The sequence below is a fragment of the Coregonus clupeaformis genome, unplaced genomic scaffold (genome assembly GCF_020615455.1).
Source record: "Coregonus clupeaformis isolate EN_2021a unplaced genomic scaffold, ASM2061545v1 scaf0318, whole genome shotgun sequence".
In the NCBI taxonomy this organism is placed as follows: Eukaryota; Metazoa; Chordata; class Actinopteri; order Salmoniformes; family Salmonidae; genus Coregonus; species Coregonus clupeaformis.
The window spans coordinates 1,086-289,443 of NW_025533773.1; the positions used below are offsets into that span (position 1 = coordinate 1,086).

At 43.0% G+C, this 288,358-nt stretch overlaps 4 protein-coding genes across 13 annotated transcripts; 2 read left to right on the forward strand and 2 right to left on the reverse strand.

Annotated features, from left to right (window-relative positions):
• Positions 1-12,717: 12,717 nt before the first annotated feature.
• Positions 12,718-98,421, forward strand: LOC121558360 (zinc finger protein 236-like). The gene is given in 33 exon segments (XM_041871755.2): positions 12,718-12,863; positions 18,503-18,636; positions 21,247-21,411; positions 21,778-21,956; positions 22,197-22,327; positions 26,660-26,832; positions 33,973-34,095; positions 34,502-34,675; positions 37,474-37,651; positions 38,012-38,284; positions 44,611-44,775; positions 44,778-44,813; positions 44,895-45,027; positions 49,351-49,611; positions 49,912-50,168; positions 58,248-58,349; positions 59,763-59,905; positions 60,795-60,904; positions 64,315-64,466; positions 64,770-64,946; positions 66,952-67,240; positions 71,533-71,636; positions 75,166-75,573; positions 79,643-79,788; positions 80,019-80,253; positions 82,345-82,548; positions 84,258-84,413; positions 85,238-85,404; positions 85,825-85,953; positions 86,686-86,880; positions 89,637-89,766; positions 91,197-91,370; positions 96,052-98,421. Coding segments are annotated over 33 exon segments (5,598 nt in total). The 5' UTR covers positions 12,718-12,811; the 3' UTR covers positions 96,195-98,421.
• Positions 98,422-100,613: 2,192 nt separating this feature from the next.
• Positions 100,614-118,458, reverse strand: LOC121558363 (myelin basic protein-like). 9 transcript variants are annotated; one of them, XM_041871765.2, is made up of 7 exons: positions 118,245-118,458; positions 105,843-105,938; positions 105,245-105,271; positions 104,905-104,934; positions 103,609-103,683; positions 103,395-103,413; positions 100,614-100,683 (listed from the first exon to the last, which is right to left on the reverse strand). In XM_041871765.2, exons 1-6 carry the CDS (start codon positions 118,356-118,358, stop codon positions 103,411-103,413), a joined length of 345 nt encoding a protein of 114 aa, XP_041727699.1. In that variant the 5' UTR covers positions 118,359-118,458; the 3' UTR covers positions 100,614-100,683; positions 103,395-103,410. The 9 variants fall into 9 exon arrangements, with proteins under 9 accessions (XP_041727699.1, XP_041727697.1, XP_041727701.1 ...); XM_041871763.2 differs by having other exon boundaries at positions 103,609-103,692; XM_041871767.2 differs by lacking the exon at positions 104,905-104,934 and having other exon boundaries at positions 103,609-103,680.
• A 12-nt stretch (positions 118,459-118,470) lies between these two features.
• Positions 118,471-169,502, reverse strand: LOC121558362 (myelin basic protein). 2 transcript variants are annotated; one of them, XM_041871757.2, is made up of 4 exons: positions 169,154-169,502; positions 153,758-153,816; positions 140,695-140,788; positions 118,471-118,769 (listed from the first exon to the last, which is right to left on the reverse strand). In XM_041871757.2, the coding sequence occupies exons 2-4, from the start codon at positions 153,800-153,802 to the stop codon at positions 118,471-118,473; spliced, it is 438 nt and encodes a 145-aa protein (XP_041727691.1). In that variant the 5' UTR covers positions 153,803-153,816; positions 169,154-169,502. The 2 variants fall into 2 exon arrangements, with proteins under 2 accessions (XP_041727691.1, XP_041727692.1); XM_041871758.2 differs by lacking the exon at positions 169,154-169,502 and adding an exon at positions 167,428-167,445.
• Positions 169,503-187,089: 17,587 nt separating this feature from the next.
• Positions 187,090-195,941, forward strand: LOC121558361 (galanin receptor type 1). The gene is made up of 3 exons (XM_041871756.1): positions 187,090-188,110; positions 188,341-188,406; positions 193,519-195,941. Exons 1-3 carry the CDS (start codon positions 187,376-187,378, stop codon positions 193,834-193,836), a joined length of 1,119 nt encoding a protein of 372 aa, XP_041727690.1. The 5' UTR covers positions 187,090-187,375; the 3' UTR covers positions 193,837-195,941.
• Positions 195,942-288,358: the final 92,417 nt, after the last annotated feature.

Below are 288,358 nucleotides of genomic sequence, written 5' to 3' on the forward strand. Positions count from 1 at the left end.
GGGTCGTGGCTGGGTCTTCCAGCATGACAACGACCCGAAACACACAGCCAGGGCAACTAAGGAGTGGCTCCGTAAGAAGCATCTCAAGGTCCAGGAGTGGCCTAGCCAGTCTCCAGACCTGAACCCAATAGAAAATCTTTGGAGGGAGCTGAAAGTCCGTATTGCCCAGCAACAGCCCCGGAACCTGAAGGATCTGGAGAAGGTCTGTATGGAGGAGTGGGCCAAAATCCCTGCTGCAGTGTGTGCAAACCTAGTCAAGACCTACAGGAAACGTATGATCTCTGTAATTGCAAACAAAGGTTTCTGTACCAAATATTAAGTTATGCTTTTCTGATGTATCAAATACTTATGTCAGGCAATAAAATGCAAATTAATTACTTAAAAATCATACAATGTGATTTTCTGGATTTTGACGCATGTCAAAAATGTTATAAATTGATTTGCATTTTAATGAGGGAAATAAGTATTTGACCCCTCTGCAAAACATGACTTAGTACTTGGTGCAAAACCCTTTTTGGCAATCACAGGGGTCAGACGTTTCTTGTGGTTGGCGACCAGGTTTGCACACATCTCAGGAAGGATTTTGTCCCACTCCTCTTTGCAGATCTTCTCCAAGTCATTAAGGTTTTGAGGCTGACGTTTGGCAACTCGAACCTTCAGCTCCCTCCACAGATTTTCTATGGGATTAAGGTCTGGAGACTGGCTAGGCCACTCCAGGACCTTAATGTGCTTCTTCTTGAGCCACTCCTTTGTTGCCTTGGCCATGGGTTTTGGGTCATTGTCATGCTGGAATACCCATCCACGACCCATTTTCAATGCCCTGGTTGAGGGAAGGAGGTTCTCACCCAAGATTTGACGGTACATGGCCCCGTCCATCGTTCCTTTGATGCGGTGAAGTTGTCCTGTCCCCTTAGCAGAAAAACACCCCCAAAGCATAATGTTTCCACCTCCATGTTTGATGGTGGGGATGGTGTTCTTGGGGTCATAGGCAGCATTCCTCCTCCTCCAAACACGGCGAGTTGAGTTGATGCCAAAGAGCTCCATTTTGGTCTCATCTGACCACAACACTTTCACCCAGTTCTCCTCTGAATCATTCAGATGTTCATTGGCAAACTTCAGATGGGCATGTATATGTGCTTTCTTGAGCAGGGGACCTTCGGGCGCTGAGGATTTCAGTCCTTCAAGGCGTAGTGTGTTACGAATTGTTTTCTTGGTGACTATGGTCCCAGCTGCCTTGAGATCATTGACAAGATCCTCCCGTGTAGTTCTGGGCTCATTCCTCACCGTTCTCATGATCATTGCAACTCCACGAGGTAAAATCTTGCATGGAGCCGCAGGCCAAGGGAGATTGACAGTTATTTTGTGTTTCTTCCATTTGCGAATAATCGCACCAACTGTTGTCACCTTCTCACCAAGCTGCTTGGCGATGGTCTTGTAGCCCATTCCAGCCTTGTGTAGGTCTACAATCTTGTCCCTGACATCCTTGGAGAGCTCTTTGGTCTTGGCCATGGTGGAGACTTTGGAATCTGATTGATTGATTGCTTCTGTGGACAGGTGTATTTTATACAGGTATCAAGCTTAGATTAGGAGCACTCCCTTTAAGAGTGTGCTCCTAATCTCATCTCGTTACCTGTATAAAAGACACCTGGGAGCCAGAAATCTTTCTGATTGAGAGGGGGTCAAATACTTATTTCCCTAATTAAAATGCAAATCAATTTATAACATTTTTGACATGCGTTTTTCTGGATTTTTTTGTTGTTATTCTGTCTCTCACTGTTCAAATAAACCTACCATTAAAATTATAGACTGATCATTTCTTTGTCATTGGGCAAACGTACAAAATCAGTAGGGGATCAAATACTTTTTTCCCTCACTGTATATATATATATATATATATATATATATTTGTCCTACGAAGAGGATGGGTTAATAAAAAATAACAATAATAAAAATAAAAAGACAATGGCTGAATGTCCCAGCCAGAGCCGGACTTGAACCCGATCGAACATCTCTGGAGAGACCTGGAATAGCTGTGCTGCGACGCTCCCCATCCAACCTGACAGAGCTTGAGAGGATATGCAGAGAAGAATGGGAGAAACTCCACAAATACAGGTGTGCCAAGCTTTTAGCGCCATACCCAAGACTCGAGGCTGTAATCGCTGCCAAAGGTGCTTCAACAAAGTACTGCATAAAGGGTCTGAATAATTATGTAAATGTGATATTTCCGTTTTTATTTTTACTAAATTTGCAAACATTTCTTTGTCATTATGGGGTATTGTGTGTAGATTATTGGTACATTTTTGGGGGAAGCCTGGCTTCCCTTGGCATCCATGAGTACATGGCACTGAGCCTAAATATAGACAATCCAAACTCCAATACATCACACACCACAAGCACACGTCCAGTCCAGACAGGACAATGAAGAGTGTTAGCTCTCTATTTTCAAGTCTGCTTAATGTCTAGAGTGCCAGGCACTCAGTATCATTGGTCAGTGTAAGTGGAGAAACTTGTTAGTGGGAAGGCTTTGGATTGGGGCAGGGATGAGGTTCTCACAACGTTCTCATCACATTCCCACAGAGTTTTTGCAGTGTCCCTCAGTGTGCCCCTCTCTAACAGAGAGGTGGGCTTTACAATCACCCTGCCATTGCCAATCTTCATGATTGATCACTCCCTTCTTCACTGTGGAGAGAGAGAAACAGACTGCTGGATAAGAAAGGAGAGAAAAACAAGAGCGTGGAGGATCCCTCAAGGTCAGTGTGATGTCCAGGCTTTTGTTTTCACCACTCAGATCAGTGGTCCAGGCGAACCACGAGGGGGACAGGCAGAATACACTCTTAGAAACAAAGTGCTATCTAGAACCTAAAAGAGTTATTCGGCTGTCCCCATAGGACAACCCCTTTGAAGAACCCTTTCTGGTTCCAGGTAGAACCATTTTGGATTCCATGAAGAACCCTTTCTACAGAGTGGCAGGAACAGATGTTCTAACACAATGAACATGGATCTCGGAGTCAAAAGTGTGTCTTCCTCTAACCAGAAATCAACTGGGAGCCACACCACATTCCAATGACTATTCATAACAGAGATGTAAATTACATGTAAACACATTAAACCAAGTTATGTAGGGAGTTACATTCATGTTCACATTTATAAATGTGGTTACATTTACAATGTAAGAGAATTGCGATGCAAACCCACAGCATCATATTATCAACAAGCACTCATAGGCTATGGCATACGGGCAGAGTTTTCTTTTCACTCTCTCCCCTTGCTTCCCCCTCTCCTTTGTGTTCATTTGGCTATGAGGCTCCTCTCTCTCTCTCCACCAGCTCGGTTATAATGGGCTGGATTCCACAGACAGAGCCATTATGTTTGTCACACTGAATCACACAAACATAAATTCTCTCAACTTCCTGTCATTGTCAGTGTCTGAAAGCTTCGTTATTAATACCCGTCACGGGTCATTCACTGCCAAGGACAAACATTTAACATTCAGGTGACTCTCCCTGTGAGCAGGAGTGACTAAGCAGAGGATTGTAATTGGCTTTTTCTCAATTAGATTTGCTCACCTCCTATGTCATCTCCTTCCTCTCTGGCCTCCTTTTGAAAAAGGTCAAATGTAATTGGGGAGAGGCGGCAAGGAGTGGACAAACATGTGCTTGTATGAAATGAGACTCTCATCCAATCGTGCTTTATCAGGCAAATTAAGTGTACAGGATGGAATCCCAATGTAAATGTATAAAGTGATGAAAACAAATGTAGCTAGTTGTTAAGACATTTTATAGATAAAGGATAAGTAACATATCGTTTTTAAATGTTTTCCTCTTTTCAGAAAACAATAACTGATTCAAATGGGGTGTGGCAGATTTCAAAACTATTCCGCAAGGACTTAGGTAGGACGTTCCGTGATTCATCCAATGGCATTGAGGAGTATACCACCTAAGTCACCGGCTTCATCAATAAGTGTATCGCCGACGTCATCCCCACAGTGAGCGTACGTACATATCCCAACCAGAAGCCATGGATTACAGGCAACATCCACACCGAGCTAAAGGCTAGAGCTTCCGCTTTCAAGGAGCGGGACACTAATCTGGACGTTATAAGAAATCCTGCTATGCCCTCAGACGAACCATCAAACAGGCAAAGCATCAATACAGGACTAAGATTGAATCCTACTACCCCGGCTCTGATGCTTGTCGCATGTGGCAGAGCTTGCAAACTATTACAGACTACAAAGGGAAACCCAGCTACGAGCTTGCCAGTGACGCAAGCCTACCAGACTAACTAAATGCCTTTTATGCTCGCTTCGAGGCAAGCAACACTGAAGGATGCATGAGAGCACCAGCTGTTCCAGACGACTGTGTGATCACGCTTTCTGTAGCCGATGTGAGTAAGACCAGTAAACAGGTCAACATTCACAAGGCCGCAGGGTTACCAGGGCGTGTACTCAGAACATGCACGGACCAACTGGCAAGTGTCTTCACTGACATTTTCAACCTCTCCCTGACCAAGTCTGTAATACTCCCATAGTCCCTGTGCCCAAGAATGAGAAGGTAACCTGCCTAAATGACTACCACCCCGTAGCACTCACATCGGTAGCCATGAAGTGCTTTGAAAGGCTGGTCATGGCTCACATCAACACAATCATCCCGAAAACCCTAGACACACTCCAATTCACATACCGCCCCAACAGATCCACAGATGACGCAATCTCAATCGCATGCCACACTGCCCTTTCCCACCTGGACAAAAGGAACACCTATGTGAAAATGCTGTTCATTGACTACAGCTTAGAGTTCAACACCATAGTGCCCACAAAACTCATCACTAAGCTAAGGACCCTGGGACTAAACACCTCCCTCTGCAATTGGATCCTTGACTTCCTGACGGGCTGCCCCCTGGTGGTAAGGGTAGGCAACAACACATCTGCCACGCTGATCCTCAACACCGGGGCCCCTCAGTGGTGCGTTCTTAGTTCCCTCCTGTACTCCCTGTTCACCCACTGCGTGGCCAAGCACAACTCCAACACCATCATTACGTTTGCTGACGACACAACAGTAGTAGGCCTGATCACCAACAACCCCCTCAGGAGACTGAAAAGATTTGGCATGGGTCCCCAGATCCTGAAATAGTTATACAGCTGCACCATCGAGAGCATCCTGACCGGTTGCATCACCACCTGGTATAGCAACTGCTCAGCATCCAACCGTAAGGCGCTACAGAGGCTAGTGCGTATGGCCCAATACATCACAGGGGCCAAGCTTCCTGCCATCCAGGACCTATATGCTAGGCGGTGTCAGAGGAAGGCACAAAATATCGTCAAAGATTCCAGTCACCCAAGTCACCCAAGTCATAGACTGTTCTCTCTGCTACTCACTGTTTATTATCTATGCATAGTCATTTTACCCCTACCTACATGTACAAATTACCTCGACTAACCTGTCTACCCGCACATTGACTCGGTACCGGTACCCCCTGTATATAGCCTCGTTATTGTTATGTAATCTTATTGTGTTACTTTTTATTTGATTTTTTACTTTAGTTTATTTAGCAAATCTTTTCTTAACTCTATTTCTTGAACTGCATTGTTGGTTTAGGGCTTGTAAGTAAGTATTTCACGGTATGGTCTACTCCTGTTGTATTCGGCGCATGTGACAAATAACATTTGATTTGATTTGATATACTTGTCCTTCCTCGCCAAAAGGAGGCTATCGAGGAGGTGAGGACCAACAACTCATTGCAAGATTCAGGAAGTTGAGATTGCCTCTCTATGCAGAGGAACTGATCTCAATTGAACATATCTTATTTTAGCAGCAATGGCAGCCTGTTGACAGTTTGCAGATTATCGCTTCCGTAGCAACTATGGCAAAAATTCACAACTCGTTGCTGTCCTCTACTGGTCGATTTATTTACCTTTTTCACACAACAAAACAAACCCAAGATATTGTCTGTGTGTGTGTGTGGGGGTTTATGCATTGTGGAGTGCATACATAAGTGTGTGCACCAGAAGTGCTTAGTTCCTGTCCAGTGATGGATATAGAGGAACTGTGTGACCTCAGGGTGAGGGAAAGGGAAAGGGTCTCATCAAAACAAAGGGTATTTTTAGTGCTCCAGTTCAAGCACAGCATGAAACACAGAGAGAGAGAGTAATGACTCACAGTGAATTGTACCCCTACTGAAAAGTTTAATTAAATAAAAAGTCACATTATATTTTCAGAAATGTAGGGTGGTAAATTCAAAATACATTGAAATATATTTGCAATATGTTCATGAAATACTGTATATATATATTTTTAAATTAAATATACACTACTGTTCAAAAGTTTGGGGTCACTTAGAAATGTCCTTGTTTTTTTTTATCCATTAAAATAACATCAAATTGATCAGAAATACAGTGTAGACATTGTTAATGTTGTAAATGGCTATTGTAGCTGGAAGCGGCTGATTTTTAATGGAATATCTACATAGGCGTACAGAGGCCCATTATCAGCAACCATCAGTCCTGTGTTCCATTGGCACGTTGTGTTTGCTAATCCAAGTTTATCATTTTAAAAGGCTAATTGATCATTTGCAATTATGTTAGCACAGTTGAAAACTGTTGTGCTGATTAAAGAAGCAATAAAACGGGCCTTCTTGAGACTAATTGAGTATCTGGAGCATCAGCAATTGTGGGTTCGATTACAGGCTCAAATTGTCCAGAAACAAAACACTTTCTTCTGAAACTCGTCAGTCTATTCTTGTTCTGAGAAATGAAGGCTATTCCATGCGAGAAATTGCCAAGAAACAGAATATCTCGTACAACGCTGTGTACTACTCCCTTCACGGAACAGCGCAAACTTGCTCTAACCAGAATAGAAAGAGGAGTGGGAGGCCCCGGTGCACAACTGAGCAAGAGGACAAATACATTAGAGTGTCTAGTTTGAGAAACAGGCGCCTCACAGGTCCTCAACTAGCAGCTTAATTAAATAGTACCCGCAAAACACCAGTCTCAACGTCAACAGTGAAGAGGCGACTCCAGGATGCTGACCTTCTAGGCAGAGTTGCAAAGAAAAAGCCATATCTTAGACTGGCCAATAAAAATAAAAGATTAAGATGGGCAGTCTGAGATATGGCTTTTTCTTTGCAACTTTACATAAGTATTCAGACGCTTTACTCAGTACTTTGTTGAAGCCCCTTACAGCCTCAAGTCTTCTTGGGTATGACACTGCAAGCTTGGCACACTTGCATTTGGGGAGTTTCTCCCATTCTTCTCTGCAGATCCTCTCAAGCTCTCTCAGATTGGATGGGGAGTGTCGCTGCACAGCTATTTTCAGGTCTCTCCAGAGCTGTTCGATCGGGTTCAAGTCGGGGCTCTGGATGGGCCACTAAAGGACATTCAGAGACTTGTCCCAAAGCCACTCCTGCGTTGTCTTGGCTGTGTGCTTAGGGTCGTTGTCCTGTTGGAAGGTGAACCTTCGCCCCAGTCTGAAGTCCTGAGCGCTCTGGAGCAGGTTTTCATCAAGGATCTCTATGTACTTTGCTCCGTTCATCTTTCCCTCGATCCTGGCTAGTCTGCCAGTCCCTGGTGCTGAAAAACATCCCCACAGCATGATGCTGCCATCACCATGCTTCACCGGAGGAATGGTGCCAGGTTTCCTCCAGGCTTGACGCTTGGCATTCAGGCCAAAGAGTTCAATCTTGGTTTCATCAGAACAGAGAATCTTGTTTCTCATGGTCTGAGAGTCCTTTAGGTGCCTTTTGACAAACTCCAATCGGGCTGTCATGTGCCTTTTACTGAGGAGTGGCTTCCATCTGGCCACTCTACCATAAAGGCCTGATTGGGGGAGTGCTGCAGAGATGGTTGTCCTTCTGGAAGGTTCTCCCATCTCCACAGAGGGACTCTGGAGCTCTGTCAGAGTGACCATCGGCTTCTTGGTCACCTCCCTGACCAAGGCCCTTCTCCCCCAATTGCTCAGTTTGGCCGGGTGGCCAGCTCTAGGAAAAGTCTTGGTGGTTCCAAACTTCTTCCATTTAAGAATGATGGAGGCCACTGTGTTCTTGGGGACCTTCAATGCTGCAGAAATGTTTTGATACCCTTCCCCAGATCTGTGCCTCGACACAATCCTGTCTCGGAGATCTACAGACAATTCCTTCGACCTCCTGGCTTGGTTTTTGCTCTGACATGCAACTGTGGGACCTTATATAGACAGGTGTGTGTCTTTCCAAATCATGTCCAATCAATTGAATGTACCACAGGTGGACTCCAATCAAGTTGTAGAAACATCTCAAGGATGATCAATGGAAACAGGATGCACCTAAGCTCAATTTCGTGTCTCATAGCAAAGGGTCTGAATACTTCTATAAATAAGGTATTTCTGTTTTTTATTTTTAATACATTTGCAAAAATGTCTAAAAACCTGTTTTCGATTTGTGATTATGGGGTATTGTCTGTAGATTCATGAGGGGGAAAAACGATTTAATCCATTTTAGAATAAGGCTGTAACGTAACTAAATGTGGAAAAAGGGAAAGGGTCTGAATACTTTCCGAATGCACTGTATGTAAAATCTAATTTCATGGTATCCCAATTTTTTAATATTTCTGTTCCCAATAAATTAGAGCTCCTGGTTGTAGATGTGTCCATACACCAGAATACACATGTATTTGTTGCTGGGCTTTACTGCCCCCCTGCTGCAATGGCGGATGCTATCTGACTCAATCGATCTCAAAACCTACATGACTAAATGTGAAAAACCCTGTTAACTCTTCATTGATTGATTTCATTCTTACTAATAACCCCCATAAATATTTGTCTAGTGGAGTATTTGCATATGATCTCAGTGATCATTGTCCCATAGTATGTATTAGAGATACGAAACAGAAAAATACTCATCTTTGTTTAATTAAGAAGAGACATTTTAAAACGTTTTCTGCTCAATGGTTTTTACATGACATGTTCTACTCTGATTAAGCCACCGTCTCCTGTATTCCTGACCCTGAGTTGACTCTAGAAAATGTATCCTCCATATTTATTTCTCTGCCAGATAAACACGCCCCATTTAAACAATTCAGAGTCAAAGAGAATTATCTGAGCTCATTCAGAGGAGGCATGGGCCAAAGCAAACAACACTGACTCTGTAGTGGACTGGCAATACTTCAGACAATTGAGAAACAGATGTACTATCTTGATTAAGAAAGCTAAATCAAGCTACTTTTTAATCTCTGACTCTGCTAGTAATCCTTCAAAATTTTGAAAAACTGTAAACGCACCAAAGCGTACAGATTCCTATTTTTCCCTGCCTAAGCAAGTTCTGTCTGACTCTGACATCATAACTGAGAAGAATGGGATAAGTGATGCTTTTAATCATCATTTCATCTCAACAGGCTTTTTATTTGAGATAAAATGTGGTTTAATTGACCCTGGTCAGTCAATCGACTGCTCTTCCCTCTGCTATTCTCTAGCTGACTCTACGGTTAACCCATCAACTTGTAGTGAATCTTTGTTTTCATTTCAACAATTTACTATCTGTGATGTGCTATATGCCTTGCTTAAGATTGATGTAAAAACAAATCCACTGGAGCTGATATGCTTGATCCATTTTTGATGCAGCTCTTTGCCTCCCCGATTGCTGAATCATTAACACATATTTTCAATCTGACGATTATGTCTGGTACTATCCTCAAGGTTTGGAAGGCGGCCCATGTACTCCCCCTTCACAAAGGTGGTGACCCTTGTGACCTAAATAATTATCGGCCTATTTCCAAACTTTCTTGCCTAGCTAAAATATTAGAATCCTTGATTCTCAGCTAAGATCTTTCTTATTTTTGAAATGTATTCTAAATGTACATCAGTCGGGTTTTAGACCAGGTCATAGCACTATCTCTGCTGCATCCCTAGTTATAAATGATGTGGTTAACTGGCAACATTGTGCTGCCCTCTTCACTGACCTGTCAAAGGCGTTTGATACTGTTGATCACTCACTGCTCATTCAGAGGCTTTCCTCAATTGTTCTAGACTAGGCTGCATGTAACTGGTTTAAAAATTATTTGACAGACAGAACTCAATGTATAGCTACTGATGGTATTAAATCAGGTTTCCTGGATATTACGAAAGGTGTCCCTCAGGGGTTGATTCTGGGTCCTGTACTTTTTACAGTTTACATTAACAGTATCGACTTGTCTGTAAAAAAAAATGTAACGGTGATACTGTTGTGTATGCTATTGCCCCCACAGTTGACCAGGCTCTATCTGAACTACAGTCTGCCGTCATTGTATTACAGTAAAACATTATTGACCTGAAATTAGTACAGAGTGCAGGTAAAACTAAGTATATGTTGTTCTCTAGTGTGCATAAAAATAAGTCTGATGACTTAGGCATATGTACTTTGGATGGTGTCCATATTGATTCTGTCTATGATTACAAATATCTGGGCATCTGGATAGATGAAAAGCTGTCTTTTAAAAAGCATATTGATGAGTTAGTTAAGAAGCTGAGAATAAAAATGGGCTTTTTCTATAGAAATAGGTCCTGCCTCTCGCTAAATAGTAGAAAGCAGATTATTCAGTCGATGTTCCTATCGGTCCTAGACTATGGCGACATCATCTATATGAACACAGCTGCCACTTCATTAAAGCCGTTAGATGCAGTTTATCTTAGCACACTGCGCTTTGTTACGGGCAACAATTTTAGTACTCATCACTGTATTCTCTACCAGAGAGTTGGTTACCACACCCGGTCTCAGGGATGGCTAATTCAGGAAATGATTTTGGTCTCTACTGAGTTAGGAAAATCTGCTTTTAGTTTTCTTGCACCTTATTTGTGGAACAATCTTCAAAATGTTCTTAAATTTGAGGACCTTATTACTGATGAATGTGTTTGTTTTTTATGACCATGTTTTTCTTTCTGCTTGCATTTTGTATTTATATTTTGATGTGTATATTTTCTGTAATTTATGTGATTCAGGGCTCATCTGTAAAAGAGACCTTGGTCTCAGTATGACTCCCTGATAAAATGAAGTATTTTTTTTCCTCAGACATAAATAAACAATTCCAGGTTCAAGTCAAAGACCTAGCTTTCTGGAGGGGATGGGGGACACATTTAGCATTTACATTTAGTCTACGCTCTTATCCAGAGCGATTTACAGGAGCAATTAGGGTTAAGTGCCTTGCTCAAGGGCACATCGACATATTTTTCACCTAGTCGGCATGGGGATTCAAACAGCGACCTTTCAGTTACTGGCCCAACACGCTTAACCTCTAGGCTACCTGCCGCCCCACTACTACACTATTTAAAATATTGCTTTCTTGCTATATGGATGAATATAGCCATAGCAAAACAGTGCAAAACGTCTGTCAGCTCAAGATTAAACTACCCTTTCTCCTGGAATAGAAATCTCCATGTGGAGTATTCATTCCAGCATCACACGCTGGTCCTACCATGGGGATGATGGGAGGTGGTGGATTTATGATGCCTGTTGAAGGGATCCCCTCCCTCTTCGCAGGGGACGCTGGCTGCTGGGAGGATCCCCTCCCTCTGCGCAGTGATACTGCCAGTTAGGAGGATCCCCTCCCTCTTCGCAGGGTTGATGCATGTTGGGAGGATCCCCTTCTGCTGCACAGTGATGCTGTTTGTATGGAGGATCCCCTCCCTCGGCACAGGAATACTGGCTGCTGGGAGGATCCTCTCCCTCTGAACAGGGACAATGCCTGTTGGAAGAGTCCCCTCCTTAACAGGGACTATGCACAGTGATGCTTGTTGCCTGCCTCCCTCTGTGCAGTGATGCTGTCAGTTGGGATGATCTCCTCCCTCTGTGCAGTGACGATGCTGGCTGCTGGAAGGATCCCTTCCCTCTGAACAGGGACGATGCCTGTTGGGCGGATCCCCTCCCTCTTCCCAGGGACGGTGGCTGTTGGGAGGATCCCCACCGTCTGTGTAGTGATGCTGCCTGCTGGGATGATTTCCTCCCTCTGTGCAGTGATAGTGACTTGCCATACATATTTTAGAGTAGACTTATGAGACCTATGCCAGGGTAAGACAAATAGTTTATGTGCAGGACCATATGTTTATCTGAGACATGCTTGATAAAGGGAATCTGTCACTCTGTTATCAAAGCAGATCAAATGTATAGCCTTATATACATGAAAGGTCACAATCATATTTGGTCAATCTTTGCATCACAAGTTAGGGTATAGTCAGTGATGCATATCAGTGTTTATATACAGTATATGCAGTGAACAGGGTTTAGGGAGACCTTATAAAAGTGAGAGGATTAAGCCTATAGGCTATGTATTTTATTTCTAAAGCTCATCACATTCCACATAAAATTGAATTTAGATTACATGTACTGCATCATGGAAACTATGTAGCCCACAATCCTATGAGGATAATATGTCTAATGCCACAAACATGGCACAGGAACAGCTAGGCCTACACCACATTAGCCTATAGGAGGATAATACATCTTAATAAATGTATTAATGCTTCAATGTTGCTTTCCCCCCCATCTTATAGTAGCCTATCCTTACTTTATAAAAGGCCTAATTATATTCTGTCATTGGACATGAAAAAAAAAAAACGAGTCAAATATACTTTATTCCCTATTATTATTAAGAATTTGATGACACTCCTGCTCCTCCTTGAGACAATGCACATACATATACGCTAGATGTCTCCCTCCTCCATGCATCGGAGCCTCACAACAAGTAGCCTAGCTAGACGTGCACTACAACGGCACTGAAGAGTTCATGGGTTCGCTGATTTCTCTGTGCTCGTCGTGAGGCAGTCGCCATTTTGAAACCCAAATCGTTCACAGTACACCCGCTCTGAAACCTGGAACTATGCCGCGGGGCCGGCCTCGCAAACTGAGGGATAAAACCAACGACGGAACAGGTAATCAGTTCCAAAATGTCACGAATAAAAAAGGCAGCGACCATGCTGTTTACACAAGTACGTAATGAATGGACAAGCTGCTGCGTAGCTGAGATAAACTCACTTGAATATAGTGTATATAGTCCCCGGATATAGTATTGCGGGTGTCCATTGCTTTGTGCTGTAAAGTAGTGATTGAGGCGGAATGATATTAATAACATTTCGGTGGCTCTACTTATCCAGATTCAGTCTAATTTACACTTCGGGGAGGCAATAGCTCCCGCAGAGTCCTGTCAAATATAGAGAATTTGGCTAGGTAACGTTAGTTATATGTGGTTTTCTGACTCGTGTGTTAGCATGTTGGTGCTAGGCAGTTGGCTAACAGTCTTTGTTTTTATTTGCGTGTGCGAGAAGACGGCTAGCTAGATGTCAGCTAGCTGGCTAGCCAAACCATCAAGAAAGTGGAGTGTTTCGCCATCCAGTCTCGGTTCGCTGCAGCTCGATAGCCACATTAGCGAGTTATAACTGCTACTGTTAACTAGCTAACTGTAGTTAACTAACAACTTTAACTAGTTAGCATCCAACTCAAGTCAAGTGATCAGAAGAGAATGGGTTTTCTGCATGTGGCTAAGTTAAAGTTGGTTGCCATCCTATAGCTAACGCGCCGTTGCCAGCTAGAAGATACAGCTGAGCTAGCAAGCTAACAGCACAGATAAACAATGCACTCCAGCTGCAAGTTGGCTTGGCTAGGTGTAAAATAAATATATTGTAGGTCAATTGGTAGCTAGCTAGTATCGTAAGAGTCGTAACTTTAGTTAGACAATAGCTAGCTATAGTATCAGCTTATTTTTGGCATGTTTAGTTATGTGACATGACAGTTTACTAACTCGTTCAAGGACAAGGTAACTAGCTAGCGTACAGTATGTTCAACCAGCTAGGCCATCGGGTGTGTAGTCATTGCTCCTAGAAAAATAGCGTTTATATTTGTCAGATTCAGGTAGGTCCACCCCTATTTGCTGAACCGGTCCAATAGAAACGCTAGTTTTCGAACGCTTTGCAACTGTTTGGAGTAACGATTACACCCCAGGAATATTCAGTGGGTTTGTTCAGTGCAGTGGTCACAACCTTTTCTGAGTCAAAATGCATGGCGAGATCTACCGCTCAGATTTGTTTTGAACATTACTTTAAAAAAGTAAGCCTATGCAACATTAACCTATTACAAACAGTACTGTAACAATGAGGTTTGTGCACTAGCCTATAGGCCCAATACATTATCACTGCATTGCTTGAATTGCCCTGCCAAATGCATTGTTGTTCGGACCATTAAAAAAAATATTTATTTAAAATTTTGAGGTAAGCAATAGGATCACACCGGTAATAGTTAGTTGTATTATTTGTGAGGCAAAGCTGAGGGAGCATACATTTAAATAATTAGCTTTTTATTTTACTGGGCTGATGGTGCCTGCATCTGATGGTCAGTCTCAGCGGAGAGCGAGGGCAGAAGACTGAGGGTCCGCCTCTCAATGTTCCTCCACTCTCCCTTTCCTCCTCTAGACACTGACCAAAAAGGGACACAGTCTTCCAGTAGATGGCAAAACTCCACACCGTGTTATTTCTGCTTCATGAACAAATTCATGTTACTCCTATGAACCGAGAAAGTGAAATATTCATCAATATAAAAACAATTTAAAGACCCAGGCCGCTAACAACAACGCAAGCGTATCCTACTCATTCATTACAACTTAGTGCTGGTTGTAGCGTGAGTGGAAGTAGGAAGAAACCACATTTTATGGCTTATAAAAGTGTTGATTAAAAACTCACTCATAAAAACATCAGCTCTTTGCTGTATTTGTTGACAGTCTCCCTCTAGTCATGGCTTTGAAAGTTTTGAAATCTCACAATATTGACTTTTCTGTAGCTTACGCCTGCTATGTTACTGCCGACACAGTAATCAGAGGCATCCGATTGGTCAGCGTTAGGCTTATAGTGCACTTGATTTTCTCTCCGGGCATGCCAGGAAGACAGAGTTCGTACCTTCAAACATGAAATGGTTCAAAATCAGAACACTTCGCCTACCTGATGCGCAGTGCAGCTGAATCGGGCCTAGAATCGGATACAAATAAATATTTGGGAAACCCTGCATTAAGCAATATCAACCCAGGGAAGATGCAATCATGACAAAAATATGGGGCATTAACCAGGTTTTCCATCCAACCGTTTCATGCGGATGAATGACTTGATGCATAAAAAAGTCAGGACAGGCCTTACGGCAACAGCAAATTTGTTGGTAAAACTTCCCAATGTCGACATGACATAAAATACGCTAGACAAGGTGGGATTATTTTTTTGTCTGTAGATTATGCGACAGTTGCGGTGGAAACCCTTTTATGCGCAAATATTGATAGAAAAACCATCACGTCACAGTAAACTTGAAGTCGAGTGATGATGTTGTAGCCTACTACCATATGACCCACCCATATGACCATTACGCACAACACGCGCGGTGGCCGTATATTTACTATACAAAAGTATGTGGACACCCCTTCAAATTATTGGATTCGGCTATTTCAGCCACACCCATTGCTGACAGGTGTATAATATCAAGCACACAGCCATGCAATCTCCATAGACAAATAGCTCAGTGACTTTCAACGTGGCACCGTCATATGATGCCACCTTTCCAACAAGTCAGTGTGTACAATTTCTGCCCTGCTAGAGCTGCCCCAATCAACTGTAAGGGCTGTTATTGTGAAGTGGAAACATCTAGGAGCAACAACGGCTCGGGCCGTGAAGTGGTAGGCCACACAAGCTCACAGAACGGGACCGCCAAGTGCTGGAGAGCGTTTAAAAATCGTCTGTCCTCGGTTGCAACACTCACTACCAAGGTCCAAACTGCCTCTGGAAGCAACGTCAGCACAACAACTATTAGTCGGGAGCTTCATGAACTGGGTTTCCATGGCCGAGCAGCTGCACGCAAGCCTAAGATCACTAATATGCAATGCCAAACATTAGCTGGAGTGGTGTAAAGCCCGCCGCCATTGGACTCTGGAGCAGTGGAAACGGGTTCTCTGGAGTGATGAATCACGTTTCACTATCTGGTAGTCCAACAGACAAATCTGGGTTTGGCAGATGCCAGCAGAACGCTACCTGCCCCAATGCATAGTGCCAACTGCAAAGTTTGGTGGAGGAAGAATAATGGTCTGGGGCTGTTTTTCATGGTTCGGGCTAGGCCCCTTAGTTCCAATGAAGGGAAATGGAAATCTTAACGCTACAGCATGCAATGACATTCTAGACGATTCTGTGCTTCCAACTTTGTGGCAACAGTTTGGGAAGGTCCTTTCCTGTTTCAGCATGACAATGCCCCGTGCACAAAGCGAGGTCCATACAGAAATGGTTTGTCGAGATCGGTGTGGAAGAACTTGACTGGCCTGCACAGAGCCCTGACCTCAACCCCATCGAACACCTTTGGGATGAATTGGAACACCGACTGCGAGCCAGGCCTAATCGCCCAACATCAGTGCCCGACCTCACTAATGCTTTTGTGGCTGAATGGAAGCAAGTCCCCACAGCAATGTTCCAACATTTAGTGGAAAGCCTTCCCATAAGAGTGGAGGCTGTTATAGCAGGAAAGGGGGGGACCAACTCCATATTAATGCTCATGATTTTGGAATGAGATTTTTGATGAGTAGGTGTCCACATACTTTTGGCCATGTAGTGAATAATTACAGAAACCTATTTCAAAAACAATATATATACCTCTAATTTTATATCAATGAGCTGGGCACATATGGTAGTTACAGAAAATATATATGACTATACATATATACAAAATTACAAAGTGGAGTGCAATTATGAGTGTAACAGTTGTCATAAAAAGTAGGCCCAATCAAGAAAGAACTCCTAGCCCCCCTGATATTCAAATTCCGCCCCTGACATTTCATGTGGCCCCTGTTGTTCACTAATTTCATAGACTTAAAGAAAAAATATTTTTGAGCATTGTGCATACTATTGAAACTCAACTCCCTAGCCCGTGCCCTTGGCCCTAATCCTTCAATGTTTTCATCTGTAATGTCAGCCTGACCGGGTCAGGTGTATAAATATGGTGGTAGCATCCCCACTGACCTGCTTAGGCTACCTATCCAGACCCTTCAGATTTGCAAACATTGAACGGTTAGGCTGGTACCAAGGGGAGGGGTTGGTTGTGATTTGGGACAGGCTTGAATCAGTTACCCCATGTAGGCCTACCCATTACCTGATTTGGATACCAGATAAAGGCTAGTATAATAGGCCAAAACATTGGTTAATGCTCTGTGACTGTGTCTTAACCCTTTTTTTAGTTTAAGTATGAAAATTACAATAAATCAAATCAAATCAAATTGTATTGGTCACATGCGCCGAATACAACAGGTGCAGACATTACAGTGAAATGCTTACTTACAGCCCTTAACCAACAGTGCATTTATTTTAAACAAAAAAAGTAAAAATAAAACAACAACAAAAAAAGTGTTGAGAAAAAAAGAGCAGAAGTAAAATAAAGTGACAGTAGGGAGGCTATATATACAGGGGGGTACCGTTGCAGAGTCAATGTTCGGGGGCACCGGCCAGTCGAGGCAGTTGAGGTAACATGCACATGCGGGTAGAGTTAAAGTGACTATGCATAAATACTTAACAGAGTAGCAGCAGCGTAAAAAGGATGGGGTGGGGGGGCAGTGCAAATAGTCAGGGTAGCCATGATTAGCTGTTCAGGAGTCTTATGGCTTGGGGGTAGAAGCTGTTGAGAAGTCTTTTGGACCTAGACTTGGCACTCCGGTACCGCTTGCCGTGCGGTAGCAGAGAGAACAGTCTATGACTAGGGTGGCTGGAGTCTTTGACAATTTTGAGGGCCTTCCTCTGACACCGCCTGGTATAGAGGTCCTGGATGGCAGGAAGCTTTGCCCCAGTGATGTACTGGGCCGTACGCACTACCTCTGTAGTGCCTTGCGGTCGGAGGCCAAGCAGTTGCCATACCAGGCGGTGATGCAACCAGTCAGGATGCTCTCGATGGTGCAGCTGTATAATTTTTTGAGGATCTGAGGACCCATGCCAAATCTTTTTAGTCTCCTGAGGGGGAATAGGCTTTGTCGTGCCCTCTTCACGACTGTCTTGGTGTGTTTGGACCATGATAGTTCGTTGGTGATGTGGACACCAAGGAACTTGAAGCTCTCAACCTGTTCCACTACAGCCCCGTCGATGAGAATGGGGGCGTGCTCAGTCCTCTTTTTTTTCCTGTAGTCCACAATCATCTCCTTTGTCTTGGGAGATGATTGTGATTTATTAGGCTATTACATTGCTTGGCTGTTTGTTATTTGGATGACTTTAGTTCTAAATATCTCCTTTCCACACACCAATCAGACTGAAAAATACATACAGGTGTTCAAAAACTGCCCCCCTCTGGGCCTCCCATTGCCGTACTCGGCAGCACCACCTTGTAAAAGAAATCCTGGGGAGAACCCTGCAAACCTAACACTAAACCTAATATTTCACTGTCTTGAATCTGCTGGGAAATAGGCTGGTGGACCAAAACATTAGGCAAATTGCAGGCTCTGTTTAAGTAGCCTAATTATGAACACCATGGTAATATGAGTGTCTTCGTCTCCCTCCCTCTCTCTTTCTGTCATCAGAGGGTATATCTGGGGCCAAGCAGGACTACAGCCATGGGGATTCCAAGGACAACAAGTGCACTGTCTGCTCCCAGAGCTTCACTACTGAGAGCCAACTACAGAGGCACCAGCGTGACCATGAGGCCAACGACAAGGCAAGCAAAGGGCCAGACGAGGCCGTTTGACACAACATAGGCTGCACAGACCTAGCCTGGGTGCCAGTCTGTTTCTGCTCTTGCCAACTCCTTATGGAATTGTCATGCCAATGTTTAGCTTGACAATGACAATGGAGTAGGCAAAAGCACATACATATCTGGGACCAGGCTAGTACAGACCTACCTTAATGATCTCATTTGATATGGATGGAACTGTACTTCATTCACATGATTGATTTTGTATATGTTTGAATGGTGTGCTGGATGTGAAAACATTAGATACAGTGGGGGAAAAAAAGTATTTAGTCAGCCACCAATTGTGCAGGTTGTCCCACTTAAAAAGATGAGAGGCCTGTAATTTTCATCATAGGTACACGTCAACTATGACAGACAAAATGAGAAAAAAAAATCCAGAAAATCACATTGTAGGATTTTTAATGAATTTATTTGCAAATTATGGTGGAAAATAAGTATTTGGTCAATAACAAAAGTTTCTCAATACTTTGTTATATACCCTTTGTTGGCAATGACACAGGTCAAACGTTTCCTGTAAGTCTTCACAAGGTTTTCACACACTGTTGCTGGTATTTTGGCCCATTCCACCATGCAGATCTCCTCTAGAGCAGTGATGTTTTGGGGCTGTCGCTGGGCAACACGGACTTTCAACTCCCTCCAAAGATTTTCTATGGGGTTGAGATCTGGAGACTGGCTAGGCCACTCCAGGACCTTGAAATGCTTCTTACGAAGCCACTCCTTCGTTGCCCGGGCGGTGTGTTTGGGATCATTGTCATTCTGAAAGACACAGCCACGTTTCATCTTCAATGCCCTTGCTGATAGAAGGAGGTTTTCACTCAAAATCTCATGATACATGGCCCCATTCATTCTTTCCTTTACACGGATCAGTCGTCCTGGTCCCTTTGCAGAAAAACAGCACCAAAGCATGATGTTTCCACCCCCATGCTTCACAGTAGGTATGGTGTTCTTTGGATGCAACTCAGCATTCTTTGTCCTCCAAACACGACGAGTTGAGTTTTTACCAAAAAGTTATATTTTGGTTTCATCTGACCATATGACATTCTCCCAATCCTCTTCTGGATCATCCAAATGCACTCTAGCAAACTTCAGACGGGCCTGGACATGTACTGGCTTAAGCAGGGGGACACGTCTGGCACTGCAGGATTTGAGTCCCTGGCGGCGTAGTGTGTTACTGATGGTAGGCTTTGTTACTTTGGTCCCAGCTCTCTGCAGGTCATTCACTAGGTCCCCCCGTGTGGTTCTGGGATTTTTGCTCACCGTTCTTGTGATAATTTTGACCCCACGGGGTGAGATCTTGCGTGGAGCCCCAGATCGTGGGAGATTATCAGTGGTCTTGTATGTCTTCCATTTCCTAATAATTGCTCCCACAGTTGATTTCTTCAAACCAAGCTGCTTACCTATTGCAGATTCAGTCTTCCCAGCCTGGTGCAGGTCTACAATTTTGTTTCTGGTGTCCTTTGACAGCTCTTTGGTCTTGGCCATAGTGGAGTTTGGAGTGTGACTGTTTGAGGTTGTGGACAGGTGTCTTTTATACTGATAACAAGTTCAAACAGGTGCCATTAATACAGGTAACGAGTGGAGGACAGAGGAGCCTCTTAAAGAAGAAGTTACAGGTCTGTGAGAGACAGAAATCTTGCTTGTTTGTAGGTGACCAAATACTTATTTTCCACCATAATTTGCAAATTAATTCATAAAAAATCCTACAATGTGATTTTCTGGATTTTTTTCTTTTAAATTTGCCTGTCATAGTTGATGTGTACCTATGGTGAAAATTACAGGCCTCTCTCATCTTTTTAAGTGGGAGAACTTGCACAATTGGTGGCTGACTAAATACTTTCCCCCCCCACACGTTACATCCATTGTTGATTTAAGGTGATGAACCCAAAAAAGTACCCGCACATAGGACTAGTCCTCCATGTGAAATTGTACTGTTGTTTCTGCCTGACACACAGATGAGTTGTCCTCAGATGGCAGTTGTAGCTTGTCCACAGAGATACAGTATGAGGGGATTTATTATTCAGCTGTCAGAGTGGGAGAGCCTCTCTTGCAGGCCAGTGAGCAAACAGTTAGACAGACAGAGGGAACATCCTCTTAAGACAAATAGCCCAGTGTATGAGGGAGATGTAGTGCCACCAGAGAGCAAATGCAACTGACTAAGAGTTATTGAATAACTAAATATATTAGAAATATACCCAGGAAATAAGACCTTCAGCCAAGCAAACCAACTGGCATTTGCCTGAAAATTATAACAGGAGAGAAAATGGACTGGCCGGACTATTTGTTATTGTAGGACTCATTTACTCACTCATGCACATCTTTTTAAAACGTTTAAGTCATTTAGCAGACAGTCCTATCAAGAGCGACTTAAAGGTCAATTAGGATTAAGTGCCTTGCAAGGGCACATCGGCAGATTTTCACCAAGTCGGCTCGGTGATTCGAACCAGTGACCTTTCGGTTACTGGCCCAACGCTCTTAACCGCTAGGCTACCTGCAGGCCACACAGTCACTCACTTGCGTACACTCACTCACTACCTCAGTCATTAACTGTCTTTTCTCTCGGTATCTCCCTTCCAGCCTCACCGGTGCGATCAGTGTTCCCAGACGTTTAACGTGGAGTTCAACCTCACGCTCCACAAGTCCACACACGCCACCTCGGATCCCACCTGCCCAGTGTGCCACAAGAAGTTCTCCCGCGTGGCCAGTCTCAAGTCCCATATCATGCTGCATGAGAAGGAGGAGGTCAGTCAATCAGTGATATAATTTAAAAAATGCGATTGTCTTGAATCTGCTGGGAAATATGGTTTATCGAAGGTAAAAATGTAATGTTTAGCTGGTGGAGTAGCCTACTACTTTTAATTATCTTATTAATTCAATTAATCAATAAATATCTGTGGACTTTTTCACATCAGATCACAACCATCCTCATAATATAATGATAATACATATCATTTATATAGGTGACTGCTTTCTAAACCGCAAAGACGCTCGTATGATCGACTCATGCATGTCTTCTGAATCGTGGTCCTTCTCCATCCTCCTCCTCTCGTCTGTGACCTCATCTTCTCGTTTCTTTCTCCGCCTCTGTTCTTTCCCTCTCTCCTCTAGAATCTGATCTGTACAGAGTGTGGCGACGAGTTCATTCTCCACAGCCAGCTCGTGCTGCATCTGGAGGAGCACCGCAAAGAGCTGTCTGGGGCCAAGGTGTACCCCTGCAAGACCTGCAGCAAGGAGTTCAAGATGGCGGGCCAGCTCAAGGAGCACACCAAGACCCACATCAAGATGAGGTTAGAGAGCGAGGAGACAGTAGCACAGAGGGTCTCGCGTTGATTGTTACTGTTGTCCAAAGTGCTTGTTTAGCAACACATTACTAAGTGTATTAAGTGCACTTATCTCCCTGTGTCTTTATGTTTCCTATTTTTCATTTGGAGGACCAGCAGTTAAATTGTGTTTCAAAAGAACAACCTGACCAAAGACTGTTTCCACATTGGGTTGATTTCTGTTTCGCTGCACTTTCTTTCCGTCAGGCCACTCAGCTCGAATTCCAGAAACTACAAGAAGAATATCGATCGCAGTGGATTCACCAACAGCTGTCAGCACTGTGGCAAGACGTTTAAAAAGCCCAGCCAGCTCGTTCGACACACACGAATACACACAGGTAAGCAAAAGACAGCTGGGTCATGTTAATTACGGCACGCATCAGAAAACATTTAAAAACATTTAGCAAATTAAAATGAGTCCCTCCCTGCTTCAGTTTGTTTTCTTCAGTTTCAAGCCTAATGAACATGACCGAGGCTTGTTCTGCTTCATACAAGACTCGGATTTGGAGTTGTTGATTTTGAGAGGGCATTAAATGGAGAGCATGAGATGAAATAATGGCCTCTTGAGCCCTAGAGGCCCAGTAGGTGTGCTGTATCACTGTTGGACACCAGGGGTCTCCACCTATTAAGGTGCCACCAAGCTCCTGTGGCCACATTTGCTCTGAGATATATAATAAGGCAATACAGTTGTCCCGTAAATGTTTCTACATTTTCCCCTTGTAAAATGTGTTGAAATAGATATGGCATATATCCTTTAAAATATTCCCCCAAAACATCCACCAAAATATAATAGTCATACGCTACATGCACAGGGGCATTGTCATGCTGAAACAGGAAAGGGCCTTCCCCAAACTGTTGCCACAAAGTTGGAAGTACAGAATCGTTTAGAATGTCATTGTATGCTGTAGCGTTGAGATTTCCCTTCACTGGAACTAAGGGGCCTAGCCTGAACCATGAAAAACAGCCCCAGACCATTATTCCTCCTCCACCAAACTTTACAGTTGGTACTATGCATTGGGGCAGGTAGCGTTCTCCTGGCATCCACCAAACCCAGATTTGTCAGTCGGATTGCCAGATGGTGAAACGTGATTCATCACTCCAGAGCACGCGTTTCCTCTGCTCCAGAGTCCAATGGCGGCGAGCTTTACACCACTCTAGCCGACGCTTGGCAATGCGCATGGTGATCTTAGGATTGTGTGCGGCTGCCATGGAAACCCAGTTCATGAAGCTCCCGACGAACAGTTCTTGTGCTGACGTTGCTTCCAGAGGCAGTTTGGAACTCGGTAGTGAGTGTTGCAACCGAGGACAGACGATTTTTACACGCTACGCGCTTCAGCACTTGGCGGTCCAGTTCCGTGCGCTTGTGTGGCCTACCACTTCGCGGCTGAGCCGTTGTTGCTCCTAGACGTTTCCACTTCACAATAACAGCACTTACAGTTGACCAGGGCAGCTCTAGCAGGGCAGAAATTGTACACACTGACTTGTTGGAAAGATGGCATCCTATGACGGTGCCACGTTGAAAGTCACTGAGCTCTTCAGTAAGACCTTTCTGATACAAATGTTTGTCTATGGAGATTGCATGGCTGTGTGCTCGATTTTATACACCTGTCAGCAACGGGTGTGGCTGAAATAGCCAAATCCACTAATTTGAAGGGGTGTCCACATACCTTTGTATATATACAGTAGTGTAGCTCACCAGTGATGTGGGGAGTGACCCTGTTTAAACCCACAGCGTCATACACAGCTACTGACAGCTGTGTTTACACACACACACACACACAAACTTAACATTTTCAAAAGTTGCCCTCCCTCGCCAATATACCTACTGATTTCCTTTCGGACATATCAAGGCCGTCATTGTAAAGTAGGCATCATTGTAAATAATAATTTGTTCTTAACTGACTTGCCTAGTTAAATAAAGGTTAAATAAAATAAAATATCACCTGAGATAAGTGCACATTAAGTGCAGACTCCCAGCCCAGACTCCTCTCAGAGTTCATTCAGAGCTTCAGCTATCCTTCCTCAAAGAGCCCCTCTGTGCCACCTCATCTTAATGTTAATTTGTGGGCTGGCTGGATGGATGACTAATGCTGTGCTGGAGATGGTTGGTCTGTGCTCTGAATCTCAAACAGCCATTAAGGGGATGTGCTGAAGGGGAGCTGTGGGGCTTCAAGCTCAGCCTGGAGGCTCCAGTCAGCTAACTGAAACTGAAGCCGGTATCCTTAGCTAAGTATCCACCTCTGCCCTCATTGTCTAAAGTAAGGCAGGTTAGTCCTTGTGGGCTTCTCAGCTTAGCTAAACTCAGATCTCCCTGAGCAGTCAGGCTTCAAGACGGGTTACTCAACCGAGACTGCTCTTCTCTGTGTCACGGAGGCGCTTCACATTGCCAAAGCTGACTCTCTCTCTGTTCTCATCCTCCTAGGTCTATCCGCTGCCTTCGACATGTGAACCATCAGATCCTCCTCTCCAATCTCTCAGGGCTGGGCATCTCAGGCTCTACACACTCTTGGATTGCATCCTACCTGGCAGGCAGCTCCTGCCAGGTGACGTGGAGAGTATCCGTGTCTGCACCACGTACTCTCACTACTGGTGTCCCCCAGGGCTCGGTTCTAGGCCCTCTCCTCTTCTCTCTATACACCAAGTCACTCAGCTCCGTCATATTCTCACATGGTCTCTCCTATCATTGCTATGCGGATGACGCTCAACTACTTTTCTCCTTCCCCACTTCTGACACCCAGGTGGCGACACGCATCTCTGCGTGCCTGGCAGATATCTCAACTTGAATGTCAGCCCACCACTTCAAGCTCAATTTAGACAAGACGGAACTGCTCTTCACACAGGAAGCGGCGCAGGTCCTAATCCAGGCACTTGTCCTCTCCCGTCTGGACTATTGCAACTCGCTATTGGCTGGGCTCCCCGCTTGTGCCATCAAACCCCTGCAACTGATCCAGAATGCTACAGCCCGCCTGGTTTTCAACCTTCTCAAGTTCTCTCATGTCACCCCACTCCTCTGCACACTCCGCTGGCTTCCAGTCGAAGCTTGCATCCACTACAAGACCATGGTGCTTACGTACGGAACAGCAAGAGGAACTGCCCCTCACTACCTTCAGGCTCTGCTCAAACCCTACAGCTCAACCCGAGCACTCTGTTCTTCCACCTCAGGTCTCTTGGCCCTCCCACACCTACGGGAGGGCAGCTCTTCTCTGTCCTGGCACCCCAATGGTGGAACCAGCTTCCCCCTGAAGCTAGGACAGCAGAGTCCCTGCCCATCTTCTGAAAACATCTGAAACCCTACCTCTTCAAACAGTATCTTGAAATGATCCTCCTCCTCACCTTTTTTAAATAACCAGCACTTGATCCCCCCCCTTCTAGCTCTACTGATAGTTACGTTATTGAGGAAAAATGTACTTTCTATGCCTGTGGTATGTGGTTGTCCCACCTAGCTATCTTAAGATGAATGCACTAAATGTAAATCGCTCTGCATAAGAGTGTCTGCTAAAGGACCAACATGTAAACAGTGGCTTTCCTGCGGGGTATAGACCCCTTTCTGTGTTTGTAAACATTGCTGCATGAGGGCGATGCGCGCAAGTTGGTGGCAGAACAATGGGGAGTTTTAATAGAACGCCAGCAAAAAACGCCTCTATTTACATGTTTTGTATTAGTGCATTTCAGAGTACTTTTGGATTATAATTGGATTTTAAGGCTCATATGAATGTCCTGCTTGGTATAATGTTTGTGTCATCATCGCAAATCAACTGCATTATACTTAAACAATTCAACTTCAACCAGTAAAATGGCTCTTTGGCTAGCTTTTGCTACAGGCTATATCAATGAGCGTTAGCATTCTAGCTAACAACTGCTGCATCCAAAATAGTTATTTTGCAAAGATCACAACCAAATATAATCTTAGCGACTGTTTGAGCAAGAACCAAAACATAATTGAGAACCCCCAAAAGTTATTTAGTTTAGAAGTAATAAAAAATTAAATCTAGGGTATGTTGAATGGGCTCAGATGGCGATGGCTTTCTTACGGCCATGCACAGCTCTATGCATTCTCTGGAAAATAATGCAACTCCGTGGTAGGTTAGTTCCACTCCAATAACGTCATGCATTATTTTCCAGAGAACGCATAGCCCCTCATTGATTATCCCTTACGTGTTCTCTCTCTGCCTCCCTCTCTCTCTCCCTCTCACATTTTGTCATGGGGTGCAGAGAACATTTTGCAGTTTTAAAGCTCATTTTCTTACAATTCTATACATTTTGCAATGTCTAACGGGTAAGCATGTGTTATTTGAGTGACTCAAACATTACAACAAAATCTATGGGCAAAAACACATTAGCTGACATGGGCTAGTTGATCTGGACATTTCTTACAAGTTATAAATAGCTCTCTGAGGTATGCAAATTACTTACATGACAAGAGGAAAATTGATGATGCACTACCCAATTTCGAAATTGCCACTTGTGCATTCTACTATTACAAGTTTCAAGAGTAAGTTGAAAGCCTGACTGAGTTCCTTTAAAAAAATTAAAAAATAATGTTTTTTTTTGGGGGGGGGACCCTGTGCCCCCCACCTGCCGACCCACAGTTTGGAACCACTGATCTATACCACCCAGGTGTATTGAGTTGTGTTCTCTCTCCCTCCTATCCTCTCTCCTCTCCCATCCAGGCGAGCGGCCGTACAAGTGCAGCCACTGTAGCAAGGCCTTCAACCAGAAAGTGGTGCTGCAGACCCATATGGTGAGGCACACGGGAGAGAAGCCCCACCTCTGCATCTTCTGCCCCGCCTCCTTCTCGCAGAAGGGCAACCTGCACTCGCACGTCCAGAGAGTGCACTCTGAGGTAAACAACCGACTAACCACATCACCTGGCACATCTCTGTTGCGCTCACTGTCTTTAATCAATAGGATGGGTGGAATTATTATTATTATCGCTTATAACTTTCACCTGTCCGATCCTCAAAGTTCTCCGCAAGTTTCTACAAGGTAATGTGTGTATGTGTATATATAAACACAGCAAAAAAAGAAACGTCCCTTTTTCAGGACCCTGTCTTTCAAATCTAATTTGTAAAAATCCAAATAACTTCACAGATCTTCATTGTAAAGGGTTTAAACACTGTTTCCCATGTTTGTTCAATGAACCATAAAAATTAATGAACATGCACCTGTGGAAAGGTCGTTAAGACACTAACAGCTTACAGACGGTAGGCAATTAAGGTCACAGTTATGAAAACTTAGGACACTAAAGAGGCCTTTCTAGATGCCCAGGGTCCCTGCTCATCTGTGTGAATGTGCCTTAGGCATGCTGCAAGGAGGCATGAGGACTGCAGATGTGGCCAGGGGAATAAATTGCAATGTCCGTACTGTGAGACGCCTAAGACAGCGCTACAGGGAGACTGGACGGACAGCTGATCGTCCTCGCAGTGGCAGACCACGTGTAACAACACCTGCACAGGATCGGTACATCCGAACACCACAGCTGCGGGACAGGTACAGGATGGCAACAACAACTGCCCGAGTTACACCAGGAACGCACAATCCCTCCATCAGTGCTCAGACTGTCCACAATAGGCTGAGAGAGGCTGGACTGAGGGCTTGTAGGCCTGTTGGAAGGCAGGTCCTCACCAGACATCCCCGGCAACAACGTTGCCAATGGGCACAAACCCACCGTCGCTGGACCAGACAGGACTGGCAAAAAGTGCTCTTCACTGACGAGTCGGGGTTTTGTCTCACCAGGGGTGATGGTCAGATTCGCGTTTATCGTCAAAGGAATGAGTGTTACACCGAGGCCTATACTCTGGAGCGGGATCGATTTGGAGGTGGAGGGTCCGTCATGGTCTGGGGCGGTGTGTCACAGCATCATCGGACTGAGCTTGTTGTCATTGCAGGCAATCTCAACGCTGTGCGTTACAGGGAAGACATCCTCCTCCCTCATGTGGTACCCTTCCTACCTCATCCTGACATGACCCTCCAGCATGACAATGCCACCAGCCATACTGTTCGTTCTGTGCGTGATTTCCTGCAAGACAGGAATGTCAGTGTTCTGCCATGGCCAGCGAAGAGCCCAGATCTCAATCCCATTGAGCACGTCTGGGACCTGTTGGATCGGAGGGTGAGAGCTAGGGCCATTCCCCCCAGAAATGTCCGGGAACTTGCAGGTGCCTTGGTGGAAGAGTGGGGTAACATCTCACAGCAAGAACTGGCAAATCTGGTACAGTCCATGAGGAGGAGATGCACTGCAGTACTTAATGCAGCTGGTGGCCACACCACATACTGACTGTTACTTATGATTTTGACCCTCCCTTTGTTCAGGGACACGTTATTCCATTTCCACATGTCTGTGGAACTTGTTCAGTTTATGTCTCAGTTGTTGAATCTTGTTATGTTCATACAAATATTTACACATGTTAAGTTTGCTGAAAATAAACGCAGTTGACAGTGAGATGACATTTTTTTTTTTTTGCTGAGTTTATATGTGTATATACACAGCTCAAAAAAATTAAGGGAACACTAAAATAACACATCCTAGATCTGAATGAATGAAATGATCTTATTAAATACTTTTTTCTTTACATAGTTGAATGTGCTGACAACAAAATCACACAAAAATTATCAATGGAAATCAAATTTATCAACTGTGCGGCCCCCCAAAGAAATGCCACCCCACACCATGACTGACCCACCGCCAAACCGGTCATGCTGGAGGATGTTGCAGGCAGCAGAACGTTCTCCACGGCGTCTCCAGACTCTGTCACGTCTGTCACATGTGCTCAGTGTGAACCTGCTTTCATCTGTGAAGAGCACTGGGCACCAGTGGTGAATTTGCCAATCTTGGTGTTCTCTGGCAAATGCCAAACGTCCTGCACGGTGTTGGGCTGTAAGCACAACCCCCACCTGTGGACGTCGGGCCCTCATACCACCCTCATGGAGTCTGTTTCTGACCGTTTGAGCAGACACATGCACATTTGTGGCCTGCTGGAGGTCATTTTGCAGGGCTCTGGCAGTGCTCCTCCTGCTCCTCCTTGCACAAAGGCGGAGGTAGCAGTCCTGCTGCTGGGTTGTTGCCCTCCTACGGCCTCCTCCACGTCTCCTGATGTACTGGCCTGTCTCCTGGTAGCGCCGCCATGCTCTGGACACTACGCTGACAGAACCAGCAAACCTTCTTGCCACAGCTCGCATTGATGTGCCATCCTGGATGAGCTGCACTACCTGAGCCACTTGTGTGGGTTGTAGACTCCGTCTCATGCTACCACTAGAGTGAAAGCACCGCCAGCATTCAAAAGTGACCAAAACATCAGCCAGGAAGCATAGGAACTGAGAAGTGGTCTGTGGTCACCACCTGCAAAACCAGTCCATTTTGGGGGTGTCTTGCTAATTGCCTATAATTTCCACCTGTTGTCTATTCCATTTGCACAACAGCATGTGGAATTTATTGTCAATCAGTGTTGCTTCCTAAGTGGACAGTTTGATTTCACAGAAGTGTGATTGACTTAAAGTGTTCCCTTAATTTTTTTGAGCAGTGTGTGTGTGTATGTATGTATGTATGTATGTATATACAGTGGGGGAAAAAAGTATTTAGTCAGCCACCAATTGTGCAAGTTCTCCCACTTAAAAAGATGAGAGAGGCCTGTAATTTTCATCATAGGTACACGTCAACTAGGACAGACAAAATGAGAAAAAACATTCAAGAAAATCACATTGTAGGATTTTTAATGAATTTATTTGCAAATTATGGTGGAAAATAAGTATTTGGTCAATAACAAAAGTTTCTCAATACTTTGTTATATACCCTTTGTTGGCAATGACACAGGTCAAACGTTTTCTGTAAGTCTTCACAAGGTTTTCACACACTGTTGCTGGTATTTTGGCCCATTCCTCCATGCAGATCTCCTCTAGAGCAGTGATGTTTTGGGGCTGTCGCTGTGCAACATAGACTTTCAACTCCCTCCAAAGATTTTCTATGGGGTTGAGATCTGGAGACTGGCTAGGCCACTCCAGGACCTTGAAATGCTTCTTACGAAGCCACTCCTTCGTTGCCCGGGCGGTGTGTTTGGGATCATTGTCATGCTGAAAGACCCAGCCACGTTTCATCTTCAATGCCCTTGCTGATGGAAGGAGGTTTTCACTCAAAATCTCACGATACATGGCCCCATTCATTCTTTCCTTTTCACGGATCAGTCGTCCTGGTCCATTTGCAGAAAAACAGCCCCAAAGCATGATGTTTCCATCCCCATGCTTCACAGTAGGTATGGTGTTCTTTGGATGCAACTCAGCATTCTTTGTCCTCCAAACACGACGAGTTGAGTTTTTACCAAAAAGTTCTATTTTGGTTTCATCTGACCGTATGACATTCTCCCAATCCTCTTCTGGATCATCCAAATGCACTCTAGCAAACTTCAGACGGGCCTGGACATGTACTGGCTTAAGCAGGGGGACACGTCTGGCACTGCAGGATTTGAGTCCCTGGCGGCGTAGTGTGTTACTGATGTTAGGCTTTGTTACTTTGGTCCCAGTTCTCTACAGGTCTTTCACTAGGTCCCCCCGTGTGGTTCTGGGATTTTTGCTCACCGTTCTTGTGATCATTTTGACCCCACGGGGTGAGATCTTGCGTGGAGCCCCAGATCGAGGGAGATTATCAGTGGTCTTGTATGTCTTCCATTTCCTAATAATTGCTCCCACAGTTGATTTCTTCAAACCAAGCTGCTTACCTATTGCAGATTCAGTCTTCCCAGCCTGGTGCAGGTCTACAATTTTGTTTCTGGTGTCCTTTGACAGCTCTTTGGTCTTGGCCATAGTGGAGTTTGGAGTGTGACTGTTTGAGGTTGTGGACAGGTGTCTTTTATACTGATAACAAGTTCAAACAGGTGCCATTAATACAGGTAACGCAGTGGAGGACAGAGGAGCCTCTTAAAGAAGAAGTTACAGGTCTGTGAGAGCCAGAAATCCTGCTTGTTTGTAGGTGACCAAATACTTATTTTCCACCATAATTTGCAAATAAATTCATTAAAAATCCTACAATGTGATTTTCTGGATTTTTCTTTCTCAATTTGTCTGTCATAGTTGACGTGTACCTATGATGAAAATGACAGGCCTCTCTCATCTTTTTAAGTGGGAGAACTTGCACAATTGGTGGCTGACTAAATACTTTTTTTCCCCACTGTATATATAAGTGTGTGTGTGTGTGTGTGTGTGTGTGTATGTGTATGTATATGTATATGTATATGTATATGTGTATGTGTATGTATACAATACCAGTCAAAGTTTGGACACACGTGCTCATTCAAGGGTTTTTCTTTATTTTTACTATTTTCTACATTACAGGATAATAGTGAAGACATCAAAACTATTAAGTAACACATGGAATCATGTAGTAACCAAAAAAGTTGAGATATTTGAGATTCTTCAAAGTAGCCACCCTTTGCCTTGATGACAGCTTTGCACACTCTTGGCATTCTCTCAACCAGCTTCATGAGGAATGCTTTTCTAACAGTCTTGAAGGAGTTCCCACATGCTGAGCACTTGTTGGCTGCTTTTCCTTCACTCTGCGGTCCAACTCATCCCAAACCATCTCAATTGGGTTGAGGTCGGGTGATTGTGGAGGTCCAGGTCATCTGATGCAGCACTCTATCACTCTTCTTGGTCAAATAGCCCTTACACAGCTTGGAGGTCTGTTTTGGGTCATTGTCCTGTTGAAAAACAAATGATAGTCCCACTAAGCACAAACCAGATGGCGTAGCGGTCTAAGGCACTGCATCACAGAGCTTGAGGCGTCACTACAGACCCGGGGTCGATCCCAGGCTGTGTCGTAGCTGGCCGTGACTGGGAGACCCATGAGGCGGCGCACAATTGGGACAGTGTCATCCGGGTTAGGGGAGGGTTTGGCCGGCCGGGATGTCCTTGTCCCATCGCACTCTAGCGAGTTGTGGTCACAAGATCATGACTCCTCCATCGGTTGCAGGCCCATAAAAAAATGAAAGCGACTAATGGAGAGGGAGAGAGAGCGAGGATAGCTCCCAGCTCCTGTAGCCTTGATGAAGAGAGGCAGCTCTGTGGGGTCATGAATAAGAAACAGTACATAAAGAGAGCTCCATCAGGGATGCAGGGTAAGCGGATGGATGGATGGATCCAGACTAATGCTGCACTAGTTCATGATCTGCCGCTGCATTTTACCACTCAGAAAAGAAGGCTTCCATTCTATAACACTGTCTGCAACAGAGCTTGTTCATTTAAAAAAAGCCTCTGCATGCATTCTGATCACAGCCATTGGTAGGAAATGGATTTGATATGGGCTGGGTCTTGTGTCTTCTGACCTTTGCCCCCCCCCCGCTCCCCCTCTTCGTCTTTAATCAGTTAGATATACGGAAATAATATGGAACATTATTATGAAACATAAGCTTCTATTACTGATGTAGCAACATTTCACACATCTAATGTGATATTTTCACATATTTGAGGTTCAATGGGAAAATAATGAGCCTAAATGAAAAGCAGTCTGGGTTATTCAGTGTGATGATGGCAGTCGAGGAGTTGGTGTTTATAGGCAGCCATTTTGAGTGACTGGCTGTACGCTCTTCTGGACCTGAGTGCCACTTTCATCGGGTTTGTGTCCACTAGTCACCATTACTTACATCTGTGCAAATGAGGACATGCAAATATGAGGCTTCGTACTTTTTATTGAGTGGCCAACTCAATCAGCTAGCCTTTCAATTTTCCCCACCCCTCACAACAATACATGTGATAATTTTATCAACCAAACATTTTTTACAGAGCCCCTCAAATAAAAAAATGGTTTTAACGAATTGGGAAGAGACACTAAAGAGCGTCCATAGCATGTTTTTGTCCATCAGTGCTAACTGGCAGTGATGCGGTGAGTTGATTGAATCTACCCCAAACCGCAGCTATTCAATGTTTTTGAATAATGCATGTGATTCTCATGAGTGTCATTCAACCTACTCTGGCAGTAAGGACCTCGGCTTTATGAACAGACTTTATGAATATATTAAAGTCGGATGTGATTGGGAATACATTTCATAAGCAGATGCATCTGGAATATGGACAGGGAAGTGGGACTGTTTTTAGATTACCCCAAAGTTTCCGAAAAGTTCAGGTAATTGTTCTCTATTCTCCTAATCGCTGCCTTTTATTAGATTGCCCTTTAAAATAATCAGAAGACATATATTTGTAATATCTGTCTTGGCTGAAGGTAAAATATGTATAATGTATACACTGAGTGTACAAAACATTAGGAACACCAGCTCTTTCCATGGCATAGACTTACCAGGTGAAAGCTATGATCCCTTATTGTTGCTTGTTAAATCCACTTCAATTAGTGTAGATGAAGGGGAGAAGAAAGGTTAAAGAAGGATTTTTAAGTCTTGAGACAATTGAGACATGTATGTGTGCCATTCAGAGGGTGAATGGGCAGGGTAAAAGTTTTCAGTGCCTTTGAATAGGGTATGGTAGTAGGTGCCAGGCGCAACGGTTTGAGTGTCAAACCCAGCAGCGTTGCAGTTCTTTTCACGCGCAACAGTTTCCCGTGTGTATCAAGAACCCACCCAAAGGACATCCAGCTAACTTGACACAACTTTGAGAAGCATTGGATTCAACATGGGCCAGCATCCCTGTGAAACGCTTTCGACACCTTGTAGAGGCCATGCCCCGACAAATTGAGGCTGTTCTGATGGCAAAAGGGGTGCAACTCAATATTAGGAAGGTGTTCCTAATGTTTTGTACACTCAGTGTATATCTTAGTTGGTATTAAATTATAATGACATGGTATTAGGTAGTTAGTATTATTTTTACCTGATGTAAAATAATTTCTTATTAATATAAAAATCTACAAAGAATGTAGCCTTCTGCTAATTCCCAAAGGTATCATATCCAATGAAAGCATTTAGGCCTTTAACAGCTCATTAATATAAATTGATAATCACAGTTGTCTGTATACCGGTACTGACTTTGTTTCCTGTGTGTGTGTCTTCAGCTTACGGGAGTACCACTGTTCCCGTGCATGGACTGTAGCTGTGTGTTCAAAAAGCTAGGCAGTCTCAATGCCCACATCAGCAAGATGCACATCTTGCTCATAGAGGAATCGGCCAACACACAGGTGAGGGAGTGCATGCAGATGATGTGAACTTCTATACGTTTCTCCTGATTCGGTTTCGGACCTCTGCATTCAGTTTGTTGCCTCAAGCTGCAGCTAGCTTGATGCTGAGTGATCTCACACACACACACACACACACTGTAGCTCTACGACTGCATGCAGGTTTTATGCGATTATTTCAGAGTGGGTCTCAATATAAAAAAGCCTCATTTTCATATTATGTCATCGTGTTTTTGTAATTAAATGGAACCTTGAAATCAGGTGTTCAGGTACATTAGGCTTCCTCAAAACACAAAATAAGATAGAAAATGCTCTATGCTGCTCAGGTCAGCTCACCTCTGCCATTCTATGTATTCCCTTTTCTCCTCTCATTCTTTCTACCTTCACACCCTCCCCCGCTGTCCCGTAGGAGGTGGAGGAGTCGGGTCAGGGCGTGGCGGGGTCAGAGGGCAGTGAGGTGGTGACTGACGTGATCCAGCAGCTCCTAGAGCTGTCTGAGCAGGTGACAGGGGAGGGGACCCAGTCACAGCCCCAAGAACAGACCATCACCATGGAGACGGCCATCAACCAGGACATCCTACAGGTGGGAAGCATAACACATTCAGGAATGCACGCATACACATAGGTACACACGCACGCATGCGCATAAACGTACGCACAGACGCACGCACGCATACACACACAGACACACACACACACACAGCTGTCTTACTATACTTGTGAGGACTTTTTGGGGACCAACAATTGATTCGCATTCAAAATTATATTTTCCCTAACCCTTACCCTAACCTTAACCACTAACCCTAATTCTAACCCTAACCTTAAACCTAACCCCTAAGCGTAAAGTAGCATTTTTACAGGTGAGGACCGGCAAAATGTCCTAATTTCTCTGAATTTTTGTTGGTTTACAATTTTTGTGAGGACTTCTGGTACCGATTTCTAGAAAACAGTAGACTTTATTGATTTAAACTGGTGTTGAGAACAACGCAGCAGAGGTGGGCGGCAGTGGGGAAACAGCCATTGGGCCTTGAAAAAGCGCAGAGAGAGGAAAACTCATCTTAGTTATGATCAACTGAATGATGAACATATTGGAATAAAGTATGCAATTGAAGGCATGTATCAAATTCTTGCTTAGACTAAAACTCCCAAAGTCATATCCAACCGTTATACTAATTTAAACCAATAGTCGTGTGGTCACCTAGATTATCATTTCAGCACCGTTTTGATTGGGACAACACCATCACAGCGTGGGGGATTTTTGTTTTCACCGAATCTCCGTTTGGATATTTGGTAACAATTAAGCTGGGGGAAATGTTAGCTAAGTTGAGGTGAGTGCTAATGATCATCTTTATTCTAATTTGCTCATATATTAACTGATCAGAACATGTTGCTAGCATGTTATACAAGTGGATTTTGCCCTTCACTCGCGTAGTAGCCTGTCCTTCTCCCGACTAAAAGCCTGTGACTTGTCTCATAATCAATCAATGTGATTTTGTTTCACAGATTCTCTGTATATTTGGTTAATTGATCTCTGGCTGGACAAGTGGAAGTGGTAGCTCATTTATTCGTTCACTGATCAAAAACATTTAGCATGCATTAATGTAGCTTAAATCAAGTGTGTTAGTTATCTATTGCCTTACATAGTAGCCTTATATAGAGCCTAGGCTATTTTCCCATCGTCCCAGAAATGGTCCCCGTTAGGATACCTTGATATTTAAACAATTTCCTCTCTTCAACTCCCCGTTATTCATGAGCTGATCTGCGATCTGTATAATCATCAACAAGATTTAGCCAAATTCATTCGTTGGAGGTTATCTAGCAAGCTTAGCAACTTTGCTCATTTTACTTTTGTTTGACTGCTGTTACAAAGTTTGTATGATTCGACAACGCTATAGCCTACTCGGGGTGCACTCTGTGCGTGCTCTGGGTCGAGAGAGCCTATGCCTACTGTTGAAATGCGCTGAATTAATTGAGGAACATGATTTCGCAATTCACAACAATGTCATTGGCGATCGAAAGTTACTCTATCATTACTAAATATCAGTTTCACTTGCTGTGAAATCTTTACATAGTGGCGCAGCCAAACCGGCAATGTGGCACAGTGACAATCTTATTTTGTGAGAACCCTGGCATAGTGACCATATCTTGGTTTTAAACTTGGTTTTGAATAGGAATCGGTTTCAGGCTCATTTCATTTCTGTGATGTCGGACCAGGCCTGGGCTCGGGCTTCAGCTCACCAGGCTTGGGCCGGACCGGGATCGAATTTTCTGTTCTGCTTCTGATGAGAACTCTAAACTGCATTCGGGTCTCGTGTGCAGTCCGGCAGTGTCAATTATGCGTGTGCTTTGAATTCATGGCGACTTTGTGTGAAGTTAATATGCTAGGCTAAAGGCTTACAACAACCTGATTGGATAATGTGCTATTTTATTTGTAGCCAATTTGCTGCTGCGCATGTGTATTTCGTGGAATTGCATTAGTGCGACATTGGAGGGGAAATGTTTTCTTGGGGAAATGTGTAGAGAGGTCCCAGGACTGCACTGGGATCCCGGTTACCGGTATTATTACCTAGTGTCATGTAGCCTAGCTCTAATCATGTGATCGAGGCATAAAGCACAGTATTGCCCAATACTATTGTTAAGTTGCGTCAATTCAAATCTGGTGTTAGGAACAAAAGAGGTCAATACACGTCTTCTAAAATAGACTAGTATTTTAATTAATGCAAACCACTTCAATGGTAAATATGATGTTCGTATATACGGGTCCACTGAAATACCACGCAGGGCACTCAGAGAACTAAGCCATTGTTATGAGTTCTTCTTAAAATACTCTGACAGAGATAGTTCCCACTCCCTGCTGGCCAATCAGAGTAGAGACTGAGCGTGGTTTAGACTTACTTAGCCTATCCGTTGGCGCACCGGCTGCTCCCAGGCCCTTGGCGCTCCACTGTTGCACACTGTTGCCAGGCATAAGTTGTTATAACAACCTGTAGAGTCAGCGCCCAAAAGACACCGTTCCACTGTACTCTAAGTACCTACGTTCAAGGACGGTTCACAGACAACGGTTCACAGACAACAAAGAGGCAGTGTTCGTATCTGTAAGAAATACAAGTCTTATCTGTAAGAAATACAAGTCTTATCTCATCCTACCCCCTAACGTTCCTCACATGAATCACAGCTTGTTATGTGAAACAATTCATATCAGTACAGTACAAACCTTTTATGCTTTAATCATAAATTCATTCTTTCTAAGCTAGGTATCACATCCAGTTATGAGAAAATAGATCCCCACACTATGGATAGAAAGATTTATACATAGTATTAGTCACAGTTTTTGTTATACCTTGTCACCCCTGTACCCCCCCCCCCCCCACACACACACAGCAAGCCCTGGAGAACAGTGGGTTGAGTGTGGTTCAGTCCCAGACCAACGGAGTGGCCAGACAGACTCAGAGCCATGCCACCGGGGGGGCTCTACCTGACAGTAAGAAGTTACCAGGCCAGGACAAAACCACCAAGAAGGAGAAAAGAAGTATCTTCAAAAAACCTGTACAGATGCCAGGTAGGGCATACCCCAAATAATGTCCATGTGTGCTTGTGTATGAAACCGGGTCTTAGTCAACTCCATCAATTTACTAGCTTGTGAAATGTCCATTGACAATAAACAGGTATATTGCATATATTGGCAGTTTCAATTGATTGATCCCCTGAATTTAAGGAATTTAAGTGGATTTGGTCCCAACGCTGTGCCTGCTCATCTCATGTGGGACCAGTGTCGTGTCCATTAGGGCACCATGTAGCGAAACGTAACATGAAAATGAATGTTTCTTATTGGACAGGTCCAGGTAGTCTCTCCCTGTTTGTCTGTTTTCTTCCCATTTGGTGCCTAATGAACGCAACCCATGTCCCCCCCTCCCCGTAGGCTCCATCAGGGAGGAGAACGGCGTGCGGTGGCACAGCTGCCCTTACTGCAACAAGGAGTTCAAGAAGCCCAGCGACCTGGTACGCCACATCCGTATCCACACACACGAGAAGCCCTTCAAGTGCAAGCAGTGCTTCCGTGCCTTTGCCGTCAAGAGCACCCTCACCGCCCACATGAAAACGCACACGGGCATCAAGGCCTTCGAGTGCGAGTACTGCATGAAGTGCTTCTCCACGTCGGGCAGCAGGAAGGTCCACATGCGCCTACACACAGGTGAGAGTGATAGTATGGCGTTGTTATTAAGAGTGATATTAGCGCCATCAGAAATTGAATTTGAATTCAACCATTTTGATTGTATTCGTAGGTACACATTTAGTTCCTGTGGGCACTTACAGTGCATTCGGAAAGTATTCAGACCCCTTGATTTTTTCCACATTTTTTTCCAGCCTTTTTTAAAAATGGATAAAAACAAAACAAAAATCTAATCGATCTACACACAATACCCCATAATGACGACGTGAAAACAGGTTTTTAGAAATTTTTGCATATGTGTTATTTCATAGTTTTGATGTCTTCACTATTATTCTACAATGTAGAAAATAGTAAAAAATAAAGAAAAACCCTTGAATGAGTAGGTGTTCTAAAACTTTTTACCGGTAGTGTATAAAAAAACAGAAATACCTTATTTACATAAGTATTCAGACCCTTTGCTATGAGACTCGAAATTGAGCTCAGGTGCATCCTGTTTCCATTGATCATCCTTGAGATGTTTCTACAACTTGATTGGAGTCCACCTGTGTTAAATTCAGTTGATTGGACATGATTTGGAAAGGCACACACCTGTCTATATAAGGTCCCACAGTTAACAGTGCATGTCAGAGCAAAAACCAAGCCATGAGGTCGAAGGAATTGTCTGTAGAGCTCAGAGACAGGATTGTTTCGAAGCACAGATCTGGGGAAGAGTACCAAAACATTTCTGCATCATTGAAGGTCCCACGAACACAGCGGCCTCCATCATTCTTAAATGGAAGAAGTTTGGAACCACCAAGACTCTTCCTAGAGCTGGCCGCCGGGCCAAACTGAGCAATCGGGGGAGAAGGGCCTTGGTCAGGGAGGTGACCAAGAACCTGATGGTCACTCTGACAGACCTCCAGAGTTCCTCTGTGGAGATGGGATAACCTTCCAGAAGGACAACTGTCTCTGCAGCACTCCACCAATCAGACCTTTATGGTAGAGTGACCAGACAGAAGCCACTCCTCAGTAAAAGGCACATGACAGCCCGCTTGGAGTTTGCCAAAAGGCACCTAAAGACTCTCAGACCATGAGAAACAAGATTCTCTGTTCTGATGAAACCAAAATGGAACTCTTTGGCCTAAATGCCAAGCGTCACGTCTGGAGGAAACCTGGCACCATCCCTATGGTGAAGCATGGTGGTGGCAGCATCATGCTGTGGGAATGTTTTTCAGCAGCAGGGACTGGGAGACTAGTCAGGATTGAGGGAAAGATGAACGGTGCAAAGTACATAGAGATCCTTGATGAAAACCTGCTCCAGAGCGCTCAGGACCTCAGACTGGGGCGAAGGTTCACCTTCCAACAGGACAACGACCCTAAGCACACAGCCAAGACAACACAGGAGTGGCTTCGGGACAAGTCTCTGAATGTCCTTTAGTGGCCCAGCCAGAACCCGGATTGGAACCCGATCTAACATCTCTGGTGAAACCTGAAAATGACTGTGCAGCAACGCTCCACATCCAACCTGACAGAGCTTGAGAGGATCTGCAGAGAAGAATGGGAGAAATTCCCCAAATACAGGTGTGCCAAGCTTGTAGCATCATACCCAAGAAGACTCGAGGCTGTAATCGCTGCCAAAGGTACTTCAACAAAGTACTGAGTAAAGCGTCTGAATACTTATGTAAATGTGATATTTCTGTTTTTTATTTTGAATACATTTGCAAACATTTCTAAAAACCTGTTTTTGCTTTGTCATTATGGGGTATTGTGTGTAGATTGATGAAAAACAACAACAATTTATTACATTTTAGAATAAGGCTGTAACGTAACAAAATGTGGAAAAAGTCAAGGGGTCTGAATACTCTCCATAATGGTCATCCATGTGACTGTGTTGTCAGGATTGCAGGAAGGCTGCTTTTGTACTCAATTCTGAATTTGTGATCAAGACTTATTATGATTAACGTTGGTTTCATAATCTGGTTTTGAAGGTTTAACGTGATTAAGTTATAGAAAAAAGTAATGATGCGACTAATGATTTGAAAAATGTTGCTTGAAAGGAATGAGCTCTGCTTTGTTTTTTGCGCAGGCTGTACATACTTCATCAGTCTCTCATTCACAATTTGAGAAACACTTGATAATGCCTCGAATTTCCCGACGGCATCCCCTTTGTGTGGCCATAATGCACCCTAAAAAAATCCATGCAAAATGAGCCCATGGGCTCTCGTGGAGTGTTTGATTAGATTTTCGATTACATTTGCATTCATGTCAGAGTGATTAGAAGGACAATAGAATGCTGAGTACCATGTAGTTAGCAAGTTTGGTAGGCTACTAATGACCATCAGCAGCATCAGAGCTTGGAGAAGCCTAATTACCGTGTCAGCAGCATCAGAGCTTGGAGAAGCCTAATTACCGTGACTAAACGGTCATGTGGAATTTGACTGCCTTCATGACTCGTGACCGCCGGTGTGGTGGTAATACGGTCACCGCAACAGCCCTACTCTTAGTTTAGCAGTGAATATCAAACATATATTCAACCACAAAGACCATGGAAGTTTTCCAATGGCTTGCAAAGAAGGGCATGTATTGGTCGATGGGTTAAAATTAAAAAACAGACATTGATTATATAACCCTTTGAGCATGGTGAAGTTATTAATTACACGTTGGATGGTTTATCAATACACCCAGTCACTACAAAGAAACAGGGATCCTTCCTAACCCAGTTGCCGGAGAGGAAGGAAACCGCTCAGGGATTTCACCATGAGGCCAATAGTGTCTTTAAAACAGTTACAGAGTTAAATGGCTGTGATAGGAGAAAACTGAGGATGGATCAACAACATTGTAGTTACTCCACAATGCTAACCTATATGACAGAGTGAAAAGAAGGAAGCCTGTACAGAATAAAAATATTCCAAAACCCGATAAGGCACTGAAGTAAAACTGCAAAAAATAAATTAACTTTGTCCTGAATACAAAGCGTTATGTTTGGGACAAATCCAACACAACACAACACATCACTTAGTACCACTCTTCATATTTTCAAGCATGGTGGTGGCTGCATCATGTTATGGGTATGCTTGTCATCGGCAAGGACTAGGAAGTTTTTTAGAATAAAAAGAAACTGAATAGTTCTAAGCACAGGCAAAATCCTAGAGGAAAACCTGGTTCAGTCAGCTTTCAAACAGACACCTAAAACACAAAGCCAAATATACACTGGAGTTGCTTACCAAGACAACATTGAATGTTCCTGAGTGGCCTAGTTACAGTTTTGACTTAAATCGGCTTGAAAATCTATGGCAAGATTTGAAAATGGCTGTCTAGCAACGATCAGCAACCAACTTGACGGCGCATGAAGAATTTTTGTAAGAATAATGTGCAAATATTGTACAATTTAGGTGTGCAAAACTCTTAAGACTCACAGCTGTAATTGCTGCCAAAGGTGACTCTAATGTGTATTGACTCAGGGGTGTGAATACTTATGTAAATGAGATATTTCTGTATTTCATTTTCAATAAATGTACAAAAATGATAGAGTATTATGTGTAGATGGGTGATCTATTTTGAATTCAGGTGTATCACAAGAAAATGTGGAATAAGTCAAGGGGTATGAATACAGTGAAAGCACTGTATAACCTGTCAGAAATGTCCAGTTGATCAACTACTAGCCCATGTTAGCTAAGTAGGTCAGTTAGGGTAACCAGCTATCAAAATCCTGTAGTTACCAAAGCCAGATTACGTTCCCAGGGGCCTCGACCCCCTGGGGGGCCCAATTTTTTATTTTGTTGAGTCACTCCAGTATTATATGAACACACATAAGACATGGCAAAAGGTGTAGAATTAGCTTTTAAATGAGCTTTAAACTGCACAATTTTCTCTCCGCCCCATGGCAAAATGTGTAGAATTGCAGCAAATAAGATTTAAAACTGAAATATTTTCTCTACGCGAACAAGAGGGGTGTGAACAGTTTGGGGGTTTATTACTACGCCGGACCTTTGCCACCTAGGAAGACCGGACCTTATCAAATAGTCGTTGAGTACCCCTGTTCTAGATTTAATGCACAGTGGTGCACCAAAGCTATGATTAGCGTTAATTAGCCTAGTGAGCGGATGTGTAGTGTAAAGCTTTTGATACGCGGTTCTTTACCAAGGCGAATTTCTTTTCCCCTTTCACTAATTGCAGTAGTTGGGATTTCGTGTCACGGCCAAGATTAAGATGTCTGGGTGAATTATGTGGTGTAATGTAACGCTTGGCCTTCCGTAATTATTTAATTAACACACACACACACAATTTAACGCAGATGCCTCTAAACCCTGGCCTCATCTCTCATTTGCATGACGATTTGATTACCGGTATTGCTTCATCTTTTAGAATGTTGACCTTAACGTAGCCGCGTATCCGTCTGAATGCATTTACATGTTAGTTTTGATTGATGAAAAGTAGAGGTCTTCACAGATCCACCTGTACCCGAATACCCGAGACCCGATCCGGGACCCGAGCGGGTCTGGATCCAGAATTCTAAATAATGTCATGGGTCGGATCTGATATGATTGTCACAAGTCTCGGGTATGTGTAATTTTAACTGACTTGTCCGAAAGGACCCGTACAGATCCGAACGCAACTGCTGCAATAGAGAGAGACTCTTGCTCTTCACGAGAGTGGATCGTGGCGCCTGTAGCTTGTTGTTGTTGGCCAATCATAAGTCATTAAAGCCGCAATAGGCTACAGTCATAGATCTCCGTGAGTGGCAAAAGTTAAGCGAGATCTAATCAATGGAAAATGGAATTAAAATGACAGAATTAAAAGATCAAGGAGAAGGATAGGCTACAATGACCAAGAGCCAACCGGTAGGGTGCTGCTTAATATTCTTAATGGAGTTGTTGTTATTTGTAACTGTAGGATGAGAAAGCGCATGCACTTGCAGCCTCAATCTGCCAAGCTAGCTAACATTAGCTAGTTTAACTAGCTTCTCCCGGTTTGATGCAGTCAAGACAGGTACTACGTAATCATATTTGATGATAAATAAACTTCTACTATAGTGTGAGTCGGCTTGTTGGTTGGTTGCTGTCTCTCCCTTCCTGCTCCCTGTGTCACTCGCTCACAGTATGGCCCCTCCCCGCCTGCTAGAGCGGCACCTCTCTCGCTCTTTATCAGCTCTGGTCAATAAAGTAACTTAAAAAATGACTTTTCTGCTGCTTCAATCACTCGGATCGGACCGTGTCTGGATCCGACCAGGTCTATACAGAATGGGTCTGTTCGGAATGGGTTTCTATATTTAAAAAATAAATGTATGTATATCGGGTCCGGGTGGGAAAGCTCCAGGTTCATTTCGGAACGGGTCCAACCTCTAATGCAAAGCCTTTCCCTTTTTTTTATTAGATGTGCTCCGTATGGACAATAATTAATTTAAATTAACATTCAAACACACTTGTTTGCATAAGACATGTGTAGCTAAGCTGTTATGGGTGTTTGTGATTTAGTTCAAATTCAAGTTTATTTAATTTATTCACATGTCATACAATTGAATTCTGAATTACGTAATGCATGATTAAAAAAGGATGTTAATTTAAGAAAAAACAACAACAATACAACATTTAGGTTACTGTAGTTTAGTCTGTTAAGGCGTCCGCATGCTTCCCAGCCGAAACAGTTCGGTGGAGTTTGTGCATATATTATGACAACATTTTGTTTGTTTTGGATTTCGGTGAGGGTTCTTTCGGCTGTTCGGGCACAACATTTTTTCTGGAGGGAAGCCGAAGTTCGGAGCCGAAGTTTACGCCCCTTTGTCTGTGATTGGTCAACAGTAGGGATTCTTCAATAAAGTCTTTGTCATTCAAAGAGACGACTCGTTTTCATGCAAATATTTTCATTGAAAAATACTGCACCAAACATCTTTGTTAGATGTAAAATTGCACGACTAAGATCTCTTCGGCAAAAACGTAAAAATGTATGACAGATTTCTTTAGTTATCTTAGATTAATTCTGACTATTTTGAGGAAGTGTATACTGGCTATGGCGTCTCAAAATGGACAAACAGTACTATTGCCACTTTTTTCTTGTTTTTGAAGGGAAGGTCTTTTGAGGGAGTATGTGAGCACACTAGTTCGGTTCGGCTAGCGAACTGAAGCATGCTGACAACTTTAGGGGTTGGCGATCCACAGGTTTCTTAGATTTTTATGTCATCTCAGGAGACATTGGTACGTTAAATCGATTTCGGCCTACTCAATACGATACTGTTTATGTTTTGTATTTTCTCGAGCTTGTCTCTCGATTTAACTGACATGAATACGTTTCCATTTCCAAACTGATGCAGTTCTCATTATTATCTGAATTTAATTCCACATGCTAATTGAGGTGAATGTTCTTGTTGCCAGGTTTGCGTCCGTTCCCATGCCCTCACTGTGAAAAGATCTTCCGTACGTCGGGCCACAGAAAAACACACATCGCCTCCCACTTCAAGAGCCTGCAGCAGAAGAAGCACAAGTTCCCACGCAAAGCCCACAAAACCAAGGTGTCCAAGAGCAACCTACCTCTGCCTGACATCCCCTGCAAGAGCCCATACTCATCACGGACCTCGGTAACGCATGCATGCTCACTCGCTCCCTCACAAGCACACATGCACACACACACTTTGTTCATATTGTCCCCTCCTCCCCAGGTCTCATCCAGTCCCAGAACCCTCGCCTGGCTTTCCAGACGTACCTGGAGATGGTGGACAACGATCGGCCATACAAGTGTCCCTACTGTAACAAGGCCTATAAGAAATCCAGCCACCTCAAGCAGCACGTTAGGTACAGCTATTCTCTACACGCATACACACATTACAGCATATGTTTTACTATCCTTGTGGGGGCCTAAAATTGATTTCCATTCAAAATCCTGTCATAACCATAACCCTAAACCTAAACCCCTAAACCTAACTCTTAAGCCTAAAATAGCCTTTGTCCTCGTGGGAAATATCCCCCGAGGGAGAATTTTCCTGGTTTTACTATCCTAGTGGGGACTTTTGGGGATTTCCGATACCCACGAGGATAGTGATACAAGCCCACACACACATTTTGTTTGTATTCACATGTATTCCTTTAGAAATATCGTCCTCTCTGAAGCAGCTGGCATTGCCGACATATACCAGTGAATGTACACTGCTCAAAAAAATAAAGGGAACACTAAAATAACACATCCTAGATCTGAATGAATGAAATAATCTTATTAAATACTTTTTTCTTTACATAGTTGAATGTGCTGACAACAAAATCACACAAAAATTATCAATGGAAATCAAATGTATCAACCCACGGAGGTCTGGATTTGGAGTCACCCTCAAAATTAAAGTGGAAAACCACACTACAGGCTAATCCAACTTTGATGTAATGTCCTTAAAACAAGTCAAAATGAGGCTCAGTAGTGTGTGTGGCCTCCACATGCCTGTATGACCTCCCTACAACGCCTGCGCATGCTCCTCATGAGGTGGCGGATGGTCTCCTGAGGGATCTCCTCCCAGACCTGGACTAAAGCATCCGCCAACTCCTGGACAGTCTGTGGTGCAACGTGGCGTTGGTGGATGGAGCGAAACATGATGTCCCAGATGTGCTCAATTGGATTCAGGTCTGGGGAACGGGCGGGCCAGTCCATAGCATCAATGCCTTCCTCTTGCAGGAACTGCTGACACACTCCAGCCACATGAGGTCTAGCATTGTCTTGCATTAGGAGGAACCCAGGGCCAACCGCACCAGCATATGGTCTCACAAGGGGTCTGAGGATCTCATCTCGGTACCTAATGGCAGTCAGGCTACCTCTGGCGAGCACATGGAGAGCTGTTCGGCCCCCCAAAGAAATGCCACCCCACACCATGACTGACCCACCGCCAAACCGGTCATGCTGGAGGATGTTGCAGGCAGCAGAACGTTCTCCACAGCGTCTCCAGACTCTGTCACGTCTGTCACGTGTTGGGCTGTAAGCACAACCCCCACCTGTGGACGTCGGGCCCTCATACCACCCTCATGGAGTCTGTTTCTGACCGTTTGAGCAGACACATGCACATTTGTGGCCTGCTGGAGGTCATTTTGCAGGGCTCTGGCAGTTCTCCTCCTGCTCCTCCTTGCACAAAGGCGGAGGTAGCAGTCCTGCTGCTGGGTTGTTGCCCTCCTACGGCCTCCTCCACGTCTCCTGATGTACTGGCCTGTCTCCTGGTAGTGCCTCCATGCTCTGGACACTACGCTGACAGACAAGGCAAACCTTCTTGCCACAGCTCGCATTGATGTGCCATCCTGGATGAGCTGCACTACCTGAGCCACTTGTGTGGGTTGTAGACTCCGTCTCATGCTACCACTAGAGTGAAAGCACCGCCAGCATTCAAAAGTGACCAAAACATCAGCCAGGAAGCATAGGAACTGAGAAGTGGTCTGTGGTCACCACCTGCAAAACCAGTCCTTTATTGGGGGTGTCTTGCTAATTGCCTATAATTTCCACCTGTTGTCTATTCCATTTGCACAACAGCATCTGAAATGTATTGTCAATCAGTGTTGCTTCCTAAGTGGACAGTTTGATTTCACAGAAGTATGATTGACTTGGAGTTACATTGTGTTGTTTAAGTGTTCCCTTAATTTTTTTGAGCAGTGTATTTCTGATTGAGTCCATAGATATACAGTAGTGAAAGGAAGGTATATATTTAGCCTCTGTTTAGATCCTCTTGTACCTTGTCATTGGGATAAACCTGCTGTAGCGTGTCAGACAGCTGCTGAGCTGCTGTTATCAGTGGAGTTAGAGTCCACCCCTGTGGCTTAGTGGCATTAGCATCCTCATTTGATGCTAGAGAACCAGGGAGAGGGATGAGCTGGGCTGAGCAGAGCCTGGGGAAGGACAAGGAGGCAGGGGAGGAGGGCTGAGCACATGGCGGAGGGTTTGAGCCACTGGCAGACACCTGGGTTCAAGTAGTATTTGTTATCTTTCAAATACTATGAGGGTTTTATTGAGCCTGCCTAGAGTGCCAGGTGGGAGGGGCTTGCACTTTTGGGACTATTCCATTGGTTCAATTATGCCAGGAAACTCGATCAAGCGCAGCTGAAGGACACTATATATACAAAGTATGTGGGCACCCCTTCAAATTTGTGGATTCAGCGATTTTTGTTGCTACACTCACTACCGAGTTCCAAACTGCCTCTGGAAGCAACGTCAGCACAATAATTGTTTGTCGGGAGCTTCATGAAATTGGTTTCCATGGCCGAGCAGCAGCACACAAGCCTAAGATCACCATGCGCAATGCCGAACGTCGGCTGGAGTGGTGTATATCTCGCCGCCATTGGACTCAGGAGCAGTGGAAACGCGTTCTCTGGAGTGATGAATCACTCTTCACCATCTGGCAGTCCGACGGACTAATCTGGGTTTGGCGGATGCCAGGAGAACACTACCTGCCCCAATGCATAGTGCCAACTGTAAAGTTTGGTGGAGGAGTAATAATGGTCTGGGCTAGGCCCCTTAGTTCCAGTGAAGGGAAATCTTAACGCTACAGCATACAATGACATTCTAGACTATTCTGTGCTTCCAACTTTGTGGCAACAGTTTGGGGAAGGCCCTTTCCTGTTTCAGCATGACAATGCCCCTGTGCACAAAGCGAGGTCCATACAGAAATGGTTTGTCGAGATTGGTGTGGAAGAACTTCACTGGCCTGCACGGAGCCCTAACCTCAACCCCTTCGAACACCTTTGGGATGAATTGGAACGCCGACTGCGAGCCAGGCCTAATCACCCGACATCAGTGTCCTATCTCACTAATGCTCTTGTGGCTGACTGGAAGCAATGTTCCAACATCTAGTAGAAAGCCTTCTCAGAAGAGTGGAGGCTGTTATAGCAGCAAAGGGGGACCAACTCCATATTAATGCCCATAATTTTGGAATGAGATGTTCGATGAGCAGATGTCCACATACATGTAGTGTATTTAAAGTATATAAAACGAATACTATTTGAACCCAGGTCTGGCTAATGCCTCTGCTGTGTGTGCCCTGCGGGCCTGGTTTATGATAAGACAGGCCAGGTAGAGAGGAAAACATTTAGGGGTTTAGGGACAGAGAAGGGGAGAGAAAATATTCAGATGTAGTGTGGGGTGGCAAGTAGCCTAGCGGTTAAGAGCATTGGGCCAATAACCATAACAGTAATTGCTCCTGTAAGTCGCTCTGGATAAGAGCGTCTGCTAAATGACTAAAATGTGAAATTGTGTGACAGGCCATTTTATTTTTTTCTGGTTTAATCTCCAGGTTGTTGTCAGGAATAACGTGTAATGTCACAGTGGTGGGTATGTCCATTAACTAGCAAATGTATCTGGAAAATGTCTCCCCACCATTTACCACAGGAAAAAGTAGCTAGACTGAGTATTGTATTCAGTTTCTGCCTTTTTCTTAGGATGAGAAAAATGGGCTCCAAGGAGTAATTGCCCGAGCGGTATTCATTGATTCTCTCAGGATGTCGTTTTGCCCTTTGGGCTGACACATTGAATCTTCTCCTTTACTAAAATGTTTCTTCATTTTACTACTGTGGGGAAGAGAAAAGAAACAGCCTATTTAATAAAGGTCACAGTCTCAATAGACGAGGAAACAGAAGAAAACAACAACTTTTTACCTTAATAACGACGTTGCCTTCGCTGCTCCACTCAGCCTATCTGAGATTGATGTTCTGTATTCCCTAGTGTCTGTTTACTGCAGACCATGACAGAGCCCAAGTCAAAACTTTGTCACATTATACTGATAAACCTATTCCTCAGTCAGAGGGAATTTACTGCATACACAATGCATAATGCTTACTGTTTTTTTAGGACTTGCAAATTAGAGTCCCTTGACATTTATATAACTATTTATTCTTCCTAATTTAAGCCAATGACTCAGACCATAACACACCCAGTCATAACATCACTGGTCATAACATTACATTACATTCATAACATTCTACTACACCCAGGGTTGATATGCAATGTGTTTGTTATATGACCTGAGGAAGATCCTTGTGGATCGAAATGTTGTCAATAAAGGTGGTAATTGGGAGCATATTCAGTGTGCAGGCCTTTCTGTTCTTTTCATGTGATGATATGTCTCATGATATTAACATTGTTGGGTCATCTTCCATCAGGTCTCACACGGGAGAGAGGCCATACAAGTGTGTCCAGTGCAGTAAGGGCTTTGCTTCCTCAGGGGTGCTGAAGGCCCACATCCGGACCCACTCGGGCCTGAAGGCCTACAAGTGCCTGATTTGTGACACCACGTTCACCACCAGCGGCAGCCTGCGCCGTCATATGACAACCCACAGCGACATGCGGCCCTACATGTGTCCTTACTGCCAGAAGACCTTCAAGTCCTCGCCCAACTGCAGGAAGCACATGAAGACCCACAGGTTAGTAATGCTCATGTGTTGTCGGGCACATAGTTGTTTCTGGTCATGTGATCTGACCAGGAGGAAAGAGGAAGAACTACAGGCCTTAATTCAGGTCATGTGATCAGGAATACTGGCTAGCGAGAGTGTCGCTCTTCCAATTGGTTATTGTCACGTTGCTGAAATTTGTGTGAAATTTAAACTTTCTCAACTCTAAATCTCTAGATGTCAAATCTTTCCATAAAAAATTGCTGATTTCTGTTAGTTTTGTAGCTCAAAGTAGTAAACAACCTGAATCCACCTCCCCATTCCCCCTCCCAGGTATGAGTTGGCCCAGCAGCTCCACCAACAGCAGAACCCGGAGCCCTCGCCGCTGGACGACCCCATGGACGGCACCACCGTGACCCACGACCTGCAGGTGGAGCTGGAAGACGGCACCCTACAGCAGGAGGCTCCTCCCACGGTGGGCTCGGCGCAGCAGGGCATGCTGGGGCTGGGCCATGCGCAGGTGGTGGGCGGCGGCCAGCAGGTGTCGCTAGAGACCCAGCTGAGTGACCAGTCCCTGGGACAGGAAGAGGGTAAGAATGTCAGCGTGTTTGAGGGCATCAGTTTGGACAAGGCACAGACTCACTGGTCTTGAACACGTAATAAGTAGTTATTAGGGACGCAAGGTGATTTGCAGATCAGTGATTCTGTGCAGTCTGACGACAATATACTTTGTAGTCGATCTCGAAAGTAGTCTTTTAATGTTGATGCCAACCGTGCCTTAACTTCATAGGCCTGCTGCCTCGTCCCTCTAACTTTCATTGGGGAATCCACCTAGTACTATAAAGGATGATGTGAACCCTTCCCAACATCAACAGACAGAGATACAGACTTCCCACTTTCTTCTTGCTCTCCACCCACTCTTGATCTTAGATTGTATTTTTCATTTGGCCAATCTACGCTGCAAGGTGTTTCATTTTCAGGGACAATGGTTGGCTACAACTGTGTTAGCAAAAAAAGCAAGGAACTGTTGAATATGGAATCTTATTAATATTTTGAATAGCACATTTTTCTAAACGGCACTCTTTTAAGATAGCAAAGGGCAAAAATCTGGGGTTCTAAAAGAGCACTCATCTTGTCCGTCTGTATAACTCCTACATCTGTATTCCAAATAGCGAGTCCATTTATTTCACTCTTTCAATACTTTTTATCTGTCCATTACTCAAACGCTATTTCCATTCCAATGCTGGATTTTCAAAAACCTTCTCTCTTTTGTTACTGATGCTTTTCTTGGAATTGGTATTTCAAAGGGTTTTTCTATACAATTAGTTTTTCGATACATCTCATTAGGATTCATGGTGTGTGACTGACGGAACCACCTCCTTGACCTTGTAGCTTTAATACTTAAAACAGTTCCAACATATACTATATTTAACCTCAGAACAAAGAGAGAAGAGCATAGCACAACGAATGAAACCTGGCCAGAGGTCAAGCTTCAAACCTCATTAAAATAGCAACATGACCAGTGGCGGCTGGTGAAAAATATTCTCGGTGGGGCTGTGCCATACTTTTTTTTTTCCTGTAACCATCGCGATATATTTTAACACAAACTGCAGGACAGCAGTGCTCAGTGAAACATTCAGTAATTATTTAATGCCAATATTAAAAAGTTGAGGCATTCTTACACAAAAACATATTACACAAACCCAAGCCTTTCATTTGCATTTAAAGTGAACTTTTTACCATTGGTAGTAAACAGGCAACGCAACAGGCATGCTGTCAGAACAGAGTGGAAAGTGGACAATAACATGAAATTATTATAAAGTTTATAGGAAATCTTACACTGTATAAAAGGATGTATAATATAGAAATGGATATCAAGTGGATGAACTCAAACCTTTGACTGGAAGAATAGCATACAGTATTTTATGATCATACTAAATGTGACTAATTGTTAATGTGCTCCAGAACTGCAACAATTAATTGATACAAAACAACATATATACAGTAATATTAGCAAAGACACTATTAAGACTTTCTAGAGTACCATATATAACTGGATTTTTTATGCTAAGGTCAACTATATACAAAGAAACATGCGGCCAGAGCTGCTCTGTGTGTGTGTGTCTGTCATCTTATTTGTACAGGAATTTTGCCCGTCTGTCCTTCTGAGTGGCAAACCTCTCAATGACCCTTTGATTAAAGTCAGGAATGTCCCTGACAAGTTTCTTCTCCATGGAGAGCATGGCCAGAGCGTTCAGGCGATCCTGTGTCATGCTGTTTCTCAGGAAGGTCTTGATCCTTTTCAGTGTAGAGAAGCACCTTTCTGACTCAGCAGTTGTCATGGGTGTGGTGATGAGGATCTTGAGGAGGCTGGCAGTCTCTGTGAAAGTGCTCTGAAGGTTGTTCTCCATGAAGAACTGGTACAGGGGCACTGCACCACTACAAGCCTTGAACTCACTGTTCTCATAGATGAGGGACAGTTCGGTTTTGAGCTTGGCCTTGTTCAACATGGGGTACGCCTCCACGGTTGTTTCAAGCGCTGTATCGGGAACTTCACACTGTGTTGTGGGAACAACTCTCCGTGCAATAGTGTTGCGCTGATGAGGTGCTGGGTGAAGGAGAACCTCTCTTTGGCATGACTCAGGATGGTATCACATACCTGTAAAAGATACATCATCAGCTTTAATTTGCAATTAAGCTATTTTGATGCAAGTGATCCTGACTGACACATGCCTATGTCCAACTCAAGTATATGATTACCAAGGTGCTGATTGTTCAGGGTTTTGGCTACATACTACCAGGCCTGAAAAAAAGTTCTATGGGGAAACACTGACAATTACATCACAACTTACCTCTATAGCCAACCTCTGTTGTTCTCCTGGTCCCAGCATCCTCCGTCGCTTGATGGGCTGTTGCTGCTCGTCAGATGCGCTGTCCCCACACAAAGAGGGAATTGAGGCCCTGGGTCCAAAAAAATAAAGTTTAATTTGATAACTTGCAATCAGACTTCTTAGCTCACTGTAATTCCCCCTCAACACACAACCAGTGACTTATATATATATATATATATATATATATATATATAGACAGACAGACAGACAGACAGATAGTGTGTATATACACACAAACTATGTCTAGTAACTGCTTTTAACCTGTGATGTACATAATTAACTGATGTTATTACGTTTTAAAGCCTTTTTCTATTACATTTGTGAGAGGGATGCAACATAATTTTGTTCTGCTGTGCACTTAGCAATAAAGTTAATCTTCAATAACAACTAGGCCTCTTCTAGAAATTGACCTGGTGGACACCTGAATAATTATTACAAACTGTGTAGTACTTTCCTGCATTATTATCAACGTCTGATTGTGTCTTTTTGGACAAACACTTGTTCTCGTGGTCGAGTAACAACAACTGCGCTCCTTGAGTGACGGGGTGGTACTTGGTGAGAGAGGGAGAGAGACGACCCAAATTGCGGAGTAAACTAGAAAAACGGACGTTACACATGGCGGAGTGGCATTACCACATTTAACAAACCAAACATTGAAATACCGTTATAGAAGGTAAAGTAAAAACCCAAACTGGTCTGTGCATCAATACGGTATATAGTAATATATAGGCAACATACCGTAAATCTGTATCAATTATGTATCAGTTTTACATGTGACCCATATCAAATTTGGCGCATTCACACTGAAGGAGCACACAAATGCAATGCTCATTTGGCGTGATTGTCGTGGTAACACAGGTGAAAAAAAATCCTGAATGGTATCCTAATGGCAGCCATTTTGGTTAGGGGAGAAATACAAACAACTCTACTGCCATACATTCCAATTAGACTGAAGGCATACAGTTGTGTCCAAATATATTGGCACCCTTGGGCTTTTCTTAAATAATTCCCTATTTCTTCTAAAATCAGTTGAAATATGAGAGGAAAAAAATGGGTCTCCACACCTTTAATTATATTTCTGTAAACTTAAGTTTACAATTGTAATTTAGAAAATATAGACAAATGTCATGGACTAAATTATTGGCACCCTGGAGCTAGTACTTGGTTGCACAGCTTTTGGCCAAGATAGCTGCCAACATATGCTTATTGTAGACATCAATGAGCTTGCTGCACCTTTTCTGCTGGCAATTTGGCCCATTCTTCAGCAGCAAACTGCTGTAATTCTTCAATGTTTGAGGGTTGCACTCCACCAACTTCTTTTTTCAGATCTTGCCAAAACTAATGTGGTCCCGTGTAGCTCAGTTGGTAGAGCATGGCGCTTGCAACGCCAGGGTTGTGGGTTCGTTTCCCACGGGGGCCAGTATGAAAAAATGTATGCACTCTTAACTGTAAGTCGCTCTGGATAAGAGCGTCTGCTAAATGACTAAAATGTAATGTAAATGTCTTCTCTTTCCTTTTAAAATACTAAAACAAATATAATTGTGACGGCTCTATGATAATCACTCACTTTGATGACCAGACACATTTAGGCTTTTAAACTGTTGTAAGTGAACTATTCATCTTTCTAACAGCATCTTTATCAGCCAATAGTAAATATAGTTATTTACCTGATTGTTAGCATGCTTTCTGTGAACCTCTGGACAAGTGCTTTAATGAAGACAGGGTCGATGTTCCTCTTCTGCAGCTGGCTGAAAAGCATGTCCACATTTGGCATGATCTTGTGGAACAGTGCCAGGAAAAAACAGAAAGCCTCGTCTTGAGCATCCTCACAAAGCCCCCGCCTCTCTGACAGTCGGGGCATCAAAGTTCGCAGAGTCTCTGATGGTCTGGAAACACGTTAGGAGGTCATCCCTGTACTCGTACACAGTGTTGTGTAACGGTAGCTGTCTTCAGGTGCTCCTCCAGCACACTGTCGAGGAGGCAACAAAATCCACTAAGCCCCGGAAAATGCCGGGGTTGTCCGAGGAGTCAGTCTCCTCGTGCCCACGCAAGGCCAACTCAAAAGCCCCACAGAACTTCACACAATCGATAATTTTGGATAGAATGTGCCTGTTTTTATCCACCTCCTCATTGTGTTTCCTCACCGCAATCCTGTGGCCGTCATCCAGCTGCGTAGCAATGTTCACCCTTCCTAATACAGCTAGCTTTACAGAGTTGTCCATGTGTGCCCTGGTGTTCTCATGTTTCTTTACCTTCTCTGACAGGTGCTTCATATCCCTCACTCCGGTACCTGTCCATGCTGAATCTGACCCCGTCGGTTTTAAAAAGCAAGCACGGAAAGCAAAATAAAGCATTAGCATCAGTGCACCCAGCTAGCCAAGCCTTCCTGGTGTACCAGCTACGGGAGAAGCCGCGCATATACTGCTTCCCTTTCTCGCTAGCCTGCTGTCTGATTGAGAGGTCAGGTTGATCTGGGCCCAGCTCTTTCACCCGAACTTTCTCTGACAAAGTTCTCCTCTCAAACGGATCTTGGAGGAGAGATTTCACCGAGTTAGGGTTGGGTCTTGGAGGAGTAACGTTTGCGTTCGCCATTGTCGTCTAGTAAAAATGGCGCCACTGGAGCCCGGTCCTTATTTTATCAGGGGGCGAGCTTGGGGCGATAAAATAATCGCCCTCCTTGGATTCGAATTAAAATCGCTGATTAGCTACATTTTATGTCATACATTCATATCTTAAATTAGCAATTGGCTTAACTGCTACGTAGACCCGCCTCCTCGGGGCACTTTCTGTATCGCCCAGAGCTGACGAGGCGTTTGACAGGCAGAGGAAAGGTTGCGAATATGATTTTCTATCATATCTTACACATATTACTGTGTGCATTCCATATTTCAAACACACAAATATTGACATACTGATGTTTTTATTATTATTATTATTTTTTTATTTTTAAAAAATAATAATTTTATTTAAGGGGGCGGCGCCCTAGCGCCCTCTATCGGCCAGCCGCCACTGAACATGACCCGTTCAACCTCACAAGTTCTTGGTGAGTAAAAGAAAAGGAACTGAAAGAGGGAAGAAAAGAAACTTACCCTAGCTTTACCATTGTACGTGATTTAGATTAGTATTTGTTCGGTAAAGTCATTTTTAGAGCTATCGCATAAGCCAATAACAGTTGTAAAAAAGGCTTAATTGCATGAGCTAACCCCCGACCCATTCACAGAGATAGAGCATCTTGATTTGATTCACTGATAACTGCGGAGTCAAATTCTATGATAATCTCTCTGTCTCTCTCTCTCTCTCTCTCTCTCTCTCTCTCTCTCTCTCTCTCTCTCTCACTCTCTCTCTCTCTCTCTCTCTCTCTCTCTCTCGCTCGCTCGCTCGCTCACTCACTCACTCACTCACTCACTCATATAAACCCAACATGTAAAGTGTTGGTTCCATGAGCTGAAATAAAAGATCCCAGATTTTTTCCATACGCACAAAAAACATATTTCTCTCAAATGTTGTGCACAAATTTGTTTACATCCCTGTTGGTGAACATTTCTCCTTTGCCAAGATAATCCATCCACCTGAAAGGTGTGGCATATCAAGAAGCTGATTAAACAGCATGATCATTACATGCTCAGCACTTTGTACTGAGGACAATGAAAGGCCACTCTAAAATGTGCAGTTTTGTCACACAACACAATGCCACAGATGTCTCAAGTTTTGAGGGAGCATGCAATTGGCATGCTGACTGCAGGAATGTCCAACAGAGCTGTTGGCAGAGAATTGAATGTTAATTTCTCTACCATAAGCCGCCTCCAATGTTGTTTTAGAGAATTTGGCAGTACGTCCAACCGGCCTCACAACCGCAGACTACGTGTAACCACTCCAGCCCAGGACCTCCACATCTGGCTTCTTCACCTACAGGGATCATCTGAGACCAGCCACCTGGACAGCTGATGAAACGGAGGAGTATTTCTGTCTGTAATAAAACACTTACTTGAGTAAATGAGGGATACAAAGTATATTGAAAGCAGTTGCTTCCACACAGATGTTGTTCCTGAGTTAATTAAGCAATTAACACCCTTAGGGTCATGTATAAAAGTGCCCAGTTGCCCATTATTTTGGTTACCATCGCTAGAAGAAAAGATCTCAGTGACTTTCAAAGAGGGGTCTGAAAGAAGCATTGGGGGGTTTAAAGGGTGTCTCAGTCACCAGATCCCAACCCAATTGAACACTTATCGGAGATTCTGGAGTGGCGCCTGAGACCGTGTTTTCTACCACCATTAACAAATCATAACAAATTATGGAATTTATCGTGGAAGAATGGTGTCGCATCCCTCCAATAGAGTTCCAGACCTTTGTAGAATCTATGCCAAGGGGCATTGAAGCTGTTCTGGCTGGTGGTGTTCCAACGCCCTATTAAGACACTTTATGTTGGTGTTCCCTTTATTTTGGCAGTTACCTGTTCATGTGAACCTTCGAACTAGAAAGTGCCTTGTCATATCAAGTTTGCCTCAGTTAAACGCCAAAGAACCGTTGACATAGAGAGGGCGTCTTGAGTCTACAGGAACGGCCGCCACAAGCCAAAATTATGAATTTTTCTGAAGTCTAATTTTTTAAAATATTTTTCTACATCTCGGATGGGGTAGGATAGTGTGCTTGGTCTCTGCGGTGCCACATAGAGCTCTTGTCAAAAGTAGTGCACTATATAGGGACTAGGGAGCCACTGAGTATCACAGTGTGTCAGTGACTGGGACTGGGGAGCTTTAAATAATATAATATATAATATGCCATTTAGCAGATGCTTTTATCCAAAGCGACACAGTCATGCGTGCATACATTTTTGTGTATGGGTGGTCCCGGGGATCGAACCCACTACCCTGGTTTTACAAGCGCCGTGCTCTACCAGCTGAGCTACAGAGGACCACAAACAGAGCCAAAGGTCAGCAAACTGGAATCAGGTTGTTACTCCAGAGGACAAGTCGCCTATCTGTCTTCTAGAAAGATCACTATTGTCAGTGGCAGTCTTAGTGACACTAGAAAAACTAGAGCGCAAAGGAAAATGGAAAATGTAGACTTGATCAGTGACCTTTCTCTCTCTCTCTAGACTCAAACTCAACTTTCACAATATACATTTGAGTTTCATTTTGCCAGGAAAGACCATGGATGTTAGAAACCTCTGTTTGGAGGGTAATCCTGAATGCCATCTGTAAGGTTTGAATTGAAACACCTTGCAGGGTAGAACTGGCCGAATAAAACAATCAAAGAGCAATAGTCTATAATTCCTCTCAGTACAAAAATCCCCCTGGACTTGCTCTATGTGAAGCATTTCTAGTACTCCTGTGCTTTGTGCTTGCCATTCAGCCTGGGTTCCAAAGACGGACAGCAAATTAAAGATGAACCCCGATTTGACTACTGAACCTTGACTTGTTCTCTTCTTGCTGTCTGCGTGCTGTTTTGCTTTAAAGGCCCAGTGCCGTCAAAAACGAGATTTTCCTGTGCTATATATATATATTTCCACACTATGACGTTGGAATAATAGTGTGAAAATGATGGAAAAAGCCCTTTTAGTGTACGAGCTTGATTTATTTTTGCTTGAGACATGTTTCTTTGCTAAGAAGCTACAGTATTTTTGGTTTTGTTTCTTTTGGACCATTTTAATTGAAAACAATCACGGCTGCATTGGACCTTTTTAAGTGATTCGTAATACTTTGGTCTTTAATTATACGGTCTACCCAGACTAACCTGCTTTGTTCCTCTGTCTTCTTATCTCTCCCCCTCTGACTCCAGACAACTTTGTGACTACACAGCATGCTCTGCCTCAGAACATTAGCCAGTTTGAGACGCAGACACTCCCGCAGCCTGGCTTTGACCAGCAAGCACTTACTCAAGGTAACTCATGCACGTACACACAAAAACACACACTGCATGGTGGTGGCATACAAACCTTTCCCTCAGTACATTGAACAATGTCCGTGAGTTAACCTGGGGTAAATTATACACACACACACACACACACACACACACACACACACACTCACACACACGTTGGCAGCCCGCGGCTCTCTGAATCCAGTGTAATATACAACTCCATGGTTGCCTCTGACCTCTGGCTGAGAAGAGCCCATTTTCAGCGGGGACTGGCAGAAAGCATCTGCTTGGCACATCAGATGTTTAATTTTCACAGTGGGTAGCCTGACCTTTTTGTCTCAGTGCCGGATGCATCCAGCATCTCTCGCCCACAGCAATATGCTCTCCTCCTCCTACAGAGGTGCATTAATCTGTAGAACTCCATCTCTTTTGACAGGTTTCCTGCCTCATCCTAGGCCTCCTATACTCTCTGTATAGTTTTGCTAAAGTAAAAAGTTTGACTGACAGCAGGGAGGATATCGGTGTGTGTGTGTGTGTGTCTCATTAGCACGTGTGGTATTCCACGAGATGGACTTCTACGCATTTCCTCTCCTCTCTTGTTCTTTTCAAGAAGGAAATTAAGGAATTATTTGAAAGTTCCTAGAATGTTTCTCTGCCGTCTGCCAGTATTTAATGAATCGGGACCATTCATTAATGTCAGTGATTGGAGCTTTAATGAATGACTGTGTGGTTCAGAGAGTCCCCTAATTTACACCCTAAGACAATCCGACTGGTGGCGTAGGCTCTGCAAGTTTCCTGCACAGTCTTTGTCCAAACACACACACATGTGTGCACACACACACGCACAAACACACACACACACAGACACAGACTGGCGGCATGGGCTCAGTCTGTTAATGGCGCGTTATAGGAGGGTGAGCCGTAGCAATCCTTAATTAGCTTTTGTTTAACTTTTCCAACCACATTTTTAGCCATGTCATGTTTGCAGTAAGTCATTCATTAATCCTCTGACTCTTCTAATTTTGCATTTGGCCAAGGCTCTAGCCTCTAGCCAGATATACAGGGTTAACTCGTTGCGTGCTGTGGTGCTGAATGCATCTCCTGTTGGGAAGTGTGAAGTTTATCCATAATAGGCTTTTCAAATCCACTTCTATCTGTGTCATCAATTAGTCTATTCTAAGGTGCAATGTGTGTACCAGTGGAGGCTTGCGGGGGGAGAAATCAGAGGACGGGTTCCTGGAAATAAAATGAATGGAACGGTATCAAACACATGAATTCCTTTACAGCCATGACAATGTGCCCGTCCTTCGATTTCAAGCCTCCACATGTGTATACATCCTCCTTTTAGAGTTGCTAAGGTCCCTTAAGTTCTCATACAGGGTTAACCCTTTGTATGCTCTAGCGCTGACTGTACCCCTGTGTGTCCTCCTGCAGGTTTCACCATCACCGCAGAGGGCTATGCCCAGGCCCAGTTCTCCACAGTGCAGCAGCTACAGGACTCCAGCACCCTAGAGTCTCAGGCTCTGTCCTCCAGCTACCACCCCCAGAACCTGCTCCATGTGCCCAGCCAAGAGGCGGTGAGTCCTGCACCGTCAGCCTCTACCTCCACACCTTCCACAGGGGACTTCCATCTCACCGTCATAGCGTGGCCTTGGCTCTATGTAGAGTAGGGTTGCAACATTTCCCCAAAGTTCTCAGGAAACCCTTCCATAGCGATTTCCGAAAAAAAACAGGGAATTATCAAATTGTATTTATCACATGCATCGAATACAACTGGTGTAGACTTTACAGTAGAATGCTTGCTTACGAGTAAAACATATATATATATTTTTTTACTAACACAAAAGGAATCAAATAAAATACACAAGAATGGAGCTATATACAGGGAGTACCAGTACCAGATCAATGTGCAGAGGTATGAGGTACTTGAGGTAGATATGTACATGAAGGCAGGGTAAAGTAAATAGGCTTCCATATAGATAATAATACGAATAAAGAACAGAGTAGCAGCAGCAAATGATGAGTGTAAAAGTGTGTGTGCATATGTTTGTGTTGTGTAGGTATGTGTGTGTGTGAGTATGCAGTGTTTGAATGTGTGAGGGATTTGTGTGGGAGTGACAGTGTAGTGTGTGTGTGTGTATATACATTCTAGTGAGTGTGCGTAGGGTCAGTGTAAGATAGAGTCAGTGCAGATAGTTTGGGTATCATTAATTGCCTATTTAGCAGTCTGGCTATTTAGTAGTCATATGGCTTGGGGGTAGAAGCTGTCTCGGAGCCTGTTTGCCACTCTAATTTAGCGGGTGTTCTATCAAGCCAAAAACGGCTGAATTAAATGTTGCTTGTGAATAAATTCAACCTTAAGTAGTCAGTTCACATAGATTGAATAGCATATTGTCAAGTAGTTCTTTTGTAGTCAGTGATTAATCACAATGTAGTTAATTAACGGTTGCATGTATTTCTGTTTAGACGAGTGGCTTGCTCCAGGAAACTAGCCAAGGAGACCTCCAGCTGTCCGACCAGACACAAGACTACCAAGACCCAGACGACAGCGAGGACAACAGCAAGAGGGCTTACAGGTGTGTGTGTCTGTGTGGACACGTGTGTGTGTGTGTCCTGTGTCTGTGTGTGTGTGTGTGTGTGTGTGTGTGCATGTGTTTATGTGTGGCTCAGTTGGTAGAGCATGGCGCTTGCAAAGGTTGTGGGTTCAATTCCCACGGGGAACAGTACAAAAAGAAAATGAATGGTATGAAATATGTATGCACTCACTACTGTAAGTCGTTTTGGATAAGAGCGTCTGCTAAATGACTAAAATGTAAATGTGTGTGAGAGCGAGCCTATGACTTTCTGCAAGTAATAGATGCATTTACTTTCTGTCATTGAGGTTCCCTGCTCGTCAGCAGATAACACTGTTATGCACCATTATCAACAGTTGTGCTGTAGGGCTGTAGCCAGCATTAGCAGTCGACACAGAAGAATGCAAAGCTACGATAACGCTATCAGAATCTCTCCACCGTCGCTGTCATTGTCTCCTGATACAGTGACAATTTTGAGTGCGACACACATCATATTCAGGTCTTTAGAATCAAGCTATTTTTTATCCTACCCACCAAGTAATCACTTGTTATTCACACCACCGTGCAACACTCCCGCTAATACAGTCAGTCTTCGTCTCCTTCTTTCTAAAGCCTTTTGTTAAGTTCCTCGAAGCCCCACTACCGCTAGCTTTCAATTTGTTTATTTAGAATTTGCTCAACTAAATAACTGTGTCCCAAATGGCACCGTATTCCCTATCTTGTGCACTACTTTCGACCAGGGCCCATAGGTTGCCATTTGCGAAGCAGCCAATGAGTTAACTCTGCTTGCTTCCTGTCTGTAAAGGTGACTGTGGTAGCTTGTGTTGCTACAAGCTCTTCGTTTTCTAACTAACTTGTGCGTCAGATGTAGCAGAGGACACTAGTCACTGATGGAAACAGAGAGTGGGACGACAAGGGGACTGAGTAATGTGTCATGCTTTTATTCAGCTCTCCCTCTGTTGTTCCCCATGGCACTCGGAACGGATGCAAAAAAAAAAGTATATTACAAAATCCCTACCACGTCAGCACACAATGTATTATTAGTGCCTATCTAGGATGAAACGGCTAGCGGAATAGACAAACCAAGAGAAAGGAGGACATCAATTAGATAGATATGGAAAGGGGATGTGTATTTGAGATTGTAAACTACTGAACTTTCAGATATAACGCAGATGTAATCAAGAAAAGTGTTGTGCAGCCTTACACATTGAGAATGGATTAGTGTGTGGTATAGTGTGACATCAGTTTTGGTGTAATGCTCTGTATGGAGTCCTGTATATGTATCAACATTAGACTCCACATTCTGTTTAGCTAAGTACACAGATACACCTCATATCTGTGGGGAGATAATCTCTCTCTTTGTCTCATTCCAAAGGCCGTGCAGACACAGTGAGGGAAAAAAGTATTTGATCCCCTGCTGATTTTGTACGTTTGCCCACTGACAAAGAAATGATCAGTCTATAATTTTAATGGTAGGTTTATTTGAACAGTGAGAGACAGAATAACAACAAAGAAATCCAGAAAAATGCATGTCAAAAATGTTATACATTTATTTGCATTTTAATGAGGGAAATAAGTATTTGACCCCTCTGCAAAACATGACATAGTACTTGGTGGCAAAACCCTTTGTTGGCAATCACAGAGGTCAGACATTTCTTCTAGTTGGCCACCAGGTTTGCACACATCTCAGGAGGGATTTTGTCCCACTCCTCTTTGCAGATCTTCTCCATGTCATTAAGGTTTCGAGGCTGACGTTTGGCAACTCAAACCTTCAGCTCCCTCCACAGATTTTCTCTGGGATTAAGGTCTGGAGACTGGCTAGGCCACTCCAGGACCTTAATGTGCTTCTTCTTGAGCAACTCCTTTGTTGCCTTGGCCGTGTGTTTTGGGTCATTTGTCATGCTGGAATACCCATCCACAACCCATTTTCAATGCCCTGGCTGAGGGAAGGCGGTTCTCACCCAAGATTGGGTGGCCCCGTCCATCGTCCCTTTGATGCGGTGAAGTTGTCCTGTCCCCTTAGCAGAAAAACACCCCCAAAGCATAATGTTTCCACCTCCATGTTTGACGTGGGGATGGTGTTCTTGGGGTGATAGGCAGCATTCCTCCTCCTCCAAACACGGCGAGTTGAGTTGATGCCAAAGAGCTCCATTTTGGTCTCATCTGACCACAACACTTTCACCCAGTTCTCCTCTGAATCATTCAGATGTTCATTGGCAAACTTCAGACGGGCATGGATATGTGCTTTCTTGAGCAGGGGGACCTTGCGGGCGCTGCAGGATTTCAGTCCTTCACGGCGTAGTGTGTTACCAATTGTTTTTTTGGTGACTATGGTCCCAGCTGCCTTGAGATCATTGACAAGATCCTCCCGCGTAGGTCTGGGCTGATTCCTCACCGTTCTCATGATCATTGCAACTCCACGAGGTGAGATCTTGCATGGAGCCCCAGGCAGAGGGAGATTGACAGTTCTTTTGTGTTTCTTCCATTTGCGAATAATCGCACCAACTGTTGTCACCTTCTCACCAAGCTGCTTGGCGATGGTCTTGTAGCCCATTCCAGCCTTGTGTAGGTCTACAATCTTGTCCCTGACATCCTTGGAGAGCTCTTTGGTCTTGGCCATGGTGGAGAGTTTGGAATCTGATTGATTGATTGCTTCTGTGGACATGTGTCTTTTATACAGGTAACAAACTGAGATTAGGAGCACTCCCTTTAAGAGTGTGCTCCTAATCTCAGCTCGTTACCTGTATAAAAGACACCTGGGAGCCAGAAATCTTTCCGATTGAGAGGGGGTCAAATAGTTATTTCCCTCATTAAAATGCAAATCAATGTATAACATTTTTGACATGCATTTTTTCTGGATTTCTTTGTTGTTATTCTGTCTCTCACTGTTCAAATAAACCTACCATTAAAATTATAGACTGATCATGTCCTTGTCAGTGGGCAAACGTACAAAATCAGCAGGGGATCAAATACTTTGTTCCCTCACTGTAGTGGTGGAGCTTTATCACATAACTCACAATTACTCACACCTTACAAACAGAAAGCACAAACAGAGGCCATAGGGCTGAGTTAGTGACCTTTCTTTTCAATTATTCCACTCTTCACAAACAGTCTGATGTACTTTTATAAATTGCAACTTGCTTTGTGAATCGCTGGTGGAACTTTCAAATGATTCCTGTTGTCAGTATTGTTCACTGATGATTTGTGACTTTTGATAGGAGCTTTATTGATACACATGTCATTGACAGAAACAGACAGTCTCTATTATATCATGGTCGTGTTCATTAGGGCACGCAATGGAAAATGTTTAGCAAATGAGTGTTTCCTGTTGGTAGTCAGTTAGTCCCTCCCTGTTTTAGTCTGTTTTCTTCTGTTTGATTCCTAAGGAACACTGTGTGTTTGATTCCCCCCAGGTGCAGCATGTGTAATAAACCTTTTAAGAAGTCCAGCCATCTGAAGCAACACGTGCGCTCCCACACCGGAGAAAAACCCTACTGCTGCAACATTTGTGGCCGATGCTTCGTCTCAGCAGGGGTCCTCAAGTCCCACCTCAACACACACACAGGTAAGAACAGTGTACCTCAACACTGCCTGCATAGTTAAAATAGCACGCTATTTATCTCGCCGACCCAGACTCACGCCTCTCGTAGGACAGCAAAGTGCTTCATTTGACGAATTCTGTTCGTTCACGTACGACCGTCAAATGTCTATTTCTCTCTCGCGGCTGAGCAACTGGGTTGTGGAGAGAAATGGCACAATACTATAGCCACAAATTCTTTGGGAAACCCAAACCTTATTGGTCAACACACTGATGAAACATATATATATATATATATTTTCTTTCCATCTCTCTTGCTCCCTCTCCTAGGAGTGAAGGCCTATAGGTGTAACGTGTGTGACAGCTCCTTCACCACCAACGGCAGTCTGAACCGCCACATGGTCGTTCACCTGAAGCCCTACAAGTGTCACATGTGTGAGGACAGCTTCCGCACCAGCGTGCTGTATAGGAGGCACATGAAGAAAGACCACGCCGAAGTGGACAGAGGTACAGACATAGAGTGCGTCCCAATAATATCTCCTTTCTCCTAAAAATTGTGCATTCGTTCACTACTTCCCACGAATCTAAAAGCATTGGATTGGTGGAGGTATGGGCTAGTAGGAGTTTCTATGCTATTTCGTATTTCCTTCCAAATCAGTGAAGGGAAGTGAACAAGTGCACACTTAGGGAGAAAGGAGAGGTATTTGGGACATGGCCATAGAGATATACACTAGTGGCTAGTGTCATAGATCTGTTTAGCTCTAGATTTTGCTGATAATGGCAGCCATATTGGTCAGTTTTCTATTTAATTATATAGGTACAGAGATACAGTATATACAAAAGTATGTGGACACCCCTTCAAATTAGTGGATTTGGCTATTTCAGCCACATCCTTTGCTGACAGGTGTATAGAATCAAGCACACAGCCATGCAATCTCCATAGACAAACATTGGCAGTAGAATGGCCTTACAGAAGAGCTCAGTGACTTTCAATGTGGCACCGTCATAGGATGCCACCTTTCCAAAAAGTCAGTTTGTCAAATTTCTCCTCTGCTAGAGCTGCCCCGGTCAACTGTAAGTGCTGTTATTGTGAAGTGGAAACTTCTAGGAGCAACAACGGCTCAGCCACGAAGAGGTAGGCCACACAAGCTCACAGAACGGGAGCGCCTAGTGCTGAAGTGCGTAGGCTTTTAAAATCGTCTGTCCTTGGTTGCGACACTCATTACCGAGTTCCAAACTGCCTCTGGAAGCAACGTCAGCACAATAACTGTTCGTCGGGAGCTTCATGAAATTGGTTTCCATGGCCGAGCAGCCGCACACAAGCCTAAGATCACCATGCGCAATGCCAAGCGTTGGCTGGAGTGGTGTAAAGCTCGACCGCCATTGGTCTCTGGAGCAGTGGAAATGCGTTCTCTGGAGTGATGAATCACGCTTCACCATCTGGCAGTCCGATGGACGAATCTGGGTTTGGTGGATGCCAGGAGAACGCTACCTGCCCCAATGCATAGTGCCAACTGCAAAGTTTGGTGGAGGAAGAATAATGGTCTGGGGCTGTTTTTCATGGTTCGGGCTAGGCCCCTTAGTTCCAGTGAAGGGAAATCTTAACGCTACAGCAGACAATGACATTGTAGACGATTCTCTGCTTCCAACTTTGTGGCAACAGTTTGGGGAAGGCCCTTTCCTGTTTCAGCATGACAATGCCCTTGTGCACAAAGCGAGGTCCATACAGAAATGGTTTGTTGAGATCGGTGTGGAAGAACTTGGCTGGCCTGCACAATGCCCTGACCTCAACCCCATCGAACACATTTGGGATGAATTGGAATGCCGACTGCGAGCCAGGCCTAATCGCCCAACATGCTCTTGTGGCTGACTGGAAGCAAGTCCCCTCAGCAATGTTCCAATATCTAGTGAAAAGCCTTCCCAGAAGAGTGGAGGTTGTTATAGCAGCAAAGGGGGGACCAACTCTATATTAATGCCCATGATTTTGGAATGAGATGTTTGACAAGCAGGTGTCCACATACTTTTGGTCATGTAGTGTATACTCTGTAGAGATATACTCTTTTAAAAAATGTACTTTTGCACATTTTGTCAGAAAAGTGAGGGTAAAATGAGATTCGGCTTTCTTGAAGTTTTATGTGGATTTTGACAGCAAGGTAATATACACAATTTTCAGTTTGGCCCGCCAGACCTCTGCGAAGATAGGTTTGACCCAGGCAAAATGAGTTTGACACCCCTGGAAAAAGGCAATTAGCCATGATTACATAAAAGGTAAAGCAGACCTGGGTCACATACGATTTCCAAATATTTGAAATATTTGATTTAGCCTGCTTCCATATAGTTTGGATATTACTTTTGGTAATATTCTATTTAATTCTATTCTGCCTGACAAGCTTATATTGACAAGCAGCAATGATTTAAAATACATCTGAAATGGGGTCATGGACGTGATGTTGAGTGACACTCAAGGAGCATGTGTATCCTTTCCTCTTATAATGTGTCTCTCCCCTCGCAGGCCTGGAGGATGAGGACGGCGAGGAGGAAGAGGAGGGCGAGCAGACCGTGATGAAGAGGAACCGGGCCAACATCATAACCTTCACGGAGGAGCAGGCGGAGGAGCTGGCCAAGAATGACCCTGGTGACGAGGCGTCAGTGTCTGAGAAGGTGCTGGCCCAGTCGGCGGCGGAGCGCGACCGCATCAGCGAGATCAAGGACAAGGCGGTGGAGCTGGAGACTGAGCCCAAGTTTGCCAACTGCTGTAACTTCTGCCCCAAGAGCTTCAAGAAGCCCAGCGACCTCGTCAGGTGATCTGAGTGTCAGAGAACTGTCTCCCTCTGTCCCGTACTCTCTTATATGCTCTTTCTCACTCTCTCTTCATCGAGTTTCTGTCTCTCTTTCTCTGTCCCATACTCTTTATGTTTTTTCTGACGTTCTCTGCATCTACTTTCTGTCTCTCACTCTCTCTGTCCTATTCAGGGCCTGATACTAACTTTTCGGTCCACCAGCCACTGTGGCAGGTAGATTTAGAAATCGACCAGCCACTAATTACACCAAAACCTCCCCCAAAAAACGGATGAGCATGCTTCTAAAACAAGAAATGTATTACTAGTAAGAAGTGATGTGGTATATTGCCCGATGCTATTTCATTTTTAAAAATCAAAATATCACAGATGAGACAAGAATGTTCAGCTGCCCCTTTAAAGGAAAGATTCACCCGTTTTGAATGTTATATTGTTTTTATGCATCTCTGAGCGATGTTCTATCGATTCCCTGGGTCGTTTCATGTGTCTGTGCTATTACCGTTCAAGCAGGCAGAAATTCGGCTGGTATGAAGCATCTCACTACACTAAAGGTTAATAGGAATATTGCTTTTAGATCACAAAAACATCTATCCTACATGTCAAATTTCAAGACTGGCCGATGTCATAACGCGGGAGGTTGTCTTCGAATGAGCCATTGATCATGTTTTTGCGACATTCCTACCTCAAGAAATGTGTAATTTAACAGAGGGTCTAGCACATTTCTCCTATTTGTCTGCCTCTTCAGTCCAGGGTGCCATTGCGAATGTCAGACTCCACTCTGTTAGGCACATCGATCTGCAGGTTGAACATGGTGAGATTGTAGACTTCTAAATTGATAGTGCAGTTTGTTTAGGCGATTTTACAGCTAACTAGCTACTTCACATGCTGATGTTGACTTTGGTTTTATTGTGTGTAGCTACGTTTGCTAGCTAGCCAGCCCTTACAGAGAGCATTGCATTGTGGGTTTTGTAGAGAACTTGAGCTGCAACAAATTTCCACAACGATTTTCACATGTTGGTACCAACCTTATTAAAACGCTAAAATAAACATTTCTTTACAAAAAATATTGTTCTCACATAATATTTTGATTTAACACTGTAAATTATAGGAATGAGTGATTTTGTGTGTTTTTTTTCCTTTGAGGGAGGTTACCATGGCAACCAGGGTCCGTCTAGCTGCTCAGAGTCTAGGGCGCGTTCTACTCCGATTTCAGAGCACTCTCGTCTGAGTGTGCCAGAGCGCAGAATAACTGATGAATTTACGAAAGGTGCCAGTAAACGTCGGCAAAAAAGCGTAATTAAATTGTTGCCAGCATCACAGTTAGTCACCAACGCTATGTGTCTTTGCTAGCAGTTGACGCAAACTCTAGCATTGAAAAACAACCTAGTTTGTGAACAAAGCAATGTAAATAGCCAAGAAACACAAGTCTCACTTTAGTAGACTTTCGAGTAAATTAGACCAACTTTTATGCCTGTGCGCAGCGCTTCTAAAAATGAATCTTCAGCAGTTCAATCACAGTGTACACAGCTCCCAAGCCAGGCAGTGTTGCTGCGTTTAGTGATAGGTGGGATATTAGCTACCAGCTATGAAACAAAACGACAGAAACACTTTGAAAACAGCTACTGCAGCATTTATTTTTGCTATAAATGTGCTCATACTTTACTTCTAACTCTATTTTTAATCGCAAATGCGAGTGAAACGCTTGCACCGTGGAGCCCTGATCAACCGCCAACGTGACTGGTGAAATAGACATGGCGGGTGTTAATTTTAGGCCCTGGTCCTATTCCCCCTCATGCTCTGACTCTAAGCAACTCAGACTCTCTCTGTGTCTCTGAATATCTTGCTCTTGGGGTTAAAGTTTCCCCCACCTCTCCACACCTCTGAGCTCTTTGAGAGGGGCTCCTCTCTGTAGTCAGGTTCAGGTGCAGTCCAGCCCGTGTGCCTCTACTTCCATCTCCATCTCCATCTCCATCTCCATCTCCTCTCTCTCTCTCCATCTCCATCTCCATCTCTCTCTCTCTCTCTCTCTCTCTCTCTCTCTCTCTCTCTCTCTCTCTCTCTCTCTCTCTCTCTCTCTCTCTCTCTCTCTCTCTCTCTCTCTCTCTCTCTCTCTCTCTCTCTCTCTCTCTCTCATGATTGTCTTTCCCATCGGTTGAAGAGTTACCTTGTCATTCCAGCCGCCCTCTACTCCCGGACCTCTCAAAGAGCAATGCCCAGCTCATTGTCAGCCCCTAAATAACCCACTATGCCCTTCCTTTATCCCAGAAGAGCCCTCCACTACAAAGAACCCAATTACATGGCCCTGAACAGGCTCCACACTGCAGCCCTGACCCAACCTCTCTCCCAGAAGAAGAGTCCTCCTCCCAGTCACTACAACAGTTTCCACTGCAGGCCTATTTTCTGCACTGCTCTGAGAGGGGCTCCACAATAGACCCTATCTGAAGTTATTAACACAGCCAACAGCACTCACAGGCTGGCTGACAGGGTTAGTATTAGTGGGGTGCTTATCACCTGCCAATACACACACATGTTTATTGGTGAGTTAATTTGTGAGATCACTGCCAAACAAGCTGTTAAACAGCCGATTTAGATTTGTATCTCCCCTGTAAATATGATTGTGGCGCTGGAGAAATGAGTTGTTTCCCTCTTCATTTTCTTCTCGTTTGACACTAGTGTTCCACCGGTGTGTGAACAGTGTGTGACAGGCAAACTGTTTCTTAAAGCGTCAATCTGCAGTTCAAACAATAACACAGCGGTCCCCCATCGCTGTTTGGGTAAACAGCTGAGTGATTGTGCTGGAGAAATGTAACCACTCTCAAATTCATAGAAAGAGGTATGGATGCAAGGACTGACCATCCATGATTACAAATGCATATTTGTAATCATGTTTTGAGGCTATACAGTGTTTGTTTACAACTGCATTGTTTACAAACAATGGAGTAAAGCAATGTTATATTTTGGGTTCTGATGGGGTACGACAGTTGAACTAAGCTCATGAGTCGTACGTTATATTCTTCAAAAAATCAATGGGTATATATAAATCCATGAGTATATATCATATGTAGCAATCACAGATTTCCCCTTTAAAGAATGATGCCTCCGCTATACTTGAGCTGAGTGAGGAGAGGTATGATCTAGTTTGACAGCTGGAATTGTCCCATCATTTTACGGTCATCTTGGAAGAAGAAGAAAAAAGACTGCTATGAAATGGAGAGAGGTGCCATATCAACAGCTAATTTCTTTAGTACAGTGTTTCGGGCAGTAACTTTCAGTTACTTTCGGTCCATCGTTCATTGCCACCCGAGCATAAAACGTTCCGCTGCCAAGAGAATAGGTTCCGCTGAAATTAACTCTGGTTTTATTGGACCATAAAAGTTTGGTTGCAATTAATGGCGAGGAATATTTGATTGGGGTAATATATTAAGTAATGATCATTATGGCTTCCTCAAACTTCCCCCTGGCGACCAGCCATAACTCCAGGCCATATTGAAGTATTTATGGGAAGGCTTAGTTTTTAATTTCAGAAGTTCTTCTAAAGTAGCCTAATTATGGAGTCACTAAGCCTGCCAAAAACAAGGGGAAACGACAGCAACACCCCAGGGATGGCTGCTACAAAGATATATTCACTTCATTTCATGGTGCTCTTTTATCAAAAACAAGAAAGCTAACGTGTTTTTAAATGGCTCCCGAGTGGCTGCATCTCAGTGCTAGAGGCGTCACTACAGACCCTGGTTTGATTCCAGGCTGTATCTGATTGGTAGTCCAATAGGGCGGCGAACTATTGGCCCAGCATCATTTTGCTTTGTCAGCAAAAAATAAAATATTTAAAAATAAACGTGTCCTCGCTCAGGGAGACTCAGGGAGACCTAACAAAGTTCCCTAATACATATTAAAAACAAAGAACAAAGTTATAAGAGGGAGTAAACTAATAATTTTGCTGAGTCAATGGCCTTGTGCCTGAAAACCTTGCAGATTCAAGTTCAGAAGAGAAGAAGTCCACATGTTGTTATTTAATTTCATGGGAGCCTTGGTAAGCACAAAGCATGCTAAATGAAAATAGGAAAACATCAGAATGGCCGCAGGTGATAAACGCATTGTGTTGCACTGTATTTTTTATGAAAAGAATGTGAACCTTCTTTTAATTTAACTTCTTTTAATTCATTATTAAACTCTGAAACTTAACCTAAAGCATTCCCTTAACACTCTCTCCATTCTAACAGGAATGTTCATGAGTAACTTTGTCTCTCTCTCTCTCGCGCTCTCTCTCCCTCGCTCCCTCCTCTCTCTCTCTTTAGACATATCCGGATCCACACAGGAGAGCGTCCTTACAAGTGTGACGAGTGTGGGAAGAACTTCACAGTGAAGTCCACCTTGGACTGCCACATAAAGACCCACACAGGTCAGTGTGTAGTGCACAGTGTGTACTCCAACTCCATCTGATCAGATGGAGTGGGATGGATCCGAGGAAATACAGTAGGAGGGAACATTAGTTAAAATGCCACCGTTGGAGTAGCGTAGGCTGATCTTTCCCTAATTAATTAGTTTAAGTGACGTTTGGGTTGTTACTACATTAGCTACAATATGTTCTCAATATGATCCAACTCTGTGGGTGTGGAGTGCACTTTGATCCACAATTTAAGAGTTATATTATGTAAATCAATCAGTAAATGCCGTGTAAGAGGATCCGTACTCAAAAACAAGAGAGTTTATAAATTCTTGGATGCGTATTCCTAATTTATTATGAAGAATATTTCAATCCGCCTCATTTGCATGTCTTATCATCTAACGGCGCCGTGGTGTCACGCCCTGGCTCTGGGGACTCTTATATGTTGAGCCAGGGTGTTAGTTTATATGTGTAGTGTCTATGTTTTGTTTTCTATGTGTTCTTTTCTAGATCGTGTGTTTCTGTGTTGGCCGGGGTGGTTCCCAATCGGAGGCAGCTGTGTCTTGTTGTCTCTGATTGGGAACCATACTTAGGCAGCCTGTTGTGCACTTGTCATTTGTGGGATCTTGTTCCGGAGAGGTTTGTGTTTTGTTAACCTTAGGACTTCACGTATCGTTTTGTTGTTTTGTTATTGTTGTATAAGTACTCATTAAAAGATGTACGCATTTCACGCTGCGCCTTGGTCCACTCATTACGACGATCGTGACAGAAGATCCCACCATAACAGGACCAAGCAGCGTGTCCAGGCTGGAATGGATCGCCGTCCGTGGGAGGAGACGGTGAAGGCGCGCCATAGAGAGGAGCAGCAGCGCCAACCGTGCCGACGTCGGACACGCAAGAGGCAACCCCAATAAAAAAAAATTGGGGGGGCACACGGCATAGACGACGGGGCTGCTGGAGGCAGCTACAGGGCGAGTTTGTGGATTAGGAGAGGAGGCCACCAGGGTTTAGGGGGCTGGAAGGGAGGTTGGCGGAGCCTAGAGGGAGAGCAGAGCCAACTCCCCGTACTCAGGCTAGGCAGCGTGAGACTGGGCAGGTTCCGAGGTATGCGGAGCTGCGTACTGTGCCGCGAGTGGTCCGGCACAGTCTTGTACGTCCTGTGCTAGCACCACGCACGTGTCGTGCTAAGGTGGGCATGCAGCCAGGACGGAGTGTGCCGGCTCAACGCTCGTGGCCTCCAGTACCCCTCCTCGGTCCCGGATATCCTGCGCCAGTGCCACGTGCTGTAGTGCCAGTACAAGTACACAGCCCTGTACGTCCTGTGCTGATGCCTCACACAGAGTGTGTAAAAATAGGCATTCAGCCAGGACGGGTTGTGTCAGCTCTTCGCTCCAGACCTCCAGTCCGTCTCCACAGCCCGGTCCGGCCTGTTCCTGTTCCCCGCACCAAGCCTGTGGTGCGCGTCGCCAGCCCGGCCCGGCCTGTTCCTGCTCCCCGCACCAAGCATGTGGTGCGCATCGCCAGCCCTGACCGGCCTGTTCCTGCCCCTCGCACCAAGCCTGTGGTGCGCGTCGCCAGCCCGGCCCGGCCTGTTCCTTCTCCTCGCACCAAGCCTGTGGTGCGCGTCGCCAGCCCGGCCCGGCCTGTTCCTGTCCCTCGCACCAAGCCTGTGGTGCGCGTCGCCAGCCCGGCTCGGCCTGTTCCTGCTCCCCGCACCAAGCCTGTGGTGCGCGTCGCCAGCCCGGCCCGGCCTGTTCCTGCTCCCCGCACCAAGTCTGTGGTGCGCGTCGTCAGCCCGGTCCGGCCTGTTCCTGCTCCCCGCACCAAGCCAGTGGTGCGCGTCGTCAGCCCGGTCCGGCCCGTTCCTGCTCCCCGCACCAAGCCAGTGGTGCGCGTCGTCAGCCCGGTCCGGCCCGTTCCTGTTCCCCGCACCAAGCCAGTGGTGCGCGTCGCCAGCCCTGTCCGGCCCGTCCCTGCTCCCCGCACCAAGCCTGTGGTGCGCGTCGTCAGTCCGGCACAGCCCGTGCCTGTTTCACCGGTGCTCCACACCGGAGCCTAAGCAATCCGCTCCACCGATGTCCAGGCCAGCTCCAGCCAGCGGGACCAGACCAGGGGCGCTACGGGGGGGTAGTTAGAGGGTGGTGGTCACGCCCGGAGCCGGATCCGCCTCCGAGGCGGAATGCCCACCCGGCCCCTCCCCTGTTGGGTTTAGTTGGCGCGGTCGCAGTCCGCGCCTTTGGGGGGGGTACTGTCACGCCCTGGCTCTGGGGACTCTTATATGTTGAGCCAGGGTGTTAGTTTATATGTGTAGTGTCTATGTTTTGTTTTCTACAGTGAGGGAAAAAAGTATTTGATCCCCTGCTGATTTTGTACTTATTTCCCTCATTAAAATGCAAATCAATGTATAACATTTTTGACATGCGTTTTTCTGGATTTCTTTGTTGTTATTCTGTCTCTCACTGTTCAAATAAACCTACCATTAAAATTATAGACTGATCATTTCTTTGTCAGTGGGCAAACGTACAAAATCAGCAGGGGATCAAATACTTTTTTCCATCACTGTATGTGTTCTTTTCTAGATCGTGTGTTTCTGTGTTGGCCGGGGTGGTTCCCAATCGGAGGCAGCTGTGTCTTGTTGTCTCTGATTGGGAACCATACTTAGGCAGCCTGTTGTGCACTTGTCATTTGTGGGATCTTGTTCCGGAGAGGTTTGTGTTTTGTTAACCTTAGGACTTCACGTATCGTTTTGTTGTTTTGTTATTGTCGTATAAGTACTCATTAAAAGATGTGCGCATTTCACGCTGCGACTCATTACGACGATCGTGACACGTGGGGACTAATTGTGCCGGATGATTTATGGGACGGAGTTGTAGGTTTGATTGCCGGCGCAAGATGGCAGCAGAAAAGTTTTGTCATTAGAGGGATATTAGGAGATGATATCTCCTCACACCTTGTTCTCTTTTGGTAATTACAGCGGTTGACACTCTGACTCCGGGGCAGACACACTCATTCTCCCTGATTAATGAGAAGGCCCAGACATGAACTAAGTAGGCCTAATACTCCAAGTTATTGTTGAAGAGCTGTGGATTAGTATTCTCTGTAGGGACGTCTGAATTAACTTTTGGAACGGCAGTTTTATTGGTACTCTAGGGGAGAAATCGAGGAAAAGGCATCGGTCAGCCAGTCAGAACGGAGGTGCGATACATCCATCAATGGAACAATGACATTCAAACACTGAGTTTCAGGACATCATTGGCAAACGTTTTTTGAGAATAATAGTTTTTTAATTGATTCACATCAATCTAGAGTCACAATACACATTTTGGACGTAACACCAACCCCTCCCAACCCCCACTACAAACAAACCCCTGGCGGCCCTCACCCGATCCCAGACCTCAGCCACATTATTGCCAAACCTACCACTATGTCAAATAATGAGAATCAGTGCTACACAGTAAAGCCCCTTTAGGGCTACATACTATAGGGAAAGCAAGAAGAAACCTACTGTTAACAATGCTATCATTCTGTTGTTCTCTTCCTGCAGGTCAGAAGCTGTTCAACTGTCACATGTGCAACACATCATTTTCCACCAAAGGGAGTCTGAAAGTCCACATGCGTCTCCACACTGGATCCAAGCCCTTCAAATGCCCCTTCTGCGAGCTTCGCTTCCGTACCTCGGGCCATCGCAAGACCCACATCCAGTGTCACTACCGGCCCAGCTCGGAGGGTCGGAAGGCCAAGCGAGCGGCATCGTCCAGAAGTAACCAGAACCAGGGCCAGCAGCAGCACCCGGCTAACACAGAGACCCTGCACCCTGTGGGCCTGCTCCAGGCTACAACCACAGACCCTAACATCTACCTTCCAGCCAACCAGGTCCTCACAGGCCAGTTTGACCAGAACCTGCTGCAGCAAAGCCTGGTGGGCCAGACTATCCTGCCTGCCTCCATGTCAGGTAAGGGCACACTCACTCACTCACACACTCACTCACACACTCACTCACTCACTCACTCACTCACGTCAGGGTTGGGGGTCAATTCCAATTCAATTCATATATTGAATTGCACATGGGTTTCTCTCCATATATAAATATAATTCAATTCCTGACTTAGGTGGAATTCACCTCAACCCTGGCACAGACACACTCACTGTCCATTGCCACAAACACATAATTATTTCATTCTTATTGCCAACACTTATTACCCTATGCAAGCCTAGCTCACCCCTTCCACTATTGACATGAAGCATGCACCCAAGTGCTGCTCAGCACAGCAACCATATGTCACCTGAACAGTCAACCCTAGCCTAGTCTACATTCAAACCATAGTCTGGGACTGAGAGGAGAGGTTTGAAGCCTGAGTCCCACGGGGGGCCAGTATAAAAAAATAAAAATAATGTATGCACTCACTAACTGTAAGTCGCTCTGGATAAATGTCTGCTAAATGACTAAAATGTAAAATGTAAATTGAAGGTCGTTTGTGGTGAAGAGGGGCACGAGGGTTGTTGTACAAAACAAAGTCATCAGCGATTGGATCGTCTCTAACCAATCAGAGTATCAAAGCCAATGACGAATTTCCAAACCGCCTTTTTACCCACGTGTGTTCGAACCCATCGGTTTCTGGACCAATAAGACGGCCCCGAATGTGTTTGAATTCGGTGAAGGGTCGGGGAGGCACTCAGATCCAGACTCATTGTGGAGAAGAAACTAACATCCATGGGCGTGACGTAGCATTTGGCCGGAGCAAGGAGTCTGGGTAGCCAGGCAACGTCTTTCACACCTGGTTCACAAGCAAGACCAATGTTCTGCAAATATTGCCTCGTGTGAGCCTCATGTCAAAGACAAGTTTCCATCTTATGTAGACTTAAGGGTAGGGCTGTGGCGGTCACAAAATTTCATCAGCCGGTGATTGTCAAGCAAATAACTGTCGGTCTCACGGTAATTGACCGTTAATTAACATAAACATATTTAGCATCTCCTGGCTTCCACACATAGCCTTCAAGCCATTTTAAAAAGTCTAATAAATCCATGTAATATAGCCTACATCTTCACAATAAATCCATTATTTATTTTAGACAGGTCTAAAGAAGCATGATATGAAGAAAATGTAGTCAATTTCAGAAGAAAATAATAGCATACTGCGAGTTGTCCTTATGTTAGGTCCTGATGTGGCTATGCCAAATGGATGTGGGCTACACTAGTTCATTTAGAAGACAAAATTTGCTTATAATATTTATATTATTTTATAGTATGAAGAATACAATTGAACAAAGCTGAATAAAATAGAAATATTTTCTCCAAACGATTTGAGGGAGTGCGGACATGCGGCTATGCTGTGTTGAGCGGTTAACAAAGAAATAGGTCCTCCTATATGCTTAATTTAGAGTTATTAATGTAACTTTAGTTGTTCTACAAACGTTGGGCTATATGTTTTGATATTTAATACATTGTAAGGCTGCATGATGCGACTCTAATGATGATTTGAAAAAAGTTGCTTAAAAGGCATGAGCTCTGCTTTGTTCTTTGCGCAGGCTGTACACACTCAAATAGTCTCTCATTCACAATTTGACAAGCACTTGATAATGCCTTGAATTTCACGGCGACACCCCCTTTGTGGCCGTAATGCACCCTAAAAAAATCCATGCCTTTTGCTGCCCGGAGTGCTGCGTTGTGCCCTTCTCCCTGAGTGTGCTGCGCAATCCGAAGCGCCTCTCACTCACATGGCTCTCCGTGATGTGATCGGGCCTTTCTCACAGGCTACAAGTGAAGACAGACACATCGGGGACGCAACTGCGTGCGTCCTTATCCAATTCCGAGGTGCATATTGAAGATATTGGAAGAACTGTCCACATTTTACGTTTCGGCAGTCAACAAGATGAGTAGGCCTAACGAACAGAAAAAGCACTAACCTAATGTCAATCTACTATCCCCCATAGTACAAAAGTCGACCTATTCCATTCTGTGCGAGAAATAAATATTCCAAACATAGTCTGGGACAGTTGTGGGATGGATAGATCCCAAATTAATACAACCACTAGCATCAAAAAAGCTTTTTTATGCAATGTGGCTGACGCAACAGATCAGAACGTTTAGCTTAAAATGTTCATAAACTATTAGGCTATTTCTTCACATTATAAGCGCAGCAAAGCACACATGGTATTAGGCTATAAGCGCGAATGTTCCATTAGCGCGAATGTTCCATTAGCGGAAAACACCATCATCAAAAGTGACCGCAAATGCAATTATGCATGTAATGCTTTATTATGCTTTATTATGCTTTATTATGTAGCTCAGTTGGTAGAGCATGGCACTTGCAATGCCAGGGTTGTGGGTTCGATTCCCACGGGGGGCCAGTATGAAAAATAAATACAAATAAATGTATGCACTCACTAACTGTAAGTCGCTCTGGATAAGAGCGTCTGCTAAATGATTAAAATGTAAAAATGTAAATTATAAAGGTGCAATTTTATGGTGAAAATGATCTTCCCCAAACTTGAAAGTCATGCGCTACTTATATATGCCAGTTAGGCTCTACACCCCTTGTAAAGCGGATTAATAACTTAATTTTAAGAAGTTATTTAGTTGATACAAACCGTATTAAAACATATAGGCCTATTGGCTAGACTACATGAGGTGTGCGACTATGATTTGAAAAGGTTGCAAAAAAAAGGCTTCGTTTCTTATGCCTGGCATCATTCACAAGTGATAGGCTAATATTGTCACCCATCAGACTATTCTTGATTTTAATCTTGTCTTGACATATACTAAATAATATGTGTGGAATTTGTTTTGCTTTAGAATGAACCATTATCATGCACACATTGAAACAGTGGCAGCGGGAAATATAGTAGGCCTAGCCTATAGAAAGCTGATCCTCCTCTTTTTAAAGAGGCCATCACTCTGTTTTCTCACGCAATTGCATAGCCTATAGAAATGTTGCGCAACATGAGCTCATGGGCTCTCATGAAGTGTTTGATTAGATTTTTCGATTACATTTGCATTGACGTCAGAGTGATTAGAGGGACAATAGAATGCTGAGTACCAGGCAGTTAGCAAGTTTGGTAGGCTACTAATGACCAGCAAGCAGCATCAGAGCTTCGAGAAGCCTAAATACCATGACTAAACGGTCACGTGGAATTTGACTGCAGTCACGACTCGTGACGGTAATACGGTCACCGCAACAGCCCTACTTATATTTTTTCAATCCAATTCATTAAGACATTCTAGGCTACAACTACAGTATGATGTATCTGTTAGTTAGGTCTACAGACTGGGACGGAATAAGGAGTCTGAAACAACATCTGTGGAGTTTTCCTTCTGAAACACTTTAGAGTTTAAATGTTTTGACTGAACTCTGGCTAACTTCATCTCTAATCTGTCATTTGTTTAAACTGGCGGCGAGGAGGAAGCCATCCAAAAAAGCAGCCATGAAGGGAATTTCCCTCACAGCGCTGTTTGAGAATCAAGTAGCACTTCGAAATGGCTTCCACGCACCGTGCTCATTGCTGGCACACAACTCAGGTTGTAGCCCCCTAGTTCCCTAAAAGATCCCCCAGTGGATGATATGTCACTCTGAGCCCTTCTCCTATTGTCTCTCCAAGCAGACAGAAGGCAGGCACATTGAGCAAACACAGAAAAATCTAAATTATTTCAATTCGTTTTTTTATTTACGAGAATCTGCATTAAATTAATTAAGTGAAGTAATTTCTCAAAGTCCCACACCTTATATTTTGGTTTATGGTGGGTTTAGAGTCTAGACAGTTGAACTGGGCTCATCATGCATTTGTAAGTGACATTCTTCCAGATTAGATGGGTGTTTGTGATTAATTTAAACGATAGAAAATGGCTGTAAATATCACAGAGTGGGAGTCTGCTTTTCATAACAGCCCGTTTTGTGTTGTGTATAAACTTGATTACATATTGTGCTTTAATGATGTTGTGGAACTTAAAATGCTAATCAAATTATCCAAGCTTGGGACAATAAAGGTCGTCTAATCTAATCGTGTGGTTTGTGATTATATTGTAGCGGGTGGTGACCTGACAGTGTCTCTATCGGAGGGTCTGGCTACCCTGGAGGGCATCCACCTCCAGCTCACCTCTGCCAACCTAGTATGTCCCAACGTCCAGATCTCTGGCATCGACACCAGCAACATCAACAACATCACACTGCAGGTAATGAGTGGCTCCAGGGTGTGTGTGTGTGTGTGTGTGCGTGCGGCACTGTGTGTGTGGCCCTCTCTTTCCTTTGCTCTCCTTCTCCCTTTGTTCCCTCTTTTTCATCATCTCTCCTCTGCTCCCCTATCGCTCTCCCTCTCTCTTTTCACCTCTCTCTTCCTCTCTCTTTCTCTCTACCCCCACCCCTCTCCTGTGTTGACTCATTGGGATTCTCCCATCCCCTCCAGATTGACCCAGCCATCCTCCAGCAGACTCTCCAGCAGGGATGTCTCCTCTCCCATGCCCTGACAGGAGACGGAGGCCTGACCAGCCACCCTGGTGCCCACCTCATGGCCACGGGAGACCCCTCGGCGCCCTGCTCCAATGTGGTCCTGCACCCGCTCACCAGCCTGGCCCTGCAGCCCTCCGCCATCGGCCCCGGCCACGTCACCATGGGCAGCCTTGGCGAGCACGACAACACAGGTGCATGGTGGTCCCATCTTCTCCCCGGAACTTAGCATTTCTGTTCCTATAGTAACATGATCGCTCAGTAGAATTAAAAGGGATAGTTCACTTGTGTTATGTTTATTAGTCCACTGTTACTACAATCCCAAAACATTGTGCATGTCCGCAGTCATGTTTTCAAGATGGAGCACTTTCTGTACAAAGCAAAAACTGTGATGATGCCTTTTGCATTAAATGTTTTTTTGACCGTTCACGTTTCTCCTCAACTTACCTGTTTCTTTAACGGATGCATACATTTGCTTTGACAACACAGTGCTCCCGTCTTCTCCCCCCATACCTCTCATATGCATTCCTATGCTAACATTGACCACGTTTACATGTATTCCAGATAGTAGTTAATATCCCACTTAAGGTCTTATCCGGGATAAGCTGTTTACATGCACATTTGATATCCCGCTCATCCTTGTTACTGTAAATAAACAGAATATTCCTAATTTAAGTATATGGATTAAATTGAATAGTAACTGAAATATGGACACTGACTTTGGCCTGTAACCTCTCACATGTAGCGTAATATAATTTTAACTTAAATGTTAATTTTGTCTCGGGAACAGGAGTGGAGAAATATTATTTCTTTCTTTCAGCATCTCTTGAGAAAATGCGACTGCGCGTGAAATGTGTTATATTTTACTCTGTTATGCAAGCAGACAGTATTTCAACCACGTAAAATATGCACTCAAGACGAACAGAACTCTTTTCAGAAACGTGTTTCGTAATTTTCTCAGCTTTTAATTTCCTTAAAACCGGTCAAACTGATGACATTTTGTCATTTTGCACAGGACTGTTTTGGAGTTAATGTGTTTTCTTCCCGGTCTCTAAATGAAACAGACAACTTTACAGGTGTTAACTAGATTACTAATGCATTAATTATATCGATGTAAGACATTATTCTGGTGAGCACTACTTTATTTAGTCTTCTGAGGCAACAAGTTATGACAGAAGAGAAGCTGCGTGTATCAAACTTTAGTTGACAAATGGCCTACCAAATGTTGGAAATCATAAGCAGAAGAAACATTACTAAAATTATAGTAAATCAATTATAGTAGGCAAAATTATTATGGAATTATTATGGTGGATCGAACTGCGCAGGTAGTCTACTTTTTGAAGTGATCTGTTTGACAATCAGATGAAAACATCATCACACAACACCCATAATATGCAAAACTCAGCCTGCGCAGACCGCAAAAACAACATTAAACAGGATAAGATGTTTACATGCCACAGTATCCCGTCTTCGATCAGCATATCCCAGGCATCTTATCCGGGTTTCTCATAACCGGGATACAAGCTTTTTCGGGTTATTGTAAACGGGATATGATGTTTATATGCATCAACAAAAAAACAGACTACTTGAGTATGCCGAATAATAACAGGATATTATTGTGTATGTAAACGTGGTCATTATCACTCAGAATAATTCATGAAAATCTGGATTTTCCCCGCAGACACCGAATCCGTTTGCTTCCTTTTAGCCAAACACAAAATGGGTAGATGTTTCACTAAAGTATTTTTTAACAAATGAGCTCCTCTCTCTTCTCGTCTACTCATATCCTCTCCTCTCTTTTGGGCTCCACAGCTTTCTGTTGTTGATATGAGTGTGTGTGATGTGTGGCCCCTCTCCTCTCGTTTGGGCTCCACAGCTTTCTGTTGTTGATATGAGTGTGTGTGATGTGTGGCCCCTCTCCTATCTTTTGGGCTACACAGCTTTCTGTTGTTGATATGGGTGTATGTGATGTGTGGCCCCACCGAGATGAAACTGTCACAATGAGTTTGTTCTACAGCCATGCTTTCACACCAGCTGGACCTACTTTGACAGCATAGGGTGTCAGCCTAAGCCAGGGGAAAGGAGGGACGGATGGGGGGAGATGGGAGGGATGGGGGGAGATGGGAGGGATGGGGGAGATGGGAGGGATAAGGAGAGGAGGGATGAAATTGGGAGAGGATAGGAGAAAAAAGAGAGGAAGGAATGGAGGAAAGATAGGAGAGAAGAGAGTCAATTAGTTAATGATGACTTCTGTAACTCCCGGTTCTCTCTCTTTCTCCCTTTAGGCTGTCACCAGGACCTGAGCCATGTGATGAGTGCTCCAGGCCTGGTGTCCAGTGGGGCTCACGGTGCTCAGGAGATCACCCTGACCATCAACAACTCCAGCCTCACCCAGGCTCTAGCTCAGGCCCAGGCCCAGGCCAACGCTGCTGCTGGGGCCAACACTGCTGCAGGCAACCACCCCCAGGAGATCACACTCACCATATCAGGTAGACACACACAAATGATCTGTCCTTATTCTCCATACTTCTCCCAAAGTGTACACTTGCACGCTCCACATCATGTATTTAACAATGAAGGAAACTCTCCAACTAATGCTTGCACCAATTCAATATTCTTTTAAAGATGCACTATGCATAAATTGGTTCTTCAATTTCTAATTGTTTACTTAATTTCAGTTTATGTGACAAAACAAGCAAGTATAGTGTAGAGAATCATTTGACCATCTAAACCGCTGTGAAATATATTTTCCAAAACCAAAAATATTGTATTTTCACCTGTTTGAAGCTGGTGTACAAAACGAAAGTAAAAGACTCAAAACTAAACTTAAGAAAGGGAAGCATAGAATAGAGCACATAGAACAGATCTACCGCTTCTTAGACTTGCTTTCAATGAGAATGACAGATCTATAACACACATTTTTATGTGAATTTGGTCGGGTCGCCCAGAAAGTTACATATTGCAGCTTTAAGTGCACACTTTAGGAAAAGTGTGGGACTCAGCCACAAAAAAAATACACACACACACACACAGCTACAGGCAAACATGCTCACAAGCAGACCACAGGCACTCACTCGCTCATGCCCACACACACGTGGCAGCTAAATAAACTGGCTCACAGGAGCACAATCATCTATTTTTCTGTTCACCTTAATTCAACAAACCAAGTACACAAAGTGATTGCCTGGATAAAAAGGTCAGAAAATCAAGAAATGTGTTTTCTACAGTTGACGTGAACACGTCTTTTCATGAGTCTATAATTGGTAGACTGTCCAGATGCGTCGACAGCGCTTCAAGGATACTTAATCGTGAGATACACAAAATATGTATGAATAGTTCACAAAGAATTCTCCTCTCCTATTCTCCTAAATATGTCGTTGCGACACTCACATTCCAGAAAAATGTAAGTTAGGTGTTTGTGTGTGAATTGACATACACACACCAGCACACACACACTCACAGGCACAAGTTTGATTCATTCTGATGCATACACACTCGAGAACATCCTCATACATGGAGCCTTCAATACCCAAAACTTAATCCGAGATACCTATATACAGCTCAGAATCAGTTCCCCTCCACTCTGCCCGGAATTCAAATCACAGAGGGGCAATTTCACGGTAGCCGAATGATGCTGAGACTAAAACATGTTTTATGCCAAACAAAAACCAATGATTTCAAAGTTAAACTTTTTACAAAAACACATTTACTTGACGAACAGTGCAGATGCAAAGTTTTATAACAGAATGCTGGTTTGTGCTTTTTGTGCCGTCATTCTGTTACCAAACTTTGCATGAATGTAAACAAAACCAAAACAGAGAGATGAAGACTGCAAACATAGAAAGTGCAAGAAGGGCCCGGGGAAGATCATTTTATCACGTCACTGTGGGCTGGAGATAAAATGTATTTTCTCTATGAAGACTGCAGACATAGAAAGAGCAAGAAGGGCCCGAGGAAGATCATTTTATCATGTCACTGTGGGCTGGAGATAAAATGTATTTTCTCTATGAAGACTGCAGACATAGAAAGAGCAAGAAGGGCCCGAGGAAGATCATTTTATCACGTCACTGTGGGCTGGAGATAAAATGTATTTTCTCTATGAAGACTGCAGACATAGAAAGAGCAAGAAGGGCCCGAGGAAGATCATTTTATCACGTCACTGTGGGCTGGAGGTAAAATGTATTTTCTCTCTCTGAAGGTCAAGACCTCCTCCAGCAGCACAGCACCCCTGGTGGCGGCGAGATGATTGGCGGGATCAGACTGGCATCACCCCAGGGCGCCCACCAAACCACAGGTGCCACCCTTACCATTGGCAATGACCACCTCCTACCTCAGAGCAACGCGGGCATGACTGGTAAGGATTGGCAGTAGTACTGCTGTGTGTGTGCGCATGTGTGTATGATTGCATTTTACTCACCCATTGTGCAGCCCACTTGGATTACACAGTGAAGGGCCTGTGATGTAAAGTGTGTTGAGTGATTCCTTCAGCTGGAGAGATGGGTCTATTAGCATGCTGATTACAGTACCTCACTGCTCATCACTTGTGGAGTTTAATCAACTTCTCGGAGCCATCGTCCTCACTCTCCTCTCAACTCAAGTGGACAACATTCTGTGACAAACAATGAATAGGCATTGAGAGGAGTTGGCCATTTTGCAAATGTATTCTTATTTACCCACAGTGAGTCATCTAATTGAGAGATATTATGAAAGAATGAGACGATAGTAAAGCTTTGGTTGGATGAATGAAGAATTGTGTCACATTGTGCACTAGGGGTTCTTGGCCATTCACATTTTCACGCTGTGGAACACCGTTGCCAAGCTCTTTGTCACTCACTTCCTAGTAGTGGTGATTGTGGGCAAGCTGCTAGGCCTAATTTCCCTTGACACTCTCACATCACAATTTTTAAATGATGTCGCAGAGAAAAAGTAAATTATCTGATGACCTCTTGGAAAATATCTGTAAAATGTGCTTTTTTTTCACGTATTTGCTGTTCATGAGGTGTTCTGAGGCATCTGCCCAATCAACTCCCAGTCAATTTCCAATGGCTTGCTCTCCTTGCGATTCTCATATCCCACAGTGCATCGTTCTGCCCATTGAAAATGCATTGCCAAAAAAATGGCTTATTAAAATCTCTCAAGTATTTCTGTCAAGTTAAATTCTCACCTACTTACTGTCAGTCACCAGCCTGCCACCTAGCACCTCCCTATCGCAGACGTCTGGCTCCCAGAGCCTGGTGATGTCATCATCGAGCATGGCCAGCGACGGCACCGTGACTCTCACACTGGCAGACACACAGGGTATGCTGGACGCTCAACCTCAATTTACGCTCAACTTCAACGCACAGGTAACCACTCTGAAACACACACAATCATGTACACACACACACACACACACACACACACACAGGTAACCACTCTGAAAATACACACACGGGTGTGCTTACACTCACTCACTCTCTCTACACACACACACACACACACACACACACACACACACACACACACACACACACACAGCTATATCTTACTATACTTTTTGGGGACCAACAATTGATTCCCATTCAAAATCCTATTTCCCCTAACCTTAACCCTAATTCTAACCCTAAATCTAACCTAACCCCTAAGCCTAAAATATACTTTTTACAAGTGAGGACCACTTCTCTGAATTTTAGTTGGTTTACTATTCTTGTGAGGACTTCTGGTACTCACAAGTATAGTAAAATGTGTACACACACACAGTAACAGTGAGTATTTTCTCTCCATAGAGTCAGCAGTACCAAACTATGCTCAGTGACCAGGATCTCTCAGGACAACAGGCTGGCTCCACCCAGCAGGTCATACTGGTCAGTCACCACCCCCAGGCCACTGAGGGACAGCCCGACAATGTATACAGGGTCAGTCAGTCACTGTGTGTGTGTGTGTGTGTGTGTGTGTGTGTGTGTGTGTGCGCGTGTTGTGTTGTTACCAGGGCCCAGATTCACAAAACACTTCTTACCAAAAACTTAAGAACCTTCTTAAGAAAATAAATAAGAAGTTCATAAGATAGTTCGTAAGTGCAATTCCTCAACAATATCTTAAGATTTCATGATTTTCTTACAAACTTCTCAAATATCTTCTTACAAACTTCTTAAATATCTTCTTAAAATGATTGTAGCTAGCAATGGCAATCATGTTAGCATATTTCGTACTGAGATTACTGTTCTAAAACATGTTCTTGGGTTTCAAATAATTAATACTGAAACTTTCATATGAAGTTTGTGAGTGAATTAAACATGTTCAATTGCTTTCATTAGCTTATTTTCTGACCGCCCTGAGTTTAAGACAAGGGTTTAGCTATTTTGAAATTAAGAACATTTCCAATAACTTTATTTTCAATAATCTAATTTCTTCTTAACTTTTTGCTTAAAGAGAAACATAAGAAATAGCGCAATACATTTCCAATAACCTTTTTGAGGAATAGCAACTTTGCTTAACTTTCTTCATAAATCTATAGTTAATGATAAAATGCCAGTTAAGAAGAAATGTATTCTTAAGAAGGTTTTGTGAATCTGGGCCCAGATGTCTAAGAAGGACCGGGCGGTGGGTAGGATAGTGTGTGTAACGTGTGTGTGTTGTGTTGAAACTAGCTGTCAGAGGAGGGCCAGGCAATGGGGAAGGAGGACCAGGGGGAGAACCAGAAGCAGAACCAGTGTTTCTACTGCGATCAGGTGTGTCAGAACGCTAACACGCTGCGACGCCACTGCAGGCAGGCCCACGGAAAGGACCGCTGCCACGTCTGCAGAGTGTGTGGCAAGGCCTTCAAAAGAGCTACTCACTTAAAGGTAAGCATGGACACACACACAAACACACACTGGAGACTGGACTATAGCATAGAATAATAATAATAATAATATGCCATTTAGCAGACGCTTTTATCCAAAGCGACTTACAGTCATGCGTGCATACATTTTTTGTGTATGGGTGGTCCCGGGAATCGAACCCACTACCTTGGCGTTATAAGAACACTGTCAAGTTTGCAGTGTGTGTGGCAAAACAATGCACAGTAGGTCTAGGCAGACACACACACACACACACACACACACACACACACACACACACACTACAGCATGTTTATATGTTGTATGTATTCCTTCCATTCCCTGATAGTAGTTGCCCTGTCTTGCCCTCAGAGCAGAGTTGGAGTCTCCTTTGAGAGGAGAGGTGTGTGGAGGCTAAACTCTGGATAATTGTTTCCTGTGGGGCCAGCACTGCAGAGTAGCCCCTCTGGTGCCTGAATAGTCTTGAGTGTATTCTGAGTGTATTCCAGGCGGTGGGACAGGGTTAGGAGTGGGTTACAGGAGTCAAATGGCGGAGGGCTTCTCAGCATTCAGGGGAGTTTAAACACAATTGCCTTCAAGGACCTGAGCACAATGACTTCCTTCTGCTGCTTCAGTTTCTGACGGGGTCTCGTAAGAACGATAAATGAACTGTCACTCTTCCCTTTCTCTGTGTCCCAAACACCTATTGCCTCCTGACAGGGTAATAATAGCCCCAGGAGGAGCGAGAGGTAAAAGTTAACAGCTGAAGTCCAATTTCAGATTGTTTTTAGGCCAAGGGCAATTTTCTCGAGTGCAAACTTTTTCTCCTCTGACAACGCTGTCGTACTCTACATATGAGGATACGGCTGCCCAAGGAGGAGAGGCTCTCCATTTAATAGCTCCACTCCAGCACGTAAACAGTGGGAAGTTCACAGCACTGAGGAGAGAAGAGGGGCACAGGACTGGAGGAGCTTGACCTAATTTCTAGGTCTATATGCAGAGGCAAGGCACCTACAAGCTGCTCTTGTACAGCCTGAGAGCCATGCTATTCTTCAACTCCTCAACGTCCTCCTCTGTCCTTGGCTGTGTGTGTGTACAGTGTGTGTGAGCGTATGTGTGTGTGAGTGTATGACCATCTTTACCTGATATGACACGTGTGATCCCCTGATGGCGTGTCTGTGTCCATGTGTATGAACAAGAGAGAGAGAGCATATTAGGTGTGTGTTTGCTTGTGCGTCATTCAGAGAGCGTTCGTGTGTGTTAAGATACTTGTATATCTTCTCTGGCTCAGTGACGCCCCCCTCATTCCTTCTCCTCGCTCGCCCTGCTCCCAAAAGCTTTCCTCATCTCATTTACGAAACTAAACGCTCCGTTGGATCGGGGGAGCACGGCTGGAACCACATCAAAGCCTATTCCGTACTAATCGGCAGCCCCATGTAACCCCAGAGTCTTTCCTCCTGTCGCGACAGAGCCCTCTCACCACGCATTACCTAATCTAAAGCCATGACTCCTTTTTGGAGAAGGTCATTGGCTTTGGTAAGCCAGGACTCTGTTCAGTAGGTATGAAACAGGAGAGAATGTTTTGAAACGGAGCAGGTAGTGCACTGAACGTGACCCAGTTTTGTTATCTCTTTCCCGGTGCTCCTTATTAGGGGAAAACTGTTGTTAAATGTGGACCTTGACTCAGCAGTATTGGAGAAGGTTTTATCTCTCGTGGAAAGATACACTTAACATAAATGGTAGTAGCATCTGCCGACAGACTGGGATGTGACAACAAACAAGGAACTTTGTTCCGGTACGCAGATTTTTCATCACTGATAGTTTTGGACAAATCCCGATTTTGCAGCTGCTCGCATCTTTCGGAAGGGGAGGGGACATTTGGCCCATAGACTTCCCTGAAACTGGCTGAGTTTCCGTTTAGAGGGGTGGATACTTCGTTAGTACATTAAGCTTTTCAAGCATCTGATGCAATTACGCAAAATATTTTAGTTCTGGGTGTCCGAGATTAAAGAATGTTTAATTCATGTTTTGTTTTATTTCTCCACTTTACAATCTGTTGCTGGGTTCATTAACTTAATGATATAATTTAGCGATGGGGAGAGACAAAGAGCAACCCTTTCAGCAATAGTTAAGAGGGAAATACCAGTACTTTTAGCAATAATGTTTAGGAGTAGCTTTTATTTAAAGGTCAATACCAGGGCTGCTCAAAGTGGGGCCCACAGGCCCAAATGTCACCCTTGACAACATTTAGTTTGGCCCGCCAGACCAAAGGTTTAAGCTCATATTCACACATGCACATTCACACGCGCAGACACACACTCACACACGTACAGAGTGTGAGGTAGATGTGGAAATGTTTTGTTTGTCTGAGTAGTTGGTTTGCTTGCCCAGACTTTTCTATGACTCTGGGAACATGCAGAGGATGTTCTTAGCATGGTGCTGCAACTTTTAGAAACTTTTTCAGTTACTGATTAGTTTTTTCTTGATCTTAAAAGCAATCAGGGGGCTACTATACCATCATTTTCATTCATCACACTATCCTATGATGAGACTAGCCTTCTTATTTATTTGTTCATGACTAGACAGGAGTTTTCTTGATACTTCTTCATTAGACTTTGGAGTTTCTTGATACTTTGTCATTTGACTTTGGAGTTTCTTGAGGATTCGTTATTAGACTGGAGTTTCTTGATGGGTAGTCATTAGACTTAAGGCTTTATTGATGTTTTTTTTTTGAAATATTTCTTAAGTGTCCCCGGACCTCTGACCTCTTTCTCCTACAGGAGCACGAGCGTGTCCACCAGCGAGGACCCTCACTGGGCTCCCAAAGGCCCAAGTTATTCAAATGCTCCTCCTGTGACAAAGCTTTCGCCAAGCCCAGCCAACTAGAGAGACACAACCGCACACACACAGGTAATCCCACACACGCACGCACAGCGTTCACTCGAATACATCTCTGACTAGTATTCTATTTAGAACTATTGTACACCCCAGCCTTGAGTGTCAGATCTCATTGAGCACAAAGAAGGAGCGAAAGTAAAAATGTACCATGTGAATGAAGTTGCCATCCGAGTCCTCGACTAGAGTGACCTTCCATCAGGCATTTGGGACACTTCAAAGACCTCAGGAAAATGATTTCATGTATATGCCTCAATGTCAAAATGACCAAATGAACTTCTTCAGAGCAAAGCAACCATGTTCTCTCCTAAGGTGAATTTAACACAATCCCGACACGACAAAGTAGGATGTGCATTTGCTTCTTTAGAATTGGGACATTTTGTTCTGTAGAGGTAAGTAAAAAGGTGAAGTGCGACTTGAATGTTTTGACTCGTGTTGGTGCCTACTCTTATGGCCACCCACTCAATGGCTGTGTCAGTGGCAGGCTGGGGTGAGATTACTGTAATGTTGTGTGTTGAAGAGCCCACTGGGGCAGCTGAACCGGTAGTCTTACCTTTTATCGTCCCCAGCAGGAGAGGCTGTAAGGGCGCTTGTACACACGACATGTTATGACGTAGCCTAGCTTGCTAGCGTTACATCAGCAAGCGAAAAGCATCACAATCACAACCGTTGCTCTAACGGGGGGCCTTTCCGTACTGGAAATAGGTTTTACTCTCCATCTCCACATCAGAAGATCAGAGGCAGTGTTTTCTCCTCACTCTGAGAGCTATTTTAAGTGGGGAGCCATTGTCTTCACCAAATTGTGTGGCAGTTTCCTCACAGTGCAGTTTTCATGGTTTAGATTGAGGCAGAGGTACTTACGTAATGGCCATGGACTAATTTACAGACATAACAGGTCTCCTCAATTTCAGTCAAATATGTCAGAATGTATTTTTTACTGTAATGGTACCAATTATGGCAGGTCGTTATGTTCCAAGATTATTCTAAAGGCCTTATGTACACTATCCTTTCTAAATGGGAATCTGGGGGGGAGGCATCTCCTCGCAACGCTATTCTTCTGAATTGGCATAGTAGACTACGAGTTATATTGGTAAATCTGATTTACACTTTGCCGGCATTTCACACCTTTCAGCAGAACTGACAATGCCTTACATTTTTTATAAAAATGTTATTAAATTGGATGTAAAGTGCTATTGCTTGCAGGAATATACTGCAACGCAGCAATTACTGTAAGCGCATTCACTTTTTAGAAGTACTTCTGTTCCATATCTCAAAACTTATTTTAGTGCGAGACAACTTTTTATTGCCTTCTCACCGCACACTCAAGATTGAATTAGAATGTGTGTTTTGTATTCATCCGGCGAATTGCACCGCCATTTGCAAGCAAGCAAGTAACCTTTGCACTCATTAAAGTCTTGAGAATGTGCCTATCTGTGTTTGTGCAGGTGAGCGTCCCTTTAAGTGTTCCCAGTGTGACAAGGCCTTCAACCAAAAGAGTGCCCTGCAGGTACACACGGTCAAACACACAGGGGAGAAGCCCTACAAGTGTGAGATCTGCAGCATCAACTTCACACAGAAGAGCAACATGAAGCTGCACATGAAGAGGTCGCACGGCTACGGTGAGTCACGAGCACACACACTCAAACACGTGCAATACTTTTTTTCCACTCACACTCAAGACTGTCTAAAGCCGAGCACATCTCAAGTGTTTGTGCATGTGTGTGGTTGAGCTGAGATGAAAGGTGACCTTGTGCGCATTCGCAGCCAGACAAAACCTTGCTTGTCAGTCTCCGATACCGTAAAAAGCAGGCTGTCATTCTAAATTCTGAGCATCCCTACATGGTACCATATTCCCTATATTGTGGACTACTTTTGGCCCATAGGGATAAAGCGCATTAATTAGGCTGATACTCCATCTCTCCATTCCGCTGCATTTCCCTGCCTGGCAGGCCTTTGACAGAGAAGACAGACAGACGTGTCATGACAGAACCTGTCCCTTTTGTTCTCCTTCAAAGATGGATACTGAAGCTTCAGGCCTAAATATTTCAACAGCCACCGGGCTGATTGACTGGAGCTGTAACTCAGTGCTTTATTAGTTCACCTTGAAACTGGAATATGCAACTCTTGTCAGTAACTTTTTGTGACAAAGCGCTTATTACAGTGGCAAATATTTGAACAGAATTTACAATTTTCAATGGAATATTGTGTTGGATGTTGGTGTTAGGAATATGCAACTCTGTCACTAACTTTTTGTGATATATAGCGCTTCTAATACCATGGTAAATATGTGAATAGGGCTTATTTTCACAAATTATTAATTTGACATTGTAATTGATTAATCCTCGTTATAAATTGGGTGGTTCGGGCCCTGAATGCTGATTGGCTTACTGCCTTGGTATATCAGACCGTATACCATGGGTATGACAAAACATGTATTTTTACTGCTCTAATTACGTTGGTAACCAGTTTATAATAGTAATAAGGCACCTTGAGGGTTTGTGGTATATGGCCAATATACCACAGCTAAGGGCTGTATCCAGGCACTCAGCGTTGCATCGTGCATAAGAACAGCCCTTAGCCGTGGTATATTGGCCATATACCACACCCCCTCGGGCCTTATAGCTTAATTATGCCAGTGGATTGTCTGTTTAAAGAGCTGATAGAGAGCTGAGGAGGAGAGTCTGAATGGCAGTCTGAATAAAGTCAGTCATCTTTACATTGAATACGATTCCTGGATGTGTCAAGACAGTGATTAACTAACTGAGAGGTGTGTGTGTGTGTGTGTGTGTGTGTGTTCGTAAGCACGGGCGACTGTGTGTGTATGCGTATTTGGAGTGTCAGTGTGTGTGTGTGTGTGGGGGTGAGTGCGAGCATCAGTCCTTGCCCACTTATAGGGGAAGGCTAGCTCATTTTTTTAAAGGCGATTTCTAACAAACGTTCACCTGCAGACGTGTTTGGATGATTGACAATAGCTATTTTATTGAGAGAGTCTGAGAGATGGACAGTAAAATTGAGTGAGTTCATTCAATAGATAGAATGGGCTTAATAATGGAACCTTGCTGTGACGCACTCTCCCATTAGTGCCTGTTTGGTTCTGTATACCTCCATTTAAACATTTGATTGTTAGTACAAAGGAAATGGCCTCTGAACTGACTCAAGGCTAACTCTCTCATGTCTATTGATGGATCCCAGACACAAAGTTTCTGTCTCGACTGCTTAAAACATCTGTCCTCACCACCTCCTCTTCATCTGCACTGTTTGGAAAAACAATATGGATGAAGGCAACTCATCCTCCTCAGGCTGACTCATCATCACCTTGTCAATTCTTCCAGATCAATGCATCGAAGGAGAGGAGGCGAGGAGAGGATTTTTTTTAGATAATTGAAAAAGAGCTCTGGTGTAATTTCACCTGGCACTCACCCCTTCCTCTAACTTACCTCACAGGTGATAAATGCATTGTGTGTTGCACTGTACTTTTTCATTCTTAAACTCTGAAACTTAACCTAAAGAGTTCCCTTGACACTCTCTCTCCATTCTAAAAGGAACGTTCATGAGTAACTTTGTCCCTCTCACTCTGTCCTCTCTCTTTCTCCCTCTCTCTCTCTCTCGCTCTTTCACTCTGTCCTCTCTCTTTCTCTCTCTCGCTCTTTCACTCTCTCCTCTCTCTCTGTGTCTGTCTCCCTCTGTATATCTCTCTGTCCTGTCTCTCTCTCTCTTTCTCTCAATTCAATTCAATTTAAGGGCTTTATTGGCATGGGAAACATACAGTGGGGAGAACAAGTATTTGATACACTGCCGATTTTGCAGGTTTTCCTACTTACAAAGCATGTAGAGGTCTGTAATTTTTATCATAGGTACACTTCACATTGTATGATTTTTAAGTAATTAATTTGCATTTTATTGCATGACATAAGTATTTGATCACCTACCAACCAGTAAGAATTCCGGCTCTCACAGACCTGTTAGTTTTTATTTAAGAAGCCTTCCTGTTCTCCACTCATTACCTGTATTAACTGCACCTGTTTGAACTCGTTACCTGTATAAAAGACACCTGTCCACACACTCAATCAAACAGACTCCAACAATGGCCAAGACCAGTGAGCTGTGTAAGGACATCAGGGATAAAATTGTAGACTTGCACAAGGCTGGGATGGGCTACAGGACAATAGGCAAGAAGCTTGGTGAGAAGGCAACAACTGTTGGCGCAATTATTAGAAAATGGAAGAAGTTCAAGATGACGGTCAATCACCCTCGGTCTGGGGCTCCATGCAAGATCTCACCTCGTGGGGCATCAATGATCATGAGGAAGGTGAGGGATCAGCCCAGAACTACACGGCAGGACCTGGTCAATGACCTGAAGAGAGCTGGGACCACAGTCTCAAAGAAAACCATTAGTAACACACTACGCCGTCATGGATTAAAATCCTGCAGCGCACGCAAGGTCCCCCCTGCTCAAGCCAGCGCATGTCCAGGCCCGTCTGAAGTTTGCCAATGACCATCTGGATGATCCAGAGGAGGAATGGGAGAAGGTCATGTGGTCTGATGAGACAAAAATATAGCTTTTTGGTCTAAACTACACTCGCCGTGTTTGGAGGAAGAAGAAGGATGAGTACAACCCCAAGAACACCATCCCAACCGTGAAGCATGGAGGTGGAAACATCATTCTTTGGGGATGCTTTTCTGCAAAGGGGACAGGACGACTGCACCGTATTGAGGGGAGGATGGATGGGGCCATGTATCGCGAGATCTTGGCCAACAACCTCCTTCCCTCAGTAAGAGCATTGAAGATGGGTCGTGGCTGGGTCTTCCAGCATGACAACGACCCGAAACACACAGCCAGGGCAACTAAGGAGTGGCTCCGTAAGAAGCATCTCAAGGTCCTGGAGTGGCCTAGCCAGTCTCCAGACCTGAACCTAATAGAACATCTTTGGAGGGAGCTGAAAGTCCATATTGCCCAGCGACAGCCCCGAAACCTGAAGGATCTAGAGAAGGTCTGTATGGAGGAGTGGGCCAAAATCCCTGCTGCAGTGTGTGCAAACCTAGTCAAGACCTACAGGAAACGTATGATCTCTGTAATTGCAAACAAAGGTTTCTGTACCAAATATTAAGTTCTGCTTTTCTGATGTATCAAATACTTATGTCAGGCAATAAAATGCAAATTAATTACTTAAAAATCATACAATGTGATTTTCTGGATTTTTGTTAACATTGCCAAAGCAAGTCAAGTAGATAATAAACAAAAGTGAAATAAACAATAAAAATTAACAGTAAACATAACACTCACAAAAGTTCCAAAAGAATAAAGACATTTCAAATGTAATTATGTGCAAATACCCATCTCTCTCTCTCTCTCTCTCTCTCTCTCTCTCTCTCTCTCTCTCTCTCTCTCTCTCTCTCTCTCTCTCTCTCTCTCTCCTCTCTCTCTCTCTCTCTCTCTCTCTCTCTCTCTCTCTCTCTCTCTCTCTCTCTCTCTCTCTCTCTCTCTCTCTCTCTCTCTCTCTCTCTCTCTCTCTCTCTCTCTCTCTCTCTCTCTTCCCCCAACCCACAGCTCTCTGCGTCCTACCCCAACAGGACGGGTAGTCTATTCTCATCAGAGAGGTCTTTGAAACCTTGAAAAATGGTTTCAAATTTGGGGAAATGACACATTCTAATTGTTTTATATTTTTCACATTTTGTCAGGAAATGCAGCTCTGTCTCAGGTTCTGCCGTGGTGCAGTTGTTGCACAGCCTTTCCTCTACAGGGAGCCAGGTTTTCCTGTGTCTACCCTTCTCAATGGCAAGGCTGTGTTCACTGAGCCTGTACTTTGTCAAGGGTTTTCTAAGGTTTTGATCAGTAACCATGGTCAAATAGTTAGCCACGGTGTACTGTCGATTTAGGGCCAGGTAGCACTGCATTTTACTTTGTGCTTGTGTTACCCAATAAGCAATGAAGTTTTGTTTTGACTGTGTTGTAATTTGGTTTATTCTGATTGATTGGATGTTCTGGTCCTGAGGCTTCAATGTGTTAGTAGAACAGGTTTGTGAACTCAGCCCCAGGACCAGCTGGATGAGGGGACTCTTTTCTTTGCTCAGCTCTTGGCATTGCAGGGCTTGGTAATGATATGAGAGGGGGTCACTGTATTTTAGATGTTTCCAAAACTTAATTGCTCTTTTTTGATTTTTTATTATTAGTGGATATTGGCCTAATTCTGCCCTGCATGCATTGTTTATAGTTTTCCTCTGGACATGTCTCTCTCTCTCTCTCGCGCTCTCTCTCTCTCTCTCTCTGTCTATCTATGTCTCTCTTTCTCTTGGACACAGGTCCCGATCGGACCCAGGTGGTGACGTTGGAGCAGGGGACAGAGACGGAGGTGGATGTCGCTCCAGAACTGAACGACATGGAAGAGGTTGTACAGGAGTCTTCTGGAGACTGGCAGTGTGGCATTCCCAACGTCTTCCCTTAGCTCCCAACTCAGAATTGAATTGACCATCCCGGTTCATCCCAGCATAAACTCTTTACTAGGAGTCTGATGATACAAAGTACTGATTTTACCACTAAGTAGGTGTGGAAAAACATTCCACTCTGATCAACCCCCTCCTTTTCTCATGCCCCCAAAGCTTTTTAATAGAGTTGGACAGTTCTGCACTTTTTCTAAAGCATGTCCAAGGTGATGTTGCCATTCAAATACTGAAAACAGAAAGCGTGTGTGGCCGTATCTACACGCATTGGGTCTTAGCAGCAGCTGTTTCTGCCTGTTTCTCTTGTCCTCAGATAAGCATTAAAGGGGCAATCTGTGATTGCTACATCCATTTTTTTTACTTTTAAATTCATGATATATACCCAGTGATTCTTGAAGAGTATAACTTAAAAATGCCTCATGAGCTTAGTTCAGTTTGTTCCTTTTTGTTTGTAAAAAAGTGCAATTGTAAACAAACATTGTATGCCTCAACATGGTTAAAACTATCATTTTGATATCATGGTTTGCATCTATAGCTCTGTCTTATGAATTTGAGAGTGGTTACATTTCTCCAGCCCCATCCCTCAGCTATTTACCAAATCAGTGGCGGGGTGCCCGCTTTTATTATTGTTTGAACTGCAGATTGTCCCTTTAAAGGCAGAGAACTGGTCCTTCCATTGACTAAATTGCTGTTATCTGGTTTCAGCCTGCGCTCTGATTCTCATTAGTATGAATCCATTATGAGATGTTTTAGTCAATAATCCGTTTTAGTAATCAGACGCTGACCTCACAGTACAGTTCACCAGTCGGGGCTGTAGCTAGCTGAGGTAGGCTACTGGCGGTTGGTTCCTAGACTGTTGTTTACTCTGTTTGCCAATAAGAGGAGCAAACACTATAGATCTGCATGGCTGCACTGTCAGTCCTGTGGTACTGGTTCATGTCTCCCTGTAGAGTAGTATAACCACTCACAAGCCCCATCCAGAAACAGCTTCCTAGCGCCTACCCCCCTAGGCACCCGTGTAGATCTGAAGTCGATAAATCAATCAATTAAATGCATTTTTAAAGCCTTTTTTACCTCAGCAGTAGTCAGTCACAAACTGCTTTATATGACCTAATACGGACTGGAGCCTAGCAACCAGAAGGAACTTTGGGGTAGGTATAAGCGATAGTGTAGGAACTCCACCTTGCCCTCTGAAAGGCTAGATGAAGTATTAGCCTTATTGCTTATTCCTATCCAATCATTTCCGATCTACACAAGTGTTTAACGGGCAGGGTCTAGGGGTTGTTTCTAGACGGGGAACTCTATCACTCCCGTGCTCCCTCAGGGCAGCTCCACAAACTGCAATCAGGCCACTATTAACTGTTTGACAGCTGAGCTGTGCTTTAACAGGCACACACACATTAGAGTGCTTTATGTGCAGTTTACCAGAAAAAAAAACATTTCTTTTTAAAATCACATATTTTTGCATATTTATGCTATACCCTTTTGTAAAAGGCAAGCTAAAAAGTGACGTGTGTTTTGTTCTTGATGATTTTGTTGTAAAAAAAGAAGAAAAAAAAAAAAAAGAAGAAGAAAAAAAAAAAAACAGTTGAAGGTAGCCTTGAATGGTGAGACTATAAATGCTAAGGGTCGTATGGATCAGACCTGGGTTCAAATACGCTACTATTTGAAATCGTTCAAATACTTTTAGCATTTGATTTAGTCTGCCTGGAGTGCCAGATGGGCGGGTTTGCAGAATGCAATCATGCGACGGACTACTCTATAGGTTTCATTGTGCCAGGAAAGCTCGATCAAGCCCAGATAAAGTATAATGATTTCGAATAGTATTTTAACCTAGGTCTGGTGTGGATCCCTCTCTTCTGAAATGTTATGCCTGTAATTTTGGCAATGATGATGACCTGTGATACCACTGTTATTGGCTGCTGTATGAGGGCTTCAGGGGTTGACTCTCCACATTCACAATGTGTTGCATGAAATTGTAATTTAGTTGTAAGCTTTTGCACAGCCATTTTGTAATCTGATATTTTATTTTGCAATGTAAATAGTGTATGATAGATTGCATATATTTTTGGATTCCTTTTCAAATCGGTTGTGAACGAGAGTTCCTTTTTTGTCAATTGCTGAACCAGTTTACAGACTATAAGCTGACTATAAAAGTGTTTTCGTTTTTTTGGCAGGAATGTATTTTGTAATGTTGAAAACTATTTAATTAATAAAACCAGTCATTTTTTACAGATGTAATGTGTGCCAATTGTTTTAGAAATAATTTGTGTGAAGTTGATTGCATTTCATCTATGTTTGATTTTATGTGATAAGTAAAGATCTCAGTATGTCTCTGCATCATGAAAAACATCATGAAAAACCTTGTATCTAGAAAAGGCAATTGAAAAATCCATTGCCACATATAGGGACAAAAATGGGTTTTGACTATCTTTCATTAGTCCCAGAGTTATTAAACTTTCACAGCATATGGAAAAGCATGGCTACTTTCAACTTCTATAGAAACAAATGTCTCTTCCACCACATTGAGGCATTAAGTTCCTCTCCTTGATTATGCAATTATTGAGCAAACACAATTACTCTTCGAACCAGGAGTGAGAAGCAACTCTGTCATGAGTCTTTAATTTTTTACATTATACATTTTAGTCATTTAGCAGACGCTCTTATCCAGAGCGACTTACAGTTAGTGAGTGCATACATTTTCATACGACATAATGACCTGACCTAAACAAAGATGGATACCGCAACAGAGTTGAATGTTTCATCACTTCTTGTACCCTACACCTGCAAGTTACTGCATGTGTGTACACTACTTTTAAACTTCTATCAAACAACACAACCAGAGACCCATAACGGTTTTATGATTTTTAATTCCTTTATTTCTTTTTTCAAGTTATTAAGTAGCTGGTTGTACATATTTTTAATTCAGATACAACAATGAGGGTCTCAAGAGTTTCATTTACATTCATTCACAGGACCCATACAAAAACGCGCACACACACATTAAGACGTGGGTGAGGGGCGACGGGGGCAGGCAGAGTATGCTACAGATTACACACGTTTGTTTTTATACAAATGGAGGAAAGACACTTTGGTGTGGGGGTATTGGACAGTACAGTGGCAGTAATAAGCAGTTTATGCAACTCCTCGTTCGTGCCTTGGTCAACGAACTCCACGTCCTCTATCCATCTTCATCTTTTTTTAAGAACATTTATGCTTTTATACAGTTAAATAACGAGCACCTTTATGACAGTGTTGGTCTTTTAATATCCACATAGAGTAAACACAGCACATTGTTTTTGGCAGTCAGAAATGGCATTGCTTCAGCTAGCTGTTTTGTATTCATATTTTGTGCAGTGCTTTGATAGATATATAAAGCAAGAGACACTTAAGACAGAGAAGACTACAGAATCTAGACTACACTAATGGGGAAAGGGTCTGAATCTGTCATCCCGTTGGAAATGCCATGCTTGTGGCAGGTCCAGCGTGAGCTTGGTTTCAGAGCAGTCAGTGTCTGCTTTTCAAGGGTCAAAACAGTGCACTTCAGAAGAATCTCTGTTAGATCTGGATGGGAAAACTCCCAATACCATACACATTAGTGTCTTAATCAATCTACATGTGCTGAAAAACAATATCAGAAATGATAACATTATCCATTGATTTCTACAATTCAGTGGATACTACAGACAGAGACTTTTAGTAGGTTAACAACTTTCAGTAGCTCGATGTCATTTTACCACCGAATGTCACAGGTAGCCATAGACCCTAATGTAAAAACATGGAAGGACAGCAACACTTAAGACAGGACACTTACACTGATGATACAGGAGGGTAGACAACAAACACATGACCAACTGGCCATCACAACAACACATGCAAGCTGAGTAAGACCATGCTTAGCTATGAATTCATATCAGGATGTACAGAAATGGGAGAGTGGGTGTGGTTTGGGGGAAACGACAAAGACAAGAATGACAAGACAGATAATCACTCGTTTCTGAACCAGAACCAGACCTGCTCACACTTTCACAACCACAAGCGGTCAGGGCCAGGTCTGTTGGACCTAAGCTACTTCAGCCAGGTCTGGTCCAGTTAGCCAGCCTTGTTAGACAGCTCTATACAGACAGACAGAAATAGAAATGAAGACACAGGTAGTGTAGCGCTACGACGGGTCCTTTAGGCTGTAAGGGGGTCTGGATGACTTCAGTGACAGTTCACATCCAAGATGGCTGCACGGGAGGGAGGAGCGGGGGGGCGGGGGGGCACAGATTGTGTCGCTATATCTAACAGCCGGGTGCGGTGGGGAGGCATTTGAGTTATAAAAATGTTAGAAAAAGTGTTAGAAAAGCAGGGAGAGGTGTGTGAGTCTAGACAAAGATCTGTTTTTTTATCTTCTTTGTTTTCCCCCACTTGTGTCCCTTTTCTTGACATCTGCCCTTGTGCTCTTGAAAGGGGACCTCATTTTTTGGGTAGAGACCCAGTCCGGCTTGCGCCCTGCAAGAGAGAGAGAGAGACGAAACACATCATCAGGAAACGGACTGTTTTTGTCATTTGCTAACGATGCTCACTAAAGGGACCTGCTAATTACAGTCGGACACAAATGTCCAGCTGTATATTGCCGTAGGAGGGTAACACAGTCTATGTGGCCTTGAGCATTGTGTACTATTGTTTTGTTAGAATAGGTGGGTGAGTTCTAGGCCTACATTATTTACATAGTTTATTTTGTGAATTCTTGGCTGTGCCCTAAAAAGAAACATCTCCCAGTTCTAATTTGCATGTTGGGGCCAAAACTGATCAATGATGTGTTCTACTGTGTTCACCAAGCTGCATTTTCTCGTGGGGATATAAAAGTGGGAGAAAGAGGGGAAGATTGGAACGGAACAAAGATTATACAAATTAGACAATTCTTTGGGGAGAACGATTGGAATGAATATAATCCATAACATACAAAGCCTTTAAATCTCTTAAAACAAAAGGATATGGGAGGAAACGGGCCAAGCTCTGAGCCATTCTTACAGCAATTTGAGCTGAAAATCATTATCGGTTCGAAACTAATTAGAATGCAGTACCAGAACTGGAGAATGGAAAACACCAAACAAATGAAAACAAAACATTTGAAATAAAAGGCTGTCCCCCCAAAGCAGATAATGATTAAAGATAGAGGAATCAGAAGCGCTAGATATGGTGGCTTTAGCTTAACGCCAATTAGGCAGAGAGATTGTGGGGAAACAAGCTATTAGCAAGAGAAGATTGGTGTACTTTACCCACACATTTGTATATGTAATCATCTTCTACATCATCTTTTAGTTTCATAATGCTATATAGTCCAGCTAGCAAAGACACCATGCAGGGAAAATGTAGTCTCTAAAATATACAGATACTCTAAACATTTTGAAAAGTCTACTTTTAAAAAGTCTCCCCTCTAGGGTATGATGAAGATGACTGTGCTTGGTTGCCTTGCTGATCAACACACCCACTGTGAGTGCACTGACTGCACCTATAGGAACATCAGCTTCCTGTGCCTATTCTGCCTAATTAAAATAACTGTATCTGAAGCTTGGGCCAGACTGGCTAATTAAAACTCTGCCAGTAACCTCCGGAGCATGTCCCAGAGATTAGCATTCACCATGCCATGTTGAGAAAGATAAACGGAGAGCGTAAGAGAAGGAGAGTGACAGACAGACAGAGGCAGAGACAGAGAAAGAGAGGCGGAGACCAAAAGAGAGAGGCAGAGAGAGATACAATAGAGACAGAGAAGAGAGCCAAAAAGTGACAAAGACAGGCAGAGACCGAGATGGGGAGAGAGAGACATAAAGAGAGATACAGAGACAGAAAGACAGAGGCAGAGACAGAAAGAAATCCGTTTCAGTGTGCCATGGCTCTACCAAGGACATTGTCCCTCTCTACTGTCGGGGAGCGTGTCAGCTGTTTCTGACAGGTTGTGAAGGGAATGTACTGCTTAAGTACTGTATCAGTACTGCTCCAGTTCAGAGCCTGTCACCTCACAGCGGGAGCAGAGGGAGAAACGTGGCCTGGTATAAACAATAAGCAAAACTGTTGAGTCAGGGAGAGTCTGTACATTTTAGATGCTGCTGATTGTGGCAAAAATATCTCAAATCTCATACGGAGGGTATACTCTCTGTCCAAACACCTCAGTCCTCTGTTTGAGATGCACACATTGGGGTACTGTGCTGCTCCCCTGAAAGCCAGGAAGTATTCACTCAAGTGTATATAAGTGTGTCTGCCCTGCCTTGATGTGTGGCCTACTGCGTCGGAGAAAGACGTCTTGAATAAGTCTGTCTGCAGTAATACATCCCAGTATCGTATACAGGGTATACCAATGCATGAACCAGATGGTCAATGTAATTAAAAGTGCAATGTCCTAGTTGTAGAAAGAATGAATGGCATTGCTTCTATAATAGCTTGGCTTACCTGACGGTGTGTTTGCAGTCGCATAAGCCATCGGCAAAGTGAGCAAAGCTACCACATGCCACAATTGTAATGTTATACATGTCCCATTGCAGTTAGCACAGCTCTTAGAACAGCCATTAAGAGTACGCAGGACTACTATCCCTAAAGCTTGCTCCTAAGCAATTTATTTCACAGCCCCGTGTAGGCCCACAGGTGCAACATCACTGCCTGCAATTAAGCAGCCGATTATGTTAGGTGCTACAAAAATAGCATTACCTTTACATTTTAGTCATTTAGCAGACGCTCTTATCCAGAGCGACTTACAGTTAGTGAGTGCATACATTATTTTTTAAATACTGGCCCCCGTGGGAATCGAACCCACAACCCTGGTGTTGCAAACGCCATGTTCTACCAACTGAGCTACAAACCTGCCGGCCATTACCTCCCCTACCCTGGACGACGCTGGGCCAATTGTGCGCCGCCCCATGGGTCTCCCGGTCGCGGCCGGCTACGACAGAGCCTGGATTCAAACCAGGATCTCTAGTGGCACAGCTAGCACTGCGATGCAGTGCCTTAGACCACTGCGCCACTCTTTGACATCAAACTGCACTCTTTAACGCATGAAGCCTGTAGCATCAGCCAGACACTGTAATTACCACTGTCTAGAGACTGTCTCAAGGTGCTGGTGGTATGATAGGCAATGGAAGGTGTCACCTAAGCCTATCAACGTTGAATAAATGCATAGCAAGTAAGAGTAAATATATATTGTCGCTCATGACTCATCAGCTACTCACTGAATGTTGGGTATCATCACTGAGGTGAAAGAAGAAGAGAGAGACAGAAGGGAGGAATAAAAGAGAAGGAAAGAGCCCATCAAGTGCACATTCTGGAATTCGTCTCAATAACATACAAAGTGAATTATATAATTAGATATTCCCTTTTTATGTTATTGTAAAAGACAGATTAGAGAGTTTTTGTCACTTAAAAATGGGTGGCGTTTTTGTTTACCATTTTGAAGATCTTGGACAGGGTTCCACTGTCCCCTGCACCGGCCTTCTTTGCCTTAGCGGATCCTGTTGACTTCTGAGACCCCTGGAAGAGAGCAGGGATGAGGTAAGACACTGGGAGACATTGTTGTTGTCAGTTAGCATGGTGGCCCAGTCAGTGTGTGCTTTTGCCAACTCATCTCTGTGTTTGTTCATCGAAATGATTTACTAATGGCTAAAAAGCGGCATCACATGTACATATCTTACGCGGGTATTGCATGGCTGTTTAGTACAAAACTATGTTTTCTGATAATATCCTGTTGCATTAAAACAATAGAAGCGATAGCCTTGTCCCCAGGTTCAACTGAGAGCCAGCAGGTGACGAGGTTATAGAAGAGATGGCTACAACACAACCAGCCTGGATCAAAAAGTGGCTCATTTGTGGTGGCATTGAAGCAGTGGAGCAAATCAATCTGAGTCAAAGTGGAAGTGCTTCACTTAAGCACTTTCTAAATCAAAACATTTGAAATTCAATCTCAGTAACAGCTGAGCTTTGGCTGCTCTGACTCTCACAGGGGGATTAGACTGAACTGTTCAAGTAAAACTCCAATAAACATACACAAGGATGAATTAAATGGTGGGGAGGAACACTTCAACGTGTTATTTAAAGATCCCTTACCTCAGAGAAGAGCTTTAAAGGTCTCATCCCTTATTACTCTGTTATTTTACCCCCACACAGTGTTAGCTGTTATGTGTGACTCATAACACCCACAACACACACACACACACCAACACCACACACTGGAATAGAGTCAATGGAATGGTATCAAACGTGTGGTTTCCATGTGGTTGATACCATTCCATTGAATCCATTCCAGGCATTGCTATGAGCCGTCCTCCCCTCAGCAGCCTCCACTGACACACATACACACAGAGACATACAGAGACACACACAAAGACACAAACGCATGTACATACACACACACACACAGGGGCCAAGAGAAGAGGACGAGACTTCAGCAGGGCGAATAAGAAAAGGTAGGATTAAGCTGCTGGTTATCATATCGAAAGGGAAAAACGACTTCAGCAAATAAAGAACTGGATATTCAATTGAGCCAGAGGCGGAGAGCTTGCCAAACAAAACCACTCAAAACGTGATTTAATCAAAGAGAAAAACTGATGAGGGCGTTATGCATGTACTGTATGCATGGATTACAACAAGCTCTCAAGCCTTAAAATGGCTACAGAATATACTGTTTAAGGAACGGCCTGGGATTTTTCTCTTCGTTTTCTTTAGCTGTAGCGTTTAACCACGTACCAGGCCTAGTTTCGCAGTCATTGCCGTCCACTGGACAAGGACATGTAAGAGACAGAGACAGGGAATAGACAGTAGTGAGACACAGGGGCGAGGAGAGGAAAGTTAAACACAAGTCTTACTCAGAGAAAAGGCAGTGCAGCAAGAAGAGAGTCCACATCCAGGGAAGAGCAGAGTAAGGCAGACGCTCGCGTCATCAGAGAGAGCACAGGTTCAGTGACATACAGTACACGACATTCAGTGACGTCACATGTTAACAAAGCCAAATACACAATCACATTCAAAGACTAAAACAATCTTCAACAGTCGAACAATATTGACAAAGAGTAAGATAAATGCTCACCCTAGACTTAGGAGGGGCAGGGGACACCTGAGGAGGGAGAGTGACACAGACCTTTAGAAATACAATAGATGAGGGTATTTCTCATTACATTTTAGTCATTTAACAGACACTCTTATCCAGAGCGACTTACAGGAGCAATTAGGGTTAAGTGCCTTGCTCAAGATTTTTCACCTAGTTTGCTCAGGGATTCAAACCAGTGACCTTTCGCTTACTGGCCTAAAGCTCTTTCTACCACTAGGCTTCCTGCTCTTAACCGCTAGGCTTCCTGCTCTTAACCGCTAGGCTTCCTGCTCTTAACTGCTAGGCTTCCTGCTCTTAACCGTTAGGCTTCCTGCTCTTAACCGCTAGGCTTCCTGCTCTTAACCGCTAGGCTTCCTGCTCTTAACCGCTAGGCTTCCTGCTCTTAACCGCTAGGCTTCCTGCTCTTAACCGCTAGGCTTCCTGCTCTTAACCGCTAGGCTTCCTGCTCTTAACCGCTAGGCTACCTGCTCTTAACCGCAAGGCTTCCTGTTCTTAACTGGTAGGCTACCTGCCGCCCTCATATCAACAAGTCAAACATCAACAGTAGTAGGCAAACTATGCAAATGGGGTGACTCACGATCGTTCTGAAGAGGCGCACAACAGCGTTCTCCCCACCCTTAGGGGCTGCCTTGGCAGGTCTGGCTGGAGAGGAGGACAGGCCACGGAAAGAACCCTGGAGGAAATGGAGGGAGGGGTGGAAGAAGGAAAGGAGGGAGAGATGGAAGAAGGATAGAGGAGAGGGATGGAAGAAGGAAAGAAGAGAGGGGTGGAAGAAGGAAAGGAGGGAGGGGTGGAAGAAGGAAAGGAGGGAGGGGTGGAAGAAGGAAAGGAGGGAGGGGTGGAAGAAGGAAAGGAGGGAGGGGTGGAAGAACATTATAAAGGCACAGCCGGATTACATATAGTCCAACACAACATAACAATAAAGTGTGCTCCCTGAACCAGACCAGGCTCTACTCTGGCTCCACTCTCCAGTTCCTGAAAGGTGTTACCATTGGAAACAGCTGGTGGCATATTGCCAAACACCAGGGAAGCTGGAGCACATTTCCTGGGGCTGTAGAATGGCTTCTTCTTCAGATGGAGAGACTAGCTGGGGAGCTCTTACCATCACAGAGGACCTGAGATAAACTATCTTGAGTCATTCACAGCAGACTGACGTAGCTGCCCACAGATGACGCCCATCCAAAACTAATTAAAACTGAAAATAAGTGATTAGAAACTAACTGGATGAAGGAATTATAAATACATGAATAAAATCAGTAAGAAATGTTTTGGATCTTTGCAAAGTGTGGTAAATATCAACACTAAATGCTGTTGAAGGGGAAGTTAAGTAGAGATCAATACAATGAAGTTGTACTTCAGACAAACAAACCTTTAGAGGGTTGGATAGGGATGAATGAGCTCTACATCTCATTCTCCTGAACTTGAATACATAGCATCCCCTCTCTCTCTCTCACAATAGGCTCTAACATGTACTTTGCAGACACACACAGCTGGGACCTTAATTATAATGGTGTGATTCTGAAATGATTCATTGTCATTTTCTCAATAATAACCCTGATTATTCCGTCGGCTATTTAGGGGTTATGTTTGTGAATAACATCCTTTGATATAGCGAAACCCATTTCTTCCTAATGTGTGCCTCTCTCTCTGTGGTATTTTGTGGAGTGAGGGTACCTTTATGCCCCCATTAATGTCAGTGAGTGAAGAGAGTAGAGAGACTGAACTTTACCGAAATGAGAGGGCAAACTTTCACCCGTGTCCATCATTCACATTATAATCCACTCATTAATGCTCCAATTGCATGTCATTCACTGTCTTTGTTGCCCATATATGGATGGATGGTTGGATGGATGCAGACTCATGCAGACAATGACCTAAGTAAAGAAATACATTACCATAGAAAATATGTTTGTGCTTATGAGCATTATACTCTCCAATAAATAGGTATCTAACGCGGAGGACCAGAGGTAATTTAGAATATATCAAACTAAGCGTATCATTCTACTGGAAGTGGATGATAATATCCAATACATTTATGAATACAGATGATGCTCAGTAAAATAGCCAGGCAGCACGGGTGTTGGTTGGTCAGCTTGTTCCCTATGAGCAAAAGACATTGAAAAGACGTTGAAAAGACGTTTGTTTCAACCAAAAAGTGCTCACTGGGTTTGTGCTGGAGCTGGTACAGGTGAATGAATCCCACTGCTTGTTGTTGTTGTGAAGAACTGATCTGCCTCACAGCTGCGACCGGATGACTCAACGGTTATTATATCCCAGCAGCTCTGTCACCAAGATGGAGGCAACTGGTCTGCGTCCCAAATGGCACCCTGTTCCCTATATAGTGCACTGCCTTTGACCAAAGCCCATCAAAAGTAGTGTACTATATAAGGAATATGGTGCCATTTGGGACTCAGTCCGAGGGGTTGATTACTGATAGCCATTGCAGAACCCTGTCCACAGTTGATTAGGAATTATTTATTTTGAACATTGACTTGAGGTCTCAAGTGCACATTGTCACATCAAAGTGATGAACTACACACATCAGAAGTTCCAGTTATGTTCCCACTAAGTACAGTTCCAGAGATTGAGCAGCCTGAGAGAGAGTGTTAGGAAGAGAAAGTGGAGGGAGAGAAGTAGAGTGAGAGAGACATTGAAAGACAGGGGTAAGACAGGCAAAGAGTTAGTAAAAGAGGAATAGACGTGAAGAGGGAGAGGTGCTCAGTAGTGATTTCAGTGTTGCCTCGGGTTTGTCTAGACCAATTAGACCAAAAATGATACAGTACTGTATGTCACATCACGTTGGCATTTTAGCTGATTCAGATTATTTTGTAAAGTATTGTTCTGTGGAGGTTTTAGGACTCTAGGAGTCACAGGATGTTGGTGGCACCTTAATTGTGGAGAACCGGCTTGTGGTAATGACTGGATCGGAATCAGTGGAATGGTATCAAATACATCAAACACATGGTTTCTAGGTGTTTGATGCCATTCTATTTGCTCTGTTCCATTATTATTAGCTGTTCTCCCCTCAGCAGCCTCCTATACTAGGAGTAAAAGGTCATTCAAAATGCATCAGGGATTCAGGCAATAGTTCTGAAAGTAAAACATATTATTTTTTTATTCAACTTTTTTTTTTCAGAACACCGACAAGTCAGTAAATCCTCTCTACCTTATTTTGCATTGCGTAATCCTAAATTCTGAATTTAGAATCCGTTTTGATTTATTTGTAAAGAAGGATCACAATATTTAGTTATGAACTTCACGTCCTTTACTGAATCATGTTGCATTGGATGTTGTCAGTATAGGTTTTAATTTTCCAACACAAGAGGAGTGTTCAAAGGACAACGGGATTCTGACGCAAGGAGGGTCCTTTCAGGATAGAGCAGAGCAGGGGATTGTTGCGTAGGGTGGGAGAGAGGAAGGGATGGAGGGAATGTTCTCCTCTCTCTGTTTGATGTTTGAAGTGTATGAGAGATAAGTGTGTGTTCCTGGCGTGGACCACATTGTCATTTGCCCACAATTCAGACTTCACAATGTAGCTGTGCTCATTCCACAGCGAAAAAGAAAAACAACAAAAAATTTCCACACTGTCATGAAGCTGCAAAGCCTGTTTCATCCTCAACATTCATGATTGAATTTACATAACAATAGATGTCCAGTCATCATTTCTAAACTCAGCTAGCTGCAAGCATGGCAGCCCAGCCGTGATAGAGAATGTTCGATAACACTTCATTTGACACTTCACTCTCCCATTAACACGTCAAGTGTCGTTTCACTATGAATTTTGGTCTACCATTTTATGACACCCCTGACATAGAGGCTGTTATCCAGGGGTGCTAGGTCAGTACAATCATAATGCAAAACGTTACCTCTATCATGACAATAGGAATGGATTTGACACCAGATTACACCTTCATGTTAATGTCACAGTGACGTGTCAAATAAAGTGTAACCAACGGTTTCCTGCAGTGAAGAACAAGGTCACCTAGACCCAGGTAGAGAGAGTATTCAGGACTCATAGGACACCTCCTATATTTAATTACAGTCGAACCTCTCTCCTCAGACGTGCAGGAGGTCAAACCTGGACAGACGCTGATTCCTTCAAAAATGGATCACGGTCAATCATTTATTCTGGAATAAATGAATTGTAATAATGTATAATTTATTAAGGAGCAGGAGGTTGGTGGGCCACATCCTATCCTATTGAGACAGTGTGTGAGTTATTGTGGACACACAAAAATCACAAACCGCCCACTGTCAAATAAACAGATCTTACCCACAATAGGTGAAACATCCATAAACCATACATTAAAATGATGTACAGTGGGGAAAAAAAGTATTTAGTCAGCCACCAATTGTGCAAGTTCTCCCACTTAAAAAGATGAGAGAGGCCTGTAATTTTCATCATAGGTACACGTCAACTATGACAGACAAATTGAGAAAAAAAATCCAGAAAATCACATTGTAAGGATTTTTTCTGAATTTATTTGCAAATTATGGTGGAAAATAAGTATTTGGTCACCTACAAACAAGCAAGATTTCTGGCTCTCACAGAACTGTAACTTCTTCTTTAAGAGGCTCCTCTGTCCTCCACTCGTTACCTGTATTAATGGACCTGTTTGAACTTGTTATCAGTATAAAAGACACCTGTCCACAACCTCAAACAGTCACACTCCAAACTCCACTATGGCCATGACCAAAGAGCTGTCAAAGGACACCAGAAACAAAATTGTAGACCTGCACCAGGCTGGGAAGACTGAATCTGCAATAGGTAAGCAGCTTGTTTTGAAGAAATCAACCGTGGGAGCAATTATTAGGAAATGGAAGACATACAAGACCACTGATAATCTCCCTCGATCTGGGGCTCCACGCAAGATCTCACCCCGTGGGGTCAAAATGATCACAAGAACGGTGAGCAAAAATCCCAGAACCACACGGGGGACCTAGTGAATGACCTGCAGAGAGCTGGGACCAAAGTAACAAAGCCTACCATCAGTAACACACTACGCCGCCAGGGACTCAAATCCTGCAGTGCCAGACGTGTCCCCCTGCTTAAGCCAGTACATGTCCAGGCCTGTCTGAAGTTTGCTAGAGTGCATTTGGATGATCCAGAAGAGGATTGGGAGAATGTCATATGGTCAGATGAAACCAAAATATAACTTTTTGGTAAAAACTCAACTCGTCGTGTTTGGAGGACACAGAATGCTGAGTTGCATCCAAAGAACACCATACCTACTGTGAAGCATGGGGGTGGAAACATAATGCTTTGGGGCTGTTTTTCTGCAAAGGGACCAGCATGACTGATCCGTGTAAAGGAAAGAATGAATGTGGCCATGTATCGTGAGATTTTGAGTGAAAACCTCCTTCCATCAGCAAGGGCATTGAAGATGAAACGTGGCTGGGTCTTTCAGCATGACAATGATCCCAAACACACCGCCCGGGCAACGAAGGAGTGGCTTCGTAAGAAACATTTCAAGGTCCTGGAGTGGCCTAGCCAGTCTCCATATCTCAACCCCATAGAACATCTTTGGAGGGAGTTGAAAGTCTGTGTTGCCCAGCGACAGCCCCAAAACATCACTGCTCTAGAGGAGATCTGCATGGAGGAATGGGCCAAAATACCAGCAACAGTGTGTGAAAACCTTGTGAAGACTTACAGAAAACGTTTGACCTGTGTCATTGCCAACAAAGGGTATATAACAAAGTATTGAGAAACTTTTGTTATTGACCAAATACTTGTTTTCCACCATAATTTGCAAATAAATTCATTAAAAATCCTACAATGTGATTTTCTGGAATTTTTTTTCTCATTTTGTTCGTCATAGTTGACGTGTACCTATGATGAAAATTACAGGCCTCTCTCATCTTTTTAAGTGGGAGAACATGCACAATTGGTGGCTGACTAAATACTTTTTCCCCCCACTGTATATACAGTGCATGCTCCTTCTCAATCCATCACAGCTTCACATTTGACTTGGATTTGATTGATCACAAAGAACAATGTCCGTCAGTGTCATAACTGACAACTCGCCGATTGGTTAATAAGACTCACCGGCTGCAGATCCACTAGACACTGAGTGACTCCTACTTTGGAGTGAAATCTACTGTAACAGTTCGTAGTCTCAGGAGGACAGACTTTTTGAAGTACTTCTACTGCCAGATGACCTCTTCAGTTGTCTCTGTGCTGCAACTTCTCCAACTATTTAGGAGAAGCTAGCAGGAATTGGACAACTACCTCATGGGGTCGACAGTTTAAAACAAAGTGTCATATTAGAAAGCAGTGGAGCTCTAGGTCATTCCCTAACACTGACAACAATAACAAGACAAAGTTGGAGACTACAATCTACTAAACCATAGTTGAACTGGTTCTTTACCATCCAAAACCAGGGTACTGGACCTAACGTCTAGTGAGACCTAGCTCTTGACTTTTGACAGTGCTTATCTTACAGTGCCAGTTGAAAGTAAGGCTATAGTAGGTATGCTCTACACTCCTCCGTTCTCATCAAATCTGGATCCTAAAACAAACAAAACACCAACTACACCACTATCTGACATGAATGTCAAATAAATGTAGTGCTCAGAGGAAGTTCAGATTATTTGTCTTGTCCTTGTTTCACTCTCAATAGGAACACTTTAGAATAAATGCAAATGAGACTGCACTAACTTGACTCTGGCTATCTCTATTAATGTCTTCGATTTTGTAAAATATACACATTGAAAAATTAAGAACAAGGTAGCATTGACTCTTTGATTTTGGACCATGAGGCACATCTAATGAATTCATTGAGAAGTAGCATCTCATTGGCAATTCCAGTCCACTCATTCATATTCAGTTATGAATGAAAATACTTCCCAGGAGGTCTCCAAAAAGTGAGACAGACAACAAAGTGAGACAGACAAAGTGAGACAGACAACAAAGTGAGACAGACAAAGTGAGACAGACTTTCTTGTTTTCATTTTGTATTAAACTGTTGTTTTATCCTGATGTACTATATCTTGATAAGCTTTCCAAGATGTTCAATTAAAAAGCAATTCCCAAAATACTTTCAATTAAAAAAGCATCAAATACAAATGTGACTGAAATATAATTTTCTGTTGAATAAAAGTGATAAGGCAGACAGTACTAAGATGAATTTCCAAAATAAAGAATTCAGCAAATTAACCTGGTCACAGATCTGTTAATGCTGTCTTGTCAAATCCTATGGTCATTGTCATGCCAAACATGATTACCTTCTCACTGTGTCCATCAATGACAGCATGATCAGATATGGAGATTGAGGTGAGGCCAGACTGTTACAACAATTATAGGAGTTGGCTAAGAAAGCGCAGATAGATCTGGGACCAGGGTGTCAGTCATTCTTTCATCTGCGGCCAAGGAACAAGACATTGGCCCATATTTTACATGGCCTTAAGCTACTTAATACAAGCTGAGCTAAGAGTAAGCCTCATATTTCCATTAAGTCTACACAACACTTCTCCCAGCATTGTCTAGACAAGTATGCTGTTACTGCAGAGTGCAGTTTTATCCAGTCAAGAAGTGAAAAGACAAATCAATTGGGAATAGTACATTCCATTTCCTCTACAACTGGGCCAGTTTCTCCATTGGCTATTCCTAGCATAGACCACCTCAACCCAGCATGAGAGGTTTCTCCTCAAGCTAGCCTGGATCGAAACTGAAATGTCAGTCAATGTCACTGACTGAGAGCATACAATGTGAAAATCAGCAATAACCACATTGTATGCGCAAATCAGTGTGAAAATGTCCAGTTATGTTTTTGTTCCAAACATTCTGTGGTGTGACTGCACCTGTTATTAGCAGAATAGTTAGAAGGACATACATTGTACTGTTGCATCAGAGGAGGGTTATTAAAAGTGACATTACATAATAAAAACAACAACAATACAAAAGCATAACAAACACTGCTCAGGGTGGGTGTTGTTAAGATAGTTTAATCAAGCCATTTATCCAAAAGCTCAGAACAGGATCAGGTTAGGAACAGATGTTGGCCATTACAATTCACAGGATATACAAACAAAATTACAAGCATCGGTTGGATAGCTCAAAGCATTACAAAAGGGATCAGAGAATAAGATCTATAGATCCACCCTGGGATCAAACAGACCCCCCCACACACACACACACACAGTTCCTGACAGGGGAAAGGAAGACCTGGGTTCAAATACTATTTGAACTCTTTAAAATACTTTTAGCGTTTGCTCTAGTCTGCCTAGAGTTCCAGATGTGCAGGGTTTGCACTTTTGCGACTATTCTATTGGCTCCATTGCACCAGGCAAGCTCAATCAAGCCCAGCTGAAGTATTTGAAATTATTTTAAATAGTATTTGAACCAGGTCTGGGTAAAAGACACCAGTGAACCTGAGCGGTGCTCCATCTAGCTGGCGGGAGGAGTTCAGCTCTTAGAAGCTTTTTGGCCAAGACACTGGGGTTGGGTTAGTCCGGGTATCAGTTTGATTCTGCTATCATGACACTCCTTGTCATGCACATTTTTTTTTTTAGATGTTTGTCATGATGGCACGAACAGACTGGTTCCCAGGCCAAGGATGAGTGCAAAACGTTTTGGCTTCTGAATCATAAACTGTTGTTGTACTCAAACATTCTTCAGGCTATCGGGTCCTAGTTCCGACAAAGTTACCCAATAGACCCCATATTTTAATTGGCTTATTTTGATGACATGGGGTTCAGTTTCATGGTGACTGCACATAGACACTCAGTTATCCATCAAATTAGTCTAATAAGGTCTTTCCCATTCTGAAAAATATGGATTACCAATCAGCTTTGACAGGTAACAAATTGGCTTAAGTTCCTGAGGTTAAACCAGTTGTCTTTGTTTTTGGTGATATCTTTACAATTTCTTAAAATAAATATGACATCTCCATGCAGATTCCCATGAACTAGTTTCAAACCAGGATCAACTAATTAAAAGACAAAAAATACAGGTGAAACCAAGACAAGAATGTACAACAGAAAGAGCTAATTCCAGTTTGTGAAAGGATCAATGGCTCAATAGTGAACGTTCATATCTGTCAACAACAGTAGCCCTTTCCTGCAGTCAAATGACCTAGTGGCCTCATGGGTGGAATTGTATTCATATTTTTCATAATTTCATAATTAATAAACATAATTATTTATTTATTTGACAAAATGTCAGTCTGAGTGAGGTGTATACTTTTGTTTCAAAGTAGATTTTTTAAAGACTACCAAGAAACGCTGTGACCCTGATTTAGCCCACTGCAGTAAAAGGTTAAAGGGCAATTCTACCACTTTTCAACTTGCTGTTCATTATCTCCAGCACACTACCAGTGGCTACATATGTGAAAACAGCTCATTTCAACTTGTTGTAGAAACAAATATAAAGTCAATAAGTTCTACCCAATGACATCAACAAAAACATAAAAAATTGTGATTTTCAAACACTATGAGATTCGTGGTGACATGGGGAGCTAGCAACTTGTTGCAGGTTTAGAAAATCACCGTTTTTTAAAAATATTAATCCTACCCTGTGACCCTGAGAAGCATTTAAAATATGTAGGACCTATCTTCTTATTTTTTAACCACAGATCATAGAAACACACTGTTTTTACATATGTAGACACTGGTTTGGTGCTGGAGATAATTAATATGAGGTTCCCATACCAGTTGAAGGCAACTATACATGTATGACTCAAACATGCTCAAGGGTACACAGTGACAACATTTGATACAGTATTCTACATAGTATTCTTTCACCACTGTAATGGATATGGCCACTAATGCTGAGTTTCTAAGGAAAATATAGCATTGAAAACGTCATAACTATTTTATGTTTTGTTATAAACTATATTTATAAGATTAAAGGCCCAGTGCAGTCAAAAATGTGACTTTCCTGTGTTTTATATACACTCAGTGTACAAAACATTAGGAACACCTGCTCTTTCCATGACATATACTGTCCAGGTGAATCCAGCTGAAAGCTATGATCCCTTATTGATGTCACTTGTTAAATCCACTCCATTCAGTGTAGATGAAAGGGAGGTGATAGGTTAAAGAAGGATTTCTAAGCCTTGAGACTATTGAGACATGGATTGTAGTATGTGTGCCATTCAGAGGGTGAATGGGCAAGACAAAAGATTTAAGTGCCTTTGAACAGGATTTGGTAGTAGGTGCCAGGCACACCGGTTTGAGTATGTCAAGAACTGCAACGCTGCTGGGTTTTTCACACTCAACAGCTTCCTGTGTGTATCAAGAATGCTCCACCACCCAAAGGACATCCAGCCAACTTGACACAACTGTGGGAACCATTGGAGTCAACATGGGCCAGCATCCCTGTGGAACACTTTCGACACCTTGTAGAGTCCATGCCCCGACGAATTGAGGCTGTTCTGAGGGCAAAAGGGGGTGCAACTCAATATTAGGAAGGTGTTTCCACACTATGAGGTTAGAATAATACTGTGAAAATTATGACAATTCCCTTTTAGTGTAAGAGCTGTTTGAAAAGACAGCCTGTAATGTAAGCCTGTTTTGGTGGGATCACCAGGCGGTAAATTAGTTAATAGACGAATAAGAAAGAGAGTTCCAAACCTCTCTGCCAATAACAGCTAGTTTTCCCCTCCCCACTCAGACCACTCCCACAGAGTCCTAGCTAAATTCTTGCTTGATAAATTGCTCTTTGCTAAGAAGCTATTTTTGTTTATTTTTGACAATTTTAATTGAAAACAATCACAGTAAGGTACATGACTGTTACCCAGATATGATTTGATATTAGATTAAAAAACAGTTACATTGGACCTTTAAGATTTCATATTTTTTTACCAGTTTTTTCCTTTTTCAAACTTTGATCATTGCAGAAAACAATATTCTGCTCGAGGCAACAGAGTTAGGTGGGACACTCCTACGCATCATATATTGGAAATACAAATACTTATTAGACATCTGAAGGCAACCCCTTGGTAAAAACATAAATATTTGTCATGTTTCCTTTAGTCATAAACTAACTCCTCTGATGTAGAAAACAACTGACCATTTCCTGAAAGAGCAGAAAGAGGCGACAATGAAATTCAAACATCCCCGTCAAAAAACAGATCAAATAGATAGAAAACAAAAAGCAAATACTGCCTCAAACTCAGAAACGTTCAGTATTTTTACAATAATTTTGTTCATTCAAATTTGACCGGCAAAACACTGACATTTTCACACGTGGCAGATATGTTTTACATGTGTTAGTACATTTCAATTATGTTTAAAACGTGAAATAATCTGATTTAGAATGCACACAACCAAATCATATCGAAACAAATAAAAAACTGCTAAAATTACTTTTTATTTTGTCCTCTCTGAAGTTGTTATAAGGCTTGGGAGAATGCATATTGTTGAGACTGTTCCGACCTCATTCTGCAACCTATTGGATCATCATCTGAAACTACCATTCACCTCTCTGAACCAATGAGGAATTAACTCCCAATCCCCAGAGTGGACGGAAACAGAGCTGGACAACATAACAGAGTTGGACTCTCTCTTCAATACACTGTACCAACTTCAACACATAACTCTGTTGAAATGTACAGTAAGCTGTGTTTTAGACTTTGCTTTGCTTCCAAAGTTGACAACTGATACACAAACAGTGCCAAGCTGACTGAAATGTGCACTGCAATGGGTTGGCATATCGATCTTTATCTACATCCCAGGTCACCAGCTCAAGGAGAGGCTTTGGGATTTAGCATTAGCATATCACAGAGATATAGAGAGAGCGAGACAAACAAGGCAATGTGGGCTCAACTATTCTCACTTTACCGCAACAGTTATCCACACACACCTGTGTCCAGGTAGCTCAGTTGGTAGAGCATGGCGCTTGCTACGCCAGGATAGTGGGTTCAATTCCCGGGACCACCCATACTTAAAATGTATGTACGCATGTCTGTAAGTTGCTTTGGATGAAAGCGTCTGCTAAATTACATATATTATCTGAACCTGCTCTCCAACTACACAACGCAGCATCTTGAATTCTACACAAACCCATATAGGATAAGGATTAGCCTAGATAAATGGGTTTTTATATGGTATATTATTTATGTTGGATTATGTACAATATTATGGGATAGAGCTGCTTTGTAAAGATGGAGAGTGAGAGAATCCTAGTCGAAGACTCTCTCCACACCCGATGGAGGTCCATGCAAGGCATTTAGGATATAGTTCTCCACCACGGACTATCCACAGTTAAAATGGCTAACAACTAGAGTCAGAAATCAGGAAAATTGGTAGCATAATAATTTCAAATTTGAGCTTCAATCATAACAGTCTCTCCCAAAATACATCCAAGTAAGGGTGTTGACATTTATATGACATTAATACCAATTTCCCCATGAAATCTCCCGAATCGTTACTCTCTCTTAAAAATACCTGATAAAACAACTTTAAAATGGCTCCAGTTTTAGATATATTTATGAGTTAAGCATACAGTATATTCAGAATGAAAGCAAACACACATTAAAATGGAACAATTCAATCATTCACTTGTACTGTACCACAACTATGACCATATAAGTACCGCAGATGCTTTGAAGCTTTAACTGAAATAAAATGTCAAATATGACATTTTAATGAAAGAACCACGATAAAATAACAATTACAAAACAATTATTCCAATGACTTTAAGTCATAGCCTCTTTGCGCTACACCAATCTCAAACCACACCCAAATCAGTTCTCCATGTCTAAATGTAGCTTTCAATGCCATTCATTCGCAAATAAGCACATTTCAGGAGAATGTCATTAACTTTGGTACATCACATGAAAAAAATAGACAAAAATTAAATTAAATCTAAGCAAATTGAAACAAAAACTTGTGACAAATTCTTGCAGCTCACAATCTGCCAAAATCACAAATCAGACATCAGTCCCTCAACTTAAGACTGGAAGAGTGAACACAAAAATTAACCATGGTACTTTAGAGGTGTATCTTTAAAACAAATCAAACTCTCCCCTTTCCTCACCTTGCTCTTCCTTTTCTTGTCCCCTCCAAAGAAGTTCCCAATTTGATCCATAAGGCCAGGGGCCTTCTTTTTCCTTCCCAGGCTAGACAGTCCAGAGGAGCTTGCAGTTGCCATGTCAGTGGTTTGGGTTGGATAGTGCTGCTAGTATCTCTGTAAGTGGGGTTCTGTCTCTCAGGTGAGAGCGAAGGGGGTATTAAGAGAGAGAAAGGAGAGCAAAGAAACAAACTTAGTCTAGATCCTGATCCTCTGAACCACACTCTGATCCCGCTCCGCTGTGCTCTTGGATGGTCTGTAGCTCATCCGATTCAGAAGGGCGGTCTTTGAAGGTGTTGTCCTCGCGGCCCGGGGCATCTCGGGAGAAGAGGCGGACCAGGTGGGGGCGTGGCACGGCGCTATCGTCAGCATCAGCTGTGCTGGCTTCGTTCCAGGAGCTGCTGGGCCCCTCAGCGCCCGTGGAGTCAGTCACCGCCGCCGCCTTCTCAGAGGGGCAGCCATTGTTCGGGTTCACATCTGCCTCATCCAGGCCTGCGCAGAAACAACAAGGGTTATCTATTGGACTATGGGCCTGCATGGCGCACAAGGGCCCTGCACAATGGGGCCCTTTGACAAGACCCTGCTCTTTCTGCCAGAGAAACTCAACAGAGAAAGGATCCTGAGTGACATGCCCTGTAATAGACCCAGAACATGGATAAAATACATAGCTAGGAGATTATTGCAACTGGGAAAACCATACATTGTTAGCAAGGGTCATTACCTACTATCAAAACGGTTTCACAGTGTCTCCTCCTCAGTCCATGCCAAAAGGTCTTTACAGTTATAATACTGTATAAAAGTAACATAGCACACACATATCCTTCCCCAAGCCCAATAGCTCTCTTGGAATGATAATGGCATACTTTCCACATTCCTGTACAGAACTCATTTTACCAGGTAAGTTGACTGAGAAAACATTCTCATTTATAGCAATGACCTAGGGAATAGTTACAAGGGAGAGGAAGGAATAAGCTGGGGATGACTGGGAATTTAGTCAGGACACAGGGGTTAAGTGCCATGGGATCTTTAGTGACCACAGAGAGTCAGGACACCCGCTTAACGTCCCACCTGAAAGACGGCACCCTACACAGGGCAATGTCCCCAATCACTGCACTGGGGTATTGGGATATATATTTTTTTAGACCAGAGGAAAAAGTGCCTCCTACTGGCCCTCCAACACCACTTCCAGCAGCATCTGGTCTCCCATCCAGGGACCGACCAGGACCAACCTTGCTTAGCTTCAGAGGCAAGCCAGCAGTGGGATGCAGGGTGGTACTCATATCCCTAGGTCAGCCATTTGTCATTGAATGTCCAATGCTGAAATGCTAATTCACACGTTTCTCCATTTGTTTTCCACATGTGCGAATGGACCCTAACGGACACTATGGCCATCAGTGTGATGCTGAGATCTACGGCATTAACTGTAACTTATCCCCTCTGACAGAAGCCACCATGCTAGCTAGCTCCCGGAGCACAGGGCATGCAGTGCAGCGCTCCCTGAAGAACAATGCAGACACTATACTGGACGAAATGGTGTAGAAAAAACACCAGGGGAATCTGCATGCTAATATTTCGTCAACAGTGGCCTATTGTCAGAGCTGCATAGTTATTTCTGTGGGACAGAGAGGCTAGTGTCACTAAAATAACTCCTATAAGTATGGATTTTCAATCCGATGCACGGTGACACTTATCTGATGCCTGAGCAACTGCAAGGCAGGCAGGCGTTGGCTTGAGCCGGTTTGAGCAGATCATTGGGTTTGAGAAAGACCTCAACAGTAACTCAAAATGGATCAACAAGGCGTTCAGATGGAAGGATATTACTGCATTTAGAATTGGGTAAAAAAGAAGAACATTGCAATTTGGAGAACCAAACCGAACGTCAAGATCTGGATCTACTGACAAATGTTCAGATTCTATGATCAAAGAGACGTATCACATTCCTGATCAGCGTTATCATGAATCTGAGTACAACTAAAGCACAAAGCTGAGACTTACAGTTGTGTGAATGACGTACATGGAGTTACAGCCACACTGCTTGAGTCAACCACAATGACAAATCACAGGCACTTGAACTGGCACACTGAAATGAAATATGTACTATGAAAGCAGGTTTACTGTAGCAGAAGCCATTTACGTATTCAAACAAATTGCTCTTGGATATGATTGTCTAAGGATGTAAGGATGGCTGGTCTCGACCAAAGCTCAAAGCCCATTGGGGAAACAGGACGCCCCCAGCACATTTACATTTACATTTTACATTTTAGTCATTTAGCAGACGCTCTTATCCAGAGCGACTTACAGTTAGTGAGTGCATACATAATTTTTATTTTTTCATACTGGCCCCCCATGGGAATCGAACCCACAACCCTGGCGTTGCAAACGCCATGCTCTACCAACTGAGCTACATCCCTGCCGGCCATTCCCTCCCCTACCCTGGACGACGCTGGGCCAATTGTGCGCCGCCCCATGGGTCTCCCGGTCGTGGCCGGCTACGACAGAGCCTGGATTCGAACCAGGATCTCTAGTGGCACAGCTAGCACATCTTATCTTATTTCACTGAGTCACTAAGACCTTGATATTTTCCCAGTGAACAAATCACAGAACCAAATATCCCTTGTCACCTTGGTGAAAGGCAACTGTAATTATGATCCTACACCTCACAACATGAAATACGAGGGACTGGAAGAGCAGGAAAGAGAGAAAAAAAAGATCAGTAGAGAGAGTAAATGGAGAAAGAAAGAGGGAGATCCCGGATATAATATGAAAAGGGAGGATGGAGAGATATTTCCCAGTAGATGTGGTTGAGGTGTGTGCTGCTGTGACAGTGCTATAAAGACAGAGTGATATGATGTTATAAAATGATGAAAGCAGTGCTCCCGGTGCTTCAGCAGCTCCACAATATGAGCAAACTGTTCAGACTTCAGATTTCCTCCCGGCAGTGGCCCTACTCTGTTACAGAGTCCTCTCATGCCATCACCTCCATCATCAACTGCCATCAACCCCATTACCTCAGCATATCACTCTCAGTACTATCTGCACCTCCACAAGAAAAGCAAAGAAAAACTTTCCACAGCACTTACAGAATGATGACAAGTCACCTGGCATCTTGTATGCTTGGCAAACACAAAAACGCTGAATAATCAGTCTAACCGCCTTTCCTTCTCCCTCTCTCTGTGACTCTGGGGAAGAAACGGTATACTCCATAGATGTGGTTCTCTGTGTGCATAGCCCAGAGTGTTTTGACATTGAAACACCTCTGCAAATGAAACACCAACCAACGTAGAATATTATAGGTTTGCATTGCCCATCTATTCTACATGTGTGTATTGTTAGAAAATAATATAGTTATGAATCAAGTTTATAAAGATAAATAGTCAGCTTAACATTAGACTGCTTTAAAGGTCTAAAAACATCTGACAAACTTTGATTTTGAAGTGCAATACCACTTAATGCTTTGTCTTTGGTTCACGGACAGCAATACTGTGACAGAGACCTGAACAGGACTCTCGATCTCCATTAGGCTCAGCTACTATTTGCAGGTGCACTCAGAATATGTCTGCACCGGGGCACCATCTCCACTTTATGATAATAACACATCCCATCAGTCAGTCAATCAACAGGGCTGAATGCTGATTAAATAGTCTCTCTCACACACTCTCCCTGCCAAATAAGTTAAGAGCACTGTTCCATCCACAGATAACTGAGCTTAATCTAACTACATTTTCTATTAGGAAATGCTGTTAGTCATATGCTCAGAGGAGTGTATAGCACGACGATGACACCGCCGTACCTGTCTTGTCATTTAAAAATTGTGGAGGGTTTATGGGGACTATTACATTTCATTAACGCTCCCTATATTTCTGTGAGACACTTTGAGTTGTGTCAGAAACGTCAGTCCCACTTTATACGTAATATACTGTATATTTTAAGCCCTAATGAATCCTTAATAAAATGGGACTGGACAAAGAGCCTAAAAAAGAGAGATGAAAAGTGAGATACAGGGATCGAGAGAGAGAGAGGTGGTTTATCCCCAGTGTGCTCCTTCATTACATTAACAAAACCATGCTTACCCCTCTCCCCAATGCAAAGATGTAGTAGCAGAGATGATAAACACTGGTGCTTGTAAACAACATTCAGGGAAATGAATGAGTGGGCTGATGCATAACACTGACGAGGGGGTAGGAGGTAGAAGGGTCTCTACAGAGCTGCTCAGGGTTTGCTATGTAGCACGCTGCGCTCACTTTTCTTGATCTCTTGGTCCCCCTCATGAATTTCATATTATTAATGCATTTAATGAGGCACTCATGGCAATGTGTCTGGCACAGGGCCGGCTGGAGACAGATGCTAGGCCTTAGTGAATGATTGAAAAGCACACAGTCACTCATCGTGATACAGTACATATTCTACCACTTCAATCAGGCCCGTTATTGATCTACACTCTTAGAAAAAAAGGTGCTATCTTAATCCAAATAGGGTTTTTCGGCTGTCCCCATAGGATAACCCTTTAATGTAGGAGAAGCCTTTAAAGAATCCCATTTGGTTCCATGTAGAACCCTTTCCACAGAGGGTTCTACAAAGAACCAAAAGAGTTCTACCTTGAACCAAAAAGGGTTCTCCTATGGGGACGGCCGCAGAACCCTTTTGGAACCCTTTTTTCTAAGTGTACTTTAAATATGTGTTTATTAACCAGGCTATGACCGTTCCATAAAAATAAGATCTGTAGTGGCGAGTGAGAGAAGAAGAAGTGACAACCCACAGTGACAAACTCTTGACAAACAGACAAGAGAGGAGAGGAGGAATGCAGCGAGTGGGCCTTGGCTCTCTCCCTTTCTCAATCTCTCTCCTCTCTCCTCATGGCCCCTGTAGTGCAGAGGACGTTTGGCCTTCTGGTGGACCAGCGTCTGGAACAACAACAAGGAGCCAGCCAGGACCCACCCATAGTGGTGGGACCCAGGCACGGGAAGTATTCCTCTAAGAAGCAGCGCAGATATGTGGCCCTTGACCAGACCTCCTACCCAGAAGTAAAAAACTGCCACCGCCCACTCTGCCACAGCATTCATCATGGCTCCCGGACTTCCACCCACAGGCCCCGGGGAGAATGGCCATCTGTCTTCAGACTCATCTGGCATTCATGGTCGTCCTCCAGAGATTTTTCAGCGGCAGATAGAGGAGATGCTACAGATGCTACAGCTATACCCCTCATTTTTTGCCTCTGTCCTTAAACCCCCAAGCATGACCTCTGTGACCTTCACTTCCTACAACTGCTCAATCCAAATGGGGAATAATGTGTATGTCAGATATTACAGTTTAACCAAACCTGTTTACACTCTTAGAAAAAAGGAGAACCCTTTGAAGAACCCCTTTTGGTTCCAGGTATAACCCTTTTGGGTTCCATGTAGAACCTTTTTCACAGAGGGTTTTACATGGAACACAAAATGGTTCTACCTGGAATCAAAAAGGGTTCTACTTGGAACCAAAAAGGGTTGTCCTATGGGGACAATTAAAAAACTTGTATGTGATATCAGCGTGTATGTGATATCAGCTTTTACCCAGGAAAAAATCTTTGATAGAAATGTGTCAGTGGTAGTGCCAATTTCAGCATGCACTCATGCAAAACAACATCCACTTTGCTGGGTTACACTCCCTGTTCTTGTTTAGCATCAGTGTTGAGGTTTACATCATAATCTGAGCCAGTCCCAGTGAGGCTAGCATCACTGTCAACTCTGGTCTGTCAACACCAGCCAATGCTTTTCGCACTGATCTGTTTATTGGCCAAGAACATCTCACTCAGAGCATTATCTATCTCTCTCTCTCTCATTCTCGCTTTCTCTCTCACTTTGACTCCCTCTCTTTCTTTCAGTATTTGACTCTCTCTCTTTTACTCTCTTTCTCCCTTTCTCTCTCTCCCTCTCTGTCTTTTACTCTCTCTATTACTCTCTCTCTCATGGGGTTTCTAGCCCAGGATCTCTCCTCTCTCAGGTAAAAGGCGTTAGGTAACAACAGCACAGAACAGGACAGAGCTGGACAGAGCAGGCAGATACAGCACCAACAGGTTGCTATTGATCAATCCACAGTGTGTGTGTGTGTGTGTGTGTGTGTGTGTGTGTGTGTGTGTGTGTGTGTGTGTGTGTGTGTACAGGGACTTTGTCTCTAATGGGAAGGGCAATTGTCTCTAATGGGAAGGGAAATTGCCTTGCCATCTCCTCAACAAGACAGCCGTTAACTGTGTGAATGTGAAATAGCGCAGCCTACACTTACAGTATGCCCAGAGAATACAGTAGTTAGTTTCCTCTCCCACCACCACTTTCCTGGATCAATGGCAAACTTAAACAGAAAATGAGTAAATCCAGTCGGTGACAATGGCTTTTGTTACACCCCAAGCACAATGCACCATTATCCTGCTTTAGATGAGCATATATTTCACATTTTAGTCATTTAGCAGACGCTCTTATCCAGAGCAACTTACAGTTAGTGAATGCATACATGTATTTATTTTTTCATACTGGCCCCCCGTGGGAAACGAACCCACATCCCTGCCGGCCAAACCCTCCCCTACCTTGGACGACGCTGGACCAATTGTGCACCGCCCATGGATCTCCCGGTCGCGGCCGGCTGCGACAGAGCCTGGACTCGAACCAGGATCTCTAGTGGCACAGCTAGCACTGCGATGCAGTGCCTTAGACCACTGCGTCACTCAGGAGTCATATACTGTGGGCTTTCGTCTAATTGCTTCATTTCTTCTTGTTTCACTACATTTCCTCTTTACGTTATGTTTAATTCTTTACAGTCTAAGACGTTGGGGGAGGAGGGGTGCTAAGCTGACATGGAATTGTTTCAAGATGGTCATATTTGATTTTTAATTTTAGGACCTTTAGGTATAAAAAATATATTTAAAAATGATTTGATAAAATATAGATTTTGTCCTTTACTACTAAAGCCCATAGAAACGCATTGAATAACACATTCATAAATGGCAAAAAAGACAGTCAACAAAATAAATCATGAGAAACAAGGTTTTGAAGTGTCTGTCCTAAATCTTTTTTGGGTAGGAACAAAACTACCTTCATATACTTCCATTTGTTTAAAAAGAATCCGTACTTGTGGGGGTCCTAGAGCAAAACGGACGACACCATTGTGTTCGTTAGAATCTCCCCTTTCCACAGTGGGGTCCCATTAGTTTGTGTTCGGACGCTACCAAATAGAAGTTGGAACATCGACGGTACTGACTTCAGATGTGTCTCCTGACACCCCTTTCCATTGAGTGGTCATAATAGTTTAAAGGTCAGACCATTCGGACGCTACAGACGCTTATGTGAGAAGACAGATTTTCGGGGGTTGTCGCATGCTCTAACTCTGCCACCTTTCACCGCAGATGCGGAAGTGCGACACTGCCGGATGCGGTGATTTGAGACGCATCCAATGCAAAAAAACAGATATCTCTAGCTGACGGATTTTGATGGGGATTTGTTTTTAATGTACTGTAACTTAGATTGACGCACCAGTGCGTCAATCGACTCTAGCGGGTTAATTGCATTGATTTCGCTAACAGGTTTTACAGCTGGGGGTGTTTTGCTCAAACATACCTTGGGGATATCTCATACTGCAACTTGTCCATGCTAGTTCACAAAATGGTGCAAAAAAATTATGTTAAGCTTTTTGTCCATATATCAAATATGGCCTGATATGACTCCAATGTTGTAGATGATGGAGTCTTTTTCAACTCAACTGACATTACAAAAAAACATTCTATTGTATGAGTCACCTCAGTTTACATAATTTGAATTAATATTCTACATTACCATGGAAATTGTTGCATCACCATACCAGGTAGCCAATGCGAATGCACCCATGAGTTTATTAGTCAAATTACCAGGGTTAGAGGTTCCAAGCCCGTTCCATTCATTCTATTTATATGTGTGCTGCTGCAGCAGTGAGGGGGGTGTTGCCTAGACAACCGAAGACTTGTTTGCTACAACGCCAAGCTTCATCACATTGTTCAATCCGCTATCTGACCACTGGCATAATTAACTTATCATCCTGAGTGCTTGTATCAAGTGGAGAGTCAGAAAAAACACCATAAAACAGACCATCTATACACTATATCTACCATCTGCACTAGGATCGACAGGACAGCAAAACACTGCTCACTCAATTTCCTGAAGACACTTTATCTTATCACACAGGTTCACAAAAAGTTCAGAAAGCATGTTGTATTTTTATGTAAACCATTTTAATCATAAGATGGGGTTTGGGGAAGCAGTGGGCTACAGTAGGTCCAAATACTTTCCCAGAGTGATGGGTAATGGCTGTCCATTCCTTCCTCTACTCTACAATAGCCATCGTCCATCCATCACCAGCTGTTCACACACTCCCTGATTGTCTGGCCAGATGGTCAAGGCAAGATGACGTGGACCCTGGGACTCTGGACCCACTGATTCACTAACTCACATATTCACACACATGCGATGCACATACAAAAACTCCCACACAATGCATGTAGTCCCATCACTTTTCTAAATGAATGACTCCACGAGACATTGCCGACAATTCTCATGTACAGTGAGGGAAAAAAGTATTTGATCCCCTGATGATTTTGTACGTTTGCCCACTGACAAAGACATGATCAGTCTATAATTTTAATGGTAGGTTTATTTGAACAGTGAGAGACAGAATAACAACAAAAAAATCCAGAAAAACACATGTCAAAAATGTTATAAATTGATTTGCATTTTAATGAGGGAAATAAGTATTTGACCCCTCTGCAAAACATGACTTAGTACTTGGTGGCAAAACCCTTGTTGGCAATCACAGAGGTCAGACGTTTCTTGTAGTTGGCCACCAGGTTTGCACACATCTCAGGAGGGATTTTGTTCCACTCCTCTTTGCAGATCTTCTCCAAGTCATTAATGTTTTGAGGCTGACGTTTGGCAACTCGAACCTTCAGCTCCCTCCACAGATTTTCTATGGGATTAAGGTCTGGAGACTGGCTAGGCCACTCCAGGACCTTAATGTGCTTCTTCTTGAGCCACTCCTTTGTTGCCTTGGCCGTGTGTTTTGGGTCATTGTCATGCTGGAATACCCATCCACGACCCATTTTCAATGAGGTTCTCACCCAAGATTTGACGGTACATGGCCCCGTCCATCGTCCCTTTCATGTGGTGAAGTTGTGCTGTCCCCTTAGCAGAAAAACACCCCCAAAGCATAATGTTTCCACCTCCATGTTTGACGGTGGGGATGGTGTTCTTGGGGTCATAGGCAGCATTCCTCCTCCTCCAAACACGGCGAGTTGAGTTGATGCCAAAGAGCTCGATTTTGGTCTCATCTGACCACAACACTTTCACACCCAGTTCTCCTCTGAATCAATCAGATGTTCATTGGCAAACTTCAGACGGGCCTGTATATGTGCTTTCTTGAGCAGGGGGACCTTGCGGGCGCTGCAGGATTTCAGTCCTTCATGGCGTAGTGTGTTACCAATTATTTTCTTGGTGACTATGGTCCCAGCTGCCTTGAGGTCATTGACAAGATCCTCCCGTGTAGTTCTGGGCTGATTCCTCACCGTTCTCATGATCATTGCATTGAGATCTTGCATGGAGCCCCAGGCTGAGGGAGATTGACAGTTATTTTGTGTTTCTTCTATTTGCGAATAATCACACCAACTGTTGTCACCTTCTCACCAAGCTGCTTGGCAATGGTCTTGTAGCCCATTCCAGCCTTGTGTAGGTATACAATCTTGTCCCTGACATCCTTGGAGAGCTCTTTGGTCTTGGCCATGGTGGAGAGTTTGGAATCTGATTGATTGATTGCTTCCGTGGACAGGTGTCTTTTATACAGGTAACAAACTGAGATTAGGAGCACTCCCTTTAAGAGTGTGCTCCTATCAGCTCGTTACCTGTATAAAAGACACCTGGGAGCCAGAAATCTCTCTGATTGAGAGGGGGTCAAATACTTATTTCCCTCATTAAAATGCAAATAAATGTATAACATTTTTGACATGCTTTTTTCTGGATTATTTTGTTGTTATTCTGTCTCTCACTGTTCAAATAAACCTACCATTAAAATGATAGACTGATCATTTCTTTGTCAGTGGGCAAACGTACAAAATCAGCAGGGGATCAAATACTTTTTTCCCTCACTGTATAGTGTACATTTCTCCATCGGCCACTCTCTCTCTCTCGCTCTGTGGAAGCATTATGTGGACCCAGGTCCTATACAGCGCCTGTTGACCAGTCCCCCCAGTGAAGCACACCCTTGCGTCCAAAATGGCCCTCTATTGCCTGATAGGAGACTCTGGTCAAATGTAGTGCACTAACTATAGGGGTTAGCAAGTTCACTGTCAAACTACTTCTCACATTTGCTTTAGCTTTTTTCACACGTACACAGAGAGAGGGAGTGAGAATGAGAGGGCTGAGCGGGAGAGAAAGACAGCGAGATAAAGACAGAGACAGTGAGAGAAGATGAACAATGGTGTCAAAGCAGAGAACACTGGCCCAGTGATGAATGGTGGCTCTCAACAATCAGCGCTTTAGTGGCGAGGAGCTCTGCTGTGGCAGGGTCTAGTGCCCGCTGTACCAGCTAGTGGTAGCCCCAGCCACCGAGACAAACGCCTGAGCCATCAGCCTCTTTTATATGCGGCCTGACATAAGGCACAGTGAAAGACTGTAGCTAAATGCACATACTGTAGGGAGACAAGACACATAGACAGACAGACAGACACACACACGCAAGTATATGGATGATCTACTTCTACTGATTTAAAAAAACGTTGCTAGAGAAAGCTGTAGCTAGCCTAATCTACCATATAGCTGCACAAAAATAGACAGATGACATATTTCTATTCGTTCCCAATAATGGCTAGATATGAAGTATCAATTATTCCTTCTCAATGGACATTGGACTAACAAAGAACATTTATACTGTACGTACAACAAAGAGAATACAGAGCAAATAGCCAAAGAAATCCTTATCATGTAATGGTTTTATATCCAATTCAACAGTTCTTCCATTTCAAAATAATAATATCACAAAATAAATGGAAACCTGTTAAAATATTATTAACTGACCTTTCCCTGTGGTTGGAACTGAAAATAAAACGTCATTACAGTTATTATTTCATTTATCTACAGATATGCAGTTAGTTTTTTAAGTGAAACACAATGGATTTCAAGGAGGGGTTCAAAGAGCCAACTGTTATCCCCAACACGTTTGAAAGTGAAACGAAATATCTCAGGTAAGAAAACTGACAGCCTGATTAAAGGCCCAGTAGTGCTGCGCAATTAACCGGAATGTAGTTATTTTTCATTTTTTAAACAACTAATTGACCTAAATCGGTTCAATGATTTGAATTGCATTTCATTCATGTTTTTTTTTGTGAGCTCAATGCGCACATTGCACAGTTCTCTAGAGATAAATCAGATCCAGCCTGAACTGTGCGATGTAGTAGGGAGTTGTAGTTTCCAACAGGCCAATATTCTACATGGTTTAGCGCATATAACATGGTAATTAACTACAATGACCATAATCCATTGCGCATCCACTTGTCTGGCCTTTGTTTCTTTTACACCTGCTATGGAAGAGGCAAAAGTTGCGCAATCACAAGGGGATATAGAGAGCAACTGTTGCTTCGCGAGGGATCTCTACCTGAAAATACATGATAGTTGGCATTTGAAAGTATGCCTTATTTACTTTGAAAAACTACAAAATAGTGATTTTGTCAGACAGCATAGGCATCAGCTCTATAGAGATGAGATGAAATAATAAAGTCATCAAATAAAACAAAAGTAATATACACAACAACTGAAATATTTTATTAAAGTAAAGTAATGTGAATAAATGGTGGTTAATAAGTGATAAGCAGTAATGGGCAGTCACTACACTCATGGGACATTTTAAAATTGCTTTATTCTGTGTTGTTACAGCGTTCAACCCACATAATTGAAACTGAAATCGAATACAGTGATATTTTTTAAATAATTGAACCGAAACCGAAATGACCTCAAAAAGCAGTTATTGCTCAAGTTAATAGACCAATAACAAAGATAGTTTCAGAGAGAGAAAGAGAGAGAGAGAGAGAGAGACAGAGAGACAGACAGACAGACAGACAGACAGACAGACAGACAGACAGACGGACGGTATATAGTTAAAATAAATAAAGGAAACACCAAATAAAATAAAGGAAACACCAACATAGTGTCTTAATAGGGTGTTGGCCACCATGACCCACAACATCTTCAATGCACCTTGGCATAGATTCTACAAGTGTCTGGAACTTGAGAAATTCCATAATTTAGTGTTTTGTTGATGGTGGTGGAAAAGGCTGTCTCAGGCACCGCTCCAGAATCTCCCATAAATGTTCAATTGGGTTGAGATCTGGTGACTGAGATGGCCATGGCATATGGCTTACATCATTTTCATGCTCATCAAACCATTCAGTGACCACCACTCTTGCCCTGTGGATGGGGGCATTGTCATCCTTTGGGGGCATAGCCATGGTAGCCAAAATAATGGCCTGCCCAGCATTTCTATACATGACCCTAAGCATGATGGGATGTTAATTGCTTAATTCACTCAGGAACCACACCTGTGTGGAAGCACCTGCTTTCAATATACTGCACTTTGTATCCCTCAGTGTTTTCATTATTTTGTCAGTTACCTGTAGATATAAAGAGAGAGAGGAAGAAAGGACGGGAGAGAGAGAGAGAGAGAGAGAGAGAGAGAGAGAAAGAGGACAAGAGAGTGAGAGAGAGAGAGAAAACAGAGGAATTCTCCCTCAGTCTATGTTGTTTAAGTGCAAGCAGCAAACAATAAACTAACAAAGTACACAGAGCAGGCCCTGTTTTATCTGGCTCAGGTGTCCAACATTCCTCGCAGTCTTGTCCGACAGACAAGAAAATACAACTTTTAACAGGCCCAGAAGGAAATCTAATTCCCGGGCATGTTGTGATTCACTTTTCATTTTACATCCTGACCCTTGGAGCTTTACAATGGAGTTAGTAACGGACAGACAAAGGAGCGAACGACAGATGGAGCGAAGGGAGCCAGGTTGAAAAACAGCAGCACCCCCTCATCTCCTCTTCTCCTTCAGACAGAACAGAGGAGCATAGAACCCTAACACAATCAGCCCTGGGCCAGACTAATGCGGTCAGCATAGGCAAGGCAGCAGCAGCCCCATTAGAAAGGCAGAGGACAGGTCAGGTCCCAAATGCAATCAGAACCAAGACATGAACATGAAATAAGTAATAATTGACTTATGGTGAAATCATAAAATGTTCTTGAAAGAGGCAAGACGGTGGAGATCTTGAACGGGATTGGTCGTTCATAAAAGGTAGAAGATAAATGTCTATTCCTCTATTTTCTTCTTTCGATTTTTATTTTCTCTGTACAATCTTTTATATCCAAGACCTTCAGCAATTCATTTTCAGTTGCTTTTGAATTAAATTGAATATCTGAATCGAGTCATTTTAGCTATTTTGACATTCCTGGGTTTGAGGGTTGACTACTTGAGCACACAGTTTTGGTTTCATAATGTCAGTCCCACAGACTTTCCTTGAGCTTAAAGAGTAAACACAGTTCAGCTGGATAGAAACATATGCCCACATGGTCGGAAACCTTCTCCAGCATGAGAAAAGATTAACCAGAAATGGGAGTAATTAGGTAAAACAAAATTATTAATCCTCAATCCCCCTAAAGTATTGTGTGTGTGTGCGTGCGTGTGTGTAACAAAGCTAATTAGTAAGAGATTAGTGAGTCCCAGACTTCCTGTTTCAGATCAAACCTCCCACCTTATTCCTCTCTTTCACTCTCTCTAAACCCTTTCATTCCTGTTGTCTTTGTTTTCGGGGCGGTGAGGTGAAGCGCCGAAGGTGAAGGCAGACTGAGGGCACCTTGATGTGCTCAGAGAGCCTCTCACATCCCTATGGCGACCCCTAGGCCTAGACCACCCTGTCCTCAGTGAACGAGAACCACAGCGACAGTACCACCAAGAGATCCTGATTAGAATCTCCCAGTTACTGTTTGTTTAATTCTATTCCGAGGAGAGGGGACGGGAGGGGAGTGACAGACTGGAAGGCAGGGAAGAGGGCAGCTAAGGTAACCCAGACAGGTCAGGAGGATCTGGAGCCAGGGCAGACACAGACAGACCAAGGGGACTTTGGCTGCAGCCTGAGTGTAGGCCCCGGAGCAGACTAGGTAATGAGCCATAATAGCCTTTTAACAGCACACGATGCTGACTGGGTGTATTTGCTCAGGACTGGAAAAAGTGCAAAGTCTGTTAACAGGAAGTGCGGCGTGGATACGTTGGAGACCTTAACGCTCGAGAGGCCTCACGATCAGAGAGGTTTGCTGATGACAACTCAAACAGAACAGACCACTAAGCTGGCTCACATAAACCACTTTAACCATGGCAATTTGGTGGGAAATTCCATATTTATTTACTGTCTGTACCAAGCCAACAAATTGTTTACCTCACAGGAAGTTGAGAGCAATAATGAATGTTCTTTCCTCTCTCGAAGTTGATGAGAGTCCTAGAAAGAGGTATTTTACACAATACCAGAGTGCTAACAGCCTGTTAAGAATGGTTTAATATTAACAACGCCTGATAAAAATAGCACACCATAAAAGACGGTGGACTTCAGACTGACCAGAGATCAGCATCCACCAAACCTGAATGTTACATACCTGTTAGCATCATGCCCTAACAAAGCCCACACTTCTAATATAATAATAACAACAACAACAACAACTACAACAAAAATAGTAAAAATAATAATAATATAATTGTTTAATTTATCTCATTCACATTAAATCTGTTTTGCAAGAGAGCTGTCATTGCAACAATGAAAAGATCAAGCCTCAAAAGCTCTTCCTCTTCCCAGCCAGGTGGGTTGTATAAGAACAGCTTTGAAGCGCATCCCTATAAATATTTGATGAGGGCTACAGGGATAATAATTGCATTCGATGTGCCAGGTAAGTGTCTCCTTTCTTAATGAGATCAACGACTTTCACCTGCATCTGAACTCTCTCAAATCCCATAACACTTTATAGCAGAAGCTGAGCCAGGCTAACGTTCCAGTTAAAAGAAGAGTTTCCCCATTTTCAACTTTGTACGGTATAAACAAAAGGGTATCATCCCTGCCTAATCCCTGCCGCCACCTCAAGCACCACCTTCATAAAATCCTAATTTGTCACTGGCGTACCTTGCCGAATGTCACTGGTGACCATTTCGTGCCTTCCAAAATATGTTTTCCCTCTATCTCAGAATTATCAAGGTACACCGATAGGCATAAACATTTATGTTTACTAATTGACATGTTGTGTATAGGTTGTTTGTATGTTATTCTAGGATCAGGTGATATTATATCTGATCTCCCCAGGTTAAAACAGGGTTTCCTTTAGGTGGAGGTTTGAAACAACTGATTTTTGATTGGAGAGCCCTACTCAACATTGAACGATGACAAGTGTTTAACTCATGGGACATTAATTGGCTGCAGGTGGATATCTAGTTATGGATCAATCTAAATGCTCTCCACTGTAACATCCCCTGATGATAGCAAGGTGCATTAATGAGGATGAAAGGATACCTGCCCAAACCAGAACACCTCACTGCATTTCACTGTCAGGTACATGAATACAGACCCGCATGCACACACACACACACACACACACACACACAACTGGACACGCACAAACAAGTGCACACAAACAAACAAACACACACACACTAGATCAGTCAATAATCCCAGTTACATGCTACATCTCATGCTTCTTGACCTGTAGTTAACCTTGTTCCCCAACCCTGAATCCCTCCCTCTGCCCATCTCCTCTCCTCCACACGCACCCCAACCAGATCCCTCCATCGTGCAAACAGGCTGTGAGAGACGCAGAGAAAATGGGTTTTCTATTGATCTGGTGCTCATGGTAACCAAGGCACACTGAGCTTTCATCTCTTGTTCTGCTACTTGGGGGCACTCTCTACCTTCCCTCTCCCCCCTTGCTCTCTCTCTCTGTGTCTCTCCTCCCTCCGTCTCCCGCTTTCTCTCTCTTCCTTGCCTTCCTTCATTCTTTGCCTCCCTCTCTCCCTTTTCTCTCTCGGTCTCCCTGCCCTATCTCCCTTCTCTCTCTAACGTACATCTCTCTCTTCCCTGGTTTTCTTCCGTGCTCTCTACCTTTCCTCTCACCCTTCCCTCTCAGTCTTCCCTCCCTCCCTTACTTATCTTCCCTCTCTCACTGCAGACGTGACGAAAGCCCTAGGGTCATCATTACCCTTATAGAATAATAGGCAGCGGCCTTCTCCGCCCCCTGCTTCCCCCTGCCTCCCTCACACCTCTCCCCATTAATTAGTGTTTTCTTTGTGTCTCCATGTCTATCGTGATCAGAGGCAGTGGTGCGCCACAGGGGTCAGCTTTGAGCTGCTTGTTTGTTGTTCGGCTCCCAGTCGATACTGTGTTCCAGGGGTGTGCTCATGTGCAGGAACACAAAGAACATTTCTCCAATGCCCCGGGTGCGGGGCCTCCCGAGTGGCGCAGTGGTCTAAGGCACTGCATCGCAGTGCTAGCTGTGCCACTAGAGATCCTGGTTCGAGTCCAGGCTCTGTCGCAGCCGGCCGCGACCGGGAGACCCATGGGGTGGCGCACAATTGGCCCAGGGTAGGGGAGAGTTTGGCCGGCAGGGATGTTCTTGTCCCATCACGCACTAGCGACTCCTGTGGCGGGCCGGGCGCAGTGCACGCTGACTTGGTCGCCAGGTGTACGGTGTTTCCTCCGGCACATTGGTGCAGCTGGCTTCCGGGTTAAGCGGGCACTGTGTCAAGAAGCAGTGCGGCTCGGTTGGGTTGTGTTTCAGAGGACTCTCGACCTTCGCCTCTCCCGTGTCTGTACGGGAGTTGCAGCGATGGGACAAGACTGTAACTTCCAATTGGATACCACGAAATTGGGGAGAAAAAGGGGGTAAAATACAAAAAAATTAAAAATAATCCCTGGGTGCATCAGCCAGACCTCAGCTCTTTTAATCAGAACTGATAAAGGTGAAAAGGCGAGAGAATGACAGTTCAATTCACAGAGTCTCTGGTTTGTTTCGACTGAGGCTTTGGATTCAGGATTGGTGAGAGGATCAATTAGATGTTGATACTCTATATGAATGTCTCTGGTTAAACATATGCTGAAATATGTTGAGGCTACCTTAAATTTGTATTTTTGCTTTGATTGTTAGGCGAAGCCATTGTACGAGGGATAAAGAAGGGGGTTCTCAAAACATATTGATTTGTCGTGCGATAAATATTTATGAAAGAGTGAAGCAGACTTTGATTTTCTACATTGAAAGATACACTACATCACCAAAATATGTGGACAAACCTTCAAATGAGCGGATTCGGCTATTTCAGCCACACCCGTTGCTGACAGGTGTATAAAATTGAGCACACAGCCATGCAATCTCCATAGAGAAACATTGGCAGTAGAATGGCCCGTACTGAAGAGCTCAGTGACTTTCAACGTGGCACCGTCATAGGATGCCACCTTTCCAACAAGTCAGTTCGTCAAATTTCTGCCCTGATAGAGCTGCCCCGGTTAACTGTAAGTGCTGTTATTGTGAAGTGGAAACGTCTAGGAGCAACAACGGCTCAGCCGCGAAGTGGTAGGCCACACAAGCTCACAGAACGGGAGCGCCTAGTGCTGAAGTGGGTAGCGCGTGAAAAATCGTCTGTCCTCGGTTGCAACACTCACCACCGAGTTCCAAACGGCCTCTGGAAGCAACGTCAGCACAAGTACTGTTAGTCGGGAGCTTCATGAAATGGGTTTCCATGGCCGAGCAGCCGCAAACAAGCCTAAGATCACCATGCGCAATGCAAAGCGTCGGTTGGAATGGTGTAAAGCTCGCCGCCATTGGACTCTGGAGCAGTGGAAACGCGTTCTCTGGAGTGATGAATCACGCTTCATGGTTCGGGCTAGGCGCGTTAGTTCCAGTGAAGGGAAATCTTAACGCTACAGCATGTGCTTCCAACTTTGTGGCAACAGTTTGGGGAAGGCCCTTTCCTGTTTCAGCATGACAATGCACCCATGCACAAAGCAAGGTCCATACAGAAATGGTTTGTCGAGATCGGTGTGGAAGAACTTGACTGGCCTGCACAGAGCCCTGACCTCAACCTCATCGAACACCTTTGGGATGAATTGGAACACCGACTGTGAGCCAGGCCTAATCGCCCAACATCAGTACCCGACCTCACTAATGTTATTGTGGGTGAATGGAAGCAAGTCCCCGCAGCAATGTTCCAACATCTAGTGGAAAGCCGTCCCAGAAGAGTGGAGGCTGTTATAGCAGCAAAGGGGGGACCAACTCCATATTAATGCCCATGATTTTGGAATGAGATGTTCGACGAGCAGGTGTCCACATACTTTTGGCCATGAAGTGTAGGTTTGGGATCTAATTACATATACAAAACAATTCAATTAAAGTAGGCAAAATGCCACTGTTAATAACAAGTAGATGACAAGACGTCTGGTTTCTTCTCATTGAATAAAAATGTAATTACAGACAGATGTACACTACCAGTCAAAAGTTTGGACACACCAACTCATTCAAGGGCTTTTCTTTATTTTTACATTACAAAATAATAGTGAAGACATCAAAACTATAAAATAACACATACAGAATCATGTAGTAACCAAAAAAGTGTTAAACAAATAAAAATATATTTTATATTTGAGATTCTTCAAATAGCCACCCTTTGCCTTGATAACAACTTTGCATACTCTTGGCATTCTCTCAACCAGCTTCATGAGATAGTCACCTGGAATGCATTTCAATTAACAGGTGTGCCTTTTTAAAAGTTAATTTGTGGAATTTCTTTCCTTCTTAATGAGTTTGAGCCAATCAGTTGTGTTGTGACAAGGTATGGGGGGTATACAGAAGATAGCCCTATTTGGTAAAAGACCAAGTCCATATTATGGCAAGAACAGCTCAAATGCTTTATCTTGGCCAGGTCTCAGTTGTAAATGAGAACTTGTTCTCAACTGGCTTACCTGGTTAAATAAAGGTGAAATAAATAAATAAATAAAAAATAAGCAAAGTGAAACAACAGTCCATCATTACTTGAAGGTCAGTCAATATGGAACATTTCAAGAACTTTGAAAGTTTGTTCAAGTGCGGTCGCAAAAACCATCAAGCGCTATGATGAAACTGGCTCTCATGAGGCCCGCCATAGGAATGGAAGACCCAGAGTTACTTCTGCTGCAGAGGATAAGTTCATTAGAGTTACCAGCCTCAGAAATTGCAGCCCAAATAAATGCTTCACAGAGTTCAAGTAACAGACACATCTCAACATCAACTGTTCAGAGGAGACTGCGTGAATCAGGCCTTCATGGTTGAATTGCTGCAAAGAAACCACTACTAAAGGACACCAATAAGAAGAAGAGACGTGCTTGGGCCAAGAAACACGAGCAATGGACATTAGACCAGTGGAAATGTGTCCTTTGGTCTGGAGTCCAAATTGGAGTTTTTGGTTCCAACCGCCGTGGCTTTGTGAGAAGCGGTGTGGATGAAAGGATTATCTCTGCATGTGTATTTCCCACCGTAAAGCATGAAGGAGGAGGCGTTATGGTGTGGGGGTGCTTTGCTGGTGACACTGTCTGTGATTTATTTAGAATTCAAGGCACACTTAACCAGCATGGCTACCACAGCATTCTGCAGTGATACGCCATCCCATCTGGTTTGGGCTTAGTGGGACAATCATTTGTTTTTCAACAGGACAATGACCCAACACACCTCCAGGCTGTGTAAGGGCTATTTTACCAAGAAGGAGAGTGCTGCATCAGATGACCTGGCCTCCACAATCCCCCGACCTCAACCCAACTGAGATGGTTTGGGATGAGTCGGACCACAGAGTGAAGGAAAAGCAGCCAACAAGTGCTCAGCATATGTGGGAACTTTTTTGATTACAACATGATTCCATATGTGTTATTTCATAGTTTTGAAGTCTTCACTATTATTCTACAATGTAGAAAATAGTAAAAATAAAGAAAAACCCTGGAATGAGTAGGTGTGTCCAAACTTTTGACTGGTACTGTATGTCCAAATAATCTGATTTAGAACACTTCTTGGGAAACCTAATCTGCATGTAAAATGTAAACTAACTCACATCAGCATTTCTAAAGTGCACCATTTGCCTCCTTACTGGCAGTCATCTCCATCACTATAGTGAAATTACAGAGTAGCCAACCAGCTAGGACTCTCAGCCAGCTTTCTCTGGCTCTGCTATAACACAATGGATTCTGCCCTCGCCTGTTAGTTTGGAGTACTACGTTTAGGGCACAATAATTGTTTTATACATTTCTTGTATTCTTTTATTTCTACATTTCTTATTTGTCTAGTCATACCCTGGGATGCATCCACGATGTATACAAAATGTGCAAAGCTTTCAATTCACTGTTAGATCAGACAGTCCAAGTAGCCTAGAGGAGATGAAAAACAACCTTATTTTACAGGTCGACAGAGTGCGGAGGGAGGGAACAGGGGATGTACAGTGGGGAAAAAACGTTTTTAGTCAGCCAACAATTGTGCAAGTTCTCCCACTTAAAAAGATGAGAGAGGCCTGTAATTTTCATCATAGGTACACGTCAAATATGACAGACAAATTGAGAAAAGAAAATCCAGAAAATCACATTGTAGGATTTTTAATGAATTTATTTGCAAATTATGGTGGAAAATAAGTATTTGGTCACCTACAAACAAGCAAGATTTCTGGCTCTCACAGACCTGTAACTTATTTTTTAAGAGGCTCCTCTGTCTTCCACTCGTTACCTGTATTAATGGCACCTGATTGAACTTGTTATCAGTATAAAAGACACCTGTCCACAACCTCAAACAGTCACATTCCAAACTCCACTATGGCCAAGACCAAAGAGCTGTCAAAGGACACCAGAAACAAAATTGTAGACCTGCACCAGGCTGGGAAGACTGAATCTGCAATAGGTAAGCAGCTTGGTTTGAAGAAATCAACTGTGGGAGCAATTATTAGGAAATGGAAGACATACAAGACCACTGATAATCTCCCTCGATCTGGGGCTCCACGCAAGATCTCACCCCGTGGGGTTTAAAATGATCACAAGACCGGTGAGCAAAAATCCCAGAACCCAGGATTGGGAGAATGTCATATGGTCAGATGAAACCAAAATAGAACTTTTTGGTAAAAACTCAACTCGTCGTGTTTGGAGGACAAAGAATGCTGAGTTGCATCCAAAGAACACCATACCTACTGTGAAGCATGGGGGTGGAAACATCATGCTTTGGGGCTGTTTTTCTGCAAAGGGACCAGGACGACTGATCCGTGTAAAGGAAAGAATGAATGGGGCCATGTATCGTGAGATTTTGAGTGAAAACCTCCTTCCATCAGCAAGGGCATTGAAGATGAAACGTGGCTGGGTCTTTCAGCATGACAATGATCCCAAACACACCGTGTTGCCCAGCGACAGCCCCAAAACATCACTGCTCTAGAGGAGATCTGCATGGAGGAATGGGCCAAAATACCAGTAACAGTGTGTGAAAACCTTGTGAAGACTTACAGAAAACTTTTGACCTGTGTCATTGCCACAGGTCAAACGGCCAAGTATTGAGAAACTTTTGTTATTGACCAAATACTTATTTTCCACCATAATTTGCAAATAAATTCATTAAAAATCCTACAATGTGATTTTCTGGATTTTTTTTCCTCATTTTGTCTGTCATAGTTGACGTGTACCTATGATGAAAATTACAGACCTCTCTCATCTTTTTAAGTGGGAGAACTTGCACAATTGGTGGCTGACTAAATACTTTTTTCCCCCACTGTAGCACTCTTTCCATTACCAGGTTGTGTCACACCCATCACAATTCGCTAAGAATCCCTGGGGTACGGATACCTTGTCATCACCCGGCCCCTTCACTGAAATATACTCTGCACTGAGAAATGGGCTGCATTTGTGTTATGCTGTTAATAAGCACTGCTTTTATCCTGCTGCTGAAAAGCGCATGCAGTCTAAATCATTAAAAAGTAGTGCTTGAAGTGGGCCTGTGGTGACTGGTACAGAGTACCAGCAACTCAAATGTTCTGCTTTAGTACCAGAAACCCTTGCAAAATATTGGCACCCAAGAGTACAAGCACACAAAATGAGTACCGTCCGTCACCTATTTCATTCCACTTGAAGCACTGTTTAAGAGAGCTTTCTGGTGAGGGGCTTTCAGATAAGGCATTTAAGGAACACCTTTTACTACAACCTTTAATCATTATGAAGCAAAAGCATTGTAGCATAGGAAAAAAGTATTACTAATCACGACAACCCTTTCCATCTAGTGTAACCGTATGTATTATGGCTGAATTTGCTTTGTGTATGATTATGTTCTTTACCGAAAATTACAAAAACAAAACGATTTAAATAAAAAGAAAACTCCTTACCAAAGACCTCGTCTTGTGATTCGGGTTCTGTCATGGTCTCACCAATGGGTGCTGGTTCTATAGTCTGTTCTGCTTCTGGTTCTGGTGACAAAGGCTTTAAAAGAGAGAGAGCACAAACAGAAAGAGGTGAGCTGAGATACCATGGCAACAGAGCAGAGAGGCTTTTCATTGTCAACCACACGGAGACGAATCTGATATTTGTTTAGAGGCTCACCTGAATTATCGCAGCACACAAAAGTCAGACACATTTGCAGTATTTTGGGGACGTGCATATTATCATAAAAGCATTGATAAATGCATTAACTCCCTCTCCTCTAGACACTTACACACCCACACACCTACGCCATTACACACATGTACACTCAGTGTACAAAACATTAAGGACACCATCCTAATATTGAGTTGCACCCCCCACTTTTGCCCTCAGAACAGCCTCACTTCATCGGGGCATGGACTCTACAAGGTGTCGAAAGCATTCCACAGGGATGCTGGCCCATGTTGACTCCAATGCTTCCCACAGTTGTGTCAATTTGGCTGGATGTCCTTCGGGTGGTGGACCATTCTTGATACACACGGGAAACTGTTTAGCGTGAAAAACCCAGCAGCATTGCAGTTCTTGACACACTCAAACCGGTGTGCCTGGCACCTACTACCATACCCCGTTCAAAGGCACTTCAATATTTTGTCTTGCCCATTCACCCTCTGAATGGCACACATACACAATCCATGTCTCAATTGTCTCAAAGCTTAAAAATCCTTATTTAACATGTCTCATCAATAAGGGATCATACATAGCTTTCACCTGGATTCACCTGGTAAGTCTATGTCATGGAAAGAGTAGGTGTCCTTAATGTTTTGTACACTCAGTGTAAATGCACACACAAACACAAAAACACGTGCAAACACACGCACAACAACAAAAGATATTGAAAATATAGAAAATTGGCCCTCGGAAGAAGCTGTTTCCAGGAATCAAGCTCATGGTGTGTTCAGGAAATTATGGTGACTCAGCTGGACTACGATTGTGTTATTTTTCAAGCATACCTTGAAGTCAATAGCGTCTTACGTATCCCGTTCAATGAATTCCCATTAAAATGCACCACTGTCTGAGCACTGTTGGTACATTAACTTTACTTTGAATCTTACAATATACTGTATTATTTCCCATTAATCACCATTCAAAACATTTTGAAATCCCCTTTCCAGTCACATTTCCCATCTCCTTCCAAAAAGATAATACCCCTCCTCTCTTCTCTGACTGCTTTTTATCACAAACCGTGGGGGACTTTGAAAACGTGGCTATTTCTACAAAATAGGCCATGCAGCCACATGAGCGGCGGCTTCACCTGCTTGTCACCGTCCGCAGGCAGGAGCTGATGACGTGACTTTGCACCTGCTTATCATAACACAGGGATGATATTTCAATCTTGTTGAGAAGAGCATCCCAGGGGGAGAGGACAGATGGAGGGATGGAGGGAAGCAGCACAGCAGTACAGGCCCCTTGGGCTTCACAGCACGAGATAAGACCAGCCACTCGCACCACAATGACGGGGGAATCAAATTCACCTTTTTGAGGAGGGCCGAGGCGGAGGTTAATGTTAAATCAAGCAGCATAATAGCTACTCTTGATGCAGAAACAGGTAGACTGGGAGAGAATGCAATCTCGACCAGGATCTGTCTGTTCTCTATATTCAGGGGCCTCTTCATATAAAGTATCCTTATCAGTTTCTCCAAGGTTAGACCTATCAGTCTGATATATTGAAATGCTACCAGAAAATGTCTGTATCTGATATAATTTGGATGGACCTTCGATTAGAAGTATATAAAAGATGAGCTGGGCCTCCTTTTTTCCATTTGTAGTTTCCGAATGCTTTCTAAGCTCTTATAGTCTGGGGGGATTTGCAGTGCAGTGATTGGAACCTCTCATGACTCGGGAGGAATTTCTTAGAGAGTCAAAGGTCACTGTCTTATCTGTTTCCTATCTGATAGCTGTGGCCTTAAGTGTTTGCGTTCATCCCCGAGAGGAATGGTAAATGGGGACTTGGAGACTTCATCCCACCGATTTCTTCTCGAACAGCAGGATGTGCTCACAATGCAAATGTTCACAATATCTCACAGACCTGCTCACATGAAGTATGATTGCTCACAAGTCCCCCGCCTCAGGCTCATCCAAGCCTCTAACCTGAAAAATATAGACTTATTTCAAACCACCCGCAAACAAACTAGTGTATAGGGTAACGAGCCAAAAGTCTTAAGCACCCATGACAAGGCAAATATTGTCACGGTTTCGGCCGAGGCTGCTCCTCCTCCTTGCTCGGGCAGGCTTCGTCGGTCGTCGTCCCCGGAGTACTAGCTGCCACCGTTGTATGTTATCGATGTTCGTTTGGTTTTGTCTTTATTGTACACCTGTTTTCCATTTGGGTTGATTATGTCCCCTATAAGTTTCTCGTTTTGTTTGTCAAGTATTGTGTGTTATTGTTCGCCTGTCATCAGGTGCGGCTCGTCGTTTGTATTTTGTATTTCCTGTCGTCGCACTGTACTGTTTTCGTGCGCTTTGGATTACTTGTGTTTTGCGCATTGTTGCGCATAGTCCGCCTCCTATTTTGTTGAGGCCAGTGTCTCTATATTATTGTGTTCAGTAAAGTCGGTTGGACTTAGCTTCTGTGTCCTGCGTGTGACTCCTCCACCACATCCACATCAGCCACTGTGACAAATATTGTGGCCACCTAGGAATTCGACATTGGTCTTCGAATAAAAAACTAACAATATTCTATTCCCAAGGGATACTTATAGCCTATAGCTCATCATTACCAAACAAAAAGCCTGGCCTTGACGAAAAGGATGTAGTCGGACTGAGGGATTGTACAACTTCTAATCCGCATCTTGAGGAATATATTTAAAACAGAAAGTAAAGCAATATTGCTCACATTGAAATTGTAAACTGTAAGGATGTTTTATCAGAGTACCAAAATACAATTACTTGAGATAAGTGAAAATGATAGCCCTCAGTGAATTGTACAATTATTAATTGTAATATTAAATTGTCAAAGAGCTGGTAATTGAACAGCATGTATCACACTTTAATTATGAGTCAAACAAATAAATGTTAAAAAGTATATTCATGCACAAAATGTAATAGGAGTGGTGTCAGTGGTGCTGTGACATTAATGGTGAAAACAAGTATCAGCATCAAGCAATACTAATCTGTACAACTGCAAGCCATCCTAGTTTCATGAATATTACCTAGTCTCTTTCTGCTGTGCTTGTCTGCTGTGTTCGACAGGTCGTCATTGCAAATAAGAATCTGTTCTTAATTGACTTACCTGTAAAAAAGAAAGGTTAAATACAAAATAAATATATCTGCTGTATTTGTCCCTGCGTAGGTCTCCTAATGTGGAATGTATTTGCGTTCTAACTTTCAGTAATATCCGGAGATACTCTCTTTACCTTAAAGGAATGTTGTGGTGAGCTTTTCTTCCTTGTTTCAGAGAGCAGTGAACAGGAATGTTACTATGGGGCATGATTGCGTAACATGGGGGAGAGCAAGTACACGAAGGGAGCGCTTCTGCTGCTACCCAAGCATGAACAGGTTTGGAACGAATGAGAAGGAGCTATTTACGACCCCCTTAGCTTTAGGGACAGATACTGAACAAACCTGGGTTCAATACAATTTGAAATAATTGCAGATACTTTATCTGTGCTCGATTGCGCTAACCTGGCTTAATGAACCAATAAAAAAGTTCAAAAACTGCAAGCCCCGCCCATTTGGCACTCCAAGGCAGACTAAAGCAAACACTCAAAGTACTTAAACATTTCAAATAGTATTTCAACCCAGATCTACTACTGAACACAATTCCAGTCAGGCAGGAACATGAGCCAGCATGCTGAGCTGAACATGGGAGTCTGTAAGTTACAGTACAACACAGAACAGAACAGAAACTCATGGCGGGAAAGCGTGGACAATAGCCTAACTTCAGGACCACTAACTGGGCCTCAGGCTCCCTCCACTGGAGAATGGATTTACACGCCGCCTCTCCTCTTAATCCACAATGAATTTACTCAATACAACATGACTCTTGAAACTGAGAGGAAGCAAATAAGGTGGCATTCAAAATGGCCGAACATGATCAACAGCTCTGGAAGTTGGACATGGATTAGGGTCTCCACGACAGTTCACAATGCATTCTTATCAGACAGAAGATTGGATTCTACTACAGGTCTGATCATGCATTAATTCTCCTCAGACACAACCACGTCTCCCAAATCTGCTTTGTGAGGATGGATAAATAGTCCTATCCCCGATGTACGTGTGTCTCAGTATATGCATAAGGCATTACGGGGGGTAAATCAGCCATGATACAAGCAGACAGGTTAGTCTATTAAATAACATTACCTGCATAATTTCTGATCCCCTTTTTATCTATTCAGAGGGTGATGGGCAAGACAAAATGTTTAAGTGGCTTTGAACGGGGTATGGTAGTAGGTGCCAGGTGCACCGGTTTGAGTGTGTCAAGAACTGCAACGCTGCTGGGTTTTTCACGCACAACAGTTTTCCGTGTGTATCAAGAATGGTCCACCACCGAAAGGACATCCAGCCAACTTGACACAACTGTGAGAAGCATTTGATTCATCATATGTGACCTCCACTGACTTCTCCAAACATAATGTGGTCCTCTCGCTTCCAAACATAATGTGGTCCTCTCGTTGACACAAGGCTGTGTTGACAAAACACCAAGTTCGACTCTCTGATTAATGTGAAGATGACACTGCCAAAGACAGCGGTCAAATGAGCATGCATAAAATGAAATGAATACTACTAAATCATATGAACAGTGTAATACTCTAAATGTATTGTTTATATTGTATACTTTTTGTGTTCAGTCCATTCACTCCACTGAAAATGTAATTAAAAAGGCAATAATTATATTCGGTGCTATTCATTTTTAGCTAGGTTTCCATCCAATTGGCGACAGATTGTGAACAGGGGAACCAATTGAAACCTGTACTTGGCTCACCACTGTGAGTCTGCCTGGGCTCTCATGTTTTTCTTGGTCCCCCAGCAGGCTGGCTGAGTCTGACAGAGCTCCATACAACCTCATCAGCCCCGGGGCAGGTGGCCAGGACAGACACCGTTCAAAAATGCTGTCTTCCCTTTCTTTTTCTCTCTTTTCTTTTCTCCCTCTATCTTTTCTAATTCCATTTTGCAATGTAGGAGGAGAAGGGTGGGGAAAAGTTGATTGCAGCCACAGCTGAATTTTAATGGGGCACCTATTTTCTCTGCTGTAATTTGAAAATCTGTGACAAATTGACTTCAGCAAGGCGGAGGTTAATTACCTGATGTCGTTAAAGTACATTACTTGCCATTAAAGCCCCCTCTTTCCTCCCCTCCTCCCCACCACGCCGTGCATACAGGAACAATAGGTGGGGTGCAATTTGGGGATTCAGAGAGCGAGACACTGAGAGAAAACAACTCACTTCTTAATACTCTTTGTTCTGTTGAATTACGTGCTTCGCTTTCTGCTTTTTTCAGTGAAGTAGCAGCTCTCAGACCCAACCTGACTGAACACAGTGTTATTGTTAAATAAGCCTCTACTTGTCAGCTATATGCAAAACATATACTGTAGATCAGGTAAGAGTTCAACTATTGGGGATAGATCCAGATTCTCCTCAGTACAGCCCATCTATATTAGCCTAAATATATTTATATGTGTATTCAACACTATGTTTGGGTAAAAATCGAAGTATAAGGCTTGTTTGGATATCAACCTCAATATATGTTCAATTCATCATCACCAATTAACTGCATTACAGTTAAAGATTACTTCAACTTCCACCACCGATTTTTATTTGGCTATCTCTGCTACCACCTTATCCAAACGGGAGTTAACCATTAGCAAAATAAATGTGAAACCCGAATATTTACATAAATATTTACATAAGTATTCAGACCATTTGCTATGAGAGATCCTTGATGAAAACCTGCCCCAGAGCGCTCAGGACCTCAGACTGGGGTGAAGGTTCACCTTCCAACAGGACAACGACCCTAAGCACACAGCCAAGACAAAGCAGAAGTGGCTTTGGAACAAGTCTCTGAATGTCCTTGAGTGGCCCAGCCTGAGCCCAGACTTGAACATCTCTGGTGAGACCTGAAAATAGCTGTGCAGCAACGCTCCCAATCCAATCTGACAGAGCTTGAGAGGATCTGCAGAGAAGAATGGGAGAAACTCCCCAAATACAGGTGTGCCAGCGTCATACACAAGAAGCCTCGAGGCTGTAATCACTGTCAAAGGTGCTTCAACAAAGTACTGAGTAAAGGGTCTGAACAATGTATTTTTTTAAAATGAGCAAACATTTCTAAAAACCTGTTTTTGCTTTGTCATTATGGGGTATTGTGTGTAGATTAATGAGAAAAAAAGGGGTCAAGGGGTCTGAATACTTTCCGAAGGCACTGTATATGTAAATCGGATTATAGTAACCACATTGTGGGCCTGTTAGGAAACAAAAATAACGACGGATTTGACAAGTGTCCACTTTGTTAGATCCGTTGTTTTTTTTATGGCCGCCAATGATGGTGTCCTTGTGCTATCCCCCTTGATCTCTTACCGTATGTATAGAGCAAATGGAATAACACAAGATTAAACCTCCTCAGAAAACTGTTTCATGTATAGGTCTAATTTTGTTTGAGCATGGACCTCTACACTATAAATGTAGACCTTTAAGTTATGCTTTTAACCATAGGTCATTATGACAATTCTTGAGATATAAACATGGAACTCAAATGACACAAACAAAGGTGAGAATGTTGTTTTATCATACGTGTTGTATTCACTACCTACAGTACAAAGCCACCCAAGGACTTACAGACATCAAGCCATAGAAACAGAATCATTACTATTCTCTTTCTATGAGTCAAGCAACCTCACAGCCAAAGGTTTTATCTTCATGTTTATAAAACAACACGCCAGCCTATAGGCTAAGATGAATGACTTCATACACAGTAGTCATCAACACTGATATAATGTCCAGTGTCTTTGAGAGCAAAAGTGTTTGACACACTGTCCCATTTTGATTAGGTGTGTTATACAGCAAACGGTGAGAAGTCAAATGGCTACGTCAAACAAATGTCATCCATCAGCGAGCACAAAGGCTCTATAAGGCTTTGGCTTAATCCAGTTTATTCTACTGAGTGGACAGGACAAACCACAGAGGGCTAACCAGCTTCAGAATGACCACCCAAACACTAGGGCTGGGAATTGCCAGGGACCTCACAACACGATATTATCACGATACTTAGGTGCCGATACGATACAGGATGTATTGCCATTCTATATGTATCTCGATTCTATATGTATCACAATTCTATATGTATTGCGATTCTATATGTATCACGATCCTATATGTATTGCGATTCTATATGAATCGCGATTCGATACTGACATTTTATTGCAATTCGATGTCCCAAACATATTGCTCACTATATGTCTGGTGCAGAGCGACAAGATCGATTTTTTTCAGTCATGGTAATAAAAGTGCTGAAAACATTTGGCTCACCTTTTAAAAAGAAGATGGAGAAAAAGCTTCTCTTTTAGAGAATAAATAGTTGGAGTCATAGAGTCTATATAATATCGTAAAAAATTATATTGCGACGCTCAACTGTACTGATGATACTTTTGACTTTTAAAAGCTTTTTAATGTAATCATTCATGTAGGCTAGTTCAACAGAAAATCATAACAAATTAACTGATGATGGAACTGACAGAAAGGTAAAAGCATCAGTGTTTGAGACATATCAAACATGACATCACTCACTGTGTAGGATGGTTGAGATGAGCTCAACGTCATTGGACAGCTGGGCTCTTTGGGTGGGACTGCTGAATGGGCTCTAGCGGACCATTGGCCCTGAACTAATGATAGTATGAAATTGACCATAAGCTGATTTGTACGAAAAAATACGAAAAATGTATGCACTCACTACTGTAAGTCTCTCTAGATAAGAGCATCTGCTAAATGACAAAAATGTCAAATGTAATTCATAATAATCTGCCCAATAGCTTATTTTGTCTCTGTGTAATGTGTGAGGTGGGTGGGTGGATGGATGTGGGTGACGCGATGGTGAAATTAGCCACTGACATTGAATGGCATAACATAACACATCAGATATCACCATGGCAACATATATGCCCACCAAGAGTTAGGATTTCATTGGTGGGAATAAACGCATCGTGCCATGCAGATCCTGCTTTGTCCCTCACATTTTGATGAACATAACACACAAATGACTCTTCTTGAGTAAGTAACAACACTGTGCCCTCCACAGCTATCCTCATTACAGTTTAAGTCTCTATTTTATCATTATGAGCGAGCAGTTTAGCTTGCATACGGGTCCCAACCCATGGTAATGACAAGCAAGGAAATTCAAATTCAATTCTTGCTGAGGTGTAACGACATGGTAATATTCAGAATTAATGTGAGGTGGGAATCAGTCCATCACCGGAAGTGTTCTAATATTAATCAGTGTGTAATTTTAAAAGCCTCGTTCTGATTCTGTGACCCAAACGCCTAACATAACATGGCTATGAATCTGCTGATGAATCAAAAGATACTGTAGATCACATCCAACATTAACCTGAAACGGCCCAGTTATATAACCAGGCTAGGTCCTGAGACATGACCTGACCTTATATAACCTATCATTCTCTCCCTGGGTCTCCAGGCTGACCTGCAGAAGTAGCAGGCAAGCTTTGTCATCAGTGTCCTGACCACCCAGGCACGCTCTGATGCTAGCTAATCAACAACTGCCTGGCAACACCGCCAGTCCAAGACCTGACAAGTCGATGTATCACTCCCGCTGATAAAAAAAGCACCTCTCTCAGGACTGGACTGCCCATAAAGAAAATAATCTCCCCAGAAGCATGGAGAGAGAGGGAAGGAGTGGGGGAAAAGAGAGGGAGTGCAAAAAAGGAGAAGATAGTCTATAGCAGGAGTGTCAAACTCATTTTGCCCCGGGGGCCGCATTCAGACTTCACCAAGGCCTGGAGGTCCCCACTTACAATGTATTATTTTTCCTCGCCGTCAAAAGTTATTAACAATTGTCCTCTATCCATCGCTTTGGAATTTTCTATGCTCCCTGACTGTCTAGGTTTCGTTTCGATGACTTTTAGCAAGCTTGACAGAGTGAAAAGACTATACATTTAGGTCCATTGTCATTTCTACACAGGTTTGTTTCGGTTTTAGTCATTTCAATGTCGATTAAGATGTATATAAAAAAATAAAATTCAGATACAGTGATCCCTCGCCACTTCGCGGTTCACTTATCGCGGATTCGCTATTTCGCGGATTTTCATAATGCATTTTTTTTTTTTTGGTGCATTGTGCTCTGCATTCTGATTCGCTAAAAACTCACTCCCGCTTCTTGTATCAAAACATGCTACGAATTGTGCTATCATTTTGTCGTCTCGTGCAGTTATGTGTACGTACATAAAACAGCTTGGCAAATTTACATGAAGTTGGCCAAATTATCTTGTAATTTCGAACATCTCCTAATGAAATGGGACCCTTTGATGAGCCGTTCGTTACAGTTCTCCAACGTAATCGATGGTGGCATGTCGGTGTACAAGGATCTTTTTGCAAAGAAGAAAAAAGAGCGACAACAGCTGCCTATCACTATGTTCTTCTCCCGAACAAACACACCTGCACCGCGGCTTCAGAAGAAGAGAACACTGCAGAGCGCAGTCAGGATGCAGCGGCCCAGTCTGGAAGAGCAGTGAAACGGCCTACACGTGAGTCACTGTATTTGTATACATGTAATAGTTGCTAATTGTAAAAAAAAAAAAGTTTTCTATTTCGCGGATTTCACTTATCGCGGGTCATTTTCGGAACGTAACCCCCGCGATAAACGAGGGATTACTGTATACAGTACCAATCAAAAGTTGACACACCTACTCATTCAAGGGTTTTTCTTTATTTTTACTATTTTCTACATTGTAGAATAATAGTGAAGACATCAAAACTATGCAATAACACATATGGAATCAGTTAGTAACCAAAAAAGTGTTAAACAAATCAAAATATATTTTAGATTCTTCAAAGTAGCCACCCTTTGCCTTGATGACAGCTTTGCACACTCTTGGCATTTTGAAGAATCTCAAATATAAAGTATATTTTGATTTGTTTAACACTTTTTGGGTTCCTACATGATTCCATATGTGTTATTTCATAGTTTTGATGTCTTCACTATTATTCTACAATGTAGAACATAGTACAAATAAAGAAAAACCCTGGAGTGAGTAGGTGTGTCCAAACTTTTGACTGGTACTGTATATATGTATATTTTTTTACTCAAACCGCGGGCCAGATTGAATGGGCTCGGGCCGTATGTTTTACACATCTGGTCTATAGCTACAGTATAGCTAAAGGTAACTGCTAAAATAATGGAAACTCTTCAGTAAATGAGGGATAAAAAGTATATTGAAAGCAGCTGTTTCCACACAGGTGAGATTTCTGAGTCAATTAAGCAATAAACATCCCATCATGCTTAGGGCCATGTATAAAAATGCTGAGCAGGCCATTATTTTGGCTACCATGGCTATGCCCCCAAAGGATGACAATGCCCCCATCCACAGGGCAAGAGTGGTGGTCACTGAATGGTTTGATGAGCATGAAAATGATGTAAGCCATATGCCATGGCAATCTCAGTCACCAGATCTCAACCCAATTGAACACTTATGGGAGATTCTGGAGTGGTGCCTGTGACAGCATTTTCCACCACCATCACCAAAACACAAAATTATAGAATTACTCATGGAAGAATGGTTTCGCATCCCTCCAATAGAGTTCCAGACGCTTGTAGAATCTATGCCAAGGTGCATTAAAGCTGTTCTGGCTTTTGGTGGCCCAACGCCCTATTAAGACACTATGTTAGTGTTTCCTTCAATTTGGCAGTTACCTATATGACTACAAACATTAAATCAACACATTTTATTGGGGACTTTTTCAGTTTTGACATACAAAATCACAAAAACAAAAAGCTAACTTTCACATTCTTCCAAAAACACAAATTCATGGAAAAAACACAAGGCTACAAAGACCCTAAATGACTTGCTTATTTACCAAACACCACATCCTTCCTCAGTGGTTGACAACTGTGTATACAAGCTGGCCCCTACAGCAGAACAGTCACCACAACCCCATTCCCCTTTCCCTGTGCTATAACTGAAAGGACTACACCACTCAGCTCCAAAAATGAAAATGCTCTCAGTCTAAACAGTGTGGGCCCTGGACAAAAGTAGTGCCATACGGGCCTCCCGAGTGGCGCAGCGGTCTAAGGCACTGCATCGCAGTGCTTGAGAGGTCACTACAGACCCGGGTTCGATCCCAGGCTGTGTCGCAGCCGGCGGCGCACAATTGGCCCAGCGTCGCCTGGGTTAGGGGAGGGTTTGGCCGGCCCGGGATGTAGCAAGCACACTGACTTCGGTCGCCAGTTGTAAAGTGTTTTCTCCGACACATTGGTGTGGCTGGCTTCCAGGTTAAGTGAGCAGTGCGGCTTGGCAGGGTCGTGTTTCAGAGGATGCATGGCTCTCGACCTTTGCCTCTCCCGAGTCCATACGGGAGTTGCAGCGATAGGACAAGACTGTAACTACCAATTGGATATGACAAAAAAATTAGCAGTGCACTACATAAGGGAAAAGGGTGCCATTTGGGATGCAACCTTTGTCTGGCATTCATTTGAGTGTTACATTATTCAAGTACCCCGCCAGACTCTTTTTGAAGCCATTTGTATTTTTCTGAGTGCTTCAGATTTGATTGAGAGCTTTGATGGACGACTGCATGACTAAACTACAGCAGAGTCCAAAGTTCTGTCTCACTTCCCTGATAAAGGCTTAAGCTGTGAATGATATAAGAGGCTCTACAGTCTACAATAATCACATTGAACTTTACCATTGTCAGTATTATTACCAATAAAAACAAAAGGATCAAACTTATCTTACACACAATGCACATCTACAGTATGTGCACTAAAAGCATATACTGTGTATGTCCTGTAGTGCTGAGCGATTACTACTTTTTGATGTCGGTTTCGGTTCGGTTTTAGAAAAATAATCACATATTTAATATCGGTTTAGATTTTCTTAAACAATAAATGCATTATGTGGGTTCAATGCTGTAACAACACAGAATAAAATAATTGAATGGTAGTGACTGCCCATTACTATCACTTATTAGGCTCTAACCATCATTTATTCAAATTACTTACAGTAAATAAAATATTTTGGTTGTGTATATTACACATTTGTTTTTAGTATGATGATGATATTATTTCATTAATACAACTCCAATGACTGAGCATTTCTGCATATCACTTATTAATAAACCATCCTTGATTCACATTACTTTAATAAAATATTTAAGTTGTGTATATAAAAAAATACATATTTGATGACTTATTATTTTATTTCAAGTCATTATCTAATCCCTGCTCAGGCAGTAGCAGGCAGCCAGCCATCTATCTCTGTTCCCCAACGAGTCATCCTTCAGGCTAGTAGGCTAGCCTAGCTCGCTAGTTGCCTGCAGTCTGACAAAATCATTATTTCAGCAGTTCTTCAAAGTAGATAAGGCATACTTTTAAGACTGCTAAATAACACCTATCAATCTATTAGATGCATTGTCGGGTAAAGATACCTAAGCAACTGCTCTCTAGTCTCTCTATCGCGCTTCTCCTCAGTGTTTGTCTGCCGGCCCCATAGACAGGCTTGAACCAATGAGAACAGGTAGCTATAGGCGCAATGAATTCTGGTCATTGTAGTTAATTATCACATTTACTGCACTTAACTATGATGAGTTGGACAACATGTCCCAGAGAGTAATCTCTCTAGAGAAATGGCACAAACAGCACGTTGAGCGCACAGAAAAAAAATCACTAAATGGAATTTTAATAATTGAACTGATGTTGGTCAATTACTTCTTTAAAAAACAAAAATAAACCAACATGTTGGTTAATCGCTGAGCACTAGTGTCCTGTGTACTTGCACAAAACCATGCATACACTTCCAACTGAGATGCTTACCTTGCTCTCCAGCTGTGGCTCCCGTTTTCCTAGATGCTGTCCCATGTTGTCAACAGAGACTGAGGAGAAAAGAGAAGAATGGCATCAGACCCATCTGGAAATACAACACTCCTTTAAATCAGAGACTCTCTGTCGGTTTCAGTGTTAGCAGAGCTGACATTAAAAAAGAGAAACAATACTTCATAAATCACAGTAAAGTAAGACCACTGTTGTACAGCAACACAATATCTTCAAAGGTTGAACTTAGGTTGAACTTAAAGTTAAGGCTCGCACATATCGCACTAAATGTGGATCCAGCGTTCATCTGCAGATCGTTAAGCGCATTGTGTTTCAGGGACCACTCACTGTAGACATCTGACTGTCAACATTTTTCACATGATTCTACATGTAAAATTGGTGCGCACTCAGTTCGCAATTTACGTTCAGAGGTGCTAAATACTCTTGGCCAGCAAATGCTATTGGTGTGTCTGAGCCCTTAGATTAGTTATTACATTGGGGATGCCAATAGGGGTGCACGAACATGCTAATTGTTCATTTGCCCCCCATAATGCTAATGATAAACAATAAAACAAACCCAAATCTCAGAGTCCATAAACGACTCGATCTATCTACCTACCAATCTATCTACCAATCTATCTATCTATCTATCTATCTATCTATCTATCTATCTATCTATCTATCTATCTATCTATCTATCTATCTATCTATCTATCTATCTATCTATCTATCTATCTATCTATCTATCTATCAGATGGGGTAAATGTGCCATTTGGGTGGGCTTTTAAGAGAGAGAGGCAATGAGGAGGAAGGAGATAGGGGGCTAAGAAGATAGAGATAGAAAAAGAGAGAATAGAGTCAGTTGGAGCAATGGAGAGAGCGAGAGAGAGCCAGAAAGACAGTGAGTAAAAGGGAAATGAAGAAGAAGGGAATGAGAACGAGACTGGTTTAATTGCACACAACAAATTAAAAAGTCTTAGCTAGCTACTGCAGTCGTGTCTCGCTGCCAATCAGCCTGTTGTCGACAATCACACACACGGAGTGAAATCAGATTGACTTTTAATCAAATCCAGAGCAGCAGAAGCTCCAGAATGCCTCAATTCCCCTGCGCTAGAGAGGCAGCAGGGCCTCGGTAAAGCAATAACTACATTGCAAAGAGAATGCTTCAATCTTCCTGCTAGCCAGCCACAACCCTGAATGTGTAGCCAAGATTCAAACCTTCCACCTCAGAATATGCATGCAGGTTATAAGCAAGGTGGCATCACCTTGATTGTGTTGTTTGGTACGGTTCAACTCCACTATAGATGCAGTTCCCCACATTATCTCACACCACACAACTTCTGCACTCCCTGCTGTCTTCTACTATCTTCATAGCACATGAGAGGATGAATTCTGATTAATTGTATATATTATTTGTATTATTGAATATTCAAACATACAATCTACCTGCAGTGAAGCCGCTCAACATTTACATGACATTCAGTCATCTAACCAGGGTCTAGTGCCCCGCCCAAGGGCACGTCGACAGATCTCCAAGTCAAAACGGAGACCCGAAACAGCGACCTATCAGCCACCTGACCAAGCTCCCAACCGCCAGGCCACCAACCATCCCATACCCCCACATTTTTTGTTGTTGTGAAAAATAAATACAAATAAAAAACAACCTCTCCCTCCATTCCCCACCCCACGCCACCGTCCCCCCAATGCACAAACAACCAACAAAATTAACAAAAGAGAAAAAAAGAGAAAAACAAAGGAAAACAACAACAGATAACAACAATGCAAAAACAAAAGACATCAAGGAAAACAAAAATCTAAACAGCAAGGCCAACTGTATACGTTTCTGTGCATGTGTGACACTATTTACATGTGTGTGTGTATATGCATGTGTACATGCGTACAAGCATCAGCCTCAGGCAAACAGGCATTGGATGTAACAGTGTTGCCCCTCAATGTGTCATTCAAAACGTACATTTGTTTTGACTTTTTTTTAAACGTTTATCTTTGACCATTGTCATTGTCATTCTATCCCCGGCCCAGCAACTCCACTCCCACTTGTCTCCAGTTCCACATCCCAACCCTCAGTTTCCTATCCCACCTATGTCTGCTGGCCACCCTCTTCAGATTTCTACGTGCCATATATCTTTCAACTATGCTGTGATGTTTAACATACAATTTGAATCTATCTAATCGAATAGTATCCACAGATTGCGAGTTGAAGATAAATACTTTTACTAAGAGTATTAGTATCAAATCAAAACAAATGTTATTGGTCACATACACATATTTAGCAGATGTTATTGCAGGTGTAGCGAAATGCTTGTGTTCCTAGCTCCAACAGTGCAGTAGTATCTAACAATTCACAACAATACACAAATCTAAAAGTAAAAGAATGGAATTAAGAAATATAAAAATATTAGGCCGATTAATGTCGGAGTGGCATTGACTAAAATACAGTAGAATATAATACAGTATATAGATATGAGATGAGTAAAGCAGTATGTAAACATTATTAAAGTGACTTGTGTTCCATTATTAAAGTGGCCAGTGATTCCATGTCTATGTATATAGGGCAGCAGCCTCTAAGGTGCAGGGTTGAGTAACCGGGTGGTAGCCGGCTAGTGATGGCTATTTAACAGTCTGATGGCCTTGAGATAGAAGCTGTTTTTCAGTCTCTCGGTCCCAGCTTTGATGCACCTGTACTGACCTCGCCTTCTGGATGATAGCGGGGTGAACAGGCCGTGACTCAGGTGGTTGATGTCCTTGATTATCTTTTTGGCCTTCCTGTGACCTCGGGTGCTGTAGGTGTCCTGGAGGGGAGGCAGTGTGCCCCCGGTGATGCGTTGGGCAGAACGCACCATCCTCTGGAGAGCCCTGCGGTTGCGGGTGGTGCAGTTGCCGTACCAGGCGGTGATAAAGCCCGACAGGACGCTCTCAATTGTGCATCTGTAAATGTTTCTGAGGGTATTAAGGGCCAAGTCAAATTTCTTCAGCCTCCTGAGGTTGAAGAGGTGCTGTTGCGCCTTCTTCACCACACTGTCTGTGTGGGTGGACCATTTCAGATTGTCAGTGATGTGTACGCAGAGGAACTTTAAGCTTTCCACCTTCTCCACTGCGGTCCCGTCGATGTGGATAGGGGCGTGCTCCCTCTGCTGTTTCCTGAAGTCCACGATCAGCTCTTTCGTTTTGTTGACGTTGAGGGAGAGGTTATTTTCATGGCACCACTCCGCCAGGGCCCTCACCTCCTGCCTGTAGGCTGTCTCGTCCTCGTTGGTATTCAGGCCTACTACTGTTGTGAATCAGGCCTACTACTGTTGTGATTAGTAATTGCCTGACCAACTCTCTCCAGATCTCCCAACAATGCAATTTCTAGGGTCAATTTTAGATTCCTGTTATGCTTTTTCAGCCATTCCTGAACCTGAGACCAGAAACAGTCTAGATGAGGGCAATACCAGATCAAATAGTCTATTGATTCTGTATCCTCACAACAAAATCTACAGAGCTGCGATGATAGTATGCCCCAAATATTCAACATTTTGTTGGTGGCAAGAATTCTGTACAATAATTTTAGCTGAAAGGCACAAAGTCTTGAATCTTGCGTCGTTTTATATATCAACTCATACACCCTGTGCCATGTAATGGGCACATCAAAAATCTCTTCCCAGCAATCTGTATGGCACAGCTGTCAACATCCTGGTCCTCAAATGAAACTGGTATACTTTCCTATTTATGTTATTTTTGTTCCTCCGCCAGTTATGATCCTTTATATTGGGCAGACAGACCAGTTCCCTACCTCCTCCCGCTGCCACCTGCCTCCTCCATTTTTGGGGTAATGCTTTAATCAGTTGGTTGTAATCTTGGATTGAGCAGACCTTCCCATACAATTCCGATAACTCCATGAAAGATGTAACTCTACCATTCCAATTTACAATATCATTTAAAAACAAAATACCCTTTACCATAAATACAGGTATTTTATCAACCAGCACATTTGAGTTCAATCACAATATTTGTTCTATCTTTTCTGGGGAATGAAATTGAAATTGTAACCAGCTCTGCAATGCCTGTTTGAAAAAGAGATACTTTGACCAAGGTTTCATTTTATTCATTAATCGAAAATGAGACATGGCAATCTGCACAATGGCAAAAAGGCATGAGCTTTTCTTAGTAATCTACTTGAGAACCATTTTGGGTTAAAGTAAAACTTTTGTATAAGTGAAGCTTTTAGAGAGAGGTTTAGTGCTTTTATATGTAATAATCTCAACCCACCCAGTTCATATTCATTATATAAATAGGCACGCTTTATCTTGTCATAATTAAGTTTTAGTCCAGAGAGGCCAGAAAATAATTAAGAAATAAGATGCATTGGATTGTATTAAATCAATTGGATATGTCTCCTGTAATAACGTTGACCCAATTGACAAAGTAATGGAGAATAAATCCTGCATCAATGCCCCAATCTCATTTTTACTTCAACAAAAGGTCAGTATCTTAAAGCACACATCCTCCCTCATGCCCGAAGCAAATTACCACATGAAACATTGAGCAGAACAGTCTAGAATTAGAGACGAAGCCGTGACCTGTGCTGCTGATGAAACTTTTCTCATTGTTCTGGAAGCAGGGGAGCGCTGTTTACCGTACATGTCAAATTCAGATAATATACTTCCGGTGTCTCAGAGAGCGAGATCAAAATTTAAAAAGCACTGAGCGTGGTGCCCACAATATACATGATATAGCATTTGATTATATCACAAATCTCGGGCCCTGTACCCAAGGGGGTTCGCACAACACTACGCACTGTTGATCCTAACAACTGAGGGACACTTTTGGACAATGAAATGAGCATGCTGCAACACTTAATTTCCTTTTAATGGCATTGAGTGAATCCGAGATTTGATCCCTGTGTGCTGGGAGCTATGATGCATTTTTGTTACATTGTCTTTTGTTGGGACTGAATGCAGTCCTACTCATGTGTGATAGTAGCCTACACAGTATGAGAGATGAGATGGTTCTGTCACATGGGGCTTCAAATGGGTTCTGATATCATTCTGTACTAGGGAGCTGTTTCCATTGGCTTTAGCATTCACAGTAGGGGGGAGGGGGACAGGCTTTATTTTACCTCTGCATAAATGCACTGATCTGCACTAGAAATAGGCCTACTTAAGGTACAATCTGTGATTGATACATCAATGTTGGGACTTTTAAATTAATGATATATAGTATACTCATTGATTATTGAAGAATATAACTCATAAATACCTCATGAGCTTAGTTCAACTGTCATACCCCGTCAGAACGCAAAATATAAGCTTGTTTTACTCCAATGTTTGTAAACAATGTAAATGTAAACAACCACTCTAAGGCCTCAAAACATGGTAAAACTATAATTTGTATTAAATGGATGGTCGGTCCTTGAATCCAGAGCTCTGTCTATGAATTCCAGAGTGGTTACATTGTTCCAGCCCCATCCCTCAGCTTTTTCCCAAAACAGTGGCGGAGAGATGCCTTATTATTATTATTTGAACTGCAGATTGCCCCTTTAATAATCACAATATTGCAGCAGCAACAATCTCGTAACTTTTATTTTACGATTACCGTGTAGCGGATGTGATTATAAATGTGTTTAAAGTATTGGGCGGGAAAATGTGATGCATGCGAAACAACCTTTTCTCATGGACATCATAAAAGAAAGTTACAAGATGATTACCTCTGCAATATACTGAGTTTACCTACAGTACAGTGGGGGAAATGTATTTAGTCAGCCACCAATTGTGCAAGTTCTCCCACTTAAAAAGATGAGAGAGGCCTGTAATTTTCATCATAGGTACACGTCAACTATGACAGACAAAATGAGAAAAGAAATTCCAGAAAATCACATTGTAGGATTTTTAATGAATTTATTTGCAAAATATGGTGGAAAATAAGTATTTGGTCAATAACAAAAGTTTCTCAATAGTTTGTTATATACACATCATTGTTATATATATATTTTGGCCCATTCCTCCATGCAGATCTCCTCTAGAGCAGTGATGTTTTGGGGCTGTCGCTGGGCAACACGGACTTTCAACTCCCTCCAAAGATTTTCTATGGGGTTGAGATCTGGAGACTGGCTAGGCCACTCCAGGACCTTGAAATGCTTCTTACGAAGCCACTCCTTCGTTGCCCGGGCGGTGTATTTGGGATCATTGTCATGCTGAAAGACCCAGCCACGTTTCATCTTCAATGCCCTTGCTGATGGAAGGAGGTTTTCACTCAAAATCTCACGATACATGGCCCCATTCATTCTTTCCTTTACACGGATCAGTCGTCCTGGTCCCTTTGCAGAAAAACAGCCCCAAAGCATGATGTTTCCAACCCCATGCTTCACAGTAGGTATGGTGTTCTTTGGATGCAACTCAGCATTCTTTGTCCTCCAAACACGACGAGTTGAGTTTTTACCAAAAAGTTATATTTTGGTTTCATCTGACCGTATGACATTCTCCCCAATCCTCTTCTGGATCATCCAAATGCACTCTAGCAAACTTCAGACGGGCCTGGACATGTACTGGCTTAAGCAGGGGGACACGTCTGACACTGCAGGATTTGAGTCCCTGGTGGTGTAGTGTGTTACTGATGGTAGGCTTTGTTACTTTGGTCCCAGCTCTCTGCAGGTCATTCACTAGGTCCCCCCGTGTGGTTCTGGGATTTTTGCTCATCGTTCTTGTGATCATTTTGACCCCACGGGGTGAGATCTTGCGTGGAGCCCCAGATCGAGGGAGATTATCAGTGGTCTTGTATGTCTTCCATTTCCTAATAATTGCTCCCACAGTTGATTTCTTCAAACCAAGCTGCTTACCTATTGCAGATTCAGTCTTCCCAGCCTGGTGCAGGTCTACAATTTTGTTTCTGGTGTCCTTTGACAGCTCTTTGGTCTTGGCCATAGTAGAGTTTGGAGTGTGACTGTTTGAGGTTGTGGACAGGTGTCTTGTATACTGATAACAAGTTCAAACAGGTGCCATTAATACAGGTAACGAGTGGAGGACAGAGGAGCCTCTTAAAGAAGAAGTTACAGGTCTGTGAGAGCCAGAAATCTTGCTTGTTTGTAGGTGACCAAATACTTATTTTCCACCATAATTTGCAAATAAATTCATAAAAAATCCTACAATGTGATTTTCTGGAATTTTTTTCCTCAATTTGTCTGTCATAGTTGACGTGTACCTATGATGAAAATTACAGGCCTCTCTCATCTTTTTAAGTGGGAGAACTTGCACAATTGGTGGCTGACTAAATACTTTTTTCCCCCACTGTATATACAGTATAGAGCAGATTAGTGCATTTTTGGTTTAAGGGGGAAGATTATGAACAGTAGAGTACAAAGCAGCATCTTGATAGCCATTCAAATACAAATACAATATGTATTTCAGATCCAGAGCCAAAAACTCCCCCTTTGTTGCTACGGGCCTTTTTGGAAGCTCATCCCACCACCACAGCAACTGTCTGTCATCTTGAGAACATCTCCATTTTCGAACAGACAGGTGAGATTAAAAGCAGCCATGATGCCTGAGCTATGGGTGATAGATTTATACAGAAAGAACAGTTCAGCAGACTGCTGAAAGCAAAGAGAGAAGGAATGTCAACAGCAGAGATGTTACACTGCAGAGAGTTGACAGGGATGGACTCTTAAGACCTTTTCATACATATTTGAGGGGTGTATGTGAGTTGCTCTGTGAATTCAACTTTTCCCTTCAAAACAAAAATAGGTCTTAGCAGATCAGAGTAGCCTGGAGATGGTTCCCTTGTCCCTTTAAAGGGTGAAAAATATATCATCACAATAGTTGGCAAGAGGAATATTCAAAGAGAAGTACTGTAGTTTTACTTTATAGTACACTTGAGCATGGTCTTTTCTGATTCCTAAGAATTTTACTACATTTTACTACAAAACGGAATACATGTTGGCTTCAGCATTAATCTACTGTTACTAACAGAAAATCACATACTTTGTACAACTGCCATATAGCCTAAGCTTTGGCTAGCTCAGCTCTCTTATGGCGCAAGGTCCTGAAACAAGTTTGAATCCTTTCTTAAAACAACACTCTCTGGAGTGAGAGGGCTCAATCATGTAAGCATGGTTAAGTAGTTTAGTAGCTATAGCCAAGAAAAAGACCAACAACTAGGCTAGATGAAAATGTATTGCAGAAAACTAATTGACAAGACTAGCAAACCAAAGTAAGACGTCGACCCTTCAGTATGCTGTGAACAAGACCACCTTTCCAGTAACCACACTGACAATGTGTCAACATTCTTCCCAAGGTTGTCAGTGTGAGAAACTCTGTGAACGTATTATCTGCAAGATTCTGGGAAACCAAAATAACATCCAGAGAATATCTATGTCACAAAGAGCGGTGAGAGGATACAGTAACTGGCCTTCCGATATGAGGTTTCCCTCACAAAAATATTACACAACCACAGCGGGAGCCTGCGAGGACTTGCAAAACATGGGCGTTGCATAACACTAAAAGAAACATCTATGCTGTAATTAAACTTCTACACAGCAGCTTCCAATCCAACAAAAGATGCTCTGTTCCTTGCCTTGCCTTCTTGCACATAGGTAATATAAGATTGTATGACTCAAACACTTTGCAAATCAATGGGGGGTGGACTACAGGCAGGGGAAGAGAACATACAGAGACTGAGAGACACAGTGGATGAGAATGTTAAGGGAGAAGCATATAGGTCTCACACACACACACACACACACACACACACACACCCCCCCCGGGGACATGAACTTTGCCTATTCTATTTGAAGGTTGTATGGGAGATACAGCACCAGGGCGGCATGCTAATTATAGGCCGACCCTCCTCACATATAGGCCAGCACTCACAGTACAGCAGCACTCAGAGCCATCAGTGCATATGAGCAATTATCTATATTCCCTGTGACTGTAAGTTCTGCTTGTGTGATTACTCTGCTGCTGTCTGTTACCTAGGGCCAGGAGACTCAATTACTCTGAAAATCTAACTAAAATATTTGGATTTGGTCTGGCAATACCTCATACACTTTTCCTCATATCAACAGACTGCCTTCTGACTTGGTTGCCCATCTACTGTCAGCTGGTTGTTTGTCTTATAGCTAGTAGTTAGTGTTTTTATTTAATACTAGTCCCATAAGAAATGGGGAGTTTGTTTATTATGAATGTTCATGCTCTATCCAGGGAGGATGTAAATGACTGCTCTCCCATAGCGTAAGAGAGGAGAGCTCATCATTTTTAACACGTACCAACTCGGAGATAAAGGCATCACAGCTCAATTCATAAGCCATACCTCCATATCTCCATCTGAGAGTGATGGTTTTAAGTGATGGTTTTAAGTATCATATATATACGTAAAAATGTATGCACACATGACTGTAAGTCTCTTTGGATAAAAGCGTCTGCTAAACGGCATATTATTATTATTTATGACTGCTGACAGAAGGAACTATGGATTATCCTGTAATACAAACAGAGGGAACAATAAAACCTAGACACAATGTGATACAATGTGACTGAGTCTACATTCTCAAGTTTGACAGAATGAGCACATATACACTGCTCAAAAAAATAAAGGGAACACTTAAACAACACAATGTAACTCCAAGTCAATCACACTTCTGTGAAATCAAACTGTCCACTTAGGAAGCAACACTGATTGACAATAAATTTCATATGCTGTTGTGCAAATGGAATAGACAACAGGTGGAAATTATAGGCAATTAGCAAGACACCCCCAATCAAGGACTGGTTTTGCAGGTGGTGATCACAGACCACTTCTCAGTTCCTATGCTTCCTGGCTGATGTTTTGGTCACTTTTGAATGCTGGCGGTGCTTTCACTCTAGTGGTAGCATGAGACGGAGTCTACAACCCACACAAGTGGCTCAGGTAGTGCAGCTCATCCAGGATGGCACATCAATGCGAGCTGTGGCAAGAAGGTTTGCTGTGTCTGTCAGCGTAGTGTCCAGAGCATGGAGGCGCTACCAGGAGACAGGCCAGTACATCAGGAGACGTGGAGGAGGCCGTAGGAGGGCAACAACCCAGCAGCAGGACTGCTACCTCCGCCTTTGTGCAAGGAGGAGCAGGAGGAGCACTGCCAGAGCCCTGCAAAATGACCTCCAGCAGGCCACAAATGTGCATGTGTCTGCTCAAACGGTCAGAAACAGACTCCATGAGGGTGGTATGAGGGCCCGACGTCCACAGGTGGGGTTGTGCTTACAGCCCAACACCGTGCAGGACGTTTGGCATTTGCCAGAGAACACCAAGATTGGCAAATTCACCACTGGCGCCCTGTGCTCTTCACAGATGAAAGCAGGTTCACACTGAGCACATGTGACAGACGTGACAGAGTCTGGAGACGCCGTGGAGAACGTTCTGCTGCCTGCAACATCCTCCAGCATGACCGGTTTGGCGGTGGGTCAGTCATGGTGTGGGGTGGCATTTCTTTGGGGGGCCACACAGCCCTCCATGTGCTGGCCAGAGGTAGCCTGACTGCCATTAGGTACCGAGATGAGATCCTCAGACCCCTTGTGAGAACATATGCTGGTGCGGTTGGCCCTGGGTTCCTCCTAATGAAAGACAATGCTAGACCTCATGTGGCTGGAGTGTGTCAGCAGTTCCTGCAAGAGGAAGGCATTGATGCTATGGACTGGCCTGCCCGTTCCCCAGACCTGAATCCAATTGAGCACATCTGGGACATCATGTCTCGCTCCATCCACCAACGCCACGTTGCACCACAGACTGTCCAGGAGTTGGCGGATGCTTTAGTCCAGGTCTGGGAGGAGATCCCTCAGGAGACCATCCGCCACCTCATCAGGAGCATGCCCAGGCGTTGTAGGGAGGTCATACAGGCACGTGGAGGCCACACACACTACTGAGCCTCATTTTGACTTGTTTTAAGGACATTACATCAAAGTTGGATCAGCCTGTAGTGTGGTTTTCCACTTTAATTTTGAGGGTGACTCCAAATCCAGACCTCCATGGGTTGATACAATTTGATTTCCATTGATAATTTTTGTGTGATTTTGTTGTCAGCACATTCAACTATGTAAAGAAAAAAAGTATTTAATAAGATTATTTAATTCATTCAGATCTAGGATGTGTTATTTTAGTGTTCCCTTAATTTTTTGGAGCAGTGTACTTGTTCACATCACTTGGTGACACACTTTACAGGCTCAGAGAACAATAGACCTAAATGTTCTTCTAAATATTTGAGTTTCTATTTAGCATGGGAATCCTCCTCTTTGACACGTTCCTCTGGTCACTTTACCAAACACAGGGTCAGCGAGCACACTGAGTGAAGTAGACACTCTCTATTTGGGGTTGACTCTGGAGATTGGGAAAGCCAAGCAAACAATTGACAGTGCTGCTGAGCAGTTTTTCCCATGGGACTAAGATATCATTCTAAGATATCAGGGCATAACAGTCCCGTGACTCGCTCCCTCTAAGTCCTCATATCATCAGTGTTAACTGGCCACAATGATAAACTCCCAGAAGGTTTAGAATGCCTATAGTATCTCCCAAGCTGTGTGAGGTCTTAGTAGGGGTGAGAAGCACTGCCCTCTCCATGGTGCTGAATGCAGACCAATAGACTCACTCATCATCTCGGTCTCTCTCACACAGCACACACACATGCACGCACACACACAGACTTCCACGTCATTATCTCAGGTAATGGATCCATAGGTGCCAGGAACGTGTCGGGCTGGTGTGTATGTGTGTGGCTCTTCCATTGGAAATTAGCTAATATACAGTCGTCCTTGTGAACAGTGGACAAGTGCATCATTTAACCCTCCAGCTGCCCTTGGTTGCCAAAGGGCTTAAGTAACCCACTTGGAGATACTCAGTGATACTAAGTCCCTGGTAGTGACACTAGAATCAGGGTCAGAGGTCAACATCTGTCCTTGGAGAGAGCATCTGGTGTACAGCAATCAGGGTCGTGTTCATGAGGGCACACAACGGAAAATGTTTTGCAACAGAAAACAAAAAACTATGTTTCTTATTGGACAAGTCCATGCTATCCCTTCCTTGTTTCAGTACATTTTTATTGCATTTAGTGTCTCGTGAACATGACCCTGGACATGGAGTTGGATGGAGGACAACTTTGCTAGGAAGAGAGGCTCATGTTTCTCTATCCCTGTTTCTTATCTCTTTATGTTCTCCTCTTTCACTTTCACTCCTTCCTTTGCTCGCTACTCTTCGCTCCTTCAAGCTCTGGGAAGAGAGATTTGTGAGTGTTTGAATGCCTGTGTGAGTGTTTGAATGTCATGTTTGTGGGCAAGGCACAGTCCCACTGCCCTGTTCACTTGGCTTCAATACGTTTTTTTGTCATTTCTGAAGTTCACAGAAAAGATGAACGTAAACACCATGGTCACACCACGGTCCACGGTCTAAGCCCAAAATTAGCAGAAATGCCGGTATAGATCCCATTGCAGCATCACTGTGGTCCTGTTCCACACAGCAAGCCCATCATTAGTGGCAGAACCGAGCTTTGCTTTAGGCCCATTCAGTCAGCACTCAGCACTGAATCATTAATGCGGACAGCTGTGTCTTTTACAGTAGGAAGTTTGGGCAGTTGTTCTCAGCTCCATAACATCTTGTCCTAATACTCCATATGACCTGTGATGTTTCCAGTTCCAGGCAGCTGCCTGTCCATCACTTAGCACACATACTGCCACACAGTCTCTCCCAACCCCTGGGCAGAAGAAGCAAACACTGAAGACTATATAATTGGATTTCTGGAGGACCTTCACAGCAGAGAAATGTGTTTGGGGTTAGTAGTATCCTTGGGTTATGTTCTGTAGAATCCTCCTTAACCAATCTAAGATCAAAAGCAACTTTGATGCTTTTGAAGAGTGAGAGAGATTGTATCAAGTGGAGTATCATTAGTCATCTCATCTGAATAAATGTAGGAAGGCATTTAAGAAGTACAGCAATATAAATCTCAGCCCTAAAGGCCGGTGTCGATTTTTGTTTGTTTGTGTGTTTATTTTCTTCTTTATAGACATGCCTAAACCCCCTGATGTGCGTCTATCGTGTTCCCAGAGAGCGTCGTTTCTGGAGGGTATGTTGATATTTTTCGCCACAGCTTACACAACCCATGGCCACCTGGGATTCACCACTAAACTTGGCACGGGTCGCATGAAAATGATCCCTGCCATCTGTTTCTACTGCATGTTGTCGACGCTACGCACTGGCCTACCATGCTGGGTGAACTCAACACCTCAGACAACTATGCTGTCATCACCGTGGCTTTCTGTGAGCACGAACAGTCTGGTTGCACCATGCAGTCTGGTTGCGCCACACCTTTAGAAAACTCTCTTGCGTCACATGACAAGGTTCAAGGTGCTATGAATCGACCTGCCTTAAAGCGATACCAAATGACGCAGACAGCAGAGGAAGTTAGATAGACAGAAGGGAGAACGTTGGTGAGGGTGTGAGAACGGAAGTTACCTCGGTGATTCACCTACTTGCACAGGCATGCACATGCAGACACGTACACCTACACACACACATGCATACACATTAGACATGCAAACAGGAGTCTCTAACATACACACAAAAATACACTTCCGAGTTCTTCCCCACACAGGATAACATACACACACAGACACATGCATTAACACACATTTCAAGTCTTATATCTGTAAGCTACTTCATACCCCGATATATGCATGTCTAATATGGACCAGCTTGAGGAAAGAACTAGAAGACTTTACTGTTGCACTGGTTTCCTGTGTATCACAGCCATTCCCCTGGGTCTCTACAGCAGCAATGACCAAAATACTATGAATAGTCACAACTTGTATCAGCACAACCTGAGGGTTATATCCAATAGACACACTCAAAATCATGTTCAGGCAGTGGGTGTCAGGTGCAAGAAGGCGTGCTTTGTGAAAGGCAAATGAAGGAACGTTAAAGCGGCAGGACATGTGACTATTAAAACAAACTGCTGAGCATTTTTGTCTGACTGAGTTAACACCTCAGTAATATATTATGGAAACTCTTCCAATAACCTTGTTATTCAGTAGAAAAACTAGAACTATCACTTTCCTGTCCATTCTGTTCAAAACTACAACTGAGAGTGCAAAGTTCCACTTAAGCAGAATGGTCTCCACCATTATGTACTATTTGTACACAATACATTGATCTTACAGATTCCTTTTTTCAATTCAGTTAGGGGTTGGTGTTTTGTTCATTTGCTACTACCAGATGTCTTCTTTGAAAACAGCACATAGAAGAGGACACATGTCGATGACATAAGTGTGTCAGTCAGACCTGGGCTCAAATAGTATTTGAAATATTTTGGAAATAGTCGCAAAAGCGCACTGTGCACCCAGCTGTGTCCAATTTGAACCCAGGTCTGGTATCAGTTCCGTTTCTCCTCTACTGTAATGTTACGAGACCTGAGGAGAATCATGGCTATAGGCTTTTCGTTCACTAAATCAGTGGAGTTCAGATAGAAATACCCACTCATGTGCAAGTGTTTTTATTTATAGAACCCAGCACATCAAGATAGAGGATGGCTTTGAGGTCAAATGTTTTTGTTTTTTTTATCCGCATTAGCCTTGCTAGGTGACTAACCTACATGTAAACAAATCAATTAAAATCAGTAAAAGGGAGTAGGCCTATTCATTGCTGTTTGTTTGGTTCCCTCTCTGTGTACAAGCTCACTAATTATGTAACAGATGTCCTGTAGTGTGAAATGCATTCTGAAAACAAAGTCCATCCATTAACATTATAGATAACGCCAGCTCTAACTAACTATAATAAGATAGGCTTTAGATTATAACATAGCAGGTCCAGACAGTGCCTCTCATTGTGGACTACTGCTATATGATGTTAGTCTTGTTTACGTCTTCCTCAGAGACCTAAATATGTTTATAATAGGTATTTTTTACGCAGAGTGGGCTGCTCTCTCCATCCACTCCTATATGAGCTAGTTCTGGCCAAGGTGCCTAGTACTAGCATAACATTCATCTGAAAGTTGGTGTGAGCACTGCTTGGAGGAAAACGTGTTGCGACACTCACTGTGATAGCATTATGTGATATTCGACCGTCAGTGATAGTCTAGCCAATTTTTTTTCTGTAGGCCTAAGTAAGGCTATAGAAATATGCATATTGATTTGCATGATGTGTCGCTTTGTCCAACATTCAATATAATTGATTAATAACACGACATTCCTCGCATCTTATGCAGGTCGTAACCTAACAAGCTCTTATAGGCTAAACAAGACAACGTACATGTTTACTATATCGGTTGATGCAGCAAGCCGCGCAACAAAACAGCTGTCAACAGAATTACAATGTTTTGGTCACATGGTCGCAAGCTGCTACAACCACAGTTTACTATTATTTGCGTTTCGTTTTCGACTGTCTTTTACATACCCTTCTCCGTTTAGATTGAATCAAATGCATCCACAATAAGAGGCTGTGATTTGGACGTGAAGATTTTCTTCTCGTGGTCAATAACGATTTTTTTCCACGGTTTGACGTTGTTTTCACAGACTGTCTTCGTAAAAATGTATGTCTCGTTGCTTCCTGTTTTAGGTACAGTGATGGTTGTTTCTTCGGGGTGGGGCAGAATGTTGATACTCGGCAAAGAAATGTCGGTAAAAGAGCAGAGCATGCCCTTACACGCACGCACTCGTTATCGTAATATCTGTGTCACGAAACACGTTCGTTCAAAGTATGTGATAGAGTGATTGCTGTCCTTGACAGTTTGTGAATAAACTCTATTTTGTATATTGGGCAACACATAAGCTGCTGCAATGTACTCTATTGCTTTAGTGGGCGTTGTGTGGGCGAGCGGTTTGCTGATGTCAACGTTGTGAACAGAGTGCCCCATGGTGGCGGTGGGGTTATGGTATGGGCAGGCATAAGCTACGGACAACCAACACAATTGCATTTTATCGATGACAATTTGAATGCACAGAGATACCGTGATGAGATCCTGAGGCCCATTGCCGGGCCATTCATCCGCCGCCATCACCTCATGTGTCAGCATTATAATGCACGGCCCTTTGTCGCAAGGATCTTTGCACAATTCCTGGAAGCTGAAAATGTACAGTTCTTCCATGGCATGTCACCCATTGAGCATGATGGGATGCTCTGGATCGACGTGTACGACAGCGTGTTCCAGTTCCTGCCAATATCCAGCAACTTTGCACAGCCATTGAAAAGGCATGTTACAACATTGCACAGGCCACAATCAACAGCTATGCACAATCAACTCTATGCAGAGATGTGTCGCGCTGCATGAGGCAAATGGTGGTCACACCAGATACTGACTGGTTTTCTGATCCACACCCCTACCTTTTTTTTTAAAGGTATCTGTGACCAACAGATGCATATCTGTATTCCCAGTCATGTGAAATCCATAGATTAGGGCCTAATGAATTTATTTCAATTGACTGATTTTCTTTTACGAAATGTAACTCAGTAAAATCTTTGAAATTGTTCCATGTTGCGTTTATATTTTTGTTCAGTATAATGTACATGTGATACTAATCTGTGTGACGTGGATGTTGAAGCAATTTACCAAAAATATAACAGTTTAATGTCACACAGATATCCAGGGTTTTGATGAAGGTGGGTTGGTATCAGCAAGTTCATTGTCATCCCACACAACAAGGGAATTTGGACACACTTCTCACGTAAGCCCCTGTAAGCCATGCAAAACTCTGATCTCACTTGTGAGGGGCTGTTTTATGTGGCTTATCAAACCAGCCATGCTCTGAATGTGATAATAATATTAGTTCTAAGTCCTTTTTCACCCCTACCAATCATACCTTTAGAGGTAAGGTTCTTATCCCACTCCGTGAAGCCAAGGCAGGAAGTCAGGTAAACAAGTTTATTGGTTTGACACACACTTCCATCCTTTATTCCTGCTCTGGAGCAATGGGGCACATACTGTAGCTTTCTCAAATTTTACACTCCACAAGGTGAATAGTCACAAATAACAATATTGCAATTATAGTTGCAAAGGGAGGGTATATTACTGGAAACTTTCTAGGTTTACCAGTAAACTACCAGAATTTTGGTATCAGCTTTTACAGTTGTCTAATTATCTCTGGCCCTCTGTGTATTATGAAATAATTAAATACAATTATTTAAAAATTAAATGACAAAGCTGTAAAACATTATCCTAAATATAAACCATCAACTTAGTGAATACCATTGGTGTTTAATATGAGGGTTTCAGCATGAAATATCCTTTATAACTTTTTTACATACTTTTATTTAGTTTACTATGGGGGCAAATTCACGGTAACGGAATTGCGCTGAGACTTTTCACTTAAAATGTATACCAAACAAAAACCATTTATTTCAAATTTTAACAAACCATACAACTCTATGCACAATGACTACTTTTAACAATGTACACTGAACCGTATTTTATGTGTCCACCTTTTCCAAAAACACAGTTATATATCTGCTCCAAATTAAGATTTGGATTTGTCTGCAGAAAGAATGGGGTGTCAGCTATGACATGACACATTGACTTTGAAAAATCACTTTGGGTTATTGAACTACAGTAAGTGAAGTGGATTTACACCTGGTAACAGAATTGCGGTAACGGAATTTCATCATGGATCACTGATCTGTACTACACAGAAATGCATAATTATGGATATTAATGACACTCTCTTCATGGTGATGTATCCTAAATTAGGTATACAAAGGTATAAATATGCAATATACAGTACCAGTCAAAGGTTTGGACACAGCTACTCATTCCAGGGTTTTTCTTTATTTTTACTATTTTTTACATTGGAGAATAATAGTGAAGACATCAAAACTATGAAATAACACATATGGAATCATGTAGTAACCAAAAAAGTGTTAAACAAATCAAAATATATTCTATATTTGAGATTCTTCAAAGTAGCCACCCTTTGCCTTGATGACAGCTTTGCACACTATTGGCATTCTCTCAACCAGATTAATGAGGTAGTCACCTGGAATGCATTTCAATTAACAGGTGTGCCTTGTTAAAAGTTAATTTGTGTAATTTCTTTCCTTCTTGATGCGTTTGAGTCAATCAGCTGTGTTGTGACAAGGTAAGGGGGGTATACAGAAGATAGCCCTATTTGGTAACCCAACTGTGGTTTGTGAATACTAGGACTTCCCATTGTAGCCAATTCAATACCATAAATTCCGTAACCAATTTTTTTGGAATTCCGTTGTTGTTGTTTGAATCACATAATCATTTATAAACAAAATTGATATCAGTAAAAACACTTTAACTAATTGATAGGTCTACCTTTACTTGTTACTTCTGTGAACTTTCATTATCCTCAGTCATGAGGGAGAGAAATTATAAAATATCTTAAAGATATGTAGGTTTTTGGTAATGGAATTTCAAGGCACAGTTCAATATTTTTTAAACTTACAGAGGGCAGAACGTTTTCTACAAAACTAAATATAAGCGTTGATATTAGTTGGCAGGGGTCTTTACTTTTACTGATAGATGTTTTCTAAGACCCCTTTTCCATCTGTTTACCAGAAATCAAAGTGTTTGCTTATTCCACATTTTTAGGACGGAAAATGGTTGAAAAATGTATATATTACTTAATTTCTCAAAAATAGACTCTTAGCTTTCATTTGACACCCAATTTGACATTCTCTTATGAACTTTACATGCAGGTGCTCATGGGTCCTTTTACATGGAAATTACCTATGTCAATATGCATTTGTTGTCAATGTTTTGGCGTCAAACTGGTGGCAGTAGAAGAGTTAATTGAAAATGATTTGTTCTTCATTAATTAGGCAATTTTTTCTTGAACCATATGGTCTATCTACTAGAAACTCATGGACAATATGGACACAGATAGAAAAAATGAATACTATATTTGAATACATTTTTTTGTTTGTTATTCAAGTATAAATTACCAAAGTCACAATAGATTGCCATAGATTTTCTGTTAAATACCAAAGTTACTGAAGATTCTGGTAACATTGGTAAATCACAGGTAACTTTGCTATCCTAATTGCAATGTTACAAAACACTATACTGCAGGCTAAAGAATAGTAGCCATTATTCCATGACATTTAAAAAGTGGGGTGGGGGTTTCTACTAAACTATATGGAATTGTTTTAAGAAGGTCATACCAAGGATCATTTAGCTATTGGATTTGGAATTTTAAGACCCCCTGAAGTATAAAAACATATATAAAACAATTATTTGATAAAAAAAAGTATTTTTGGTCTTACTGCTATTAGCCCATACAAACGCATTGAATAACAGATTCACTACATGGAACAACATAATCCCAAAAACATATTAAAAGGAAGTTTGTTCTGAAGTGTCTCTCCTATATCTGAGAGATATTTTTGGCATTAAACAGTCTCCATATATACTTCCATGATTTTTTTCAACTGGTACCAGGGACATTCAGACGACTCTTGTGATGCCTGTGGGCGTCATAGAGAAAAACAACCGACATATACATGTTCGTGAGAGTCTCACCTTTGCACAAAGGGGTTAGCATTAGTGTGTAGCACAAGTGGTTCAGACGCTACAGACAGAAGTTGGTAGATCGGCTCTACCGACTTCAGACGAGTCTCCTGACACTTGTGGCGGTCATAGAGCAAAACGGCGATTTTCGGGATGTCTCATGGTTTAACAAACACCGCTCTAGCTCTGTCACCTTTCACCGCAGATGCGGAAGTGTGACATAGGCGGATGTGGTGGGTTGAGATCTCTAGTTTAAAATGACAGATTTTTTATGGGGATTTGTTTTATGCTAATTAGAAAATATCACTTTCACTTAACAATAATTGCTGCTATAATTTTCATTAATATGAATTTTGCACTGTGCATTTTGATAATTTATGTCGCCCTGTGACAACCCAGGCACCCTTACTGTAAAATTACCAAGTCACATCAAGGTCTTATAAATATATATATTTTTCCAATTCCTCAAAAGACCATATTTGAATTCTAATCAAACCCAGAGTTGAAATTGCTCATGCAAATATTTCATCAAATTGCTTTTCCCACTCATTTTCTATCTGTTTTGGGGTTGCATCGAAGCATTAACACAGTAGACCCACAGGATCAGGTGTTCAGGGACAAATACAAAACTATTTAGCCATTCACTTTCAATTTCCTTGAAAGTTAGTGCTTTTCTGCCCCGCTATAATTGTCAGATGGAATCAAACAATGAAAGTTAAGGAAAAAAAGCAAATTATGGTAGAAATAGGTTGTAATAGCTCATATTCTTTCTGAGTTCCAGCTCAGACAAGGAAACGTGACCAAAGATCTCTGGTTTTATTGTGCATGTAAGAAATGAACAACTATTTTATGGAAATGTTACATACTGTATGATTAATTAGCAATAGACCATAGTATGAAAAATGTATGCACTCACTAACTGTAAGTTGCTCTGGATAAGAGCATCTGCTAAATGACTAAAATGTAAATAGACCATACAGCAAACCATACAATCCTGGGTCATATTCATTAGTGCACACCATTGCAAAACATTGCAACGAAAAAGAAAAGCGAGCGATTCATATTGAACAAGTTGAGGTACAGTAGTCCCTCGGTGTCAGTCCATTTTCTTCTGTTTGGTGCCCAGTGATCACGACCCTGGACAACCTCTTTATGGTTATTACAGGAATCTGTGTTTGTCTCTCATCAATAATGACCAATGCAATTATGCTGATTGGAGACTTTTGGACACAGGTGATGTCATTTCCATTCAGGTAACTTAGGAGCAGGAAATATAGAGATTGCAAACAGAGATTTTCCATCTCATGTTACTCAATTTTATTGTTGTTTTCCGCCCTTTCCACATGAAATGTCTCTATGTTGATAATCAGTCATGGCGTCCTCGTAGAACTCTGATCATTATCAAGAAGTCCCGGTTTCTCCTTTGGGAGGCAATCATCTAGAGTGTGTGTGGGGGGGAGCTAAAACTACAATTAAAGCAGTGACATTTCCATTCCAGAATCACGACTCAGGATATGACCGAGATGCAGATACAGGAGGGGGATGGTTCAGTTCTCAGATAATTTATTATAACACAGGGGGCAGGCAAAAGGGCAGGTCGAGGACAGGCAGAGGTTCGTAACCAGGTCAGAGTCCGACAGGTACAGGACGGTAGACAGGCTCAGGGCCAGGACAGGCAGAAGTTCATAAACCAGGTCAGAATCAGGCAGGTACAGAACGGCAGGCAGGCTCAGGGTCAGGGTCAGGGCAGGCAGAAAGGTCAGAACCGGAAAGGCTAGAAACAAAAAACTAGAGAGCAGGGAAAACAGGAAACACTCTGGGACGACCTGACAATACAAGACAAACTGGCAACAGACAAACAGAAAACACAGCTATAAATACACAGGGGATAATGGGGAAAAATGGAAGACACCTGGTGGGGATGGAGACAAGAACAAGACAGGTGAAACAGATTAGGGTGTGCATCCAGGGCTTCACGTTGATTTGTGAATGGTCATTGTGTTATTGATGCTATAACTTATCACCATTATTTTGACCATCTGATTGGGATGGATATTTGTTCAGTTGGCTATTGTCATTGTCCTCACTATTGCACATTTGCATATGGCTAAAGCCTCAATACGTGGACTTTACAAGTAAGCTGCTGTTCTAAGGTGCTCTGGAAATAGTGAGTCTCCCTCAGAACACTCAGGCAATGTCCACTGCAACAACACCGGAAGACAATGTACAGGTCATTCTGGGGTTTTTTCCCCTAGTGCTCAGAAAGCCTGTAATGGGCATTATATCCATAGCTAGGTGAGCCAAGGATGAAATAGCATAAAATAGAGGCACAACACAAAGCTCTGTTATCTGACAAAATGACGGACCAATCACAGAGGGAACAGAGTCTTATTTGTGGTGCGTTGCCAGGAACACGGGGTGTTCACAATACAGCTTTTAGTGCTCACAGTCTAGGAAACAGTATTTGTTGGTTGTCCAAACCAAATACAGTGGGGAAAAAAAGTATTTAGTCAGCCACCAATTGTGCAAGTTCTCCCACGTAAAAAGATGAGAGGCCTGTAATTTTCATCATAGGTACACGTCAACTATGACAGACAAATTGAGGAAAAAAAATCCAGAAAATCACATTGTAGGATTTTTAAAGAATTTATTTGCAAATTATGGTGGAAAATAAGTATTTGGTCACCTACAAACAAGCAAGATTTCTGGCTCTCACAGACCTGTAACTTCTTCTTTAAGAGGCTCCTCTGTCCTCCACTCGTTACCTGTATTAATGGCACCTGTTTGAACTTGTTATCAGTATAAAAGACACCTGTCCACAATCTCAAACAGTCACACTGTCATGAGCCTCTCACTCCACCGGGTTACCACCTTAATTTTCTTCCACTCTGCTCACCACTCTCTCTACTCAGCCTAACTAGCTCCACCTGTCCCTGCTCTGCTCGGCTCTAATTACTCTGCCAGCTGCGCTGCATTACCCACTAACCTCTCCCAGTATTTATAGCCCTGTCTTTCAGCTCTCCTTTGTCAGATCGTCTGCAAAGCTCACACCCGGAACCTGTTTGCTCGCGCTTCTGGCTCACCCTGGTTTTGTGACCCCGGACCTGCCTGGTTTTTGGATACTCTTCTGCCTCAGGAGATCCAGACCTGCTTCTGCCATTACGACTCCTGACTACTCTTCAATCCCGGTAACTCTGACCAGCCTTCTGCCTTGCTACTACGTATTTTGGATTTCCCTTGAACTGTACTGCTGCCTGGTTTCATTCCGCCCCGTTGTGTCTGTGTTTCCTCCCCCCCCCAGGACTTCTGGACCACCAACCACCGGCGTCATCGGACGCATCGCTGCCACTGGGGGGAGGCACAGACCCAGCACATCGGACGGGATAACCCCTGGAGCCTTCACTCACTCCCTACATCCCTTTCCCCTTAAGTTTAAATAAACTTTCTGGTGTGACGCAATTGTGGTCCTCTTGTCGTCTGTCTGAACCGTGACAGTACGATCTGACCATCATGGACTCAGCGCACACTTCCCCCGACATGGAAACCGAAGAACCTGAGCAACCCACCGCCATGCTACGCCTGGAACACACTGAGAGAGAGCTAGGCCGCATGAGCGGCGACATCACCTCTCTGCTTCAGGTCGGCCACCAACAGCATCAGCAGTTCCAGCAGCACCAGCAGCAGTCCCAGCAGCAGCAACAACAACTCGCCATGATCATTCAACTCCTCACCAACCTGACCCCAGCCAGTCTGCCCACCAGCCCTGCCCCCGAGTTACCTGCCCCGGTCATTGCAGCCGCTGCTCCGAACCCAAGATTGGAAACCCCGAGCGGTTCAACGGCGATTCAACCCAGGTCCGGCCATTCCTGACTAGCTGCCGACTTCAGTTCTCCTTGCAGCCAAGGACCTTCGCCACGGAGGGGGCTAAAGTTGGGTATGCCATCACTCACCTGACGGGCCGAGCTCGACTCTGGGGAACAGCAGAGTTCGAACGTCAAACCCCCGCATGTGCAACCTTCGACCGGTTTGCCGAGGAGATGCTGAAGGTGTTTGACCTGGATTCACCAACCGCAGAGGCGTCTCGTGAACTGTTCAGTATTCGACAAGGCAGACGTACAGTCGCAGACCATTCCATCGACTTCCGAACCCTGGCTAGACGAAGTTCTTGGAACACACCATCGTTGGTGGACGCGTTCTTCCATAGTTTGGCTGACTATATCAAGGACGAGTTGGTCTCCCATGAACTGCCTTCCACTCTTGATGAAGCCATCGCACTGACTGTCAGGATCGACAGAAGGATACAGACCCGTCGTGCCGTGAGAGGGGGCGCCAAGGTCCACCTACTACCGGCATTCGGAGAGATCCGACTGGGCTCCTGTCATCTACTGCCACTCACCCAGTTCAGCTTGATCAGTCTGAGCCTATGGAGATTGGGCGAGCTCTCTCACTCCTGCAGAGCGCCAGCGACGCTTCACCTCAAACCTCTGCCTCTATTGTGGAGGTGATGGACATCGTGTGGTAACCTGCCCTTTAAAGGGCCGAAGCTCACCGGGCATAGGGGGAGTCCGGTTGAGTTCAATGACCATCCAGTCCTCCGACCGCAAACCCCTGCTGCAAGTTCACCTCCGCCTCCCTGACTCAACTCACACCCTGGCTGCTCTGGTGGATTCTGGCGCCGAAGCCAACATAATGGACATCAAGCTGGCACGCCAACTGGGACTGGAGAACCTCCGTTTGACACCTCCTATTCCTGCCCGGGCACTGGACGGACACTTACTCGGATCGGTCACTCATGTCACGGCCCCGGTCTCGATGGGTCTGTCCGGAAACCATCAAGAAACTATCCAGTTTCACCTGCTCCCCTCTCCAGGCCAACCCCTCATCCTGGGTTACCCATGGCTCCGCCCGGCACAACCCTCAGCTCGACTGGGTGACCGGGGTGATCAGGGAGTGGGGAGAGGACTGCCACCGAACCTGCCTGCTTGCCGCCGCACTGCCCCCTCGGCCAGTACCTACTAACTCCGCTCCTGACCCTCCAAGGACCCTGTGTCGATTCTGCCAAGTCCCTGCATCGTTGCAGCTCTGACCTGGGCTGTTGAGGAACAGGTGCTGGAGGCTCTCCGTAACCAGCCAGGTCCCAGCACTTGCCCAGCTGACCGCCTTTTTGTCCCCGAAGACCTGAGGTCCCAGGTCGTTCAGTGGGGACATGACTCCCGCCTAGCTTGTCACCCTGGCTCCACCCGCACTTACAACCTGCTCGCCCAGAGGTTCTGGTGGCCCTCTCTGAGGAAGGATGTACGGGAATTCGTCCAAGCCTGCCCCATCTGCAACCAACACAAGTCGTCCTGCCAGCCCCCAGCCGGATTGCTGCAGCCCCTGCCTGTGCCCAGGAGTCCGCTGGTCCCTGCTGCGCCTTGTCCTCCTCCTCCACGGCTCGTCGATGGTGGTCTGGTTTACACCGTCCCGCCGCCTGCTTCGGTCCAGACGGAGGGGTAGGGGTCTCCAGTACCTCATTGACTGGGAGGGCTATGGACCTGAGGAAAGGACCTGGGTGCCAGCTAGTCGGATTGTGGATAGGACTCTCATCACCGCTTTCCACCAACGGCATCCTGATCAACCTGCAATCCGTAGGGGCCGCCCCAGAGGGGTCTCTAACCGTCCTGCCCGCTCGGCTTCCTGTCCTGTGCCTGATCCGGTCTCGGGACCTGTCCCATCTCCCGACCACGGCCCTCCGGCTTCCTCCGAGGATGAGGACGTTCACTCGGACCGTTCGGAGGAGTTCTAGCCCTCCTCCGGCTCCCCTCCTCCCGCCCGGCGTGGTGTTGCTCTTGGGACTTCTGGGGCCGTCCCTTGGGGGGGGGGTTCTGTCATGAGCCTCTCACTCCACCCGGGTTACCACCTTAATTTTCTTCCACTCTGCTCACCACTCTCTCTACTCAGCCTAACTAGCTCCACCTGTCCCTGCTCTGCTCGGCTCTAATTACTCTGCCAGCTGCGCTGCATTACCCACTAACCTCTCCCAGTATTTATAGCCCTGTCTTTCAGCTCTCCTTTGTCAGATCGTCTGCAAAGCTCACACCCGGAACCTGTTTGCTCGCGCTTCTGGCTCACCCTGGTTTTGTGACCCCGGACCTGCCTGGTTTTTGGATACTCTTCTGCCTCAGGAGATCCAGACCTGCTTCTGCCATTACGACTCCTGACTACTCTTCAATCCCGGTAACTCTGACCAGCCTTCTGCCTTGCTACTACGTATTTTGGATTTCCCTTGAACTGTACTGCTGCCTGGTTTCATTCCGCCCCGTTGTGTCTGTGTTTCCTCCCCCCCCCAGGACTTCTGGACCACCAACCACCGGCGTCATCGGACGCATCGCTGCCACTGGGGGAGGCACAGACCCAGCACATCGGACGGGATAACCCCTGGAGCCTTCACTCACTCCCTACATCCCTTTCCCCTTAAGTTTAAATAAACTTTCTGGTGTGACGCAATTGTGGTCCTCTTGTCGTCTGTCTGAACCGTGACACACACTCCAAACTCCACTATGGCCAAGACCAAAGAGCTGTCAAAGGACACCAGAAACAAAATTGTAGACCTGCACCAGGCTGGGAAGACTGAATCTGCAATAGGTAAGCAGCTTGGTTTGAAGAAATCAACTGTGGGAGCAATTATTAGGAAATGGAAGACATACAAGACCACTGATAATCTCCCTCGATCTGGGGCTCCACGCAAGATCTCACCCCGTGGGGTCAAAATTATCACAAGAACGGTGAGCAAAAATCCCAGAACCACACGGGGGGACCTAGTGAATGACCTGCAGAGAGCTGGGACCAAAGTAACAAAGCCTACCATCAGTAACACACTACGCCGCCAGGGACTCAAATCCTGCAGTGCCAGACGTGTCCCCCTGCTTAAGCCAGTACATGTCCAGGCCCGTCTGAAGTTTGCTAGAGTGCATTTGGATGATCCAGAAGAGGATTGGGAGAATGTCATATGGTCAGATGAAACCAAAATAGAACTTTTTGGTAAAAACTCAACTCGTCGTGTTTGGAGGACAAAGAATGCTGAGTTGCATCCAAAGAACACCATACCTACTGTGAAGCATGGGGGGTGGAAACATCATGCTTTGGGGCTGTTTTTCTGCAAAGGGACCAGGACGACTGATCCGTGTAAAGGAAAGAATGAATGGGGCCATGTATTGTGAGATTTTGAGTGAAAACCTCCTTCCATCAGCAAGGGCATTGAAGATGAAACGTGGCTGGGTCTTTCAGCATGACAACGATCCCAAACACACCGCCCGGGCAACGAAGGAGTGGCTTCGTAAGAAGCATTTCAAGGTCCTGGAGTGGCCTAGCCAGTCTCCAGATCTCAACCCCATAGAAAATCTTTGGAGGGAGTTGAAAGTCTGTGTTGCCCAGCGACAGCCCCAAAACATCACTGCTCTAGAGGAGATCTGCATGGAGGAATGGGCCAAAATACCAGCAACAGTGTGTGAAAACCTTGTGAAGACTTACAGAAAACGTTTGACCTGTGTCATTGCCAACAAAGGGTATATAACATAGTATTGAGAAACTTATGTTATTGACCAAATACTTATTTTCCACCATATTTTGCAAATAAATTCAAAAAAATCCTACAATGTGATTTTCTGGATTTTTTTTCCTCATTTTGTCTCATAGTTGACGTGTACCTATGATGAAAATTACAGGCCTCTCTCATCTTTTTAAGTGGGAGAACTTGCACAATTGGTGGCTGACTAAATACTTTTTTCCCCACTGTATTTACATATACATTCTACGTACTTATTTGATTGTAAAGGTTTGTTTTGATTCTCATTGCGTGTTTGCTGCTGTAAGTACAGAAAAAGCTCACATCTTAATTTATTCAACACCTATTTAGGCTGCCTGTATTAAGCGTTCAATTAAGTAGTTCAGTTAATCAGCTAATGAATGACTGTCACCGCTGCATTAGACAACCCAATCTCTTCAATATAGAACAGCTCCATCTAGTGGAAGTAAAATTCAATATTAACAACGTGGACTATTTTTCTATAACCTGTATTCTCAGTTATTTGTTTGGCAATATGAACAATTCTGAAAAGGTTGATGCCGATAAGTTGATAGTGTAAATGGATGTTGTCTGTTTTAAGTATATTTAAGAATATTCTGACATTGATTGTGTTTATTGGCATTTTGGTGTGTGTTGATGCTGTACATCATCCTGTCTCAATGTTGCTGTTTCTTTCTTAACAATGATCATCATCTGGAGTCATAAGGCTCACATAAACCAGATAAAAAATCTAATAACTATATAAACCTCACTGTTTACTTTCATTTTGAAATAATATATTTACTTGTGAAATAATCTTTATGATTGCCGTCATTTGTTTGGTGTCAATCTGTTTACACCATTCCATAGTTATCTCAATCACATTAAGCCCTGTGAATAAAACCTGGATGCTATTGATCATTTCTTATGAAAATACTAGGGCTGTCTAAAATATATTTTCCTTGTGTTTATTGAATGAAAGAGTGCAGTAAACAATGACATTTAGCCAAATGAAGAATAAGATATAGCTTATAAGCCTACTCTCCCTTGTCCAGAAGTATCGGACAAAGCAATAAAGTGGTCTAGGTGCCCTGTGTTTGTGTAACCATGTCAGACACAAGGCCTTTGTTGTCTGTGAAGCAAAAGGTCTTGAAGCCAGTGGAATTGTTCCGACTCAAATGGCAGGTTTACTTATTTCTGCCTGTGGTGTTGACTCTCTGCTAATGTGGGTAAACACAGCTGCCATGATTGGGGTGATATGGGTGCTGTTTGAAAATGTGTGTTTGGGTATGCACTGATAGCCCGGTGCTAGCTGGGCTGAGAAAAGCCACTCGACCCTGACCCAGGACAATGAGGGAAATACACTCTACCTTGCATCGTGGCTCTGTTGCCATAGCTCCTAGGGCAGCGCTCGCTGAACTTCTGGGTCCATTCCATTTCATCTCCCAGCTGAGGCCAGCGCCGTAGCATTAACACAGGCATAGAAAAATAACCTTCTGTCACGATCGTTCATGAACGAGAAGGACCAAGGCGAAGCGTGATATGCATTCATATTTATTTACGTACTGAACACACGACAAAACAACAAACGAAACGTGAAGTCCAAGGTAGACAAATAACATACCTCACACGGAACAAGATCCCACAACTGACTGGTGCCAAAAGGCTGCCTAAGTATGGTCCCCAATCAGAGACAACGAGCTACAGCTGCCTCTGATTGGGAACCACCCTGGCCAACATAGATCTAAACGATCTAGAAACTAACATAGACAAACCCAACACAGAAAATACACACCCTGACTCAACAAATACAAGTCCCTAGAGTCAGGGCGTGACAGTACCCCCCAAAGGTGCGGACTCCGACCGCGCCACATAAACCTAACAGGGTATGGGCCGGGTGACAACCACTTACTCTCCACCTCCCCGTTGCGCCCCTGGTCTGGTCTGGACCTCGGTGCGCTGCTTCCACTCTCCTTCCTCCCACGAAGTACCACGCCCTGTCTGGACCCTGGTGTGGGAGACCCCGAACCTGGAGAGGGGCTGACGTCTGGGTCTGGACTGGAACCACTGACCGGAGCTGGACTTGACCCCGGTGGAGCGGACTGCTCTGGCTCCGGAGTGGAGCCGCTGACCGGAGCTGGACTGGACCCCAGTGGAGCGGATTGCTCTGGCTCCAGAGTGGAGCAGCTGACCGGTGCCGGACCAGGCACCGGTGGAACAGGCACGGGCCGTGCCGGACTGGACACACGCACCACTGGCTTGGTGCGGGGAGCAGGAACGGGCCGGACTGGGCTGACGACGCGCACCACTGGCTTGGTGCGGGGAGCAGGAACGGGCCGGACTGGGCTGACGACGCGCACCACTGGCTTGGTGCGGGGAGCAGGAACAGGCCGGGCCGGACTGGAAACACGCACCACTGGCTTGGTGCGAGGGACATGAACAGGTCGGACCGGGCTGGCGACGCGCACCACTGGCTTGGTGCGAGGGGCAGGAACAGGCCGGGCCGGGCTGGTGACGCGCACCACTGGCTTGGTGCGAGGGTCAAGAACAGGCCGGGCCGGGCTGGCGACGCGCACCACTGACTTGGTGCGAGGGACAGGAACAGGCCGGACCGGGCTGGCGACGCGCACCACTGGCTTGGTGCGAGGGGCAGGAACAGGCCGGGCCGGGCTGGTGACGCGCACCACTGGCTTGATGCGAGGAGCAGGAACGGGCCGAACCATACTGGGAACACACACCACTGGCTTAGTGCGGGAAGCAGTAACGGGCCGGACCGGACTGGCGACACGCAGCACTTGATTGGTGCGAGGAGTGGGACTGGGTTCCTTCATTAACCCCCGCTCCTTCTGCTGCCTAGCCAGCTCCTCTCGCCGTGCCTCTACACTTTCCTTCTGCTCCCTCTGAACCAATGGCCCCCCTAATCTGGTGGCCTCTTCTGCTAACCAGCGGAACCGCCCTGTCGCGGCCTACTGCTGCCTCGTCGTCCACGGCGTGAGCCCCCCCCCCCAAATTTCTTTTTGGGCTTGTCTCTCCACCGTGATCAGGGCCTCCATACTTCTTGCCAGCCTCTCTCTCATCTCCTCCCAAGTCCATCCTCTCTCCTCGTCACGCTGCTTGATCCAGGATTGGTGGGATCTTCTGTCACGATCGTTCATGAACGAGAAGGACCAAGGCGCAGCGTGATATGCATTCATATTTATTTACGTACTGAACACACGACAAAACAACAAACGAAACGTGAAGTCCAAGGTAGACAAATAACATACCTCACACGGAACAAGATCCCACAACTGACTGGTGCCAAAAGGCTGCCTAAGTATGGTCCCCAATCAGAGACAACGAGCTACAGCTGCCTCTGACTGGGAACCACCCTGGCCAACATAGATCTAAACGATCTAGAAACTAACATAGACAAACCCAACACAGAAAATACACACCCTGACTCAACAAATACAAGTCCCTAGAGTCAGGGCGTGACACCTTCAGAATGCCTGGATGTCCTGAGAAGAGATGGTGGTCAGTTCCATTTCAATTCCAGTTATAGCATGGTTATTGTTTTTCTTTGATATCTCCAAGTATATTGGTAAATCATACCCCAGAGCTCTATGACACCCCAACAATAGGCTACAGCAGGGTTTTTGTGTCACACTGTCTAATTTTAATCAACAGCCAAAATCTTGGACAATAGGTCATAACTCACAGTGTACTATAGAGTCCCATACGCTATCAAGGAACTGTACAAGTCCCACATATAGTGTGTTTGTTTGCGCGTGTGCGTTTGTGTGTGCGTGCATGTGTGTGTTTATGTGCGTGTGTGTGCATATGTGTGTCCCCGTGCATGTATGTGTGTGTGTGTGTGTGTGTGTTTGTGTTTAAGCATGATCCACCAGTCATAAATCTCATCTGTGCTGTTTAGTCCTGCACATACAGTTGAAGTCGGAAGTTTACATACACTTAAGTTGGAGTCATTAAAACTTGTTTTTCAACCACTCCACAAATGTCTTGTTAACAAACTATAGTTTTGGCTACTTTGTGCATGACACAAGTCATTTTTCCAACAATTGTTTACAGACAGATTATTTCACATACAATTCACTGTATCACAATTCCAGTGGGTCAGAAGTTTACATACACTAAGTTGACTGTGCCTTTAAATAGCTTGGAAAATTCCAGAAAATGATGTCATGGCTTTAGAAGCTTCTGAGAGGCTAATTGACACAATTTGAGTCAATTGGAGGTGTACCTGTGGATGTATTTCAAGGCCTACCTTGAAACTCAGGGCCTCTTTGCTTGACATCATGGGAAAATCAAAAGAAATCAGCCAAGACCTCAGACATTTTTTTTGTAGACCTCCACAAGTCTGGTTCATCCTTGGGAGCAATTTCCAAACACCTGAAGGTACCACTTGCATCTGTACAAACAATAGTACGCAAGTATAAACACCATGGCACCACGCAGCTGTCATACCGCTCAGGAAGGAGACGCGTTCTGGCTCCTAGAGATGAACGTACTCTGGTGCGAAAGTGCAAATCAATCCCAGAACAACAGCAAAGGACCTTGTGAAGATGCTAGAGGAAACAGGTACAAAAGTATCTATATCCACAGTAAAACGAGTCCTATATCGACATAACCTGAAAGGCCGGTCAGCAAGGAAGAAGCCACTGCTCCAAAACCGCCATAAGAAATCCAGACTATGGTTTGCAACTGCACATGGGGACAAAGATCGTACTTTTTGGAGAAATGTCCTCTGGTCTGATGAAACAAAAATAGAACTGTTTGGCCATAATGACCATCGTTATGTTTGGAGGAAAAAGGGGGTTGCTTGCAAGCCGAAGAACACCATCCCAACCATGAAGCACGGGGGTGGCAGCATCATGCAGTGAGGGTGCTTTGCTGCAGGAGGGACAAGTGCACTTCACAAAATAGATGGCATCATGAGGAAGGAAAATGATGTGGATATATTGAAGCAACATCTCAAGACATCAGTCAGGAAGTTAAAGCTTGGTCGCAAATGGGTCTTCCAAATGGACAATGACCCCAAGCATACTTCCAAAGTTGTGGCAAAATGGCTTAAGGACAAAGTCAAGGTATTGGAGTGGCCATCACAAAGCCATGACCTCAATCCTATAGAACATGTGTGGGCAGATCTGAAAAAGTGTGTGCAAGCAAGGAGACCTACAAACCTGACTCAGTTACACCAGCTCTGTCAAGAGGAATGGGCCAAAATTCACTCAACTTATTGTGGGAAGCTTGTGGAAGGTTACCCGAAACGTTTGACCCAAGTTAAACAATTTTTAGGCAATGCTACCAAATACTAATTGAGTGTATGTAAACTTTTGACCCACTGGGAATGTGATTAAATAAATAAAAGCTGAAATAAATCATTCTCTCTACTATTATTCTGACATTTCACATTCTGAAAATAAAGTGGTGATGCTAACTGACCTAAGACAGGGAATTTTTACTAGGATTAAATGTCAGGAATTGTGAAAAACTGAGTTTAAATGTATTTGGCTATGGTGTATGTAAACTTCCGACTTCAACTGTATGTGATAATGGAGGAAGTGCCCAACTGTCAGTTAGTAAATTATATGGGTGAGGGGAAGCAAATTGAAGGATATCAGAGATAACTGAAATGATTGGTTCTAGAGAGCACACTTAGTCTTTTCTTTGTCCTGATGTTGTTCAGCAGAGGCGGAATGGCACCAACATTTGGCCATCCACTGGGGAGAACATTGGGGGATATACTAATGGGCTATTGTGTATATTTTACTGTAAATGCTTCCATCTCATAAAGTAGCCTGTCCCTAAATACATGCTGTAGGCCTACTACCAGAACAAGTGCCAGACACAATAATTTACCATTATCAGAGAGTAGCTAATGCTTGTAAAACATTTTTATAATAATTTGGGATGAGATAATGTTTGTCAAGCCTGGCCAACTATCCTTCATTGGCTAACCACATATCCATAACCTTGTTTCATAAGCCAACAGCCCATTTCACAGATTGATGAATGCCAACTACATTGAGTGTACACTACATTATGAAGAGATAATGCTGAACAATTAATCAACTGCTGTTAGCAATTGCAATCACCCCAAATTTGAGCCTACAAGAGAATGGTGTCATTCGATGTCTTATAAATCGCATTGTGCATAATTATGACCACGAGAGCGTGGACAGACCCAAGTTTAATTTTGGAGTGCTTTTTTCTTGGGCGGTGGTACTGAAAGCTGACGTGAGACGCGCAGCCTAGCCCCTTCTATAATTTGTAAGGGGAAATAGGGCGAGGAGGGATTTGCGCGGAGCCATCCGGCGACTGAGGACGCATCAGATGGAGACAGCAACTGCATTACGCACCAAGAATATGTAGAACAGTACACTCTGGACAGATAACTTCAGACATATTGACAAAATGTTTCATAAAAAGTATCTTCACTTACATTGTATCGAAAAAGAATGAGGAACATTCCAACGAATTGAGATACAATATTGTCTGATGGCTGTATTCAAGAGACTCAAGAGACTTTGAAACAAATTATGCCTTTATTATCTGAATAGGCAAAAACATCTGTCAGCTACTGTCAAACGACTTAGGAAGACATATGAAGGCATTTGTGCGCCCTACACTTACATTTGAAAATAGTTCAGCACTAGAAAAAGGGATGAACTCGTCAGGTTTGGACAACCTAACCGAATTTGAAACATGGTATCTCAACAGAACGGATTTCGAGGAGGAAAATCTGAAACTTTTGTTCGGGATTGGCATGGACAATTTCATTACGCTTTTGGTTTTCGGACTCATCTTTACGCTTGGAGTGTTGGGAAACTCCATGGTCATCACTGTGCTGGCCCGTAGTAAACCCGGAAAACCACGGAGCACCACCAACATATTCATCCTCAACCTTAGCATCGCCGACCTGTCCTACCTGCTTTTCTGCATCCCTTTTCAGTCAACCATTTACATGATGCCGACATGGGTTCTGGGTGCCTTTATCTGCAAGTTCATTCATTATTTCTTCACCGTTTCCATGCTGGTCAGTATTTTCACCTTGTCCGCAATGTCGGTGGACCGCTACATTGCGATTGTTCACTCCAGAAAGTCGTCCTCCATCCGCGTGTCAAAACACGCTTTGATCGGAGTGGTGGTCATTTGGACACTCTCTTTGGCCATGGCAGCGCCAGTCGCGGTCATACACAACATATACCAGAGAGATGAGAATCACACATATTGCTGGGAAGTGTGGCCGGATCAAAACCAAAAGAAAGTCTATGTTGTGTGCACGTTTGTTTTTGGTTATGTATTGCCCCTGCTGCTGATTTCGTTCTGTTACGCAAAGGTAAGCAAGCAATCCTGATTTATTTATTATTGCATTGATAGATAATTGTATTCACAATGAGTTATGTCAATTTCTGAGTTTGGGTACTCTAAAATGGGGACAACTAAGACATAAATTAGATAGCCTTTGAAAATACATTATTTCAATATAATGTTATTACATATTTGTTATAACATAGGCTTTAATTAATTGTTTTGTATGTCATCACACAATTGTTTATGCATTTTCAGGTTTTAAATCACCTGCACAAAAAACTCAGAAACATGTCCAAAAAGTCAGAGGCATCGAAAAAGAAGGTATGTAAAACCATTCATAACATTTGCATATTGACTGTTGATGGTGATCATTAGTGTATGGTGGACAACCCCACAAATGCAGTATGTTGTGAGTATTACAGTCTCCCACACCAGTTGTCCAGCAGCAATAGTATGGGAACAACACCGACAGTAGTTTAAAGCTACAGTCTGGGATTTAGAAAGCTGTGCAATGGTCATTTCAATTCTTGATATTTACCCAATGATTCTTGAAGATTATAACTTGTGCATGTCTCATGAGCTTACCACTATGACCCACTATGTCTTTATCATAACCCAAAATATAAGGTTTTATTACTTGTGTACAAACACCAAGAATGTAAAGAAACACCATTTAGCTTCAAAATATAGTTTAAACTAAATCTACAAGTTTTATCATCTTGGACTGTCAGTCTGTGCATTTAGAGAGCTGTCTATTATTTTGGGAGGGGTTACCTTTCTGAAGCCTCATCTCTCAGCTCAGCTGTATGCCAAATAAGTGGCGGGGACCCTGTTTTGTTGTTTTTTTGACATTTTTACTTTAATAGTTTTGCTAGACATCTTGTCTAGAGCGCTAGGGAAGTGTTAAAACATACAATATATTTGAAGCTATATAAGGCTTCTATCCCTGTAGCCTAAAAATACAGTTTGGATAAGATGTTTTCAAAGATATAATCATGTCAAACATATCATGCAATGTCCAATCCCTCTTACTTTTAAATGCACTTTATGATGATGTTTATGATGATGTTGATGATCCATTTGGTTCAAGTCGTTGCACAATCTTAATGTAAGTTGAGAAATCCCATGTTTAGTAATGTGCCATTTTCAGGGACATTGTGTATAGTAGCATAGAGCCAGAAGCGTCATGCCAATATCAGATTTGTTCTGTTTTAAAAAATTAAATACAAATAATAATAATATATTTTTGGTTGATGTTTCTCTGTAATACTGCTAGCCACCTAGCGATTTTATGAAGTTGGCTTTAGCTGGCACAGATAGGTTCCCAATCTCTTAACCTCATAACTAGCTACCAAGAAGCCATTTCAGGCTATCAATAAAGTTAGAGTAGCTAGCTTGTCTAACTATCTTAGCTGGCATGCCTACTGGCAAGGTTGGTAGACTTTAGAAAAGCAACCAATAACTACATGTACTGAATAAAACTCACATTCCTTTCAATCTTTTACACAGATTTTAGCAGAGATGCAGAGAAGCATATTTAGTTTCTTTAAAAGAAGAACCATAGACAGCTCAAGAGGTATGCTTAGATATGCAGACAAATAGACATATTTTTGACAAATAATTAATCATAATGATTATGGCTCTAGATTGTAGGAAAAAGCTGTTTCAAAAAGCCCCCCTCCAGACAACCCCCTAGCCATCCTCACATAGTCTGTGCCAGCTCCGATTTTTTTGGGGTGCATGACGCACCTGCATAGAGCTGCAACGTATACCATGGAAGAACCAACATCCCTTTGCCAGTTTTCTAGGCAAAAAATAATAGTCTAGCGAAGAAAAATAACTGATAAACTTAGTCAGTATTGTAAGTTGAATATATAATTGGTATCGGCAGGACATTCCATCTACAGTGTCCCTGAAGCGCCTGTCCATTACCACACTTGAGTAAAGCAGCAGAGTGGGAAAGTGCAATCAAACTGGACTTTCAGCCATTACTCTTCCTGATGGCCATTTGCCTGTCTGAGCCAACCTGCTGCTGCTGCTCGCCTGGCGCTGCGCTGACCGTCTGTCAGGACTGTATCACACACCAACACATGGGCCTCAGAGATCTATATTTGTTCCAGCCAATATGCTCCAAATAAACGGTTCAGTAGTGTCCTCTGATTTTTTTATACATTGGCTCTTTAGTGTTGGCCTTTTACAATACGCCAACACACTGGTCCATATGCCTTGCACACAACTAAACAATAAAATAGTAATGATGGTCTGAACTAAGTGTTTACAAAAATGTATTCGCGTTTTGTCACATCTAGACAGTGTAAATGTCATTCAATGAGTATAAACTCTGATTACTGAAATATTTGTCTATAGGAATATCTTGACTATAATCAGGTTTCTATCCAACCTTTTAATGCGAGTAATGTACATGTACAAAAAATGACACAACAGGCCTGATGGAAACAACTAATTTGTCGGTAAACTTTCCAAATGTCCACAAAACTAAATATGCTAGACAAGGTGGGATCTTTTTGTGTCTGTAAAATTAATTATGTGAGAAATGGCGGTGGAACCGCTTTTACTAATAACCATCATATCATGTAAACTTGGAGTCACGTGATTACATGTTGTGTGGTCCTCCCACTACGACTTGGGAAAGCATGCAATTCATTAGGCTACAGATGAAATCAGTTATGATGAACTTCACAGGGTGGTGAAAGTGCAAGATGATGAGCTTGATGCTCCTTTCCAATAAATACCAAGGTCTTATTCTGGTGACATGATGATCGATGCTTGGCTGCCATTTGACAAATAATAATAATAATCTCATCATGTAGGCTATACCCGCACTGTATCTGCAAACTGTTGGCTAAGGCGCATTCACTATATAACTCCCCATAAATTGTAACAAAACCATCAGTAGATGTGAAGATGTGATGGAAACCCATTTAACTTATATGGGAATGTAACTGCAAAAATGATTTGTTTGTGTACTACGCCATCACGCACAGCCGCAATATGTCAATTTGATGTAAACACCTCTGGCGGAAGAATTTGCATTTTGTTTTTATGCAGATTTTAGAATATTCTCATGAAAATATGTCGCCAATTGGATGGAAACCTAGTTGATGAGATACAGCTGCCTGGTTCAAATCGATGCGCATGTTTGAGCCTTCAACCATCTCACCCAACCAGCCTAATTTATTTACAGTTGAAGCTTGTGGATACAATTATATGTGTCAAATCAGTAAAGTAAACTGAGGCTGTGTCCATAGGCAGATCAAGAGACAAGGTGTTCAATTAAATGTATAATAAAATGTGTGTGTCTGTCTGTGTCTGTGTGTGTGTGTGTGTGTGTGTGTGTGTGTGTGTGTGTGCACATACAGTATATGTACACTGAGGATACAAAACATTAAGAACACCTTCCTAATATTGAGTTGCACCTTTTGCCCTCAGAACAACCTCAATTCATCGGGGCATGGACTCTACAAGGTGTCGAAAGCGTTCCACAGGGATGCTGGCCCATGTTGACTCCAGTGCTTCCCACAGTTGTGTCAAGTTGGCTGGATGTCCTTTGGGTGGTGGACCACTCTTGATACACACGGGAAACTGTTGAGTGTGAAAAACAGCGTTGCAGTTCTTGACACAAACCGGTGCGCCTGGCACCTACTACCATACCCCGTTCAAAGGCACTTAAATCATTTGTCTTGCCTATTCACCCTCTGAATGGCACACGTACACAATCCATGTCTACACAATCCATGTCTCAATTGTCTTCTTTAACCTGTCTCCTCCCCTTCATCTACACTGATTGAAGTGGATTTAACAAGTGACTTCAATAAGGGATCATAGCTTTCAACTGGATTCACCTGGTCAGTCTATGTCATGGAAAGAGCAGGTGTTCATAATGTTTTGTACACTCAGTGTATGTATGTATGTACGCATGTGTGTGCGTGTGTGTGCTCGCATATGTGTGTGCATGTGTGAGGAGTAGGAGGAGGCTGGCCTCGATCTCCAGCCATCAGTTCAGTAACTCCTCCAGTGCTGTGAAACGGCGTGTCAGGAGCAGCTGGGAAAACAATGCTATCATTGCCACTGTTATAAAACATCTCTACTTATCAGCCCTAGGTACACACAGAAGGAGTTCAGGGTGTTTATAGACTGTCGTGTGTGGCATCCCAGTCAGCACAACAAAAATACGTATTTTCAACGTCTTTTCACCATCTTGTGCTCATAGGGATATCTCTAAAGCTCCTGTAATCCTCCCTAATAGACTCTAGCCCTAATTGGTCCTTTACTTTGACAAGCGTATTAAGCAAATGTTGTACTTTCAATCCACTCCTCAAAATAATCTTGACTATGTGTTTGGATTATTATAAAGGGAATCGTGACGGAGGCCAGATAAACCTGGATTTTTGTATCATGCACTTGGTTATAAATGTAATGTGTCATATCAATTCCAGTACTTTCTGACAATTCATAACAAACATACTTGAATAAATTAAATGTCAACAGACGATTGTTAGCGATTGCAGTCTTAAAAAACATCTTTAGGCTGTTCTGCAAAAAAATTGTTCCCTGGAGTAGGTAATGGGTTTGTTTTTGATTGGCATGCCACTATGTTTTAATGAATTCCCTGCGTAGGAGGTGTGAGGCACAGTTAATTAGCTGATTTAACAGTTTTGCTCTCAGTTATTTCAGTCAATTAGGCGTTTAAACAACACACAGGAATTGTTATGGATGCCAATGCTGGACTGGGTCTTCCAAAAGCCTCTAAATGGAGAGCTAAAGCCCTTCAATGTGAGGATGACAGAGGGGAAGTTACAATGTTCTACCTCTATTGTTTCGCTTCATTGATTTGGTCTTTTGGGGGATTTTGAGCCCCCTGACTGTGTGTGTGTGTGGGCGTGTGTGCAGGGGTTGGGTGGGGGGGGTCTATGTGTGTGGGTATGTGTGTTTGTGTGTTTGTGTGTTTGTGTGTGTGGGCATGTGTGGGTGGGTGTGTGTGTGGGGGGGAATATATGCAAGCAGACACATTTGTAAACATCTCCAGCCCAGCCCCAATGCCTTCTTAGTATGTTCCCGCTCTTTAATATATCTCCCATGTTGCGTGCTAATTATTTAACACAGCTGTAAATCAATCTGCAAGCCAGGAATGCAGAGGAAAGGCAGTGCAGGCCAGCAAGCATGAAATTGGCCTTTCAGCTGACTCTGCTAGTTTTGGCAAAAGACATCCCAGATTCTACTGAAAGATAATCTCATAAAGGGACATGTCACATGTTTAGTGGATGCACACAGTTATAGCAAATAGACAATGTATTGACATTAAAAGATAAGTTCAGAAGTCAAATTACATTTTTTCTAAGAAAACTGTAGAGGACAAATGCCACCCTTCATACTTGGAGACTTCTTACCCCCCTCTCTCTCTTCCCCCAATAGACTGCCCAGACGGTTCTTGTAGTGGTGGTGGTGTTCTGCCTGTCATGGCTCCCCCATCATGTGGTCCACCTGTGGGTGGAGTTCGGCAACTTCCCTCTGACCCAGTGGTCCTTCTTGTTCCGGGTGGCGGCCCATTGCCTGGCCTACAGCAATTCCTCCGTCAACCCTGTCATCTATGCCTTCCTCTCTGAGAACTTCAGGAAGGCCTACAAGCAGGTGTTCAGGTGTCAGATTACCAACTCCCCTCTCAACGAACTCAAGGAGTTACGCAGCAAGGTGGACAACACACCACCCTCCACCAACTGCACCAACGTCTGATTGGAGGTCACTGAGAGCCAGCTCAACTACGGCCATGATGATTGGTTGTTTTCGAGGGTCCTTCTGAGACATATAATGCTATGAGGTTCCATGTTTCTGTTCAGATATTGTTGGAGATGGGATAGCATGGGCTATGGACAGACAATATGAAGAAAACTGGATATTAGTTCAAGCTACACAGTTCCACATCAGCGCTGTTCCATCACCAGAATAACGCCACGCCAGACGATGTGCCATACTGGGCATACTGTCATGTGTATAGTGAGCATCTCTCTTTCTTTTCTTTCTCTCTTGCTCCCTCTCGCTCCCTCTCCTCTATCTTGCTTTCTCTCTCTTTCTCTCTGTCATGATGACAGTAAGATTGCTGAATCTGACTCTCAAGGAAAGGAGAGAATGTGGACTTTGATATTTTACTGATCGTCTTATTATACATCACAACTGTGAATGTTTGGTAATTTGCCTTCTTATATGTGCATATATTTTGTGCATGTGCATATTGTTGGTCCTTCTTGATGCTGTATTTCTGCTGTCATAAGTAGCCATTGAAATGAGCGTCTGTAAAATAGCTTCACTCTACACATTAAAGCCTGAGATTACTGCTGTATATGTTACATGGTAGCCTACTATGGAGTAGTTTTGAATAGTTAAAACATATTAGCTATTGCTCTATTAGATATTGCCCAGAAGAAGAAAAAAATGTACACAGTGTAATTTTCTCTTTAAAGTTGAATATTTTTTGAAGAGAAAGCATTTTGTTGTTTGAATGTAATGGCTGATTCTCTTGTTGCGAGTTGCCAATGTGAATACAAGCGAAATGTTGTCCGTATAACTTAAACCTGTCTTGACATCTGTAATAGAGACCTTTCAGTGGAAAAAAACACAAGTTGGGATTTTTATTAATGATATTGTATAAATTATTTAAAAATACTCTAATGTGTACTCAATATAAGCCTACTTTATCTTATTTATTTAATTGGTGTATGATATGGGAAGCTTAAGTCCATGTTTTCTGGCATGTTGTTTTGTCATGACATTGGCTTGTACAGGTACAGTATGTGGTTTTATCTTAGTGCTGGATCACTGAGCAACCTTGCTTCAAAGGCATTGTGTGGGATCTCATTACCCTTTGACCTCCATTTCCCCCCATCATTTCAGAGAAAACTAAAGAAAAATCTTCAAAGATCAGAGAGTGTCAAGTTGTTGTTTGTCTGTGGTAACCACTTACAATCAGAAGTAAACAGAAAAAAACATAATTATTCTCTTAAAAGTATATCCTGCTCCTTTTCACAGCTAATACGACATCCACGTTTGATAGTTTAGTATATGTGAGAGAGATTTGAAAAAGTCACTTCTTCTCATTTTATGTGTCGAAAGCTAGCTAATACTCTTTAAATATTTATATATTGTGTTTGGTTAACATAAGCCAATCAGGGATTGTCTACTCTAGATAGAGAGCAAGAATGAATACAGTAAAAACCAAAAAACATGGAAGAGACAGCTCTTTGGTTATTTCTATCCATGGTATAGGACAAAACTATCTCATACGGATTTGTATATATTTGAGTACTGCCATGGGACGCTCACTTCGTGTTCATTGTACGGTGTGTGGCTATCTCCATAGTGAGGCACTGTTGCACACTCTTAGCAAATGTCAGTAATGAACATCTAGAATGGGTTAGGTTTAGGCATGCTATTAAGTGGTTAGGGTAAGTGTTAGGGTAAGGTTAGAAAACAAAAACATGCATGGATTGGAAACTGCTGCTACTCACAGATTACAAATCCTGCAATTTACGTTCCCCACAACCCCCAAACAACTACCTTGCAAAGCATTTCCTGTCATGACTCTTGTCAAGTTTTCAATCACCACCACATAAGGGCGTCAGCAAATTTACAATTACACTCAAACTCAGCTGCCCATAGAATCGTTCAGTTATGCACAAATCTGTTATGAGATGGGGCTGGAACTACAATTTTTTTTATTTCATTTTGTATTTATGGATTAATGCAACCCAGAGACTATCAAGTGATAATCATGTTAAATTATTCATTTTAATCCCTCATTACTTGTTATCAGTGTGTTTAATATTAATTAAAACTCTCTTGTTGAATTAAGACTCTTGATGATTCTTTCAATCCCCCACAATTAGTTTCTGCTCCAGAACACTGTGTTTCAATCAAATATATACTTTCTGGAACATAATAAATTGAGTACTTTCTACACTTCTACAAATATCTATCTGTATTTCAATTTCTAAAATGTTTGGGAAACTGTAGAAACGTTGAGTTTCTTAGTGGCATATTACAAAAAATTACACTTTTATAATTTGCCAATGCAGTGCTTATACATGTTGATATCACATTAAACTGTTGATCATTTTGTTGCAAGCAATATGTTTCCTCATGAAAGACTCACTGATTTAATTTGTTGGCTTTTTTTCCTACTATGAACATACAATATACAGTATATTGTGATGAAGGTAGATGTTATGGGATTTGACCATGGACCAGGCGATCTGTAGTTCACTTCCATTCCCTCAATCAAGTCCTCATTTCTATTGAGGTAACAGTATTATTTCATGTCCACCAACCAGCTGGCCCATGAGAGAATAATCCATTTCCTGAAAGTGGCATTTGGCTCATTACTAAACATTTGTGCTGAATTGGACTGTTTCGCCCAGGCAATGGACCACTGGCTTCGCTCAGAATAGATTGGTTTACAAGGCATGGAATACAAAATGTGCCTAGCTTTTTGCACTATAAAGCAACAAATCATCAGCCACATCATCCAGTGCCACCCAGTTCTGCAGGAATACGTCTCACATCAGAAAGCATAAAAATGCCATCTGTAGTACTTCAAAATAGCTTTTTTAAAACAGCCAGGTTTTAGTAAACAAACTTGGAGCACAGCACATACATAATACATTAAACATGAAAACGATCTCATCCCGGAAGCATAGCCCTCCAAGAATGTGGAGATGAAGTGAATTCCAGAACAAATTTATCTTGAGAACTTTTTGTTGTGAATTATTTTGTGGATAGCATGCTCCCATCAGGACAGTAAACACCACTAGGTCCCATCCAAATATCAACTTTATCCTTACTCACAATCTTCTTGGCTAGCTATTTTACTACTTTATATTCTGGGTCACCATGCTCCCCCAAGAGGATAATAAATAACACTGTCCCCTACAGATGTAGGATCTTAATTTGACCGGTATTATCACAGCAAAATAATCCTGCAGCAACAGGATTTGAACTTTTAGTTCATAATGTTAGGCTATTAGCTGGCCAAAATTAGGCTACATGAAAAGCGCAATAATGTTTATATAACCGTGTGCTAGTGTAAATCACGAAGCTCCTATTTGCCAAACTCCTATTTGCCATATCTTCAATTTAAGCCTACTAGAAAGTGTGTGCCTTCAGGCCTGGAGGGAAGCAAAAGTTATTCCCTACCTAAGAATAGTAAAGCCCCCTTAACTGGTTCAAATAGCAGACCAATCAGCCTGTTACCAACCCTTAGTAAACTTTTGGAAAAAATGGTGTTTGACCAGATAAAATGCTATTTCACAGTAAACAAATTGACAACAGACTTTCAGCATGCTTATAGGGAAGGACATTCAACAAGCACAGCACTTACACAAATAACTGATGATTGGCTGAGAAAAATTGATGATAAAAAGACTGTGGGGGCTCTTTTGTTAGACTTCAGTGCGGCTTTTGACATTTCCGATCATAGTCTGTTGCTGGAAAAACATATGTGTTATGGCTTTACACCCACTGCTATATTGTGGATAAATCATTACCTGTCTAACAGAACACAGAGGGTGTTCTTTAATGGAAGCCTCTCCAACAAAATCCAGGTAGAATCAGGAATTCGCCAGGGCAGTTGTCTAGGCCCCTTACTTTTTTCAATCTTTACTAACAACATGCCACTGGCTTTGAGTAAAGCCAGTGTGTCTATGTATGCGGATGACTCAACACTATACACGTCAGCTACTACAGCGACTGAAATGACAGCAACACTTGTTAGTTTCAGAATGGGTGGCAAGGAATAAGTTAGTCCTAAATATTTAAAAAACTAAAAGCATTGTATTTGGGACAAATCATTTACTAAACCCTAAACCTCAACTAAATCTTGTAATGAATAATGTGGAAATTGAGCAAGTTGAGGAGACTAAATTGCTTGGAGCAACCCTGGATTGTAAACTGTCATGGTCAAAACATATTGATACAACAGTAGCTAGGATAGGGAGAAGTCTGTCTATAATAAAGCACTGCTCTGCATTCTTAACAGCACTATCAACAAGGCAGGTCCTACAGGCCCTAGTTTTGTCGCACCTGGACTACTGTTCAGTTGTGTGGTCAGTTGCCACAAAGAGGGACTTAGGAAAATTGCAATTGGCTCAGAACAGGGCAGCACGGCTGGCCCTTGGATGTACACAGAGAGCTAACATTAACCTCTTAAGGATCGGACCCTTTTTTTCAATTTTCACCGAAAAGGACATAACCAAATCTAACTACCTGTAGCTCAGGACCTGAAGCAAGGATATGCATATTCTTGATACCATTTGAAAGGAAACACTTTGAAGTTTGTGGAAATGTGAAATGAATGTAGGAGAATATAACACATTAGATCTGGTAAAAGATAATACAACATCCGTTTTTGTGTGTGTTTTTTTATCATCTTTGAAATGCAAGAGAATGGCCACAATATAATATTGCAGTTTAGGCGCAATTTAGATTATGGCCACTAGATGGCAGCAGTGTGTGCGCAAAGTTTCAGATTGATCCAGTGAAGCATTGCAATACTGGACTATTTTGTATCATGTCTGCCCAAATGTGCCGAATTGGTCAATTGATACATTTTCAAGTACATAAGAATTGGTCAATTGATACATTTTCAAGTACATAACTATAGAGAACATACAAAAATGATATGGTAATACAAAATGTAAGTTTACACACTCCCAGGAATGTCATACATGATGGATCATTAGCTTATACACTAACTTTCACACATTGAGATGGCAGGGCGGGTAGGGTGTGGAGCCAGAGACAGCAGGGGTTCAAACTGTAGAACCCAGTTCCTACATTTGAATATAAAAATTGATTTGATCAAACAAAATTATGCTACATTTTATCTCTGGGACCCTTAGGATGACAAATCAGAGCAAGATTACTGAATGTAAGTACATTATTTACCTTCAGAGGTTAATGTATCAAACCAGTGGGCGTGATAATTTTTGTTATTGTTGTGCACTCTCCTCAAACAATAGCATGGTATTTTTTCACTGTAATAGCTACTGTAAATTGGACAGTGCAGTTAGATTAACACAAATTTAAGCTTTCTGCCCATATAAGACATGTCTATGTCCTGGAAAGTTTGCTTTTACTTACAACAGTCATGGTAATCACCTTAGCGCACGTTAGTTCAAATGTCCCGTATACGGGACACCGATCCCATAGAGGTTAATAATATGCATGTCAATCTCTCCTGGCTCAAAGTGGAGGAGAGATTGACTTCAGCACTACTTGTATTTGTGAGAGGTATTGACATGTTGAATGAACCGAGCTGTCTGTTTGAACTACTGGCACACAGCTTGGACATCCATGCATACCCCACAAGACATGCCATCAGAGGTCTCTTCACAGTCCCCAAGTCAAGAAAAGACTATGGGAGGTGCACATTACTACATAGAGCCATGACTACATGGAACTCTATTCCACATCACGTAACTCATGCCAGCAGTAAAATTAGATTTAAAAAACAGATAGAAATAAACCTTATGGAACAGTGGGGACTGTGAAGCAACACAAACATAGACACATGCATACAAACACACAATAACATATGCACTACACACACGTACACATGGATTTTGTGTTATAGATATGTGGTAGTAGAGTAGAGGCCTGAGGGCACACACTTAATATGTTGTGAAAGCTGTTATGAATGTATTGTAATGTTTTTAAAATGTATAACTGACTTAATTTTGCTGGACCCCAGGAAGAGTAGCTTCTGCCTTAGCAGCAGCTAATGGGGATCCATAATAAATGCAAATACAAATCTCAGCAACAAAACAGTGATCAAATTAAGATCCTACATCTGTACCAAGCTTATTAGTGTCACGGTTTCGGCCGAGGCTGCTCCTCCTCCTTGCTCGGGCAGGCTTCGGCGGTCGTCGTCCCCGGAGTACTAGCTGCCACCGTTGTATGTTATCGATGTTTGTTTGGTTTTGTCTTCTTTGTACACCTGTTTCCTTTTAGTGTTAATTATGTCTCCTATAAGTTTCTCGTTTTGTTAGTCGTGTGTTGTGTGTAATTGTTCCGCCTGTCTTTTGGTGCTGCTCGTTTTTGCATTTTGTATGTTCTGGATAGTCGCACTGTGTTAGTGCGCTTAAGTGTTTTACGCACTGCTGCGTAATAGTTCGCCTCCTGATTAGTTGAGGCCAGTGTTATTATTTTTTCGTTCAGTAAAGTCGGTTGAACGAAGCTTCTGTGTCCTGCGTTTGACTCCTACACCACATCCACATCAGCAGTTCTGACAATTAGGCAATAAATAAAACTATTTAATCATGCAGAGAACATCCATGGTTCTAGCCTACAGTACTGTATCAAGGTCACTCTTTTTCTCAAAAGCACCCACATCTTGTGCAATTGATTTTGGAGGACTGAGAGATATTTATTTCAATCTGAAGAGGATGAAAGTAAGGGCTATTATTGACTATTGTTGAGGGCTATACCAGTCAAACCTGGTATTATCCTGGATATGCTTTTGGGATACATTTTTTTGTACAAGGTCATGTTCTTTCTATCTACGTTGAGGTACAAACTAATTAATGTGTAGTTACAGTGCATTCTGAAAGTATTCAGACCCCTTTACTTTTTCCACATTTTGTTACGTTACAGCCTTATTCTAAAATGGATTACATTGTTTGTTTTACCTCATCAAACGACACACTATACCCTAAAATGACAAAACAAAAAAGTTTTTTTCTTTTTTGTGTGCAAATGTATAAAAACATAAAAGTGGAAATATCACATTTACATAAGTATTAAGACCCTTTACTCAGTAGTTTGTTGAAGCGCCTTTGGCAGCGATTACAGCCTTGAGTCTTCTTGTGTATGACGCTACAAGCTTGGCACACCTGTATTTGGAGAGTTTCTCCTATTCTTCTCTGCAGATCCTCTCAAGCTCTGTCAGGTTGGATGGGGAGCGTCGATGTAGAGCTATTTTCAGGCCTCCCCAGAGATGTTAGATCGGGTTCAAGTCCGGGCTCTGGCTGGGCCACTCAAGGACATTCAGAGACTTGTCCCGAAGCCACTCCTGCGTTGTCTTTGCTGTGTGCTTAGGGTCGTTGTCCTGTTGGAAGGTGAACCTTCGCCCCAGTCGGAGGTCCTGAGCGCTCTGGAACAGGTTTTCATCAAGGATCTCTATGTACTTTGCTCCATTCCTTTTTCCCTCAATCCTGACTAGTCTCCCAGTCCCTGCTGCTGAAAAACATCCCCACAGCATGATGCTGCCATTACCATGCTTCACCGTAGGGATGGTGCCAGGTTTCCTCCAGACGTGACGCTTGGCATTCAGGCCAAAGAGTTCAATCTTGGTTACATCAGACCAGAGAATCTTGTTTCTCATGGTCTGACAGTCCTTTAGGTGCCTTTTGAAAAACTCCAAGCGGGCTGTCATGTGCCTTTTACTGAGGAGTGGCTTCCGTCTGGCCACTCTACCATAAAGGCCTGATTGGTGGAGTGCTGCAAAGATGGTTGTCCTTCTGGAAGGTTCTCCCATCTCCACAGATTAACTCTGGAGCTCTGTCAGGGTGACCATCGGGTTGTTGGTCACCTCACTGACCAAGGCCCTTTTCCCCCGATTGCTCAGTTTGGCCGGGCAGCCAGCTCTAGGAAGAGTCTTGGTGGTTCCAAACTTCTTCCATTTAAGAATGATGAAGGCAGCTGTGTTCTTGGGAACCTTCAATGCTGCAGACATTTTTTGGTACCCTTCCCCAGATCTGTGCCTCGACACAATCCTGTCTCGGAGCACTATGGACAATTCCTTCGACCTCATGGCTTGGTTTTTGCTCTGACATGGACTGTCAACTGTGGGACCTTAGGTGTGTGCCTTTCCAAATCATGTCCAATCAATTGAATTTACCACAGGTGGACTCCAATCAAGTTGTAGAAACATCTCAAAGATGATCAATGGAAACAGGATGCACCTGAGCTCAATTTCGATTCTCAAAGCAAAGGTTCTGAATACTTATGTAAATAAGGTATTTCTGTTTTTCATTTTTAATACATTTACGAACAAAACACCTGTTTTCGCTTTGTTGTTATGGGGTATTCTGTGTAGATTGATGAGGAAAATGTTTTATTTAATCAATTTTTGAATAAGGCTGTAACATAAAATGTGGAAAAAGGGAGGGGGTCTGAATACTTTCCGAATGCACTGTATATGTAGCAAATTTTGTGCTTTGGTGGATGGGCTGGTATTTTGTGAGTTGATATGATATCTGCTCTATGAATTCTAGTTTTTTGAACCCAGCAGGTAAATAACATTGGACTACACAAGCTATCTGCTCCCTCCCTTGCATGTAACATATGCTAGCTATATGTGAGGATTTTTATTTCACCCACCCACTTATGTTTCCACACAGCTTTGACTGTTTACTTATGATTAAACAACATTTGTACTGTAACATGGCACTGTTTGGTTAGAGTCTGCCGCCAATGTTTCACCAGCACAATTATGATTTATATTTGACTATACACAGGGTGGGGGAGAGTTTGTACACACCATGTTATGAGACTGTAAACATTTTAGAGATGCTGCCCTCCAAAATTAATTAATATGAATAAGATCATTAATCATGCGAGTGTCTCCTGTGGAATTAAATATATTAGCTAAGGGATACTCTGAAAAATATACTTACCGATGACAAATGTGAGTTTCACAGCTTTCTCCTAATGATAATGGATAATAAGGATTATCTCTGGAAGGTCTGAAATATGTTTGGTCAGTATTTACAATACTGGAAAAAGAGGTGAGATGCATTGTGTATTTTTGTACGAACTCAGTTTAGACCAGGTTTTGGGCAATAGTAATTGGTAAAATTGTATGATTTGGTATATAAAAAGTAATGAGCTGGAAGTATTTTCAGACATTATTGCATTGTGAATTGTGTGTGTTTGTGATTTGTGCATGATCACTGAATTGTTAGCTAAATCTGAAGGGACACATTTCTAGTACTTTGTGGCCAAGTGTCCATCTAGATTTCCTGATATGCTAGCCATCATAGTCTAACTGAGAACATTTGGAGTCAAACAAGGCCAGCGCTGTTTTGTATGTCAGCTTCCTGTTACAAAAAAAACCGTGAATCGCAGTAAGCCACACACACAAATCAGAGCATTATGATGGGCAGAGGCACAGGTACAAACCCCAAATTAGAGCTGAGATAACAGCACAAGTTACTGTATTTCATCCTACACGTTTGTAATGATGTCAGAGGACCTTGTTGCAAAGGAAGATGGATTTGAAGACGAGGAATCCAGCACAATGAAGACTATGAATATTGGGGGTGGTGTTGATGCTCAACTCTCTCTATATCTTCAGAGGTGGAAGAGACCCTCCAGAGCTATGTGTCTTGGGCTGCTGCGTGTTCTCTAATGGTTGGGATCATAGGCCTGACCGTTCAATAAAATGGACTCCTTGGTCAGTACTACTCTGCAGGGAGAAACCAACAGGCCAGATTCAACACCCTCACGAAAGAGAGAGACCAGTTACAGGAAAAGGTGAACAAACTGGACATGGAACTCAATGGAAAGAGGACGTTTGGAGAATCCATATACTACCTCTCTACTGAGAAGACATCCTGGCATGAGAGAAGACAGGACTGTCAGAAGAGAGGGTTAGACCTGGTGATCATAAACAGCGAAGCGAAACAGGAATTTATATATGGATTCAAAAAATGTCTGAAAGTCTGGATTGACCTGCATGACATCAAAATAGAGGAAGACTGGGAGTGGGTTGACGGCATATCAGCTACAACTACTTATTGGATGAAAAATGTACCCAATAACTATGACGTCGAGGACTGCGGTATGTTCGGTGATATGGAGTTGAATTTGGATATACATGTAAGAATAGATTTAGCTAAAATTAGAGGAATTTTTATAATTTGTCATTATATTCATTATGCAACATTTGTACAAACTTAGTTTAGACCAGGTTGTGGGCAATGGTAATTAGCAAAATGTTATTTTATTGCTGTAGAAAAAGTAATAAGCAGTAGGCTCGAAGCATTATCAAACATTGCATTGTGAATTATTTTATATTTTATTAGTAGCTTAAACACAATGTGCTGTTCACTCTGTTGAATTACACTGGACTAAAACCTGTCTTGCATGTCTTTTGCAAAACATGGCACAGAACACCGGAGAACAAAAACTATGTTCAGATATGTTCAGATATGTTCAGATATATATATATACACATAATATATCAATGCGTATCTTCATAAGAGTCAAGTGATGTATAATGTGTTACAATTCTCAAATGAGCAATGTAGAATTTAGTTATTAAACACGTGTACATGCACACTAATAATTTGATATTAAACTAATTATGGCAATAAGCCGAGTGTGGAATTAGTAATGCAAACGCCTTACTCTGATTATCTTAACTGGTGTAAGGTCATTTAAAACAACTACATTTCTTTGCAATCTTCCAAAAAAAATAGGACATGTAAACACCTTAACCCTGTGAGCCAACGTTGAAAAAATAGTTTCCTAAATTGCATCCTGTATAGGCCCTAAACTAAAAAATAATGTCAAACACTAAATAGTCCATGTCTTTAGATCCAGATGTATCTCTTAGTGGCATTTGTTGTGTGTCAGTATGATTATTGTGGCATCAGTAGCATCTGAAACATTAGAAAACTGTCCACTCATCTGACATCCCCTAAACAAGCAAACTGTATGTTGTAGAAGCATTCTGAGCCAAAGCTAGAGGTAGTTTTGTAAGTGTTACAAAAATGCAACATTGGACTTAGAAAAGGGTTGCCAAACTGAGACAGGGCCACATTGATATATTGATAGAGAAGTTAGAGAGATTGTTTCCCTTCCAAATTCTGTATGGATAACCAATTACTTCAAAAGTAACTTTAATGCTTTGATACAAACATAGTCTCCCGAGTGGCGCAGTGGTCTAAGGCACTGCATCGCAGTGCTAGCTGTGCCACTAGAGATCCTGGTTCGTATCCAGGCTCTGTCATAGCCGGCCGCGACCGGGAGACCCATGGGGCGGCGCACAATTGGCCCAGCGTCGTCCAGGGTAGGGGAGGGAATGGCCGGCAGGGATGTAGCTCAGTTGGTAGAGCATGGCGTTTGCAACGCCAGGGTTGTGGGTTCGATTCCCACGGGGGGCCAGTATAAAAAATAATGTATGCACTCACTAACTGTAAGTCGCTCTGGATAAGAGCGTCTGCTAAATGACTAAAATGTAAATGTAAATGTAATGAATATGAAATATATGAATTTGTATATTGTACCTGTAACCCCCCACCCCCCCCACCCCCCAAAAAGGCTAAATAAATAAAAATGTGGTAAGAAAAAAAGTAACTTTGATGCCCCCTCTACACACCAAAATAGTAGAAATGTATATAAAAATAAAAGTGTGTGGTTTATGAGGTCAAAATACTGCCATTGAACACCATTCATTTTATGCTTAAGAAGTAAGACAGGAAGTTATCTCTCCAAATTAAGTCAGAATGGAAAACCAAAAATTACTAAAAGTAAGTTAGATGTTCTCCATACATATAGAAAACACACAAAATAGTTTATCCTTTCAAAAATATATGTTTTTGATTGCAAAATACTAACATTTGGATTGACTTAATATGACTTAAATTCAAATGTATAAATCATTAAACAATATTTGTATCACATGTAAATACTTTTGATACATTTTGATGTGAAGATTTTTCTATAAACTTGAAATAAAAAATAAATAAATAAAATTCATAATCAGAGCCTATTACAAATATTTCTGAAGGGTAAATGGATCTTTTTTTTTTTTTTTTTTTTTATCTATTTCCAACTTCCTGCTGTGTATTTGATTATCAGATGTCCATGTAAACAGCATTATTAGTAAAAATGGTTCTTCTTGCAAAGCATGTAAACATTTAATTGAACACACAATGTGCTGCAGTCTGTTCACTCTGGACCAAAACCTGTCTTGCTGTCTTTGGAACTTGTCTATTGCAAAACACGTAACAAAATATTACAATATAGAGTGTGTGATTCGGGAAGGATTCTGCAGGAGGATTTTGAGATCACATGCTGAGCTCCTTCAGTTTCCTAGAGTACACAGGAAAATTGTTGTCCCTCTCATTCAGTGGAGAAAAAAAACATGTACACAGTTGTATGTATACAGTTATATAGAAATGTTTTTGTAGAAGGCAAAAAAAAAAAAGATTAATGTATATTCTTTCAAATAGATAAGATGGTAGAGTTTCAGGCCTCAAGTCTGATGTCTGAGGTCACAGTGATCGTACAAGAGATTTGCTCTGCCAAAACACCCCTGGGTAAAAATCCAATTACTCCAACAATGCCACATTTCCCAGAAAGACATTTCGGAAACAACATGTGCCCCCAACCTGAAGGTGCACTTAGTCGAATCTACCCTTTGCTCATAACATTTAGCCTTTTCAGACTTTCCTTTTCCCCTTTCAGAGACCTAAAACGCTAAACATTGCTTACATTGCATTGATGTGTTGTGCATATTGTGTGGTTCAATTTAACTATGTGCATTCTGTTTTTAATTAACGCCACAGGTTGTATACTCTGCATCCTGAGTATGTTGGGTTTGGTCCTTCCAGGTAGCAAGTACAGTATCTCTGGTCTTCTCATAACATCTCAGTCCACAGGGCTTTTCATTTAGCATGGATTACAATCAGATGCACTGGAGCAAATCAGATGTTCTAAATGCAGGCAGGATGTGGGTGCCCAAGGCCCCCCATTAGCCACCTGCTGCCAGGCAGGAGTATGGACTGATTACTGCTCTGATTCTCTCTCCTTCTAATCCTGAGAGAGACATAAAAAATGACTTGTGTCCTTAGGCGGTTTAATCTCTAAAAAACAGCCTGTGAATGCATAATATTCTGTCTACACCTGTATCATTACAGTAGAACATCAGTAGAAGTCCCTAGAAGTTCAGTATTTTACAACTTGATGTTAGATAGTCCCAGTTAGGCAGGGTACTTGCCTCAACATCAGACTGTTACCATGGTTACTCCATGGATATCAGTCTGAAAGAAGTCACTGTAAAGAAGATGCAATAGTCTCTACAAGCCAGAATGTTGAATAAAATAATATGAGGTTACTTTACCGGTTGGTCCTTTTGGCGGTAGGAGGTGGAGATAGGGTATCCACTGGAAAGTGTTGTTTACCTGACTTTTGCGGCGCCGGTAGGTTCTGTCGCTTGTATTTTCAATCTTGACGCATTGCACAATATTTAAACAATAGCCGAATGTAACCGACTGTAGTCAACCGAAGCATGTTTCCTTGCAATCAGCTGGAAGTGTTGGCCGTTCGGTCTGTGATTCAGTTAGGCTCAGCCATATTGTGCAAGTGTTTGTCATATGCGAATTGCATCAGTATTGAAAAACGGAAGTACAAACCGATATACAGACCAGCGTACTGAAAGTCGCGTTAATAACACTACTCTGTGGATATTTTGTCTAAATTTTCAAGCAGCAGGACAAATCGCACAGACCAGACAACCGGTAGAGAAAGTTTCAATGTAATTTTATTAAACATTCTGGCTTGTAAGGAACATTTACACAATTCTGCACACAAATGTCTCAGGCTGTATACAGTAGGTCTAATTAAGAAGGGCTGTCACAACAACGTAGTCTTTCCCTGCAATGCCAGGCTTGAGGGTAATGGTTCAGTATCTAATAGAGGACATAAGAATGTTAACAAACCTCAACTGCCAGCCCAATTAAACACAGCCATAAAGAAATGGAAGGTAATTAAAGTGAAGCGATACATTCTTCAACTCATCTTTTTAATAAATATGTCTCTATTGGATTATCACTGCTGTATCTGCATTGCTGAATCCTATGCTATACTTGACAGTGGTTTATGGTGGAGGAGAACTGGCTGCATTCCACTGTTTCTATATGCATATTTGGCAGGACTAGCATATAGCTGACATTAGGGTAGTCATTGGGATCCATTTGGAGAAGCTTTTCATGAGTCTTGTCAAAATATTTGTGACGTAGGCCTACCTGTTGTTTTGTCAGGAAGCCCTTGAAAATGTGAGGAGTCACATCAGGGGGTTTAGCCTGCACATAATTTCCTAATTAAATATAATTTAGATCAAAGAGCAACTTAAAACGTACCCTTTTCTCAAGGTCCATTTGCAAGAATGTAGAAGGTAGAACTGAGAGGAGGCAATAATAAGTAGATGGAGACACATCTATTGTATCCAGAGACACGACCCGGCAGACTCCACCTGAACAATCTCACAATGATGACTCATGGGTATAAAAGCAAGCCTTACAGAACAATGAACTGTCTCAGAGAACACAGGTTGTTTGGTTTAGGTTGCAAGCTCTAGTCATTTAAAGGGTCAATTTTGTTTCGAAGCGAGTTGTTTCCATTTTAACCTCCCCTAATCCTAACCCTTATCTTAAAGGGGAATGGAAACACTAGGCTTTAGAACACCAGCTTATGAAACGGCGTATGGGTATTTTCTGTCAAAAAATATACATTTCAAATAACACGATTTGACAGGACAAATAACACTATTTGAAGCATCAAATAAGCTTGTTGACCAATCAGGACCTGAATGTGATCGCATGTCACATAATAATTTAACACGTTCATAAATGTTTTACGTAGTTATTACTCATTGATTACACTATCACTCGTATTTCATATGTCACAGTGATTCACCTATACGTAAGCTATTATGCTGGTAAAGTTTTGTCTCGCGAACATGGCGCAGCCACATGAGGCAGACGTACACTTCCCAAAGCTCTGGGACACTGCTGGTCAGAAAAACAGCAAACATCATCTGTTTCAGTAGTTATAGTTAGCTAGCTAGCTATCTAGCTAGGTGTCATAATCTAAAATACCCCTAATTTAACCCTTTAGACCCCAACAGAAATCTAGGATGCTGCTGTAGATTACTGAGCATTTTCAAGATAAAGCTCATTTTCTCACACATTTTAAACAAACAAACAGACATAGCTAAAAAACTAAGAACAAATGACGATAACAAGTTAGCTTACTTTTAAAGAGCACAACCTCTTCTTTACTATGACACCACATTCATGTCAATAGGAATAACACTCATTTTGTCTTCCATTGTGTAAAGACACTCAACACAACAACAAAAAACTAGAGTATTTAAATTGTAGTACATTTGACTAAATTACTCACTCAAAATGTACCAAGTATAATATATTATACTTATAAATATTATTTACATATAAATAAATCAAATTATCAAATGTGACCAGAGGACAATATTCAGAAAGTATTTCAAAACCCACACAAAGTAGGCTATTTGATTGACAACGATTCTTACTTCTGTAACAATGTAAAAATGCAAACAACTACAGTTGAAGTCGGAAGTTAACATAGACTTAGGTTGGAGTCATTAAAACCTGTTTTTCAACCACTCCACAAATTTCTTGTTAACAAACTATAGTTTTGGCAAGTCGGTTAGGACATCTACTTTGTGCATGACACAAGTACTTTTTCCAACAATTGTTTACAAACAGATTATTTCATTTATAATTCACTTATATCACAATTCCAGTGGGTCAGAAGTTGACATACACTAAGTTGACTGTGCCTTTAAACAGCTTGGAAAATTCCAGAAAATGATGTCATGGCATTAGAAGCTTCTGATAGGCTAATTGACATCATTTGAGTCAATTGGAGGTGTACCTGTGGATGTATTTCAAGGTCTACCTTCAAACTCAGTGCCTCTTTGCTTGACATCATGGGAAAATCCAAAAAAATCAGCCAAGATCTCCGAAAATAATTTGTAGACCTCCACAAGTCTGGTTCATCCTTGGGAGCAATTTCCAAATGCCTGAAGGTACCACGTTCATCTGTACAAACAGTAGTATGCAAGTATAAACACCATGGGACCACGCAGCCGTCATACCGCTCAGGAAGGAAACGCGTTCTGTCTCCTAGAGATTAACGTACTTTGGTGCGAAAAGTGCAAATCAATCCCAGAACAACAGCAAAGGACCTTGTGAAGATGCTGGAGGAAACAGGTAGAAAACATTTTACATTTACATTTTAGTCATTTAGCAGACGCTCTTATCCAGAGCGACTTACAGTTAGTGAGTACATACATTATTTTATTTTTCATACTGGCCCCCCGTGGGAATTGAACCCACAACCCTGCCGTTGCAAACACCATGCTCTACCAACTGAGCTACATCCCTGCCGGCCATTCCCTCCCCTACCCTGGACGACGCTGGGCCAATTGTGCGCCGCCCCATAAAATGAGTCCTATATCGACATAACCTGAAAGGCCGCTCAGCAAGGAAGAAGCCACTGCTCCAAAACCGCCATAAAAAAGCCAGACTACGGTTTGCAACTGCACATGGGGACAAAGATCGTACTTTTTGGAGAAATGTCCTCTGGTCTGATGAAACAAAAATAGAACTGTTTGGCCATAATGACCATCGTTATGTTTGGAGGAAAAAGGGGGTGGCCTGCAAGACGAAGAACACCATCCCAACCGTGAAGCACGGGGGTGGCATCATCATGCTGTGGGGGTGCTTTGCTGCAGGAGGGACTGGTGCACTTCACAAAATAGATGGCATCAAGAGGAAGGAAAATTATGTGGATATATTGAAGCAACATCTCAAGACATCAGTCAGGAAGTTAAAGCTTGCAAATGGGTCTTCCAAATGGACAATGACCCCAAGCATGCTTCAAAAGTTGTGGCAAAATGGCTTAAGGACAACAAAGTCAAGGTATTGGAGTGGCCATCACAAAGCCCTTACCTCAATCCTATAGGAAATGTGTGGGCAGATCTGAAAAAGCGTGTGCGAGCAAGGAGGCCTACAAACCTGACTCAGTTCCAGCTCTGTCTGGAGGAATGGGCCAAAATTCACCCAACTTATTGTGGGAAGCTTGTGGAAGGCTACCCGAAACGTTTGACCCAAGTTAAACAATTTAAAGGCAATGCTACCAAATACTAATTGAGTGTATGTAAACTTCTGACCCACTGGGAATGTGATGAAAGAAATAAAAGCTGAAATAAATCATTCTCTCTAATATTATTCAGACATTTCACATTCTCAAAATTAAGTGGTGATCCTAACTGACCTAAGACAGGGAAATTTTACTAAGATTAAATTTCAGGAATTGTGAAAAACTGAGTTTGAATGTATTTGGCTAAGGTGTATGTAAACTTCCGACTTCAACTGTATTTAGAGACTATTTCAAAATGTAGGTAACCTCTCTCAATAAGATTTACAGTGAATTCGGAAAGTATTTAGACCCCTTGACTTTTTCCACATTTTGTTACGTTACAGACTTATTCTAAAATGGATTAAACAAAAAAATCTTCATCAATCTACACACAATACCCAATAATGACAAAGCGAAAACAGGTTTTTAGAAATGTTTTCTAATTTATTACAAATAAAAAAAGTATTTAGTATTCAGACCCTTTGCTATTCAGATCCTTTGCTATTAGACTCGAAATTGAGCTCAGGTCCATCCTGTTTCCATTGATGATCTTAAATTAAATTGATTGGACATGATTTGAAAACCTGCTCCAGGGTACTCAGGACCTCAGACTGGGGCGAAGGTTCCCTTTCCAACAGGACAACGACCCTAAGCACACAGCCAAGACAACACAGGAGTGGCTTCGGGACAAATCTCTGAATGTCCTTGAGATTCCCAGCCAGAGCCCAGACTTGAACCCGATCGAACATCTCTGGAGAGACCTGAAAATAGCTGTGCAGCGACGTTCCCCATCCAACCTGACAGAGCTTGAGAGGATCTGCAGAGAAGAATGGGAGAAACTCCCCAAATACAGATGTGCCAAGTTTGTAGCGTCATACCCAAGAAGACTCAAGGCTGTAATCGCTGCCAAAGGTGCTTCAACAAAGTACTGAGTAAAGAGTCTGAATACTTATGTAAATGTCATATTTAAGTTTTTTCTAAATTTCTAAAAACCAGTTTTTGCTTTGTCAGTATGGGATATTGTGTAGATTGATGAGGGGGAAAAAAACAATTGAATCCATTTTAGAATAAGACTATAACGTAACAAATTGTTGAACAAGTCAAGGGGTCTGAATACTTTCCGAATGCACTGTATACAGCTAAACACTGCAACTACTTCCATGAGACAGAGAACAATCATTCGAGCTCCACCGCTGATGTGCTCGCCTGTGCCAACCAAGTTATCATGACATGATTTGCTAATTTGAGAGCTATTCCCCAAGTTTCACAGCATCAAACATCGACAACACCAAACATATATCTGCTGTTTACTTATTTCACTCACCTCGACATCATCGCTTTTCAAAGTGCAACGACGTGTCCAAATCCGTATCACCAACGAACATAGGTACAGCTTCTTTCACAGTCAAAAGTCGTGTCCGTTTTGGTGCCGTCATTTTGAGTAATTAAGTAAAAAAGTGAGTTGAAAAGTCAAATGACAGCATACCCTGTTTCCGGTTTCTGGTTGATGACAACAGCCACGCGAATACAGGTTGTTAGCGAAGTTAATTTTGAGATATTGACTAAGATATTATTGTTAGAAAAAGAAGAAGTTGCTAATAAATCAAATCAAATCACATTTTATTTGCCACATGCGCCGAATACAACAGGTAGACCTTACAGAGAAATGCTTACTTACAGGCCCTTAACCAACAATGCAGTTTTAAGAACAAAAAAAAAAGTGTTAAGTAAAAAATAGATATGTAAAAAAATATAATTAAAGAGCAGCAGTAAAATACAGTAACAGTGGGGAGGCTACATACAGGGGGTACCGGTACAGAGTCAATGTGCGGGGGCACCGGTTTGTCGAGGTAATTGAGGTAATATGTACATGTGTGTACAGTTAAAGTGACTATGCATAGATAATAAACAGAGTAGCAGCAGCGTAAAAGAGGGGGTGGGGTGGGGTGGGGTGGGGGGGACAATCCAAATAGTCTGGGTAGCCATGATTAGCTGTTCAGGAGTCTTATGGCTTGGGGATAGAAGCTGTTAAGAAGCCTTTTGGACCTAGACCTGGCGCTCCGGTACCGCTTGCCATGCGGTAGCAGCGAGAACAGTCTATGACTAGTGTGGATGGAGTCTTTGACAATTTTTAGGGCCTACCTCTGACACCGCCTGGTATACAGGTCCTGGATGGCAGGAAGCTTGGCCCCAGTGATGTACTGGGCCGTACGCACCACCCTCTGTAGTACTTTGCGGTCGGAGGCCGAGCAGTTGCCATATCAGGCGGTGATGCAACCAGTCAGGATGCTCTCGATGGTGCAGTTGTAGAACTTCTTGAGGATCTGAGGACACCTGCCAAATCTTTTCAGTCTCCTGTGGGGGAATGGGCTTTGTCGTGCCCTCTTCACGACTGTCTTGGTGTGTTTGGACCATGATAGTTTGTTGGTGATGTGGACACCAAGGAACTTGAAGCTCTCAACCTGTTCCACTACAGCCCCATCGATGAGAAAGGGGACTTGCTCAGTCGCTTTTTTTTTCTTGTAGTCCAAAATAAACTCCTTTGTCTTGATCACGTTGAGGGAGAGATTGTTATCTTGGCACCACACAGCCAGGTCTCTGACCTCCTCCCTAAAGGCTGTCTAATCGTTGTCGGTGATCAGGCCTACCCCTGTTATGTTGTCGGCAAACTTAATGATGGCGTTGGAGTCGTGCCTGGCCATGCAGTCATGGGTGAACAGGGAGTACAGGAGGGGACTGAGCACACACCCCTGAGGGGCCCCCGTGTTGAGGATCAGCGTGGCAGATGTGTTGTTACCTATCCTTACCATCTGGGGGCGGCCCGTCAGGAAGTCCAGGATCCAGTTGCAGAGGGAGGTGTTCAGTCCCAGGGTCCTTAGCTTAGTGATGAGCTTTGAGGGCATTATGGTGTTGAACGCTGAGCAGTAGTCAATGAATAGCATTCTCATGTCGGTGTTCCTCTTGTCCAGGTGGGAAAGGGCAGTGTGGAGTGCAATAGAGATTGCATCATCTGTGGATCTGTTGGAACGGTATGCAAATTGGAGTGGGTCTAGGGTTTCTGGGATAATGGTGTTGATGTCAGCCATGACCAGCCTTTCAAAGCACTTCATGGCTACAGATGTGAATGCTACGGGTCGGTAGTCATTTAGGCAGGTTATCTTAGTGTTCTTGGGCACAGGGACAATGGTGGTCTGCTTGAAACATGTTGGTATTACAGACTCAGTCAGGGACATGTTGAAAATGTCAGTGAAGACACTTGCCAGTTGGTCAGCGCATGTTCAGAGTACACGTCCTGGTAATCCGTCTGGCCCTGCGGCCTTGTGAATGTTGACCTGCTTAAAAATCTTACTCACAACTGCTACGGAGAGCGTGATCATATAGTCATCCAGAACAGCTGATGCTCTCATGCATGCTTCAGTGTTGCTTGCCTCGAAGCGAGCATAGAGATGATTTTGCTAGTCTGGTAGGCTTGTGTCACTGGGCAGCTCGCGGCTGTGCTTCCCTTTGTAGTCTGTAATAGTTTGCAAGCCCTGCCACATCCTACGAGTGTCGGAGCCGGTGTAGTACGATTCAATCTTTGTCCTGTATTGACTCTTTGCCTGTTTGATGGTTCGTCGGAGGGCATAGCAGGATTTCTGCGTCCGGGTTAGAGTCCCGCTCCTTGAAAGCGGCAGCTCTACCCTTTAGCTCAGTGCGGATGTTGCCTGTAATCCATGGCTTCTGGTTGGGGTATGTATGTACGGTCACTGTGGGGGGGACGTCATCGATGCACTTATTGACGAAGCCAGTTACTGATGTGGTATACTCCTCAATGCTATCGGAAGAATCCCGGAACATATTCCAGTCTGTGCTAGCAAACCAGTCCTGTAGATTAGCATCTACGTCATCTAACCACTTCCTTATTAACCGAGTCACTGGTGCTTCCTGCTTTAGTTTTTGCTTATAAGCAGGAATCAGGAGGATAGAATTATGGTCAGATTTGCCAAATGGAGGGTGAGGGAGAGCTTTGTACGCATCTCTGTGTGTGGAGGAAAGGTGGTCTAGAGTATTTTTTCCTCTGGTTGCACATTTAACATGCTGGTAGAAATGAAATGCAACGGATGTAAGTTTCCCTGCATTAAAGTCCCCGGGTACTAGGAGCGCTGCCTCTGTTTGCTTATGGCCTTATACAGGTCATTGAGTGCAATCTTAGTGCAAGCATCTGTATCAAAGATATTTGTGAGTGACTTTGCCATACTGCCAACCGAAGTCAACGTAGTAGTACTGACCATGGTGGTGGCGCTTGGCTTGCACATGCAAGTTCAGCGCACACAACATTCTATAATATAATTGTGTTATTGTGACGTCCAAATAGTGTTATTTGACGTGTATATTTTTGACACGCAAAGACCCAAACAGTATTCCATACCAGCTAACTCTAACTGTAAATCACCATATTGGCATTGTTGCATCACTGGCAGGCATTCCCAAAAATGGCTCAATCCCAAAACTGGCTGAAAGACCATTAACTGCATGCAATAATGAGCAGAATTTGCTGGTGTCAAACCATATATGAAAACATGATACATATTTTGAAAGCTGAGAAACAGCCCTTTCAATTGATATGGCATAAAATAGCACTACATCAATCAAATGGTAATCAGTCATGAAAAAACACCTGTGAAAATGTGTATCTTATATGTAAATCAAAGCTTTTTCCCCCAAACAACTGCCATTTACACAACTTCCTAATGAAGATAGAGAAAAACTTAGAGCATATTGAGTCTTCCTTATTTGTCAAGGATTGAACATCTGAAATCAGAATAGTTATAGCTTATACTGTGAATAATAGACGTTTTAGTGAATGGTGGTATTTTTCTGGGATTCTAAGGAATCTTCCGTTATCAGACACTTTCTTATTTGGATTGTATATTAATCTGCACCAAAACATATAACAAATTGCATTTAGTCTTACAAATGAGAGGGAAAGACACAAGTAATATAATATTAATAAATCAATAACTTTATTGAAATAACTTTATTGAGGGGAAAAAATCATCTAATTCCAACCTGAAAACAAAGTGCAAGTTACATAGAACATTTTAATGACAAAATATGATAAGAATAAGGCATATAATAACAATAATTGGCTTTTACAACTTCAATTTCTTCTGTACATACATTCCAATAGGCCTATAGCCTAATACACGAAGAGTCAGAATGGGAATAAATAAAAGGCATGCAAGGGAGGCTAAAGGGTTGTGGGTTCGATTCCCACAGGGGGCCAGTATGAAAATGTATGCACTCACTAAAACTGTAAGTCGCTCTGGATAAGAGCGTCTGCTAAATGACTAAAATCTAATCTAAATCTAAATGACCAGTGACAATCTGAGCTACTGGGTGAAGACTAGGAGTACCTTTACTAGTGCCTATGTCTGCAATGAGTCACACTCAATGGAGTACTACAAACAAACACAATTTCAGTCCCCTACAATGCATAACTGCTTTCCCTTTCATTCTGGTGCAACACAAACAAACCACGTCTTATCCTCCTTTCTATCTTTCCTGTAACAATTACAACCATTTCTAGAGTAGTTCTCCAGTTTGTGAGGGTCTTAGGGGCCAAGACAAATTTCTTCAGCCTCTTGAGGTTGTGCCTTCTTCACCACACTGTCTGTGTGGGTGGACCATTTCAGATTTTCAGTGATGTGTACGCAGAGGAACTTGAAGCTTTCCACCTTCTCCACTGCGGTCCCGTCGATGTGGATAGAGGCGTGCTCCCTCTGCTGTTTCCTGAAGTCCACGATCAGCTCCTTCATTTTGTTGACGTTGAGGGAGAGGTTATTTTCCTGGCACTACTCCGCCAGGGCCCTCACCTGTAGGCTGTCTCGTCATTGTTGGTAATCAGGCCTACTACTGTTGTGTCATCTGCAAACTTGATGATTGACTTGGAGGTGTGCGTGGCCATGCAGTCATGGGTGAACAGGGAGTACAGGAGGGTGCTGAGCATGCACCCTTGTGGGGCCCCTGTGTTGAGGATCAGCGAATTGGAGGTGTTGTTTCCTACCTTCACCACTTCACCACCTAGTTGCGGCCCCTCAGGAAGTCCTGGACCCAGTTGCACAGGGAGGGTTCAGACCCAGGGCCCCAAGCAATGATGAACTTGGAGGGTACTATGATGTTGAAGGCTGAGCTATAGTCAATGAACAGCATTCTTACATAGGTATTCCTGTTGTCCAGATGGGATAGGGCAGTGTGCAGTGCGATGGAGATTGCCTCATCTGTGGATCTATTGGGGTGGTATGCAAATTGAAGTGGATCTAGAGTGTCAGGTAAGGTAGAGGTGATATGATCCTTAACTAGCCTCTCAAAGAACGTGGCTGGTTTTCCCTTTGTAATCTGTGATTGTCTGTAGACCCTGCCACATACGTCTCATGTCTGAGCCGTTGAATTGCGACTCCACTTTGTCTCTGTACTCACGTTTTGCCTGTTTGATTGCCTTACGGAGGGATTAACTTCACTGTTTGTATTCAACCATATTCCCAGTCACCTTGCCGTGGTTAAATGGTGTGGTTTGCGCTTTAAGTTTTGCGCAAATGCTGCCATCTATCCACGGTTTCTGGTTTGGGTAGGTTTTAATAGTCACAGTGGGAACAACATCCCCTATACACTTCCTGATGAACTCAGTCCCCGTGTCCATGTATACGTCAATGTTATTCTCAGAGGCTACCTGGAACATATCCCAATACATGTCTCAATTGTCTCAAGGCTTAAAAATCCTTCTTTAACCTGTCTCCTCCCCTTCATCTACACTGATTGAATTGGATTTAACAAGTGACATCAATAAGAGATCATAGCGTTCACCTTGATTCACCTGGTCAGTCTATGTCATGGAAAGAGCATTAATTCTTGCAATCAACAGCCAGCAAGATTACTATTTTTAGCAACCATATCACATATAAACAGACACCTAATGACATATCTAGCGATGTAGCTAGTTAACTAGCTAGCTAGCTAATAATTATATGGGTATAATACATCTTACTGCTAAAATTGCAGTCCTGCAGCAGCCCTCTCTGGCTGGCTAGCTAGCTAGCTACAAATCGAATCAGACACTAGCCAGTTCATTTTAGCGCATAGCTAATAGCAAAGACAAATGCTCATCAAATTGTCAATATGAGCATTTTGCCTTGTTTTTGGCTGACTGTCTACTGCTCCTCGACTTGTCATCATAAGTTCATTACAAAGACTCATCTTATCAATGGGAAAGAATACTCAAAAATCTACATATTATAATTACCAACATAAAAACAAATTGCATACAGTTTCTTACCTTAATATTGTTGTCCTGATCTCAATGACAAAGCTGTCAAAGTTGTGAGAAACATTTCAGGTCCAGAGGAAGCGTGGCAGCATTCATTCACTTTCAGTCCCGCACCAAAACTCACAATTTGCTCAACCTGCCATAGACGCCAATCGTGCGTTACTATGGCGCAGTGGTTCTAAGGCACTGCATCGCAGTGATAGCTGTGCCACTAGAGATCCTGGTTCGAATCCAGGCTCTGTCGTAGCAGGTCGCGACCAGGAGACCCATGGGGCGGTGCACAATTGGCCCAGGGTAGGGGAGGGAATGGCCGGCAGGGATGTAGCTCAGTTGGTAGAGCATGGCATTTGCAACGCCAGGGTTGTGTGTTTGATTCCAGTATGAAAAAATATATATATGTATGCACTCATTAACTAAACATTTTCATACCTTGGGAGTGTCCTAAAGTCAAGCTGTGTCCATGTCCAACTGCATTAATTCTGTATAAAAACAACTGCAGTCTCAATTGCCAGAAGGAATGGAAAGAATTGCACTAGCTAATTGCATGAGCTAAATCCGACGTGACATAAATTAAATAATGCAGTGAGTTGATGAGAGGAGAATTGCACTATTTAGGAACCTAATCGGTATTTTTGATATAAATGGCATGTTATAGAAAGGTCCAGACACCTTTTTTTGCAATTTCACTTGGTTTTGAGAAACTTACCCCATCCTCATTCAGGAGTTCCAGTGCGTCCAAAAAGCATGAACAAGGGCTGCAAAAACACCCAAATACGTACTTTTACAAAAGGAAAATATGCTGTACATATGAAATTGTGTCATTCCGAACTTTATCCACAATGTTAATCAATTTTGTGGAACTCGAACGATATTGGCATGCATGCGTGTACTTCCTTGTTCCCAATTCATCTCGCTACTGTGCTACAGGTAACTGCCAAAATAAAGGTAACACTTGTATAAATGAAACCGTTCTGGTGGCTCTTTAAGACACTATATTGGTGTTTCCTTTATTTTGGCAGATATGTGTAGTTAGTTGTTTTATCAGTCACTCACAAGATCAGCCAGGCTGGAACGAGGAACAAAGAGGTACACACATGTACGCCGATATGCACAGGCAGGAAATTATCGCTCAAAATGGATTATAACGTTGCGAATGAAGTTCGGAATGACACAATTTCATGTATAAAACGTCTAAAGACCTGCATCACAATACTGAGAGCTTTGCAGTTTGTAAAAGGACGTATTTGGGTATTTCTTGGAGCCTTTGGTCATGTTTTTGGACGCCCTGGAACTCAAAACCAAGTGAAATTGCAAAAAGGTTTCTGGATCATTCTATAACATGCCATCTACATAAAAAATACAGATTAAGTTCCTAAATAGTGAAATTATTCTTTAATGTGGACACTTATACCCATGCTAAAGCTTGTATTCATTCTTGGACATCCAGTGTATTTTATTAATACCTTGTCATGCTTTCTAAGAAACTCAGCTCTAAGAAGTTTTCACAAAGAATAAATTATCCTCACACACATAGCTAAGTCAATTATTCATAATATGAGGGCAAACAGAGTAACAGAAGGCATAACAAAAACTCACAGGGGTGCTCAAGGACACTCAAATGTATTCTTTGTCCTGCAGTCTGAACAGCCAAAAAGCATATGGAATCTGATAAATTCAAGCCACATTTCAAACCACTTTTGTAGCTTGTTAGTTGTTTACAGACAAATTACTGAATGTGCTAGAAAGATAAACAGCTACCTAGCTAGATAGTTGACTGTTGTGGTAGCCAAAAAATACTAGTTTTGAAAGTTTGATTATTTTATCTTTTGAGGCTTTAAAAGTGTTCTTACACTATGATTTTGAACATTCAAAGCAACTGGGAAACATCCATGGCAGGTATTGTTGTCACCTTAGCTTACTACATAACTTCTGAGTGATAGGAAGCACCACCACCAATCAGCCTACACCATTACACATACACTCGTCTATGACAACTATCAGATCCATGTCAGCAAACAATCAAACAATCAATCAATCAATCAAATGTATTTATAAAGCCCTTTTTACATCAGCAGATGTCACAAAGTGCTATACAGAAACCCAGCCTAAAACCCCAAACAGCAAGCAATGCAGATGTAGAAGCACGGTGGCTTGGAAAAACTCCCATGAAAGGCTGAAACCTAGGAATAAACCTAGAGAGGAACCAGGCTCTGAGGGGTTGCCAGTCCCCTTCTGGCTGTGCCGGGGGGAGATTATAACAGTACATGGCCATTGAGGCCAGATTTTTCTCCAAGATGTTCAAACGTTCATAGATGACCAGCAGGGTCAAATATAATCACAGTGGTTGTAGAGGTTGCAACAGGTCAGTACATCAGGAGTAAATGTCACTTGGCTTTTCATAGCTGGGCATTTAGAGGTTGAAATAGCAGGTGCGGTAGAGAGAGAGAGTTGAAAACAGCAGGTCTGGGACAAGGTAGCACGTCCGGTGAACAGGTCAGGGTTCCATAGCCGCAGGCAGAAGAGTTGAAACTGGAGCAGCAGCACGACCAGGTGGACTCGGGACAGCAAGGAGTCATCAGGCCAGGTAGTCCTGAGGCATGGTCCTAGGGCTCAGGTCCTCCGGGAGGTGAGGGAGAGAGGGAGAGAGAGAGAATTAGAGGGAGCATACTTAAATTCACACAGGACAGATAAGACAGGAGAATAACACCAGATATAACAGACTGACCCTAGCCCCCCGGCACATAGACTATTGCAGCATACCATCCACAGAGACGAACTGATATCTTTCTGACAGATAAGATCTAAACCAGGCAAGAACTTGTCCGTGTAGACCAATTAAGGTTTCCAATCTCTCCAAAAGAATGTGGTGATCGATGGTGTCAAAAGCAGCACTAAGGTCTAGGAGCACGAGGACAGATGCAGAGCCTTGGTCTGACGCCATTAAAATATAATTTACCACCTTCACGAGTGCAGTCTCAGTGTTATGATGGGGTCTAAAACCAGACTGAAGCGTTTCGTATACATTATTTGTCTTCAGGAAGGCACAACAGCTTTTTCTAAACGTTTTGAGAGGAATGGGAGATTTGATATAGGCCAATAGTTTTTTACATTTTCTGGGTCAAGGTTTGGCTTTTTCAAGAGAGGCTTTATTACTGCCACTAAACTACTGAAAGAGCTACTTCCTGTGCTTGGCCCTCCTATGTTGAACATAATAAATTGCTCCCTATAGTGAGTTTGGTATACATCCAGTGTATAGGGAGCAATTTATTATGTTCAACATAGGAGGGCCAAGCACAGGAAGTAGCTCTTTCAGTAGTTTAGTTGGAATAGGGTCCAGTATGCAGCTTGATGGTTTAGAGGCCATGACTATTTTCATGAATGTGTCAAGAGATATTGGATTACAAATCTTGAATGTCTCCATTGATCCTAGTTCCTGGCAGTTTTGTGTAGACTCAGGACAGCTGAGCATTGGAGAAATATGCAGATTCAAAGAGGAGTCCGTAATTTGCTTTCTAATGATCATGATCTTTTCGAAGAAGTTCATGAATTCATCACTGGTAAAGTGAAAGTCATCCTCTCTTGGGGAATGCTGCTTTTTAGTTAGCTTTGCAACAGTATCAAATATAAATGTTGGATTGTTCTTATTCTCCTCAATTATGTTGGAAAAATAGGATAATCGAGCACCAGTGAGGGTTCTTCGATATTGCACTGTACTTTCTTTCCAAGCTAGTAGGAAGACTTCCAGTTTGGTGGAGCGCCATTTCCGTTCCAATTTTCTGGAAGCTTGCTTCAGGGCTCGGGTATTTTCTGTATACCAGGGAGCTGGTATACAGAAAAACAACTGCTGTCTGAACACACAAATCCGATTTGGTCACTTGTAACTTGCTGTTTGGACAGTCAGTGATTTGAGCATTAAAGTCTGCAGTGTAAACAAGGCTTTATGCAGATTTAAGTGAGTTAAGTCAAGGTTAGAACATTGCCTCCCATCAAATCACTGACAGGAGGACATATCCTGTGTCTGTTCAAGCCTTCCACACAGCAAAAACAGGAAGCTGTTTATTTATTAATGGTTCATATTGGGAAGTTCTTAGTAGCTAGTTAACTTTTTTAGTTTGGATCCCGCGACACAGTTGGTATCAGTTGCTGGGATTGCTAGTCTCTGTCCAGAGATCCTGCCGACCAAGTACGGTTCTGAGGAGCTATTTAGCGTTGCAGCTAGCCTAGCTGCTAGCTAGGCTAGCTTTCAGTATTATGTCTATCTCTGATAAGCTTCTCAGGAAAGGGCTGAAAATAGCCCATATTAATATACTGTATGTAGCCTTAGAAATAAGGTTAATGAAATCAATAACTTGCTAACATCAGATTACATTAATATATTAGCCATTTCTGAGACTCACTTAGATAATTCATTTGATGATACAGCAGTAGCAATACAAGAATATAACATCTATAGAAGAGACTGTCAAGGGCGACGTGTATGTGGTGAGCGAAGTCAAGTGCAGGACACAGAGCTACTGGCAGACATACTTTACTAGTCAGTAAAGAACAATACAAAACAAAACCTCCTAACAGGGAGGAAAACAAATACACGCATACGACAACAGCAATGCTGACCATACGAGACACAAAACAATAACACACAATTACCAAACGAGAGACATGGGTAAATATAGGGACTGCAATCAAACATAATAGCATACAGGTGTAACCACTCAAGACAGAACAAGACAAACACCGAAACATCGATCGGCAGCAGCTAGTACTCCGGGGACGACGAACGCCGAAGCCTGCCCGAGCAAGGAGGAGGAGCAGCCTCGGCAGAATCTGTGACAGAGACAGAAATGCTTAAGGGGGAGGTGTTGCTATATATATTCAGAGCCATATCCCTGTAATGCTTAGAGAAGATCTTATGTCAAGTGTTATTGAAGTGTTGTGGTTGCAGGTTCACTTGCCACATCTAAAGCCTTTTCTTTTGGGGTGTTGCTATAGGCCACCAAGTGCGAACAGTCAGTATCTAAATAATATGTGTGAAATGCTTGATAGTGTATGTGATGTAAACAGAGAGGTCTACTTTCTTGGGGACCTGAATATTGACAGAAAGACAAATTCAACTCCATCTTTCATCGAATCAGATGGCTTATTCATCACAAAACCATTTGATGTTGCCAATTATTTTAATGATTACTTCATTGGCAAAGTGGGAAAACGTAGGCAGGAAATGCCAACAATGAACAGTGAGCCATCGTATTCATGCATAAAAAAACTAATAATGAAAGAAAAGCATTGCAAGGTTGAATTTTGTAAAGTTAGTGGGGGAGAGGTGGAAAAAGTATTGTTATCGATCAATAATGACAAACCTCCTGGCATTGACAACTTAGATGGAAAGCTACTGAGGATGGTGGCTGACTCTATAGCCACTCCTATCTGTCATATCTTTAATCTGAGCCTAGAGGAAAGTCTTTGTCCTCAGGCCTGGAGGGAAGCCAAAGTAATTCCGCTACCCAAGAATGGTAAAAGTGGCCATTACTGGTTCTAACAGCAGACCTACAGTGGGGAAAAAAGTATTTAGTCAGCCACCAATTGTGCAAGTTCTCCCACTTAAAAAGATGACAGAGGCCTGTAATTTTCATCATAGGTACATGTCAACTATGACAGACAAAATGAGGGAAAAAAATCCAGAAAATCATATTGTAGGATTTGTTATGAATTTATTTGCAAATTATGGTGGAAAATAAGTATTTGGTCAATAACAAAAGTTTCTCAATACTTTGTTATATACCCTTTGTTGGCAATGACACAGGTCAAACGTTTTCTGTAAGTCTTCACAAGGTTTTCACACACTGTTGCTGGTATTTTGGCCCATTCCTCAATGCAGATCTCCTCTAGAGCAGTGATGTTTTGGGGCTGTCGCTGGGCAACACAGACTTTCAACTCCCTCCAAAGATTTTCTATGGAGTTGAGATCTGGAGACTGGCTAGGCCACTCCAGGACCTTGAAATGCTTCTTACGAAGCCACTCCTTCGTTGCCCGGGCGGTGTGTTTGGGATCATTGTCATGCTGAAAGACCCAGCCACGTTTCATCTTCAATGCCCTTGCTGATGGAAGGAGGTTTTCACTCAAAATCTCACGATACATGGCCCCATTCATTCTTTCCTTTACACGGATCAGTCGTCCTGGTCCCTTTGCAGAAAAACAGCCCCAAAGCATGATGTTTCCACCCCATGCTTCACAGTAGGTATGGTGTTCTTTGGATGCAACTCAGCATTCTTTGTCCTCCAAACACGACGAGTTGAGTTTTTACCAAAAGTTATATTTTGGTTTCATCTGACCATATGACATTCTCCCAATCCTCTTCTGGATCATCCAAATGCACTCTAGCAAACTTCAGACGGGCCTGGACATGTACTGGCTTAAGCAGGGGGACACGTCTGGCACTGCAGGATTTGAGTCCCTGGCGGCGTAGTGTGTTACTGATGGTAGGCTTTGTTACTTTGGTCCCACCTCTCTGCAGGTCATTCACTAGGTCCCCCCATGCGGTTCTGGGATTTTTGCTCACCGTTCTTGTGATCATTTTGACCCCACGGGGTGAGATCTTGCGTGGAGCCCCAGATCGAGGGAGATTATCAGTGGTCTTGTATGTCTTCCATTTCCTAATAATTGCTCCCACAGTTGATTTCTTCAAACCAAGCTGCTTACCTATTGCAGATTCAGTCTTCCCAGCCTGGTGCAGGTCTACAATTTTGTTTCTGGTGTCCTTTGACAGCTCTTTGGTCTTGGCCATAGTGGAGTTTGGAGTGTGACTGTTTGAGGTTGTGGACAGGTGTCTTTTATACTGATAAACAAGTTCAAACAGGTGCCATTAATACAGGTAACGAGTGGAGGACAGAGGAGCCTCTTAAAGAAGAAGTTACAGGTCTGTGAGAGCCAGAAATCTTGCTTGTTTGTAGGTGACCAAATACTTATTTTCCACCATAATTTGCAAATAAATTCATTAAAAATCCTACAATGTGATTTTCTGGAATTTTTTTTCTCCATTTGTCTGTCATAGTTGACGTGTACCTATGATGAAAATTACAGGCCTCTCTCATCTTTTTAAGTGGGAGAACTTGCACAATTGGTGGCTGACTAAATACTTTTTTTCCCCACTATATAAGCTTGATGCCAGCTCTTAGCAAACTGTTGGAAAAAATTGTGTTTGACCAAATACAATGCTATTTCTCTGTAAACAAATTAACAACAGACTTTCAGCATGCTTATAGGGAAGGACACTCAACATGTACTGCACTGAGACAAATGACTGATGATTGGTTGAAAGAAATTGATAATAAGAAGATTGTGGGAGCAGTACTGTTAGATTTCAGTGCAGCCTTTGATATTATTGACCATAACCTGTTGTTGAAAAAACATGTGTTATGGCTTTTCAACCTCTGCCATATCGTGGATTCAAAGCTATCTATCTAATTTAACTCAAAGGGTTTTCTTTAATGGAAGCTTCTCTAATGTCAAACATGTAAAGTGTGGTGTACTCTCTAGGCCCTTTACTCTTTTCTATTTTTATCAATGACCTGCCACTGGCATTAAACAAAGCGTGTGTGTCCATGTATGCTGATGATTCAACCATGTAGGCATCAGCAACCACAGCAAATTAAGTCACTGAAACCCTTAACAAAGAGTTGCAGTCTGTTTTGGAATGGGTGGCCACTAATAAACTGGTCCTGAATATCTCTAAAACTAAGGGCATTGTAGTTGGTACAAATCATTCCCTAAGTTCTAGACCTCAGCTGAATCTGGTAATGAATGGTGTGGCTCTTGAACAAGTTGAGGAGACTAATTACTTGGCATTACCTCAGATTGTAAACTAACATGGTCAAAACTTATAGATTCAATGGTTGTAAAGATGGGGAGAGGTCTGTCCGTAGTAAAGAGATGCTCTGTTTTTTTGACACCACACTCCAAAAAGCAAGTTCTGCACGCTCTAGTTTAGTCTAATCTTGATTATTGTCCAGTCGTGTGGTCCAGTGCTGCAAGGATAGACCTAGTTAAGCTGCAGCTTGCCCAAAACAGAGCGGCACGTCTTGCTCTTCATTGTAATCAGTGGGCTGATATAAATACTATGCATTCCAGTCTCTCTTGGCTAAGAGTTGAGGAGAGAATGACTGCATCACTTATTTTTATAAGAAACATTAATGTGTTGAAAATCCCAAATTGTTTGCATAGTCAACTTACACACAGCTCTGACACACACACTTACCCCACCAGACATGCCACCACGTGTCTTTTCGAAGTCCCCAAATCCAGAACAAATTCAAGAAAGCGTACAGTATTATATAGAGCCATTATTGCATGGAACTCTCATTCCATCTCATATTGCTCAAATAAACAGCAAACCTGGTTTAAAAAAACAGATAAAGCAACACCTCACGGCACAAAGCCTCTCCCCTATTTGACCTAGACAGTTTGTGTGTATGTATTGATATGTAGGCTACGTGTGCCTTACATTTTTTTTATGTAGTTCTGTCCTTGAGCTGTTCGCAATCACCAAAACATAATATAAAAAAGGTGCTGCAGATGAGTTCATTTTCAGTTCATCTGAGATACCCGAAGGATTATAGCTGGAAATAAAATTGGTCTCAAGCTGTGTTCCCTAAGCTTAGTGCATTAGAGTTTGAGTCATGATTTGTTTGAGTGGGGTGAATATAATTTGGTGTGTGTGTGAGCTTGATGAGACCTCTTGGGAGTCATTATCAAAAGACTATCTAAAATATTTAGGGAACATAATAGGTCAAGTCAATATGAGTTACCTTTTCCACACTCTTTTTATTGACAGAGAAATGTAAACATTTGATTGAACTTGTTTTTGAAAATCAAATTTTTGGTCTGTGTGTTTGATGTCCATGAGATGAAAAACAAAAATAATAAGCTTGGTATCAAATACATTGGACTTTGCACATCAAATGGAGTTGGTGCCCAGCACACTGAGTTGATTTCCGGCAGTGGTATAAAGTTGTGATGTGGTCATTTGAAGGAGTCAGGCGCAGGAGGGTAAATCACAGAATAACAGGATTTATTCTGGAATACAGAGTTACGCAATAAAGTGTCAAAACAGTCCAGTGCGCAAAACAGGCGCACTGAAACCAAGAAGGCACACAGGGAAAATAACCCGGTGATACAAAATACAAGGAGCTCCACCGAGCTTCACTAATCTCACAATATACAATCACACACAAAGACAATGGGGCAGAGGGAACACTTATACAGGTACTGATGAGGGGATATGAACCAGGTGTGTGTAATAAACAAGACAAAACAAAACAAATGGAATGATGAGATGAGGAGCAGCAGTGGTTAAAAGGCCGGTGACGACGAAGGCCGAAGCCTGCCCGAACAAGGAGAGGAGGCGGCCTCGGAGGAAGTCGTGACAGTACCCCCCCCCCCTTGACGCGCAGCTCCAGCAGCGCGCCGACACCAGCCTCGGGGACGACCAGGAGGACGCGGAGCAGGGCGAGCCGGAAATCCCGCAACAGGCAGCGATCAAGAATATCCCTCACCGGGACCCAGCACCGCTCCTCCGGACCGTACCCCTGCCAATCCACGAGGTACTGAAGGCCCCCCACCCGACGCCTTGAATCCAGGATGGAACGGACGGAGTACGCTGGGGCCCCCTCGATGTCCAAAGGGGGCGGAGGGACCTCCCGCACCTCAGACTCCTGGAGCGGACCAGCCACCACCGGCCTGAGGAGAGACACAAGGAACGATGGGTTAATACGATAATCTGGAGGGAGTAATAACCTATAAGTAACCTTGTTTATTCTCCACAGGACTTTGAACGGCCCCACAAACCGCGGGCTCAGCTTCCGGCAGGGCAGGCGGAGGGGCAGATTCCGGGTCGAGAGCCAGACCCGATCACCCTGTACGAAGACCGGGGCCTCACTGCGGTGGCGGTCAGCGTTGGCCTTCTGGCGACGCACGGCACGTTGGAGGTGGGCGTGAGCAGCGTTCCACGTCTCCTCCGCGCGCCAAAATCTGGCATCCACCGCAGGACCCACGGTGCCAGAACCGGCTGATAACCTAAAACACATTGAAATGGCGTTAGGTTAGTGGAGGAGTGGCGGAGAGAGTTCTGGGCATATTCGGCCCATGGCAAGAACACCGACCACTGAGGTGGAGATGGCTCTGTGCGTAACGTCCGCTCTATGTCCGCCCATACTACCGGCGCCACAATGCAGGAGGCCGGGAGTATGGGGATTTTGTCTATGGGCCTCTCCTCTGGGTCGTACAGCTGTGACAGTGCATCTGCCTTCACGTTCTTCGTACCCGGGATGTAAGAGGGTATAAAGTCAAACCGGGTGAAGAATAGGGACCACCTGGCCTGGCGAGGGTTCAGCCTCCTCGCTACCTGGATGTACTCCAGATTACGGAGGTCCGTCCAGACAAAGAAAGGGTGTTTAGCCCCCTCGAGCCAGTGCCTCCACACGGTCAGGGCTCGAACAACAGCCAACAGCTCCCGATCACCAACGTTGTAGTTCTGCTCCGCTGGGTTGAGCTTCTTGGAGAAGAAGGCACAGGGGCGGCGCTTGGCTGGCGTGCCCGAGTGATGAGATAGGACAGCGCCTATCCCTACCTCGGATGCATCCACCTCCACTACGAACGGTAGTGATGGAACGGGATGGGCCAGTACAGGGCTGAGGTGAACAGAATCCTCAGGTTATTGAAGGCCCTATCAGCCTCAGCAGACCAGCGGAGCCGCGTTGTGGTGCAGGGACTCAGAGACGTATGTCTCAATAGCCTCCGTTTCAGCCTGCGACAGGGGATACACATGACTCCTGGGAGGCACAGCTTCTAGCCGGAGGTTTATCGCGCAATCCCCCGCCCAATAAGATGGTAATTTGGTAGCCTGCATTTTGGAAAACGTGTGTGCCAAATCCAGGTATTCGGGGGGGAATGTGCACGGTGGAGGTACTGTCTGGACTTTCCACTGTGGTTGCACCAATGGAAACACCTAGACACCTACCCTGACACTCTCGCGACCACCCCGTGAGAACCCTCTGCGGCCATGAAAAGGTGGGGTTGTGTAATGCTAACCAGGGAAGACCTAACACAAAAGGGAATTCAGGAGACTCATAATTAAAAAAAGTGACTTGCTCTCGATGAGTCTCGTGCGTAACCATAGTGACGGGTGCTGTAACTTCCCTAACGAACCCGGACCCTAATGATCGACTGTCAAGTGCTCTAATGGGGAGTGGAATGGATAGGGGAACCAATGTAATGCCTAGACTATGTGAAAATGACCTGTCCATAAAGTTCCCAGCTGCGCCTGAATCGACCAGCGCCTTACACTGGGGAACTACAATGTAATCAGGAAAGTGGATGGGTAGGGTACAGTGCGCAGCAGAGGGCTCTGAACATGTGTGGGTGTTCGATACCTGGGGTGATGCGAGAGTGCCCTGCCTGCCAAAAGAACACTGAAGACATCGTGAAGGAGAATGTCCTCTCGCGCCACGAGAGTGACACTGGCGCTGTCGTCCTCTGCTCTCCCGGATCGCCGCTCCACCCAGCTCCATCATCTCGTGATCCGGGTTGGGGGGGGGGGGGGGGTGGAATGGGCAGGCCCTTTCCAGGATGTTCTCTAGCAGCCAGTAGGTTGTCCAACTGGATGGCCATGTCCACCAGTTGGTTGAGGACAACATGGTGTCCCGGCAGGCTAGCTCCCTTCGGACATCCTCTCCCAGGTGGCACCGGAAGTGGTCGATGAGGGCCCGCTCGTTTCACCCGGACCCAGCCGCTAGAGTCCGAAACTCCAGGGCGAAGTCCTGCGCGGTCCTCGTTCCCTGTCTCAGGTGGAACAGCTTCTCGCCCGCCTCTCTACTCTCGGGGGGGTGGTCGAAGACTGTCCGGAAGAGGCGAGTGAACTCCCCGTAGTTGTCCAACGTGTCTCATCCTTCACTCCAAACCGCGTTGGCCCACTCCAGGGCTTTCCCCGAGAGACAGGAGACGAGGGCGGACACCTTCTCCCGCTCCGATGGAGCCGGACTGATGTTTGAATAATATAGCTCCAGTTGTAGGAGGAATCCCTGGCAGAGAGCAGCTGCCCCGTCGAAATCCCATTGTTGGGAGATATGGATCCCTCTGGGTGCTGGGGTGTGGGTGGCTGGATCCGGTTGCCCAGCTGGTCCTGACAGATCGGTCCTCTCCTCTCCAGGCGTTGGACGACCTGGAGAACCCGATCCATCGCTTCTCCCAAGCTGGCTAGCATCGTCGAATGCTCCCGGACCCGTGCCACGACTCCAGGCATGTGCTCCTCTCCTGCTGACTCCATGGCGGGTGTGTGATTCTGTGATGTGGTTATTTGAAGGAGTCAGGCGCAGGAGGGTAAATCACAGAATAACAGGATTTATTCCGGAATACAGAGTTACGCAATAAAGCGTAAAAACAGCGCAAACAGGCACACTGAAACCAAGAAGGCACACGGGGAAAATAACCCGGTGATACAAAATACAAGGAGCTCCACCGAGCTTCACTAATATCACAATATACAATCACTCACAAAGACAAGGGGGCAGAGGGAACACTTATACAGGTACTGATGAGGGGATATGAACCAGGTGTGTGTCATAAACAAGACAAAACAAATGGAATGATGAGATGAGGAGCGGCAGTGGCTAGAAGGCCGGTTACGACGAACGCCGAAACCTGCCCGAACAAGGAGAGGAGGCAGCCTCTGAGGAAGTCGTGACAAAAGTGCTTAAGTAAAAGTACTTTAAAGTACTACTTAAGTAGTTTTCTTGAGTATCTGTACTTAACTTTAATATTAATATTTTTGACAACTTTTACTTTTACTTCACTACATTACTAAATAAAATAATATACTTTTACTCCATACATTTTCCCTGACAGCCAAAAGTACTTGTTATATTTTGAGTGCTTAGCAGGCCAGGAAAATTGTCCAATTCATGCACTTATCAAGAGAACATCCCTAGTCATCCCTACTGCCCTGATCTGGCGGACTCACTAAACACAAATGCTTCATTTGTAAATGATGTCTGAGTGTTGTAGTGTGCCCTTGGCTATCTGTGAATTAAAATAACAAGAAAATTGTGCCGTCTGGTTTGCTTGATATAAGGAATTTGAAATGATTTATACTTTTACTTTGACTTTTGATACTTAAGTATATTTTAGCAATTACATTTACTTTTGATACTTAACTATATTTAAACCAAATACTCCTAGACTTATACTAAAGTAATATTTTCCTGGGTGACTTTCACTTTTTCTTGAGTCATTTTCTATTAAGGTAGCTCTACTTTTACTCAAGTATGACAATTTAATACTTTATCCACCACTAATTTCAGGACCCTGACTGTTGATGTTTGTTTTTGAAGGGTGTTTGGAATAACAGTACTGTTTTTCATAGCAGTCCCTCATGCTAGCTGCTACACCATATGAAGTAAAAGTCATAATGTCCTTTAGAGGACATGAATTGAAATTTTTATCTGCAATGAACATGAGGGGAATCATGGCTTCACTTCTAACCTCAATGTGATGTCCATCAGAGAAATGAGTGTATCTGATGTCTTAGATTAAATGGTTCTTTGGGGTGTCAGTAATATGTTCCAACTCTTAATTGTCATAATAGATCAAGTAAATTCCCTTAGCTCCTGAAAAAAAGTAGTCAATTGGCATTCAACAGGTGTTGGAGATTGAATGAAACACATATGGAGTACCGGTAGTTACGTTCCACATTTAGGGAGGACAGGTGATAGCACATGCTCCAACTCCTAATAAAATGTCCTTAGCTACTGAAAGTCTGTTGGCATGCTACAGGCATTTCAGATTGGATAAACCCTCTGGACACTGCACAGATGGAGGACATAAAGCATCAAGAACACTCACATCGCTGAGTCACTTCCAAACCCATCTGTTTTTCATTTTCAATTCCTGTGTGTGTTTCAAGGGTGTTCTTTTACTTTCATATGAAGTCCTGGCTGTTCTGCCATATTCCAAATACAGTATGAAAGCAGCAAGAGATCTCCTCCCTCGGCAGACTGTTCTATTGAAGACATCATTCGTCTGACAGGTTCTGAAAAGATCTGCCTCTCTCCACAAGGCAATGTGGTTCAAAGAAAAAAGAGTGTTTGTAACTAGACAGAACGCAGGACTGTCAATGGGTAGTCTGCATAATTTGGTTTAGGCTAAGTGAAGATGGGGACACACAGTACGCTTTTGAGCTTTTGAAGGAACAGAAACCGAATGACTTAACATATTTTGATAAAAAAATTAATGTTTACGTTCAAATGCCGCTCCTATGAAGTAGTGACGTGCGACATAAGCTTAGTTTCCTGAAACGAGTCACATATGATTGCTTTGCGACATCTATTAAAAGTTGTGCCTGTTCCACATTCAGTAGATTTTGAATATCTGTAAATAACATGACATATGGAAGAGATCTCATTCTTGAGCTGAATACTCACTTGAAATAATATAATTATGAACTTGACAGGGTTGAGCGGCTCCTGTCCCACTGTTTTGGGTAGTATTTACAGTACATGGTAGTTACATAGTGTAGGTTCACATTATTGCATAGTTATTACAACTGTGATACTTTTGCAGTGTAAACCTTTGCTTCAGTGTCAGAACATTTCAAAATTTGCCATTCTAGTCAATTTCACTGCTTGTGCTAGCTTGGAAACTATGACGATTCAATTAATAATTCAGCAATTCATGAGAAAAATGGCTCACTTTGAAGTGTATTGTACACATAACATTAAGAACACCTGCTCTTTCCATGACATAGACTGACCAGGTGAAAGCTATGATCCCTTATTGATGTCACTTGTCAAATCTACTTCAATCAGTGTAGATGAAAGGGAGGAGACAGGTTAAAGAAGGATTTAAGCTTTGAGACATGGTGAATGGTTAAGACAAAATATTTAAGTGCCTTTGAATGGGGTATGCTAGTTGGTGCCAGGCGCACCAGTTTGTGTCACGATCGTTGAGAGACGGGTCAGACCAAGGTGCAGCGTGGTATGCGAAAATGTTTATTAAATCAAATAAACATTAAACAAAACAAGAAACAACGTAACGTGAAGTCCTCAGGCTAAACACATACGAGCCTAACACGGAACAAGATCCCACAACAACGGTAGGCAAACAGGCTACTTAAGTATGATCCCCAATCAGAGACAACGCACGACAGCTGTCTCTGATTGGGAATCACACCCGGCCAAACATAGAAAACTAATACCTAGATTCTACACATAGAAAACATCACATAGATTCACACACCCTGACTCAACATACATACAAGAGTTCCATATGTCAGGGCGTGACAGTTTGTGTAAAGAACTATAACTCTGCTGCGTTTTTCCACACTCAACAGTTTCCTGTGTGTATCAAGAATGGTCCACCACCCAAAGGACATCCAGCCAACTGGAAAATTGGAGTCGACATCCCTGGTTAATGTTTTCGACACCTTGTAGAGTCCATTGTTATGAAATTATTAGAGATACACAAGTTGTTTTTGAAATAGGTCACTGGCATTATATATACGGCCACCACGCCTCCTGCGCATAATGGTCATATGGGCGGTTATTCCAATAGTTTCCAAAATAATATATTTTAGTGTTGCCCAGGTTTAACTTGAACCCATTTGTATGTATATAATCCTTTATGACCATATGTACCTCTGTGATTAATTATAATTGATTATGCACAAAAGTGAATTGAATTGTTTCCACACACACCATGCATCATGTGCGTAATGGTCATGTGAGGTGAAGTGTGTATATTTTGAGAAGTGAGCACTCAGTTAGTTTTTTTGACTTGACGAAGATCCGTTTCGGATTGAAATGTAGTCAATATAGCGGTGGAGCTTAAAGAGTGTGCGGGCCTTCTTGTTCTTTACTAGAGTTTCTGCCACTAACATCCATCCTGATGGGTTTTAAGACTGGTGGAATCATTTTGAAAGTTGCAGAAACACACAGGCTTATACAATTAAAGCAATGGACTTTAAGTTGGAAGCATTTGTGTTAAACCCTACATGGGAGATGCATGATAAATGTACAAAGACTAATCTGCTCGTCATTGCAAAGCATTATGACATCAAGGTGGCATCTGGCGATCCAAAAGCAGTAGTGAAAGAGTTGATCGGTACTGCTTTGGTGGAGGAGGAAATCTTTCTGGAGAGGGAGGTTGATGAAAAGGGTGCCAGGGGCAACTGTGAGAGTTAGAACTAAAGGCAAAGTTGGAGCAACAGAAATTGGAGCTCGAGCAAAAGGAAAGAGAACGTGAGGAGAGATTGGCGCAACAGAAATTAGAGCTCGGGCACAAGAAAAGAGAACGTGAGTGTTAGAAATGCACGGAGGCTTGTTGTGTACGTCTTTACTTCAGATCAACATGTTAACAACTCATACAAAACTCACTCATACAATCCTCACACATCCGTTCACGCACAACGTGCCTTATACATTCTTAAAGCAACAGTATTCAATACTCAACTGAGCTACGACACCATATTACTGAACACAACATTTCCCTCCCCCCCAGCCACGAGGGAGGAGCTATGACCCGTTGGGGTCTCCCAGTGTTCAGCGGTGCGGTTGGTGGCAGGGGAACTGCAGGCATTTGAGGCCTGACTGGTGGAATGGCCCTGAACTAAGCCTGGTTTAGGGGTGGAGGTGCGTGAGCCCCTTGACCTTGCTCCTGCCCATGGTGAGTAGTGGACAGATGGGTCAGGAAAGGATCCCCCACAGGCGAATGGAGGAGAGCTTGTTCCGACGGTTGTCTGTCCTGATCCGCACCCAGTCCTGGGCCTTCAGGCTTGGTTGTTTCACTCTGTGAGATGTGTCATAACATTGTTTCATCTGTTGCTGTGCCACTCCAACATAGGCTTGCCTTGCTGCAGCAAGCTTGTTCTTTTGTTTTGGGCAGAGGCAGTCTAAAGGGAGTTTCAGTTCCCAGCCAATCATCAGGGAGGCAGGTGACACCCCAGTTGTGGAGTGCTTGGTAGCCATGATGTGGAGTAGTGTAAGGCACAGAGCCACATCAAAAGGTTGTCCCAACCCCTGTTTGCTTGAGGGTGGTACACAGCCGTCTGGATGTGCTTGATGGATTGCTTTTGAAGGTACACAGACAGATCATTCAAGACAAACTGGGGGCCATTGTCTGTCGTAATGGTGCTGGGCAACCCCCACTGACAGAACAGTTTATCCAGTGTTTGAATTATCATCTGTGAGGTGGTAGAGGACAACGGCACAGCATATGCCCATTTCGAATGCAAGTCATGAATGACCAGTAAGTATCTTGCGTGTGCCCCATGCAACTCTCCACAGATATCCACCTCCAGGTGGTCCCAGGGAGCCTTTGGCCATTACACTTGTGTCAGGGGTGCAGGAGTGGGTCTGCCCGATTTCCCACTCATCAAGCATGCTATGCAGTCCTTCACAAGGGACTCAATGTCTCTGTCAATATTTTGCCACCAGACCGTGTCCCTGCATCGTTGTTTCACCTTAATGATGCCCAGGAGCCCCTCATGTGCCATGCGAAGCACTCGCGCTTTCAGGACCTCTGGAATCAGTGTGCGATGTCCTCTGGCGATGCACACTTCCTCCCAGCATGAGAGCTCATCTCTCACTCTGTAGAATGGCAGTAGATCTCCGTCCACCATAACAGGCCATCCTTCCCTGATGTACAGTACCAATCAAAAGTTTGGACACACCTACTCATTCAAGGGTTTTTCTTTATTTTTACTATTTTCTACATTATAGAATAATAGTGAAGACATCAAAACTATGAAATAACGCATATGGAATCATGTATTAAGCTAAAAAGTGTTAAACAAATCAAAATATATTTAAGATTTGAGATTCTTCAAAGTAGCCACCCTTTGCCTTGATGACAGCTTTGCACACTCTTGGCATTCTCTCAACCAGCTTCACCTGGAATGCTTTTCCAACAGTCTTGAAGGAGTTCCCACATATGCTGAACACTTGTTGGCTGCTTTTCCTTCACTCTGCGGTCCAACTATTCGCAAACCATCTCAATTGGGTTGAGGTCGGGGGATTGTGGAGGCCAGGTCATCTGATGCAGCACTTCATCACCCTCCTTCTTGGTCAAATAGCCCTTACACAGCCTGGAGGTGTGTTGGGTCATTGTCCTGTTGAAAAACAAATGGTAGTCCCCACTAAGCGCAAACCAGATGGAATGGCATATCACTGCAGAATGCAGTGTATGCCATGCTGGTTAAGTGTGCCTTGAATTCTAAATAAATCACAGACAGTGTCACCAGCAAAGCACCCCCACCTCCATGCTTCACGGTGGGAACTACACATGTAGAGATCATCCGTTCACCTACTCTGCATCTCACAAAGACACGGCGGTTGGAACCAAAAATCTCAAATTTGGACTTATCAGCACAGATTTCCACCGGTCTAATGTCCATTGCTCGTGTTTCTTGGCCCAAGCAAGTCTCTTCTTCTTATTGGTGTCCTTTAGTAGTGGTTTCTTTGCAGCAATTTGACCATGAAGGCCTGATTCACGTAGTCTCCTTTGAACAGCTGATGTTGAGATGTGTTATTTCATAGTTTTGATGTCTTGACAACCAAACACAATTCAATGTCACTAAATATTATTACATTTGAAATCAAACAGAGCTAACCAAAGGCAGTCTATTTTATGTTGAATTCTGTGTTAAATTCAAAAAATTGCTGTTGCAAATGCTATATAGGCCTAAATAGCAGCATTATGGGTGGTCCTCTGTAGCTCAGCTGGTAGAGCACGGCGCTTGCAACGCCAAGGTAGTGGGTTTGATCCCAGGGACCACCCATACACAAAAAATGTATGCACGCATGACTGTAAGTCGCTTTGGATAAAAGTGTCTGCTAAATGGCATATTATTATTATGATTGATAAAGTATGGTCACATTTCATTTGCTCTGTTATTAAACCTACACTTTGGAATGACTTTGATAGCAACAGTCAATCTATTTAGTATTTAAGTGGAGATCGCTCAATTATCATTCTCACTGTAGCACATTGATAATAGTCAGTGACAAATATCATAGCTAAGCAGAGCTGCGCGTGGTTAAAATCTTGAATGGGAGACTAAAGGGTAGCTGTAGATGTATCAGTTATCCAATAGGAGGTGCTGCCCAGCCTATTGCTATTTTTTCTGATAGTGGATATAACATTGAAAAAATGACGTTGTTTTAAAGGTACAAATTCAACGTTTGTCTGTTGAAATTTGGCAACCATGATGACATAATGCTGTGGTTGAAATTTCACCCTCAAAACAACAGTTAATTACTTGCATTTTCCACATAGATTCCACATCACAATACGTTGACAAATTAAGTTGAAACAACGTTGATTCAAGATGTTCATAAGATGGACCATTTTGGTTTTTGATTTTGAGTTTTAGGACCCGTGTAGCTATGCAACATTATTTAAAAAAATATATTATCTGATGAAACATTACATTTGGTCTTACTGCTATTAGCCCATAGGAACACATTAAATAACACATTCATACATGGCAACAACAAAAAATTGCCCAAAAATAAATCAAAGGAAGTATGGTTTGAGGTGTCTGAAATGCATTTGAGAGATATAGGAAAGCATCAGGGACAAAAAACCCAGGTTCCAAAAAACCTGGTCCCAAAAAAGACTATTCAAGTCTATTCATTTGCATTCATGTTTTACCGCACAGTCACAGGTGACCTTCTCATGAGTCTTGCAAAACAGACGACAAGTTTGTGCTCGTGAGACTCTCAGCTTTCCATAGTAGGGTCATATTAGTTTGTAGTCTCAAACCGTTCACACTTTACAGATGTTTTTGTGAAAATACCAGTTTTCGGGATTACTCCTGGTCTGACAAACAGCTCTGTACCTCAGCTGCATCAGAATGGTAAAAACGTCATATGTTGCTTGTTATCTGGTCAGATAAACAGATTGCAAAAAAAACTACTGCCACCATAAAAGATGATGTCACTACAATCAGTTTTACTGGGAATCAACTGAAAAAAAGTATACTTCTTCCACTAACACCATATGCTGAGGTGAGTCACTGAGTAGGTGTCTAGACAGCTGTAATTTCTGGTATTTTCTTTAATGAATATTCAGGTATGCTTTTTATAGAAAATGGTGATGCTGAATGGTGATTATTGGAGAGAAGCACACATGTCCTTTCAGTTATTTGGTTCTATCAATAAAAAAATAACACTGGAGAGAAGAGACACTTCTGTTCTCCTAAAAATAATAATAACTGTAATCAAAATGAAATGGTGTTTTCATTTCATTAGTGGTACACAGACCTTCATGGACGTGTACTTGCATTCATACATACTCACTATGATAATCAGAGTGGATATGCAGCGACAGAAAAAATATACTTTCATTAATTGCTGGAAAAGCTGTAATAGCCCTTTTATATCAACCCCTCCTGCTTATTGGTCTGGTAGAAGCTAAGCAGACAGGACACACTGTCCAGTGTCTACAACAGAAAGTTAAGCTTTGAGGAAATATTGACTTCTCATCTGCAGTCTGCATCGAGAACACTGCAAGTGAGGTTATGTACAGAAATCTGTTTTTTTAGTACAAAGGGAGCTTAGCCTCCTGTGTAGATGAATACAACAAAGATGAGAGAGAGAGAGAGAGAGAGAGAGAGAGAGAGAGAGAGAGAGAGAGAGAGAGAGAGAGAGAGAGAGAGAGAGACATCCACATGAATGGCAGCATTTAATGCAGTTCACCCCTGGTTGATGTGAGGTCTCAGTCTGGCCTGATCCCAGCAGCCATTGCAGTAGCAAGATAATGGGGTGATGGGACTCTGCGGGCAATGCCCACAATACCTGCCTCCACAGAACACAATGCATTATGGATGAACAGTCTGCACCAGCTCTCCAGGGCGATCAACACTAATGATTATTTATCTTCCTCTCCTCCTCTGGCTTCTAGTTACTGTAGATGCCTCATTTCAAAAATACAAAAGAAAACAACAGCAAACAAGCACAGGTCGTGTCTCTGAGATTAAAGGGGTAAAACGACAGCTGCAAGAAATCTGTTTGTGTTGTGTTCTCTTGCTTTGCAATCCAATTTCAATATATTAAAGCAACCCTTTTACCATAGCTCACACAAAAAACGAGGCAGAAATTGGGCACTCACAACAGTTCTGTGTCATTTAAAAAGTTTCAGTGGGTATAGAAATAGATGACATAGACATACTGTACATGGTTTAAACACACATAAACGAACATGCTGTATCTGGTAGAATCATCTTTATATGGAATTTGTTGAAAGGGAATGTTCAATGTTTAAACAGGTGTCAGCTGCTGACCCTATGTTCTACCTTAGTATCACAGCAAAAAGCTTCCCCTCCCAAACACAACCTTAACATTCCAATTGTCTTCAAATCATAATTATCCTCAACTATCAAGCTGCAGTCACATCTGCTGGAAGCTCAAAATTATTCAGGCTACAAGAAATGGTAAAATGATGTTTCAGGATAAATGGCTATCATGTTATTTTGGTCAAACAGCAGAAACCTGAAGGTAGTTTGCAAAGTTCCACCACTAACTCTTGCTCAAGTGTGGAATGGGTAATTTGTCCGATGTAGGCAATTGCAAGAGTATAACGTGTTAATCTCATCATAATTCTTATTTCCAATTTCTAATACCAAGTCGTTGGTTTGAAATATCTAGCGGAAATCTCCAATATTAATCTCTGATTAAATGTAGTAACTCATTAGACACCATGCAACATCAAAGGTAGGTTTATTAAATTATGTTTTTCCAGTGTTAGTAATTAATAGGTGTGTGTGTCAGAAATGTTTAACAGTTTTAAAAAAACATAAAAAGCTTAGTACAAAAATCTAGTTTTCTCAAATCCATACAAGTGATCATTCTCAAAGACCTGTTTAAGGGATATTGTATTGATTAACATGATACACTGAGTGTACAAAACATTAGGAACACATTCCTAATATTGAGTTGCAACCCCTTTTGCCCTCAGAACAGCCTCAATTCGTCGGGGCATGGACTCTACAAGATGTCGAAAGTGTTCCACAGGGATGCTGGCCAATGTTGACTCCAATGCTTCCCACAGTTGTGTCAAGTTGGCTGGTAGTGGATCTTCACTCCGAATAGCTCGTTCTATCTCATCCAACAGATGCTCAATTGGATTGAGATCTGGTGACTGGGCAGGCCACTGCAGTAAGCTGAATTCACTAGAGGACTGCTGATATCTCCAGGAGTGATAACTATATTTTTTGTCTTTATCTGTTGTCCAGTACTGTCTTTTTGCTAGCTAGGGCCATCTACTTTAAGTGCTGCCTGTCTTCCCAGTAGCCTACTTGGTGTGTGAACTGCTGACTGCTCATAACTTGCAGATGATTGTTGACACATCAACCAGCATCAAGGTTTCTTCTCTCCTAGGCAATCAGCAATAAGTACAGGGAGGTGTTCTCTTCACCTCTGTAAGCAGAGGTCATGTCAGTCTCGTCGGCATAACTAAGACTGTTGCCGAAACAAAGACTGTTCTGCCGAGTTGTTCTGCAGAGTTCTTCGAGGAAGGAAAGAGAGGAAGGCTCCACACCAATCGCTCACTTGAGTATCTTACCTAGTTATTTTATGATTATCTCATTTTGCTCTTTTGTAGCTTTGGCAACTTTGTGTGTGTTTTCTATACCCGTTTGCTCATCTCCCTGTAGGCTATACAGATGCTCCCCACCACTTGACTGCAAGCATTCTAATTTAGTTTACCCTGCGGCACAACCCATGTGGAATTCCTGGTATCTGGTAGCGTTTAGAATTGTTTAGAATTGCCGATCTGCAGTCAAGAATGCCGATTTCATTTCAGTCTATGCTGCCCTTCAGTCCCTTGACTTGTTGGCCCTGGCGGAGACATGGATCACCCCAGAGAACACTGCTACTCCAGCTGCTCTCTCTTCATCTGATTATGTTTTCTCTCATAGTCCAAGAGCCTCTGGTCGTCACGGTGGTGGCACAGGGCTACTAATTTTCTCCCTCTCCATCTGCTCATTTGAATTCCATGCTGTCACTGTCACTTGTCTACTCAAGCTTAACAATGTTGTCATCTATCGCCCATCAGGTGCCCTTGGAGATTTCCTCAATGAGCTTGACACCTTGATAAGCTAATTTCCTGATGATGGCTCACCGCTCTTCAATCTCCCGACATCTGCCTTCGATTCATTTCTTTCCTCTCTTTCCCATCCTTGCCTCTTTTGACGTCACCCTTTCCCAATCCCCTCCAACTCACAAGGCAGGCAATACGCTTGACCTCATCTTTACTAGAGGCTGTTCGCCTACTAATCTCACTGCAACCCCCCTCTCCAGGTCTCCTTTTCTGTCTCCCTTTCCTCCAATCCTAGCCACTCAGCCCCTACCAAGATGGTCATGCGCCGTTGCAATCATCGCTCTCTCTCTCTCCCACTACTCTCTCCTCTTCTATACTATCTCTCCCTTCTGCTAAATCCTTCTCCCTCCTATCTCCTGATTCTGCCTCTTCGACCCTACTCTCCTCCCTTTCCGCATCCTATGACTCGCACTGTCCCCTCCTGCTCCGTGGCTGAGTGACATTGCGAGCTTACAGAACAGGGCTGCGGGCAGCTGAGCGCAAATGGAGGAAAACCAAACTTCCGGAGGACCTATCATCCTTTCACTCCATCCTCTCCCTCTGTATCCGCTGCTAAAGCCACTCTCTATCGCTCTAAATTTGAAGCTTCTGCCTCTAGCCCTAGGAAACTATTTTCCACCTTCTCGTCCCACCTTAATCCTCCACTCCCTCCTCCCTTTCTGTGGACAACTTTGTCAACCACTTTGAAAAGAAGGTTGATGACATCCGCTCCTCAATCACTCAGCCTATTGAGTCCACAGGTCCCACTCAAACAGAACTACCCTACGCCTTGACCTCTTTCTCCCCTCTCTCTACAGATGAAATCCTGCGACTAGTGAAGACTGACCGCCCGACAACCTGCCCGCTCGACCCCATCCCCTCCTCCCTTCTCCAGACCATCTCTGGAGACCTTCTCCCATTCCTCACTTCGCCTCATGAACTCATCCCTGCGTCCACTCTGACTTCAAAATGGCCCGAGTCACTCCCCTCCTCAAGAATCCAACACTTGACTCATCTGATGTCAAAAACTATAGACCTGTATCCCTTCTTTCTTTTCTTTCCAAAACACTTGAGCATGCTGTATCTGATCAACTCTCTTGTTATCTCTCAGAAAGATCTTCTTGACTCTAACCAGTCAGGCTTCAAGACAGGTCACTCAATTGAGACTGCTCTCCTCTGTGTCATGGAGGCTCTCCGCACTGCCAAAGCTGACACTCTCCTCTGTTCTCATCCTCCTAGATCTATCTGCTGCCTTCGACACTGTGAACCATCAGATCTTCCTCTCCACCCTCTCAGGGCTGGGCATCTCAGGCTCTGCACACTTTTGGATTGCATCCTACCTGACAGACCGCTCCTACCAGGTGACGTGGAGAGGATCGATGTCTGCACCACATACTCTCACTACTGGTGTCCCCCAGGGCTCGGTTCTAGGCCCTCTCCTCTTCTCTCTATACACCAAGTCACTCGGCTCCGTCATATCCTCACATGGTCTTTCCTATCATTGCTATGCAGATGACGCTCAACTAATTTTCTCCTTCCTCCCTTCTGACACCCAGGTGGCAACACACATCTCTACGTGCCTGGCAGATATCTCAGCTTGGATGTTGACCCACCACCTCAAGTTCAACCTTGACAAAACGGGCTGCATCATGGTTGACAACTCCAGTGTCGCCCTCCGAGTGCACAGAACCTTGGCGTGACCCTGGACATCACCTTGTCGTTCTCTGCAAACATCAAAACAGTGACTCGCTCCTACAAGTTCATGCTCTACAACATCCATACAGTATGACACTACCTCACAGGAGTGGCACAGCTCCTAATCCAGGCACTTGTCATCTCTTGTCTTGAGTACTGCAACTCACGGTTGGCTAGGCTCCCTACTTGTGCAATCAAACCCCTGGAACTTATCCAGAATGCTGCAGCCCACCTGGTTTTCAACCTTCCCAAGTTATCCCATGTCACCCCGCTCCTCTGCACACTCCACTGGCTTCCAGTCAAAGCTCACATCTACTACAAGACCATGTTGCTTGCCTACGGAGCAGCAAGAGGAACTGCCCCTCCCTACCTTCAGGCTATGCTCAAACCCTACACCCCAACCCGAGCACTCCGTTCTGCCACCTCTGGTCTCTTGGCCCTCCCACCCCTACGGGAGGGCAGCTCCCGCTCAACCCAGTCCAAGCTCTTCTCTGTCCTGGCACCCAAATGGTGGAACCAAATACCGCCTCAAGCTAGGACAGCAATCCCTGCCCATCTTCCGAAAGCACCTGAAACCCGACCTCTTCAAAGAGTATATTAAATAATCTCCCTCCTCAGCCGTGTTGCATGGGATATTATTCTGCTGAAAAAAATCAATTTGCAGATGGATACACTGCTGCCTTGAATATATATATCCTGTGGTATTCAAACATTGCTCCACTTTTATCAAGGGGTCCAATGTGTGCCATGAAAACACACCTCACACCACCAGCACCAGCCTGCAATGTTGAGACACGGCATGATGGATGCATGTGCTCGTGGTTTTCCCCATACCCTAGTCCTCCCATCAGCGTGAAACAGCAGGAACCGGGACTCATCATATCAGGCAAGTTTTTCAAATTCTCCAGTGTCCAGTGTTTTCGTTCCTTAGCCCACTGCATCCGCAGTTTCTAGTTTTTTTGCTGAAAGAAGTGGAACTCTGTAAGGTCATCGGCTGCCATACCCCATTTGTGTCAAGGTACGACGAGTTGTGCATTCTTTTATGGGTCTTTGGGCATCAATGTTGTACTGGACTGTCAGTTGACTAACTGTAGCCCGTCTGTTTCTCTGCACAATTCATGTCAGCCTCTTTTGTCCTCTTTTATCAATTACCTGTTTTCGACCACTGGCCTGCTGTTGGCTGGATGTCCTTTGGGTGGTAGGCCATTCTTGACACACACAGGAAACTGCTGATATTGAAAAACCCAGCAGTGTTGCAGTTCTTGACACACTCACACTGGCACCTACTACCATACCCCATTCAAAAGGCACTTAAGTCTTTTGTCTTGCCCATTCACCCTCTGAATGGCACACATAAACAATCCATGTCTCAATTGTCTCACGGCTTAAAAATACCCAGCTCCCTCTAGGGAATACTGTTTGGTTCAATCATAGCTGAATCAACACCGGTTCTTTCCCTAAGTCAATAGAGTGGGTGATGGAGGAGCCTCTCTCTCCAGCGCAGAGGGAGGGATATTACCAGGGAAATTGTCTGAGAGGGAGAGCAGCGTTTGCTCTACCCCTGTGTCTGTGTTCCATAATTAAAGTGGGACTGCGTGGACTGTCTTAATGTACTCTATCATCACAGGTGTTCCTCTAAGTTATTCACTGTCTCACCAAGGAGATGTGCGGGACAGAATCCATAAGTGTGTGTGTGTGTGTGTGTCTCTGTTGTGTGAGTGTGTTTACGTTTGTGCATGGAGATAGTCTGGAGGGAAAGGAACACTTTCTGTATCTAGTTGTAAGAGCATGTGTAAAGAGCGTTATAAAAGTTCAGAGTCTGAAAAAGATAGTAGTGGGGTGATGTTGGTTGGGGAATGCACAGTAAAATACCTTAAATGTGTTTTACAGAATTAATACTGTAAATGTCACTGCATTATGGGTAAAATGCTGAAAAATTACTCTTAACATACTGTATTTCTTTAAAGTATGCCTAATGGCTTACACCTGGTGACTGTAGACATGGGGCGGCAGGTAGCCTGGCATGTAGGCGCGTTGTGCCAGTAACCGAAAGGTTGCTGGATCAAATCCCCGAGCTGACAAGGTAAAAATCAGTTGTTCTGCCCCTGAGCAAGGCAGTTAACCCGCCGGGCGCCGTGGATGTCAATTAAGGCAGCCCCCTGCACCTCTCTGATTCAGAGGGGCTGGGTTAAATGCGGAAGACACATTTCAGTTGAATGCAATCAATTGTACACCTAGATTCACAATTTCAGGCGCCAACCTCATGCTGTCGGGTGAGACGCATGAAGCTCAGACTATAAACTCCCTTACCCCAAATAGATTTGTTACTGATCATAGAATCTACATTTTAACTTCAACTCCCTCTCTCTCTTTATCTCTCTCCCCCAACGCACATAATATACGTTTTTAATTACTGTTGAAATGATGCTCTTCTTTGGTTACAAAATGAAGGTTTTACGGTATAAAACACCAATGTACATATTATTTATAGTAAATGGCTGTAAATCGCAATGCACTCTGGGTGATTTTAGGCGTAACTCGTAAATGATACCGGAAATAACATTGAAACATTGATTTAACAGTACATTACTGTAAATAATACTGTATTTCAAACGGTACTGTAATTCCACCCCACAGAATACAGTACCCTACCGTATTTTTGTAGCGCCAAAAAACTTTTGACCGCTAGTGGGTGCATGGTATTGTTTCAGTCTCATTAACATATTTTGAGGCGTGTCTTGTAAGAGGCTACATTTGTTGTGCCCGTGAGAGAGTGATGTACCAATTGAACTGATATGTGGTAGTTGTGCCCCAACAATTACATGTGTATAGAGGATTGGATTGGCCGCAAGCCTCAAACCATCAATAAAGGTTGATTATTTGCCATGTCCTTGGTCTGTTTTGCAAGTTTGCAAATATTCATATATACAATATATTTGATATGCTGTAATATGAAAATACATTACCAAGCAGCCGACCTGCTTGCACCAATCCCATGCAATTACTGTAAAATACAAACCCTGCCTAATGAATTGAATTCATTCATTCATCCATTCATTATTACAATTCAAGTAAAAAAATTACAGTATGAGTATTGGTACCGTAAAACTGATTATGGTAACATGCTGTACTGTAGATTTATAGCATTATACTGGCAGCAGAGTTGCCAGCAACTTACTGTAATTATATAATACAGCTGTGATGCTGTAATGACTACAGTAGGCTCATTCATGTACAGTATAATGCTGTATTGTACAATTTTTCTTACTGTATAACATGATACCATCTCTGCTGTAAAGTAAAATTACAGTATTTAGCTGGCAACTCTGCTGCCAGTATAATGCTGTCAATTTACAGGGAAAGATTTTACAGTGCAGGCATGCCACAAACATTTGCTCTGTACACGTAGTCTTCCCAACGCCACTGTCTGAACACACATGAGATACCCATGAGAAATAATTGTCCCCTAAACTTCTGCATTTCGATTGGCATACCAATTTGTCAAATCCAAAATAAACTATGCCATGTACACATCGTCATCAAATGATAAACAACAAACTTTAGACTTGACACATCTGTCTTGCGCTGCATCAATACAAGTCCCAAGGCATTCTGTAGCTGCACACAAAAAGAAAACTGAGTGCTGTCAGATCTTATCTTCGATTATCTGTTTTTCTCAGTTCTGGCCAAAACAGCCGTATTTATCAAAGGGAAAGACGCACACTTAAAGCCATCCCTCAGCCCCACCCTGGGACTCTCTCCCCAAATCCCAGGATGTCTTGCGCCCGCCAGGTGCAGAAAAAGCCCTGATAAACCCTTCCATTAAATTGTGGGTGTTAGCAAATGGATGGAAAGGGTAGAGTCTCACCAACGGTGCCCAGATTCAGACAGCTTAGAGTTGAGCTCCAAGTCCCAGTGATATGGGCACGGTATTTTAATCAGCCTCCTGTAAAACTAACTTTAGAAGAGATGCCATGGGAGCCATACCTGAAAACTAATGGTTTTAGCGCCAAACCGCATCCTTGTGATAATTAATGCTTGAGATGTTAAGCATAGTAGCCCATAACGTCAGGATGCATGCAGCACAATGGATTTTGTGAGTGCAACCATTTTATTTTCATCTACTGTAGGCTGTAGTCTAATTGTTCTCAAGGACTCAATGTATGAATGATGGTGTATAAAAAAATCAAATTAAAAATAAAAGAGAAATGTATGCATTCACTAACTGTAAGTCGCTCTGGATAAGAGCGTCTGCTATAATGACTAAAATGTAAAAAATAAAATGGTGTATGAATAGAGCAATAGTCACAAAGGCTGTCCTTTTAGTGTTTGAGCTAAAATCGTCAACACTCAGTCGATAATGCACAGTGCTCATAGAAACAGGGCTAAATGTGTTCAAGATTATAGCAAACGTATAGAAACCATAATGCCCTCAAGCTTTCAGTATATAGATAAACAACTTCCTCTCAGATTATGGCTGAACTAGGCCTCTTTTAGCCTCCCCAAGAAGCAAAAATACTTGATTAGATTGCTAGGTGCTGAACTAAGATCGCTATAGTATTTCAACAAGAAGGTCCACATTTTAGTTTTTTACTTCTTTAACCTGTCTCCTGCTGGTCTCCTCCCCTTCATCTACACTGATTGAAGTGGATTTAACAGGTGACATCAATAAGGGATCATAGCCTTCACCTGGATTCACCTGGTCAGTCTATGTCCTAATGTTTTGTACACTCAGTGTACATTTCCTGTGTGGACTATTGCTTATAAGGACCAACGTTTGGAAGGCTATTTCTAAGGCCTACTTATATATTTTGGGGGTTTCTCTGTGGACTATCCTTTGGATTACACAGACTAGCAACTGAACTGGTAAAATCAATCCTTACTTAATTTCTCAAGGCTGAATTAATTAGGTTTTTGTTGGATTTTGGGACTGAACTGAATTGAAATGTTACTTTCATTAGAGAACATGCTTTTGCATTTTCATTTGTGATTCAGAGACTGAGCCCGCACATTTGCCAGCTGATTAATTTATGAACCAAACATTTTTTACATGACATTTTAGCCCTCCCTTGTTTTTCTACCAGCTATATTGGGTTTGGTGCTGCCTGACCATTTTATAATTCAATAGGGAAGTATTCTACTCAATGATCCAGGCTTCAATAGAGAAAATACCCAGCTCCCTCTAGGGAATACTGTTTGGTTCAATCATAGCTGAATCAACCGGTTCTTTACCTAAGTCAATAGAGTGGGTGATGGAGGAGCCTCTATCTCCAGTACAGAGGGAGGGATATTACCAGGGAAATTGTCTGAGAGGGAGAGCGGCGTTTTCTCTGCCCCTGTGTCTGTGTTAAAGTGGGACTGCGTGGACTGATGTCTTAATGTACTCTATCATCAAATGTGTTCCTCTAAGTTATTCACCCCCAAAAAATTATGTTACAAATTTATTCAAATGTGTTTGTCCTTAGTGGAGAAACTGTATGGTGAATGAGGGACTGCACTTATTGTTGAGTTGTATGAGTAATATCACATTTGGTGGTACACTCCATGGTCAGAAGTATGTGGACACATGTTTGTCGAACATCTCATTCCAAAATCAGGGGCATTAATATGTAGTTGGTCCCCCCTTTGCTGTTATAACAGCCTTCACTCTTCTGGGAAGGCTTTCCAATAGATGTTGGAACATTGCTGCAGGGACTTGAGTCCATTCAGCCATGAGCATTAGTGAGGTCAGGGCTCTGTGCAGGCCAGTCAAGATCTTCCACACCAATCTCGAAAAACCATTTCTTAATGGACCTTGCTTTGTGCACGGGGGCATTGTCATGCTGAAACAGGAAAGGGCCTTCCCCAAACTGTTGCCACAAAGTTGGAAGCACAGAATCGTCTAGAATGTCATTGTATGCTGTAGCGTTAAGATTTCCCTTCAATGGAACTAAGGGGCCTAGCCCGAACCATGAAAAACAGCCCTAGACCATTATTCCTCCTCCACCAAACTTTACAGTTGACACAATGCATTGAGGCAGGTAGCGTTCTCCTGGCATCCGCCAAACCCAGATTCGTCCGTCGGACTGCCAGATGATGAAGCGTGATTCATCACTCCAAAGAACTCATTTCCACTGCTCCAGAGTCCAATGGCGGCGCTGTCAGCTTTTTGGTTTGGTTGTCACCCAAATATCTATCACTGCTCTTTCAACCATTTTAAAAGCACCGCAAAGTGCAAATGGGAATACAATGTCAGGTGTTTTGTTTGTTTCAAATCAAATCTTATTTGTCACATTCGCCGAATACAACAGGTGTAGACTTTACCATGAAATGCTTACTTACAAGCCCTTAAACAACAATGCAGTTTTAAGAAAAATAAGAGTTAAAGTATTTACTAAATAAACAAAAGTAACACAAAATAACAATAACGAGGCTATATACAGGGGGTACCGGTGACGAGTCAATGTGCGGGGGTACAGGGTAATTGAGGTAATATGTACATGTAGGTAGGGGTAAAGTGACTATGCATAGATAATAAACAGCAAGTAGCATCAGCGTAAAAAAGAGGGTTCAATGCAAATAGTCCGGGTAGCCATTTGATTAACTGTTAAGCAGTTTTATGACTGCTTCTTTAACCTGTCTCCTCCCTTCATCTACACTGATCGAAGTGGATTTAACAAGTGATATCAATAAGGGATCATAGATTTCACCTGGATTCACCTGGTCAGTCTATGTCATGGAAAGAGCAGGTGTTCTTAATGTTTTGTGTACTCAGTATATAGTTGCTGTAACCTCAATGTGGTCGTGTGTCTTACTCATTTTAAGGTTGAATGTTCCATTAGTTTGTAAGATAACCTAAGGCTATTTATTATATTACACAAGTAGTATTGAATTGTGTTTGGTTGCCAACACAATCAACTATTAATATTTAAAGTAGATGTACTGTATCTATTGCTTGGATAGTTACATCTGTGCCACTGACTTCTGGCTTTAATTCCAGTTTGTCTACAAATTAATAATATGTATGTTGGATTCATGTCTCCATCTCAACCAAAAATCTAAGTTAAAGAATAAATGCACTTTAAATAAAGTTGGATTTGATTTAGTCCTATTCTTTAACTTAGATGTTTGGTTGAGATGGCGATGTGAATCTAACATATTTATTATTATTTTAAATTTTTAGGGGGTAGATCAGCTTTAATATTACAGATAGATTTTAACTTTCATCAATGTAATTGTCTGCATCACTTTCAATATGTTTTATTTTCTCACATATATATATCCTTTAAAAATATATATGTACCTTAATTACTTTCCAACCCCACCACCCCTTCCCTAATTGGAGTAAACTAGTGAACAACAATGCTTAGGCCTCTACTTCCAGCTTATACATATTATATACATTTTATGGACACAGTCAATTTTACAATAATTATATTTTGTTTGTTTTTACTCCTGAACTTCCTCTACCCTCAACCTCTCCGATCATTTTCAAGATGTCCATCCGGTTTGCTTCTATATGCCATATCTTTCATATCAATTATTAATTTGTACTAGACAAACTGGAATTAAAGTCAGTGGCACAGATGGAACTATCCAAGCAGAAGATACATCTTTTTCAAATGTTGATATTTGGTTGCATTGACAACCAAACACAATTCAATATCACTAAATATAATTACATTTGAAACCAAATCAGAGCTTGAAACCCTAGGCTTATTGTATTGATTTAGACTCTGTTGAATTAAAAAAAATAGCTGTTGATGACTTTGCAAAAGCTAGAGGCCTAAATAAACTCATTGATGATGTATGAGTGATAAAGTATGGTCACATCTCCTTTGCTCTGTTATTTAAACCTACCCTTTGAAATGACTTCGATAGCAACAGTGAATCTATTTAGTGTTTAAGTGGAGATCTTTCAACAATCATTCTCATGATAGCACATTGATAATAGTCAGTGACACATCATAGCTAAGCAGGACTGGGCTTGCTTAAAACCCTGAATGGGAGACGAAAGGGTAGTTGTAGATAGATCAGTTCTCCAGTAGGCAGTGCTGCCCCCAGCCTATAGTTTTTTCTTTTCTGATAGTGGATATGACGTTGTGGATATGACCTTAAAGGTATGAATTCAACATATTTTATACAAGGTTTGTCTATGTTGTAATTTGGTTACCATGATAACATAATCATGTGGTTGAAATTTCATCCTCAAAACAACAGTTTACGATTATTACTTTTTTCAAATCCAATATATTTGACGTAGAGTTCACGTCACAATACGTTGACAAATTACTTTGAAACAACGTTGATTCAACCAGTTTATGCCCAGTGGGTAGAAATCCATAATCCTATCAGTTTCCATATGGAAGCTGAATTGACATTTAATGGACCTTTTGATTTATTTAAATCCTCAGTGAAGGTCCACAGAGATGTGACTGATTTCAGTAATGACTAACGCATGACCACAAGGCAGCTCTAGATACTCTCCACTCTCAGTAGTAGTTTGTGTTCATCAGGGCACACCATTTCAACATGTTGTTCAACGGATACAGTTCAGATACAGTTACTCCCCATTTCACTATTTTTCTGACTGTTTTGTTCCGTTACGTGCCTAAGTGAACATGAGCCTGATGTCAGGACTACTGTTGACCTATAAACGTATTGTGATGTCACGAGAGGCTGTGTCCTGGAGGGACGTTACATCCCCCTGAGGTGGCTGCAAACCCAGACAGCTATGGCTCCATCTGCTGGTATGGTCGGGAACTCCACCCCTCTATGGCCAATCTTCCCACGCAGCTGAAACAAATGAGGAGCTGATGAGCTGAAGGTTTGGGAAGGGAAGAGACACTGAGGGAGTGTGTGGGGGGTGAAGAGACACAGTCTCCAAGCTGGGCTCTCTGGAGGACAAGAGTGCTGCACGTCCACTTCCATGAGGAATATAAGGATTTGGAGATACTTACCTTTGGGAAATACTCACCTTTGGATATATGCACCTGTGGAAATACGTGAGAGACATTTGGAAGGACTCTTTGCTGGGTTGGCCACTAGCTGCAACGTGGACTACAGTAAGGCTGGGGAAAAGTTATCTGAGCGAGTGAGAATTATGATTTTGGATGGGGAAGAGACATCCCTGAACTGTTAACCCTTAAAGAGCCACAAGAGAACAGAATTTGGTTATATTTTCGTTAATTTCCCAAGACCTATAATAAAATCCTTGTTTTGTTTGAACCTTGTCTCCTTGCACTACTTGAGCAATCCCGCTGAAAGCTGTGTAGCCTCTCGTGACGTCACAGTATCTTATGAGGTGAGTTCCATATCCTTACACTGTAGGTTAATTATTATTCTTTGTATCTATGTACAATGGTTTACTGTGAAAAGTGATGATCGTGACAACATCCCTGATGACATGCAATGGCACGACTTTCCAGAAATCAATGCTTGAAAATATGTGGGCTTTGGAGAAATGTGGTTGAACACACATTCTCTAACCAATAGTTAGAATTACATTATTTACTTTTCAAGAATGTCTGAATGGCCTTCACAAAAACCACAGTTCCCGTAAGCCTTTTCCTTCCCATCAATTCTTTCATCTTTTCATAACATTTGGTAGTATTAATTTTCGGTAGGTTTCAGATGTTTACACCTCTGTCTATCATAAATATGTATTTATCTCGCTCTCACAGACATACAACATGCACACCCACACGTATACAGACACAGACATTCAGACATGTTTTACTATCCTTGTGGGGACCAAACAATTGATTCCTGTATCTGGGTGGGTGTTACACCGGAACTAGTACACTATAAGTGGGGTGTATAGGGACATCATTAGGCATGACACAAGATGTACCATGTGTGAAATCCTAATGGCCAAGTAAACATTGGACATTTACACCGGCAGTAACGTTGTCAGATTCCCTTAATCGCCCACACATTACAATGTGTCAGAAGTGGTGAAATGCCACCGGGATTGCGCCGCATCGACCAGCTGGTTTTCAACGAAAACATCTCTGACAACTGGAAAAAGTTTCAGAAGGAATGGCGAATATGCTGCAATGCAGGTCTATTGGACAAGACAAAGAAAGTTAAATCGTACAATTTGCTAAACTTGGCTGGACCAGACGGCGTGGAAAAGTTGGAAGCATTCGTCTTTGTAGAGGGACCAAGTGCTGTAGGTCCAGGCAGCCACGAGCACAACCGCAACCATCCGGCAGCTATGCTAACAGTAACAGATACCATACTTATGCATATCAGCCTAGCTCATCAGCCTAGAGCACAGAACTTCAGCAGAGTAAATGAACTGGAATGTAAACTTGAATATGAAGCTGATGATACATTCTACTGTGAAAATGGTGCAGACAGACATTGCAGCTCTGCTTCTAGCTCCTAAGCAACTTTGCAGTATTTTGTTTTTTTGTGTTATTTCTTACATTATTAGCCAAGGAAATGTTGTGTGTTATTACAAACAGCCGGAAATAACTTTTGGATATCAGAGCGGCAGTAACTCACCAGCATTACGACCGGGAATACGACTTTCCTGAATTGGATCCATTGTTCGTAACCCCCAGGGGAATTGAACTGATTCCAGAGGCTGATCCAAAACACCGCCGGCGAAGAAGAGGTATTCGGAGTGGACTTCTAGTCCGACTCAGGAGGCGCGCACACCATCCACCGCTTCCGAGTATATTACTCGCTAATGTTCAGTCTCTGGATAATAAAGTAGACAAGCTCAGGGCGAGAATCTCCTTCCAGAGAGAAGTCAGGGATTGTAATATACTCTGTTTCACGGAAACATGGCTCTCTTGGGATATACTATCTTTGTCCATACAGCAAAGCTGAGTTCTCAGGATATCACGCATGGTGTGATTGTGATAACATACAGGAAACCACATATCCTGAGGCCGCATTTATTGTAGCTGGGGATTTTAACAAAGCAAATTTGAGAAACGCTACTGAAGCGCTATCAACACATTAACTATAGTACTCGCGCTACTAAAACACTCGACGACTGCTACTCCAACTCCGGGATGCCTACAAGGCCCTCCCCCGCCCTCCCTTTAGCGAATCTGATCACGACTCCATTTTGCTCCTCCCTTCCTATAGGCAGAAACTCAAACAGGAAGTTCCCGTGCTAAGGACTATTCAACGCTGGTCTGACCAATCGGAATCCACGATTCAATATTGTTTTGATCACGCTGACTAGGATATGTTCCGGGTAGCCTCCGAGAATAACATCGACGAATACATGGATACGGTGACTGAGTTTATTAGGAAGGGTATAGGAGATGTTGAACACACTGTGACTCTTAAAACCTAACCTAACCAGAAACTGAAAACTGCAAAACTGAAAGTGCGAACCACCGCATTTAACCATGGCAAGGTGACTGGGAATATGGCTGAATACAAACAGAGTAGTTTTTCCCTCCGTAATGCAATCAAACAGGCAAACCGTCAGTATAGTCGCAATTCAATGGCTCAGACACGAGACGTATGTGGCTGGGTCTACAGACAATCATGGACTACAAAGGGGAAACCAGCCACGTCGCGGACACCGCGTCTTGCTTCCGGACAAGCTAAACACCTTCGCCCGCTTTGAGGATAACACAGTGCCACCGACGAGGCCCGCTACCAAGGACTGTGGGCTCTCCTTCTCCGTGGCCGACGTGAGTAAGACATTTAAGCATTTTAACCCTCACAAGGCTGCCGGCCCAGCTGGCTGGAGTGTTTAAGGACATATTCAATCTCTCCCTATCCAAGTCTGCTGTCCCCACTTGCTTCAGATGTCCACCATTGTTCTTGTACTCAAGAAAGCAAAGGTAACTGAACTAAATGACTATCGCCCCGTAGCACTCACTGTCATCATGAAGTGCTTTGAGACGCTAGTTAAGGATTTTATCACCTCTACTTTACCTGACACCCTAGACCCACTTCAATTTGCTTACCGCCCCCACAGACAATGCAATCGCCATCGCACTGCACACTGCCCTATCCCATCTGGACGTGGAATACCTATGTAAGAATGCTGTTCATTGACTATAGCTCAGCATTCAACACCATAGTACCCTCCAAGCTCATCATTAAGCTCAGGGCCCTGGGTCTGAACCCCGCCCTGTGCAACTGGGTCCTGGACTTCCTGACAGGCCGCCCCCAGGTGGTGAAGGTAGGAAACCACACCTCCACTTCGCTGATCCTCAACACAGGGCCCCACAAGGGTGTGTGCTCAGCCCCCTCCTGTACTCCCTGTTCACCCAATGACTGCGTGGCCACGCACGCCTCCAACTCAATTATCAAGTTTGCAGATGACACAACAATAGTAGGCCTGAATTCCAACAATGGTGAGACAGCCTACAGAGAGGAGGTGAAGGCCCTGGGAGTGTGGTGCCAGGAAAATAACCTCTCCCTTAATGTTGACAAATCAAAGGAGCTGATCGTGGACTTCAGGAAACAGCAGAGGGAGCACGCCCCTATCCACATTGATGGGACTGCTGTGGAGCAGGTGGAAACCTTAAAGCTCCTCAGCGTACACATCACTGACGATCTGAAATGGTTCACCCACACAGACAGTGTGGTGAAGAAGTGGCAACAGCGCTTCTTCAACCTCAGAAGGCTGAAGAAATTTGGCTTGGCACCTAAAACCCTCACATACTTTTACAGATGCACAATTTAGAGCATCCACCGGCAACCGCAGGGCTCTCCACACCACCACCACCACCACGCTTGACCTTTGGTATGATGTTCTTACTGTGGAATGCAGTGTTTGGTTTTCGCCAGGCATAATGGGACCCATCTCGACAAAAAGTTGACTCAAGTTTGCCAAAAAGCACCTGGATGATCATCAAGACTCTCGGAAGAACGTTCTATGGACAGATGATTCAAAGGTATAACTTTTTGGACGACATGGTTCCAGTAATGCCTGGCGAAAACCAAACACTGCATTCCACAGTAAGAACATCATACCAAAGGTCAAGCATGGTGGTGGTGGTGTGATGGTTTGGGGATGCTTTGCTGCCTCAGGACCTGGAAGACTTGCCTTAATAGAAGGAACCATGAATTCTGCTCTGTATCAGAGAATTCTACAGGAGAATGTCAGACCATCCGTCTGTGAGCTGAAGCGCAGCTGGGTCATGCAGCAAGACAATGATCCAAAACACACAATTAAGTCTACATGAAAATTGCTAAACAGCAACAAATTCGAAGTTTTGGAATGACCAAGTCAAAGTCCAGACCTAATCCCAATTGAGATGTTGTGGCAGGACTTAAAACGAGCAGTTCATGCTTGAACACCCACACGTCACTGAATTAAAGCAGTTCTGCATGGAAGAGTGGGCCAAAATTCCTCCACAGCGACAAGAGAGACTGATCAACAACTACAGGAAGCATTTGGTTGGCGTCATTGCAGCTAAAGGTGGCACAACCAGTTATTGAGTGTAAGGGGGCAATTACTTTTTTCACATAGGGGAATTGGGTGTTGCATAACTTTGTTTATGAAATAAATGAAATAAATATGTAAATGTTGTGTTATTTGTTCACTTATGTTCCCTTTATCTAATATTAGGTTTTGGTTGAAGATCTGATAACATTCAGTATCACAAATATGCAAAATTAGAGAAAATTAGAAAGGGGGCAAATACTTTTTCATAGCACTGTAAGTTCATGCCACAATACAGTGAGTAGACGGGGCCCCTCCGCCAGCTCCTCCATCAGGATCCTGAATGGTGCTGGAAGGAGCAACATGCTGCTGCCCTGACCAAACTGAAAGAGCTGCTATCAAGCCAACCGGTGCTCCAGTACTATGATGTGGACAAACCAGTGTGGTCTCGGAGCATTGTATTTGTCACATGCTTCGTAAACAACAGTAAAAATCGTACTTCCCAACAATGCAGAGAGAGAAATATAGAAAAATAATAACATAAGGAATAAATACACAATGAGTAACGATAACTTGGCTATATGCACAGGGTACCAGTGCCGAGTCGATGTGCAGAGATACGAGGTAATTGTGTAGCCATTTGGTTAACTATTTAGCAGTCTTATGGCTTGGGGGTAGAAGCTGTTCAGGGTCCTGTTGGTTCCAGACTTGGTGCATTGGTATCGCTTGCTGTGCGATAGCAGAGAGAACAGTCTATGACTTGGGTGGCTGGATTCTTAAAGATTTTTTAGGGCCTTCCTCTGACACCTCCTCGTATAGAGGTCCTGGAGGGCAGGGAGCTCAGACTCAGTGATGTACTGGGCCATACGCACTATCCTCTGCAGCGCCTTGCGGTCAGATGCCAAGCAGTTGCCATACCAAGCGGTGATGCAGCCAGTCAAGATGCTCTCAATGGTGCAGCTGTATAACTTTTTGAGGATCTGAGGGCCCATGCCAAATCTTTTCAGCCTCCTGAGGGGGAAGAGGCATTGTTGGGCCTTCTTCACTACTGTGTTGGTGTGTGTGGACCATGTCAATTCCTTAGTGGTGTGGACACTGAGGAACTTGAAGCTCTTGACGCGTTCCACTACAGCCCCGTCGATGTGGATGGGGGTGAGCTTGGCCCTCTGTTTTCTGTAGTTTACGATCAGCTCCTTTGTCTTGCTGATGTTGAGGGAAAGGTTGTTGTCCTGGCACACTGCCAGGTCACTGACCTCCTCCCTATAGGCTGTCTCATCGTTGTTGGTGATCAAGCCTACCACCATCGTGTTGTCAGCAAACTTAATGATGGTGTTGGAGTCGTGCATGCAGTCGTGGGTGGACAGGGAGTACAGGAGGGGACTAAGCATGCACCCCTTGTCCCCCGATGTTGAGTGTCAACATGGTGGATGTGTTGTTGCCTACCCTCACCACCTGGAAGCGGCCCTTCAGAAAGTCCAGAGGGAGGTGTTCAGTTACAGGGTCCTGAGCTTACTGATGAGCTTGGAGGGCACTATGGTGTTGAATGCTGAGCTGTAGTCAATTGACAACATTCTCTCACAGGTGTTTATCTTATCCAGGTGGGAGAGGGCAGTGTGGAGTGTAATAGACTTTGCGTCATCTGTGGAACTGTTGGGGCGGTATGCGAATTGGAGTGGGTCCAGGGTGTCTGGGACGATGGTGTTTATGTGAGCCATGACCAGCCTTTCAAAGCATTTAATGGCTACAGATGAGTCCTGCGGCCTTGTGAATTTTAACCTGTTTAAAGGTCTTACTCATATCGGCTATGGAGACCGTGATCACACAGTTGTCCGGAAAAGCTGGTGCTCTCATGCATGGTTCAGTGTTGCTTGCTTCGAAGCGAGTATAGAATGCATTTAGCTCGCCTAATAGGCTCGCATCACTGGGAAGCTCGTGGCTGGGTTTCCTTTTGTAATCCATGATAGTTTGCAGGCCCTGTCACAACCGACGAGCATCAGAGCCGGCGTAGTAGGATTCCATCTTAGTCCTGTATTGACGCTTTGCTTGTTTGATGGCTTGTCGGAGGTCGTATAGGATTTCTTATAAGCATCCGGATTAATGTACCGTTCCTTGAAAGTGGCATCTCTAGCCTTTAGTTCAGTGTGAATGTTGCCTGTAATCCATGGCTTCTAGGTTGGGATATGTACATACAGTCACTGTGGGGATGATGTCGTCGATGCACTTATTAATGAAGCCGGTGATTTGATGTGGTAAACTCCTCAATGTTATCGGATGTATTCTGGAACATATTCCAGTCTGTGCTAGCGAAATAGTCATGTAGATTAGTATCCGCTTCATCGGACCACTTCCGTATTGTGTGTGTCACTGGTAAGCAGGAATCAGCAGGATAGAGTTATGGTCATACATGCTGTTCAAAATGACGTACAACGGATTTGAGTTTCCCTGCATTAAAATTACCGGCCACGAGAAGCAGCGCCTCTGAATGTGCATTTTCTTGTTTGCTTATGGCCCTATACAGCTCGTTGATTGTGGTGTCAGTGCCAGCATCGGTTTGTGGTGGTAAATGGACAGCTACGAAAAATATAGGTGAAAACCCTCTTGGTAAAACCTCTCTTGGTAGAACTCAAGACTTCCTTAACATTAGAGATCGCGCACCAGCTGCTGTTAACAAAGGACATACCCTTCCCCCATTTAGTCTTACATGAGGCTGCCGTCCGGTCTAGAAGATGCATGGAGAAACCTGTGACCAGTTTATTAGGCACGCCCATCTAAATTAGTAGCGGGTCAGACACTTTGCCTCCAGAACAACCTGAATTATTTGGGGCATGGCATTCAATCGTTTCTCAATTGGTATCAAGGGACCTAAGGTGTGCTAGGAAAACATTCCCCACACCAGTACACCACCGCTACCAGTGTGCACTGTTGACACCAGGCAGGATGAGTCCATGGACATGCTGCTTACACCAAATCCTGTCTCTGCCATTAGCATGACACAACAGGAACCGGGATTCGTCGGACCAGGCGACGTTTTTCCACTCTTCAAATGTCCAGTGTTGGTGATCGCGTGCCCACTGGAGCTGCTTCTTGTTTTTAGCTTAAAGGAGTGGAACCCAGTGTGGTCATCTGCTGCAATAGCCCATCCGTGACAAGGATCGACGAGTTGTGCATTCGGAGATGCCGTTCTGCACACCACAGTTTTTTGTTATTTTTTATCTTAAGTTTTCTTTTCTTTTTCTTTTTTTTTAGCAAATATGTTCTTACTTTTTAAATTCTGCACTGTTGGTTAAGGGCTTGTAAGTAAGCATTTCACGGTAAGGTCTACAGCTGTTGTATTCGGCGCATGTGACAAATACAATGTGTTGTACTGCTCCGTTACTTGTCTTTTTGTGGCCCTCCTGCTAGCTTGCATGATTCTTGCCGTTCTCCTTCGACCTCTCTCATAAACAAGCTGTTTTTGCCCACAGGACTGCCACTGACCATATGTTTTTTGTTTGTTGCACCATTCTCGGTAAACCCTAGACACTGTCGTGCATGAAAAGCCCAGGAGGGTGGCCATTTCTGAGATACTGCATCCAGCGCGCCTGGCACCGACAATCATACCACACTCAAAGTTGCTTAGTTCACTCGTTTTGCCCATTCTAATGTTCAATTGAACAGTAACTAAATGCCTCGATGGCTGTCTGCCTGCTTTATATAGCAAGCCACGGCCACATGACTCACTGTCTGTTGGCACAATCCATTTTTGTGAATGTGGTACCTAATAAACTGGCCACTGAGTGTATATATTATCTATGTCCATGTTCAGCCAAGGTCCCGTTTATAGGATAGTCTCGAACGGAGTTCATCCAGTTCTCCAGTGACTGCACATTCGCCAACAGAACAGAGGACAATGGCGGTCTATTTGTTCACTGACGTAATCTCGTTAGAAGGCCACCTCACCTGCCTCTTTTTCACCGCCATTTCCTCTTTCGAGTCCTGGGGATTAGGGCCTGGTCCGGAGTAATCAGAACGTCCAGAGCTGCCGACTCATTGAAGTAGAAATCTTCATCCAAATTGAGGTTAGTGATCACTGTTCTGATGTCCAGAAGCCGTTTTTGGTCATAGGAAATGATGGAGGAGACATTATGTAAAAAAAAATATATTTAAAAAGCACACAAAATAGCAGAATTGGTCAGGAGCCCATAAAACGCCCACTATCTAGAACAGCAACATTTTTCTAAGATCCAGTGCCACAAGGCACAGCTTTGGATAAACAGACATCCTTGCCTGCCAGATCTGGACAGGTGACTCGAAACATGCCTCCCTTGACCTTTTCTAGGTATTTCCGCAGCTCACACGGGGCACTTAATGCCCTGCCAGGTTGTCCCTCGGGCTGGACAGTGACCTCAAACAAAATCTTTGATGCGAGGAAGCTATATTTCAGAAGCACTTTGGCCGAGATGCTTGCTGGATTCATCGTGTTGGCATCTTCCTGGGTTCCTGCTGCTCCATGGCTGTACTCTCTGATTTGCTGAAGTAGAAAAGACTCTTCCCATATCAGTGGTTCCATCTCTGTTGAGCGAAGTGCCAGAGAAACACTTGGGTCCATCAGGCAAGCTGCTGCAGGGGTTGTATCGAAGTTGGCTGCTAGAGGATTCAGTATGCATGCGACACACTCATGCAGTGACTTCAGGAGGAGCTGTGCCAACTGTTTTGCAACAGTAGTTGACCGCAAGGTTGACCTCAAGGTTGAGTAGGCACGGCACCACATCCGACAGCGACTGGCTGTCAGTTTGAAGTTGGTCATTGTGGATTGTGAACAGCTCCAGCAACTTCACAAGTTGTTCTAGTTTGGCCCAGTCACACTCCATGCTCACCCTGTGATTTCTTCCCTGTTAGCTAGTGATAGTGGTTCACAAGCTAGGCCTATTTGAAACATTGGCATCTACTGGCAGCATTTACCCACCAGATTCAGAAGCTCGAAAACCCCATTAGAAAAAAAAGCTTGAAAACCCATAGAAGAAAAAACTCAAACTGAACATAATTTATGATGGTTTTTATAGTTTCAGTATAATTATTATTTCAGTTTACTAAATAGTTTTTTCCAATTTGTAGTTTTTATTTTTGTTTCAGTTTTTGTTTCCTATAATAACCTTCATCTGATAACAGACAATGTGACCCAGTTTGTGTGCAGGACCTTTAAGAATTTTGCCTCAACATGGGATTTTGAACACGACTATGTGAGGAACCGTAGGCACCTGTTGCTGTTGCAAGAACCGGACCCTGATAACAAAACTGTGGGGGGGGGAGAGAAAGAGAAAAAAGTGAACCTGTCCCCACTGCCCCTGACACTGGAGCTGAGCCAGCTCTCCTAGCTGGCGATTCTGCCTTAAGAGTGACATGGTTTGAGAGGGTAAGGAAGCACAATCCCAAGTATGGCCACTATTTTAATTCTTAAGCCTAAAACAATAAGACCATAGGTGGGGGCAGGGGTGAAAGTAAGGCGGTACAGTCTGGCATGGTGTCCCTACAAAATAAATAGTGGGGGTAGGCTGTACCAGTAAATCATGAGCCTATCACAATAATTAAAATAAAATGTCCAGACAACTGTAGACTTTACACCAATTTGTATCATTACCGCATGTCAGAGGCCTGAAAAATTAGCGAATGGACTTGAAAACGGGTGGTAGCCTATAGCCTATGCTCCAAAATGCTATGTGGTTAGACAACAACGCAGCCAAGGCAGGGATGAATGGCCGTCACGAGACGCGTGCAGACAGCAGTGGACACATACATTCTGGCCTAATGTCATTACACTTTTTTGGTGTTTTGTGTAACAGATGCCTCTTTCCATTCACCACTGTTTGGAGGCTGGAAATATGTTGCAAGTGAATGTGCGCACTGTGCGGATAGCCTAAAGGAGCCCTTTTGACAATCAGATGAAAACATAATGACTTATGTTTATGCAGCGCTTCATACATCGGAAGGTGCCGGAACAAAAAGTGAGCATGAGAGGGGGGTGACCTGGGGAGCTCTGAGGTACCGGAATGCATGAGAGAAAAAATCACCTTTTATAATGAAGCATTGCATGCATATCATCACATTTGCATAGTGGCATAGAGCAGTAGAGTAGAGGCACTTACAGAAGTTGCACACATGGGGAACATTTTAGTATTCTAGGGTCCGGGAAAAATGTGGCCTTTTTATAAACACATTTCATGCAATTCTACAAAATTTTACATGACTGGAGACTTGGCAGAATCGTTGTTTTTAATACTGCACAAATGATCGAAATGACAGGCTACTTTCACACTGAGAATCTGAGATAAATAAAAACGACCTTGAATCCATCAATAGCATTCAGTGCCTTGCAAAAGTATTCATCCCCTTGGCATTTTTTCCTATTTTGTTACATTACAACCTGTCACTTAAATTGATTTTTATTTGGATTTCATGTAATGGACATACACAATATAGTCCAAATTGGTGAAATGAAAAAAATAACTTGTTTCAAAAAATTCTAAAACATACATGACGGAAAAGTGGTGTGTGCATATGTATTCGCCACCTTTGTTATGAAGCCCCTAAATAAGATCTGGTGCAACCAATTACCTTCAGAAGTCACATAATTAGTTAGAGATTGCACACAGGTGGACTTTAAGTGTCACATGATCTCAGTGTGTGTGTATGTATGTGTGTGTGTATATATATACACATATACCTGTTCTGAAAGGCACCAGAGTCTGTAACACCACTAAACAAGGGGCACCACCAAGCAAGCGGCACCATGAAGACCAAGGAGCTCTCCAAACAGATCAGGGACAAAGTTGTGGAGAAGTACAGATCATGGTTGGGTTATAAAAAAATATCCGAAACTTTGAACATCCCACGGAGCAACATTAAGTCCATTATAAAACAATTGAAAGAATATGGCACCACAACAAACCTGCCAAGAGAGGGCCGCCCACCAAAACTCACAGACCAGGGAAGGAGGGCATTAATCAGAGAGGCAACAAAGAGACCAAAGATAACCCTGAAGGAGCTGCAAAGCTCCAGAGCAGAGATTGGAGTATCTGTCCATAGGACCACTTTAAGCTGTACATTCCACAGAGCTGGGCTTTACGGAAGAGTGGCCAGAAAAATGCCATTGCATAAAGAAAAAAATAAGCAAACACGTTTGGTGTTCGCCAAAAGGCATGTGGGAGACTCCCCAAACATATGGAAGAATGTACTCTGGTCAGATGAGACTAAAATTGAGCTTTTTGGCCATCAAGGAAAACGCTATGTCTGGCGCAAACCCAACACCTCTCATCACCCCAAGAACACCATCCACCAGTGAAGCATGGTGGTGGCAGCATCATGCTGTGGGGATGTTTTTCATCGGCAGGGACTGGGAAACTGGTCAGAATTGAAGGAATGATGGATGGCGCTAAATACAGGGAAATTCTTGAGGGAAACCTGTTTCAGTCTTCCAGAGATTTGAGACTGGGACGGAGGTTCACCTTCCAGCAGCATACTGCTAAAGCAACACTCGAGTGGTTTAAGGGGAAACATTTAAATGTCTTGGAATGGCCTAGTCAAAGCCCAGACCTCAATCCAATTGATAATCTGTGGTATGACTTAAAGATTGCTGTACACCAGCGGAACCCATCCAACTTGAAGGAGCTGGAGCAGTTTTGCCTTGAAGAATGGGCAAAAATCCCAGTGGCTAGATTTGCCAAGCTTATAGACATACCCCAAGAGACTTGCAGCTGTAATTGCTGCAAAAAGTGGCTCTACAAAGTATTGACTTCGGGGAGGGTGAATAGTTATGCACGCTCAAGTTCTGTTTTTTTGTCTTATTTCTTGTTTGTTTCACAATAAAAAATATTTAGCATCTTCAAAGTGGTAGGCATGTTGTGTAAATCAAATGATACAACCCCCCAAAAATAAATTTTAGTTCCAGGTTGTAAGGCAACAAAATAGAAAAAATGCTAAGGGGGTGAATAGTTTCGCAATCCACTGTGGACCTACAGTATATATCTTCTAAGAGTTTAATTCGGGAGATGGTAACTCGTTAAACAACTTCTTCCATGGTGCCCCAAATTCCTAATGAGTTAATTGTTACATGATGAATTTAATTGAGTGACAATTAAACATAGTTAGGTGATTCGATAAATAACAGTCATACATTAAAGTAAGTCACGTCATGACACTTGTTATTGGGCTACAAACAATCCACAGCGAGGCAATTTTTAAAAAAAGGATCCACTGATCCTCTGTGGCTAAATTATGGGCATTTTCATGGTGTTGTAGGCTATTCTGAATTATTTCATTTATTTCTGAACAGACAGCAGTTATTCTATAACATTGGCAAATGTATTTAAATGTATCAGGGTTGCTGCAGCTCCACCAGAACCCTTTGTGTGGCTATGATTCTATAAAGAAATAAATGAAGCAACGCTGGAGAGATGCAGGCTGCATCTGCAGGCTCACGTCTCTCAGAGGAGAGATAGGGAGGGAGATCATAGAAAGTGAATCCCATTCTAGTTCTGTGAGAGATACAGACACGCTACTCACACAGCCATGGCCACACATTGGTCTCAAACATAGGTTGCAATGTTACGCAAACCATCAGCCTGTGCCGACCCAACCCTAATCAACTATTAGAATATCAGGCCCGGGCTGAAAATCTACTTTTTTCAAATTATGCAGGACAATTAACGAAGAGGCAGCTCGAATGAACTTCGATCGCTTTTATTCGAATTTTTACATTGCAAAAAGTGACCATTTTTTCTCAGGCCAGGAGAGGTACTGGATCCGGACAAATACTGTAGGTTCCGGAACCAAAGTCCAAAACGGAGAGGTTCCGGCAGGATCCGGCTCAAATTAAGCACTGTTTTATGCCACAATAAAATGTAATACATTTTAAAAGTTTAAATGACAAATCTTAATGACTAGGCCCACAGAGATCCTATGGAATTAATAGGGATTATATATGTAATTATATGATTAGGCCCATAAAGAATGTTGCATGTGCACATATAGGAGGTCCCATACAAGGAAGAAATGAATTCTACTTTCACCCCTGGGTGGGGGTCACAATGGGCTGTTAGAAACATTGAACATTTCATGAAGCTCCTGATGAACAGTTATTGTGCTGATGAGGCAGTTTGGAAGTCGGTAGTGAGTGTTGCAACCGAGGACAGATTATTTTTACTCGCTACGCGCTTCAGCACTTGGTGGTCCCTTTCTGTGAGCTTGTGTGGCCTACCACTTTGTGGCTGAGCCTTTGTTGTTCCTAGATGTTTCCACTTCACAATAACATCACTTACAGCTGACCGGGGCAGCTCTAGCAGGGCAGAAATGTGACAAACTGACTTGTTGGAAAGGTGGTATCCTACGATGGTGCCACGTTGAAAGTCACTGAGCTCTTCAGTAAGGCAATTCTACCGCCAATGTTTGTCTATGGAGATTGCATGGCTGTGTGCTCAATTTTATACACCTGTCAGCAACGGGTGTGGCTGAAATAGCCGAATCCACTAATTTGAAGGGGTGTCGACATACTTTTGTATATGTAGGCTATGTGTGCCTTTTTTAAACATATATTGTTCAATCCTTGAGCTGTTCTTGTCTATTAATGTTCTGTATTATGTCATGTTTCATGTTTTGTGTGGACCCCAGGAACAGTAGCTGCTGCTTTCACAATATCTAATGTGGATCCCGATAAAATACCAAATAAATCAATAGAATTATCAACAATCTAGTTGACATTGGTCAAGTTCTCTCTTTCATTTGTGCTCATTTGTGTTTGTTTGGATGCATATTTTATGTGGTTGAAATTAAATACTGTCAGCTTTTATGTCGCTGAAAGAAATTGCGCGTTTAGGCTACACAACAGGTCCCTAAAGCGCGCAATCGCATTCTCTCAAGTTGCTGAAATAAATCATATTTCTCCACTCTTTTTCCCGAAACAAAATGTACATTTGGTCTATCATTTTACTGCGAGGGGAAACATTTAATTCTGCAGGAGTTAATATCATAAAAGGCTACATGTGAGGTCTACAGTCAATGTCCAGACTTCCGTTACTATTACTACACTCTAAAATAATTTCGGCATCCATACAGGTGCCATTTGATAAATGCAAAGAGACATCACTTACAAAACACACAAAAAAAAGTGTTATGAATGACATCCAGTGATTGTCAATCATTAGGCGTACACACGTTTTGTAACCTGAATTGATGCGTACACTGCTGTCTTGTGCGCGTCGGCCACTCATCTCTGCCTTGGCAAAATGTCAGTGTTATCGTTGAACCGCACCGCATTTTGGAGCATTGCATTTGAGAAATCTTTGGAGCTTATTCCACAAGTTTTCAAGTCTATTCGCAAATGTTTAATGGGACTGACATGCGGTAGTAATAAAGAGTGTAATAGCCTTTTCTTGAAATCTATGTTTTAATTATTGTGATAGGATCATGTTTTATGCTATGGCATACCCCCACTATTTATTTCACTGGTACTCGGTATCGGACCATTCCGGCTTACTTTCACCCTTGGTTGTCAGATGCCCTTATTCGCCCACACATTACAATTCCCATTCAAAATCCTATTTTCCCAACCCTACCCTAATCCTTAACCTAACCTTAACCCCTAACCCAACCCCAACTCTTAAACAAAACCCCTAACCCTAAACCTAATTCTAACTCTAAACCTAACCTCAAAGCTTAAAATATCATTTTTCCTTGTGGGGACCAACGGAATGTCCCCACCTGTCTGAAATGTCCTTGTTTTACTATCCTTGTGAGGACTTTTGAAAAGCAGACTTGAATACATACCCTTATGTTTCTCTTCAGATTTAATGGCAATTTGCAATTTGAGGATTATATTGTAGGCACACAAGGTGATATAGGCACAGGCTGTTCAACACACATGGCCAACCATTTTTCTGAAGTAGTTGTTTCTTCAGGATGCTGGTTGTCATGGAGACCATGTGCTTTGGTAAGAGCTTTACATAATCCACATTAGATTACCCTGATGTTGTTATGTTCAGTAGGGGAAAAGTATTTTGAAATGGAGTGAAACGAGCAGGTACCACCTGCACTAACATCGTGCCCTTGAGTAAGAACACACCTTTTTCTATGATATCTAAGCCTATGTATCTGTGAATCAATATAGGGAGAGAAACATGTTGTGGATCCTGAGCCGGAAATAAACTCCACTACTCCATATGACTTGTTTATTTCCGGCTCAGGATCCACAACATGTTTCTCTCCCTATATTGATTCACAGATACATAGGCTTAGATCATGGATTTCATTCATTTCCACTGTATCTTCAAAATCTAGCTGTAGATACTTTCCCATATTGTGAATCCATCTACAGTTGATGTCGGAAGTTTACATACACCTTAGCCAAATTCAGTTTTTCACAATTTAATCCTAGTAAAAACTCCCTGTCTTAGGTCAGTTAGGATCACCACTTTATTTTAAGAATGTGGAATCTCAGAATAATACAAGAGAGAATGATTTATTTCAGCTTTTATTTATTTCATCACATTCCCAGTGGGTCAGAAGTTTACATACACTCAATCAGTATTTGGTAGCACTGCCTTTAAATTGTTTAACTTGGATCAAAAGTTTTAGGTAGCCTTCCACAAGCTTCCCACAATAAGTTGGGTGAATTTTGGCCCATTCCTCCTGAAAGAGCTGGTGTAACTGAGTCAGGTTTGTAGGCCTCCTTGCTCGCACACGCTTTTTCAGTTCTGCCCACAAATGTTCTGTTGGATTAAGGTCAGGGCTTTGTGATGGCCGCTCCAATACCTTGACTTTGTTGTCTTTAAGCCATTTTGCCACAACTGCTGAAGTATGCTTGGGGTCATTGTCCATTTGGAAGACCCATTTGCGACCAAGCTTTAACTTCCTGACTGATGTCTTGAGATGTTGCTTCAATATGTGCACATCATTTTCCTTCCTCATGATGACATCTATTTTGTGAAATGCACCAGTCAGTGCATTCACACAGCATGATGCTGCCACCCCTGTGCTTCACGGTTGGGATGGTGTTCTTCGGCTTGCAAGCGTCCCCCTTTTTTCTCCAAACATAACAATGGTCATTATGGCCAAACAGTTCTTTTTTTTGTTTAATCAGATCAGAGGACATTTCTCCAAAAAGTATGATCTTTGTCCCCATGTGCAGTTGCAAACCGTAGTCTGTCTTTTTTATGGCGGTTTTGGAGCAAAGGCTTCTTCCTTGCTGAGCGGCCTTTCAGGTTATGTCGATATAGGACTCGTTTTACTGTGGATATAGATACTTTGGTACCTGTTTCCTCCAGCATTTTCACAAGGTCTTTTGCTGCTGTTCTGGGATTGATCTGCACTTTTCGCACCAAAGTACCTTCATCTCTAGGAGACAGAACCCGTCTCCTTCCTGAGCGGTATGACGGCTGCGTGGTCCCATGGTGTTTATACTTGCATACTATTGTTTGTACAGATGAATGTGGTACCTTCAGGCGTTTGGAAATTGCTCCCAAGGATTAACCAGACTTGTGGAGGTCTACAATTTTATTTCTGAGGTCTTGGCTGATTTCTTTAGATTTTCCCATGATGTCAAGCAAAGAGGCACTGAGTTTGAAGGTAGGCCTTGAAATACATCCACAGGTACACCTCCAATTGACTCAAATGATGTCAATTAGCCTATCAGAAGCTTCTAAAGCCATGACATCGTTTTCTGGACCCACTGGAATTGTGATACAGTGAATTATAAATGAAATAATCTGTCTGTAAACAATTGTTGGAAAAATTACTTGTGTCATGCAAGAACACTCTGTCCTCATGTTAAACTTAATTGAAGGATTGTGAAACATGCACACAGCCAACTATTCCTGGTCGTGAGAACGTTCTCCCATTTGGTAAGTCAGGAAAGTCTCTGCATTGTCTTTAGGTAATGCACTGTGTTATGGGGACCCCTAGAGGTTTGCCACAGTCAGACATGCCTTGGTTGTGGAGGTGGGTTGCATTATTCTCATGTCTTTACCAGATGAGAAGGAGATGTGATAAAATCAGATGGATGTCTTGGTTAAAGCAAAGAGAGTGGGTGCATGGGGATTGCATTGATAGCGAGAAGGGGCACTTAGGCAACCTCATTCATTGGAACATACAGCCTGATTTTGTGAATCTCAAATACATCATAAAGAAAAGGAAGTGAATGATTATGGAAATGTAGCCTTTCTCTCCCCCTGGAGTTTCATCCATTTCCTGATACCAGTTGTGGTAATAAGTGAATGCATTTACATTTACATTTACATAATTTAGCAGACGCTCTTAGGGCCGGCATTATAATCCCCTTCTCTTCACTCCTACTGGGAACTTTTCCAGCGTCTCATTTTGATTTATGATCGTTTGCACAATATCGGAAAAGGAAAAAAAAAGGACCTTGCTCAAAGTAATAGAAAGACCTTAGTTGAGTTTTATCGAGACCCTGAGGTTTGTCATATTTTGACTGTGCACTCTTAGAAGTGATGTGTTAAAAACGACACAAAATGGTTATTAGATCTGTAACACATGTTATGTGGATTGTAACATAAATGTACAAAAATAAAAAATAATCTGGAGGGGCCCTTTGGTAATAGTGGGGCCCTAAGCAGCCATTTCTGTATGTTTCTTTTCAGATTTAAAATATAAACCTACATAATATAGCCAAACATTTAAAGTTTACTTCAGATTGGAAAATAGCTTCCCTTTAGAACAGTGGTATTCAACCTTTTTCAGCTGGGGAAAACATTTAAATCTTATTGAATCTTATCACAACCAACATCCCATAGAGGACAGTGGGGTAAATTGAGCCATTTTTTACATTCAGACAGCATCACTCCGTCAAGGGAAATATAGTATTCTTTCTGACAAAGATAGCGACATATTTCAGGATGTTGTGCATCCCTGGAAATACTCAGAATTCATGTAAACATTACAGTTTAGTAGGCCTAGTTAGTTTTTTAACAAGTTTGTTTTGTTTCTTGAATGTTTTATACAGTGCCTTCGGAAAGTAGGGTCCCCGAGTGGCGCAGTGGTCTAAGGCACTGCAGCGCAGTGTAAGCTGTGTCACTAGAGATCCTGGTTCGAATCCAGGCTCTGTCGTAACCGGCCGCGACCGGGAGACCAATGGGGCGGCGCACAATTGGCCCAGCGTCGTCCAGGGTAGGGGAGGGAATGGCCGGCAGGGGTGTAGCTCAGTATGTAGAGCATGGCGTTTGCAATGCCAGGGTTGTGGGTTTGATTCCCTCGGGGGACCAGTATAAAAAATAATGTATGCACTCACTAACTGTAAGTCGCTCTGGATAAGAGCGTCTGCTAAATGACTAAAATGTAAATGTATTCAGACCCCTTGACTTTTTCCACATTTTGTTACGTTACAACCTTATTCTAAAATTGATTAAATTGTTTTTTCCCCTCAATCTACACACACTTTTTTGCTAATTTATTAAAAACGGAAATATCAATCACATTTATTTATAAAGCCCTTTTTACATCAGCAGATGTCACAAAGTACTATACAGAAACCCAGTCTAAAACCCCAAACAGCAAGCAATGCAGATGTAGAAGCACGGTGGCTAGGAAAAACTCCCTAGAAAGGCAGAAACCTAGGAAGAAACCTAGAGCGGAACCAGGCTCTGAGGGGTGGCCAGTCCCCTTCTGGCTGTGCTGGGTGGAGATTATAACAGTACATGGCCATTAAGGCCAGATTTTTCTCCAAGATGTTCAAATGTTCATAGATGACCAGCAGGGTCAAATAATAATCACAGTGGTTGTAGAGGTTGCAACAGGTCAGTGCATCAGGAGTACATTTTTCATAGCCGGTGCGGTAGCGAGAAAGAGTTGAAAATAGCACGTCCGGTGAACAGGTCAGGGTTCCATAGCCACAGGCAGAAGAGTGTAAACTGGAGCAGCAGCACGACCAGGTGGACTGGGTACAGCAAGGAGTCATCAGGCCAGGTAGTCCTGAGGCATGGTCCTAGGGCTCAGTTCCTCCGGGAGGGGAAGGAGAGAGGGAGCGCGAGAGAATTAGAGGGAGCATACTTAAATTCACACAGGACACCAGATAAGACAGGAGAATAACACTATATATTACAGACTGACCCTAGCCCCCCGGCACATAGACTATTGCAGCATAGATACTGGAGGCTGAGACTGGGGGGTCGGGAGACACTGTGGCCCCGTCCGACGATACCCCCGGACAGGGCCAACCAGGCAGGATATAACCCCATCCACTTTGCCAAAGCACAGCCCCCACACCACCAGAGGGATACAAATGGAGCTCTATAGGAGAAAGCCCTACCTCCAGCTGTTTGCTTAGAAATTCTAGGGACAATTCTTGTGACCGTAGCGTACGTGTAGGTATGTACGGCAGGACCAAATCGGAGAGATAGTTAGGAGCAAGCCCATGTAATGCTTTGTAGGTTAGCAGTAAAACCTTGAAATCAGCCCTTGCCTTAACAGGAAGCCAGTAATATGATCACATTTTCTGGTTCTAGTCAAGATTCTAGCAGCCATGTTTAGCACTAACTGAAGTTTATTTAGTGCTTTATCCAGGTAGCCGGAGAGTAGAGAATTGCAGTAGTTTAATCTAGAAGTGACAAAAGCATGGATTAGCGTTTCTGCATAATTTTTGGACAAAAGGTTTCTGATTTTTGCAATGTTACGAAGATGGAGAAAAAAGCTGTCCTTAAAATATTCTTGAAATGTTCGTCAAAAGAGAGATCAGGGTCCACAGTAACGCAGAGGTCCTTCAGTTTTTTTTAGACGACTGTACAACCAAGATTAATTGTCAGATCCAACTAAAGATCTCTTTGTTTCTTGGGACCTAGAACTAGCATCTCTGTTTTGTCCGAGTTTAAAAGTAAAACATTTGATAAGATGAGAGTACCCCTCCAGCTAGGAATGTGATGAGGTGATGTTGAAGGAGTCAGGCACAGGAGGGTAAATCACAGAATAACAGGCTTTATTCCGCAACCACAGAGTTACGCAGGAACGCGTCAAAACATTCCAGTGCACAAAACAGGCGCACTGGAAAATACAAGGCACACGGGAAAATATCCCGGTAATACAAAATACAAGGAGCTCACCGAGCTCCACTACTCTCCACAATAAACAATCACACACAAAGACAAGGGGGCAGAGGGAACACTTTTATACAGGTACTGATGAGTGGATATGAACCAGGTGTGTGTGTAATAAACAAGACAAAACAAATGGAATGATGAGATAAGGAGCGGCAGTGGCTAGAAGGCCGGTGACGACGACCGCCAAAGCCAGCCCGAACAAGGAGAGGAGGCAGCTTCGTAGGAAGTCGTGACAAGGAAGGAGTCCGTCACTCCTCAGCAGGCCAGGCTTGGTCCTGTTTGTGGGTGAGTCCCAGAAAGAGGGCCAATTATCTAAGAATTCTCTCTTTTGGGAGGGGCAGAAAACTGTTTTCAACCAGTGATTGAGTTGTGAGACTCTGCCGTAGAGCTCACTCACCCTAACTGGGAGGGGGCCAGAGACAATTACTCGATGCCGACACATCTTTCTAGCTAATTTACACGCTGAAGCTATGTTGCTCTTGGTGACCTCTGACTGTTTCATCCTAACATCGTTGGTGCCGACGTGGATAATAATATCCCTATACTCTCTACACTCGCCAGTTTTTGCCTTAGCCAGCACCATCTTCAGATTAGCCTTTACGTCGGTAGCCCTGCACCCTGGTAAACAGTGTATGATTGCTGGATGATTCTTTTTATGTCTAATATGGCAGGTAATGGAGTCACCAATGACTAGGGTTTTCAATTTGTCAGAGCTAATGGTGGGAGGCTTCGGTGGCTCAGACCCCGTAACGGCTGGAGGTGAGACCTGAGAAAGGCTCGGCCTCTGACTCCGACTCGTTGCTTAATGGGGAGAACCGGTTGAAAGTTTCCATCGGCTGAATGAGCGACACCGGTTGAGCATGCCGACAGCATTTCTTTCCAGAAGCCTTGAGAAAATTGTCTGGCTGCGGGGACTTTGCGAGGGGATTTATACAACTATCTGTACTTACTGGTGGCACAGACGCTGATTCATCCTTTCCTACACTTACATTGCCTTTGCCTAACGATTGCATCTGAAGCTGGGCTTGCAGCATGGCTATCTTCACCATAAGGCGATAGTTTCCCTGTATATTATGAGTACAGCGACTGCAATTAGATGGCATAGTGTTAAGTTACTACTTAGCTTCAGCTGGTGGAGGTCCTGTAGAACCATGTCCAGATAAAGCGTCCGGGGAGAAAAACTTGAATGAAAAAAAAGGGGGGGTTAAAGAAAATATATAAAAATAACTAAGACGTTGGTCAAATGTGTTAAAATAAGATTTGACAGGTAGCCAAGCAGCAACAAACAGCGTAGCACGGAGACAAAATATCACATTTACATAAGTATTCAGACCCTTTACTCAGTACTTTGTTGAAGCACCTTTGGCAGCGATTACAGCATTGAGTCTTCATGGGTATGACGCTACAAGCTTGGAAAAGCTGTATTTGGGTCGTTTCTCCCATTCTTCTCTGCAGATCCTCTCAAGCTCTGTCAGGTTGGATGGGAAGCATTGCTGCACATCTATTTTCAGGTCCCTCCAGAGATGTTCGATCAGGTTCAAGTCCGGGCTCTGGCTGGGCCACTCAAGGATACAGTGGCTTGTGAAAGTATTCACCCCCCTTGTCATTTTTCTTATTTTGTTGCCTTACAACCTGGAATTAAAATTGATTTTTGGGGGGTTTGTGTCATTTGATTTACACAACATGCCCACCACTTTGAAGATGCTAAATAAGTTTTATTGTGAAACAAACAAGAAATAAGACAGAATAACATAACTTGAGCGTGCATAACTATTCACCCCTCCAAAGTCAATACTTTGTAGAGCCACCTTTTGCAGCAATTACAGCTGCAAGTCTCTTGGGGTATGTCTCTATAAGCTTGGCACATCTAGCCACTGGGATTTTTGCCCATTCTTCAAGGCAAAACTGCTCCAGCTCCTTCAAGTTGGATGGGTTCCGCTGGTGTACAGCAATCTTTAAGTCATACCACAGATTCTCAATTGGATTGAGGTTTGGGCTTTGACTAGGCCATTCCAAGACAAACCACTCAAGTGTTGCTTTAGCAGTATGCTTAGGGTCATTGTCCTGCTCTGTGGCGTGTACGACTTAAAGTGGTCCTTTGGACAGATACTCCAATCTCCGCTGTGGAGCTTTGTAGCTCCTTCTGGGTTATCTTTGGTCTCTTTGTTGCCTCTCTGATTAATGCCCTCCTTGCCTGGTCCGTGAATTTTGGTGGGCGGTCCTCTCTTAGCAGGTTTGTTGTGGTGCCATATTCTTTCAATTTGCTTAGTGGTGTTGCAGACTCTGGGGTATTTCAGAACAGGTGTGTGTATATATACTGAGATCATGTGACAGATCATATGACACTTAGATTGCACACAGGTGGACTTTATTTAACTAATTATGTGACTTCTGAAGGTAATTGGTTGCACCAGATCTTATTTAGGGGCTTCATAGCAAAGGGGGTGGATACACATGCATACACCACTTTTCCGTTATTTATTTTGTAGAATTTTTAGAAACAAGTTATTTTTTGTCATTTCACTTCACCAATTTGGACTATTTTGTGTATGTCCGTTACATGAAATCCAAATTAAAATCAATTTAAATTACAGGTTATAATGCAGCAAAATAGGAAAAACGCCAAGGGGGATGAATACTTTTGCAAGGTACTGTATTCAGAGACTTTCCCCAAGCCACTTCTGCATTGTCTTGGCTGTGTGCTTAGGGTCGTTGTCCTTTTGGAAGGTGAACCTTCGCCCCAGTCTGAGGTCCTGAGTGCTCTGGAGCAGGTTTTCATCAAGGATCTCTCTGTACTTTGCTCCATTAATCTTTGCCTTGATCCTGACTAGTCTCCCAGTCCCTGCCGCTGAAAATCATCCCCACAGCATGATGCTGCCACCATGCTTCACCGTAGGGATGGTGCCAGGTTTCCTCCAGGCTTGACACTTGGCATTCAGGCCAAAGAGTTCAATCTTGGTTTCATCAGACCAGAAATTCTTGTTTCTCATGGTCTGAGAGTCCTTTAGGTGCCTTTTGGCAAAATCCAAGCGGGCTGTCATGTGCCTTTTACTGAGGAGTGGCTTCCGTCTGGCCACTCTACCATAAAGGCCTGATTGGTGGAGTGCTGCAGAGATGTTTGTTCTTCTGGAAGGTTCTCCCATCTCCACAGAGGAACTCTTGAGCTCTGTCAGAGTGACCATCAGGTTCTTGGTCACTTCCCTGACCAAGGCCATTCTCCCCAGATTGCTCAGTTTGGCCGGGCGGCCAGCTCTAGGATGAGTCTTGGTGGTTCCAAACATCTTCCATTTAATTAATGAGGCCACTGTGTTCTTGGGGACCTTCAATGCTGCAGAGATTGTTTGGTACCCTTCCCCAAATCTGTGCCTCAATCCAATCCTGTCTCGGAGCTCTACGGACAATTCCTTTGACCTCATGGCTTGGTTTTTGCTCTGACATGCACTGTCAACTGTGGGACCTTATATAGACAGGTGTGTGAAATTCCAAATCATGTCCAATCAATTGAATTTACCACAGGTGGACTCCAAGTTGTAGAAACATCTCAAGGATTATCAATGGAAACAGGATGCACCTGAGCTCAATTTCGAGTCTCATAGCAAAGGGGCTGAATACTTATGTACATTTGGTATTTATGTTTTTTAATTTTAATAAATTTGCTCAAACTTCTAAAAATCTGTTTTCACTTTTTCATTTTGGGGTTTTGTGTGTAAATTACTGAGGAATATTATTTTTTAAATTCATTTTAGAATAAGGCTGTAACGTAACAAAATGTGGAAAAAGTGAAGTGGTCTGATTACTTTCCGAAGGCACTGTGCTCTTTGTCTGGAGCCTAGTTGTCAAATATCATTTTTGATATTTTACTTTAAATGGCAGAGCTACATGGCATCAATTCAATAGTTCATGGAATTAAAACAGAACACAATTTATTGAAAATGTAAGAAAAATATTGGGACAAAACTCATACGTTTTATACACTCATATGCAGAAGTAGTTAAAAAAATCCATATTTTGGGATACAAATGAAATCAAAGTATGTTTGTACCAGGGGTTGGAACCATTTCAGAGAACAGAACAGAATACCTGAGAAGAACAAACATTTTTGAGGAACAGAATCATAACCGAGAACAAAAGTGATCTATAAAACGTTATTTTAAAATCATAGTAACAGGTTATTAACATTCTTTTACGTTCTGGGAATGTGTTTTTTTATTTTCTTTGTCCCACAAAAAATGTAACAAAGCGCCTATGCAAAGCCCTCACTTTATCACTCAGAAACGTATTCCAGTGTCTGCCAGCCAGCTGAAAATCTTTGCGTGTGTGTCTGTGTGTAGGCTACCTGCCCCTCCCCCTCCGAAGCATAGTGTTTTTTTCTGCTGTAGCTAGCAAGCTCTGGTCCAACGGCCAACTCTCAGACATTAAAGGTTCGTAAAGCATGGAGGAGGAGGTGTTATGGTGTGGGGGTGCTTTGCTGGTGACACTGTCTATGATTTATTTAGAATTCAAGGCACACTTAACCAGCATAGCTACCACAGCATTCTACAGCGATACGCCATCCCATCTGGTTTGGGATTAGTGGGACTACCATTTGTTTTTCAACAGGACAATGACCCAACACACCTCCCAGGCTGTGTAAGGGCTATTTTACCAAGAAGGAGAGTGATGCATCAGATGACCTGGTCTCCACAATCACCTGACCTCAACCCAATTGAGATGGTTTGGTCGGACCGCAGAGTGAAGGAAAAGCAGCCAACAAGTGCTCAGCATATGTGGGAACTCCTTCAAGACTGTTGGAAAAGCATTCCAGGTGAAGCTGGTTGAGCGAATGCCAAGAGTGTGCAAATCTGTCATCAAGGCAAAGGGTGGCTATTTGAAGAATCTCAAATATAAAATATATTTTGATTTGTTGAACACTTTTTTGGTTACTACATGATTCCATATGTGTTATTTCATAGTTTTGATGTCTTCACTATTATTCTACAGTGTAAAAATAAAGAAAAACCCTTGAATGAGTAGGTGTGTCCAAACTTTTGACTGGTAGTGTAAATGTAAAAAAAATTCACATTTCAGAGGTTTAAATAGGAACAGAAAGGAATTATATAAACCGTTATTTTTTTTGTTATGAACCGGTTCAGAACTTTATTTTGCTGCTCGAAACCATGGAACAGAACGAAAAATAATGGTTATTTTCAGAACGAAACGATTGGAAAATAATTTCGGTTCCAACCCCTGGTTTGTGCACAACATTATTATTGTAGCCTAGTCCTCCATGGTTTTGCATTAATACACAAGTATACTTTGTGCTACCACTAGGGGGAGCTGCAGGCACGCGCCTCTCTTGCGCGCCTCTCTTGCTTCATGGTCCATGACCGTTGGAAGAAGTAAACTCTCCATGTCTATTTATCCTGTTTTCAGGTTTGTAACTTTTTTTAAGCATAATCTTTTAGAGATAACTCATCACAGTTTAGATAAACATGTTTTCTGGTCTTTTTGATGTATAATTTAAGTGTTTTGACCAAGTAAAAAACAAGTCAGATTTCCCTATTCATACAGTATGTGTACAAGCCACGTTTCTACGGTAGCTAGCTAAGCCCTAGTTCAAACACCGATTCATCACCGCACCAAACTAAAAATTAAGTCACTCTTTGGAAGAGTGGGGATAGAGTGCCGTCTGAAACCACGCAGTGCACCTCATCAGACTTCTGATATGATATGCCATTTAGCAGATGCTTTTATCCAAATCGACTAACAGTCATGCGTGCATACATTTTTGTGTATGGGTGGTCCCGGGGATCAAACCCACTACCCTGGCGTTACAAGCGCCGTGCTCTACCAGCTGAGCTACAGAGGACTTCTGATGATAGTTCTGCAGCCTCAGACACTCTTTCAGCACGGTACGAGTGAAACACATTTCTGTTTCATGCAGTGCGTCGGAGCAGTTCTTCCACTGTTCAGAGAAATGGTCATGCATATTTAATATATTTTAATTGCATGCAAATAAAGGTTGCTTCGCTACCACACCTACAACGTAAACACAATCATGGCCTCGGATTCGCAGGTGGACGCGTTAGAACAGGTTAGTGTCATTTATGGTGCTCTTTTGAAACCAGCAACTCACGGTAAAAACACGACTTCTCAACACAGAGGTTGAAACATTCATAACTGATGGGCATTACATCAACATACGAATTGTTTTGCAATCTCTGACAAAATAGAATGTCTACGTTGCGCAGTAATATCGCGTGCAAATCGCCCCTCCACCCACATAACTTACTTTCATTGAATGGGGCTCCGTTGTTTCATTGCCCCCACTGTGTTCAAAGGATCACGGACGTTTGAGACTGAAAAGCCCTATACGGATTGACCATGCCTTCGGCTCCGGTTTGATAATGCATGCTTCCAGCAGGATGCACAGTCAACTATGGTTTGCATGCCCTGCTGAAGGACCCTACCATGTGGAATAGGTCATTGGAGTTTGTTGGTCCCCAATGGTGGTGAGTATACTGGTAGCTAGACTATAGACTATAGCTGGTTAGGTATCTGGTTAACTTGGCTACTTATATGATAGTTGAATTTGCCCTGTACCCTAAATATTGCTATATATATATATATATATATATATATATAAAACATAGGTACAAGTCGAGAGAGACAAATTTCAGTAATCAAGGTAACAGACAGTGACACATTCAATACTGTCTTGCACACACTTGTCTGCATCTAGCTGATCTGAGGTGTAAACATTAGATCAAACTGTTGCAAAACAAGTTTCTTTTGGAAAAATATAGGTAGGTCCATCCCCGTTTTTCGTTCTGTTCAAGAAACATTTTGCAACGGAATTGGCAGAATGAATACACCCCTGATCACCCACACACACAGTTCATTTTCATTGCAGCCACATACAGTATCATCACCTTGCTCATTGTATAATTCCTTCTCACATCTACATGCTCTCCTCTTCTCACCTTTTCTCCTTCGCATTTGGACACGTCAGCTGTCTGTGACCAAGCACAAAAACCACTTCAAGCCAAACCTTCATACCATAACCACTATCCACTACACAGCCTATATCGTTGTCACCATATTCGCTAACGTCATAGGCAACAAACTAGAATTAATGCGTTAGTAAACCCACAATCCAATCACACAGTACAGTGTACAGCAAGCAGTTTAGCAGTTACACTGGTGGGCCCCAGTGGTAATAAATTAATACAACCGAAAGCTTACCTTGACTTGGAGTTGCAGTGTCGGACAGCCTCAGCTATTTCCTCTCTGTTTGAGTCAGGTTGTTGAGTAGGCTAAATTAGCTGCATTAGCTAAGTAAGTGAAAGTTAAACTAAGATGAAGAAAACAATACTACTAAATATGACTCTCGCTCTATGCTGCTTCTCTTTTTAATTTTTGAAGAAATTAATTTGTTAAAAACGGTTCAACTATTTTCTTTCTCTCTCTTTGAGTCAACTACTCACCACACTTTATGCGCCGCAGTGCTAGCTAGCTGTAGCTTATGCTTTCAGTACTAGATTTATTCTCTGATCCTTTGATTGGCTGGACAACATGTCAGTTCATGCTGCAAGAGCTCTGATAGGTTGGAGGACGTTCTCCTGGAAGTTGTCATAATTTCTGTGTAAGTCTATTGAAGGGGGTGAGAACCATGAGCCTCCTAGGTTTTGTATTCAAGTCAGAGGAGGATGGAAAATAGCTGTCCTCCAGCTACCCTATTGTGCTATCCTAGAGGATGCTGTTGAGGCTACTGTAGACCTTCATTGCAAAACCAGTGTGTTTTAATCAGTTATTTGGTGAGCGACTTACAGATAGTGAGTGCATACATTTTCATACTGGCCCCCAGTGGGAAACGAACCCACAACCCTGGCGTTGCAAGCGCCATGCTCTACCAACTGAGCTACAGGGGACTACAATATGACAGTACATTTTTGTAATTGGATTCAATGAGTATGGCCTTTACGCATTGCACTCCTCAAATAAAAAATACTAGGCTCCCATAAATGGTAGTGTATGTGTGAGGCACGTACTCAATAAGCAATATATAGCCTAGGTCTACCATTGACATGGGGTTATAGGACTGAAACATTTTAATAGCTTATGTTTGGAGGAGCGCATCTTTGGTAACCGGACAAAAGGTGCTCTTTGGAAATGGGGATGGATACAAACCGAATGGAGTATGCACTGCAGGTAGGCCTATTTGAATTGTGAATAATGCAAAAGCCTCTCGAGAAGGGGGAGCCTACGCTTGGTTTTTAATCAAATGAAAGGAAATTTGAAAAAAACATGAGTATGGCACAAAATGTTTATGGCACAAAAAAAGCACATCTGTCTTCAGGGCCGACTCTAGCCTCATGCAACTCAAGGTGTCATAAAAAAAAACACCACCCTCCCCAACGCAAAAAATATTTTTACATGACCCTCCCCTTGTACTGTAAAAACGACCACAAATAACAGTAACAGTAGTGACTCTGTGTTTATAATCATGGATGTTGACTTTGCCACTTCAGCATGCTTTGCCACTCCACCACGGACGAACTCTCTGTGCCTGTGTCAATAGGACTGCACTATGATCAGAGCCGGCTGCAGACAATGATCAGCTGGGGGGGATTTTTTTTTTTAATGTCATATTTATAATTATATAAAATATATGCAACACATTTTCCACCAACAGGTTTCTGTGTCAATGCACCACACAACCAATAAACAAAGCATACCAACTTTGGTCGCTTCAATATCATGGTTTGCATTTTCAACATCACAATAAATAGACTGTCAATCTCGACAAACAGAAAATACATCCCTCCCTACCTTGTAGGCCTACCCAATAGCGACGGCTTGGCTTGACAATCTCTGAATGTCATTATACTTTCTGGTGTTATGTAACAGATTCATCAAATGGCCGCTGCACAGTTTGGATTGATTGATTTGGTTGATTGATTTTATTTATAAAGTTGTGGACTTATTTCCATTGTGGTCCCAATTTTTTTTTTTTACATAAACACATATATAATTACATACAGTGCCTTCAGAAAGTATTGACTTTCTTCACATGTTTTTGTGTTACAGCCTGAATTTTAAATGGATTAAATTAAGATTATTTGGTCACTGGCCTACACACAATACCCAATAATGTCAAAGTGGAATTATGTTTTTCGAAATTGTCTTGAGTCAATAAGTATTCAACCCCTTTGTTATGGCAAGCCTTAATATGTAAAGGAGTAAAAATGTGCTTAACAAGTCACATAAGTTGCATGGACTCACTCTGTGTGCAATAATAGTGTTTAACTTGATTTTTTAAATGACTACCTCATCTCTGTACCATACACAATTATCTGTAAGGTCCATCAGTCGAGCAGTGAATTTCAAACACAGGTTCAACCAGTTACTCCACAATACTAACCTAATTGACAGAGTAAAAAGAAGGAAGCCTGTACATAATGAAAAGTATTCCAAAACATGCATCCTGTTTGCAACAAGGCACTAAAGTAATACTGCCAAAAAAAATGGCAAAGCAATTCACTTGTGTTATGTTTGGGGCAAATCCAATACAACACATTACTGAGTACCACTCGCCATATTTTCAAGCATAGTGGTGGCTCCATCATGTTATGGGTATGTATGCTTGTAATTATTAAGGACTGTAGAGTTTTTCAGGATTAAAAATAAATGGGAGGGGCTAAGCACAGGCAAAATCCTAGAGGAAAACCTGGTTCAGTCTGCTTTCCACCAGGCAATGGGAGATGAATTCACTTTTCAGCAGGACAGTAACCTAAAACACAAGGCCAAATCTACATTGGAGTTGCTTACCAAGAAGACGGTGAATGTTCCTGAGTGGCCGAGTTACAGTTTTGACTTAAATCTGCTTGGAAATCTAAGGCAAGACCTGAAAATGGTTGTCTAGCAATGATCAACAACCAATTTGACAAAGCTTGAAGAATTCAGAAAAAAATTATGGGCAAATGCTGCACAATCCAGGTGTGGAAAGGTTTTAGAGACTTACCCAGAAAGACTCACAGTTGTAATCACTGCCAAAGGTGCTTCTACAAAGTATTGACTTGGGTGTGATTACTTACAGGGCATTCGGAAAGTATTCAGACCAATTTACTTTTTCCACATTTTGTTACGTTCAGCCTTATTCTAAAATTGATTAAATCATTTTTTCCCTCATCAATCTACACACACCCCATAATGACAATGTCACGCCCTGACTCAGGGGACTCCTATATGTTGAGTCAGGGTGTGAATATTCTATGTTGTGTATATCTATGTGAATGATCTAGTATGTGTAGATCTATGTTGGCCGGTGTGCTTCCCAATCAGAGGCAGCTGTCGCTCGTTGTCTCTGATTGGGGATCATACTTAGGCAGCCTATTGGCACTCGTTAGTTGTGGGATCTTGTTCCGTGAGTAGGCTTGTTTTGTGTGTAGACTTCACGTTTCGTTGGTTTGTTGTTTTGTCGTGTGTTTATCATTTAAATAAACATGTACGCATTTCACGCTGCGCCTTGGTCTGACCCGTCCTTAAACGAACGTGACAGACAAAGCGAAAACAGGTTTTTAGAAATGTTTGCTAATTTATAAAAAATAAAAAACAGAAATACCTTATTTACATAAGTATTCAGACCCTTTGCTATGAGACTCGAAATTGAGCTCAGGTGCATCCTGTTTCCATTGATCATCCTTGATATGTTTCTACAACTTGATTGGAGTCCACCTGTGGTAAATTCAATTGATTGGACATGATTTGGAAAGGCACACACCTGTCTATATAACGTCCCAGAGTTGACAGTGCATGTCAGAGTAAAAACCAAGCCATGAGGTCGAAGGAATTGTCCATAGAGCTCTGAGACACAGATGTGGGGAAGGGTACCGAAAAATGTCTGCAACATTGAAGGTCCCCAAGAACACAGTGGCCTCCATCAGTCTTAAATGGAAGGAATTTTGGAACTACCAAGACTCTTCCTAGAACTGGCCGCCCGGCCAAACTGAGCAATTAGGGGAGCAAGGCCTTGCTCAGGGAGGTGACCAAGAATCCGATGGTCACTCTGACAGAGCTCCAGAGTTCCTCTGTGGAGACGGGATAACTTTCCAGAAGGACAACCATCTCTGCAGCACTCCACCAATCAGGCCTTTATGGTAGAGCGGCCAGACGGAAGCCCCTCTACCTAAAGACTCTCAGACCATGAGAAACAAGATTCTCTGGTCTGATGAAATCAAGATTGAACTCTTTGGCCTGAATGCTGACCGTCACGTCTGGAGGAAACCTGGCACCATCCGTACGGGGAAGCATGGTGGTGGCAGCATCATGCTGTGGGAATGTTTTTCAGCGGCAGGGACTGGGAGACTAGTCAGGATCGAGGGAAAGATGAACGGCGCAAAGTACACAGAGATCCTTGATGAAAACCTGCTCCAGAATGCTCAGGACCTCAGAATGGGGCGGAGGTTCACCTTCCAACAGGACAACGACCCTAAGCACACAGCGAAAACAACGCAGAAGTGGCTTTGGGACAAGTCTCTGAATGTCCTTGAGTGGCCCAGCCAGAGCCCGGACTTGAACCCGATCGAACATCTCTGGAGAGACCTGAAAATAGCTGTGCAGCGACGCTCCCCATCCAACCTGACAGAGCTTGAGAGGATCTGCAGAGAAGAATGGGAGAAACTCCCGAAATACAGATGTGCCAAGCTTGTAGCGTCATACCCATGGAGACTCAAGGCTGTAATCACAGACAAAGGTGCTTCAACAAAGTACTGAGTAAAGGGTATGAATACTTATGTAAATGTGATATATTTGTATATTTATTTATATACATTTGCAAACATTTCTAGAAACCTGATTTTGTTTTGTTATTATGGGGATATTGTGTTTCGATTGATGAGGAAAAAAACCTATTTAATCGATTTTAGAATAAGGCTGTAACGTAACAACATTTGGAAAAAGCCAATGAGATTTCTGTATTTCATTTTCAATAAAATTGCAAACATTTATATAAAAATGTTTTTACTTTGTCATTCTGGGGTATTGTGTGTAGATGGGTGAGAAAATGTTTTATCCATTTTGAATTCAGGCTGTAACAACAATGGAATATGGAATAAGTCAAGGGGTATGAATACTTTATGTATGAACTGTAGATAAGGACACATTACAGAGATACAAAGGTTAAACTGTTAACACATTAGCCAGCTTTTGACATTATTTTTAAAAGTGGTTATGGTTTGTATGGCTTTGAGTTGCTGTTGTAGTTTGTTCCACTAAACAGCTGGTATATAAAAATGTGTTCTTACCAGATAGACTCTCATATTTAAAACAGTGAATATTAGAGTCTGGTGGACATTTCTAACAAATGAAAAATAGTTGGATAGGTACCTGGGGGCTGAGTCCGTGATAATTATGTGGACCAGACCAAGTTGAATTAATACTACTATTTTTTCCACAAATAGCCAGCCTAGCTCCTTAAAATGCTCGACCTCCAGATGAGTATGAGGGTGGAGTTTAAGTACAATTCTTACAAGCTTGTTTTGACTGGTCTGTAGCTTATTCTTTAGATGTTTTCCCCGGGGCTGCTGGTGAACCATGATGTGCAGGCATAATCAAAGTGACACTGAACTAGTGCACTTGCCACAGTCTTTATGGTGTCTATAGCTAGGTTTCCATCCAATCAGCGACAGATTTTCATGCGAATATTCTACAATCCGCATAAAAACAGTATGCACATTTTGCCATCGGAGTTGTTTGCATCAATAAGTAGTGCACATAAAAAAATTGTGTAATTTTGTACTCACTTGCATTGTGGTGTTGCAGGCTAGTCTAGGTAGGTTAATTGTATTGTCCATAAACAAAATCAATAGGGGAGCTTTTGAGCTGAATGTCTCATGTCTTCACTGTCCTTTCATGGGCAATGATGCACCTGGCCTCTCCACTGCCTATCAGCTATTCTTATTTGTTCTTGTCGATTCATATTGAACATTGATGCAGCTTTGAATGCTTTGATGTGTGGTATGATTGCCAGTTAGCCTATTGCAGATCTGGACAAACGATCCACCTCCCATATTGTCACTATAGATGGTGGCCAGAGGGCAGGATAGACAGGTAGACTAGTAGACTAATATTATTGACCTGTGGTATAGTAAAAGTTAGCACGTGGAAAAGTGTAGTGTATAAGGGAAGTACCAAAATACCTTGATATAGGAGAGGCACATGCAAGCAGATTAGGAAATTTGGCTAGGATGGAAGAAATTATATACTAAAACCTGCAAAAGAGCAAACGTAAACCAGGGAAAAAACACACTACCCTCCCCAGTGCCCAATAAAAGAAACACACAACCCTCCCCAAAGCACAAACAACAACTAAACAAGTTAGACAACCTCTATATCCTCAGTCTATGATACAGTATAACTACAGTTATGTTGAATTTAACCTAGCTTGACCAAGATTAGAGTAAAAAACATACCATGAGATCCCGGGCTGTAACATATTTGGGGTCTCGTTCGGGGATATATCATTCATAATGGCTACATAGGGAAAAGTGGATAAGTTGAACTCCATTTAGCTTTTGCCACTAACTTTAAGCATCAGTTGTCAGAGCAGCTTACCGATCACTGCACCTGTACACAGCCCATCTGTAATTAGCCCACCCAACTACCTCATCCACATATTATTTATTTTGCTCATTTGCACCCCAGTATCTCTATTTGCACATCATCTTCTGCACATCTATCACTCCAGTGTTAATACTAAATTGTAATTATTTTGCACTATGGCCTATTTATTGCCTTACCTCCATAACTTACTACATTTGCACTAACTTTTTATAGATTTTCTATTGTGTTATTGACTGTACGTTTTGTTTATCCCATATGTAACTCTGTGTTGTTTTTATCGCACTGCTTTGCTTTATCTTGGCCAGGTTGCAGTTGTAAATGAGAACTTGTTCTCAACTGGCTTACCTGGTTAAATAAAGGTTAAATAAAACCATTTTTTTTTTTTATGTTGAATGGGAAATGTAGTATTCACTCTAAAAATTATATCTGTATATACTTCGAAACCAATATATTTGATGTAGACATTGTCGAACTTGCAGAGAAATAATAATTATTCCCCCCTGGCTTTGCCACCAACGACATGATGTCTCGGCAGTGTTTTAATCACATTCCTTCTTAGGAAAGGTGCCCCAGTCATTGGTTTGTGTGTACAAGTTGGCAAATCAACACCAGGAGTTGTATTTGGACAAAACATTTTAGCCTCAACTTTTTTTGGGGGGGGCAAAATGAACTCACACAGCAGTTCAGAGTTGCTCTGACTCATGAACTCATACTGTAGCTTATACAGACAGCAACTGATGGATGATAGAGCCTAAAATGTTTGTACTTTCCTTCAGATGTGCAAAACAATATCTGATATAAAATCACCTTTTTGGGTGTAGCTCACATGCCTACCACTTTTCTCACATGCAGTCAGATTAAACTAATAATTTAAACTAATTTCAAATGTTTTTTTGTTTGTTTTTTAATCAAACTTTGCGTTGGTTCTGTCCATTTTAAAGAAAACAGAACTATGGATTATGGTTTTTCCTGGCCAATAGACTACTTTCAGTGTGAGGAACCATCTAACATTAAATTGTAAAATACTGAACTTTCCCTTTAAAATGTCTCGGATTAGAATTTGAGCAGGGAAATATTCTGATACTGGGTCGTTACATCTGGACAGCCGTCAGCATATGATGTGTCACTTATGCCTATGAAGTAAAACTGTATAAGGAACTGTCCTTATTCCTGTGACAAAAACCATACACTCACTAAAGTGCTCTGTAACAACATTGTATTAACATGTTGTTACTAGTGTAATTGCACCAGGTACAAAAGCATTGGATACCTCCAATAAGCAATTTTCCCTCTTCAGTGACTTCCAATTAAAATATAGAGACACTTACATATTTGCCCTCCTTAAATGGATGAAATCAATAATTGATTCTCTGGTAATAGTCATGGTCACGATTTTCAGCAAATTGCAAATCACAATCTCGCCAAAATGTTGTTTGTAAAGACAATATCAGAATACAACAATCAATAACTTTTTTGGGACAGAGCGACATTAATTTCCAGTAAATTCGAGAATGGTAAGATTTTTCCATTATTTTATAAACATTGTCTGCTCTCTGTAATTTCAAGAGCTCTCCACTTGGTGGCAGGTTTCTGGCTCTTATAGATGCTCCTGTGAAAGAGACACCCAGCCAACAGCCACCGTCCTTATAATACTCTAGTGCCATTATGAAACAGTTTTCAGTATTCTATGATGACTTTGTTCATTTGTAGTTAAGGCAATATAAGCACTTTTTATCTATATCAAAAAGTGTCCTTTATACTGAATTATATTGCCAAATCTGGATGTCTTTAGCTGCTGTGTAAAGTTGACTTGGATTTTAATTCAAAATAAACAAATATGCTTTGCTCAAGAAAAGGTCTTGAAGATGATTTATTTTTCTTTTTCTTTTTAGGGCCATTATAATGTATTATGTTAGCTTTCGCCTACAATTAACAAATCTTATATATAACTCTAATGGAGGCTCCCAGATGCTTGAAACATAATTTAACTATAAAATAATGGTTGCATAGTCATCCCATAATGGGCTAACATAATTGTAGAAATTCCTATTATTTCACTTTTTGGAAAATCCGGTTCAAATGACTTTTTAGTGGTCTAAGCAGGCATAATAAAATATATATTTAAAAAATAAACATTCTATC

Coding starts and splice junctions, on each gene's coding strand:
- LOC121558361 (XM_041871756.1), top strand. CDS start 187,376: ATGAAGGCATTTGTGCGCCCTACACTTACATTTGAAAATAGTTCAGCA. Junction 188,111..188,340: donor TTTCGTTCTGTTACGCAAAG/GTAAGCAAGCAA, acceptor ATGCATTTTCAG/GTTTTAAATCACCTGCACAA. Junction 188,407..193,518: donor CAGAGGCATCGAAAAAGAAG/GTATGTAAAACC, acceptor TTCCCCCAATAG/ACTGCCCAGACGGTTCTTGT.
- LOC121558363 (XM_041871759.2), bottom strand. CDS start 118,358: ATGGCAACTGCAAGCTCCTCTGGACTGTCTAGCCTGGGAAGGAAAAAG. Junction 105,272..105,842: donor TGCGCCTCTTCAGAACGATC/GTGAGTCACCCC, acceptor CTCCCTCCTCAG/GTGTCCCCTGCCCCTCCTAA. Junction 103,693..104,904: donor TGACTGCGAAACTAGGCCTG/GTACGTGGTTAA, acceptor GCTCTCTTCCAG/GGGTCTCAGAAGTCAACAGG.
- LOC121558362 (XM_041871757.2), bottom strand. CDS start 153,802: ATGGGACAGCATCTAGGAAAACGGGAGCCACAGCTGGAGAGCAAG. Junction 140,789..153,757: donor AGCCACAGCTGGAGAGCAAG/GTAAGCATCTCA, acceptor TCTCTTTTAAAG/CCTTTGTCACCAGAACCAGA. Junction 118,770..140,694: donor ATCACAAGACGAGGTCTTTG/GTAAGGAGTTTT, acceptor GTTTCTGCGCAG/GCCTGGATGAGGCAGATGTG.